The sequence below is a fragment of the Motacilla alba genome, chromosome 1A (assembly GCF_015832195.1).
Source record: "Motacilla alba alba isolate MOTALB_02 chromosome 1A, Motacilla_alba_V1.0_pri, whole genome shotgun sequence".
In the NCBI taxonomy this organism is placed as follows: domain Eukaryota; kingdom Metazoa; phylum Chordata; class Aves; order Passeriformes; family Motacillidae; genus Motacilla; species Motacilla alba.
Genome location: NC_052031.1, coordinates 34,817,075 through 35,105,432, shown reverse-complemented (window position 1 = coordinate 35,105,432; position 288,358 = coordinate 34,817,075). Strand labels below are relative to the sequence as shown.

Sequence of the window (288,358 nt, the reverse complement as noted above, 5' to 3'; positions counted from 1 at the left end):
CATGCCTGGCAGCACAGCAGCAGCCATAAAAAGCCTACCTGCCTTTGGACTGACCAGTGCATGCGAGTGTTTGGGCCCTGAGGTACTGACAGCCCTGATTCTCCCTGCCCAACCACCCCGGTTTCCCTGCGCATTGCCCATGGCAAGGACACCACATCAGCCTCCTAGGCCAGTTGGTCCCTGCCCCACCAATGTCACAGTCGGGCTGGTCTCCAGCTCCCCTGCCTGGTCACAGGGTCCCACCAATCTGGGCTTGCCCATTTGTCCTGGATGTGGCCTCAGCCCATCCCAGGGAGTGAGTGATGCCAGGGGCTGGGGCTGCCTTGGTGCCCTGCACTGCCCCACTCCTGACCCGGATGGAGGGATGGGCCAGGCTCTGCCTTGCCACCCCAGTGGAACCCCATGAAGTCCCAAGCCCTGGGGACCTGCTGGCCTGGGTTGTCCTCTTACAGAAATGGCATCAGGGACAAGATTTTTAAGGTATGAGGGTGTCTAATGATGCTCACAGGGACCTGCTGAGGTTTTATCCAGCAGGCTGATGGCCTTCCTGCTGTGTGTTGGGATTAGCTGATTTAACCAACTCCGCTGGACCCCTATCTTCATAATAGCAACTTTAAACACTTCACACAGTTACTCTTAAGAGAAAACTGTGTATCATGCTGCTCTTGTTAAAGACCCCTCGGGTGCCCTCAGCTGTCTCGAAGCACACCCTGACTGCTCCCATCTTGAGAAAGCAATGCAACTTGCTTACAAATGCATTAAAAGCTTCCCTTGAGCAGAGACCTTTGTCCATGTCTTACTCCAGCAGAATTGGGTTCAGGTAAAATTCATCTGCAGCAGTGAGGTTTTTTGAAACTCAACCAGAGGAAGTTTCTGTCCTATCCCACATCCTTCCCCAGCACTCAGACTGTTAGGCTGAGCAGTGATCCTGCTTTCAGTAATACATGTGTCTCCCAGGAAAGTCATCAAGCTACCAGACAGTTCTGGCACTTGTTCTTCCCTCTGCTGAACCTCAGAAGCTGTGCCAGAAGAATTCAAACTTTGTTGGACCAGAGAAGAACCATGACTCCATAACCCAGCTGTACTAACTGGAAAAAGAAACGCTGGCTTCTAGTTCTTCCTCCTCCCAAGAGTGTTTTTTTCTGTGCATATCTTATCCATGATCTGAAGTCCTGGGAGCTGTCTGAATCACCCAGATCATGGCATGGCAGCTGGAGGCCTGGATTATCACTACAGAAAAATATTGGGAATATAAGTGCAACATGAAGAAAGAGTTGCACCTTCCTTTTCTTCCTCCTCCTTCCCACTAGAAGGACTGCTCTCCTATTTGAATAAAGAACAAGAGGGACTTCCACAGAAAGGGGTCTTGAGGCTAATGGATGGACATGAAGGAGAAATTACAGCTCATCCTTGCTGCCAGGAGGAGTCAATTTCAGGCAGCTGTAAACTTGAGTAATACTGGCATGAATTTGTAATGAGCATTGAGATGAGACTGACAATTGTACGCTGGCTCAGATACCAGTCTGGTCCTTTATGCCGCTCTGGGCACCCAGATGTGTAAAACCAAGTTGTAATCTAAATTTTGGTTGTCTACTGCCTGGTATTGGATATAATCCTCAAAATAATCTTTGCTTGCATCAAAATAATGATGTATGATACATTAGACTTTTTGTTAAAACAGTTAAAACTGTTGATATTAAAATCAGCATCAAAATTTTGTCTTCAGGGAGGAACTTTGACATAGGAATTTTATCTGGAGCTGAGGTGAACGGTTACTCTGTTTATTTATGCAATCTATCTCTATTATGTAAAGCTCTAAGGAATAAAAGTAAACCACTATGATTATATGCTACCATGACTGTTTAAATAGGATTGAGCCAATGAAGTAATTCAGAATATTATCAGCTTGCTGGTGAAGTGGGTTTGCCACTAAAACATGCCCATTGCCTTTGATGTTGCAAAACTTACTTTCTTCTAATGTTCTGTAGCCTCCTGAAGTTTTCTACCTCATTTTTTCAATGGAAGCAGCAAAATGCTAAGCATGAAACAAAAAGAAATCTGTCTGGATAGGATTCATCTGGCTGTTTGCCAAACAATAGAGTAGAAATTTGTATCATAGAATTGTGAAATGGTTTGGATGGGAAGGTACCTTTAAAGACCATCTAGTCCACCCCCTCTGCCATATCTGAGCTATGAGTTTGACCTCTCCCTATAATCAAAGAGAAAAAACACATCTAGGATTTGAGCCATCTCATTCTAAAATAAATGTCCAAAGAGGTAAGGAGAGTGATTTTCATTGCAAATAGGTGGAATTGAAGTAAATGAGTACCACTCCACAATACTGAACTTGTTGAAAACTTTAGAAGCACTGATCAGTCAGGAAAGAGCATTAGTATAATATTCCATGAAGGTGCATTGATTATTCATTGATTCATTGACATTTTTGCTCAGTCATAATCCAGCCTGCTAGGAAATGAGCCCTGCCTACTCTCTGGGCTGGAAGGATAAGATTCATCTGGTGTGCACAATGTTGTAACAGAGATCCCGGCAGCATTCCTTCATGAAGTCCCCTCTGTATTCTTATCAAAGAACATTTATAGTTAGCTATTGACTCAAAATAGCCATTGGGACACTTTTCTGAGCCCACAAACACTTTTTAATCCTGATGTCTGGAATTGCTGAAATGGAATTTGACAATAAATCCTTGACAGAACAATAAAACCATAAGGGTTTTCTTTTGTGGGGTGTTGGGGTCGGTTGGTTTTGGTTTTTCACAACCATCTCATGCAAGGTTATGTTCATCTCAGTGTTACCCAATAAAATAGAACATACAGAGGAAAGACACATGTCCAAGACCTTAGTTCTTTAAAATATCAAAGGGAGAAACAGCATTTATCATTATAGTCTTAAATGGTATTAAAAAAGAGTGGTAGGAAGAAAGACAATGTGTCCCTGCCTTTGCCAATGGAGCCCAATTCCACCTTAAAACCAAATCTATTTAAAACACATTGGTGGTTTATCATGTCAAAACCAAACATCTATTTAATGGCAACAGATAAGACATCATACCTGGGCCAACATTTCTCCAAAGAAGAATTTATTACATCATTTAAGGGATTTGGCGGGGGAGAACGTGTTTTTCTCAGAAAGGATTGTATTTGCAGGGAAATGCAGCCCAAATAGAAAAAGAAAAAAGTTATAATTTATGGCAAAATATGAGTCAGTAAAGCAATGTCAGAAACAATGAAGGGAACATTATTAAGCCTGTTATTGGAAACAAAAAATAAGGAAGAGAAAGAGAGAGGCACATAGACAAAAAAAAAAAAAAAAAGAAGAGGTTTTTAGAAAACAGAGGAAGAATGAAGCAAAACAGGACAGGTCAACTTGAAAGAAAGAAAAAATTAAATATTATCAAGATCCAAGAATTTGCTGCACTCAACTCAGCATGAGGAGAATTTGGCCCCAGTCCACCTGGATGCCATGTTCAAAGCCAATTCAATCTGTTTTTAAATCAGTGTCAAACCTGCCCCAAATCTGTCTGGCTATCCAGGCCTCTGAGAAGCTAGGGCTCATCAGAGCATAGCTGGTATCCAAAGGATACACCAAGAGACAGCTGTGGTAGCTGTATGGCCTCTGGGCATGCCTGGAGAATGAAACTGAGGAGGTGAAACAGCTGACTTTCTCTCTGGATAGGACACCAGGAAACTGTGGATCTGGCCAAAGTATTTTTGGAGACATGATTAAGTGAGGCAGCAGGGTTTATTCTTAAATTAAGATGGAGGGTTATCAGTTTAAGTTTTGAAATAGGATCGAAACCACAAAATTAAAAGCCAGTTCTTTGGTTCTGCTGTAAGACCTGTCTTTACTGCTTCGACCAAGGTTTTCTGGCATGGGAGAAACTCAGCTGATTTAGACTGGATTCAGCCCTCCTTAGCTGAGAGGATGTTTGACTTTGGGTTGTTTGGGGAGGTCAGTTAGACAGCAAACACCTAATAACGCTCCAGGCCAGAATCAAAACCTACCCTTGAAAAGATTCAGGCTGGAGAATCTGCCTGGACATTTTTCCTCCAGGAGGGAACTGGGATGTGCTGATGTTACATTAGGATTCCATTCAGGGACCAAAGGGAAGCTTGGATCTCTTTTGGCTTTATCCATGACAATTTGCTTATTCTTAATATCGAGTAAACTGGTACGTTTTCTCCCCACCCTTGTCAATAGCAATATTCTCATCCTTTCACTGAAAGACTCTCTTTTTTTTTTTTTTTTTTTGTGTGCAGTGGTTTGGATTAAATTCCTTTTTGTTCTTTTCAAGTATTTCTTTTTTGAACTGAAAGCTGACCCCTTGGTGTGTTTTGCAAAATGCTCAACCTGCTTGGGTTTCTTGGGGAGATAAAAGGCTGATGTCATTCACCACTTGATAAGGCTGAATCCTTTATCTATTTGTACTTGGACACCGGGGAGGAATGGGAAAATCATTCCTCTTCCTTTCTGTCTCAAATCCACTTACAATTTTTTTCTCTTTGTAGAGAAATACAAGTCTCCACTTACTCCTAGACTTTATAACATTTGCCTGAGCAGTCCAGAATTCTCTAAAAGACAGGAAACAGAGACATAGAAAATGCATGGAGGAATAAGAGGCAAACGAGGTCCTTGTGCATTAAGAGGGATAAGAGACATATAATACTCTTCTTTCCTAATCTGTGAGGAGCTCAAATTCAGCTAATATAAGTCATTAGAGAGACTCCAGTTTCTTCATCTGCATTAACCTGTGAAAGACTGGAAAAGACTGCCCTATTTTTTTCATGAAAATTAGAGTAAACTATCCTAATGGACTTGCACACTCAAGGTTATGGAAGAAACTGGTTAAAACAACCATACAAAAACTATGGACAAACACAAGGGCACTCTCAGACAACTTCATAAAACAATTTCAAGGCATTTCAGTGCACCACACTGAAAGTCTGTGACCTTGCTAACTTAATATTAATTAGTGGTTTACAGGGGTTGCAGTAAAAGGTCCAAAGTGTCAGTATACTGTTTCACATCTGCTATTAAGTGAACATAACGTGTTTCTAAACTATTTCAAACTGTGTTTTTATGTTGTTTGTTATCTAAAAGATTTGTCAGATCAGCTAAACCCAGGCTGATATATGAATATTGATTATTTCACTGCTGTATTGCATTTTCTTGCTAAAGTTTCAGCTGAATATATTACTTTGCTTTAATACAAATGTTTCCTAAACCCTATTTCATTATACTAATGTGTTAAAGTAGCAGCTACTCTCTGAAATATTGAGTCTATCATTATTCAACCTGACATCAAGTTCTTTACTATTTCAGTTAATTCAGACTAGGGAGGATTTCTTGTAGGTTTGATTTGTTGGGGAACAGAAAGAATTTGAATGTACTTTCTACTGTCTCTGTTAAAAAACTATCTTTTAGAATGTACTTAATTTTGTCAAAAAATGGTTTCATCAATGGTTGTCTGTCAAAACCACTGATAACATAGCTTTGTCAAAGCTTATTATCTCTATCATTGAATCTCTATCATTGATTAGAAGTGTATTAAGAGTAACAAATATTAGGAAGTGGAGCCATGGAAATGAATGTTTCATGTTCATTGGGACCTCCAGTATCTAGTTCTTTTTCCTGCTTGGGTGAGTGTATTCTGTAAAGACTGTTGAGATCCTTTGGAACAGGATTAAAATAGACACTTTCAAGAAGTTGTTTACTAGAAGGTATAAAGTAATGGTGTGAACAGGAATAGAAATGGATATACCAAAGCAATAGACCAACACTGCATTGATGTGCAGGAAGGGAATTACGATCACTTCTCCCATTGCTGTAGGAGTGGAGTTGGGAGCATGCTGCCTTGGTATCCTGGCTGTTGTGCTTTTGTACATGTTTATAGACAGGCAAACAGATGGGGAAAAGAGTAGGGATCACGTGGAAACAAGGCTCAGAACATCAGAAACGAAAGCTAATGAAAACAACAGCAGCTGAAAGGGGCACAAAGATCCAAGATAGTTTGGGACAAGAGGGAATGGCCTCAGGTTGTGCCAGGGGCCACTTAGATTGGATATTAGGAAACATTCACAGAAATGATTGTCAAGTAACAAGAATCTTTCCAGGGAAGTGGCTGAGTCATCATCACTGAAGATATTTAAAAGATGAGTAGGCTCAAGGACAATGTTTAGTGGTGGACTTGTCAGTATGGGTTTATTACTGGACTCAATGATCTTAAAGATATTTTCCAACCTAAATGATTTTATGATTTTTTTTTTATTCCATGATTTTATAACATACTTAATTGCAACTGGGAGAGGAATCCAGGGAGCCAGAATGTGTATTACATGAGCTGGAGTGCAATAGGAATGACAAGTTTACAACCCAACCTGATTGGAAGTGTGATGGATCCCTGCAGCTTCACGCCAACTGATCATGGGACTGGGATGTTTGTCAGCACAAATGAGAAATTACAGACTACTGATCACAACAGAGTGTGCTGAAAGAGGAAGGAAACAAAGACTTGTTTTATAATGGTTGGATTACAAAATGTTCTTCTGCTCTAACAGACATTCCAGGTTGTATAAGGGTTCATCACATTAGATACAGGAAATTGTCTGTCAGATATGGGTTTGGGTACTGTGGTCAAGGTATAAAATATCCAGATGCGCTATCTCTGATATGCTTAATACCCTGTAGCACAATTATGATGAATTACCTTCTGCCTGTGATTTAAGATTCTACTCTCACTCTACACATGGACTGTTACAGTGACATAAGGAACTTCCTGCTATTACCTTTCTCATATTCTCATTCCTCAGTCTTTCAGCCAGGGGAAAAAGGATTTGCATCAATACAATAAAGAGGCCATTCTAGAGTACATGTGATGAACTTGTTTAACATAATTTTTAAAATATATATACAAGGAAATATACAAACCATCTGAGAAAAAGAATTGCCTGTGGCTTTAACATAAGAGATGTGCTACAGATGAAAAAAGCTGCGGACAAAAGACTTCAAGAGCAGTTTTTTTCAAGCAGAAATTGGCAGTTTTTCAACTATTCTTGAAAGACTAATTTTCTTTGGATGGTAGTGACCATAGGTTGATGTTAATAATGCAAGTCAATTCTAATAATGTGTGGCTTTAACTGCAATAACCACAGCGATATTATGTAAAAGGAACAACTGCCATGAACTTCTTACTGGTGTGGAGAATTTTGTTTGCAGGTGGAGTGGATTTTATATCTTCCAAGAGGGACACTAGAGGTATTTCTGGTCATATGGCAGCCATTCCTGAAGCTTGAAATGATAGGTGAGAAAGTTAGTAAAAACCTTCTGTTCTTGTAGAATCATGATATGAATTTATGCCTGTTGTCTGATGGCTATCACTTTGAGTTATACTGGAATATAAATGTATTAGAAAGCCTGGAACTATGTAGGCAGAAATTAAAAATGTTTCTCAAAGAGATGAAAACAGAAATGAATATTGGCATTTTTCTCAAGAAATGCAAGCTGCCAGACTGAATATTTCAAGAGTATCTCACAGGGTAGCAAACTTCACATACTGCATATTACAGATCCTGACCATCACATCACAAACACTTTAAAGTCTCCACAAAGAGTAAATATAGAAGTTATCGGTTATGAATTTCAGTGGATCTGTTCATTGAATTAATATTGGAAAATCAAGGGGGATTCACTCACCTAACAATGCATTTGTGTATTCTACACTTCTGCTTGGGCTTCCACTGCCGCTTGATGAGACCATGTATATTCTCTGTCCTGTGTTAATTACATCTGGCAGCCCTCCATGGGTTTCTTCCCCACCTTAGCAGAAATAAAGTGAGACAATCTACTTTAACATTCTTGACTTGATCTCTTTCTCCCTAGAAAATATTTTCTATCACTTGACTACCAGTTTTGAGGGTTGTTGCAACAGGCTGCCTACAAGGAAAAAGCAGAACTCTAGAAAAGTTTAGTTTATGCTGGAAAGAGAACGGTTGTGTCAAAATGCTGCTGTGGGTTAGATACCCAGGTGGCCTACTGTTATGAATGCTAATGGAGCTACAGTGACTTCACAGTGTGCTGGAAATAAGAGACAAGATAAAGCCTGCATTCTGAAGTAGCTGATCCAACTGCGAGAAGGAAAAGTCACAAAAAAGCTCCTGTGATCTTCGTGGACTTTGTGTTTTGTTCACATGAAGGAGTGACATGGAATCAGCAACGCCACAGGCATTATGATTAAATTAATTTCATAGGCAGCAGAAAGGAAAAGAAAGCTGCAAGGAAGGCAATAACTAAAATGTTTTAAGGCTGCAAACTGCAGTTTAGTTTCAGTTCCTCTTTTGAGATTTCATCATGCACCTGGGAGCAAAGTTTTATTGGTATGGAAAGTGTTGGGCAGTCTGAAACAAGAGTGATAGTAGAAAGCAAGGCAGCAACCACTACCTTAATTATGGTTCACGGGTTGTCCTGAGGCTTGTCCACATGCTAGGGACAGTTTTCTCAGGCATTAGAACTGCAGAACACACAAAAATTGTGGCCCCAGGATACTACTTTCAGTTGCCTCTCCAGGGAGTATCTTTAGTTTCTATTTTGCATGTCACATGTGTCTTATTGCTCTGGCCAATGTGTGACTATACATTTTGCAGAGCTTGGGGTTCACACATAGCCTACACGTGACAAATTCCAGCAAGAATTTGTACGGTTATGAAGGCCCAGATGCCTGAAAAGCGTGCAAGGCATGACTGGGGATATGGGTTACAGCAGCCTCTGTGTCAGCACCTGCTGTCAAGCACAAGACACAGCTCAGCACCTGAGCCACACTTTTGAAGTTTAGCATTTGCCTGCAGCCAAGAAATATCCACCCCACTGGAGTATGGATTAGCACAGTGCATGGAAAATAAGCCTTCGCAGTCAGTTCATAATCTATCATTTTTCCTTTTCTGTATGATTTTGTAGATGTTAGAGAGCAGAACTAAGAGTTAGGGACTCTGAGGGGCAGGTGAGGTGGTAGCAGATGATGTAGATTTGCAGAACAACAGTGAACTAATAAGATAACAGCATGTTTTCACAGATTTTTAAAACACATTGTTATTTTAAACCACCTGGTTATTCTATGCTGAAACTGCAGAATTCTGCAGAGGATGGTACTTGTTAGCTATAAACACTTTAATTTCTAAACCACCAAGCTTCTGAAAAATATATCTATTTTTTCTAACAAAAATTGAAGAGTATCAGGCTGGTGACCAGATAACATTTGCGAACAGGAGTCAATGTTCAAGCAGATACAGTGAATTTGTGCAAGCTCAGAGTAGCAACAAAGAGCACCACATCAAAACCTTAGAAAACAGAAAGCTATTTTCTTCTATTTACCCTGATTTAGACTAAGGAATCTTTGGGAATCAACAGATTACAAAAGCAAGTTAGTGTTTAGGGCAACAGTGCTGTGTCATTTGTGGAGTAATAATGTTCTCTTTAACACCGAAAATCTCATTTACCCAGGAGACAAAACAAGGCCAAATCCTCATCTGATGTCAATCAGCATGATTCCTTTGCTATTAGCATGGATTCAATGTGTTTGGTGGAGCAATAGCAATTTACTTGTGCTGAGGGCTTTGCCCCTGTGTCTCATAGCTCAAAGAAATTAAGCTGCCTTCCAAGTCTTCTGACTGAAGTTGAGTAGAGTTTAAATCTTGTTGCAAAAAGCCTGAGCAGATATTTTTTCCTTTCTGTTTCAAATGATATTGCATATTCATCACATGAATTTAATGTAATATGTCTAATTTTCATCAAACCATGGCAAACCGAGAAATGTTCACAGGCTATGCCAATGACCCATTTTGCTGAAAAAATAAAAATGCACTTAGGCTAAATTTATGTTGTTGAAATGGTTTCTTTTATTCCTTGTTTTTAAATTTGCAATGAAATGTGAAGAAAGTTAGCATATAAGACATTTGACATCTCATTAATAACATTTTGACGGTTCTGCTTTGAAAGCCTACTCAAAATAATGCAAAAATCCAAGAAAATTATGTCAATATTATTTTAAGTTAGAAAAGCACCCTTTTTCATTTTTGTTTTTTCTTTGGTCATGTTTAAAACGTCCTTTCTTAAACTTGCAAAGCACTATAAATTCACAGTTAGAGACATGCTTTTGTCCTTCCTGAAATTAACAGGAAAATCATTACAATTTTCCATGTTTCATAGTAAGAACATCCTACACAGACTTTAATGATAGCTGAGATCAGGAGTGCTGCAAACTTCCTCCTGCTATGGTAAGTTCTGCAGTTATTTTCATACCTCTGCCGTCACTAGAGTCATCTTTTTATTAAGTGAGGTATTGGGTAGGTTTATGCATTCATTTAATTCCATATGTGTTAGGGTAGCCCTAAAAATCTCACAGTCTTTCACATGTGTGCTTCACCTGCAACAAGCTGCTTCCTCAGTGGTGAATTCACTCAGGAGGTGAATGTTGCTGAAGACCAACAAGCAAGATTTATGTGGAGCTTGTGAGAGAAGGAAAGAACCTGAGAGAGGTTGGTCAGCCTCTGTGGTAAGGAGGACCTGCCCATGAAGGGCACAAGTTCCTATGGAAGGAGGCTTTGAGGAACTCAGTATCACCAACAAGGAGTCAGGTCCCTGTTGGTGATACTGAACTGGAGGTTTGAGGTCTTCCGTAGGAGAAAGGAAGCAAAAAATGGTGCCAGCAGTTTGGAGATACTCACACACCAGTGCATGAAGTGCTGTGCTGGATTATTTGAGAGAGAGGGACATAGGAGGAGATCAAACCTCTTGGAGCAGATCTACCTAAAGAGGAAGCTCCTGGTTTCAAATTTCCTCGCACCTTTGTCATCTTTCCTTATTGATCCTGTGGCCATGGCAGGAAACCTCCTTATAGCCTGAGTTCAGTGTGACCCTGCAATCAGAAGACATGACTCCATGCATCCAATCATGTCACTTGGGATTACCACCATGAATGTGAAGGGGAGAAAGGTCAGAGTGGGTGAGGACATGGTGAGCCCTGGTGCTGCCTGGGCCTGGAAGGATCTGATGGCACGTCTCATGAAAGTAGAAAAGTAGAGAGCGTTCCTCAAAAGAACTACACAAGATGACCAAAACAAGCTGTTTCCATGCAGATCCTTGGAAACAACTAGGGCTCTGCTGGCATGACTTTGTCAGCAAGTCTGGAAACTCCTAACTGAAGCACAGGTCCAGCAGCCAGGCTTTAGTGCAGATCAGGACTCCAAAAGGGCCAGGATGCTTTGATGCATAATTTCCAATGCAGGTCCCGCTAGATTAGGATGTGTTTTTCATTTGAAGTTGAGCTACTCTAACCCAGTTCCCTCCAAACAAACAAACGACTGAATGAGCAAGCAAACAACCCCGTGGGAGGGATGGCTTATTCGAGCACAGCGGGGAGCAAAGTGGGTTGGGAACCAACTGGCTCCAAGTGCCGGCGCTGGCCTTGTTTTCTCCTATGACTTTCATCCTGTTTGTTACTGTTACCAAGGGTTTACAAACTCAGAGCAAACATCTGGTCTGGTTTAATACCAACAAGAAAGAAAACTGGATATTAATTTTGATATGATAGTAAAGCAGTTTGATAGTCTTCATGCTGACAGAGCCACCACACCATTTACAATCTCTAAAACAAAATTGGTTTTCATAAAACCCTTGTGAGATCATATTAAGATTGACAATTAAAATTATAATGCAGCCAAGCCTGCTGAGGAGCAGTAAATTTTCTGGGAATTTGGTCAGTTGGTTACATTGATTTTATATTAAGTTAGAGAAAATTTTGTTCGTGTAAAGGCAAAAGCAGTTTAAATCTGTTTCATACATTGCAGCAGGGTCTCACTGATTAAAAATACCTGGGCCTGTTCCAAACCTGTCGTCATATTGGCTACATGACTGTTATAAGCAAACCCCCGCAAACAGAAAAATCTGAAAGTTCAAAGCTTATTTAACTCAAGAGTGCTTGTAAAAGGGAAAAAAAAGCCATTTCTGTATGGAATAATGGCTCGTAACTTTTCCAACATTATTTTTTTCATTAATATCACCTGAATCTGATATGCATGTTTCACAGCAGACTCTAAATAAGAAATCTGGTACCTTTTGGCATGTTATTCCTGTACCATCTGGCTAACAGGTACTGTACTGTTCCTGCAGTGTGACGCACCAAATAAAAAAGTCAGATCTTTTTAAAGTCACAATAAATTTCCCAAATGAGTTTGTGTGAAATGTTAAAAAGCAGAAGATAGAGGTTTTGGGTTACATTGCCTCTAATTTGAAAGGGGGATAAGTGGAGCCAGGTGGGCTACTTAGCCAATACCTGCCTGTTCCAGCTTTTTGAATCTGTGAACATTACACCCAGATACAGATGGAAATTGGAAACAATAAATGATTATTACAGAGACTTTATCATCCTGTAGCTCATGAAAAAAAGATGAGCCACTCTTAAGGACACTTGGATAGTGTGCTGCTTAGGCATGTATCCGGACAGATGTGGAGGAGTAGGAATGTGCCATATATCAAGTGAGAGGAATAAGATTTCTTAATTCCACTGTGACAAGCACAAGCACATTCTTAAAAATAAACTTCTCCTTCTCAGTATTAATCCACTTTCTTTCTGATATCTCTTTTTTGGTGAGGATGAGCATCTCTCACTTCCAGAAATCTGTTAGTCCACAGATGGAAATGGGAGATGGTAGAAGCAGACAAATAGAAAAAAAGGGGTCACAATACTTTATTGGAGTTACAGCTACAAGTCATAAAGGCAAGCTCAGATAGTTAAGTTCTTCACTCCCACTGGCCACATCAGACTTATAGGTCTGCATTTTCAAAAAAAACCTGCACTTCAGGACAACTGCTGCAAATAAAACCAGATCAGAAGAACATACTCAATGACATATTTCTTCATTGACTGCTCACAGACAAAACTTTCCACATGGATAGCCTGAATTTTTGGGGACTGGCAAGGAAGCAGAAAAATTTCCATCACAAAATCTCTCACTTTCTTCCAACTCGTTTGGCAGGGGCCAATTACCCTGTGGCCCGTGGTCCCTGCTGCCTGCTCCCTGCCAGTTGTTGGGAGCAAAGGCCAAAGGAAAACCATGTCTCTAGGACCTTTGGCAACAGCTCAGCTCAGACCCATTTCCAGCCTCAGGTAAGCCAAATCTCTCTGCAGAAGTGTCTGTCTTTTCTCATTAATGATGAAGACAGGAGCTCAGGGCTTTCCTTCAGAAGTCTTGAGTTGGCGACAAAATGAATGCTGAGAGATGAAAAACCTCAGCAGGGGAGGATGAGCCTCTCTGCACATCTCTATAATCAGCTGGCAGGCTCTTCCTTTGGGATGGGAGATCACCACAGACAGCACAAGCTTGTAAGTACTGGGCAGGTCTTCCTACACCTGCCTCTAAATCTCAACCCTGTGAAACGGTTTTCTAATTCTTTTTGGGACAAGTACCCCAAGGGGCTGAGCATCATGATTCTATGTTGGGGTCTGGGGTGAAGTGCACTGCAGAAACCCAAGGCAGAGGTCCCAGTCAGCTGTACCCTGAGTGGAGCATGAGGGCTGTAAAGGCATGGATGGCCCCAGTCCATGTGGTATCCTAGTGGGATAGCAGGGGATGTACTGTGGCCCTGCAGAGGGATCCTGCTTGCACAGATGGGATTCAGAGTCCAAGAGCTCTACTCAGGGGCCTAAGGCACGCCTCTGTTTTAAGGGACAGGTTTTGTTCTTTCACAGTATTGCAAGGCTTTCTTAAAGGTCACTGAGCAAAGTGCACGCCATTTGGGTTAGAAAGGAGAGGGCAGAGGATCCACTGTGCTGGACTTGGGTGATTAAGTTTGCTCATTTGCTTTTTTTTTTGTCTCTAACCCTCATGCATTACCATTTTTCACATTGTCTACTGTTGTCAGCCTTTTTTCCTTCGCGATAGTCAGCTCACTTCAGCTCCTTGTCAAGCATCACCAGGCTCTGCAACACAGTAATTAGTTAAAGGGCAGATAGGGAAAATAAAACATGAGCTGGAGCAGCAGGACTGCATTTAAAAGAAAAACAAAAACCTCTTTCAAAATACTTCCATGCATAGGAATGGCAAATTATTCCTTGGAATTGGATCAAATCAGGATATTCGACAAGATATAAGGCTTCACTCAGGAGGAACTACTGGGATGAAGCACAGTGGTGAGCCTAACACCATCTCTATTTAAAAGAAAAAAAACTCTATTGTACAAGAAATAAAACAATATTTTCAACATTTATATGCATTCTGAATTATTGGAAATGCCACAAAGATGGTAATTCTTTGGCCTAGCATGGAAAATGCTAGTTTCATAACAGCAGTATATGTTAACACACTTGTTCCCTTTGGGGTATTTGTGTGTCTTACCAGCTTAAATAGCACCACTACTTACAAACTAGTACACAAACGCCTAACAGATGTACAAGTTCACATGAGAAGAAATAAAAAATGCACAAAACCCCTCACTCTTTCACAACTAATCTGCTTTAATGTAGCAAACACAGCCCACTTGCTCTTCCTTCACTGTGAATGCTTTCTTACTCTGTGAGATCCCTGAATCCCAGCCTACCCTTTGTTCTTTCATATTTGAAATAGCTATTGGACTTTTAGAAGCACTCTGTAAGACTTTTTTAATTGTCTCATGAGACTCAATGGTCTGAACAAGCATAAATAAATGTCTTTCAAAACTCTGAGAAGGATTTACTGGGAGGGTTGAGGTGGGTACATTGCCCCTTACATAGCAGCAATGAGCTGTAACCCTCAGGGTTTCTTTTCTCCCCCTATCCACGATTGTGAGGCATTCATCTCTGAACAGTTTGATTGTCATTTTATTGGTCCATTAGCCTTCATCTATACAGTTTTGAACTCCTGGCTATCCTTCTTTCTAGTTGCTCTCCTGTTGTGACTTTGGGCCAGAGCTGTCTGGCACTGACGCTTCTTCCTCCATTCTTCTTTCTTCTACCTCCTGTTTGCTGTGTCCTTTCTCCAGGAGACCATGTACATTTAGGATATTTCTATGATGTCCCACAGTGTGTTCCCACAAAGAGGTGGCCTGGGAAAGCTTTGTGCTACCAAGAATAGGCAACACAGCACAGAGGTCTTTGTAAAATAAATCAGCCTGCAGTGTTTCCCTGAAGATAAATTTATCTTTCGAAGTACAATAAAATAGTCTCCCTGAACTGCAATATTAATTGGGCTTAACTACTTCTACTGTCCAAGCTAGCTTATGTTCAAGGCGGACTGTTCATATGGCAGTGATTTGTGTGACACCAGCTACATGACTCAAATTCGGCTCAGCACTGGAGGATATTTGGACTGATCAGTCACTCAAGTGAGTTTCTCCAAATGCTGCACAGAGCATATGGCTTGTGTGCTGCATGACACCAAAATACTTATGCTATTAAGCAACTCTGTAATTTCTGAAAGAAATGAGAGAAGAATGCTTCATACCAATTATTAGTGTGTGCTTGCAGGAGCACTAAACGAGGAATACATTCCTATCTCTTTGGAAGCACTCAGGGGTCTGCTGAGCATCCATTACCTTTATGGTCATTAAGCTTAGTTAGATGACAGTTAAAAGGTTGCAAATGCTGTATCCTGAACAGTGCTGTGAACTTGCTGGTTTACCACCACCAGTGAGACCTAGATCATCTGGCATTTCCCCCGCGTTCTTTGCTGTAGATCCTGCCTATGGCTTTTGGGTTAGCTCTTCTCCTTTGTCAAGAGAAGCAGTAAATAAGCTGGTAAATCTGTCCTCTGCGTTGTTAAACTGTAAAGTTACACCGCATCTGTACTTTCTTCTTCGTTTTGTTTTTTAATAATCTATTGGGTTTGTTTGTTCAAGTTAATGAAAATAGTATGTTATTGTTATGTAGTTATGCCAAAACACTTCACCAGAAATTTCATAAATGTTTTCTGGTGCATTGCCCAGTTTCATGTGGTTTCATTTTTTTCCCTTCATATAGAAGAAAAGCACATGGAAGATAAAGATCTTAGGGTTACTACAGCTAGAAAAAGCCCTGGGAAGATTCCCTTAAACAGCAAAAAAGGAGTTAATGAAAAATCAAGTACAAATGAATTATTGTCTGGCTGGCTAACAGTAAAGCTTTAAGGCCTCAATCACAGCTTTTATTTGCAACGGTACGCATTTATTCTTAGCAGGAGTCCAGCCAACTTTTGGGGGAACCATTTGTGTGAGAAAGCACACATCACCACAGGGAGAGGTTTTGCCACCTAACATTTGCAGCTTCACAAAGTTTCAAAATTGTCCTTTGCTCATAGTAGCATTTCTTTTGGGCTAACGAGTTTACATACAGTTAAAAGGAGAGGGTCTTTGCCTCCAGGGATTTCACAGCTGAAGGTCAAAAAATCCAAAGGGAATCAGCCAAGGTTTGGGGTTTTATTTTTTGTGCAAATCAGCAGGATGCTACAAAACAGCATTTCACTAACATGACTCTAAGGATGTGTCTGCCTTGTTCTGTTAGTACAGAGAGGCAATTTTCCCAGAACACATCCATTATCTGTGTGAAAATGCTTGTTTTGGAGATGGCACCTGAGAAGTTCTAGAACTGTGAGAAAGGGAATTATAAAAAGACAAAACCTAACAAACTGTAGTTTGTTCTGATACACAGTGCAAAATTTGAGTGCAATAGAGTTGCAAGGAGGATTATGTGTTAAAGTGTAGAATTAGTCCCACTGATGGTAACATCTACTAATTTCATTTGAAAGCCTGGATTCTGATAAATCAGATTTGTATCCCATCTTTGCATCCTGTCTGTACACATCTACTGAAGTTTTGAGCTGTGGAACTTCCTGGATATTTTTAAGAAGCAAAATATTCCTCATTTCTGGTTTCTCTGTTGTTCATGTTAAATTTAATGGAAAGCATTCTATGATTTTATTCAAGTGGGATCAAACTCTCAAACATAATTTAAGACCTCAGCCAGTTCCAATTGTAGCAACCAGGTCCAAAAACTAACAGCTAGACTTGCGTATGCAGATTGCCAAATGGAAGGAACACAGGCTGAAAGAAGCATAAATACAAAGGGCACTGAAAATAAATTTATTGGAAATGAACACTGAGTCTGAATTAAAACCTGAATTGCTTTCAAATCTGTTTCAAAGTACTGATACAGAATGGAAAGGCCTTCTTAGCCAGTATTATGTCCCTTACCTTAGATAAACTAACCTACTAATGATGTATGGTGGAGTCACATATTTTGATGCATCTGCCAAATATCTATATGTGCAAGTGAATTCACAGATCCTGGATTGCTTTCAGAGGCAGGAATGTAGACATATAAGTTCCCAAGTCAAAGTAATGTGACCCTCTTTGTAGCTAGGTACCTTTTTTCCCTCAAGTTTCACATACACTAGTGCAAGTTTCCCAAGACCAGTCACATCTGTGTGGAGTTATGTGAGGAGGCACATATACTTTGATGAACCACATGATCAGGGCACAGATTCTGAATATGGGGCCCAGGTTACAGATTGGGCCACAGCCTTTGTCACCTGAGGTGTCCCTGCCCTAGGACACCTCAGACCTGAGTAGCAAATTTGGCAGATTTAAGATCAAGCCGGCCAGCTGGATTTGACATTTAATTACCAGAAAATTAAACACAAAAGGAATGAAGCAAAGAAAAAGAACCAAAGAGTCTTACATGGTGAGATGGTGGGTGGTGGTAAACTGCCCCATGATATTTCTTAGTCCTGCCCACCACAAGTTCCCACCTCTTCTCACTCAGTGCTCTTCTGCTCACCTTTTCAACCCCAGCCCTCCAGCACTTTTCAATCTGCAGGTTTCTAGCCCCTTTCACTCTTCCCCATAGCAAACCATCCTGGAGTCTGGTATTTCCAGACCTCCTTGTGCCTGGTCTCCTACTGCCCATGCATGTCCCCTGTGTAAAGCCAGCTTGTTTTTGGGACGCCACCCCATCCCTCCCCTTAGACTTGTTCCATCCTCACCTCTGTCCACGTCCACTTCTCTTCCATCCTGGCTATGTCAAATCAAAAAAAAAACAAAACAGTGACTGTCCCAGGAAAAACAGTGGAACTTTAAGAACCTGGTCACAGTCTGCAGCCATGAAGAGCCCTGCAGAGCTGCACCATGAGGGTGCAAGGTGTCGTAGAGAGACATGACTTTGCTTTGGATCAAAACCTGGGAAGATGTCATGGCTCTCCCAACATGTCAGGTACCAGTTTCATGGAGGAGGAACATGAAGCAGGAGCCAGTTACAAGGGTGTGCATTATCTGAGACTTGAGTCCACCATCATCAAACTTACAATAAATTGTTAATAGTAAGTTGTTACCAAACTTACAATAAATATAATAATGTCCAGGACAGCTGGGGTTGGGAGAACCAAATATGGAGCTATAAGTCTTTTGTGGAGCCACAGAATAAATTCAGTAAATTTCCTTTCACACACAGAGACAAATTATTTCCATGAATGTGAGTATTGTCTTGTCCTCTTCCTCCACATTTCTCCCCTCTTCCTCCGCCAGTAGAGATACAACACTAAAACAGATTTTCTTTTTCTGTCCTTGGAAAAACCCACTGCACATTAGTAACTTCCCATTTGAAATCTAAACTGAAAAATTATGTGCACTAGCATACCATATTGTATTATTATTCTTGAAGCCAAGCTCCCCTTGGGTATCTATGCAGATTAAAAAAGCAGTGACAGGATATATAGCTGGACAGAAGATTTCCAGTGGAGCCACTGTCCAATGGACAGTGACATTTGGTGGAATGTGTTGATTCTGTCAGAATTTGTGCTGGGAGCCAGTCTGGTAAGCAGGTGGGTGGCCAGAACCACAATATATATTCCATTATACATTTCTTTTGTCTTTCTGACTTTTCCTTCCAATTTAAAATAAAAAATAAATCAAATCTGGAAATGGTAATTTTTCTGTGGAGCAGGAATTCCTAAGTCTTAACCAAAGAATAAACTACTTGTTTTTTTTTTTTTTTTTCCATTTGGCTCTTCCTCTCTGTTTCTCTGGCTTCTCTCACTCAGCTACCCTTCCCGTTCCCCTTTTTTGTTCCTTCTGCTCATTTTTCCCCTTTCACTGTTCCATTTCTCAACTGAACTGTTCTCTCTCTACTGGCTTTGTAATCTATTTCACAGCTGATCCTTTGCTGAGCGTGAACTCAGTAACACTGGAGGTGAACTTTCACACTTGTGTCGATTCACAGGATTAGGGTAGACAGGTTTGCCCTCCTTATGAAGTAAGTAAGGTTAATGTATAAACTTCCTCTCTCTCTCTGCTTTATAGTCTCCTCAGTTTTATTATCTTAACTTGCCATTTTGTTTTAAACCCCTGATCCATATCTAAACACAACCTCATGTGAACTACCTGGCCACCACCACCACCACTTCACTGGAGCCTGGCTCCCCTCTTTGAGTATTTCAAGTGTGCCACTTGAAACAGTACTTTAAATTAGAAATGACTTCAGCATTCAGTGCAGTCCCTCCAGTAATGGAGTTCGCCAATGGAGTTCCTGCTATAGGCACCTTTTTCCTCTCAGCCTGAGAAAAGTTTTACCTCCCTTATTAGTTTCACTAGCAGTAGCACAGGTTGTTTTAATATTCTATGCTGCCTGTAACATGTTGCAGATGTACCTGTGTAAAATGGTCTCTTGTTATTGGAATGCAATAAAAAGCAAACAAGCTTCTCAAGAGGAAAGAAGGTAAAAGAAAAAGTTAACCCAGTTTGGGCCTGAAATTCCCCAGATTTTTATACTAACATTAACGTTTATAATACAGCTATTAAATTACACATAGAAGTGCATTTAAAAGGGCTCTGGGCTAAATTCCATATTCTTTCCTTTACTCAGTCCCTATGTCTGTTGTTGAAGCAGTAATAGAGCTTGCCTGATTAAGGCAGAAAAGTAACATTTGCAAAAGCATGGTAGTGATTCTAGGACCTCTTCCCTGAAATTCAGAAGCCGAAGATTATGCTTGTGTCATGCCACACAGAATGATGAGCAGACACCTGACGCAGTGGAAAGCACATCATTGCAGCAGCAGCAGGAGTCTGGGCATCTCATCTGTGCTGTACCCCAGCTCAGGGCAGAGCATTTCAGCTCGGCTGCACCTTGTTGACCTGGCTGCTGTATGCTGGAGACTGGGGCTGGTGTTCATGCATGTTTCTGCACCGTAGCTTGCGTACTGGTTTTGTTATCTGTGTACTCTGTGTTCTTGCATGGTGTAGATCTACTGTGAGTCAGTTTTTAAATGAGACCTAGTCTCCTAAGTTAATGGGAAATTTGCAAAATGTCCATGGAAAATATGAGGGCCAAATGCTTTCCCTTGAAGGAAAGCCCTCATCTGGTATGGTTCTGACACACTGTGCCTTCTCTCATAAAGTATGCAATGTGTTAGGATAATTCAAATGAGGCAATCTATATTTTATATATATATATATATATATATACACACATATGAAACAAGCTGTATCAAGCATGTATTTGTTGTTCCTAAGGGGAAAGGGCCAAGAAATCTTCTTCCAACAGAAGAGCATCCATGCTGATCTGAAGTATGTTTAATGCAGCACAAAAGTGGTAACAGGATCAAATTATGTGCCTGTGCATTTGTTCTGTGCACCCATGGCACTCTAAAGGGCTTTTGGATCATCTGAGCTGGCAGATGAACTCATTCTCTAATTCTAAATGCACCTTCAAATTGCTCGCGTGAGTGTGTAGATATCTCCAACAAGTAACTTGAAGCCAGTACAAGCATTTTCATTTGTTTTAATTCATTGCCTCTGTGAAATGAGACCAAGGCAGAATGTCCCTCTCTTCCTCAGAAGAGCAGATGATTGTGTCAGTGCATTTCTCAAGGCAAGCTGCGTTTTTTCACACCAATTTACTCCAAGTTCGGAAAGAGATCCTTGCAAACACTGGTTTTCACCCAGGGTTTGTTTTTTCAAGTGTAGTGTTTATAATGGATCCCTAATAGTTTGAGTGCTTTATTACCCAGTGATGGTGGAGCTAGAAATAAGAATGGTTTTTTGGCATGAGAACATCATCTATGATTTCAATGGACTCTGTGTACTAAAATGCGAGGGTTGATTGCAAATGCGTGGTTGTTGGTCCCATGCCAAAACAGATCTCACTAAAAAATCAGCCCAAGTCAATATAGCTGGGGATTCTGACTTAGGTTTGGGTAAATCTACGAGTTTGGTGATCTAAAACTAGGGGATAAAACTATAACTGGCCCTCTGTATGTTGAGAGATGAACAGTGAGAAAGAAACAGTATTATTGTAGTGGAAAGGAAAGAAAACATTGTGCAGCAATTGTTTGCAATGGGCTAGTTCATCAGGATGATTATTTTGACAAAGCTCTGCTCCTTCAGTGAAATTGCCCCATTTTATACCACTGGAAGACCTGTCTTGGTGTAATTTATCATTATTGTCAGGAGTCCCTGTAATTTTAATCTTAGAGCACCTATGAAGACCAATGTGTTATGCACACCTAAGGGAATCATAAGCCTTTTAGTAATCGTGGATAATCCCTGAAGCTATGAGTCACTAGAAGCACAGGCCCTTCATGCATCGTTTGAACCCCTAATTACCCAACACGTGTGGGTGAAATGTGAGAGGCTGCAGCAGGGCCAGAAGCAGCCAGAAAACACTGGATGAGCAATTTTGAGGGGGACTTCCTTCCCATTAATATAAACAACCTTCTTTCCTTCCTAATAGTGCACCTGTTAGCAAATATATTCCTGTAGAGCTGCTCTCGTGCATCTGCTTACAACTTTGCAGAGGAAGTAGCTAATTGACATTAGGGGACTTTGAGGTGTTTCCTGACTATAAATGTGCAGTATTTAACACTGCTTTATAGAGCACAATGCTCAAAACACTGCCAAAAACTCCAGAGCCCTGCTGAAAACATGGAAGAAGCAAAAGGTTTCCATATCCAGAACAGTGACCTAGGATTTAATCTGTTTCCAGGTAGAATTAATAGCAGTCTGGCATGCAGCCCAGTCTCTTTCTCTGCACAGAATGAGTCCTGATGAGAGTTTTTTCCTCTCTGAGTGACTAATCGCATCTCTTTCCAAAGAAACATGATTCCCTTGATCATTCTCTGTTCCTTGGGGTGGAAAAAAATCAGATCTATTGAAGAGAAATCTGAGAAACTGCAAGAACATTTTAGAAGCAGGGTGCAGGCAGTGGCGGCAGCTGGTCTCACGTTGTGCCAGGCTCAGCACGTGCTGCGCAGCAAGAAGGGGGCTTTCAGCCCCTTGGATGCCTACAGCTTGAAATCACTTGTGATTGTGTGTGGGGTACACTACCCAGATGGGGTAATGCTCTAACCTGCAGCCTATGGATGTACAAATGAACAAAGTGTTTCAATGAGAATGAAGTCCTTCTTTGAATGTATTTTTGATTCATTCAAAGGGAAATATTTTTAGCCAATTTTTGGAAGGAACAAGGTTAATAATCTTGCTCATTGGGCATTGTTTGTTCCCTATCTTTTGAATATTTTGGTTGATTTCAGTGATATTGAAGTATTACATATCTTTAAGAATTCACAAGGAGAGAGAGAGAGAGAGAGATTTATGACTGCCCTGAGTATGTAAAAAGCTGCAGCAGAACCCACATCTTCATAAACACAGGAGCTAACCAATCGTGTGGTGCAAGCAAAAGGAGGCTCCATTAGCTCAGATGCTCCTTTAATTTAAATACTCCTTCTGCTGCATTTAGAGTCAACCACATGACAGAACTGGAGGAATTTCTCGTGAGATGTGTGTGGCCTTAGACAGTAGTAATGGATGGGATCATCAATCAGTGGTGTTACTTCTGGTCATTGCTCAAAGCAAAAGTGAGCATTTGTACTTCAAGTGCGAAACTTCAGAGGAGAACGGGCTACTGAAAGTTCAACCAGCAGGAAGGTAGAGAGAATTGAGACTCTGTATTTGCTACAAAGCTGTTGTTGCCTTTAAGACATCTATAAATCAGGTCTGTCTATTTGGTGTCTCAGATTAACTAGAATTATTTGGGCCATTGCCAAAGAACTACCTCTTTAAATCTTCGTCAGCCCAATACTGGTTAACGGGGTGGAATGTCAGAGTATGCTTCTGGGGTAAAAGTGTGATATAGGTACTACTCTGTCCCTCAATGGTATGTTCAAATTTGCCCCAAGGGCTGCAAAGCACAGCTGGATGGTGAAAATGCTATGGATTTGGCTATGGGCTTGTTAGAGAAATTATTGCAGGAGAACAATCTGAAGTTACAATCTATTACATTTCTGGGAATATTTTCTTCATCTCACAATAGCTGGAGGTTTTGCTCTTTTTTAACTTTAAGTTTAGCTTGCCTAATCTGTTCGTCTCTGTCTTTTTTCCTCCTTTTAGGAAATTCATTTGTAACTAACTTCAAAAATGGAAAATATTTTAAAAACTATAAACAATTTCTTTTGTTTTCTTGTGGGGGTCTGTTAGCTGGCACTGGTCTAAAGAAGAAATCCCACAGCTCTCACAGCCAATTTGCTTTGGTTTTCTCCCTTGGTTTATTTTATAGTTACAGAGGCCGGATGGGTGGAGATCAAATCAGTATCATTGCAATCCCTGTTATATCTGTCATCCCACAAGTCTGTCTGCTTTCCAGAAATGATTGGTGTTGATTTCAGCAGTTCTATCTAGTTCACAGCTATTATACTGTGCTATTCAGTGCTTCTCTGAACACACCTATGGCAACCAAAGGCAGGAAGAAGAAGTTACTTTTCCATAGCCTGTGTGTACATCAAGAAAGTTGTAGCACATCTCTGAAAGTTGTGAAACAGCCTCCCCTTTTCTGTGTATAATTTTTCCATTTAGTAAACAGTTCTGACTTCCTCTTCACCTGCTGGTATGACTGTCTCTGTGCAGAAGAGGCAGCCAAAATTCCATTTTTATTATTTAAGAAAAATATCTCCCAGGCCCCAAGTCCTTTGTTCTATTGAAGACACTGGAAGCAGCTCTGGGCTGACGGAAATCAGCAATGATGTTGACATGTACTTCACAGGGTCTAAGCTTTTTTTCAGTAATATTATGCCAGAGTGTAGATCTTCAAAGAATTTTCCCACTAGACAGTTTCTCAACCTCTACTTTCTTACACAGAATCAAGCTGGGAATAGATGCTTCCTTGTTAATTTAAATGGTACTTGTCTAGATGCCTTAAATCAAGACAGTATTGCTTTTGTCACTGTACCACTGTGCATATGGGAATCCCCAGAAGATACAGACACTGGCACCACAGAAAATAGGTAACAGAGAAGATTAAGATACTTTATTTGTCTTGAAGACAAGAAACCAGACTAGCTGCCTTGATCTCTGTCAAATGGGAAAGGGCATTAATCAGAATGAAAAGAAACCCAAAACCCAGTTGTCTTCATTTGCTCATTCTAGTACTCAGCTCTTAAGTAGAGGTATAAAACACTTCTGGGCATATTTAAACTATTCTGTTTTTCAACAGAATTTAATTGATTTAATTTATACCACTTTGCATGAGAGAGAGACATCAGCATTATGCAATAGCTCAGGACAGGGAGCAAGAGATACATGCAGTGGGAATCTACATCGGGACAGTGATGGTGCTCAAGACTAGGAGAGCCAGAGGCCAACCACAGAGGAGTCAGAGTCAAAGTTGATGTTAATTTAAATAGTATATCATTTCCAAGTAATTATGAATCCAAAACTCCGCAGGAATGGGTGTTATGGAAAGCTCACATGGTTTTGATCTTCAGGAACTGTAAATAAAAAATAACAGCCAAGAGAATGGAAGAAAGGGGTCTATAACAACCAAATGAGATGATAAAAAGTAATATGAACAAAAAATATCGCCTAATACAACACTAGCATTGCAGGTTCATTCTACCAGGTACTGCAACACATCTGAGAGTGGCATTTGAAAGCAAAACACGATTTTTACAGAGAAATAAGACTGATGTTTAGGCTATTTGTATATGCTTATGTCATTCAAGACTGTTGGTTGAATCAAAGCTGTAGGTACAAAATATAAGTTGCTTTCAACTCAAGTTGGTTGGTTTAGTATATGACCAGAGGAAATAAAGTTGTTGATCTGTTACTCTTCAGTTGCACTGCATTAAAGTATGCTCAGAAGGCTTGATAAAGTATTTTTCATAGAACCTTTATTGTGTGGCTGATTTATGTAGCTACTTTGATGGTAAGGAAGTTTAATTAGTAATAGTTGCAGTTCTTGAAGAGAATTTTAACAAGGTGGCTGACATATGAAAAGTACAAAAGTCTCTTTGTTCTGAACAACCTCTAGCAGGGTGTGTTAAGGAGACTTTTCCTCACTCCACTCATTCTAATAAATTAGTAGGCTGCTTTGAGCAAGTAAGCAGAACAAGATCACAATACCATCAAGTCTTGGCCCACTGAGTGAACAGTTGTGCCATCGCTAAACTGCTGCACAAGATTTATACCAACATCAATGCTGGGATTTCCTTCCTTACTTCAACAAAAAGGAGCTTCAAACTCCAGAGATCCTTTTCTATTTGTGTCAAGCTTGGTGTCAAAAACTAAGCTATTTCCCCTCTGCATGCAGAGAAATTGGTACATGTTGGAAATGGGTCACCTCATCTAAACTCAGGAGCTTTGGATAAGTAAATTCGATTGCTGTAATCAAATCTGCTGAAAGCTATCTTCCACACTTCCTGTTATGAAAAAAAGGTGAGGCTGGTATTGCAGTGTCCCACTTATTCAGGCTGTGTACCCATCTGAAGAACGTAATGTATTCTAGTATAACTTTTAATAAATATTTTGGTGTTCTGAAAGGCAGTGCCTATGCCACCAACCAGAGGTAGCCAGAGATCACTCTCTGTACTAAAGGCATGGCATTGATGCTGTCCACAGACCTGAACACCATGCTCTCTCAAAACAGAAATCTCAGGCAGCTTTGCAGGACAGGTCCCTGGCAGGCACCAGGCTGGAGCATGGCCTGGGGCAGCACTAATAGGCACTGGCCAGAAACAGACAGGAGTGTGCTGCTTGTCTCATCACAGTTGTGAACCAGGGTGTGAGGTGTGCCCTGCCTGTTTCTTGTTTATTAGAACAGACCCAGTCAAGAGGCTTTATCCTGAAAAACATATTTAATACTGAAAGCACTTCTTTTAGCAGCAAAAGACCAGAGGTTCAAAAGTGACAGGTAGGACAAGGTGGTATTTTCATGTTGGGAGGACTTACAGACAATTTCCTATGTTTATGGATATAATTTCATCTGTTCTTTAGGAGAAGTCCCCAGAGGAAAAGCTGCATTGCCTGTATGGTCTCTAAGTGAAGCCTGATCAAATGACTCTTGATTATTTTAGCTATATCAGATAGACTATCTGACAGTATCTCGAATCCTTCTCTGTGTGCAGAGGTTGTGCCTCATATATTTCCTAGACGCTCTGAAAAGTTTCAACAGTCTGGCAAGAGAGTAGTCGAATAAAATAATCATTTTTTTTCTGGTACTTTAAATGTATGACTCATGAAGGGAAAAAATAGGCTGAGCACTTATCAAACATCAGGATTTATGATAAGGCTAACAGAGGTCAAGAATGCAATCTTCAATTCCTTCTTTTTGGTGAAGTGCTTTAAAATTCTGAGGTCCAAGACAGGTCAGAAGACCTCAGTTTCAAGGGTATAAGGAACTACAGTGAATAAAACCTCTCTCTTCAGCATTGTGAACAAACTCTTTCCAGCTCTGAGCAATCCAAGGGGAATTGTGCTAAGGAGTTAACTTACTCTCATAAGAATTTAAAACAAGACGCATGGACACAAGAGAGGGACTATAACCAGTAACTATACAACACTTTCCCAGTGTCTGAAGGAAGTTCTGAATGACTGTGAGATATTTTAGGATTTAGCTTTTGTGAACGAGTTTCTGATTTGCCAAAGGGATCCACTGTGAAATTTATGTACGTAGAGTTGGAAAGTTATTTTGTGACACTTTGTCTTCATCAAGTGAAGTCCTGTGATTCTTTACAACTCTCACATTTGACTCAAAGCAGTAAGTTATTAATAATGATAATGATCATCTACAGTGGGGACAAATGGGTGAGTTCCTAGATTTTCTTGGATTATATTGTCATATAAAACCAAATCTCTGACAACCGCCAACAGGTTAAGAAATATTGGTTACAGAATACACCACCCACCCATTCCTAAGCATGCAGTCTCAATGGTTGTACAAGCACGGGCTTTAAAGCAAAGAGGTAGTTCTCACTGTGGCAATCTGTGCACTTTGAAAATTTATTGCATGGACTCAAGCAGGATTTTTTTAGTCTTGGATACATTTAACTGCAAAGGCAACAGGATTCAAGTGTGCTATTAAAAAAACAAAAGCAAAACAAAACACATCTATTTGTTTAGTGGCTTGAGATAAAGAGCTGAATATGGCCTCTCCTATTTGAAACATCTCAAAACCAGACAGAGCTTTTTAGAACTGCAGTGTTGCTAATGTCTGACAGCTCTGCAAAGTCAGGAAGCAGACAATGTCTCTTGTTCTTCAGCCATGCTGCTGCAATATCAGTGCAGATGCTGGCTGAGATAAAAGCGTCTCATTATGCAAACAGTTATTGTCTCTTCCACTGAGAAGCCCTCAGTCAGAATCTCTGGCACACTGCAGGGCTGATGAAGAAGGAAGGATTAGAAAAATAAGCAGAGCACGTGGGACAATTCATTGTGGTGGACAGCACTTCAGCCTGGGTCTGCAATGAGCGATACGGACCTCTTGTGGTGGTCAGACCTCAGTATGTTTCTGCTACTTAACTACTGTGTATTTCACAAAATTTACCTGGCATTTTGTACATACATTATAACAGTTATATTCAGTTTCAGAAATTAAAAAAAAATTTCTTTGTGGCTTTCTATTCCTTCTCAAATATCTCTGTGTTTCTAAAAACAGTCTCTTGCATGAATTTTTACTTGTGTGTTTTACAAACCCTGAAATTTGTGGCAATTTTTCCTTCAAAATGGAACAAATTAATCAGAGACCTGAAATTCTAAAACACAAGTCTCTTTAGTGCATTTTCTGTCATGTGCACTTTAAAGGGTCCCAGGGAAATCAACTGACTGGGAGAAGTCAATAGCAGTCAGAAGAGTTACAAGGCAAAAAGGGAAAACCAACAGCAATTATGCAACAAATAATGAATATATTGGAGTCAGTTGAATTATTTTCTATTGCAAAAATGTAGACATAATTAAGAGTAGGGATCAATTAGTGCTACAACAAGAAATGTTTAGGTAAAGGGTAGATGGAAGAATTAAATTATGCAGGCAATTCATTTGCAAAAGCTTGGAATAAAGCAAATGATTAACTGAAAGCCATGATCTAACCCAGCAGATGACTGCATGAGAACTAAACTGCAGTATGTACACATTACAAGTGAAAATATCTGGTGGTGTTACTTGAATTTCACAAAAAGAGTGACCTTTCACAATCACCTATAAATATAGATACATATTGCACCCTCTGTTGTGCAAAGGATCTCTCAGACTTGGCCTTATTTCAAAGAACAGTGGGTTTGGGCCACTCAGCATGTTACGAAGAAGTATTCTCTTAGTTCACTTTCAAAGACTCCCCCAGTGAGGATCTTCCATGGCAATTTGCACTTCAAGTCTTGGTGATTCATTGAGAGTCTCTCTTGTATGTATTACATGCATCACACAAGGTTCACAGTATTTTGAAATGCCCTTCTGACTACTTTCCTCACCTATTTGAAAAATGGTGCCTATACTGCCTGCCTTGGCATTAGCTGTGAGCAGCCTTTCTCATGCACCTCCATGGTCTACCTGGACCTGGACCTATCAGCTCCCACGGTATCCCTATAGCAGAGCAGAAGTAGCTCTCTACTCTTCTTTGTAGGTAGCCGTTCTTTGACGAGGTCCTGCTATGAGACCCTCTTGTGAGAGGCAGGTGCTCCTGATAGCAGTGCTTTTAGCCTCATAAGCACAGTGGCTCCATGCTTCACATTATCAAGCCTTGAAAAAAAAAAATCTCACCAAATGTCTTGAGCTTTGTGGTGAACACAGCCTTATTTAAGTCATCTTTGGGGAGAGCTGTTACTGGAGGAGTCACATGGACAGTGAAAGGGAGCACACCCTTACTCTTGAGGGTACCTGAGCATCTGACTCAGAGGTTTCCTTCTCAGCAATCCCATTTTATTATGAATTCCACAAGGTATTGTCCAATACTAAGGCCCTCATAGGTCTTGGAGTTGAAAGAGCCTGTGGAAACCAACAACAATTTTAGAGACCATAGCTTCTTCATATAGCTGGTTTTTCCTCATTTTTTTCTCTGAAGTTCACACTGGGAGAGAACATACAACTTCCCAAATTCTGCTATTGATGGGCACTTCTGCACTTTTAAGCAGTTGCACCAGGACCAGATGTTCAACCATTCACTGGAGCCTGAACTAGCACATACAAGTGGAAGACAATTCTACTCAGAAGAAAATCTCTTCACAGAGAAATAGGAGACTTTGTGTTATACTATTCTATTTATTTCCTAGCAAAGAGAACACACTAAGATGAAGAGTTGTATTTTATAAGAAGATAGCATTGATAGATTAAGGCAAGTAGACTGCTCTGTTCAAGCTGACCTCAGGATGTAAACCTGACAGTAGCACTTGGTTATCTGCAGGCCTGTAATTATTCCAACTCTCCACTGGATGTCAATACTGTGTAATACAAATGTTGGCTCGGAATTCACTGCTTAGAGCAGAGCAAGCTCTTTTTTAGGTGTGATTATTGTTAAAGAACATAATTAGGTAAGGAATGTAATTATGGCAAGTGAAGCTCACCCATTCGGTGATAGGGAGAGGACAACCTTTTATTAAAGGCACTGCTTTCTCCTTTCCCTGAAAAATTTGCAATTATGCTTCCATTACATAGATGATGCTTTCTGCCCTGAAGTCTTCATCAGAATTGGGAACTTGGTGTCTAAAATTTCTACTAAATACAGATTAAGTATTCTAAATAAAATCACTTCAACACTACTTTCCAATTTTTAGAGAAAGGAGAGACCTACAGAATTCAGGCACTTGAAATCTGGTGCCCAATAATTTTAATCGAAACAAATTTCTAAGACCATATGGCTAAAATTACGGATTGGCTTGAACAGGCCTTAGTTAAGTTCTGAAATTCCAAGGCTTTATATACCTTTTGTGTCTACCTAAAACCAACCCCCTGATCCAGAAGAGGCAGAATGGAAGCGCTAAAGGAAGAGCCAACTGCAAAAGCAGGACAGGCCATGGCATGAAGGTATGGAGAAAGAAGGAATAAAAATTCCCTGTCCTGCAAATATAGAGATTTAGAGGATAACCTATATTTCTTTTGAAATCCCAGTGAACACTCCCTGGTAAAAATTCCATTAAATGAGTGGTGCAAGCACAGGGGAGTTTAATGATCTCCATGATCCTCCTGCTGCTACCAGCACACATGAGAACATGATGCCCCTTTTTCATGGTCTGGTTCTTAAAATTATGAGAAATGCCTCTACCTGAATTAAGGTACAAATAAGTCAAAGTCAATAGCATGTATTTTATTTCACAGTAAATGTGTGTGTGAGAGTGAGAGAGAGAGGAAGAAAGAGAAAAGAGGTGGGAGGGACAGAAAGAGAAGTGAGTGAAACAGATAAAAGAAAATATCACCACTCCGTGGATCCCACCAGCATCCTGATGATCCTCTCCATCTGATCTCCTTAGTGGTGAGGATCCACTTGAAAAACATATAATCCAATGGATTGATGTATGTCCAGGCCAGTTGGGAATGCCCAGGTTCCTCCCTCAGGTGGATCTTTGATGGATTCTGACACCTTCAGCTGCCTCTCACGTGAATGGTCCATGGATGTGGTCTTCCCGGGGTTGGGGGTTTCACAGCTGGGTAGGTTTGTGTAAGGGAGGATGGGGGTTCACTGCCTCTGGCCAGAGGTTATGCCACACACCCAAAGATCTCCTCCTCCCTGCTTTTTGGGGCTTGGGGGGAAGTCTGTGCAAAGCTGGCCTCTGTGGGCTATGGCTTCCCCACCCCAAACTCAGCCAGGGACGATTTTCTGCTGGGTTTGGCTTTCTTGTGGGTGCATTCTTCTCGCTCAGCCTTGTTTAGATCTCCCTAGACCTGAGATGATTGAACAATAGTGTCTCCTTCATCTTATCTAGGCAGCTTAACTCATAGTCTAAAGGCATCTTCAGGGAGGGGTGGGCTTTGGTGGTTGTAGCTTCTTTATACACTTTTTGCTCTATAAAGCACTCCATAACAATATTTAGGAATGAACCATTTCAGCCTCTGACACCCTTGAAGTGGAGAGGGAAACCTGCTGATTTGAATCTGAGTTAGCAGAGTATGGTTTTTAAATGAAAAACTTTTTTTTAGGTAACTGAAAGACAGGTAGCTTAAGATTGTACTTTTGGCAAAGCAGGGGTGTTCAGGTGGTTTCCTTTCCCTTTTTTTTTTTTTTTCCCCACTTCAATATGTAGCAAATTAGGACAAACTAAATGTGGAGAACAAGATGAACAGAAATGGGGTTTCTATGACTGAGCTCCCAAAGCTGAGCTGATGCCAGTGGTACCCCATGCTTCTGTGATTATGTCTAATGATGCCTGTGGTATTTAACTTTCATAAGGATTTAATATTTGACACTGTGACAAGATTTTTTCCAAGCATGCATGGAGTGTTTTTATACTCTTTATTTGGCATATTTATTCAAAATGTACTATATTTAAGATTGCTGTAATCACATACATACATTGGCTACTGGCCACAATGTTCAAGCTATTAATCATACCTCAGAATCTATGGCAGATGTAAAAATTAAGTTTTATTTATCAAAGTTACTCATTGGAAATGTCAGACCAAGAAATTTACTCCTTATGATTTTGACTTTTCTTACATACATCTGGCAGTGGCTTAAAGGTTTTAGAAAGGTGTAAATCATATTTTTGCTCCATCCAGACTGTGTTGGCACAAAACTAAAATTATATTTCCAGAAATGCAAGCCCTTTTGTTTGGATGGCCTTTATTTTTCTGCCAAATTATACCACCAGTGCTATTTCTTTAGCCTAATGCTATTTTCCACTATAATCCCATCTTTTAAGAAACAAACCAAAGCCTCTATCCTTGCAGAAGTTTCAATCTCACAGATATAACTACCTTTCAACTGAATTGGGAAAGTGGTCTCCAGTGACAGGCTTGGAGGATTCTGGTTACTTTTTCTGTAAATAGCTAGATGAAAAGCCAATAACCGGATAGAGAAAAACAGGTTCAGGGGCAAGATTGTTTTTGTGTTATGACCCACAAAAACTCAGACTCTGAAAACCTTAGGAGTATATCATTTTATTTACAAAAGACAGTGTATTTTAAAATAACCAGCATAAATTTTAGCTGTCAGGCCTAAAATTATTGTGATGCTCTTTCTGTTGTTTGCTACAATGGGAAAATAGTGATACAAATTCAAAATACTTTTTATTTATTTGTTCTTAAACACTCCTTGCAGGGAGGTTTTTTTTTTTGGTAAGTTTTCCTACATTCCTCCTACTTCAATGTCTTCTTGTTTGCCAGCATCCTACTTGTACTCAAAATGTATCAGATTTGTTTTCCAGAATGTCAGCGTTTCCAGGTGTCAATTTTTGTTCTGTTTCAGATGCAGAAGTGCCAGCAGGGGGTTGGCTCTCTTTTTCTGGCTCACTGTACATTAAGTTAAACATTTCCTGAAAAAGGTTTGTGTTTCAGAACAACTAATTAAAAAAAAATTAAAATCAACAACAACAAAAAAATCCAACAAGAAAAACCCCAACAAAAAAAAAACCAACAAACCCAACAAACTCACCCAAGGCCCCAAACAAGACAGTTAAAGGAAGGAAAAGCTCTTGACTGCAGTTTGAAAGTTCTTCAAGAGGAGGAAGGCAAAGGGCTGAAAGAACATACAGTTCTCATCCATGCCCCTTCTTCATGCCAACATATTTCTTCCTTCCAACTTATGATCACAAATTAGTAGTTTAGAAACTCACCATGTAGTGTTTGTGGTTTTGACTATTATTCTAGGTCTGCTTTCACCTAAATAACAACCATCTGGCAGCGTCTCAAATCAGATTCATGTGATGAACTGTATATAATAACCAGTTCAAGGATTGTCAGGGGAAGGGTTAACACTCCTGCCCTGAGCAGAAGGACCGCAGCTGCATGCCGTAAACTCCGCTCAAAGACTGTCAGAAAGGAAGGGCTGGGTCAGCTGTAAAGAATTAAGTAAATCCCCCTACTACAAGAAAGGGGAAGAAGAGTGGAATTAAGAAATCCTTTTCTGCTCTTGTCTTTTGTTCATGGTAAAATAGATAACTGGGAACATTTGAAGCATACCTTGACCCTTAGCCTCTATACAATTTTTCCTTATGGAGGGCCTTGCTCTTTGCTCTCACAGAACCTGAGTAATTAATCTTCCATTCCAGTGATGTTCGAAGTTTGCACAAGGTGTGTGGAAAACAGATCACATGAACCTGCAAACTCACTTGTTATTTGTCTGGAAATCCATATCCCTGCTCTCAATCCGATGTTATACCCCTGAAAGGAAAAGTGGAGGGTTTACTCTATGCTGAAATGCTCCCTGCACAAATTCTTCTTCAAGGGTGTGATTGAATGTGTCTTGTTTCCCCCAAAGTGTTAAAAGCCTACTTCAGTACAAACAGAATGTCCAAAATGCAGCTTCCTGAAAGGTTTATCACAGGGATATTAAGAAGTGGCAGATCTTCCTGCTACAGTAAGTCATGGGGCAGCAGGGAACAAAATACATGCCACAGGCTGTTAAAGATGGAAATAAAAATAAGAAGGGCTGGTTGATTTTGTGTATCCAAAGGCTCTTTAGTGGAGAGTAGGAATTTGAAATGCTGGAGCCTGTTGCAGAAAGGAGGCTTTCACAAAAAGCTGTGTTTGAGAATGCTACTACAGCCTAGGACCATGGTAATGGTATACTCCAGACTTCTCACAATTGTTAGGGGAGGCCACGTTCTGCTTTGTTGTTTCTTTCTGCTTTCTTGAGTTTGCTGGAGTGTCAAGGGTTATCAGGCTTTGGGCTTTTTGTTTGTTCCTTTGTAGTTGTGGTTTGAGAAATAATTTTCCTCTATGTATCCATGTGAATGTAGCTTATGTATGCATATACAGAACCAGAATATGTGTAAGGATCTAAATATATGAACATACATACATCTGAAAACTTCTTTAGGAATAAAGCTGTTTGTATACTGAGTTGTGCAAAAGCACAGCCACATGCTTATGCCTGAAATCAATGAGCTTTTCTACAGCAACAGCAGATGCATGGGGTACGTTTTGACAGCTGAGAGTACAGATTGACTCTTTTTTCTAAACTCAAATCCAGGCACTTGCTGTTTGTCAGAAGGCTACTGCACCTCTGGTGTCTTTGGGGGAACTGTATAAGGGAGCAGTAACCTACCTGAACTGTTGCTCCTGCCTTCTCTGACTTGTGTGAGCCGATGCTTTGTGAACTTGTTTTCTCAGTAACCATTGCTGCACTGCATGTGACTGAAGCTGCTGTCCACCTGCAAGATTTACAGCAAGACTTGACTGCAGGTACTATGGACAATGGAAAAATCAGATCTTTTTCTAGCATTTTTTTCTGGGGGGTGGGGGAGAGGGTGAGACTGTATTTCATGAAATGAAAACATTTTTCAAAATTATTTGATCTCTTCCTCTGTGATTTGATTTGTTGGGTGGAAGGAGGGGGATGTGGAAGGAAAAAAAACCTATTGTAGAATGTTTTTCAATATAACAGTGAAAACCAAGACTCCAGAACAACAAACACACATGTGCTTAGCTTTAAATCTGCGTTAGACCCATGGGATCTATATTTGTATTTGATTAATGATGATTATTTGAAGAAAGATGGACTGGGTGGGAACAACTGGAAAAATATGTAGTTATAAAAATGTATGCTTACTGTAAACTATTTTTATACTGTGTCAGTTCTATTATATTCTTTTATCTTGCATATTTGGCACACATTTTTAGGTTTCTAGCATAAGGAAAAGTTTGCACTGTCAAATTCTTTTTCATTCTAACAGAAGTGTATAACTAAATCCCCATTTGCTAGCAGAAGCACAAGCAGAAACCCTACTAGGGAGCTTGGTTGCAGAATTGGGACTTTAGCTTGAATGAGCTCGAGGGATTAATCTCCCATTCTTCCTACATCTGGTGAGTTCAGCAGTCTAGTCCTACTTGTTTAGTTACAAGACTTAGTTTATAGTAGGATAGGATAGCAGGAAAATTTTGTTAGCAATTCCCCTAATCCTCAGATGTGTTTTATCTTGTCTGTACACAAACCTGGCAGTCTGCAACCAGGTATTTGAGAGCAAAGTTAGAAAGCCATTTTACCATGTTAAGTCTGCTCTGAGGAAGCTAGCTGTCCCAAGTGATCGGTAAGAACCACCTTACTGCGTTTCAGAGACTGGACACAGAAAGGTCAAGTCAGATGATAAAGGTGCTGCCACTCAAGTTCTTTTGTGAAGCTGGCACATGGCTATACCTCTGCAACCAAACTTTCTGGAGAGTTAATATATCCTGAGTCTAAACTACTGCTCCAACCTCAGCCTGAAAACCTCTTCCTATCTGAACTGTTTGATACTGCTGTGCATTTTTAAACTACTGCAGATCTCCACTCCTGAGGGACCTGCACCCTTGTGATGGGTGAAGTCTTGCAAACACAAACACATAATTAGAATCTCCCTGGATAAAAGGTGGCCTATAGACAGAAGATCATTATTGCTGTGCAGTGATGGTTTTACATCTAAACCTCATAGGTCTATGGTTGAGACAGATTTTATCTTCTTTTTGGTAGTAGTGCCTAAATGGAACCACTAAGACTGAGGTAAAACATCTACACAAGACTTAGCCATTCAGATTGCCCCATTCTCATCAAAGGTTCATATTCTGCAAATATGTCTATTTTCTTCCAAACTGACTAAGAGAGATGGTCCAACCTACATCAGGTTGAGTGAAGCTCATGGGCAAACACAAGGTAACAGAAATGATGTTGTTTCTATCTCTAGTGCATGAAGTTGTTAGAGAAGAAAGTTTATCCACAATTCAAGACAATGAATTCAGTGTGTACAACAATAGATGCAACAAACCCCAGACTTGCAACAAAAAGCTTCTGTAGGCTGCCCCTTGGGACTTCAGGTCAAGAGTTCCCAGTCTCTCTTCCTTTTGCTGCCACGGTGGTACAATTTCTGTGAGAGCACAAGGCTGGGACTACTGCTGGAGTGACATACCAAGAGAGAGGTTTGCCTTCCTAGAGCCTGTAATTCTGGGCTATAATCACACACAAATATCCTCCAGAGAATTTTTGACAAACTGGGAAGGCACAGGAGCCATGGAGTCCTTTAGCAGAAACTGCTGTGTTTGATATGTTTGCGGGGTTATTGCAGTACAGTGGGGTTTCGGATTTTATTTTCTGTCAAAGTGTGTTTTACATCCCTTTAAAGACTCTAAAGCAAACAAACAGAGCAGTGCTTGAGTAACTTAATGTAGTTGCTATGCCAGTTATTTAGAAATATTCTCATATGTAACAATGCATTCCAGTGTCAAACAAGGAAGCACATTCTAGCACTGTAGCATCAATGTATAGTTTCAATATATAAACTATTAATTCAAATGAACCAAGTGCATGTATAGTTATGGAAAATTAAATTTTACATAAATTATCAAATGGAAGTAATTATTGGGCCCTATTGAGTGAAAACTTTCTACAGTGGGCTATGATGACAAGTTATAGAAAAGTAGATGTTTGACTATCAGACATTGTATCATTTTCTGGCTTTTGGACCTGCAAATCTTCATGCTTGGTCAGTAGAACCTGGGCTGGAGCAAGTGTTTTAGCCCCAGACCTCCCACATTTTAGGAGACCACTGTGAGAGCTAGATTTTTGGCTATTTGAGGCAGGACCTCTGTCTGTAGTTTTGAGAAGAAGTTTCATTCTTGGGCAGAAAACACTTTCCCAATCACTGTTTCATTGAATCTGGCACACACTGTACAAAGCTGTATTTTGGGTAAGTCAGCACTTTCCAAGTAAAATCCACTCTGTCAGAAAACTGGCTACTAGCTTTCACCCTGTGCTAGCTGCACAAATCCCCTGAAAGGAAAAAAAACCTAGCTGAATAGAATGTTCCAGCTGTGGGAGCTAAAGTCTGGCGGGTGACATAACTGGTCTTTTCCACTTTGTCCCACAGATCCATCTGACCAAGTGCTGTGTCTTTCCTGCGTTTTCCCAGCCAGCAGCCTGATCTCTGCTTCATATGGGGGAATTGAGAATAAAGACCTATGACAACACCAATGCTTGCTTAAAGGCAGGACACACAAGGGTGTGCTGAGAGTGGTGAAATGGGTGATAATCCTGCCCAACAAATTAGGCAAGAGCTTAATATGAGATCGTGCTGTTGTTAAAGCAAAGATTTCTGTAGAGTACTAAGTATTACAAGAGAGATCAGGGTCTTACCAATCTGTAGTGTAAAGCCTCTGTTGTTTTCAAATATGATGTTCTATTTTTTTTCATTTTGTTGGGGTTTTTTAATAAATAAGACAAAACAAAATACAAAAGGTGTGTATTTTTATGTATAACTCAATGCAAATGTAACAAAAGTCAATGCAAAAACTCATTAGAAGGACAATTGCCTGTGACCAACTGAAACTTTTAAATAGAGTTTAAAGTTAGGAAATGCCTTTAGGAAAGGCATTTATGGAAGGAAGGGGGGGTATATTTAAACTTATGAATGGTTAAGCAGTGCTATCAGAGGGAGTCACTGCTTATGCACGCCAAGAAATATCAGAAACATGACAGAGCTGAGCAACCTGCTTTATATGTGTGAAAATCAGGGAAAATGGGAATATATAAAATCTGGGAGCAACAGGTCTTGTTATTTTGGGTTGGTTGGTTTGTTGAGGGGGTGGGGGGGTTGTTTGTTTGTTTTTCTCTGAAGATGATGACAAAGAAAGATGAGTACAGTACTTTCAGTAGAAGATGGTTTGTTCTGTCCCAAAGGGTTAACTACAGTTCAGCTCTGGGGGAGGAAAGTATTTCACAGCAGTGGGGCTGAAGAAGACAGGGAAAAGGCCTGAGCTGCATGAAAGTGGTGTTGTGCAATCTTCCCTCTTTCTTCTCTCCCCTCCCTTCAAAAGGAGGATTAAACACCCACCATAAAAAAAAAAAAAAAAAAAAATTCCTGTAATCTGAACAATTTTTTTTAAAGACTTTTTTTTTTAAAGGCTTCATATACAACCTAAAGGTTGGGCTGAGTTAGGCTACAGTCTACAAGCTACTCTACCTCATTCTGAGTGGTATGAAAGATGAGGATCATTAATTGATATTACCTTATAATCAATTAATCATGATCAAGGATAGCCTGATAGCAATGTATACATATATTCATTTTTATTATAATCAATCTTGAAGACCACTTACCTAATCAGTTAAGATGACAAATGCAATGTGTTTATATTATTCTATTGCCTTCATTCATAAATATATTTCCTTAATCAGGGTGGAAAGTTCAACTGACAACACATTTCCAACAGCAACCACATATTCTTCTCATGTCACAAGGCCTCTTTTCTTTCATCAGAGAAGAACACTAAATACTGTATTTTAAGCTATGAGTGAGAGAAATATTTATGTTGTAGATAAGTGTGAATTTTCATGGAGTCTCACAGCCAGAGTATTTCAGCAGAATGACCCTGCTATGCACATTCAGGGAACATATAATGGGATACCACATAAATGAGTGGGGAAAAAAAATAATCACAGCCCTTTGAAAGGGAAATAATAGTGTTTTATTACCCATTTGGGCAGCCTGAAGCAACACAATTTCCAGTCCGACTCTTTAGAGTTGCTAACAAATTTCACTTAGTTTAATAAAAATATAATTATCTTTTACTTAAACTCAACTCTAAGTCGTTATTAGAACTGGGCAGAAAAAGGAAATTCTATTTCATGTACTACTTTGCCTTTTCAAATTTTACTACTCTGATTTGGCAATGATAAAAAAATAAATGTGAGCTTTCTCCAAGAGAGGAATGGAGGGTTAGCCAAAAATTCTGAAGCTATTGTTGGACCCACCTGGTTGAATGTTGAGGAGCCAAAGCAGAAGGCAGTAGAATAGATTAAGTTCTTCTCCTGTAACCATCCTTGTTTTTCCCACACATGCTTAGCTTTCTGTGTATGTATAAGCACCACTGACTTTACTGGGATTAAGCCCATATTTAAGTAGAATCCAAGAGAGTTCATCAACCCTCTCCTGTGAATTAGGCAGCTGATGGCTGGCAGCCAACACAGCTGTACTGGTGGTGCTCCCCAAGTATGCACAAGGACGTGCTAGGCCTGCCAACCAAAAAATCACGGGTTCCTCCTGCTTGAAAAGGTTCAGCTGGAGTTTGGAAACTCCACCTCACCATTGCACACTCCTATAAAGCAGGACTGATGCACTGATACTGTGCACTGAACAGGGGAGCTACTTTTCAATGTGAAATCTTGCACATGACCTGGTTATAGATGATGAAGGTTGCTTAGGAGGAAGCTGAGAGTTTATGATGTCCTGTTGCTGTACTTCTCAGCATTTGAAAACCTATCAATTGCATGTTTACGTTAAAAAGAGGAAAGAAGAGATTAGTATGACCTTTTTCCCATCTCTTATCAACACTGAGCAATGTACCCCTTTAATCTGCTTAGTCTGAGTTGACTGGACAACTGGGAACTAAAGCCTTCACTGGAAGCTCAACAGCCACTACCTCACTACCATCCTGGCTGAGTGAAACTCATTTTTATTAGCAACTCATCTATTGCATAACACAGACAGCAGGAAGACATTTCAAAAACAAATAAAGAAACTCAAAAAGGAAACAAAATATGCTTTTTTGATAAACTATGAATACAAAGAGATTCGAATCATCTTTAGGCTAAGACATTATACACCTAGTCTTGCATAGTGGGTACTTTATATTTATAAGGTGACCAAGAAGCAAATGTGGTTTTGCTTACATACTAAAATCAAAGCCACGATATACACCAGGTCATGAAAATTCTGTGTTTACAGCTATAATGGTCAGGAATTTACTTTGATTTCATGTTAGAATGTGATATAATTTAAAAACTATTAAAAGCATGTGGGAATGTAATTCCCATAAGAGAATGGGGGAAAAAGGCTAAATACTAAATAAAAAATTAAATGTGCATAAATTCTTGTCGGTCTTTGTGAATTACAAAGCATTATGAGCCCCTTAAATATTGAAAAAATATTTCCTACCTTTAACTTCCTTAATTATAAAAGCACAAGGTATGTAGAAGAACAATTAAAAGTACAGTTTGGATTAACTATATCTATTCACAGACTTCTGCTGACAAATATTGCTGTTCAAAACTACAGAAAAACAAACCAGAGGATTTTTAACAAGACACTATACTGTATTTTCTATTTCTTGTACCCCATTTCTGTATTATTATTATTTGCATTTGGAAAATTGTTTCTCAAAACCCTGATTTTTTTTTTAATTTTCAGTCCAAACTAAGGAATCTGATTTACATGGCAAATTTTATGTTTGCTGCTGGAATTATTTTGGATTAAAATCAGGAGTTGCTGTTGAATTATATTATTGATGAAAAGTGCAAGAGAAAAATGTGAACTTTTGCTTGATAAAACATGTCCAAATTGAATTGTATGGGGAGTGCTGATCAAAACCAGACAACATCTATTAAAATAAGATAAGACAATGGATTGGGAGGAAAGAAGTGTGACTTACCGCTTCTCCTGACTATGGCTCGTTCCCCAGCTGAGCTGTCTTCTGGCCTTGCAGTGCAGCCTGGAGGACTGGTGAGGTGGTGGACTATCCTGCATTCCAGGAGATGTAGTCTCAGATATAGAGTAGGTGAAATCACACAGCTTCCCTGGCATAAATATATACATAAATAGTATTACATAGCTTTGTTTTTTTCCTTTCAGAAATGTAGTCTTGTAAATTGGGTGATTAGCTCAATACAGAGCTCTAAGCAGTTCAGTGCTGTCACTGCTTTCTTGGGCATATGCCTCAAGCAAACTTTGAGCATATTAAGTTTTACTGCTAAAAAATTCATATTTAATCAATGATTCCTATGCAGACAGTCTGTAAACTCTCAGTGTAGCAGCACCTTACATGCATGGCTTCTTGATCTAATCTGTTTTCCAAAAAATCTATAGTTTTTTAATTGCCAGAGTTGTGAAAGCCCAGTTTCCAATCACTGCACTCTTACAGTTGACTAAACGTTTCAGTAAGTTATGTGAAAAAAAGCTCATATTTTATTATGCACTGGGGAATTCATATTGACTATCATCAGTCACAATACAATGATCTTTTTTCCTACGTCTGGCAACATATTCTGGCATCTTTTGAAATCTTTATCTTAATATCAGATTAGGTTTGAACTGGTTTGAACACTCTACAGACGGAAATGAGGAAGACTGAATGAACTTGGGAACAATGCCTCCCTTAGGAAATCAGCTAAAGATAGATAAATTTTATATTTCTATTAGCATGATAGAGTTTCGTGGTGGAGTAATTTGAATCCCATATTCTCACCTTCTTCTTCACCTTGTAAAATATGCAATTGTCATCCCACTTTACCAGAGCTTTTTGAAAGGAAAAGCCAGAAATACACAACTTGAAAATACTAAGCCTGCCTTTGTCAAAAGGGGCAATGATTTGTAGTGCTGGGAACTCCTGTGTAGCTGAGGTCAAAAGTGAATTAAAGCCTGGAAGTGTAGCTGCATTTAGTACTGAGACATCAGGTGTGAATACTTGCCTGGCTGAAAGAAGCCTCATTTGTGGTTAGGTTTGCTGACCATAAATCTGAAGTAAGGAAAGGCAGAGGGCTGAGCTGGCATCCCAAACTTCTTATGCTCGTAAAAGCCCCAAATATTCTGTGTGCCCTGAAATGTTGACACCTGTCTGACTGAAACCAGTAACCCTCTATGACTGCTTTGGACATGGACAACTGCATGCAGAATAGGAGGCCAAAGCTCTGAGGGGCAGTTTATTCTGCTGTCTGCAGCTGTACTTTCCTCAAAGCTTCAATTAGTACTTTTCTTCTGCGACAGTGATTTCATTAAAACCAAAATGTTTTGTAAATCTTATTGATATTCTCTGAAAATTTGATGATTCAGCTTCTCAAATCCAGGGGAGAGGAAGAAAAGCATCTACCTGAAAGAAGGGAAGCTTAAAGTTAACTTCCACTGCCCGGTTCCTTGTTGAGCAGGTTTGGCTCTTTTGGCCTAAGGCAAGTAACCAATCTGTAGGTTATAGATAATATTCCAGCTTGTCTCCTGGGTTAGATTTCTTTCCTTTCTCCTAATTTAAAAGAAGATAGTGGGTTTTTTTCCTGTTAGAACAAGCTTTGAAACCTCTGTGTGTTTCATGAGATGGAATTACTGTTTTTCAGCCAGCCCTTTGGTTTTTACTATGCTCAGGGGTAGTTATTGTGGTATTGTTTGATAGGTTTCTGGTAAACCCCCAGGAAAGTTTAGCAGGGAGGAGGTAAAAGTAGTAGCAGAGAGTAATGCTCTCCTTGTTTTAATATCTTGTTCAGAGCTAAAAGATTTGAGATTGCAGTTATGATGTTTATTCTGGTCATAGACAATAGAAAAAAATATATACTTAAGCAGACCAGGAAAACAGAAGATATATATTTATTTAATAATGTAATAAAATAAAGGGATATAATAATATAATATTTTGAGGTTTTTCTATGCCAGTGGTTGGTCAGCAGGGCTGGCTGAAAAAACTTTAGTACTAATTTACAGGCCAAATAAATTGAAGAGGCCTAGAATAAAGGTGAAGGGTTCACTGAAGACCTATCTGAACCAAACCCCAGTGACTTGAATACTACCACTGTGCTTAAGGAGAGCCCAAGGGAGATGACATCTGTCTATAAAGTAGCTTTGCAAATACCATAGATCTGTCCTGTGGTCAGTGACTGAGCTTGTCATACCATATACAGGCAACAGCTCACCACAAATAAGCATCCAAAATGCTACATCCCTTTAAAATGACTGCATGGAATAATGTTTTACTCTGTTGCTCATTCCACTGAGTAGCAGATCTTTATGGTTTGTGATAGGGATGCTGCTGCATGTCCTGTTTCCATCAACAGTCATTAATCCAAGGGTGCATACTGCCAGCCAAGACTGGAGTTACACACAGTCTGTTGTCCATATTAGTTGGAAAAAAAATAGTACTCGATTGGCAGGAAAATTATTTAGGAAGAATTTAAAATCTTTTAAATGATGTTTGATCTAGTCGTCTTCATTTTATGTGAACAAATGTTGGGCATAAAGGGAAAGGAACATTAAGCAGGACTACAGTCATAAAATATATGCTGTTGGGAGCTTCTTCCTTAAAACAGCATTATCAGTTAGACACTGTACAGTATTTCCAACCTACAGCAGATGTGTCACAGCCATGCTGCTGTTGCTTGTTTTGCCAGCATCTTTTTTGAAACTATCAAAATTCTCTCTCTCTCCCACTCCAACCCTTGAAGTCATGAACTGGTCCTGTTTTACTTAAAATATTTTGCATTATCTTCACTAAATGAGAGAGAAGCTGCAAATAGCAGTAGCACCATTCAGCCATGGGGCAGTTAAGATGAATAGGATGGTAACATTTCATTTAAAAAAGTAATAAATTGTCTTTTTGCTTGGTGATCCTTTTAAAAAATCTCTACTAGCTATTATTATTCTGTATTACTATTAAATACACTTTCTTTAACTAGATTATTCCCAGTTGAATGACATAGGCTGCTAGAAAAGCATTTGCTTTCTCTGATTGATTTTTTAAATGTTGAAATGTTAAGTTATATGTTTATATACAGACAGAACTGTGAATCTCAGCATGATTTGTTTATGTTTCATTGCACACTGGATTCTTTTAGCTACACAGTGACACACACTGAAATATAATTCCTTCAAAAATTTGTGCATCATCCTAAATAATTATAGAGAAAAGCTGTTTATGCATTTGGTATTTTTCCTGCAAATGGGAAAAGTAGAAAATATAAATTAAACCTTAAAGAATTTAATTTCTATTATTGTCTCTTTGGAGAAATATTTTTGGAAAATTGGGATCTGAGCAGTATTTTAGCACAATATTTTTTTTCTGTCGATGAAAAGCATTGTTAAAGTGCAATAATTTTTAATTATCATTAAAATAATAATGATAACCAGGATTTGTAATGCTTGTTGGATATTTATATGTGTGTATACATATCTCTAGGTGGAAGAGAAGTTTTTGTTCCTAAATTTTGGGCTATCTGATTTAAAAATACCTAAATATCTGTAATCTGGAGTATATATCTATTGTCTAAATCGTTCACCTACTCTCCCATCATAGCTGAAAAAAGGGTAAATCTTCTGAAGGCAGCTTATTCCACCTCAGAGACATCTGCTTTAGGATGGGATGAATTACTGTTTGGAAACATTTCTCCACTGATCAAGGAAGGAGTTTGTGTGATGGTCTTAAACCCAACACTCCAACTTTTCAATATCTAAAATGAGGAGACCTGAGTCTTATTCACAGACAATGTGCTACAATATGTCTGCGATAGGCTTTGTACAGCCAAACATAAAATGTTGGTGTCCCACATCTGACAAAATCCCTGGAAGGCTCCCAGTCTGACGTGCCATTCCTTCATTCTGCAGTGATCACTTAAAACAGGTTGGAGGAGCTACCTAATTCCATAAACCCACACAGGTGACATTTTCTGGAAACAATCTTCCTAAAAGGTTGTGAAAACTCCATAGGATCACATAATTGCAGAAAAGTTTTTATTAGAAGAGGTCTTAAAGATCATCAAGTTCCAATTACACAATAAGGGCAGGAACACCTGCCACTAGCCTGGGTTTCTCAAAGTCCCATCCAACCTAGCCTTGCATTCCTGCGATTTTTTAAAAGGCAGTACTAGTGCTGCTGCCAATCCTGAACTAGATAGTCATTCCCTGCAGAGAACTTCCAGCCTATATTTCTGCATTGAGTTGGGTTGTTATTTTTCCTGCTGGTGACAAAACAAGTCCAGATATTGATCTTTGACACAGGCATTGTTGATTAGGTGAGATGAATGCCAACTCTGGTCTGGGGCTGCTTTTCTAAAAAAAAAAGGGGGGGGTTGGAATTTCCATTTTTACTTTTCATTATAATTTAAGCCTCTCACCACATACTGCTTTCTTTAATTTAATTTGTATCCCAATAAATTAAAGTAAGTTCTCATTGGAAACAGGAACATTTCAGACAAATCATTTTTTCCCACCAACACTTTTTTTTAGTAAGTAAAACACTGAATGTGATCTTACTGGATAGGAATTAGGGTTTGGGATTTGTTCTTGGGTAATAAAAGCATCCAGAAGAGGAGATGGGGACTGATAACTTTTAAGGAATAGTATGGCAGTAGAACCCTAGTCTGCAACAGAGGAGAGCATCAATGACAGTGAAGACACTGGTGCAGATCACAGCAGTAGTGTTGTTACTACTTTTGGAGCATTGCACACTAGCTACATAAGAGACCTATCAGTGTCTGTTCTTTGAAGATATCATCAATCTAACATTTCAAGAGCATGTAATTATTTGTGGAAGATGATTGTTGTGCTGGTTTTCTGAATTCTGAGTTTAGCAGTTCTGTTGTCTGTACCCCTAACTCCTTTCCTCCACTGAAGTATAGCATAAATCTTATCTTAGAAACATTGCTGTCTGCCATAGTATTACCTGAACCCTTTCCATGTAACTTAGGGGGCAACAGTGAAATCTATGACAGATCTTATGGATGTTCTGTCTCTTCCTCAATTTTTTCTGTTCCATTAAACTCTCTTTGCTATGAAATGTTCTTTAGGAAAAGAATGAGAGATGTTCTGGTTATGATAAAATGTACTCTATCAAATAAATGGGGCTGGCAAAATTTCTAAAGTGTGGTTAGACTCTAGATTAATTTAATCTCCTCTCAAACTTTATTCCATGTTTTCATTCTGCAATCACATGAAGAACTAGATTTTCATCTGTTTTAAGTCAATATAACATCACTGACATGAGCTCTCTGTTTCCTAGGATAATCTGGGTGTTACAGCACCCTGGCATGAAGAAACCTAGACAGTGTGATAGTTTCCAGCCTTGAGCTGGTTCACACAGGACCAGCTTGAGCTTCCCTGCACTGGACTCGCCTACAGATTAGCATTTCTTCATGTGCTGAAACATATGAACAAGAGAGACTTGTGAGAGTTTAATCAGCCCAAGTTGTTGCTGGGCCCAAGTCACCAAAGCTTTCCAGGCATGGATGTGCTAAAAACAGTGGAGGCATTGAGGAAGCAACCCAGCAGAGTCGAGCAAGACTGGACATAAGTTGGAAGTGTGAGCAGAGCAAGCTTGTTTTCCAGAAGTGGGAAGTCTTTTCAATGGTTGGATCAGTGACAGAGGCTCAACATTTAGCTGTGATCCTTGGCTGCCAAAACCCTGCCAAGTAGTAGATTGCTTCAGTGAAACAAGTTCAAATGTGTCTTTTTAAAAGGGCACTGTATATTTCAGAGCCTATCTACCCCTCTAGACTGTCCATGCAATCTATTAATATACAGTGGAGTCATCTGTTGGTCTGTAAGAGTTAGAGATCCAGTCCAAAGTTTTTGGCTAAAGTTATGTTCATCTTCTTCTCTAATATTTGAGTTGATGTCATCTTTTCTTAATAAATAAAAGCTAGATGTTTAACATCCTTGAGAAAATACTTTCTCATTTCTTACTGCGAGATTTTCAGAAGAGAACACATATTTAAAGAATCAGTTGCCAAAACATAGGCGTATTGTGCTCATTTGGATCCTTAAGGATGTCCTGTTTAGCCTGTAGGTGAATAAGGATCTTCTACAGGTACTGAACCCCCAGGTGATGGTTTTACAGCAACCTAGACAGCACTATGTCTTTTTTTAGTCAAGCGAGGCTGCTCACTGAATCTGTGCTTCACTTGCTGGGTTACAGCTGCTGCAAGCAGTGCAGAAGGCAATCCACCAGAGAGTCCAGTAACTGCACAGGACTGGCAGCCATGTCATATTAGCTATGGTTGGAAAGGCCAAAGTATTCAGGAAGAGTCACAAATAGACCATGAATAGTGAACAACATAGTCAAACCCAAGAATGTGACTGGGAATACTGAATGCTGACTCTTAAATTTGAGTGTAGGGAAAAAACCCCACATTATTTATGAAAACAACAAGTAGAGTAAAAGTAAGGGTCTCTGACCTTTGTTTTCCTTTCTTCTTCTTGACTTTTTCTGGAAAGCACACTAATAAATCCTACTATGCAGTCCTTCAACTTCCTGGAGGTATCCCTCCCATAATGCTTCATAAACATAACCACTGTCCACCAAAATTGTGCAGCTCACTGTTTCTGAAGTGGGACCCTGAAGCCGCATTTCTCTTCATAGAGAAAAGCGAGGCACAACTTCCCAAGGCTATTTCTGGGATTCATATTCTCTGAACCTCAGAGAAAGAAAAAACAGTTCTTATCTCATTTACTGCTCCTGTGTTTTGGAACAACTAGAATGCATTGAAGAAGATTATTTACCTGAAGAAATTTGCTTGATTGGATTCTGGTGTGAGTGTTTTGATTCATTAACCATTTGAATCCATGTGTGTGTTGTGTCGGGACTATCGACTGACAGTCACGAGATTCTGTGCAGTTAAGTTGAGTTAGGTGCTTGTGCAGATTCAGTTTAAATGTAGTGTAATATAGTAGAGAATAATATAGTATAATAAAGTAATTAATTAACCTTCTAATATCCATAGAGTCCTCCTCGTCATTTCTCACTGCCACAAGGGTTTCTTTGATGTACAATAGGACCCAGAGTCTCTGGAAAGAAAATACTAAGAGGCTAAAATGGATTCTGTGGATCCAAAAGAAGGATCCATAACTAACATTCAGCAAACACAAAAATCGTGGGTCTTTAATTTGAGAAAAAAAAATCATATTTGTTTCCAATTTTATGCTACTTTTGACATGCTAGCAAGTACTTGAATAAATGTAGCATTTTACATTTAAAAATTGCAACCCAAAGGGAGGCAGCAATAATTTAGCACACAAAAACCATAAGGCTATTTCTCATTGAGCTGCCAGAGAAGCCTTCCCATATCCTCAGAAGAAATGAAAACAGATGAAGTCCTGCATAGTCCATTCTCTAGTAGGAAGCAGATCATATTTCTCACATCTGTTACCAGCATGGCTGATCTGCTCTGCTCCTATCAGAGGGATGGTCAGGATCAATGATTTGAGGTTTTGCCTTTTTAGGATTTATACTTCTCACCTTGTTATATTCTTTGTTAATTTTACAGCACTTTGATGCTATGAAGGGGCTCCTACTATTCTGTCAATGGTACAAGGTCACTCTACCAGTGTAAGATAATACATCCCCAGCTTGTGTGCTTCAGGCATTTGAGTAGATTGATTTTATTCTAGTAAAATGTAGTGATGCATCTTTCCTTCCTTCTTTTCTGTGGACAGTCAGTCCAACGCTAATGTCAAAAGTAACTTCATGTTGTGGTAATATATTACATTTAAAAATCTCAGGTAATGTAAAGATCTGAATGTAAAATGTCATAATACTTCTGGGAAAGTACTTTTTCCTCCTTTTATGAACTATACAAATGTTGGATGATGGAAACCACTTAAAATTTTTATCTACTTGCCAGCTTGCCAATATGCAGCAAGGAGAGAGTGTACAAACAGGTTGACAGGCATTCATGCTTAAAAGCCATGGAGAAAAAAACTTGGGGATAAAATTGAAGGACCATAGATCACCTGTAGTTTTCCAATTTTAAACTCCAGAAAATGCAGCCTAAAACACTTCTGAAATGTAAAAGTCTTTCTCAAATTCAAAGAGCTAGCCATTTGTGGTGAAAGCTTTGGATGCATTAAGTATATTTAGTTTCACATATTTTAGAGATGGAAATTGCCAGAGTATGTCTTATGTTCTTGTGAATCTCATACACTAATAAAATCTCATACACTAATAAAATTTCATTTTTTGCTCCTACTTTTTTGAAAGGTTTATAAGGCAGAATAATATTTAATCATAGTAAGGTAGCAATTAGAGAAAACCTTGAAAGGCTTGTATAATGAAGTAACCAATAGTAAAATCTATTAATTTATAGAAATTCAGAAAAGAATGAAGTTACATAAAATACATGCAGGAGAACTGGGAGGTAACTAAAGACTGGATACAACCATACTTTTTGTTTGTATTTTGTATGGATGAAGACTGAGGGAATTACTAGCAGGGCAAGCTCAGAATGTTGAACATCAGCCATCATTTAAATAAATGCTGAACTATTTATGATGCACATCTAAGAGAAGAATATACAGGAGTAAAAATTCACAGGTGGCATTGCCCTGATGATTTTACAGTCACCTGAGAAATAGCAAATGATAAGATTGATCAAATACTCAAGAGTTTAAAGGGTAAAAATCTGCCACTTTCTGCTCTGTATAAAAGCTTGCTAACTATTTCAGGGTGAACTGTCAGAAAGTGACTAAATTTGCCATGGAGTATGTCAGGGACCAAAGATTGGAAAGCATGTTTCTGGTGGATCACTTGAAAAAAATCAATCTCTGAGAATGGCAGAAGCATCTATTCCTACTCAAATATGTGTTACAAAAATACATGCCATTAAATGATACACATAGAGACAGCAATTTGGACAGTTGGTAAGAAAATTACTCCTTGTATGTGAAAGTTACACAGGCAAAAAAGAAAGTGGGAGCGACTGCCACTGCACAATGAGTTTCATTTAATTTATTAGGTTAATACACAAAACTAATTTCTACTTTTATTGGGGAAAAAAGTGTGTGTTCATATCAAGGTAAAGAATTATATGGGCTTTTGGTTTTGAATCAGGACATCATGTAAGGACTAAAATGCTTTTTTCTTCCAAGTGGTTGAAAAAAACCCCAGAATGTGAATTTTTGTTTTAACTTTTGGATGTCAAATGCATTTTTAATTAGGATGTTCTTTCTACTATGATTAGTATTCTTAGCAGATGCTTTTGCTCAAGAATCAAGACCATTGGAAACCAATATGTTTCTTAACTAGCTATGTTTTTTTCTCAGTTCTCTCTGAGAATTTTGATCTAATTGGCATGTGTAATAAAGGGATTTCCTGTTCTAAATATACTGATTTCCTCAACTGTGGTGACTATGTGTAACATATGTCTCCAAACCAGAGTATTCTCAATTACCAGTGCTCCAGAGTTTAACTTGTGAAAGCTCAAAGATATCATACTGTTTCAAAATTTAATTCTAAAGTTCTGAGTTCAGTGGGATTTCAGGACGTTTATGACCTTTCATGACATGCTCAATATGTTGCAGGATCAGGCCCTTAAGTAATGCCACAAGGAAGTATTCAGAATATGAATTTCTGGATTTTGTCATTTGGGATGTCATAGAATTGGCTCAACAATTGCAAAAACATTCAGAACATCTGGAAGACATCACATTTCATACTGATGGTACCTACTAGATTTAGGCAGAAAAGCCCCAGCATAACTTTTTTGGTTTTTTAATGCTAGCCCTTTTTGAAAGAAGTTGATACACACATATCTAAGTTCTTAAAAATGTAGAAAATCTTACCAGATCTGAATAAAGGCTTAACAGGAGGATTTAGAACAGACTATTATGACAGACTTGAGCATGTCATAAATTGGCCAGATTTGATATAGCAGAACAGATAGAAGGCGAAAGAACCAAGAATTGCAGAAGAACTGGAGTTTTAACAAGAAGTATGAAGTGGAATATGAAATATTACATCCATATGCTAGAAAAACCACATGTCGAACAGAAGGAATGGTAGGCTATCAAAGCAGTGACTTAAAATTTGTTGGGTTTGGCAAAGCAAGTCATAATCAGTACAATAAACAGAACACTCAAATACTTAAATAACCTTGAAGAAATGTTGTAACTGCAAACAATATTTCCCTCTTGATTAAAAAAAAAAAAAGCAGCACCAATTCTGTTAGGCAGTATGATGTTTTAGGTTTTTCAAAATTTGAGGGTATGCAGCATTACTACATTTTGTTTTCATAGTAAGTACAACTCTCTTGTGAAAACACTACCACTTGTTAAATATTGCACGAAAAAGATCTACACTTTCGTGGGCGGTAAGGAAAAACAACTACAGTATATGCAGCAGCAAACTGCAGGTGACTGGAAGGATCATGGGTTCTACCTTACAGTAGTATTTCATGAAAAATCTCACACTTTATTTATGGATTTGCCTCACTCATTGCAACATGGAAGCTTTATCCATTCTTTTAGAACTCCTGAGGATACCATATCATCTCCAAAACTCTGTTTTCCTTCAGCCATTACAGTATGTCACATTAACCAAGATGCTACCTGCAGTGAGCAGTTTAAATTGATCCTCTTCTTTTTGCTTTAATGTAAACTAAAGCTAACATACTTCATAGATTTCAGCAGATGTTACAAAACAACAGATCTTACTTTAAAAGTCTCTGCAATGTGTGATCATTTACACTAACTGCCTATGACTCTAAGAATTATTACTAGTACTTACAAGCAGGTATTACCTGAGCCATAGGATGGTAGTCCTGTAAATTGCAGCATAAAGGATGTATCTTTCATCTCTGAAGCTAATGACTTATTAAGAATATATCTTTTTTCCTTTTGAGGAATCTAATGCTCAGGTTTACAGCAATTTATGTTTGCTGAGATTTATGCTTGTTTCAGCTACCTTTCTATGTGCTAAAATAAAAAATCGCACGAATCAGACACACACCTGTAAACACAAAATGTCCAAAACTAGGTTTTCAGTAATAATTCCAAGTAAACTACAGTGATAGTCTGGGAAAAAAAAAAAAAAGGAAATGTTGATGGGATTGTAAGATTTCTTCCACTTTTACAGAGAAAAAATACTGAAATACTGTCTTAACTCCAAAGATCCAAAATACCTCTGTTCTACCTAATCAGACAACAGGGTATACCAAACAAGAAAGTGCTGATTGTGATCCAGCCTTTGTTTTCAGATAGAATATACACAAACACAATTATGAATTATTTTATTTGAAATGGCCAGAATACATGGATTTCCTCGTTCACATTGAAGAGGTATGTTCCTCAGGGAAAGGGCACGTGACCTCTGCTGTACTGTACTTACAGGGAGAGTGGGTATGTTGGAGGTTGCTTGCACCTCTCTCTGCTTGAACTGAGCAGTCCATAACTCTAACAGCTTTTGTGATGCCCTGCTCACATAGAATTAAAGGGTGAAATTAAAGAGTGACATTATTCATCAGTATTCTACTACAGTAGTTATGCAATCCTTTCAGCAAACCTTGATATTTTACTCTTCTATTTTCCCATGGAATTACTGAAAGAAACTGCAGTGACATCCTGTGCTTCATCTCTATTTCCAACTCCCATGGGTGCATCGGCAAAAGCTCTGCCCTGCCCATTACTCAGAGGGCATCCCTCCTGAGCAAAAGGCAGAGAAAGAGGAGATGGTTCCATTTAAATAAAGAAATTAGGAAGGAAGTCAAGAGGTAGGAGAAAGAGTTTAATCTCTAAAGCTAGAGCATTTCAAATGAGATTAAAGTTTCAGTTCTGTGACTGGAGCACAGATTTTTTTTTTTAATTTAAATTGGCAAGTGTGTAATTAATGCATTGTAAATATTAAAAATGTTAAGTTTTGTTTTCATCCTACATTCAAGATTTTTTTTGATCCCAGTCTGGGGATATTTACAAGTGATGCCTGTTTACTAGGGGTGATTTTCAATGGATACAAAGCACCCATCAATGTCTGTAAAGCAATTTTCTCAGCCTCTTTGGGTATTTTTTTTCCTTCTTACAGCAGTATAATAATCTTGGCTTACTTCAGCTATCATTAGCAATAGCACCATTGCTAGCAGAGGGCAATTAGGAATTCCTTAAAGGAAAAAAACCAACTTCTTTAATCCAATTGCTTACAATAATTTACATTACCAGAAAGTTTAAGCCTGTAAATCTAGTTTAAAATATATCAAATTGGTTTAGTGGGGGTTGTATGTCCAAAAGCTAGATCATTTTTTTTAATCCATTCTGCCCTGAAAATCCCCTGTGCTTCTTGATCCCTTGACCACTGGCCAAATCACGGCACAACTTGGAGCAGGCAGTGAAGGCAGAAGCTCATTTCTGCCTCCTGCTTCATTGTGGAATGGCCCATTTCTGGGACCCAAAGGAGCTAATGGTACTGATGGCATAACAAATAAATTCTACACTACCCAGTAGCTTTTCCACTGATGTGCTGGGAAATTTTCAGCTCTCCATCACCTTATCACTTTTTATCAGTTCAAGGAACACTGACTCAAAAGCCAAAAATCATTCAATCAAAATTGAAATGTCTGGTTAATTTTTTGCTAGGTTGTAAAGACCCACAAAATACATCTGGTTATTCATCTGCAGGTTTGAGTCAGGCAACAAAGCCAAAGACTAAAGGAACATTAAGCATGGTGAACTGGTAAGGAAAGCTTATCCATTTTGGGGCACTTATGCTTTCTGTAGGGCTTTAAATGCTAAGTCTGTCGCTGGCTTTCAGCCAGGCCCATTGCTGGCGCCAGAGAGACTCATCATTTTATCAGTCTTGCCTCTGTTTCATGAACATTTAATTGTTTGTGGGATATTCTTAGAACACAGAAATGATGGATCTTTCTGGCATTCAAATCAATTCATTAATTTGATTTATTTGTTTTCCCCAATAGCACAAGAGGTTTCAGCTGAATACTTATTTGGAAGGACTTGGTACATAGAGAAATGTGAGGAAAAACAAATGTTTTTGTTCCATTCAGATTAGCTGGCTGTAGTGCACATGGAGAATACACAGCCCATGTAGATGCAAAGAAAAGCCAGTATAAATGTTTGCTTTACAGTATTCAATAAGAACTGCTAGAGGCATAACTTGTTCCTGGGGAAAACTGCTTGAGCTCTGTCTTCAGTGTTAGCCACACATCTTTCTGTTTCAGGCTGGGTGTCATCCTTTGACAATAATCTCTAAGAACAGGGAACCACTCCAGCACATGCAGAATATAGACAGAGCAAGTGTACTCATGCATGTTCACTCTTAAGAAAGGATAGGAGTATTATCTGCACGTTTTTTGAGAGAATGAAGGCTTAGCAGGATGTATGCAGATGGCCCCCACGCCTGACTTACATACCTTACCTTCCAGTAACACGGATTTTGCATTAAAGGGGACAAAGAGTAACTCAAACTTTCCACTCTCCAGGGCATCACATTTGGATCCCTATAAAAGTTGGGAGTGGGAGACGAGAGAGATAACACAGCAAGGCAAGACAATCTAGGCCCTTATAACTCCTGTAGTTCAATCCTTCTAATTAGATGTAGATGTTTCTCTCCATTGGCTCCATAGGCAAGCACTGATGCACAGCATTGATGTTGAAGACCGTTTCACACATTTGCTGCTGTTCTGAAAGAAGTCATCCCAGGAGCTTTGAAAACTAAAGGGTGACCCATTAAGGTGGCTGACTATTGCAGAGACAATGCAGAAAATTGCCCAGTATCATGTAGTTGAGCCAGCGACCTGACAGAAAACTGTGCTGTGATCTCCTAAATCTGGCTGCACAGTTCTCCCAACAAGAACCAGCACAGACCCGAATGACAGGTGCTGCACAGCCTGTGGACATATCCTATGATGTGGTAGACATTGCGTATCACTGGCGTAAATGATGGCAATAGGAAAGGAAAGAAGACAATTTATTGCTCTTCTCCATTGCACATCTACACCTGACCCCATGGCAATTGTTCTCTCAGAGCAATATTGAAGTGCAGTAATGGAGGGTGATATGAAGGTTCAGAAATGCTATGGATCTCATTGATATGGAAAATTCTTCTGATTTACACAGACTGTTATCAGGAAAGTGAAAATGTCAGTTTTAATTTAAAAAAATCAATCTCAAAATCTCATGCACATAGATAGGAAAATATTTACCCATATGGCTTGGTCCTGGAAAACACATCATCATCATCATCATCATCATCATCATCGTCATCATGGATTAATGATTATTGCTTAGAGAAAATAATTTCCACTTTTCTATTTTAATAAAGTTGAAAAGTTCATCTGAACTTCAAATTATTGAAGTATTTCAATGTTATCAGACTGTAATATGCCTGTGTTTTCATATCTACTTTTATTTTTCTTTAGCTATTCTATTCCAAAACACTTTTTAATAATTTAATGGTTTTGTGTTTAATGGTTTTTTGTGTTGAGGATAGAAATTCCATTTATGAATAGCTTTAGTTGTTGAGGAAAGATGGAAAAAAAAGATCATGTCAGGCTCAAAAACCAGAAGACCAATAAAAAGAAACAAAAAATGTAGTATTTCTTAATATTTGGATTTTATACCAATGCCATGAATGTTGGTGGTCTGACACTGTGGTTTGGCAGTCCTACATTCATTCAAATGCTAAATATTTTTCAGCTCAGTTGTGCTCTCAGACATTTGTGCATATGAACAATTTGCTTACGAACAAGGCATCTGTGCAGAGATGAGCCCATTTGTTCTTAGCCATAGTTATTCACATTTGATTATTTATTATTCAGTCACATATGAATAGCAACACATTCTGGAAATGGTATTGTTCCAGAAATGCTGTATAAACAGGACTTCACCAGTCCCCAAACTAAACCTCAAATATTTGTTGTGATAAAAACTGTAACTCAGGTCTTGAAGATTATCACAGTGAAAAGGCATGATAGTTACAGAAATGGGGAACTGAGGCACAGAGCAGTGAAGTGACTTCTGAAGCACTGAAATAGGTCAGTGACAGAGGCTTCTCAGGATACTCTGTTCTTGTGGTAGTGTTAAAGCACTGAAATGATTTAATGGACATTTTCTTGGACAAATTGTTCTGTGTGTACTTGTCCAATATGGGTAACTATTGACTTATACTGCTGGACTCATATGCGATAGATTAATTTTTAAGCTGCAATTTTTTACAACCAAAATGTTCTTTGAGTAGTAGAGAAGTAGATATAACTGTTAATACAGCACATATCGTTAGGGGAATATTTGAATTTATCTAAGACTTTCTTGCAATACATGCAGAACTCTTTTTATTCTGCCCTATATACTGTAATTTATTATAATTTTCCCATTTTGATTCCTATATTTTCCTATTTCTTGTACGTTGTCCTGGTTGACACCAGAAGATTTGTGCTATACCAAGATTTCATTTAATTCAAAATTTGAGATTATCTCTCAATGGACCAATGACAATCAAAATACTTACTATTTATAATCTAGAATTACGCATATGTGGGATATTCAGGGTAAAAGGATATGTCCCATCACTGATTTTGAATATATTTTATATATATATATATACATACATGTATATATACATACATATATATATATGTATACACATGCACACACACACACACATATATAGATATATATATACACACTGTTAGTTTCTAAGACAGCACAGTCAAGACATCTCTTATTAAATAATGTGGAAAGAACTATTATTGTAACAGCTTTTCTCACAGATTTATTTCAAAATTTCTTATGTAAATTTCTAGGCAAGTGTTGGAATAAAGCAATGTAAAATTAAGACTAATTTTTGCTGATCTTTAACTAAATAGAAAGTGAAATTGTCTCTTTGCATCAGGCTGGCTACACCAATGCACTTTTGATGAGACAACAGCTGAAAGAGGTTTCAGAAGGGTTCTGCATGCTGTCACTTACACATTAGGGATAATCTTTTCAGACTATTGGCAAAATGAGTTGGCCACAATCAGGTTGAGGTTTAAAATTTACATAATTCATTATGCAGTTTTCTTCTGGTTTGGATTTGGTTTTGAAGAGCAAGTAAGCACCATTTAAAAAATATTCATATCTTTTGGGTTGCCAGGGGACCCTTAAGATCAAAATTTGGCTTTCCAAGTGATACGATTCATATGAAATCTGGTGAGGGTGTACAATTTTCACATTAGTAACAGTCAGTTTGTTTCCATCAGAGAGGTTAGAAGCTGTCATTTTAGGTTTTTTTCTGCCTGCTGGTATGTTACAGCATTCACACCTGCCAGAAAATGTCAGAATGTTTATTCCAAGAATAAAAATGTGGGCACACATCCGCCTCCCAAAATAAATAGCACAGCAGATATATTCCGTAGCGCCTCCAATACTCACAGGTCGGAGTTAGTCATTCTTCCTGTGAGAGGGTGGCCATCAATCACTGTCAAAGGAAGCCTTCAGTCTGGAGTCAAGAGCAGGGGTGCTTAGATCAATGGATGAGGAGCACAAGGAGCCTGTTGGGAGAGAATATGCCTTTTCATACTTGTGAGACAGCACTGCAAAGTCTTAAAAGCATCTGGGCTTGAAGAAGGAAAAATTGCAGTATGGAGAGTCTGCTCATTTGCCAAGCAAATCATCTTTCAGTCCCAACCTTCTCCTCCCAAAAGACCAAAGTATGAATATTTTTATAATAAAATGGAAATGCCAACGGAACATATTCAGCAATCATCTGCATTGATTTACTGGGAAAAAAGGAAATCTTTGTTCTATTGTGAAGTAATACCACGATTTTAAGACGGTGAATGCATAAGAAACACCAAAACTGATATTCAGAAACTAATTTAGTCTGTCAAACTTACTCTTTTCAGATGAGTTCTAATAAATGAGTCTACTCTCAAAATCTTTCATTTAAGTGATGTAAAAATAAAACAGAACAGATCAAGAAAGCTTTACAGAGAAAGGTAAGATCACTTTATATTAGAAGTGCTGAAATAGGCTTTGCATTGCCTAAATATCTGTCACAGTCACAGACTCCTTGGGTGACCCTGGGTGAGTTATTAAATCTTACTTTGCCTCAATACTTACAGAGAAGAAAATACTCCCTTTGAACTTGTTGTCTTACAAGTAGTGAGGGGCAGCTAATATGATGTAGATTCTCAGCTGACAGAGAATCCAAGTGAAGAAAATGGTTGTTTCAAGCTCTCTCTATAGTCAGAGCAGGAGAATAAGAGGCTCCTTTGACATTTAATGTAGTCCAGCTATGGCCAGAAAGGTTGTTTAGCAGTACCTGTTTTCATGCATTCATAGCAGAGGAAACTTAGGGTAACCAAACTCCGTATATGCCATTTGACTTACCTGGTTGGCCAAATATTATCTCTCTTTCCCCTCGCCCCCCATGCTGATAAGACCTCCTCCAGAGGAGTTGGTAACTTCTTTCTTTTCATGGGTCAAGCTCCATAGCTCGACTGTTTCCCAAGAACCAGTGTAGGAAAAAACACCTCTTATGCATGACATCATCTGCATACAGGAAGACCACGAAGCCTTAAAGGCCCTGTATCTATAGTTCCCACAAATTCAGTGCTCTTCATATTTTTTCTAAAATATTTTTATGAGATGTCTGAAGCAATATTTTTGTCAAGGTTCTGCCAGTAACAACCTCTCGACTTTCTGAACTGCACCTTAGATGGCAAGTTGAAAACAAGCAGGAACTCTTTGGCTGCTAAACAGCTACTTACTCACACAGCAGCTAAGTCATCAGCTTTTCTTGAAAAAAAAAAAGGTTTGAAACAGCAAGGTGTACAAAGGTCTGACTAAAGGCAGTCTAAGAACAGACAGGAAACTCTGGTAAGGAACATAATTGCAATACTCACACCATTTATGTATTTTATTATGTTGCACTGAAAAGAATTTTAAAAAAATCAAATATTCTGTTTGCAAATGAGGGCCTGGAGAGATGCACTCATGAAAAGTGCAGTGTTTTGACAGAAAGAACCTATTTCAGCAAAAGAGAGGAAAGATATCCTTGGTCAGGGCACTGTCTGGAGAAATGGAAGAATTTGGATCAAATCCCTGATGGGAATGAAAATGAAAGGGATTTAGATCATGACCTTCACATCCCAACTGGCATTTCAAGACCACCCTGCTTTCTGTCGTACTTCCTTTTCTCCAGATTCTCTGCTCCAGTCCTACGAACTCTGGCAAATCTTGACCCAAATTTACATTTCTATCAATTTCCTGCACTCTCCAGTCCCCTGAATACGAGAAAGTTTCCAGCACTCTAAGAATAAATAAGGGCAGGATAATAAAGGAAGACCATCCATTTCCTTTGAATGTGAGCCACAGTCAGAAACGATATTGTCTTCCACCCCTCCTTATGCCTATTTATTGAGTGCCTTCAATTTCATTAAATATAGTTTTATATGAATACAGTGATATCAGAGCAGGGAAACCAGAAATGGCTTTCTTGGAAAAATACCCCCAGCATTTATTTGATTTTCAGCCTTCTTAAATGCAGGCAAGGATATATACCTTCATCACAGACCACTGAGTTATATAAGCCTCTGGCAAATGCTTGTGGGCCTTCAAAACCTCTGAATTTAACATTTATTTCTCGGCAATGAAGGGTAACCAAGGAGACATACAGTCCTAGACTGAATATCTTTAAGTAGCATAGGCTCCTAGACAAGGATAAGAAGAGTAGAGAATTGTTTGTTTGTAGCCTATGAATTAATGATGCTGTGAATATGTGATCTTAGAAACAAGTATGCTGCAGACAAAACCTAGAGGTGGTTGGTGAAGGCACCCACCAATCCAAATCTGACAACTAGTGATTTATTTAAAGAGGCTATATTAGCTTCATCCTAAGGAATTTCAATGAAATCTCTGAATTTCTTTGAGAAATTCCACATGGCAGGAATTTCAATTCATGTAAGACTCATGATGCTATGGGCTAGTTGAAAGGCTTTGATTTCTGTCCTTTTCCTAGCTGCTTCTAGGGAAATAAAGAATCAATCTCCCATAATACTTGGCACTTTGTAGTGCAAAAGACCATCCATGAAATGTTCTGATATGGTGTCAAGAGTGACACGAATTTTGTGGATAAAATGAGAGCAGATGACAAGCTGAGGTAAGCAGTGATGACTCCAGAGTTTAGTTGATATATACACTTCACGGTCACATACAAGTTTGAAGAGGTTTTTTTTGTTGTGTTGTTTTTTGTTCTTTTTTTTTTTTTTTTACTTTGGTCATCTAACAAGGAAACAGTTTGATCTTTTGAAATTAATTAGACGAGCTGTTAATGAAGACTAATTGCTTTGCATAATTCAAAATATGTAGAGAGAGGTCTCTTGATCTGTGCAAGCTGCACCTGGTTAGAACTGGGGCTTAAAAAAGGACTATAACTCCAAGCAATTTGCAATCTTCCCAGTTTGTAACCAAAGCGGGAGCCACGATGCCCCTGAGAAAGCTGTAGCGACTCAGAAAAATGCATCACTGCTCTTTTAGTCTTCCCTGCCATACAGCCTAGCTGTGCTTTAATGTTTTGCTCACAAGGGAGCATGATTGTCCCCTCCACCCCCTCCCACCCTCTCTCCATTGACAGAAACCCTTTCCATGCTGTGCTGAAGAAAGACTTGTTACCTCATTAGAGCCAGGAGCCAGAATCTGCCCCGGAAGTTTTACTTTTCAGGAGGTGTGTTTGGGACAAGGACTGCAAGGAGAGGAGTCTTCAAGGCCAGGCTGGATGGAGCTTTAAGCAACCTGGTCAAGTGCAGGGTGTCCCTGACCACAGCAGGGGGATTGCAACTAGATGACCTTTAAGGTCCCTGTCAATGTGAACCATTCCATGATTCTGTGAGTGAGAGTGGAGCTCCCATTGCTTGGCACAGACTGATTCAGGCACCTCCTTAAGGGGGAGGGACCCCAGCAGCGTGAGCAAGCCCAAGCCACGATGACTTGGGTCTTCTTCTGTCATCCTGGTGGCACATCACATCAGGTTACCCCTTCACTAACAACGTGGTCAAACATCACATCTCTTCAGGGAGCTTATTCAAGGTAGAAAACGACTCTGATTTTTTCTTCTGGATTGATTTTTTTTAGAGAGCCAATTCACCACCTACCAGACACGAGGGAGAAAGAGCAGGAATGTACAGCTGGAGGTGTAGGTGGGATTTGCCACACCACTGATTTAGATCAGCTTAAAATGCTGTTGAACTGCACTCTTGAGGACGATTCACAGCCTAGTTTCTCTATATAAAAAAATAAAGGAGTCACTAGAGAGCAGTAGGCTCTGCATGAGGCAAGTTGGAGCACCTAAGCTAACTGCTTCAAGTCAGCAGCCTGACCCCCCACGTTGAAACATGCTGTTATGCAGTAATGATGTTCTGGACACACTTGGGTGACTGGTGGGTTGGGCTCTTTTCTGAAATGTTTATTGATTTAGCAAATGTGAAGAAAGGAGTGCCAAATCTGGCAATTATTAGTGACTCCATGCTGTAGCCTGCTTGCAAACATACAGTGTTCTGAAATATTTTCCAAAGAGCCTAGCTTAACACAGAGTGATTCACCACATTATCCTCTTCACAGATGATTACCTCTCTAGTAACTCATCTGCCTCTTCTTCCTACCTGTTTTCTTGCTCAATGCATAATTTCTAATTTAAAATACATGGATACAACACACTCCAGTATGCCTGGGGGCACTCACACTGGCAAATTTTAATCATGTAACTTTATGTCCTCAGGCAAAGAAAACCAGCTTCCTCTGAGCTGCAGATGTACTCACAGGAAAAAGAAAAGGTCATTTCAGAAGCATGTGAATTGGGCTTCCTTTTTGAACCACAGCAGATGACACAGCTACTCTCTGATCATCATATAAGAAGTCTAAGAAAACTAACTTATAATTTAGACATAGGAAATTGAGTGCCCAGAATTAAGTACTTGGAGAAAAGTGTTATCAAAAATATTTTCCTTAGCTTCAGAGTGAAAAAATGTTAAGAATACAAGCAGCCATGCAGTGTAAAAGGCTGCACTATTCATTTTGAGATCACTCCATTTCTAAAGTCATAAAGTATGGTTAAGTATTATAAAAACTGAAAAATGTCAGGATCCCTCTATTCAAATTTAAGAGAAGTTGTTCTTTGTTTACTCTGAGATTAGTGAGTGGAAAATCAGACAGTGCAAGTGAAGTAAGGAGTTTGGAGAACCTTTTGCTGAACTATGGAAGTTTTTTAGATGAGCTCAGTTTCTGAAAATATGAGTTGCTGCTCATGGCTAAAGACCCAGCATATTCACAGGCAGAAAAAAAGTGCTCACACGTTTATTTCTGGAGAACAGTGACACCTAGTGAGCATCCTGACCGAAACTGAGCATTCCCTGGAGTCTTCAAGACTGAGCCTTCTACTTGGATGTATCTTCTTTTTCTACTATTTGAACTTCACAGCTCCTGGAATCAGAACTCATGTGCTGCTCATCTCTGGCAAGGTCTAATGAACATAAACAGCAAAGTAGCTTTGACAGAGTATGGTGAGGGAATGGGGTGACTTTGAAGAGGGGACTTAAGCATAGCAAGGAACATGTAGGTATGTGGCCTGGGACAGATTTATTGCAGCAGAGGAATTACGGTGGTAGCAGAGCTGCCTAGGCAACAAGCATCAAGCTGTCAGTCAATGGTCAGGAGCTGTATCAGCCAGAAACCACAAAGTGTAAGTGGTTCATTAGTTCAGCACTTTCCTGGTAGATTTTCTGTTTCTGGACTCCTGGGAAGCTCCCAGAAGAGTTCATAGCTGCCTTCACGTCCTGGAGATTCCAGGGCAAGTAGCCATACTCACTTCCACTTGCAGCGAGATGGACTTCCCCAGACTGTCTGGATTCATCCATGAGGTAAAGCCTGCACTTCTATCCAGGGGTTCAGCCCAGGACTATGATCGTGTGTGGACACATCCACAAAGGAGCAAAGATGTTAGAGCTTTGAAATACAATGATTTTGGAACTGAAAATTCCATTCATTTTACATTGTAGCACTTTTGAGGAGAGGGATGATACTCCAAGGACCTGTGGACAGAGGAAATGGAGTCAAAAGGAACTAAAAATGTCACTATGAAGGGAAAAATCTCAAAGATTGCAGTGAATCACACTATGATCTTGGTGTTCACAAATTGTTTTGAGGTATGCATACATCAAACTGGAAGTTTTCAGCACTTCATTAGCATCAAGAGAGGTGATCTTTCACCTGTGTGATAAATGACCATTATATCCAATCCTACCTGTCCAGTCTGTAAACATCCATTTTATTACATAAATTACATATATTTCATTAGTATTATGAAGGATACTGGGTAACAATCAGCAGTTTTTCTTAAAGCAATCTAAGAAACAGGTTTTCTGTAACTATGCCACTTTAAAAAGGCACAATCTTTTTACACCTAGATTATTATATCCCATATATTCACCTGCCAACATTTGAAGAAACTCAGAAATGATAAGGCCTAGACTGGTGGAAAACTAAAGGTAATTAAATTTTTACCTTATGTGCTAAGTAGTTTCTAAAGCTGGAGGATGAGAAATTTATTTTACATAAATGTCTTATTATATGCTACTTGAATAGATTAAATTCCAACTGCAACGTGATTTTTTGACCATTTTCTGTGTCATGGTATTTACAGTGCTGTTTTTTTTTTCTTTTCTTTTCTTTTTTTTTCCTCTCTGCAAATGCTGAAAGCATGCACACATTTGAGGAAAACTTGTGCAAATATCTCAAATGTCAAGAATGGAATCCGAACACTACCCCATTGCAGCTCTTCTTGTTTTATCTCAAGGAAAAGCACAGTATGTGGACATCTCAGGGAATCTGCATCTAATTGGATAGGCACAACAGGACTTAAAAGAGGACTGCCAACTATCATAACCACACTGTCACCAACACAGACATTGTCTCTCAAGTCTTGCCTTGTTCCTCTTGGAACAAGAGTTTTCTGCAGAGATCTGATGAAGAGTTTGCTATAAGGAGGGAATGAACTGTTACACATCTCTGGAAACATGACACGGGACTCAGACTGTGTGGCAGCCAGGATATGGGGGCCAGCCATAGTCAGCGTTTGGAGGACAAAGCAAGCAAAATTGATTTTTTAACAAAAGATCCATTTGCTACAACCCTGCTGCCATGGGCAGGGACACCTTTGACCAGACCAAGTTGCTCAGAGCCTCATCCAAACTGGCCTGGAACATCTCCAGGGATGGAGCCACCACAACTTCTATAGGCAAACTCTTCCAGTGCCTCACTATACAGACAGCAAACAATTTCTTCATATTTAAACTAAACTTATTTTTTTTTTCAGTCTGAAGCCATTTCCCCTTGTCCTATCAATGCTTGCCCTAGTAGAAAGTTCCTCTTTGGCTCTCTTCTAGCCCCTGTTAGGTACTAAAAAGTAGCTCTAAAGTCTCCCTGGACCCTTCTGTTCTTGAGGTGAAACAACTTCAGGTCTCTCAACATGTGCTCATAGAAGAAGTGCTCCAGCCTTGTGATCAGTTTTGTAGCCTTCCTCTGGACTTGCTCCTACTGATCCATATTCTCCTGAGCAGGATACAGTACTCTAGGTGGGGGTCTCACAATGTGGAGTCTCACCAGAGCAGAGAGGAAGACTCACCTCCCCTGACTTGATGACCACACTTCTTTTGATGCAGCCCATAATATGGCTGGCTTCCTGCAGTGGGCTTCTTGTCAACAGCACCTTCAAATCATCTGCCTCAGGGTACTGTCAATCCATTTTCTACCCAGCCTGTATTTATGCTTGGAATTGCCCTGATCCAGGTGTAGTGCTGTGCACTTGGCCTTGTTGAACTTCACAAGGTTTGCACAGTCCCACAGGCTCTCAAGCCTGTCAAAGTCCCTCTGGATGTCATTCCATCGCTCCAACATGGTGACCATACTGCACAGCTCAGTGTTGCCAGCAACCTTGCTGAAGGTGCACTCAATCCCACTGTCCATGTCACCACTGATGATGTTAAACAGTACTAATTCCAATGCCAAACCACCAGGAATGCCACTTGTCACTGATCTCCATTTGGGCATTGAACCATTGACACAGCTCTTTGAGCTGGCAATCCAGACAATTTCTTATCCACTGATATACCTATTTTTAATTACCTACCAGGATATTGATTTACTATTTAAATTTCAATATTAAGGGGAACCGAGAACATTAGAGAGACTCATTATTTTACATTCATAGGACTAGTGAGCTATATCTATGTGATTATTATTTATGACAAGGTCATGTTTTAGGAATGGCACTCTCCAATTTCATACTCTCACTAAAAAGAAAACCACAAGCTGCTCCCCACTCCTCCCTCTGCTGGCAGACAAAAGGCAGAGATTATGTGTTGAGATAAGAACAATGTAATGGAAACAGAAAAACAAACAGTAACAGCAACAATAATAATAACAAAAGTGTACAAAGAAAGGTGATTTCCATGCACACACACTCCCTAGGCCCAGAACAATGAAACACAATGGCAGACAGAGCCTCCGTACATCACACTTTTCCCTGACTGCAAGCCACACTCACTTCTCAGAAGCTAGAGTCCCTAATTTCTGCTCCCAGCAATGACATGAGGTGGTATACAATAACTATCTAGACATGCCCACACAGCCCTAGGTTTGCTTCTTCAGAGCAACTGTGGACAAATTAACTCTGGCCGAAACCAAGACAGATAACTACCCAAATAACTTGTTTTTTATAGAACCACTTTTTAGATTTTGCAAGACTTAAAGTTTCTATCCATTGATCATCCAGAACCCTACAGGTTAGGTTGTCTGTGATACATTAGACAGATCTGATCAATCCTTAGCTGGAATTGCTGATCCAGAAGCTATAAACTATCTTTATTACTTATGTTAAGAAAAGACTTGTTCCCACTTGGAAGAAGTAGGTATTCTCCATATGGTTAGACCACACACAGTGATGCGGTCTTCACTAAATCTTTTCCAAAAAATTATAAATAAAAACAATTCCAATGAAATAGCCATTCCTTTTGTTTGTGCTCTGTTTTTAATTTGTCTTTTCCTCTTTTTATCAATTAAAAAATCATGGTTAATAAGCACAATTATTTTCCTTGCCTTTAATCATTGAGTCCCCTAGGTGCTGGTGAGGGAGCCCATGTGACTGGGAGAGCAGGACTGGAGTCCCTGAAGCAGCATTAAAAGAAACAATTACTAAATGTTGGCCTCTCATTTTTATTTCTCCAGATTACCAATTGCAGAGGGGAGTTTCATTTACTTCTTGGTTTGAATTAAATTATTTGCTGCTCAGCAAATTGGAACATGTTTTTTTTCAACCCACAAAGTATTTGGCATTCTTTTCCAAACGAGAATGTTTACTTTACTGTCCACAGACCCTCATTCTTCTATTGCCATCTCGTCCTGTTTCCTTGACCACTTTTTGTCTAGTCTCATGTTCTCCCCTTTTGACTGCTGTACTTTAGTTTTTCCTTTTGCAGACAGACTGAATCAGGATATTAATGCCTGTTCTGTCTCATGTTACTAATATTTTCTTTTTCACTCATACCTGTTTCAATATTTCCTTTTGAGCTTCCCTTTTAAACAGGAATAGGTAGAAGTTCCCTGTATTCCATCCTGACACATTTTGACTCCCTGCTGCTAAGAATAGAAGTTCCAAGGAAGCCCTCCTACTTTTGCAATAAATCACATACTTTTGATCTGATGGAATGGCCCATGAACATTCCAGCCAGCAACTGGAATAGTATTCAGGGCAGATTAAATTTTGAGAGAATTTTGCTTCCAACTCAAAACAAAGAGCAGTCACTGCTTCCAGAAACCCTCAACAACACACAGACAAAATTTTATTTCTTACAACTTCGTCAAATTTGGATCAATGTTTTACAGTAACAACAATAGAAACATGGTGACATCAGAATGGTTCTTACATTCCATTGAAAACTTGGATATATTAGTGACAGTATCATTTCAATGGGTACCACTTGGCATTACTAGGTAGAGTCAACTTTGTCACAATAAAATTAGACAAACTCTTTAAAAGAAACATGAAAATTTTAATATAATTTTTTAAAAAATATAGGTCTTAGGAGAAGCTGGAGAAGAAAAGCACATAGTGGAGGATGCCAGGAAATCTTAGACACTTCGAAATTGCAGATGTTCTGAAATTTTTGTTTGTGTTTTTACTTAAAGAAGAAATTGTGTTTTATTTCTGAATCATAACACTTCCAACTCTCAACAAAATTATGTGCACTTGGGTTTCTAGGCTTGCTACGAAATTGTCATACAGTCCTCATAATTCATAAAAATACTTCCAAACTGTAGATTGAAACTTGAATCGTGTTTTGCTATAAATAATTATTTTTTTAAAATGTGCACAGTAGATTTTTATCTCTTTGATGATTCCTTTATTGGTCTATTTAAAAGCACATTTAACTGTAATCATTATTTAAATATTATATTATACATATTTTATATGTATTATTGAAGTGAGATATTAATTTATTAGAGCCTGCTGCTTTCCAGTTTATACTTCTAAAAGAAGCAAGCAAATCCCTCCCCCACCCCCCCCAAATCCCCAAAAACCCCAAACCAAGAAACCACTACCCAAGAAACATTATTTTTAATAAGAAAATATGTGACTTCATTAAAGATTGAGGAGTATGCTGCAGGTTCATAAACCCATACTGTTCAGCTTATACCAATTCACTGATGTGAGACTGGTCTTCCAGAATCATATTAAGCAACATAGTTAGCATCTTCCTGATATTATTCATTTACCCATCTTCTGTCCCAGAGGGAAACTGAAAGAGATTTTAGAACAAATACTATGTGCATTATTCTGTGGGCTCATCCTAGGTAAAGGAAGGTTGAGAAAATATGCCTTAGACTTGGAATGAAAGTAAATTAGCTTTTGCTCTAAAATGGCTCTTATTCGCTGTGGAATTTCATTGAATTTCATTCATGAAATTTTGACTGGCCACCGAAAAGACTGTTTTTAGGGCAATCCATGAACTTCAGGGGGTTGTCTGTGTATAAGGAACTGTGTGAGTAGAAAGATGAAGATCTGATACTTCAAAACCACTATGAACCTTTTAAAAAAATATTCAGAGATGGATAGAATTTATCCAGAGATTTAATCAGTTCAAACTTGAGATGTATTGGGGTTATCATGTACCTTCTCCCTTAGCAAAGGCATGTATAACTTCACTGGACATGAACAGATAACAGAGTCCTACCAATTATCTCAACTTTCCAGCTAGAGCAATTACTTTGATCTTACAACTATGGGATGTCATGTGCCTAATAAAAAATTAATCAAATGATACACTAAAGAAAAATAATTAATGAAAAAACTCTTCTACCCACTGAATCTCTGAACAGTGTTAGGCTGAATATTAATTATACAAGATGTTTACTTGTTATTTGCTGAGGACAACTGCTATGACTCCTATCCCTTAATGTGACATGAATGTCAGTTAGATACTGACAGATGACAGTCTCCTGTTCATGTTCTTGTCTTCCAGTTGAAGGTGCTGCAGTTTCTGATGCACTGAAGCCTCTTCTCCTGTTGCAAATATATTCTAGAAACATTTGTGTGAAAAGCCAACAGGCAACCAAGTCAGGCAAATAAAAAAAACAGTAAAAACTTTTTGATTTACCTGAATGTTAAATCAGTCTGGCAGAGATGAGTAGCAGTTTGGTCTTGAGCTAGGATGAGACAGACAACTTTGCACAAAATTGCATATTCAATTAATAAGATTTTGACTGATTTCTCTTTTATTTCCTATTTCAAGAAATGCTACTCTTCTTGAAATAGAACATCAAAGTAAACCATCTGAGGTTAATATTGAAAACAGTAAAATGCCCAGACTCCCTCATCTTATCTGAACTTGACTTTATCCTAAAGCTGACATCCATGGGTTTGATCAGAGTTGCCCAAGTTTTGATTCATTTATCTTTACACAAATTTAGTTACTTCTGTGTTAAGAAGTTTACATTTAGCATATAAATAGTACAGTACAATTTACTTTAGTTACTGCATCCTTTAGAGATGTACCGTGTAATTATTAGTAACCGAGGGTAACTTGCTTTCCATATTTAAATGTGTAATAGTGCACGCATAGGCACATATGTGGGTATTTTACCAGTGTTTCATGAGAAAGCCATATCATATCAAATTACTTTGACATAAAATAACTGACTATACAAATAAGTATATTTCAAGACAGATATTCCTAGCCTTGACTAAAGGTCTTTTTAGGATAATCTGAAACTTCTATTTATCTTTTTCTGGCTGTGTTGTAATTTAAAGCACCTGACTTTTTAAATCCTGATGTCCCTCATAGAATATTGGAGGATGATAACTTTACTACCCTATGGTAGGAAAAGCATAAAAGAGAGAAAAAGTTGAAATCTGAGAAAATGATGACATGGTACCTGGCCTGTTCCACATACTTGCTTTGAATGGACCTGGACAGAGAGCCATGGCTAAATCCATTTGCAAGTACTCATGTATTTGTTAGATATTCAGTACTGGTTAGGACTATACCAGCCCCTTAATGGTCTCATTTAGTACTTAGCTGCTCATGATGTGGATTAAGAGTTGTCTCCCTTGTGTCCTTAACAGGCAGATTTTAGTCAGAAATTCCTGAATCCATGTGATTCTTTCCCAACAGCCCCATCAAACAGGACTGAATTGTTTCCATCTGAGCTATAGTCAACATCTTAAGCAAAATTTTTTAAAAAGTTATATAAAAATTATAATATGGTCTTGTAAAATTCTGAATAATGGTCTTGAAGTTTCATTTCTACACACATAGTCACAAATTAGTAGCTCAGAGACTAAAATATCCTTGCCTCCTCTCTTTCCCCCTCCTCCTTGCTATCCAAGTTTTTGTACTCGCAGCTGAGTCAGTGTCAGTTTTGCATGTCTATATTAGAGATTATGCCAAAAATACACTGGAGGGTCTCAGACCACTTTAGAAGGCTGTAATCCTATATTGACAGTACTCATTAGGGAATATGATACATTTGCATCAGTGCAATTACGACTTTGCCCACTGGCAATCTCCCAGGACACACACTATTCCCTGACACATTTCCTGTAGCAGTTACCTTTCTGCACTGTGTAAAAAGAAGCCCTCTTCCCAGCCTGGCAAAATCATTTAGTGTGAGACCTAATTGTGAATGCCATGAGCTTTCCTCTGCTGAAATTGCTGTACATTCACACATGCACTCACCAAAAAGTAGTTATTTTTCTGATTTGCATGAATATCTCAAAAGAATCCTTTGATCTACACATATAACCTCCTCTTCACCCTTCCTCCTCCTTCTACAGCCTGTTTTCATTTATTCAAAACACTGCTTCAGTTTTTTTGCTGGAGCTTGTCAAGGGACAAGAGATATGAAGATCCTTATTATTCACATCAGAAAAATTATTCTCTCTCCTTCTGATATACTCCCTGCTTGATATTTTGCATATTTCTGCTTCTTAAACTAAAGATAAGTTTTGACTTTGGCTTTCACTGTTTTAGCTTCCTCTTAAAGCAATTTGTCAATGAAAGCCTAGTGCAAAATGACTCCCAGACAAGGAAGATGGTCTAGTCGATATGATAGGACAAAAACAGCAAGAACTCTAACACTTAGACCGGTCTCTTTTAATTGTAACCAACACAAGTGTGACTTCTCAGCAGCACGTTCAACATGTCATATCAGAGATGAAGGTACTATGGAAAAAATATTGGAAAGAATTGGCCATATCCCACACTATTTATCTCATTTAGAACTATTGGTAATATTCAGCTGAACATTTAATTCAGCTCTACACCTAATACACTTTAACTAAGTCATTCACTAATGATCTCTACTCTGTTAATATAGTGCTCCACATGTGGAAATAATTTAAAAATCAGTGAAGCTAGAGAATTCAAACTGATGCAACATGTTTTAGCTTACTTTCTGTGTAACAACTTCCTACTCCATAGTAATGCTTCCATTTTGCATTGACAAGACTGTCTTTTAAAAAGGATGCATTGATACAAAATTCAGCAAATTATTTAGTCTAATCTTAGCTTCCCATTGAATTCAGCTCATGCATGAGTTGGATGTTTTATGTTTATGGAGTTTAAATGTTTTCATAGATGTGGACTCAAAACAGTATCTTAAGACATTTCCCCAGTGGAAAATAATTTCCTTAACAGGGTAGTGGTGAGTCATCTGGTCTTTGTGCCTTAGGGCTCTGCAAGTGAGGTGAGTAGATATTGCTACAGCACTCAATCATATGAAACCACAGCTGCCTCATCTGTAACCACATGGGGACAAATCAATACCATTAGCTTCAGTGAAGTTATCCTCTTGACATATTTGACCCTAAATCCTTACCTAGAACACATAAGGGTGAGGACTTGTGGACAAAAAAATACAAAACATCAGAGGACTGAAAGTAAATTTTTCTTTAATCTCTTCCTGGGAGTTGGCTAAGTTGTAATTGGTATTGCACAAAGTGTACCTCTGAGACCTGGGCATGTAGGAACTGAAGTTGTAGGGGCACAAGTGTGGTGCACCATACAGACAAGACTCACTTCTTTTCACTTCAACTAGTCAGGACTAAAAGGATTAAAGTGGAACAGGATGTGCTGTAATTTGTATATACCCACAGCAAATTATCATCACAGCAGAGGAAGCAGCAGAAATCTCATGGCTTAGCAGGACATCTGAGGCACAATACTTACAAAAGATATGACTGAAATGACAGGGCTAAAATACCACTCCTTGTTCAAAAATCCCCTTGATCATATTAATTCCCCGTTTCTGGCAGAGCTCACAACTGAGTGCTGTCTTCCAACCCAAGCCTTTTCTCACTTACATTGCTGTCAAGCCAACGACCTGACTGCCTCTACGTGCGTGAGCAGCCGTGTGGGGGCTGGCAAAGGAAACTCGTTTGCATATGTACAGTCACACTTGCAACTGCATCTAGATATCAGGGCCTGCGCAGTCCTTCCCATCTCTGAATGAAGAAAATTGCTGCATAAAGGCTCATTCAAAGCCAGTTAGAGCCAAGCAAGCCCTGTCGGTTTCCTTTGCCACTTTTCTCTTTGGGCACATCACTTCAGTTGCAGACTGGACCACGCACGTACATTGCTTGCCATGCCCAGTAACTGACTCCTGTAGATGGATCACTTGCTGGGTGACACATCTGCCACTAGCTCTCATGGCTGCTCTCCAGGAAATCTTTTTATCGAGTAAACCCAACTTTAGACAATTATCTTGTTACAGGACTGCTTCATATTTGGCCTCTTTGCATTGCTCTCTGATACCCGTGTAATCAAATTCCCTAAGTGTCTCTTGAGGAGGTGTTGCATCAGCCTGGTCTGAACCACTGCCTGGAGTTCAGTGGTTCTTTATTTATGTATCAGCCGTGATTTTTCACAATGCAGTTTTTGCGAACTGCTTATTTTACAACACGTGTTTCACAACACACTGAAGAGGACGATTCCCTGTACCTCAAGCATAAACCCACACATCGTCGAAGTCCTCCCAGACATGGCCAAACTCCTAAGGTCGCCTCCTCGGCGCTGCAAAATCGGGGAGATGCAATCTCCACCGCTCCGGTGCAGCAGGAGCCCCGAATGCTGCTCCAGCTGGAAACCGAGGAGGAAATCACCCCACGCCACCCATTCTCGCTTCCTCCCCGAACACGCCACTGGAACGGAGATCTCTCTTTTTGCCTCTCCTATTGGAGCTGCGGCTCCCCGCGGCTGTGGCCGCCCCCATGTCCGGCTGTCAGACGCCGCCGATGCGGCCGCCCGCGCTGGCCCCTCGCCTCGCCCCGCGCCAGGAGCCGAGGCAGGTGAGGGCGACCGCCCGCCCGCGCGCTCGCGCGGTGTTGCGCATGCGCAGCGCGCTCCCAGGCATGCTCACTGCCGGGGGCGGGGGGAGCGGGACGCGGTGTGGCGGCGCTGCCCGGCTGCCCTCGGCTCCCCTCGGCTCCCCGCGGCTCCCCGCGCCCGGCTGCCCTCGGCTCGCACCATGCGGCGGCGGGCGGCCGCCTGCCTCCGGGCGCTCTGCCTCCTGCTCCACCTCCGCGCCGCAGGTGAGCGGGGGCGGCCGCGGCCGGACGGCGGGGCGGGCGGGACGGCGGTGGGGACCCGCTTGCGCCCGGCGGCGCACCTGTTGTGGCGGGAGGCTTGAGGCGGCGGCCGCCCGGGTCCGGCGGCGGCTGCCCGGCTCCGGAGCCCGCCAGCCCCGGAGGCGGCGGGAGCGCCCGTCAGCACCGCGGACAGCGGCGGCCCCGGGCGGGCGAGCCCCGCGCTGCGCGCCCCGCGGAGCGGCCGCGCTTCGGCCCCGGATCGCGAGGATCTGGCCGGGGGCTACCGCAGCGAGGGAAAATCGGGACTGCCTGTATTCCTTCTTCTTATTTTATTTATTTATTTATTTTTAGATACTGGTGAGGAGGCGTCGCTACTTGTGTGTGCTCGTGGCAGCAGTGGTTTTAGAAAGGGAAATTTCAGCTGCGACAGCAGCAGGCATTTCGGCTGTTAGCGGTGCTAATAAATCCTCTCTCTGCTTTGCTGGCAAAACGTGTGCCTCATTCAGAAACGCAGTGAGCGATGAGCGCCCTAGTATGTACGTGAAGTTCCACTGCCAGTTTCGTTCCAGCAGTCAGAGCTTATATTTCTGGCATAAATCTCAGGCTTCCTTTAAGCTGTGAAAAACTGCTCATCGTTCAGAGCCTCCGTTTATCCTGTGCAGACTTCAGCATATATTATCTAAGGAAGGAAATAAAATCTGGGATAACTGTTTAATTGAATTAAATTCTCAATTAGTAAAGTTGAAGAGTTTCTTTGTTTTATCATTTATGACAAGCTTAGACACTTCTGAAGCGGTAAATGCTTGTAAGTTTCATTAGGTTTAATTAGGAACTGCAACTAAATCCACAGGTAATGATTCTTTTGGTCCTGGGAATGTTGTTTTTATGTTGTTTTTAGGAGAGATTTTTAATATGCAACAAATTTGCATTGTCTTAACGCAGAATCATTGAAAGGAACAATTGAACTTCATGTCTCAATATAGAATAAATCTATGAACATCCCAAATAAGATCTATTATCAAAATAACTGTGGGGTTTCTTTTTGTTTGTTTGTTTTTTGGTTTTTTACAGTTGTCAGGAAAAATAACTTTGTTTAAGTTATTGGTTTTTTATTACTCTGTAATATTAGGCTACACTTCATAAAATTTATGCAGCCTCTTTCCTGTAAATCTATGGTTAGGATGCTCATGCTGTTTTGCCTTATATTCATATGTGCAAGAGATTATTGACTGAAAGATGGGAGCATTTCATGATCTGGTTTAATAAAGCCTTAAGCTGCTTTTAAATTGTTCTTTTACAACATGTATTAAATTGACCATCTGTACAAAATTAGAGTACAGCCTCTATTTGACATAACATGCCATCTAATCTCAGTATATCCTCTATTAACTGTGAAATTTACATTAGTTTTGTTGAGCTTCATTTTTCTATCCTGCTAATGGAAACTGGGTATACATTCTGCCAGTAAGCTGTTCACTTTCCTTACTAAGTTCTGCTTGTTCCATTAAGTTACTGGGAATTCTTGCTAGGAGATCTTGTCTTCATTATGCAAATGTCTCTAATCATAAGAAAAAGAGAGGAAAATAGATGTTTATATGGTGCTGCTGTTTTGCCTGAGTAATCATGGAATAATTATTTCAGAGAAGACAAGAGGGGGGATGTACAGGAGCTGAATTCAACCTTTGCACGGTTGGGCACAGTTTGCACTGAGCACAAGAGCTGTGCTTCCTCTGAGGCAGGGCTGCATACAACTTGCTCTTGTTGGAAGTCATTGAAGATGTCACAACAGTGAAATAACAAAGGAAGCTTAACATCCTAAGATATCTCTGTTTCGTCTGATACAAGTAGAAAATTTGGTCTTACACAGGCTACCACTACGGACATCTTTTATGTATAGCCTAGACCTTTGAATAATTTACGGTGATTTTGAAGCTTTGGTTCATGAGAAATCACAAGATGCATTCTGCTTGCTATGTCACAAATTATATCCCAAATGTCAATTTTTGTGTTATGTGTTGGAAACTGCTTGGCTTTTTGTTCTGAAGCTGAATTTCTATGAGACGTGTTTCTAGAGAATGCTGAAGACACCATCAGTAGGTATTAGGAAAATCTCTCTTGATATCAGTTGGTGGTAATAGATTTTAGAGAAAACATAAGTCTAAATTTACTTCAGCTAATGCTACAGCAAAAAGAATTAATGTATTTAAGTAGTGCTTATATAGCAAATCCAGTTTCCTTTGGAACTAGAATTCTACTACCTTTGTAGTAAAATTTTCTACAATAAAAAGGAAACGTTCTTGTCAAAAATGTGATCAGAGATTTTCATGAGCTCAGTAAGGTACCATTTTACTGAGTTGACTTAGATACCAGTTCCAATATAGCATGACAGTCATGTTATCAGAAAATGAAAAATGATTGCGCTGTTGGTATATGCATACATTGCTACCTAAAATAAGACACTTGTGTGTGCATCTCTGAAAACAGAATTAGGCCCTTCTGCTGAGTGCAGCAGGTGAAGTAATCAACCTATATAGAGCTTGCTGTTGCAGGAAGACCTAAATTTGTAGCAAATGATTACAGGTCAGCATGAACCTTCCACTTACATTATGCATTGCATGAGAGAGTGCACGACAGCATAGGTTACACTCTCTTTTAGTATGTATCATCTAATACACATGTTCTTGCAATAAAAACCTAGCGTATCCCAAGGTGACTAGGAGGCACTGTCTCCTTACAAAAGAATGGCAGATAGTAGGAAAAACACAAAGTGATGCATTAGACTTATGATTGTCTAAACTTGTCATGCACATTACTCAATTAATTACCTCTTTCACCTCATTTTCTTCTTTAGCAAATTTAAAAAATAAAATTAAAATATATGTAACCAGTTACTGGAGATTTGTGATTCTGTGAAATAGAGTAGGAAAACCAACCTGACCGGTTGGTACTCCAAAACTTACACAGTTAACAATCACGGTCTCATCATGGTCTCATCACCTGCCTTGCATTAAAAACCTCTCTTGAAGAAAGCATTTTTGCAGAATTTGCTTTTAGGATGAACAAGTTCTGGTCCTGCAAAAGGAAAAAGTTAACAACTGATTATTTGGTCACGTCATCTACATCATGGTTTCTTGAGAAAGGCCTTACACTATCTTGCTAAGAGCTTCTATTACCTCATTTTATTATTCTCTCATCAGTAAAGACATACATTGCCAGCCTTTAATCAATATGAACCAATGCTTTCCTGCTGGCCTTTTCAGAGAGGAAGTGTGTAGATCCTTGTCTCGACCTCTTGATGGATCCATTCTTCCAGCCCCTCAGAGGAATCACATTTTATCTTTTTTGGCCAATGCTGTGGTAACAGGAGGATTGCTTATATAAAAATTGAAGTTTCTTTGACTACGAACTAACACTCCTTTGGGTAGAATTTGCTAGGTAGAAATGTATGTTATAAATATGCTAGACTGGTTCTCACACAGCTCACAGGGTGTCCTTACTAAGTTCTGCTGAGTTCAGCTTTCCTGGTCAAACATGCACTGTGTGATATTGTCATGGTTGGAAATTGATTGAGTGCACTGCAGTTTCTGCTTATGCTGGGCAGGCCTATTTTCTATAAAATGCACAAGCTCTGTCACAAAAGTAAAAGAATCTGGAGACTGTATTTTTAGGGTCGAGGTGAGATCTGCACAAAACGCATTTGCCATCAGATCCATTTCAGTAATCTCATATTAATAAATGAATAATTCTAAGTTTCAAATGCATTTTGAGTGAAAGTGGAGCAGCTATTGATTTAAAAAATGAATAAGGGTGCTGCTTCATTACACTAACATAATCTAAATGAAGCTGGTTCTTATAACTGCCTTCTTTTAAAACACATTGCTGGCCATGAGTGGGTGTTTTTACTAGAAGAGTCTTTTCTGTCTTTTATAAGTAGGACTCATGGATAATCAGAGGGTAGTCATCTGTCTCTTCAAAGGTTCTGTTGGGGGGAAAAACATTTTTTTAATTCAGTATCTGACTTCATATTTTTGAGGAAGTATTTAGTTGGAAAAGAGGCTCATCGTATTTTTACATGTAGAAATTCTTGCTATTCATAATTTTAAAAGACGTCGTCTTCCATGAGAGATTTATGTTCAGTACATCCATTAGGAAATTATTGAGGTTTGTGGTCTCAGAATCTCTGACTAATTCCATTTGTTGTATTATAAAGAAGACTAAAACATCTTAGACAGTGAAGGCTTGTTTGAGCTTCTCTGGAGAGCAAAGTAGGAGAGCTGCTGACAGTCCATGAATTGGGCTCTTGGGGGACTGTGTCTCTCTAGAAAGAGGCTAATGACGTAACTTTGTGGCTCTCTTTGGTGGTGGCCCCCCCTCCACAGGGGTGTTACAATGATTGCTGTGGGGAGTTATATGGAAGCGTAGGGCTCTTACTCCATAAAGCACAATCATTGTGCTGTAGGATTTTCAGCATGGCTTCAGAATAAATACTTGGAGAAGTTAATAAGATCTGCTCAGAAATCCTCAGTGGGGTTTCTAAGAACAATACTGCTATGAAAGAAAGCCAAAACTTTAGGACTGAAGTTGTTGACTTTGCTTTACAACAGCTATACATTTCCATGGAAATACCATTTATTTCCTTGAAATACTATGTATTTACATCCATCTTATGCAGATCAGAATTTATCGGCAACCTTAATTGGAAAAATGACAGTAATCACAAAATTAGGAAATTATTGCATCAGTTTCTTGTGCCTTCTGGAAAAAAAAATCTGACAGGAGTCTGTGTGGTACATTAGTGCCAAGGCATAAGTATGGCAGAATACTTAAGTGCCTTTGGGACTACTAGCTCATCTCTTAATTCATGTGAGTAGACCTAGTGAAATCAATGGTCTATGGTATCTTGTTTCAGCATTGATGTATCAGGCAACAGGCCCATGAAATGAGATGCAAAGTGTCTTTTTGAAAAAGATACCACTCATATGCTTAATCCTGATTCACTGTAGCTGTGGATATTTTTGGCCAGGGCATGTTTTTTTTTTATCCTACAGAAAAGAACAAATTTAGCAAAAATAAATTTCCAGTTGTTTCTATTTTCAGCAGATTGCTTATTAGAAGGGGAAAAAATCCTTGCAATCATCTCCCTCCCTCCCTCCCTCCTCCCGCCCTCTCTTGTGTGTACTCCCTCCCGCCCTCGGTGGTGCTGCTCCACACGCGTATGTGTGTGCACTTCCTTGCTCTCACAGCTACAAACACACATAAAGAATCATTTATATACCTGCTCATGTATATATGTACATTTTGTACTACTTGATTTTGTCTAAAATTTTTGGTCAAAAGTTCTGAACATTGTTTTTAGGGACAAACCAAAATATTTTTCTGAATGTTTACAATTGTCCTATCCTGCTCTTGCTTAGCTCTGGTGTACTTTATTTGCTCTGAATTTTGACTTATCATGGGTACTCTTCCTCTGCTGGAAAAGGCCTGGCCTTTGGTTACTGGACCTAGCTAGGAAAGCACAGAACCCTTCCTATGAAGGAATGTGACCTAGTAGTTCTGTAATGGGATGTAGCCATTGCTAGTAGCAAAGCTGTAAGCTTTGCCCTGTTTTGCAAGGCCTCATGGATTTGACATATTTAATATTAAATCTGACTTTTGCTCGTATCTTTGCTGGTGATTTTTGGACCAATCTCAAGCACACTTGTTCGGGACACCTGCTCTATCCAAACCTTCCTTGACCTGCCTGTTTTGCTTGGGTTAGCTCTGACAGCAGTTTTTCTACTTCAGCAAGCATTTATATATGTTTTAATCTATTTTTTTTTGGTGTGGTACAACTATATTATACACAGGAACAGTAACAAAAGCTTGGTAGAACAGCAGAGGCTCGAAGAGTGGAGGCACAGGATGTTTCATTAGAGGAGTGTGGGTGTGGGATGATAAGAGATGGGGCACAATCTTGGCACTGAAGACTCCATGCTAGAAGAAGCTCAGTAAAAGGTAAAAATGCAGACCTGGAGCTTGAGAAATTGGTTTTAGGCGTTAATGAAGAGAACAAAGAGATTGTGTCTAACATACATGTGTTATGGCACCAATTATAGTAAATTCAAATATAACTTGGAGCTGCAGACCAACTGAAGAAAGAGGAAGTATAAATGCATGTTAGAAAACACAGGTATATGTAGCTTTCTAAAAGGAACGAAGAAGAGAGGAGGAAGAAAAATCCATCAGCGTTAACGTCATATCCCTCCTGATGAAGGACTCCAGGTGCTGACAACTCCTCATAACAATGCCCATCACTAACACCAGTGGGAAACAATTGACCTGAGGACCCAGAGAAGCATGGAGTTAGAGTAATACCAGGGAAAGGGATAGACAATTTAATTGTACTCTTCCCATAATTGTGACTTTTTCTCTAGTCCTTGTTGTTCTATAAAAGTTAGATCTAGCCTAACAGCACTTCTTGAATTAGTTTGTTAAGATTTTCACTATTCTAACTATAAACTCTTGGCTTCACTTACATAAATAAGGTGTGCTTCATCTTTGTTTATAAACAAGACTTTGAAAGTAACAGAGGAATTAATCTACCCGTAGGAGGCTGTGAGAAGCTATACAGTAGCGTGCCTGATCATTAGGTCTAGCAGCCTGGTTTGAGTAAAGAATAGCTTCATTTGTATTGCACTAACAGGTTTTGGCAAAAGACAAAGCAGTGGTGTGAAGGCTTGTCTTTTGGCATAAGTCTCTGAATGATGGGAATAGTCACAGCCTGCAAGTCCCTCTGTTATTTATGCAAAGTAGTTTCCTAAGTGAATTCTTTTGTCAATTCAAAATTCATGTATTACCAAAGCAGCGAGTGGATTTGTATTTTTTCCTTTTCAGGTTTCCCTGGTGCACCTCACAAAAGCACTTATGAAAGTAGGTTCTGTTGCCCAGCTAATGTTCAAGTAGTATTTTAGCCACTGTTTTAACTGCATTTTATTTGTAATAATTTTTGGTGCACCATGCTAAAGCTCAACAGCAGTTTATGTTTGGCTTAAAGGGCATAACTTTATCCAGATGAGGTTTAGATTTGATTGATGTACTATTTTGCTGACAGTAAGATATATTGTTAGCTAGACAGTACAGATGCCAAGCATATTGCCTCCAGACAGCTTTTGTTTTCATTTTTGCTTTCAACATCATTTAAAACCTTTATATTTTCCACCAGATATATTAACTCTTTTTCATATGTTTGTTGGTTTGTTTGGGGTTTTTTCTTAGCTTTTTTTTTTCTTTTCCCTTGGTAATGTAGACGAACTAGGGATAAAGCAATAGATTTTGTGTTTTATGAAGGCAAAGGCAAAGGAACGTCCTGTTGCATGCACCAGAAGAGACAACTTTCACAGTCCAGAACCGAGAGAAGTCTTCTAAACCTGCAGCAGTGTTTGTGCTATGTCTGGAATTACCAAGAGTTAGCATTTCCCTTTATATCGTTGCCGTTGTAACTCCTGAGAGTTAAAACCATGCTCATAAATGGCCAGCATGATAGTAAGCATTTTGGCATTTAAGCATTTTTTTTTCTCCTTTCTCTGGGCCAACACCTCCTTGGCCCTTGTATAGACAAGAGAGAACTGCAAACTCTGCTCTGAATGGGAGTCCGTTTCTATCCTGATGTTCTAAAAAGAGGCAGGGAATGAATCTCCCAGCCATAAGAACTTTGGTGTTATTGGAGAGGATTGATCATTGGTCTGCATAAGTACATTGACCTGCATCTCACAGTGACGAGGATAGCTGCTCAAGAGGTAATAAACTATGGTGCAAGAGATGAGAAAGCCAAACCTGTCCAGTCTGGGGCCGATTTATAGGTTTGAAGGAAGTTTGTATGGGACAAAGAGCTTCTTTCAGAGTGGTGAGCCACACAGAGAGGAAAAAAGCATGGGGAGCTCAGGATACAAAATTTAATTACCAAAATTTGGTAAGTATTTTTGTTACTGAAAATGAGAAATTACTTGGCAACAGCATTAAGTACTGTAACTCAAATTGCATTTCAATTAAATTTATCTTTGAAAGCAATCCGTCAAGTTTCAGCATGTTGTTCCCTTATGAAATGAGTCTGCATTTTATGCTTTTTTTCTGTTCAATTTCCAGCTTTTAGTGTAAAAAACCTCAAGCTGTGTAATATACCAAGTTTTTTTTACTATAAAAAGACTTCAGTGTTATTATAGTACTAGTGTATTAAGTGTGAGTATGAAGTACTATTGTGCATTTAAAATATATGCACTAGGTATCTATATTCATTTGTGCATTTTATTTACTAGCCAGATACAGCATAGCACTTTTGTCAGTGGGTTTGGGGTAGCTGCACTGCTTACAAGTAGCAAATATACAGTATATATCTCATTATAGAAAAATGTGACTGTTCAGGAGCATAACGTAAACAAATTTGTTCAGATTAAGATAAATAACAAGACTTAAGAAATTACCTCAAGTTGTTTTTCCAGACACAGATCATTACTTTAGACACCATTATCATGGCCCTATCAGGTTTATGTTGTGTCCCACTGGGACTTTTCCTGTCAAATAAATTTCTAGTTTCTGGCTGTAGAGGATGTTAAGGGGGAGGCACCCAGCTTGAGTGGCTTTTGTGTTGTTGTATCATGGTAAAATTATTTAAAGGAACCAGAGGTCTGAGACTGCTATGGGAAACCTGGAGCCAAGGAAAACTTGTCTGACTGAGAGTGGGGTGAGTAGGAAGTCAAGTCATCATTTCCTTAACAAGGATGCAAGATAAAATATCTGTAAAGCTGTGATATTTTTATGTTTTAAGAAGATAAAACCCATGCTGCTGTGTTACTGGCTGATTAATGGATCTTGACTGTCTTGAAGTTTTTTATCTGTCTGTTGTAGCAAAAGTGAAGATATTTGGGAATTGGGAGTCTAATAATTTTCTGACAGGCTGCTTTGAGATAAAATGTTGATTGTCTGAAACTATTTAGAGAGTCAAGACAGTGTAAGGAAATCTTAGGTTTTCCTCTATCAAGCAGAGGCCAGCTGGAACAGCCAAAAGTGCCCACAACATTCAGCACATGAGATTTACTACTTATTATAGGCTTTCCTTTCTGCATATATAATGCAAGTTTGTAGTTTGAGACAGGCTCAGAAGCATGTGCTATCTAGCATTCTTGTGATTTACTCGTCTGTTTTCATGAAGAAAATTTGTGCTTCCCATATACTGGGATGATGTGTATATTTGGTATGGAATTCTACTGTCCCATTCTCCATCAGTCTTCTGTAGATTAGATTTTTTTTTTCTCTTTTTAGTTTATGACAGGAATAGTCTTATCTTGTATGTTTATGCAGACAACTAAGAAGATCAAGTGAACAGATATTTTGAACTGTTAAGCAGAACAGCTGCATTCTGCAGAACAGGGAATTTCACAGGGATTTGTCCAATTTTCCTTTCACGAGGATGGCAAAGGGTGGGAATGATAGAAACACTGAAACTAGTACAAGTAGTGCAGATGTTCAGATTGAGAAAGTATGCATTCTACATCACCCTGGAGCTTCTTGTTGCACTTTAATAGATGTAGTGTTATACTTGGTAGAGGTTCTAGAAGTATAGCTCCAGGGACTGGAAATGTAACTAAATTTGAGAACATCTGGAAAGACAATACTGTTGTACAGGAGCAGCTAAATTAAAAAAGGGGCTCACAGTGGATAAACATGGAAGCAAGATCAAGACAGGCTTTCTTGTTAAAAAAAATCTAAGGAAAAGCGGTGGCATTGAGGAGCTGCAAGGAAGGAAAAGTTAACCTATAGGTAAAGAGCAGGGGAAGAAATAGCAATATTCAGGAGCTGAGGTCTAGTAACAAGTGGTGACCAGTCACTACACTACAGACAGAAGTGGAGGGTAGAATGAACAGTTCAGATCAGTAGAGAATTACAGTGCAGCTTCTGTTACTAAAGGAAGCTGGAATAGTTATTACTTGAGACGATCTGCATGAAGAAAGGACTGGTTGTTTTCTAGAAGCAAAACAGACCTGCTGGTCAGAGAAGTTCTGATGTGACTTTGAAATTACCCATTGATTCTTGTTCACTTTGGAACAAATAAAATTTCCCTTGACATGAAGATAGCAACATTTAGCTGAGAGATAGGTGAAGACTCAGCATTTTTTTTGGATAGAGGAAATCGCATGGAATCCCAATCTAACATCTAGTCTGTTCTCAGTGCTGAGGCAGAATAAACCATAATTCTTTGTAAATACACTTGAGTGGAGACAATTTTAAGAGAAGGAATAAAATTATTATAGTTAATGGATAATAACAGCACTATATTTCAAGTAAGTGAATATTTCGAGTGAGTCGTAAATAACTCCACATCCTGAAGTAGAGTTCAAACAGGGTAGTGTGAAGAGAATATCAGAACATAATTGTGGATAAAGTTTGCTAAGCTTATTGAAGAGAAACCTCTAGGAATTATATTTTTTGAACCTTTTCCCAAACCATATTTACTATATTTTTGTATGTGTTGGAATATCTGAAGCTTAAAAGGCACCAAAATCAGTTCTTCATAGCTTCTGACATTTTCCCTGGTGGCTGCAGAGAAGCATATTCTTTTTTTTTTGTAGAAGTACAGAGTTTGATATAGGAATCCCAGTCTTCTCTCCCCTGAGGGTTGGAGAGTGGAAATATTTGAAGGTGTTATGTAGCAGAAGTACTGGTATTTCTAACTAGTTAATTCTCCAAGTGTCTGGTTGGTGCCTAATTGTTTGTGTTTGGAGCTGAAGTCTGGAGTGTTGAGAAGGAATATATTATGACTTCATCAAATTAAGAGGAAGTTTAGGTGTTTAGGTTCCCCTGTAGTATCAAGGGTGGCCATTTCTGAGGGTCCCCTGAGGCATCCATGGCAATCTGGGAGCCAAAGTCTGGTAGTAGTTAGGGCCTTATACACAGCCATCTAAGTTTAGTGAAGTTTTTCATATGGGGCACTGTGGATACTTGTAACCTACTTAAGATGCTGGGGCTATGTGGACTTCTCAGATAAACAAATTCAGGTTAGTAATTTTTGTGGAACATATTTGAACATCTGAGTGCTTAGCAGATGAAAAAAATAGTGTAAGTATAAAGTGTAATGTTATCTAATTAGACTTTTAATTTCTCATTACTACATGTTAAACAATATATTTTGTTGTCCATCTTGAAAATCTACTACAATGGACTTTGTTTGGCCTCAAGGACTGGTGCTACTGATGTGATATTTAGTATTCTAATGGAAGCAAGTCTTAGATTTAGAAGCAAAGGGTGATTCTGCTGTTAAAAAGTATTGAGATTCAAGGACAAATGAACTTTTTTGGTAGTTCCTTTAACTATTCTTTCAATCAAAAATATTCAGGGAAGAATTTAAGCTGGTAGTTAGTTGTAATTTTTTCTGCTTCATTCAGTGAAAATAATGAAATAAGAGGGAAAGTTGGAATATTGAAGTGGGTAGAAAATGCAATAGGAAGAATTCAAGGAGAATCATAATTGGTTTGATACCCTCAGAAACAAAGGAGCAGGAATGAAGGAAGCAAAGAAGACTCACCAAATGTGGTGGTGTTTACATTCATTTGTCTTATCTATGATCAGTTTTGAAACACTGGTTTTCTGTGAAGGAGGCAAGAAAATAAATACTGCAAAGAGATGACTGTGAGAAGTAGGTGACGATGAGAAGTGCTGATGCTTCCTTATTTTTATTTTGTCACTGACACAACTCTCTAAATTGCTAGTTAAGACCAGCCCTCAGTGTTTTATCAATGAAGCCAACACCCACAGAGCTTAATGAGAACCCAGCAAGTCTAATGTTTTGAAGTTCAGCTGTCTTTAACACTATAGTCTGCAGTTGCTCTTTTTTTTTTCTCCTGCTTTCAGATGTCTTCCCAATCAAAACCTGACAAAAGCTGAAAACATGTGACCTCAGTGGTTATCCAGGAGATTGTGTTTGTTTCAGCCATTTGAAAGAGTAGTCTTAGATTTAGCATTTTTCTTTATAATGGAGTATCTGTGTTCTGTCTTTTTACTATTGATTTTCTGTTCATGTATGTTATAAATTGCTTCACTGCCTACTGGCAGGGACTCACTTATTACAGAGAATGCATTTCTCAATGATGCAAAGCAATACTGTAGCACAGATAAGGTATTGTCCTTGATTTCCCTGACTGAAATTTCATGATGAAATTAGGTCAACAGAATGTAATTACCTACACTGAAACCTCCTAAGGGCACTGGGTAGAGCTGTGCAAATGACTGATTATTGTGATTTGCTTACAGGAGCAAAAAAAATCAGAGGAAAAAATTCAGTTTGACTAGAACAAATTGATTTCTTGTTCACCCTGAATTGAAGTGTTGTTGGTGCTAAGCTGGTCTTCCCAGCTCATTATGAGAATTAAAATAAGATTGATTTTATATTTTTTAAACTAAAAATCAGCTCTCAAATTTAACATTGCCATTAACTCGAGCAGCATCTGAAGAGGAAATTCCAGGCTGATGAGAGTGAGCTCTCTGGGTTCACTTCTCTCAGAACACAAAGTCTCTTTTCTACCACACTGCGTTTCTTAGAGTTTTTTTCTGAAGGTGACTAATGCAGCTTCAGTTACTTTTTATCTGCGAGGCAGCTGAGCCTTGCCTGTTTTTCTGGTCAGATAGACTGCCTTCCAGACTGAAGCTGAACTGTAGCTTTTCTGTTCAGCATAACTGCACTGAAGATTCACTATTTTTCATCCATGAAAAAAAAAAAGGAAAACAAAACAGAAAACCAAATAAAAATTTAGTCTTAGTTCCTCTTATAAAGGCATCATGAGGAAGTATTTTTTCTTTCAAAAGATAACTTTTTAACTTTTTTTTTTTTTACTAACACGTAATTAGTTAAACCAATGTAATTACAGAATCACAGAATGGGTATGGTTGGAAGGGACCAGTGGGATCATATGGTCCAACCTCCCTGCTCAAGCAGGGTCATCTGAAAACACTTTGCACAGGATTTCATCCAGAGCGTTCTTGAGTATCTCCAGTGAGGGAGATTCCACAGCCTCTCTGGGCAATTGGGCAATCTCGTCCAATGCTCAGTCACTCACACAGTAAAGATTTTCTTCCTCATATTCAACTTCCTGTGCTTCAGTTTCTGCCTGTTGCCTCTTCTCCTTTTGCTGGGCACCACTGAGAAGAGCCTGGAAACCTCCTCTTGACACCCTGCCTTCAGATACTGACAGACGTTGATGAGGTCCTCTCTCAGCCGTCTCTTCTTGAGGCTGAACAGGCCCAACTCTCTCTAACTCCTTGTTAGCAATGCTTGAGTCCCCTGTCTCCAGTTCCCGAATCTGAGTTCTTTGTGCCTAGCACCAAGGTATGCAGGGTATGGCTACACACCACTATCTCCTCTGCAGAGAGCCAGATGCTCCATTGGCTGGCCAGGCAATCCTTAAGTGAAGTTTGGGTCATAACAAGAGTTGGCATAAGGGGCTAAAAGGTCTCCTGATATAAACAGCTGAACGAGGAATGCAGAATTGGGATTATCGACTCATCCAAATTTTCTAACATGTTTAACTCTGATTTTTTGATTGGGTTCTTTACCTTTTCTCCTCAAGTGCCCATTTATATCAAATGATCACTGCTATTCTCATCTTTGATATTACTGGGTGATAAAATGCGTTGCTGAGTTGACTGCGTAAGTTTTCCAATTGAAGCTGTTATCAATACAGAAGTTGAACTTGGCTCAGCATGTGTTCTGCTTTTGTATATATATTTTTTAAATCTAGCCATGGCTGAAAATATGAATAACATTTTTAAAGCCCTGTGAAAATGAGCTTAAGAATGTGGTACACTTAATAGACTCTGTAGTCCTGTTAATCTATTGCTATAGAAAACGCATTGTAAGATTTTAAGTGAATTCTTGTATTCCAAAGATATTTTTCCAAATTTCTCAGAACACAAAGATCTCATTGAATTTCCAGTGCCATCTACAGAATAGCCAAGAGAGATATTCTAAACTTACTCTTCTCTTTCTACAGGCTGCTTTTCCGGAGACAGTGATCACTTTTTGGCAATTCATCAGCGAACGAGTGGAAAACCTGTGTTTATTTATCACCATGTGGAGAGTGTGGAGAAAAGTTTGGATACAGACAGCTATAAGGATTCCAAACAAAATTTCCGTTCTTCTTCCCACACCAAAATAAGCAAGTTGCACCCTGCAATAATTCTTAAATCAGCCTTCCCCAGGTCTGTTTATGACCCATCTCTCAATCTCTTAGCAATGACTGGTCAAGATTTGGAAGTGGAGAATCTTCCCATTCCTACAACGAATGTTATCATTGTGGTAAGTGACTTTTTCTGGGCTTTGGAGGGGATTTTTAGAACAAAGTTTTTAGAATAAACTTTTATTTTTTAGAATAAATATGCCTATATTTAAATAAAGATGGATTGCAATTTTGGGTAGCCTGATTGATCATCTAAATCTAAATAATGACCACTTGTCTTGAATTTTTTCACTTTGGTGGAATTTGCATTCATGTAATCACACTGTGATTAACAAAGAGTCTGGTGAACCAGAGAAGAATATAGCCTCTCTGTAGGTAAAGACCTTACCTTTGCCTCAAATGCTGTTGATCCTCCTGTCTTGACTGATGTTTGCACAGTTTTTACTGGATAGGCTTTAAACTTCTTCTGCATAGGTCACAAGAAAATGTACTTCAGGGAACTATTCTGCAGAGGCAGTGAGATTTTAAAAGGGTGACATAAAGGTTTCATTCATTTCTGTTCCTCTGGTAAATCCATCATTATGCTTACTTAGCTGTTTGGGAAAAAAAAATCCTGTTTCTTGCAAAGAGTAAGAACCTTGTTTTTGTTGGTGTATGCACTTCTTCTGGGGCATATGGATTGCGGACCCTCCACTGTCAGTTAACTCTGTGTGTGACCTTTCCCATCCTGAAGATGGTGATGGCAGTGCTCCCTCCTGCACTGAAGGGCATGTCAGTTTACCCATATACTGATGCTGCCCTGCTGCATCCTCACCCTTCGTGCCAGTGGAGCAGCCTGCTGTCAGGAGAGCTGTCCTTGGTGGGGTGTATGGTACAGTCTGTATGTGTTCTGCACAGACATTGCTTTCCTCACCCCCATGCGTGGGTAGCTCTCCTTGATTCCTGGAGGGAAGAAGAGCCACTTATAATGGCTTGTGCACTCATTAGAGTGAACTAAAATAAAGTGAAATTTGTAAATTGCTTGTTTCAGTGGAAGATGAAATATTAAAAGAGAATGGACTTTACAAACAAGGAAAAAAGAGCATAGAACACAAGAGCACATTAAGCACAGCAAATGTTTCAGAATCCCACACGAGTTCCCTGTATGGTACTCTGGAGATCTACCCTCATGAATGCACCAAATGCAATAGAGTAGTGACAAGGAAAATAATAATCTAGGTAAAAAAAAAAAAAAAAAAAAAAAGAGGGTAGTAGTTTTATTTGTCCATTGTTATTTTCAGCAGATAAAAGGTACTGTCACGGAACTAGGCTCAAAAAGCTGTGCTCTGGACTGGTTGCATCCCATACAAGCAAGACCTCCTCATCTGAGTTTATATGGCTAGCGTTGTTAGTGGGCTAGCTATGTGGAAGTGTCCATATCAGAGCAACATAAGGGACAGTCAGTCTTGCTTTACTGGGGACAGGCCAACGGCAAACAGAGTCCCAATACTGAATGGTGTTGATCAAGGGAAGGAGATGCCGAGCAACTGGATATATCTGTCCTCAAAGCTAGCCTATGCCAGCAGGGCCAACTCTGTAGTGAAGCTACCTGCTGCCTTTTTTCCAGTGCAAGCATTATTTCACTTCTGCTCAAGGTGAAATCTGTCTATTAGTACAAGGAACTCAGAATAGGCGTGGCTCTGCTTTTTTTTTTTTTCATTAGATGACACTGTTACCTATGAATTGTTATTTTAGTAGGGTTTTGCATGGTTTTGGAGACCCATGATCTTCAACTAGTAATAAAAGAATCCTGCAAAATATTCTAGGGCTACCCTGATTTTAGCTGACTGGCTCTGTGCCTGCATTAAAAGCTAAATGAGGCAGATTTTCAATTGGCAGATTAAAAAAAAGTCCATTAAATCTCTATTAAGTTCTCATTAAGTGACTTTGGTCTGAGGCTTTGCTACTGCATTTCTAGGATGGAACTGCTGCTCTGAAGCCTTCTGTTCTGGCTGAGAACCATATGTGCTTTAAGGGGAGGTATAACAGCATGAGTTAATCATGACATGAAAGCTGTTTATTGCTTAGGTTCTTCAGCTGTCTCTGGATGTGCTGAAGGACAGTGGTTTTGGTTTGTTTCTAATGTCATCCTTTCAGAAAAAGCCTTCGGGGAAGCATATGTTTGAAGCCAAAGTGCTGTGAGTCAGACAGTGCATTGGACTAATCCCACCATCAGAATTTTGAAGTTGCCTTCTTTGAAATGGCAGCTGTCCCACAACAGGGTGGTTGCCATCATCCAAGCACAGCCCTGCTCTTTCCAGGTTTCTTGTATTTCACCATTCTGTTTCTCCCTCTTGAATGTCACCTGAAGTAGATTCTAGTGTTAATGTAATTACCAAGGGAAGCTGGCTCGTTTTGAGTTGCATATGTATCGCTCCCTCTTTGTTTTGAATAGCACTTACTGCTATTGCTGCTTTCTGGTTTTTAATATACAGAGCAAGTGTCAGTGTTTGTTGTTTTGCCCTGGCTGACCCTTTTTCTTCCAGCCTTTAGTAATGTTGCTGGTTGCTCAACTTGAAAGGGCAGTTGCTACTGTTAGTGCTTCCTGTAATCCAGTTACATGACTGGTGCACATTGTGATTTAGTATGAAAGCCAGCAACTTTTTTTTTTTTTTTTTAATAAATCTATGCTCTGTTGGCTCTGCAGAGGAGAGGAAACTGAATTCAAGCTAATTTCAGTGACTTAAGGTCCATTTTCTTCATGATTAAGGTGGAATGGTAGGGTGAATGGATGCTTAATGCAGAACTATTACAAGGTTGCATTTTGTGCCAAGGACTAAACCATCTGACAAGGAAAATGTTGCCAATGCACAGCAGAGTGCTATGAAGCCAAGAATTCTGCAGGTATTTTGTCAAAAAGTGATGTTTTGTGACTCCAACAATAAAGAATACGTTAAGAAGTAATTTTAGTGAAGCTGGGGATAGTGTAGTGCTTGTTTGCCTAAGTGAGGAAGAGAAAGTATTTATTTTCTGGGAGGGAGTTTTATATAATTAAAGACAATCACATTACCTGATATTAAGTTCCTTTGTTTGTGTGTGTGTGTTGGTGTTCAGTTCACCTTTTTTATTGAAGGAAGTGAGGACAATTCCGAGCTCTTAGAGGCATTTTGACTGCTCTATAAATGCCTTAGTGCTTATCCATATGTTCTGTTTAGCTGTCTCTCTAGATGATGTGAGACTAAGTCATCTGAAAATTGCTTGGATAACATACAGAGTTACATAATTTTTTGTAATACTTGAGTTTTCTCTTTGTAAGCTTTTATTTTGCATTTCAGAAACCATATACACATTGAAGGTATTAGAGAATTAGTAGTGCAGTGAACAAGTTCCAGTTCTGAATGTGAGAACCACGAAGGTCAAGACAGTACATGGAAAGTGGGAACAGAATGTGGATAATCACTTATGATAGAAAATATTGTCTAACATACTTATTAAAAAAAAAACAACACATACAAACATATATAGAGTTAGGGCTGAACTTGAGAGAAAAGCAGAAGGACTTGTAGTAAAGGTTACAGCTCAGACTAGGTCTAAATTATCACCTCATGGATATGCTACAGCATCATCCTTTATAACCTGATGTAGTTTGGGCTGCCCAAAGCCTCTCTCAGGCACACAAGTGTATTGTACCAAGATTGGACCAAGCTACTCAGATGCTTTTTTCACTTGCATCCTGTGAAGTGTTTCAGAAATGCAAAGGTAATACACTTGCTTAATATATCAAAATTTTCCCTTTCGCACCTCACTCTTACTATACACTTTCTTATATGAACATGAAATCTGTTTCTTTTTCTGTTGCTTAGAAAATCCACAGCACTGTACTGTAGCTAAAATTCAGCTCATCTCTTAATTTTTGTTTGATTTACATGAGTGTTACTGAACTGAATTGATTTAATTAGTTTCTTTCAATTAATGTTAATGGGACATACAATTCACAGACAGCCACACAGAGTTTTTCTTTACCTTTTCCACGGCATTTTGTGTAGGGCTGTATTCCTCAGAGCTAGAGCTTTCCCATACCATGACATCTATTTTGTCTCCAATATTTGAACTATTTACTTTCAAGCATGCTGAAGAGCACAAGTAAGAACTTCAGGTGCTACTACTTTGAGAGAGGATTCAGTGGAAGAATAAAGCACAACAACATATGTTTCTGTAATAAATATTCATGTGGGAACCAGGCTGGTTCATGTGGGAATTCAGGCTGGTATCTATTAAGATATCTAGCATGTTTCTAAACACTTTCTGGATTACTAGGGAGTTAATATAGGTTAGAGACCATATCCAATAGGCAGACTAGATGTGATCATCCTGATCTGGAGATTAGTACTGACATGGACTATTTCCACATCAGTTTTCTCACAGCCAGAAAACAGTACCAGATGCATTTAATCTCCTAGTATAATACAGCCTTGATATCTGCTTCAGGGTGAGTTCCCTAATTCCAAAAGGCTGTAGTGACAAGATTCATATTGATGATAATGGGTGCTTAGGCACCAACTGCACACTGACTACCTATTTATATATACTCATACACACACACAGACATGTACATTTAGTGACATCTTAATCTGGAGCTGATCCCAGCTTAAACAACACATTTTATGTTGAAATAATGTGAAATCCTTTCCAAATCTGGGCACAGTTCAAGTAGGTGGGCTTCTTCTGGGTGGGTTTGGGTAGCTGAAAACCATGTGGCTGTGAAACCACAGCAGAACTGCTTTTACACTTATGTCAGATTCATCCCACAAGTACTGCTGTATTCTCTTATATAACTTCCTTCATACTATATACTCAGAAAAGATGCATCTTTTGCTCACTTGATGACATGGCCTTAGATGTATAAGTTTATTTCTTCTTTAATTCTCCATATCCTGATGTGTCAGGTTTAATTTCCAGTGTCAAAGCTCAGAATTTGTCTACATTATTTGTTACTAAATTTTATCTCATCTTCCCACGCCTCTTTTCTGCTGGAAATGTCTATTTTTCTAATTCTTTGTACTTTTTATGAAGTCATGGCTTCCACACAAAATGTCTTTTCTAAGTTCCTTTAGGAGCACACAAGACATCCATCCACTTGCTTCTTCCTCGAAAAGACCAGTGAAACAATTGGAGCCAGACTACTATATGCCCTTTTCCCTATAGCTGTCTCCTTTGTGAAGACATTTAATGTAGATTTCCTTTCATGAACATAGAGCACTATGGAATTTCCATAATTCTGGAATTTCCATAATTCCAAAATTTATTTTTTACTTTTCTTTAAATGAGAAATGGATGTTTCTTCTCGATGGTAATTTGGTAATACAAGATGCCTTCTTTTTCAAGGCTAAGTCACTGAGTCTTTTACTGAATGAGAGGAGTAGGATAGAGAGAGCTCTTTGTGTCACAGCACTAAGTTGCGTGTGATCTTCCTGTGTGCCAGAAGGTAAATGACCTTCTGAGAATCCCTTGCAAGACAATAAGATGCTCTGATAATGCTTTTCCACTTATAGCCTTTTTCACTTTTTCCCCAGCTGTCCACTTTACTGACTGTTTTTCCAGAATCTCTTTTGATTCTTTTTCCTGCTGCTGAATGCCATGTCTTGACATAAGATGAAGTCTCTTCCTTTCTTCAGTTCTCTTTGTTAGGAACTCTTCTATCTCTCAAATCCTTGTGTCAGCCTCTGCTGTCTCAGCGTCCACCCAGTTAAGTGGCCCAGTAAGGCCATGCTGAACAATCAGAAAAGGTATCTTGAAATGTTACAGTCTCAGTCTGATAAATATGCATAGAAGTCTGTGAGAAGTATCGATAGATAAGCATGATCCATTAGACAGAAATTTAGGATTACTTTTAGGAGTAAAAGTAATTTTCTTTGGGAATAAAAGTAATTTTCTTTGGGACCTAGAGAAGGGAAGAGGATCGGGGATGTTTTTAAAAAAGAAGAGGCACAATTTCTGAAGCAAATGATTTGATGCTTTGCATGATGTGTTGCATGATATGTTACACTACAGTCAATTTGAAAGTTATCAAAATGGTGGGTTTATCACACCCTGTACACTAATGCCCTAATTTTCTCTGGGATAGATATAGGCGTATGTATATGTAGTTCTATGTACTTCTAGATATATTGCAATAATACAAGTGAGTAAGGAGCTGCTTTTTTTGAATACTGTGCCTGACCCTGGGGTCTCAGCCTTGAGTCTGTCAAATTCTGACTCAAAAAAGCCCCATTTACCTGTGTGTGTGGAAAGATCCCACACAGTTTGGTGCTGTGACTCAGAGGACTCTTTGCGTCCTACTCCTCCTGGCTGGTGAGAGTACCCTAATCTCACTCCATCTGTAGACCTTGTGAAGAGATGGTCAAAATACTTTTGAAAGTATATTAAGCTAATGGATTGAAAATAAGGCAAAAAATACAAGTGAGGAGGACAAGTAGTCCATAAAATGACAGGTCAATCAAACAGTGCTGGGGCAAACAGCCAAGCTAACTATCTATAAAATATAACGAAAAGTCAAATGTCATGTTTTGTCACTGAACATCTGCTATTGCTGGCCTAAGAAGGGGATTGGCACTAGCCCAGACCAAGGAGGCATAACTAGAAAATCATGTCTCTGCAGTGACTTCTCAAAGGAGCTTTCTGAGGTGTAAGATCTTCGAACCTAGTGAAGTATCAACTGTATCCATCTCCATTTCCAGGTCATGTATTTGTGCAATGCTTGGAATAGCAGAGGACAAGTGCCATGCTGTTAGTGAAATTTTAAGATCTTATTATAATTACAGTGCTGAATTGTTAACAAGCTCTAAATGTTAGTCACACATTTCAAGAGTGGGCAGTATCAGTCAATACACTTAGTGTGATTGTTCTAATCACTGTTGTGTCTTTTTACATGTTACATTGTGACCCCAAATATCAGGTCTTCACAGTATTTGGCTCCTGGACTCAAGTCCACCTTCTGGTAGGAGATTGATGCTCGCCATTACTCCTTATTATACTCGACATAACATATCTGCAGCAAGCCTTGCAAATAGACCTAGTAGCCTGCAGCTCTGTCATTCTGGATTTTGTTTGCACAAAGAAATCTAGAGAGTCTGCATTAGTTGGCCTCATTTGCTTTCTGCTTTCCTCTGTGCACTTCAGCAGGGATAATTGCATACTGAACCATTAGCATGGTATTGTGTTTGCTGTCAGTCTTTGTGGAAAACAGGAATGATTGCATTAGGTTGGTTGTAATATGCACTAAAACCTCCTTAAGGCACTTTTTTTTTCAAAATTTGCAAAATGTTAAAAGAATGTTAGTAGGATATTCAGCAAGCTAGTGCTTTGATTGATTATCTTACTGATGGCTACTTTGGGGATGCTTTTGTAACATGCAGTGGGAGATTACACTTGCACAAAAGCTAGTCATATCTTTCACAAATTGCCCATATCTTCTTCAGTCACAGTGTTCCTTTTCCTGCATTTTTAGTGAAGGGAAGATGTTTCTTGAAGTCATTTAATTTTTTTCATAAGCTGCACTGTTTAAATGAAAACAGGATTTCAGGAACAGGCATGTTATATGTTTTTAAGCTAAAGCCTAAAGTTTCATTGACAGTTAGCCTTGGGCAGTTTCTCTAAAGGAAGTGTCAGCTGTTCCATATTTCTTTCAACTGTGTATTCATGTTACTGGCCAATCCCAGCTATAAATTAAATACCTGTGTGTAGTAGAACAGAATTTGCTTATGTTATCCTGTTCTTCAAATAGGTGAATTTTGTCCTCTAGAAAAATCTTTATTAATTGGTAATTTTAAATTTTTAAGCATTTCTATGAAATTAAATTCAGATACAGTTGCAGCCAAAGCAAAGATCTTCAGTGTTACTTAAGCTGTATACCCAGGTGTGGGAGACCTAGCTCAAAGCCTTGTTCTAAAGGAGGTTGGGAACAAAACTGAATTTGAGCTTTCTCTCATTTCACATGATCTAGTTTCTGAGCTAAGGGGTAGAGAGCACCACTTTTCTAATAATCTCAGATGAAATTATTTGTTTGACCCAAATCACATTGTTTCAAGTTACTGAAAATTCAGAGAAGTGTTGTTCTTGATCCAGTACATGTCTTGTATGTGTTGTTATTTGGTCTCCAAAAGAGGGAAATCCCCTCCCCCAAACAAGCAATAAAGCCCCCTGAGACCTCCCCCCCCCAGCCTTGTTTCTTACATGGCCCCATTTATTCCTCTGATTGAAAAAGGCTTCTATGGCTTCAATACTGTTTCTGGGCCATGCTGTACTGGATTCCAGAAGGAGACACAGAGTAGACAATAGTGGAAAGTCTTTGGCTTTTTTACGACAGTGTCCAAACTTCAGTTTGGCTGTTTTGGCGTTTGAATTCAGAGGACTCCTCAATGGTTGGAATTGCACTGACTTCATTACCTAGAACAGTACAGACGGGCTTGTACTTCAGAAGTTCAGGAGGTTGCTCTACCTCTATCAATGTTCTTTTTTCCTCTGACAAGTGAGTGGAAACCTATTACTGCCTAAATTGGACTAAGGAAAGGGAAAGTTTCCTGGCATGCAGAGTTACAGGTGCCATCACTAGAATCACACATGCTTTATGTTCAAAATTATAAATAAGCGAGATGGCCCTATTGGGATCATGAGACCCACTAACAGAAAATTGGTGACTACTACCCACAATAAATCTATGCATTATGTTGATAATGTTCAGGAATCAAGAATCCAGAAGCACTTCTTAAAAATTCTTTTAGCACCCTTAGAGAACTATTTTGTGAAAACCCAAGTCCACTAAAGAAACATTTAAAAGGCAGATAAAGGGCACTCAGATAAAAGACAGCAAGGCAGCATGTGTTTCCTTATCAGTCAATGTTTTGTTGGATCGGGCAGTTCAGCCTCTGGAATAATCCTTCTGGTTCTTCACTTCTGACTTTGTAGTTCAGAAAAGTGACAGCTTCTGTTAAGTTCCTTAATAGATGGTTCATAATGTGTTCCTGTGTGTAACCCATTAAATATTAAGCCTTCTAAAAACTGCTTTTGAAAAATAAAAAAAACCCACATTATTTTTCTATCATCATGACATTAATATGTGATATTTTAAAACATAGTTTTAAATTTTTGAATAAGACAAACAATATTTGAATCAGACGAACAATATTTTGGAGCAGAAGATGATCATCTGAATTTACTTTTTAAAATGCTTTGTAGGTCTAGCATTTCTGCACTTTTGCATCTCTTTTGTAAAGAATAAATACTGGATTCTGAAATTAAATGCACAGGCTCAAATGACACTGGGGTTTAAATATGGAAGCATAGCTCTCAGGTGAATGATATTTTTTCAGTTGCCTCAATATCAAACTGGTTCATGGAAAGGGGAATAGTCCAGGGAAGTAAGCAGAGAGGTACAAATTCTTCTGTCTTTTGTCTTGTTGCTAAAAGCATTAAAGTGGTGTTCACTGTCCTTCCTTTGAAGGTCAGCCATGACTGACGATTTGTAATGGAGCTAATTCTTACTTGTCTCTGCACCACAATAAACTGGTGGAAAATACTTTTAGTGGTTACACTGCTTTAAATTGAGTATAGGATAGATGCATCATGAAGAGTGTTGGGGGTATATATCAAGACTACTATACATCAAAACTGGTAAAATAAAAGTGTTTAATAGTGTAGAAAGGTGGCTGACTGCATATGTTATGTCAATGTTTATTTAAACATGAATTGTAACAGATTTGCATTTGAACCTTTTTTAGCTGTTGGAGAATAACAGTGGAATGTCTGCTTTGTACAAATTTGGCTGAGATCACATGTTCTCCTTGGGAATAGTCATTGTTAATAAACCATAGCATAGAAATCAATGACAATGTAAATGAATTTTTTTCATTTAAAATATGCTAAACTAAATTTATACAATGTCACTGATTGAATAGAATTTCTTTTTTTTGCCCATTTTTCTTTTGGTACTTTCAAAAGTACCTTGATCGCGTCCAGAGGAGGGCAACGAGGCTGGTGAGGGGCTTGGAACACAAGCCCTGTGAGGAACGATGAGGGAGCTGGGTTTATTTAGCCTGGAGAAAAAGAGGCTCAGGGGTGACCTTATTGCTCTCTACAACTCCCTGATGGTGGTTGTAGTCAGGTGGGGTTGGTCTCTTTCTCCAGGCAGCAACTGGAGAAACCAGAGGACACAGTCTTAAGCTGCATCAAGGGAAATACAGGTTAGATATTAGGAAAAAGTTTTTTACAGAAAGAGTGATAAAATACTGGAACTGTCTTCTTGGGGAGGTGGTGGAGTCACCGGGTGTGTTTAAAAAAATGACTGGATGTGGCACTCAGTGCCATGATCTAGTTGAGGTGTTAGGGCTGGGTTGGACTCAATCATCTTAAAGGTCTCTTCCAGCCCAGTCATTCTGTGTGTGATTCTGTGTGTGAATAAAGGTTATCTTTTTGCTGGTACTAATTGTACCAGTAATCTTGTTTTCTTTTCGAAAACAAACTCAGGGAAGTAAGGATCACATCTTTTATGGTCCTGTGGTATTATGGCAATGCTTACAGCTTTCTGCTTTGTTTAGCCAAATTGCAGCTGGTATGCTTTCTTCGTGCAACACATGTTATGTTGTCTAATTAAGAACACAGCTCTGGAGGCTACTGTTTGCATGTGATGTTTCAATTTCATGTTTTAACAGTTTTCTTTCAGGTATTGTAACACATAATCTTATAGTGGTGCAGTTTTCTGAGCTGTCAGTCCTTTAAAGCATAAATGTTTTGGCTGAGTGGAAGAATGGCCTTTAATACTGCACTCTTAGAGCCTTTCTGTTCTTTAGGCAAAGTAAAGCTGCAACAGTGTAAAAATTATATTCCTTGTTTTAGGCTGAGTATGAAAAATAAGCAGACATTGTCCCCGAAACCTTTCTCACAGACTATCTCTGAAATGGGGTTACAGGATGTCATGGCTCTGCCTAATTAGCTACAATAAAAGTGTGTACATGCAATTGAAATTAACTTGAAAATTAAAAATACTACCCTTCCCCCCCCACACCCCCTTTATGTTTAAACTGTAGCTACATTAATTAAAGACCTCTCCCTTTTCTCCCTTGGCTACTCTGACATATGCTTAGTATTAAGGGTGTCTACACTGACCTTGGTAGAACCCCTGTTAAAGGAGGGCTGTGGTGGGAGAAGGGTAGTTAATAGCTGCAGGAACACCCCTCTGGCATGCTGTATACATTTGTGGTTGGGCACAAATGACTGGAGTTGAGCAAAGAGGGAAAGATAAACTGCATCTGTAAAAGACCACACAAATAATGAAATAGCAAGAAATCTCTAGAATGCTGATCAATATATTAATTAAAAAAAAAAAAACAACAACAAAACAACAGCAAATGACACCTCTAGAAACAGGTAATAGGGCAATAATTGAATAGATGGATATATGATTTGGAATCCATAGATTAAATAAAAAATCTGATTGTCACTTTAATTTTTAAATATACTTTGTAAGAATCTGCCTGAAAATGGATGTAAACTTTAATGAAATAACTGTAATGTGAGGCTTTTGGTAATGAATTAATTAGAAAACCATATGGATGCATTAAGTAGAATAATTAATGTTCCATACATAAAAGTAGGACATCCATAAATCATTTATGATGTCCTCTTCATCAGTTCTTGGCTCTTTGAGTCTTAATTGAAATCCAGGGTAGCTGGATATTAGAAAAACTAGATTTGCTAGTCAGATAACAGACAACTTTCATTAAAGCAATAATTAATTTTAGAAGGCTGAGGGCCTGATCCATTAAAAATACTTGCAGAACAGTGCTACTTTAGTGATGTTTGGGTTTTTTTTTTCTATTTTAATTACTCTCTTCCTCTGGTCAATGCAAGTTGTGTTCTACTTTAACTTGCTCAGCAAGCATGATGGAATACTACTGTGTTTATAGAATTAACTATTGAATTTCCCAGACAATTCCAAATGATTCTGCTGGCTGTATGGTACAGATACAAAAGTAAGATAGTCTATTATTTACAGTGACTGTCAGTGAGCCTGTTTTTTCTTTCACAGATAGAGATTCTGAGGACCTTTTTTAGGCAGTTAATTCTATGCCCAGTCCTTCATGTCAGTAGGAACAAGGGAACCCTGAAGAAAGTACCTATTTGTGAGGTTCTTTTTCACTTTTCTTGTATTTAAACATAATAATTTAAACTCTCATTTTATAATCTTTAATAGTGATCTAATTTCATTACTAAAATGGCCAAAATAAATGTTTTCCATTACAAAATGAGAGCTGTTTATAAATGCTGAAATTACTGTGAGACTTGAGCTATAAGCTTATTCTGCCAAAGAGGTATGCCTATGGCAAAATGATCAGGGTTGTTTTAATAAAATACTTCAAAAAAATTTAACCAGGAAATAGATTTACAGTATTGGTTCTAAAAATATACAAGATTCAGTCTGACAATAATATTGTATAGTTAGAATAGCACATCTTTGTTGTGGTGAGAAATATGCTAAGAAAAAGTAGAGATAGGCAGTTTATTTTCAAGTGCCATATTTATTGCTGTTCATGTGTTATGAGTAGGATGTTTTTATATCCAATTTTTTTTTATTCAAAGTAAGGGACTAAAAGATGTTGTAGATAATGAAAAAAAACTCTTATAATGTCATGTAAAACTATGATAGAACATATTAAGACTATCACAGAATCACAGAATTAACTAGGTTGGAAAAGAGCTCTGAGATCATCAAGTCCAACCTGTGACATAACACCACCTTGTCAACCAGACCATGACACTAAGTGTCACATCCAGTCTTTTCTTAAACACCTCTAGGACAGTGAGTCCACCACCTCCCTGACCAGCACATTCCAGTGCCCAGTCACTCTTTCTGTGAAGAACTTTTTCCTAATGTCCAGCCTAACCTTGCCCTGGTGCATCTTAAGACTATGTCTTCTTGTCCTGTTGCTGGTTGCCTCGGAGACTGACCCCCACCTGCTACAGCCTCCTTTCAGGTGGGTGTAGAGAGTGAGGCACATGAAGTAGATGTCCTGGGCACAGAGCTAGCTCACATCTTTCAGGGCTTGCTATCTAAGGTGTAGCACCAATGCACAGAGCTGGCCATCTCTAAGAAAAAAATCCTTTAGAGTTCCAGGGCTGGGGAATGTGTTGCAGAGCGTGAGGAGCATCAATATCAATACTGAGTTATGGTATCCCTCTGACTCTGAGCTACAAATGCCTAAGGGCAACTTTGGTGTCTCCATTTTCATGTGCCATTAAACTGATGAGCAAGGACAACTTGAACACTGACTGTATTTCCAGGCCAGACTTGAACGTTCCCAACGCTCAATGCCACAGTCAAGCCCTTTCTCTTGTTCTTATGTAATTGATCTTCTTCTGCAATGCCACCAGTTTATTTGGTTGGCCAGCCAAGTTTGTTCAGTGTTCTCAATGCTTTCTCTTGGCCCACATCAAATTCACTTTTACTTTCTACCATTATCTTTTACTGGGTTATAAAATAGGCTTAGCATAAAGCTGCAGGATGTTCCAGGGGCTAGTCAGAATTTCCTTGCATGCCCTGTTTGACTCATGGGCTGCCACTTGTCCAGTCTTCTGTTCCGAGCACAACACTTTAAATTAATTTCATTAAAGGTAGGAGACTTAAAAAAAAAATCCAATGCTTTTGGTGTGCTGCATATTCATATTTTCTGATCAATCACTGAAGAAATTAAATACTTCAGAAAGACATATCTGATGGTTAAAAAGACTGTTCAATCAATGTGGCCTCATTAATGTCTTGTGTGTTGCCAGTCCCAGTGATCCTAGCCCTTGTCAAGCAAAGTTTGGCAAATGCTCCTAGCTTTTCTTTGTCATAATGTTGTTATAACCCTTGCCATCCAATGGTCTTCTGCTATTGATCTTTGCTCTTTTGGCCATGTTACTACTATTGTACTTTCTTCAGTTGTAATAGAAAGGAATTTGCTATAATGTTTGGCTCTAATACATAGCAATTTATTTTCTTGGCTTATCTACTTTAACATAGACACCACATCTTTGCTTTCCTAAATCCTACTCTGCCTGGAGGCTGGCTGACTCTTTCTTTTTCTTGCCCTTTTCTTTAATTGTGGATTTCTTTCAAAATTACTTTGATGGTGATGCAATGCAAAAATACCTTCACTTTCATATCACATCAACTGTGAAACAGCTCTCTAACAGCTCATTAGTAATAGAGTGGCTCACACATTCCTTGTAGCAATTGAGCTGTATGAGCTGCTGATCAAGAACCACTGAAATGAATGAAGTTTTCTGAGTCAAAAAACTCAATGCAGAGGTTGAAAATTAATTCCCTTTTTAGAGAATTTTGAGGTAAAAAAAAACAAACAACAAACCTCACTGGGATAAAATGAAATTATTTAAACCCTTTAACTGGGAGGTAAGGAGGGAATGAAAGTCATGCATCACAAAAATCCCACAGCTCAAGGCTACAATGGGTGCTCAGGTTCCAGCACCTCTTTTGTCACATCCTGGTAGGAGCCAAGAGTCACAGGGGAAATTGGTTAAATCATCCAAGTCAGGTTATTTGGTGTCTTTTATTTGTATTGTAGAATGGAGGTGATATAGGCTGAGGGAGTGGGTATTTTCAGTGTATTTGAGATTGGTCTTGCCTTCAATATATGGGAGTTGCAAGGCCAAGTCCCTTTTAGACACTGAAATGTTTTGCTCTTCTTTACAGATTAGATTTTATTTAATTAGTTCAGCTGGGTGGAATCTGTAGTGTTGTTGGAAAAAGGTTTGTCTGGAAGTCTAGTCATTCAATTTATCATGTGGCATATGAGGACAAAGCAATAACTCTTGATCCTGAAGCATATACAGATCAGGGACCTGAGCTGGGGTCTCCCACATGTAATATAAAGCTCTACCACATACTTGTTTCTTATTCTAAAATAAATCAATCTTCTTAAGGTCTTCAGTATGTTGTCTCTTAGTGAGATTATCAGCAGTATGTTATTTCTCAGCAGTATAAAACTAAAAACCTGACAAGAAATTCTGGGGACAGGAACAGGAGAAAGAAGCTATTCTTAGCTGTTCTTTTGCTAACAGTCTGTACAAAATCAGGAGGCAGTGTATTAGCACAAGTCTCAACACAGATTATCCTGATAAGTTTATACTGAGTTGCTCATGCAAGATATTGACATTAAGGAATTTTTGCACCCTTGCTAGAGAAAAAACAAAATTAAGGAAACACTATAAAGTAAGAAATCAGACACATGTTTTTGTACAGAGAGACAGGACCACATGCAGTCCATGTGCTTTCTCTGGTGAAGGGGAAAGGCAGAAGTTGTTTTTCAGAGGCAATACCAGATAAATTATAAAAATAGAAAGGAATTAATAAAACTTTAATCTTTTGAATTTTGTACACTGTTATTCTCTGTCTTTTAAAAATTGAATGTGTATTCAGGAGTAATTTAGTTAAAATCATTGTCAACTAGACAATAATTTGAGCCAAACTTGCATTAGATCTGTATTGTTCATTCTTTCCTGAATGATATTTTCTAATGGGACTTAAAACTTAATACTGCTGATGTGAATTGATGTGAAACTGATGAGAATAAGAGTCCTAACTGCTTGAAACTGCTTTGTGTTGCCCAGCATAAAACTTGTATTTTTCTCCAGTTAATCAGGCATGTAAAGTATTCAAAAGCAATGGTTCAGAACATTGCTGCATTTTTCATACATCCTTTTTTATTTCAGTCTTTTCTGTTTTAGCCAACCATTTGGTGCTTCCCATGCAGTATTCTCTACCCCTTTCTACCCTTCTCTTTCATTCCTATAATAAGTTTGCTGGAGTTCTTGTCCCCAGACTATCTAGTCTGCAGTGCCTACTTGAAAACAGTTGTCTCACCATCTATTCGACTAGTCCCCAGTGATTCTGTTCCTTCATCTGCTCTCTCTCACTGCTGTGTGCAAGTCATATCCTTTCCTCAGCCAACACTTCTATTGTCTTTTTTTTTTAACATGTGTTTGGGTTTCAGGCTATGATAGGGCAAATATCTAATCTTATCCAAAATCTTTCATAATATATTCAAACTCGGAAAAATGCTTTAAATAGTGCATCTTCCTTGGTCATGCCCCCATATAGCCGTTGGAGGTTTAGCTCTTCTTTCCTCCTTGGGATGCCTTATTGGTCTTCTGCACACTTCTGCCTGTGAACTCATCCCTTTTTCTCATACTTCTCATTCTCCTCATGCTCTACTCTTTTACCTTCCATAAGTGTGGCCCCTTTCCTCAGGCTATTACTAGGGTTTTGGCTTGCCTTTGCTTCTTAATCACCCTCTACTTCTGTCTTTCTTTTCACTTTTGTCTTTTGGTCCTTCCTTTAGTCTTGTAGTCTCAAACCACTTTTCTGTTTTCCTTTCAATTTTTACATATTTTGTAGCCCCCATTTCTCTCTCTTTTCCCAGTAATACATGTTTAAAAATTATTAAAAAACCTATTTAAACTATTTCTATTAAAACCTACTCTTTGTTTAAAAACACACCCTTTCAACACATTTCCTCCTAAATTTATCCTAAACCAATACAGTTCCCTTGATAGTCTTCCCCTTTACTGGGAATGCTCCTTTTTGCCCAGAGCTGTTCTGTTACTGGATCTCTGACAATGCTGTGGATATTGGAAATTTTCTTGAACTGTGACATCCATTTTCCCACCATATACTAAGACAATATGGCAGGTGTTCTCAACTCTGATTTTAATTAGGTTTTTTTTTTTTTTTTGGTCTGGCGGTGTTTTGGTTTTCTTGTTGGTTTGTTTGTGGTTTTGTAGTTGAATTTTTTGGAGGTCTTTTATTTATCTTGTTTATGGCAAATAACTGCCTTAGTTTACTGTGAGTGCACCTATTTTCTTATTTGTTTGTGTTAAGGTGGAATAAAACAACTGTAGAATATTCCTGCTTTTGGTGTGGGGCTGCTTTGCTTTTGCAGTGTTGTGTGGACTTCTGGATTCCAGTTGCTGTAGGGATTATTGCGAAGCACTTACACCCAGAACTTACTTACAGGCCTGGAATTAAATTATGGTATAACTGATTTCTGAAAAATCCTATTTAAACTCATGACCAAAATATACTTTGAAGTCCAAGATAAAATTTTGCTGGTCTTGACAAAAGGTTACAGAAAAAATATATTTTCACTTTGAAAAGGATAATGTTTGCCACATGAATTGTGACTAACCAAAGCTAACTTGATGTTTGCTCAAAGACAATAAAAAAGTTACCTCAGCTAAACTAAAGATTAATTTGTTGTAAGGTGTACATGTCAAAGGTCACTTAGCAACATAAAAGTATGCAGTATTTCTTAAGTGTAGGCATTGAATAGGTTGAATATAAACTCTGTAGAGTTGTGGAGGAAAAATGTCTAGTGAAAATACATCAAGTAACAATATTGTCCACCAGATGTCCCTGTACTCATAGGTGGTAATGGAAAATATTCATTCAACTGTCTAATTGCTTTTATTAAAGGCAATTTACGCATAGTGTACGCATTTCCCAAGTCTCTGTTAACCTTGTATAATAAGACCGTGACTAAGTGGCAATTTTATTAGCAGTAATTGAGAACTGTAGTTATGAAAATAAATTACAGGAATTCACTGTGAAGTTTCTACTTGCCACTCAGTTTTGTGTGCTTTTTCTTCTTTTGGAAAACAGTCTACCTTTATCATGCATTGCATGGTAAAAATAATAATTATTGATCTCTTATATTTGTCATTTATATAAATCTTTACATTTAAATACATTAGTCATATAAATATTACCAAGCAATGTGTTTTCATCTATCTGCCTATCAATAAAAGACTTTAAGTAACTAGAACTGAAGAACTAGTGAGTTGAAGGGTTGTGGCTTTTGTGGAGATTTCTTTTAACTTTGGTAGCTATTGGAGCAGACTTTGGTCATGGCACCTGTATTTGTGCAGTGTGTTTCATTTCTGTCAGCTGCTCCCTTGGCTTGCTGTGCAGCGTGCTCCAGCCAAATGCTTGGCTACCAGCTGTCCATGCATGTTTAGTGGCTACAGCAGGACTGTGAGCTATTCCCTCACTAGTGGGGAATTAGGCTGCTGCCCTCAAATTTGTAAATAACCCCATACCTGACCATACCCACAGTGGGATCTGGGTGGGTCTGCCAATGCCTGTGCACTTTAAGCATCGTGGCCAATTTGAAGACACAACTTGAATTTTTAGTGAAGCCACAGCACAGAAAGGACACCTTGTCCTCTTTCTCCCTGGCATAACTAAGCTGCCAGAAGGGCATCTGAATCCATGCTGGGAGCAAGGCCCTGGCATGACTGAGAGATCCCACCCCAGATATTCACTCTGTCAGGTCTACATGGGGAGAAATCCTTGGACAGAGAGGCATCAAACACTGGTGGCAGAACCTATGTCCAAGTCTTCCTGTTGTTTTCTCTAGGTTAACTTAAATTATAGGGATTAAATTTTACCAAATTTTTATTTTATAGTTGTAATTGTGACCCACCAGATGTTTCTGTGTTTGGTAACGTATTACTTGATTAGAATGTTTAATTTTAATGATGGTCCTATAACCAATCTTCCGCTTTTCAATTGTAGTTAGAAAGTTTATGTGAAACAATTAAGCAGCTCTGAAATATTATCTGTAAGATACTTGCAAAATTGAAAAAATATCTTAGGCAATATTTATACTATTACTTTTTTTTTTTTATGCTTAGTGTACTTCCATGACTGTATGTTTTTCTATTTCCTTGGTGTGGATGATGTTTTTCTACTTTCTTAGTGTGGAGTGATGCTTCCTTGGTAGGTGTGTGAAAAATACCTGTGTTTTCCTTGGGCTCGTAGTGTTTCTGTTCTAGGTTGTACCCAGACCTGCTCTGTGTCTGTAGGGATCTGCTGAAATGTTTGGCATCTGTTTGCCAGTCTCACTGAAAGAAAGGAGCCAAAGGTCCCTATGGACAAAAGAACCCATGGTCACTTGCTCAAAGTGAACATGCCTTAGATAAATTGTTTCAGAGGATATGGCACTGTGTTAATTTCTGCTTTGATGGGAAATGGGTCAAATTTAGTGTAAATTTCTGCCTGGAGATCTCAGGATGTGGGAAAATGACAGCTCCCATCCAGCAATGTACTACTGCAGCACAGCAAATGCATGAGGAAAGTAGAAGGGACTGAACGAGTCCTGTCTGCTTTTACCTTGTTATCTTGAGTCTTATTAATATGACCATGAGTATGTCATCCTGAAGCTTTCAAATTTCAGTGAGCATGGACAGCTACATTTTTGTTTTGAATAGCTGTCGGGTTTACATCTGTGGTTCCAGAATACTTTTCTGATAGTTACAGTACTTGCTGTTAGTCAGTGTGACGCTGAGCTCTGCCTGAGACCTCCCTGAATGAGATTTCAGACCACTAGAGCTGCCCAGAATGCAACTATACTTTGTTTCATATCTTGTCCTTTGTTTCTTCCCATGCGGGCTTATAGCACTCATGAGATCCTTTTTTTTGAGGACAAACCTAACTCCTGAGAGATTTTCAGAGAACTAATCTGTTTATATTTGGCTTGGCTCCATCAATGACAAACAATATTAAGTCTATTAAATTGTACTCTGGTATTTTAGAGCATTTGTGCATAAGTTCTACAAAACAGTGCTTGAAGGTTGTTTACACAATGAAAAAGGCGATTCTCCTAACTTAGCATATTAGTTATTTCTCTAAGCATTTGGATTGCAGTCCAGGATAGATGTAATATATTCACAAAGGCAAAGATCCAAGAAAAAACTTTCCTTCAGCAGAGTAGCATAAATGAACAAAATGTTCCTGATTCTTTAATTGCTTTTCTTTCTATGACTTGCCATATCACATAATAACATTAAATACAACAAAAGTGCATCTGTCTGATCTTGTAACACTCATTCAAGCTTAACTCCCACATACTTCAATATTAACCTTTACCTTTTGATCGTGCTTCTCTTGCTAGAATAGTAGAGTGGAATATGTGTGACAGAGGTAGTACCAGAGAGGGTGGCATGTAAGAGAGGAAGAACAGTAGTTTACCTCGATAAACATGGCCATGTCAAAGTGCTTGTTTGGTTCAGCCTGGGGAGTAGGCTGGGAGAAGAATGATCTTTGGAGAGGGTCGAGACTCTGTGCTGGAATCTTCTGCCTTTGGAGCAAGGCAGCTTCCCAACACACTTTTTTTTTTCTGACCACAACCACAAATATGCCAAGGTGCATTCATCTTTAAAATACGACCACAGTCTTAGACATTTCCATATTTTCAGCCTCTATAAAGAGCATTCTCATGAGAATCTGATTTCTGTCTTCATCACATCGACCTCAGAGATGCAAATAAGGATGTATCTATGGTACATATCATGAAGAACTGGCTGTAAATGAGCCAGATCAGGTATTGGAAACAGTGTGCCATTATCACATAGTAGCCATAACCCTGGTCAACTTGTAAGCTTCAGGAAGCTGTTTGGGCTTCTCTACACTGCACCTCAAAATGCCATGACTCTAGGAGGTGGTGTCTGTAGGCATTTGATGAACAGGAAGGGACCATGTGGCCATAAAACTCTTTTCTTCTGGTTCCTTAGCCCAAGTGAGAATGGTGCCCACCAAATGACCTCTGAAATGCAAAATCATAAAACAGTTGACAAAATAAGGCCTCTATCATAAACAGTATGTCAAATTTGGTGCATTATACATATGCTAAGTGATATATGTTCATTAATAATCATGAACTAGAGTGAAATTAATTCTTAATTCTCTGAAATTAAAAGATGGAATGAAATTTTTTTTTAGGAACTTCAGCATAAAATGAGTTTAAGTACTCATTAGGTACTCAGTGGGAGATTTTTTTTGCTTTTAAATGAAAATGAGTAGTTTTTTAATGTGTTTGATTATAATTTTCTAAAAGAATTACTAATTGTTGGTAGCTAAGTAAAAAATACCAAATACTGGTATGACTAAATATTTGCTAGATTAAAATTAGGGGACAGAAGACAGAACTTGCCTCCTCCTGTGCCTAAAGCAGGAGTCACTAAACTGCGGAGTCACAGTCACTTTTGTTCTTTATCTCTTGCCTCAAAAGTCTGAGCTTCTCTACCCTTAACTGGTTTCAAAAGGGTTGATGGAGAATGCTGGAAGTCCTAGAATGACCTCAGGCTTGTTAGACAACACTCATTCCTGGGAAATCTGGTTTGAAGTCTCCTTTTAAAATGGAGAATATTTGACCTGTATATTTTTTATTTGGAATTACCTCCCCAATCTCCAAATTATTAGAAGTAGGGAGTAAGGGTATAGTAAGTCTTGTATTGTCTTCAGTATGAAAGTGGGCTAAGTGCAAATAAACAGAGTTCTGCCCCAGACCTCTGGACTAGGAGTTAGACCAGTCACTGTCCACAGTGATCTTGGTTTAGTCATGAGCTCCAGCATGGGTTTTGTGCATGTCTATGCCTTGGTTTCCCCTCCTTTTAGGCGGGGTATTTTTTGATTTTGATATATACTGAGATAGCTGCGAATATACATTCATTATACACAGGATATCTCCTTAAAGCTGTAACACTGAAAACACAAAAAATCAAAATACAGGCTTGTTGGTATTATGTCATAGGCAACACATTCACTAGTTTTGATCTGGCTTTATCTACTAAACATGGATGATTTCTTACTAATTTCTTACTAATCCACCTCTTACAAAAACTCCCATGGCATTTATATAATCATAAAGAATCTGACAAAATGCGATAGGGGGATATGTATCTAGTAGAAACAAATCTACATTTACTTTTATGACAATGCAAATAAATTGTTTTAATGAAACTATGAGTAAAACTGTGAATCAGTCTATAAATATGTTTGGGGTTTTTTGAGTGAAAGGCTTAATTTGCAGATGAAGTGCTGCATGCAGATATGGCAGGTAAGGCAAAAGCAGTGCAAGAAATTACAGGTTTACATCTATTTCAACAAATTTTTTTAGTTCTGAAAATCAAAACTTAAAAGTCAGGATTAATGTGTGGTGCTCAGTGTGAACTGTCAAATGACAAACTGTTCAGCACTGTATTCTACTTCAGCAAACAAGGCAGATCAGGTAGGTCAAAGTTTATTTTCTGTTGCCCTACACAGGCAGGGAAATCCTCCTCATTCTTAGTACCTTTATTTCAGAAAGCTTACATCATCTCCAATATGTTTTCTTTGGAAAGAGAAGGTCAGAAAGGGATCATTGGTAAGGCTCTGTTTGTGTTATTACATGTCTTTCAGTATTTTGCAGAGGTTGGTAGTTAACACTGCAGGTAATCATCCTAAACTGTAGAAACTCTGTAAGCCATAGTGGTAGTAAATTGTGACAATTCTCTTGCAAAGGATATTAGTTCTAAAGGTAATGGGGCCTGCTTTTACACTCCTTTTCTCCAACACTGCGTATTCTGTAGAAAATTATATAACTTCATTAGATAAAAATTCATTTTTTTATAGTTTTCAACACCCCTTCCAGTTTTACATATGTTTTTATTTTTCTCTTTTGCTGTTTCATTTTCATTAAGTTAATTGTACCTTTGCATTTTTTCATGGTTGTTCTTTATTCATCATTTTTTCATTTTGCATTCTGGAATTCTTAAAAACTTGGTGTGATTTGGATAAGTTAAATAAGCAGTGACAAAAAAATAGCACACACACAAAAAATAGCGAAACTGGAAAGGAAATGAAAATAAATAGCAAATCTGGAAATAATTTATTCTATTCCAGTAGATGGCAGAAAACTTGGATCAGGGATGAAGATTTAGAGGGGAAAAAAGATGTATCATACTTTTTGTTTTCCAAAATGGAATTGGTGTAGGAATTCCAATGGGAATAATGTCAAATTTGCTGATGTGTTTGTTGGGTGGGTATTACTTATAAATTTCATATTAAGGACATTCCAATGTTGCTTTCTTTGATAAAAAATAAGACAGTGTTATTTTACAGTGGATAAACTTTCAGACAGAACATGTCATTCAGTCCTCCTGGGTCTGATAGCTCTTTTGCTCCTGTGGATGACAATCATGATTTGGAAAAGTTTAGGAGCTGTTGTCTTTGCAGTGATCTCAGAAGCATCCCCAAACTGCCACGGATCAAGTTGCAGTTCTGAGAGGTTACAAATGCCAATGCCAACAGTCTATTAATCATCAGCTGAATCAGCTGGGCAAAAGGAATTTCCAAGTTTCATTTCACAGTCTTAGGCTGCACCAAGAGAAATGTAGGCTGGATATTAGGAAAAAGTTTTTTATGGAGAGAGTGATAAAGTACTGAAATGCTCTGCCCAGGGAGATGGTGGAGTCACCACCCCTGGATGTGTTTAAACAAAGACTGGATGTGGCACTCAGTGCCATGGTTTATTTAGGGTGTTAGGGCATGGGTTGGACTTGATGATCTTGAAGGTCTCTTCCAACCTAGTCATTCTGTGGATTCTGTGTGTGATTTACATGGTTGTGCATTGCGCCCTATTTGACATAATGATAGTGTATGTAGATGATGAATTGTTCAGGACTAAAAATTAAATCTCCATTAGTAAGAAAATATTCTCATCTATCTCAAACTTTGAAATATTAGACTTTGTATTCTTATATGAAAGAAAGAGGCATTCTACAAGAAAACACACTTCAAAGTGTAGCTTATCTTGCTGAGTCTGTTGTGGAGAAACCAGTGAAGTTTTAAGCAGCTCTGGAGGTTTCTACCTTTCCCAAGAACTATTAATTGTATCTACCATGTTATCAAATCTACATCCTTGCAGTAACAATATGATGGTGAAGAAGGGCAATGCAAGGGTGAGGTTTTACAAGTGAAAGGGCAGCATTGTGAAGTTACAGACTGGCGTGTGACCACTGAGGAATGTGCACTGTCAGATTGTGTGCTTAGCTCTGCAGGTTGCCTTCGCATGAATGATTTAGGTCAATATCCTCAAGCAAAAAGTTTGTAGTGAAAAAGCAGTTTTGTTTTGTTTTTTTTTAAATGCACATATTTATGTTTTAGAGTAGCAGACATTCTCATTAATATTTTTTATTTTGTTGTTGTTGTTAATAGCCTTGTTATCCTATTTCTAATTCTCTAACAAAATTGTAAGAAATTAAAAGTGAATTAAATTAATACATCTTTCAGAGAATAGAATTCTCTCAGAAACAGAGGAAGTCACATTATCTTGTTTAACCCCTGACCTTGCCTTGGTGACTGGATGAAAGAATTTGAATCAAAGCTAGTCTCCCCTGAGTGTATTCTCTACTTTAGAGTTTCTCTATCTTATAAACTATACCAAATGTATTTAATATTTTCAAAGCATGCAGTTGCTTTCTAGTTTTACCTGTGCATGTGTGTGTATCTGATTTACAGTGTAGTCACTTCAAGCTAGTAGAGCATAATTAGAAAAGGTCAGTGTGCCTGAAAAGTAGGCATGCTGGACTAATAAAAGTACAGTTACCTGCATTCTAGGGGAAAGAGTTCATCATTCAAAGCAATTCAGACAATATTTAATATGTTCTGCCTCTAGTATGCATACATACATGCACATGGTATCATTCAGTGGTGTCATCCATTTTGAAACCATTCTCCAAAGAAGTTTCCCATATGTATGGTTTGACAGCTTGTTTTCTTCAAAGTAGCACAAAGTCTCCGTGCAGAAAATAGCACCTAATTGTCCTGCCCCATGTAGCTCCTCAGATACACATGTATATATATATATAGTTATGCACATTTTATATGTATATATATATGTAAAATCTATCTCATATGTATATGTTTTCATATAGTCAATAATATATATCATAGCTAGGTATGGTTGCTGTGGTACAAATCTCTAAAATGATAAATAATAAATTATTAATAAACTTAATTTTAATAAAACAAGTCTGTCAAATCAGATTTCAAACTGCCTAATTATTTAGGGGTAGAGAATTTTACAGCCACAATTCTCAATGAGTAGTGATCATTTTAAAAACCTATTGCCGTGTATGTGCTTCAAATATACACTACAGAATTGCACTGAATTAAAAACTGAGTTATTTCTAGGTTACTCCTTGTTTATCATATTAAAAACCATGGTGTATTCTTTCTTGGGTGCACACATGTAGCTCCCATTACCATTACAGCAAGTATCACACAAGCACCAAGGAGATAGGAGAGCTCCCCAAGGCCTTTATGTTATCCTTCATGCATTAACTCATGTGGAGCGAAACAGAATAATCTGAAAATATGAATGCTTTTGATCTAGGGCTATAGAATTGTGTTATCCATGCTGCAGTAATTTCAGAGGACGGCAGCAGCAGCAGCAGCAGAGCTGATCTAGACAAAGCTCCCCTCTCAAAAGCATACAGATATTTTTCTAGCCTTCCTGAGGGCAGTGAGGGACAATAGAATGCTCTGCTCTTGTAGATATAATTGGTAAGTTGCAGAAAAACTGGAAACAAGGCCTTTTATCAATGCATAGATAAAAGGTATTGATGACTGAGGTCTCCAAATTGTCAGAACCCAGGACATCCCTCTGGCTGCCCTGGATGGCTTGAGCCCCTGGCAGGGGGCTCAGAGACCTTGGCACAGAGGCCAAGACACCTGTGCCTTTGATTTTAACCCATGGAGAAAATTATCAACCTTATGTGAGGATTTATAAGCCATGAAAGTTTAAGTAGATTGATAGTTAGTTTGTCGCAGGGTGGAAAAGTAGAATTTTGGGGTTTTTAGAATGGGGGTTTGGGAGCCAAGATGGAGGGATTTGGGCGTGCCTTGTCCTTCCTTCATTTTCTTCTTAGCCTCCATCTTCTGTGTGATGGTGGTACTTTTGGCTTGGTTTAGAGTAGAGACAGACTGTCTAACATAGGTTATAGGTATTGGGAAATTATTGTAAATAAAGTACACGTAGTTCTTAGTATAAAGAGATAGCACTGCCTCGGGGCAGTGTGCCACGGACCGACCTGCCAGACAGACCTCAGTGGGTCAGAGAAAGAATGAATTAGATAAGAGAAAATAAACAACCTTGAAAACCAGAGCCAAAGAATCCTGACTCCTTCTTCGACTGCCAGGCTGGGAAAAAGAGACTTTCTAACACATCTCAGGTCATCTTGACCACAGAGACTCTGAGACCAAATAGGTCATTAAAAATAAAATTATGAGTCTTCTTCAGCCTTAAAGCTGGTGGAAGCATGAAATTGTCAGTCTGAATAAAGAATTATGTCTCTATAATATTAAGAGTTTTAAGTAATTGTGGTGGGGGAAAGGGGGGAGTCTACTAAAGCAATGCATTTTACAGAAGCAGCCTTTTGTAATAGTGACTTACTATGTCAGAGAGTTTAGACAAAAAATTTAGGTTGCTTTTTGACCGAAACTAGGACAAAAATGTAGCAAAATCTTTTGACCAGTAGCTAAACTAGCTCTAAATCTTCTACTGTTGGCATACAGTTTCTATCCTCCAAGATGAGTCAAATTATTCTTCCACAAGTTCTTTGCAGAAAATGTGAAGAAAACTAAAAATTCTAGTGAAAATCTTTCTTAGGAGACAAATAATTTCTTTGAATTTTTAAAAAATCATTTGTATATGTATTGCAAATACCTTTATGGAAGACATGCTTAGAACTTTCCTAGCATATTCTAAATGAAACTAACTGCCTCATGGGTAATTTAGTTCTATTAATATATAATCTCCATTGCCATACCTTTATGTGTTTAAAGTTCATATATCTTCGTGGTTGTGATCATGAACTCTTATGCAGTAACCATAAGAGTCCCAGTAAATATTTGTTCACTTATTGCTGGTTGTTGTCCTTTTTACCTGTAATAAAGCTAAATAAACAGCTACAGGCAGTATATGCTTATCTCATTGGTAGGCTGATGAATCAGAGTGAATAATTATTTGGAAAACAAACTGCTTCAGAACAAAGAAAACCACCCAGCTTGTGTCATCATAGAAACTTTAAATATATTACAAGAATATTGGCTAGGAAGGCCAGACTGATCCAAATTAGTAGGATGTTAACATTTATTTGTAATGTAAAGAGACATAGTAAAAGGTCATGGAAAAATTTCATTACTGTAAGTCTGCCAAAGATTTAGCTTCTCCCTGATATGGGACTAACTGTTCTGTAAAAAGTGCATTTACAAATCTCATTTTTATAGGATTTGTTTCGTTACTCTCTGAATTCAGTGGGAAATGTCCTGATAGCATTAGTGACATACAATTACTGTCCTGCAAGGTGTGCTGATCTCTTGCACCTTTGGGATTTTATTTAGCAATTCATCACTCCACTGATGTTTGAGGAGGTCATACCCTCATTGGGCTGTCTCAGAGCTGGGTTCCAAGGCTGACAGGAGAAGTTATGTGTAAGTGTGAACTGGTGTTGAGGCAGGTACTGCAGGAAAGAAGCTGTGTAGTAGTGCTGGGTAGGAAATAACGGAAGAAAAAAACAACAAACAGCATCCAAAAACTGTCACTTCAGGAATGTGAGATTTCTTGTTTTGCTTCTTAACAGAAGATCAGGTGGCAGGAGTTTAGTTGGTTTTGTGTTACTCATTGTTGATTAAAGATCACTTCTTTCTAGTCCTTTTCTATCATCTCCCTTCCATGTTACATTTCATCTTATGGGGTTTTTTGCTGCCTCATTTCATTCCTCTTTTCTACTCATTTCATAGGGCATGGGGGAGGGGAAACGGAATAGTGGCTATTTCTAGTAGTATTTCTCCTTAACTTTAGATTCATTCATGTGACTCATTTATTCTGCTTCCCTAATGAATAATACTAAATTCCTAGATCTTCCACTCTACCACAGAGATTAACAGCTGAGAGTAAATGAGTGGAGGTAGTCAGTCATCCTCCTTTTCCAAAAGTCATTAATTGTGTCCCTTCTTTCTTCTCTCCAGAGGACCTTTTCTGAGGAAACTTACTTCTTCCTTTGCTGACATCAAAGTAGGACATATTTGGGAAATCTAGTCTTCAGTCTTCCCCATTTACTCCTGTGAAAAAAGCTTCCATTATAATTCCAAATTGTGTCATGAGTGGACTGTCTGTTGTTTCCATCAAATATTGTGTGTCATACTATTGAAAAGTGTAGTCCTACACTCACCACTGTGTTCTCTTTACACTTTTTTTCATAAAAATTTTGTAAGAACCTGTCAGATTAATTTCTTTAGTGCTTCTATGTATGTATATATCCTAAAGCTATGTGAAGGCAGACAGTCAAGGAGATCACATGAAGAATCATCTTCAGGCAGGGTTTTTCTCTACTCTTCTTCCTACTCAGGTCTCCAGTGAGCTGGGGAAAATATTTCTCCAAAATGGTTTAATTTTTTATGAAGCTTAAGAAAGGTGCAATAGTTATATTAAGTGCTAGGAGAAGAAAGCCCTACTGGGCATGTAATACTATTATTTGAACCTGCCTATTTTAGCAGGAAAAAAATTGTCTTAAAAATTGTCTTTAAAAGTTGTCTTAGCCTCCCAGCACAAGCTGAGGTGTTCTCACTTGTTACTGAATTTAGCATGACTGCACAGAAGTGGAAATGGAAAGAGTAAATAAACCTTGAATCTTCTCTTCCACTAATAGTTAATTGTTAACCAAATAATGTCTTACTGATAAGGCATTACATATAGAGGACAGATATTTGTCTTTATTGCATGTGCTGGTTATTTTTGGAGAAAAAGGAAAAAATCCTGGGAAAAATGTGCCAATAAATGTGGTCCTCTGAGAAATAAAACTTTCTGAATTTTTTCTTTTTTCTGTAAAACATTAAAGATGGCCATAAGACTCTGATGAAGGGTACATCTAGGAAATTAAATAAATTATAATGTTTCATTAAAAAAAAATAGAGCTCAGATGCTTTTAAAGGGTTTTTGGTTGTGTATTGGTCCTGTTAATGAAGTTCATTCTCTATAGAAGATATACTGCCACATGCAAATGCTTCCTGCATTAGTGAATGAATTCTCTTTTCTCTTGTGGCAGAGCAAGTTTCAGGTGAGAAACCAAATTCACTAAGAGATATAGGTCAGTATCTCCCATCTGACTGGTGCAGTCCTCCCACCAGCCCTCAGAAAATGTGGGTGGTAATGAGAAGGGCACAGGCATTATGAGAGAATAAAGTAAATGAAATGAGCTCTACCTGTTAGCAAATTATCAGTTATTCTAGTCTTGCAAACCTGATACTTCAATAAATAATAGGAACATCTCTGATGATAATGTATAAAATGGAAAGTGAAGAAGTCATCAGCTTTTCTGCTTTGGCACATAGTTCATGCTGCGCCTGAGAGTGTTGTTTGACAGAAAGAAAGAAAAAATCCTTTAAGGGCAGATGCCCATTTCCTGACTTGCTTGTGGCCTTCTGGCTCTTCCAGAGCTGACAGCTTCAAAAATCAGAGGATTATACAAATGAACTAGTCTGAACTTGTCTGGAAGTTGCTGGTTAGGCTGCTGTCAGTAGTGGGAAAGGTGATCCCATGCAGAAGAAAACATCAGGCACTCAGCTGTAATTATATAATGTTTGAAATGATGATGAGCAAAAAAAGACATGTTGATGAGAAACAGAGATTCTGATTACCCTTCACAACATCTTCTAGCTCTGAGGCAGTAGCCTTGAACTGCCTCTCCTTCAACAGCTTATTTGATTTAAAACTGTTTCTAAACCTGGTTTCTTCTGAAATTATAAGGTATTTAAGTATTTCCAAGAACTTTCCAAATTTGCAGAAGTCAAGAGTTGTAAGGAAACATTTTTAAGACAAGGAACTTTTATCAGTGATCCTTTCCTAGCAGTGGAAAGATTATTTCTGTGCGAATACTTTATTTTCTAGGGTTCTTTATTAAAACCAATAATATGGACAAACATTCTAACACACATTTCCATTTCTAGCAAATAGTTACTTCACCAAACTGTGAAGAACTGTGATGAGATGCTGCATAGGGATACTATTAGATTATTAGAGTGCCTCTGTGCCTATTCAGTAAGGACTGATCTGTTACCTCATACCCTTCTTAGTGTTGACATTACTGGCTGCAACCCAACTGTCAGAGTGTATTTCAATTAGCCTTGATTCCCTTACCAAAAAAGGCCTGCAAAACTAATTGGCACAGAGGTGCTTTTGTCTCCCTGTTTCAAGGAAAAAATACAATTAAGCAGCAGATGGGAGAGGGAATGTGCAGGGCAAAGATGTCGTTAAAATATTAGATAAATCTGGAAGAGTAGGGATCATCATAGCTGGAGATAAGGAGAGGAAATAGTTAAATTTCCCTCTGACAGGAATGGGGTTTTACAGTTCATAAGACAACCTCAAAAATTTAAAACTCCCTGACTTATCAGTGCTATGATACACTCTGGTTTATTGGAAACTTTTTTGCCAGTGAGTAGCTGGCAATAGTATGCTTATTTAATTGTCATGTTAGGAGAATTTTTATATTATCCTTCTTAAATATAAAAATTTTATAAGATACATGAAAGATTCATGGAAAGCTTTTTTTTTTTCTGACACATTTCAGTAGTTAACTAGTTGGGATAGTTTACTGCTTTATGCTAGAAAGGGCTTAAAAAAATCTACTGTTCTATTATTTGCCAGTGGTGAGTAAGAGCTAGATGACTGTCCCTGCTCATTTGCCAGTCTTGTGTTTTCCTATTGAGGACAATAGATAAAACCATTTCTTATGAACTGCCACTACCATCTAGTGTCATGACAAATGCTAAACAGGATTTTTAGTGTGCGTACTGAATTAATATTCCTGGCTACTTCAGCATAATTGCTACAGCAGTAGACATAGCCTTTCAGTGAAGTATTTGTTGTTACAGATTTCTGATTTTGTGACAGGAAATAGGGAAATAACAAAAAATAGTTTCAGGGCAGATCTTCTGGTTTGCCACTACACCATATGCCCACCACGCACAATATGTCTGATCATTCCAAAAAATGAAGTGTAGATGGTAAAATATGATGAATGAATTACGTGTCTGTATAGCACCATTGACTGGAGAGAAATTGCACTAGCAAAACAAGCCCAGTGGCCTAACAGGTACATCTATTTTCAGGCACCTATTTGTACTTGTTTGTCATTTCAGTATGGTTCACTGTTATATCAGTGCAGTTGAGGGGTTCTTTTCTGCTCCTAGAGAGCTTCCAAACTGATTCAGAAACTAATTGAAAAATCACTCCTCTGTTTTTTCATCTCAGTTTATGAAGAAATTGAGCTCATCTGGTATACAACTCTTTCATAATAGCATCCTCTGTAGGGTTTTAATTGAATCTAGCAGTATGTTCTGAGTTTCTGCTTGCTGTCTTATAAGTAAAACTGTTCTTTTATTCTCAGGGACACTGCTTTTATTAAGTCACTGTTAAGGATATTAGAGAAAAGCCTTTCCCCATTCCTCTAAAATCTAAATTTAGATACTATTTTTACGTTATATGTGTCGCCCCTGCACAGATTCTTCCCCATTAGGCTACATGAGGACATGGAGCATAGCATCCTCCACCAACAGCCTGTTACTTTTTCCTTAGCTCATGAACCAATAGACTTCAGGAGGCCTACACAAAAGTGATTTAAATTCTAAATTAGAGCTGTCACTAAACAACCCCACACATTGCCCACGAAGTAGCCCACAAAAGTGGCAGATTGAGACAGGCACTTGCAGCTGAAAAAGAAGGGATATCTAAAGTTATGGGATAAGACCAGAGAGGAAATGCACAGTGAAGAACTTTGACTGAAGTAAATAAACCAGTTACTCATGTATGGGTTACTCAACCCATGTTTGAGCTTACCATACTTGACAAATCTTTCACATTTTCCTTTAGAACACTCTCTGATCTTCATTTTAATGCCTTTTATTAAATCAACACTGATAGATTTAATTATGAAGATGTCTAGAATGAAGGAAGAAAGTGTTTTGCACACTGACCTAGAACTAGCTTTTGGAGTCTAGATGAGGCAGAGAAGCCATGTGGGGCACTGAGGTGGTCTGTGCTTTACCATGACTGAAGAAAAAGAATTTCCCAGCATAAATCAGCAAGCTCTGGTCAATGGTTGCATGTCCATTTTCATTATCCAAAGATCAGGCCAAATGATCTGAGTAGATTTAATAAGTCATGGATGAATGACTCAATCTCACCTTTCAAGGTCAGTGTAGCCAAAGTGGCAGATGATGTGTGGAAAGCCAGTGGCAAGGCCAGATTCTGCATCACATTATGAAAACAAGCAGACAACTCTGGAACTGTATCCTCCATTTTTTTTTTAAGATTCATTTTTCTTCAGTAAGGATAAAATGATCATCACAACATAATTTCTGTTGTTTTCATTTGATATTTCTTTCTGTTTAAGTCATTCTTATTTTTTATATGGAAAAGTTTAAGAATGTTGTGTCGACTTGTCTCAGAGTTTATGGAACAGCTAGAGAGAAGAACGTGTTTTCACATCTAAAATACATGCAGGAACAGGGACATGTTGATTTCAATGTATTAGCAAGAAAGTAAAATTTTAGCAGTACTTAATGATATTGATAATGACTATTCAGTTCTAGAAAAGATAAATGTAGCAGTTAATGTTTCCCAAAGAAATAGTAGTGTTTGCAAGACTCAGGAAGACAACTCTGAAAGATTTGAAGTTCGTTCATGTTTGAGGGGGATTGGGGATTGTTTTTAACCTTGTAAATTCAAAAAGTATATTTTTAAAGACAAAGTCAAAAGGGATTAAATAATTGCAGGAAGTGGTTTCAATGAACTGACAGCTAAGGAAACAAGGAAACGTTTTTTTTTTAGCACAGGTACTGCTTTAAGCGACTCTTCTTCAATATCACCAGAATTTCCCAGGCTAACAATTTAAATGAGCCAGACAATTAAAGATAATAGATAAAAGTAGCATGCAAATGTAAAGGGACATTTCTTGATGAGATAATAATGTAGGAGCTAAGTAACAACAGAGAAGTCAATATATTCTAGATTCAGGTCTTATTCAGAGACCTTTTATAACTCACCTGAAGGGAGTATTGAAGTTAGCAGCACTATCTTGAAATGAAGTAGAAATTTTGTAGCAAAAGCTAGTTTTTTTAATGCAAAAGCTAGATTTTTTAATATTTCAAATTTTTTTTCTTTCTTGCAAGTTCAAACCTTCTAATATGAAACTGATTTGTGTTCCAGAATTGAATATTTAAGTTAGTGCCTGTTTTTCTGGGTTTCTGCATTGGATGTTTCCATTGCCTTATGCTGACATTTTTTTACCCAATCTGAGTTAATTGGCAATTTGCTAGAATAGTATCTGTAGCATTCAAGCATGGGTAGTGTCCTAACCACTAGGCTGGACTCTATTTCTCTACCATTTACTGGCTGAATGTGCTTTACATAAAATGAAAGTGGTTCTGAAAGAGAAGTCAAGATTTCCTTTGCTAAGGGTGCCAATTGACCCTGTGGGGGTCCCTTCCTCCTGCAGACCTGGAGATGGCAATTAGTTCCCCCAGCCATGAGCATGGCAGAGTGGCAGACCTTACATCCTGTAATTCCCATGGAGACTTGTGACTGCCACACTCTTTCTGCAGAGGTGGAAACATTGACCAAATCTACTTTTTCATTATTTTTTTTTTCTGTATGTGCCCAAATGTGAAATGCCAAGTGGAAAATGTTGATTAGTAGCAATTGATATTTTTTTTGGATCTTCATTTCAATGGGAAGTCAGAATTTATAGCTTTGCTTCGTTGATGCAGTTTGTCAGAGACATGAAAGCACTGAGTATTTCTCCACCCATACAGTCAGTAAGAGCTGGAAAAGAAGTACTGACCTCCAAAATGTACATCTGTTCCACCTGAGCAGGAAGGATAACTGCTGTCATGGTATCAATAACAGCAGGCATCCATTATTTGGTGGCAGAAAGCAAACTGGGGGGATGTGGCAAACAGTTTGTCATTTGTTACTTGTAATGTGTCAGAAAAGAGGGCAGCTCATACACCTGCTGAGCTCTGTTTTGCAGAACTTAAACATCCTGCCTTTATTGCAGGTCATTATTCACCATGACCATTAGAAAAAGAGAAAGATTCACTGGGAAACCTAGAGGGTGGGTTTGTGACAACGGAGGTGAGAGAACACGTGCTTTGAATTTCCTGCCTTCATTACTTGTTCTGTTTCTCCCCCTGACAACTGAATTTTTGTGTAAAACGGCAGAATTTTGTATAATTAATGCTGTGTATAGTTTGTGAATCAGTTTGTAATGTACTTAAACATCCTTTTAGATTAAAGGTACTCACCATTATCTCTGTGAATCACAGGCTTCTGTCACAGTGAGGCAGAAACTTTTTGCCATAAATCACTTTCCTCCCACGCCTTGCAGTTTTAGAAAAACAAGGCATCTCAGGAGTTCTATTTAACTTTTATATCATTAAATCAAAACTTTATATATTAAACCTCTCCCTATTTTAATAATTTTCCTTGTCTTTCTTTTCCTCACCCTGCATCTGTCATGTTAATTTAAATGGTGGAAGGTCTGTATTACTGCTAAAAAAAGAATGTCTCAGCTCTCTCCCTGTTCATATTTTATGATTCGATCGACTAATTTCTGAAGATTGTCTCTCTCAAACCTTGTGTTTTTCCTACCAAGATACTGACAGAAGGAAAAAACCCATTTTTTATGGAGATTAATTTGTTAATATATGTTCCATGTACCTCATACAGAGAGACAGCTGAGCAGTGGGAGTTAAATGATAATAAGTCCATAACAAAGATACATGCTAATGATGAAGTGCTGTTATCAAACACCATCAAACCAAAAAAATGTTTGTCATTACTTCAGGTTTACATGTAGAGTAGGATAATACACATCTTATCCAATCCATATAATGATTTTTGCAAAGGTGTTGCTATAGTTGTGAATAATTTTCTATGTATTTAAAGCACAAGTGATTTCCCACAGTAATCATCATTACCCTAATTAATTCCTGTTGCAAAGGTACCATGTCAAGCAAAGTACTCTGCAGCCCTCAGCCTGAGTGAATGAAGTCATTTAATGGTCTTATATTTTACTTTATGTAATTTAAAATTTATTTATTCAGTACTGAATGGCTGATAAAACGTTTATCAGGCCCTGATGCTGTGAAGGCACTGTGGTGTGGACATAATGTAGTTGTCACCTTTATCTCTCTGAAATAGTTTGCAGTTATGTGAAAATGTGGATGACTAAATTGTACATAAAATTATTCTATCCTTTTCTAAGGACTTTGAACATGCAAAGTTAGTGCATGGGTAATTTTAAAATTATTCTAAAGATACAGAAATGTTATTTTGAAAGATGCCTCTTATGTCATTAGAGGCTGTGAAGGATGTGGAGGGCGAGGATAGACAACACCAGACACTACAGCCTTGTTATCATTTCCCAGCCAAGATTTTCCACTCCATTGTGCCATTTGTCAATCTCTGCAATGGCTGCTAATTAAATTCTAACTATGTGGTATTTGACTTATCAGTTGAATGACTACAGTGACTGTTTTTTTGGATATCATGTTGTCATATGTTTGAATTACTCTATTCTTAACCTGATTTGGGGTTGGAGGTATTTTTGGTTTTCTATGTGTGAAATGGTTTGGATGCATTACATACAGAAAAATAACAGCTGGTGAGGGGGCAAGGAAGAGTAAGATGAAGCTACCAAAATAAAGGGATAGCTTGTATCATATGTGGAGAATTCTTGTCTTCAAACCACATCCTGTATGACTCTTCATCCTTTGTCTAAAAGTTCTGTGTGCCTAAATGTGTCCTTTCCAGAAGGAAAAAGTATGTTTTTATTCTACCTTACAATAACAGTAACTCTGCTGCAACAAAGCAGACCTAGTGTAATGATTGAATTAGAACAAGCATCAGCATAGGCAATTGTCTTTAGCATCCTGGGTCTATGTTCAGTTTCATATGTCATGAACTGTGGAGGAAAAGCACTTGGTCAGAAAGAATCAAGCAGGAAAACTCTGAAACCATGTACTTGCATGGCACTTTTATGGCCCTACCATAAAGAAACACTGGGCAGATGAGAAGGCACCCAGAAACACTGGGTAAAGTTTAAATCATATTTAGACTCAGAAAATTATCCAAATCTGACAGATTCTGCAAGAGTGCTTCGATCTCTAGCAAGTTCTGTGGGGTGAAAAACGTTTTTTTTTTAAATATCTATACCTAAGGAGGTAGCCTTCCTGCATCTTCCATATGCTCTCCTGCTATTCCTAATGAATGAAGCAAGGATAGGGTTGAAGTCTGTACTACGGAAGCTGCTGGGGGCGCTGCTACTCAGGTCAGTATCTGCAAACTCACATAATTTGCATATTGCCTCCCTGTCCTATCACTGGGCAGCTCTGAGAGAAGCCTGTATCTGTCTTTCTTCTCTGCTCCCTCCTATCAGATATTTATGCACCTGTATCTTCTCTCCTCCAGTCTAAGAAATCCCACATCAAGTTCCAGTTACTGCTTTGGAGCCATTGTTTTCACAGCGGTGATGTTTTGGTGCTTGTGTGAGCAGCAGTGGGTCCCCCATCATAGGTCTCCGTCTGTTTGAAGTTCATTGGGAATACCAACCCCTTTCACTCACCATCATAGTCTTCTCAGTTCAGCAGAAGCCTCGAGCTTTTGCCCAAATCAAATCTCTGTCACGGCCAAAGGCATCTGCACTTTTTCCCCAGGTCTGGCTTATTTCAGGCTCAGCAGAAACCTGGAGCGATTGCTGATTTACAGTGTCTACAGGTCTGGCCTCTATTGGGTGTAAGGGCAAGAGCTAACCTGAGAAACCTAGTTTTCTTCATCTTGATGACACAGAAGGCAGTATAGTCCTGTAGGCATAGACCTGGTTCCCAGGCTTCCCTTGTTGTATAACCATAGGATTGAAAGTAGAGCTTTTCCTGGCATAGATACTCAGTACTCAGGGTTATGCCTAACAGCTCTGGATCAAGAACGTGACATGCTCATTAGCTGCAGGTGTGTGAAACAGGATCCAAAGTAAAATAGAGACATTGAAACCCTGAGTAGCCACTGAGCACTTCACCCTCTTCAGTGTACATCTGTGTACAGTAGCAAAAGGTACATGGTACTCCAGGGCTGAACTCACTTCTGAGCACACTCTGCATCTTTACGTGGTTCTGTAAGAAAACACGTTCTGAGACTTCTGCAGAGCAGAACAATTTTTATTATGTCATTGTATCCTGGGTCCACTGATACTAGACAGAAGTAGGAATAATCATGTAATATGAGGAACTATTAAGCTTATCTAGCTGAGACACAGCATAAAAAATGTTTTGGTTACATTATTTTTATATTTTGAAATCATTTATCCTTGGCATGTAATTTAAAAAATAGGGTTTAATGGCTGTTGGTAATTGCCTGTATGTTCTGGGATCAGTATGGGTAGTGTTCAAAATTGATGTTACTAATTAAATAACAGAAACAGGAACCAAGAGTTAATTGCAGTCTGTGCAGGTTGCCCCTCAGGTGTTTTGTGACACTGGGTAAGTCTCAGCTCATTAGTAGAAACAAAGTCAATAAGTGTTTACAGAACTGGAAGCAGCTGGAGAATTACAAAATCATTACATCCCATAGAAGCTGTGTGCTGTGAATGTGTGCAGTCATGGTCACGGTCCTGCTCCTGATCACCACCATGAGCAAGACACTGATGAATTGAAAAGTGGTAGAAAATGACAGCATGCATGTAATTCTTTCTGTTGGTTACCAAGATAAAAGATACAATAACTGAATTTTACCACCTCCCTGATGTGGCTGTACATCATTCAGTCAGTTCAGAGGTTAAATAGGGATTGTAGTCATATAACCCCTCCATGTTTTCCTGGAAGTAACTATTAGTTTGTTTATTGGATATGTACTCTGACTCACTTTATGAATCACTCCTTTTAAAAATACATTTCTTTGAAGGTTAACTACATATGTTGTTCCAAAAATTTTATTGTCATGAGTTTAGTCATATTAAGTACATGATGTTCAGGTGAACTTCACCTGAATTACCCCATGTGTCTGACTTACCTAACTACCCCCGATCTCTGATTCTGAGTTATCTCCAAGCTTCTGCATTATCATCACATTTCTGTATGACTTTGTGTGACTCAATAGACCTCTAATAAGCATGTTGACTGGCACAAAATTGCTACAAACAGTTTTCTGAAAGAGATCATCTGTTCCAGCATATTTGCAGGTTTACCCTTCTATTTGCTCTTCCAACATCCAGTATGATTACATCTGGAATAGAATATACACATCAAATTACTATCACACATAATTTCTTATCCCTCAAATGATACCTAGAATCTCCTTCTTTCTTTTCTCTATAAGTATGAAAATTTGCCATCTCAATATGTATCCCTGTTTGATATTGAAACAAAAATACCTTACATTTACTTAAGTCTGCTGGCCCTAAATACTCATTGATAGATTTTCTTCCTTTAGGCATTGCCAACCATTCATGTAGCCTTCTTTTTTTATGTAGACTTTACAGGACATCATGTAGACTTTACAGTATTTTTATGGTTATCTAAAGCAATAAGAAATATCCTTCTTCGCAGCAACATAATTTCTATTATTCTGTTTTCTAGTCTTTTCACAAACTTCGCAGTTTTCTGCATGAGGAAGCACTTTGGGTTTTCATGAACGGGGAATGTCCAGATGTCAGCACTCTCTGGATTTGAAAGGAGGGCAACAGACTTCCTGGAGAGCCAGACTATATTTGTAGCTCACAAAGCATTTCTCTGTTTCTCCTAAAGTTTTGGTGTTTGGTTTTTTTTCCTTTCATATGTGGACATACTCAGCAGAACCTCTTACAATGTGGAGCTGTCATGGGCAGACTGCCTTTTCTGGATATTCAGAATATGTAAGACAGGAGCCTTAGGCTGGGGTAGCACTGCCCTGCCATGGTCACTGTTGTCAGAATTCCAAGCAGCCTGCAAATGGGTTTGCACTGCAGATAGATGTGCAGCTCCAGCTTAAGGTCGTATTCATCATAAGGCTCTTTAGGAAACACTGATTTACAGCCTTTTTATGCAAGCAAACTCATGTCCAAAAAAACCCAAATTAAAGGCGCCACAGAAGTACAATATCACTATGAAATTATGCCTTTCATCAAGTTCACCTGATGGAATTTGAATGTTTGAGTGTAAAATTCCCATGGGGGATGAAAACTGATTGGTAACATTAAGTCTGTATTCCCAATTCTCTTTCTGCTTTTCCAAGTTTCTAAGGCAGTCTGTAATTGCTTGTTAGTAGCTCTCATCTCATACCTTTATTTCATCTTTGGACCAAGAATGGCACTGCAGCTTCTCTTTGCTATCAGATTTAATACTTCTTCAGTCTAAACAACTACATCCCCTACTAACAATTAAAGCTCTACATGTGTTCAGTTGTACTGGAAGTTTGAATACACAGGTGTGCATAAATATCTTAAGGATATGACCTTAAAAGTCTCATATATCCAAAGATTCATCTTCCTTAAGGACATAAACTGTCAGCTAGCAGCTTCTTTCTTGCATGCAAGATTTGTGAAAAACGCCTTTAAATAACAAAAATTGCTGCTTTGTAGTGTAATGATGGTTTCTGGATAAAGGGCAATTTGCTGTATGCAAAGCCATGATAGTAAAATTATGGTAGAGATGGGGCTGAGCCCATTGCTGTATGTACACCTCTGGTGCCCTGCCTTGCCATCCTGTTAGTGGTGAAGTGGGACTGCACCTTAATATTGAGTTGTATGATGAGGGCTCTGCTGTGCAGGGCTGACAAGAGAGGGGATGAATGGATATAATATATGCATTTAGACTGCTGCACAACACTGTGATATCTCTGTCTTTTTGAGGAGTGAAAAAGATGGGACACGTAAACTGTCCAAAACGCATGATTTGCCAGCATGGTGTGAGGAGAAGATAAAACACAGCAGGGAAGTGGGAAGTGAGGATAGTGCAGGAAATAAAGCTCTTTAAAGCTCTCCAGTAAATTCACATCTACATCTCTGAAAATACAGTGCATGTTTAATCCAGCATGAATTGGATCCATGCAGTTTGCTCCTGTGCACTGACCAGAGGCTGTGCAGACCTGGCACATCTGTGTTCTGCTGTGTGCAGCCACTGTCTCTCTGGAAGTCGTGAGTTTCAGTGGGACAATGTCAGTGGATTTTCTTCCCAGAAACCTTGCTGATTAGAAACATTTGCAAAATGGATTTCTGTCTTATCATAGCAAATGGGAACAACATCTTTAAAGGATAAATCCTTGAGATATTTTTTCAAAACAAGCTAAAGATCAGTTAGACATTATGTATAAAACCTAGACAACGATAACCATAGTCTCCAATGAAATTCCTGTCTTTGTTTGCATGTTACTGTGAAAAAAAGGGTAACATGAATATACAAATTAAAGTAATGCTCTTCCACTTTTCCTGAAGCTTTGTAGCTTTTTGTTTCATTTTATTTTTCCAGTTAACTTCTGGACTTGTTGAAGTAACACAACTCCACTGGTAGGTTAGGCCATAAATTTTGTCTGTATACCAACCTAAATAGAAGCCATACAGCCTTTTATTGACAAGTATACATGCTATTGTTGTCTCTTTCCTTGGATATTAGGTAGATGTCCTGTTTGTTGGGTTTTTTAATGAAGTATAGCAGTCCTCTTGCCATCGTTTGCAGGACTTCTGTTTTGACAGATATTGCTCTGGATTAGAGACATACACTCAGCATCTGAGAAGCTGAGTGTTTCTTCACAGGCATCTCTTCCTGCCCACACAGAACAGCAGCCACAGAACCACTGGGACTCTCCTGTGTTTCCAGAGTGCAGGAAAGAGGCAGAAAAGTGTACGTAAAGGTGCACTTGTGGCATTCATACGGGGAGCAGAATCTCTCAAACACAAATGGCATTGGTTGTGGTCACTTGGGGGAATCTGGGAGATTGCTTCTAGTATGTTTAAAGAATATTAGAAAGAAGGAACAGAAAAGAAAAGAAAAGAAAAGAAAAGAAAAGAAAAGAAAAGAAAAGAAAAGAAAAGAAAAGAAAAGAAAAGAAAAGAAAAGAAAAGAAAAGAAAAGAAAAGAAAAGAAAAGAAAAGAAAAGAAAAGAAAAAGGAAAAAAGAGAAAAGAAAAAAGGAAAAGAAAAAAAAAGAAAAAAGGAAAAGAAAAGAAAAGAAAAGAAAAGAAAAGAAAAGAAAAGAAAAGAAAAGAAAAGAAAAGAAAAGAAAAGAAAAGAAAAGAAAAGAAAAGAAAAGAAAAGAAAAGAAAAGAAAAAGACCTCCAAATCTGTAACTGATATTTCTCACTGAAAGAATTACAAATTGTTTTGCCTTTGTGTATGAGAGGACTATATGCAAATACTTTTTAATATTCTCTTTTAAGGGTTATCAATTCTAGGAATAAAAGGGGGGGAAAGCATTTTTCTCATTCTAAACATCTGATTTTGGCTTTGACAGATGTGTTGCCTGTTTGAAAAAAAAAATGAACACAGAATGGTCTTCTGATCTGAATGTAAAGGATAGAGATTAAAGATCAATGAATTAGGCCCTGTCTCCCTGTCATTTTAGAGATGTAACATCCAATAGTACAGTGCAGCACAGCTTCTTCATATTTGACCTCATTTTTTCATTTTGACCTCACAAGTGGAGTCCCCTCTAAAGAAAAGTCCCCCAGATTAGCCTGAAAGCCATTTTAGAAAAATTTTTCTCTAATAGTTGAGTCAGAAATCTTGTCATGCATTAGGACATTTGGGTCACAGTGTATGCATAGTATTATCAAAGCCAGAAACCTGCTAGTCAAAAATACAATATTGTTATTAACATTAATAGGAATTGTTGAGGTAAAACTCTCCTTAAATCTTTGAAGATTTGGTGTTAATGTTTTTCCTTCACCTGTGCCTCCTGTCTTTAGTACTAGACAAAAGAGGAAAATCCAGTCTGCTCAGATGTTCATGGGAAAGGGAATTTTTGCCTAAAAGCTTCTGAAATACATTCAGTATTAGCATTTTCAGAAGGTCAGGGTTCCTGAGATAGTCACCAAAATCATGAGTCTTTTCATCCGCTTTCTTGTTTCTGAACTTACAGTGATAGTTTTGCTAAAACTTGGGACAAAGTGATGTGTTCAGTCTTCTGATTCCATCAGTCATGTGATTCCATGACAGAATAAAATCCAAAGTAATTCAGGTTTTATCTAAGAAAAAAATAGCAGGCCCCCAAGGGTTTTGCTTTAGTTTGCTTAACTTTCTTTAAAATGCAAAATGGTAAAAGGAACATAAGTCCAGAATTTACACGTTTGTCTTGTATTGTCTGTCCTTGGTTCATGTTGGTTGGCTAAGGAAGGGTAAAATCAGTAATACTAGCTTTATTCCAATAATTTATGATTATGGTGATGATAATGTCTATAAACAGACTTCTTTGGGCTAAAAGGATGAAAGCTGATAAGGATCCAAAACATACCGATGAATTGCATCACGCTAAACAGCCCTTGTTATTGGACATTTGTTTCCTGAAAATGGGATTCTGATCTCTAAGAGTTGAAGGCTAAGGAATCACTTCTTTCAGGATCTTGGCTGTGCTGGACCTGTAATCCAGACTGCCCTGGGACATGAGCCTTATTCAGCAATCTCACAAGAACAGCCATTATGTAAATACCTCAATTCCAGTTGAGTCAAATGAATTTTGAGACTCTTTTGGTTTTTTTCCTCCAGATGTATTTCAAATTTTCTTCTTCCTGTGCCCAGGAGCTGCAGAGAACTATGATTATGAGAAAAAAGGGAAAGCATTTGCCTCTTTTTATAATATTCTCATTGTGACTGAGTTCAGGTAGATCTTTTTCATCTGAAAATAGCAATAAAAATTGTCTCTGAAAACAAATGCATGAGAAAGCTAGGATGTCAGCAGGACTGAAATCTTACTTTGATTTTCAAAGCAGAGAGAAAGATTATGAACAAGAGGAAGTCAGTGGGAGTCTTTTGGCCACATCAGTTCCTGAAACATGTGAAAGTTTATGTTTCTACTTTTGTTCTTCATTAGTTTGTAAGCTTATATATATGTTTATATCCATGCCTGCTACAAACAAAATTTAAAATCTGAAGATAAAAAGAAAAGGATGGTTTTGGGGTGGAGTTTTATGTCTGCCATTTTTTAGAAGACATTTTGATTGTCTTTTGTGTTAAGGATCATTATACAAAGTTGTAATGGGAATTCAAACTTCAGTAACTAAAAATCATTTAGAAATAAATAGCTGAAATGATGGTTTTTCAAAAAGAGCAAGAAGAAACAATACTGGGTTTCTGGCATTTAGAACTTTACACTGGCTCTACCTAGAGATTTAATAATTGGACAGAATTAATAGCTGAAATAAGGATTTTACAAAAAGAGCAAGAAGAAACAATACTGGGTTTCTGACATTTAGAACTTTACACTGGCTTTACCTAGAAGTTTAATAATTGGCCGAAAAAACCAAACATATTCTAAAGTGCTGTGCTGAGCAGGCTCAAAAGGATCTGTTTGCTCTGAGGATTACAGCTGGCTTTGGGATGATGAAATAGGATGTGACTGGTACAATCATGCTGTGCATAAAAGTTGTACTGGACATAATAGCACCATGAATTTCTTTTGCAATGCAGGGAATAAATTTTTTGCCAATATTGAATAAGGACAGATAGGACAATTTTATGGAGCTCATTATACATGCCTCTCAAAGAACAAAAAGGTTGAAATAGTGTTCAGCTGAGCTCTCCCAGCTCTCTTTGTGTTTCCAAATCTCTGCATTGTCTTGTGCTTTTCCATCATCTTGTTCTTTGCAACTGTCTGCTATAAGGGAGGAGGGCAGGGAGAGGTGGATGGATGCAGGAAAAAGCCTAGAAAACTATTAGAGCTTTGAAATTAACTTCAGCTCTTATTTTAAGAAAACTGAAATACTTTGTGATTAAGAAAATCCCAGTCCTTGAAGGTATGCAGATCCTAATTTTAAAAAAGACAGGAAGTAACTTTTGGGGGCAACAGTAAAATTGTCTGTGAAAGAAGCTGAAAAGTTGTATTCTAGATATCTGACCTCCATCTTACTAAAATATAAAAAATCCTCAGAAGAGTCAAATTCTGTAATTCCCATTTATAGGCATAGAACTGTAGCAGTACAACTGAGGCAGACTTGCTAAGGCCAGAGGCATAGCAACATTTCAGCCCCTTATCCATACTAGTAATCAATTGGCAGTAATTGCAAGCACTCCCAGTTTAATATTTTTAAAAATAGCTGTCAAATTTTTAAAAATAGCCATGAAGAACAAGAGGACTACTGCAGCCTCCTACTCTTCTCCCTTCCCCTTCCAAAGGGCTCCCACAGTCCAGAGACCTGCTGGTATTGGTATTATTTAATGGTGAGGCTGCATCAAACTGGTGTCCCATGGACAGTAGATAACTTTTCCTTCTCCTCTCCTACAGCCCCTCAACAATGACAAGCATGCATCCCCTGGGCATTTAGGATATGGGATTCTGCAACACTCTCACTCAGGACAGATCCTATTAACCTTACTGGCCTTTGAATAAGGCAACTCCCCTACTGAGTTGTAGGGACTATGGAATAATAGTTTCTCAAAATCTGCAGTGCATTCAGTGTTTGGAACCTGTACATACCTTCTGACTTCCAAATATGTGGTTAATGATTGATGCATTAATGACACCACAGGAAAGAGGTAAAGGGAACTGAGTGCAGCGAGCATTGTGAGGACAGTGTAACACATGGTTTCAGGCTCGCCCCACTAACTACCTCACATTGTGGTACAGGAATGACCCGCACAATTCAGAAGCCAGGAGAATGAAATAATAAACCTTTTGAGATTTCCTTTGGAATAAAGAAAACTATTCTGTGTCTTCTCATTAGATGTGATCAGTCAATCCACATTACCTTGTGGTATCACACTGGAAGAGCTGGCTCTTATCTTTTCTTAGAGATTGCAAGCCCAGAGGTTAATGCAAAACATAGGACTGATAGAAATCAAAGTGCACCTCTTGAAGACAGGTATTAACAAACCTTGTACTTACTGGGCTGAATTTCATTCTTGTACACTTCAATCATCAATGAAGGTCCTAAAGTCTTCCTATAGCTGACTGACTCACTGCCCAAGTGCAAGAAAGCTCAGTGAGGGAATTGTGGCCAAGAGCCAGATGTCACAGATGGAATGTTTCTCACTCTTATGTTGATGCTTCCTGCAGAATTGATCACATCAGCCCCAAATCAGCTGATCTCACTTGAGAAATTAGTTCTTCTCCCTGTAAAAAGAAATGTAAATCTGTCACACAGCTGAGGCAAAGCAGTTTAGTCATATCATGCGCCCACCTCCAGGAAAGCTTTGCCAGTCTGAGCAGTGGATGCCAGTGGAGTGCCCTGGCATCACCTCAACAGCTGATATGGTGTCTTCAACCTCTGTGATGCAGCAGTCTCTAGGATCGTTTACAGCTGATACCACCCGTGCAAACAGGACTGGAATGAAACCCAGTTTCTAGCCCAGGATGGTGGGCAGCACTCAAACCTCACGACAGCAATCTGAGAACATTCTTCTGTTGTAGCACTAGGGTTCATCTTAGTTTCTGACAGTTAGAGTATGATAGCCAACTGTATGACAAGGCTTGAAGTATGTCTTCTGTACAGTTTCCAGGAACATATGTGACTTGCAATGTCCATATAAGCACTCAGCCCTATTCTGACCTCATATTCAGTCTTTGGCCTCTGCAGCTTCCTGTGGTGGAGTCTGCGGATTAATTGCAGTGTGGAAAAGACTGCTTTGATCCATAAATTTTCACTTTCTCATATTTTAATTAACATTCACTTGGAAATCACTTTGAGGGGAGACCATACAGCTATCTGGACTAATTGGATTAACCCTATATTTCTCATGAGTGTTACTTCTGTCTTTGATTTATTCTATAGAGCTCATAACATATAAATATTTTAATGTATGTGCTTTCATGAAACATTGATCAAGAGCCAAAATTGCTATTTAATACTATATGAGAAATGTATAATTCCAGGAAATAGTATGCTTACTTTAAACAAAGATTTTTCATAACAGATGTGGATTGGGTCTTTTTCCTAGCAAAAATATGAGTGAAATTATACATTGTCACATCTTGAAAAGCAACATACAAATATACTAAACTTCCCTGGACTAATCAGGACTTGAAGCAATCAAAGTAACCTATTCCTGTCACTTTTTTCCTAATACTTATACAGAACCAACTTAAAGCTTTATTTTCTTATCACTCAAATACTATTTGGACAAGCACTTATATTTTTGCAGTCTACATATGATATTTGGGATTGTTTGGCAGTTTTGCATATTCTGCAGCCTCAGTGTCTCCTCAATAGAAAATGGATGACTTAAACAGAAGCATGTTCCAGGTCGAGAGTGTTTCTCTTTGCTTTTCACTGATTTTTATAAACTCAAGCGTATGCCTGTAATTTTTCTACTGTTCCTGATGATTTTCGCTGCACTTTATTCAATAATTGCTCCCTGACATTGGAAGTATTTAAATGTCCTAAGATTGATATTTCTAGTCATATTGTGTTTTAGCACAAATATATTATGTATGAAAGTTTGAGTAGGTCACTGAAGACAACTGCTGATACACAGAAATATGAAGCTACTTTAATTAATCACTAAGAATAATTGATTTTGTACTCATGAGAATTTTATCTTAGTTTACAGACATAATTCAAAGTTTAATGTAGACCTCATAAAAGGGCAGGTCTTTCCTCTTTGAGAAGATCATATGGTAGTGGGAGAGGTAAATGGGAGAGGAGTAAATGCACCTGAGATACCAGTTTGGCTTAGGGCAAAGTTCCTTTGGAGTGGCACTTGGCAAAATGCAATGTTGTAGTTGCATAATTCTGGCTAGGGATGTACTGCCTCCCATGTGATTCATGGACTGCCTGAGACACTAAAGTTGCTGTGACACATGACTCACATAATTTTAGAAAGCCAAAATCTTCTGTGGGTGTAAATCAGGCGCCTGAGCCACTCAAAGGGGCTCACCTGATGCCCAATGCAACTGCAATCTCAAATATTGAACAGTGTAGGAAGGAAAATCTAATGTGTTTAGGGGGAGAAAAAGAATGAAAATGCAGGTATTTTCACAATTTTTTGATATGTTTGTTGTAGTCCTGCACCACAGCTGTACAAATTAATCTGCAACACTTTCAACTTCCCTCCTGATAAATATATCCTTATTTTGGTTGTACAGATGAGGCTGTCTGATGAGAGTGACAGGATGCAACACTGTGGCACTGATGAACTATGCAGGCAGCGGATCGAGGTGCTCAGATAGGGGGACCCACAGCTTGGCCAGAGAGCAATATTTGCTTTAGTGCAGAAAATCCTCCCATTTTGTAGCATTTTTGTTGAATTTTTAAAACCATATATAAATAACTGGAGCACAGGCAGGTAAGAAAACTCTTTTCTGAGTTCTCTCACTTGTTTGGCTTAAGTAAATAAGTGTGTTTGTTTTTAATTTTGTTTTAGCACAAAATAGAACTCACTACCCAGCGGCCCTTAAGTATGTAAAATTCCTATCATGTATAATCTGTTGATTTAGTTTTCATCTTTTTTCATAAAAGTGTGGCTAAGATGTATACTTTCACCTTTAATCTCTTTATCTTTGATTATTTTGGTTCTGCATAATCAGTTTAGCTGGAGGTTTGAGAAAACATCTGTGGTGGTACAATCAGAAGGAGTTTTGGGGGGAGCAACAATTCATAGAAATGGAATTGTATATTTGAAGCTCATTGCAGAAAGGATATAATTGATGATAAGGAAAATGTAAGAAGCAGGTGCTTCTCTGAATTTTTCTTAAGAAGCAGAACCTGATCTGGCAAATTAAGATTTATTGTAATATTCTAAAAATATTATTTCAGACTCTGTTCACACATTCCCTTTCATGTTAGAGATTTTCTTTTGTCCCTTTAACATGATGATCTTTATTAAAAAGCCCCTTGTAGGATGACATTTGTGAATGATCTTTGGATTGGACATCTGTGTTGAGTTTCCCTTTCTGGAACTCTGTCTTCCCAAGTTTTCTAGTACAAGCAGAAAACTATTTCAGTTCAAACTACCTTTTTTACTCGGATCAGAGGAACCTAGAAACCGTCGCCACAGTTGCAATATCCAGGTGGGTAATTGCTCAGGAAAATGAGCCATCCAGGGGGTTCGCCTCTGGGCTCAACAAGTCGCTATTGCCAACAGAGCAGCTGATTCAAAATCATAACCTCCTTGGGGAGGTGGTTGCAATCCATGATAAACACTGCAGATGAGCAAAGGTAAAGGATGACTGCTGTCTTACTGGGATGTTTCAGCCCTTTCTTTTCCAAAGCAAAAGGAGCAGCTAGAGGAACACAGTAAGACATAACTTGTGTATCTATGTTAACGCTTGTTTTATTTATTTAGATGGATTACTTTACAGAGGTTAATTTCCTTTTTTTTTTTTTTTTGCAGGTGGTATTAGTACTCATGGATTTAATTTTTGTAATTATAACCTGTAAATGGCTTGTCAGGTTTCCATTGTACGAGTGATTCTCTTAATAATGACACGTCATATTGTTTGTCTAAGTACAGGTATTATTGCTGTTGTACTTCATCCATTAGCAGTTTCCTGTCCTAATCTCTTACCTTTGTGGACTATAGTCAAAATGGTATCTAGGCATGCCATCAGAATGGCACAATCATATTAAAATATTTAAATATTTATAACATTTTGAAAATTTTATGATAGTAACATTTAAGACTTTTTTTCCCTTTCTCTTTTCTATATTCTTTCTTTTCTTTTTCTTTTTTTTTCTGACTAATTTTTCTCAACAAAAAATTGTTATACTTAAAAATTTGCAGAAAGGCAATTTCACATCAGACCTTCAGGTCAGACTGAAATTTCAGTCACCTTCAGGAGGCACATGCGAGAGTCAAGAATATAATGCCCCCAAGTGTTGCCTTCATCTCAGACCAGTCTGATAACGTTGTTGTTATTGAGGAGACCTGATGCCTATGCTGAATAGACATAAATTAGCTGTGATCTTGTCAGAAGGAACTGGGGAAAAGACTGTAATCTTGCCCTGTTCCTGTCATTTACTGTAAGCACCCAGAGTTCACCACAGTGTGATGAATTTATACATCTCCAGTTTAGTCCACTGCTGCTTTATCCTTTTATGAATACAATACCAAAAAGGGATAATAGAGAGCACAGAGCACATCTGTCATGTTCTCCTCACTCTTAAGTAGGTGCTCTTGAGATTCCATCAAGCATTTATGTAAATTACCTTTCATTGATTGAGTTAGAAATTCCATTCCTAAAGTGACAGATTCTGGATTGCTTGTTTTCCTTTTGACAGGAAGAGTCAAATGCACTCCCATGTGCTGTCTGAAGTAGAAAAAGGTAACCTGTAATACTCTTACTTAATTTTTTGCTATAATTTCCAAGGAGCTAAGATTTACACTGTCAGCAGAAAAGGAGAAGCAGATCCATTCAGTGAACAGCAAAGCAAGGTTCTTATAATCAATGTGAGATTTTTTTTCTTAGATATTTCTTGGGCTTTTTTTGGGATGAAAAGTCAAAAAAAAAAAGAAAAGAAAAAAATCTTTACAGCTGCAGAAGATGCATCCTGAGGTAAGGCTTAAGGGCAAATTTCTTAGGAAGTTTTCTAAAAGGGTCCTGTAATTTCTGTGTGCAAGGCCAGGTGAGATTTTTAAGCAGGCTGATGCCAGACTGACAGAGAGCTGAGGTCTTCAGGCTTCCCCCAGGACCACGAAGGACAGGGTAGCTGTTACATACACACACACTGCAGCTGGGGATGAATATTTGTTAAAGAGCACAGTGAACCAAATTCAGACCTGCTAGGCAGAAATGTAACTCTCCTGAAGATAATGGAGTTTCACCACATTTTACTGTCCCTGGATATGATGAACCACAATCCCAGCATGCTAAATCAATGAGAATTTATTACCTTTTTATAGGCTCTGTAAGGTCTTCTATTTCCTCTGAAGCTAGATATTTTTCTGTCTTTTTCATTTCCATGTCTTTATCAGTGAGATTTTAACACACTATTTAATAATATCTCTATTAATGTGTTACAATACCTGGATCAAGTATGTTTAAATGAATGTATTTTGATTTTATGCCTGCTAATTTTGCTTAGTAACAACAGTTATTATTAACTCCATAACACCAGGTTGGACACTCTTTATGCCATCTAACGTATCTCCAAGGACCCTGACGACAGTCTTTCTATTTCAGGAGCAACTCCCTTTCTCATTTACTCAAGACCTTCAGACCAGGTCATCTCAGTGCAGTCACAGCTTTAAAGCTCCAAACCAATTCTTGTTGGGTGTTCCATGAGTCAGTCTGAGGTACAGAAGAAAAAGTGCTCACATCTGTTAGACCTCCACATGTCCCCTCGCAAGACATCTCTCTATTTCAGTGATAAAGTTTGAGCAGTTTTGTAACCACTGAGGATGTCTTGTCAAAGAAGAAGCAATGAGAAGATTTTGCATTTTGAAAATGGTGGGGTAGAAAGGGTATTTAAGTGGAAGGATCTTGTAATACTTCCGACTGAATTGAAGCTCAGTAGTGTGGTAAGAGCAGATATCATGCATCAAGACCTGACAATCCCAGTAGTGTAAAAAAATGAGAAAAAGGAAAGAAAAGAAAGAAAACCACTCAGTACTGACAGAAAAATCAAATAGATTGTGGAAAAGGAAAGCAAATATTTTATGGTTTTATGTTGTAGCTTATAAACACTGATAAAGAACAACAGTCAAAATGTGTGATGTTGCTTTTCTTAAAGATAAATGTTTCCTTTCTTTCTGAACCGTAACCATATTCCTAATGTGATATCTCACCCACGGATATTTAATTCTCTTTATGCAGCTCTGGGTTAGGAAGGAAGAACACCTGCTTGGTTCCTCAGAGCAGGAAGCTGGCCCGTGGCTCTATATAGGAAATTTAAAATAAAAATCTTTTTTATCTTGAGTCAACTGGCTCAGGCAGAACTTAGTAACTTCCTAAGTCAGAAGTAGCCAGAAGCATTGGAATCCTGTGGCTGTCTGATATATGAAAACAAAGGGTTATGAAAACAAAGAGGCAGACTCTTAAGTACCACAGGAAAGTCCTGTCTATCAGACATCATGTGAAGACCCAATATCTGGGTCTTCTTGGACACAGAAGATTTGATCCTGAATTATTTCTTGGGTAAAATTCCACTGACTTCTCAAAAAGGATCTGAACTTGAGGAAACTTCTAAAATTCACTATAATTCTAACACAGGGAAAGAAAATGCTTCAGTGCTATAGTTTATCTCATGCTGTGACTTGGATGAGGAAGCTTTAGGAAATTCAAACATGGGGAATGTATCCAGAATGTTTCATTTCTGATCTCAGAAACTGCTAATCAAAATTAAAATTGTATGATTTCACCATGTGTGACTCATTCTTCACCTTCAGGGAGATAGGCTAAGACAATATTCCAAAGAAATCTTCATTGTGCAAACTCAACATCTCATTCTTTAAGGATGCATTGATATTTAATACTTAACTTTCATTTCTAAGGTAGCAATTGTGTTATCTTTAACACTGTGACTTGTCCGAGGAATTAAGCCAAAACCATCTGGAAACCATTCGGATCGTACTTGGGCAAAGGTGGTACTTTGCTAATGAATAGCATTTAAGGTACTGAAATGTACCTTTGGACCTATTATATATTGTGATGCACATAGATTACACAGATTATTGTTACAGGAAAAAAACCCAACAACAATTAGTGAAAAGCCCCAGAGATATGTCATCTTGAGAATTAAATGTCTTGGACAAGGAGTTCATTTGAACCGATTTTGTTTTTCAGACACTGCAAATGGATGTAAACAAGCTGAATATCACATTGCTTCGGATATTTCGCCAAGGAGTGGCAGCAGCACTGGGACTGTTACCTCAGCAAGTTCATATCAACAGACTCATTGTATGTACCAAAAATCTGTACCTGTTTATTTAAATTCTCTTATATTAATTTTCCTGTCGCTATGGAAGAGTGCAATTAAATGGGACAGAAAAATACTTATTATTCCCTTTCTTCAACTGCACTACAGAAAAATAGATCCCCATTACAAAATCATTTAAATTCTCCTTTGAAAATACACCATTCTCAGCTAAGACAGATAAATCTCTCTTTTGTCCTATTCATAAGCAGATTGCTTATCCCTTGGTTTTCATTCCAATGCAGTTCTTTTTCATGTTCACACCTTATCCATGTTTTGTTTCTCAAAGGTTGAATATTGCTCAAAAAATACACGTGATTCATCCTTTCAAAGGCATCTTCACAATTTATCCTCAGACTTTGCATTAGTAAATTAAATGTCATCTACAATATTAATATTCATGCTTTGTTATTCTGCTATAATAATCTGTCCTCAGAAGTGATCTTGTAGACTACAGTATCCTACTGGCAAAAGATGGTGATAAATTTGCTTCTAGCAAAAAGATTTTTTAATCAACTGTCATTATATGTTTTTTTGTGTATGCATACTTAATAACACTGTTGTCTTTTTATGACAATTTTTCCATGAAGCAAGAAAACCCAACATCATGTGTGTATTGCTAGCCTTCAATTCCCTTTGCAGAGGGAAGAAGAGGTTTTTTATTCTACGTGCAGGTTGAATATTAGGGAAGAAAACTGACAGATTCAGCATAAAAGTATTTTCTGCCTTGAAAGCTTGATAGGATTGTATACATCAAAAAGGATTATAAAACTCCTTCAAGAAATGTCTCTGTGAGAAAAAATCTCACAAAAAATACAGCGAGAAAGATCAATAGGAATGCACTGCAGCCCTTTCCATGTTCTTCAGGAATCTCACTCATTCGTGACAAGTGATGATAAATTTCATTTGTCCCCTGCATTGACCAGAATGAAAGGCTTAAAGACATATTCAGAGAAAAGCACAATTAAATGAGAAATGTTTTGGAGTCTGAGATATGTATTTCCATATACTGAATCACCTAATAGCTTTCTTACTATGCTCCTTAGAAATTATGTAAATAAACAGAAGAAATATGCTGTTTATTTTCCTACTGGCTCCACTACATTTTGCTTTCTCCTCTCATTTATGATTTAAGGGAAGAGATAATGTCATTTTGCACCTGCATATAGCCCAGAATACAGTAAGCACTATTATTTAGTAGTCTTTTCAACACCTGTAAAAGTTCTTCTGTGGGTCAATATTTCAGCTATATAAGAAAGCAAGCAAACTTTTCCCTATTTGCTCTAAAAATCACACACAGTCAAAATTCACAAGGAAGATGAATACATCTTAGGAGACATTATTGCCGCTTTTCATCCTTCTAGCATGAGACAGTTCCTCTCACACAGAGTGCTGGCAAGCAAGCAGAGCACATCAAAATTAATCTTGCCTTGTTTCTGTGTGTTGTTTCTAAACTACTCATCTAGGCTCCCTGTAACAGCAGTAGAGAGGATGGTAACTGCTGGAGAAGAGGCACTGGGATCCATCCAATTATATTAGGATGGATTAAGAGATGCCAGTCCCTCTCTGCTGACTTTTGGAGGTAGGCAACTGAAGTCAGGTGGGGGCACTCACTCCCAAGTGAGCAGCTCTCAGAAGTGATCAGGAGTCTGGAAGCCGGGATGTAGATGGACGCAGAGGGAGCAGACAGCCTGCTAACCTCTTACATGTTACACAGATGCCAGGAAATATTAACTTACTATTTCCAGTGTCTCCTTAACCTTTCCAGTACATCCTCCTCCCATAAAGGTCCTTTTATGGGATAGAGAAACTCATAAACAGTGGAGGCACAAACCACTGGGAATGCTGCATACCCACCAAGCCTTGCCTGGTGCCTGTGACCTGCACGCAGGGGAGTCCCCTTCCCACGTCAGAGACTCAGAGACTGTCAGAGCCTCAAATCACTGGTAGCCAGTGTCCTTATCATTCTTATTGAGCAGATGGACCAGCAGCACATGTGAGAGCACAGAGGACAGATTTAGGGCAAACATGTTTGAAATAGTCTCTTTCTGTGCAGCTCTATTTTGAATGCAAGGAGTATTTTATGCAAAGAGTACTTCATGCAAAGGTACTTTAAGAATAGCAAAAGATGTCTTTTTCTTCACTTCAGTAGAGATAATGATACATATTCAAGGTGATGGGAAGGAGGCAGGGGAAATCAAGATTATCCCTGTTTGAACTGATCTCTCCCATCCCATAATGATGAATAGCAAATAACCAAATTGGTGAGGTTCTTGCCTGCCCAGGCAGCAATACAGGGAGCAGCTCCATGCCTACCTCATGTGTGTGGAATCCCCCAGATTTGGAATCTGCTCCACAGTGTCAGCTACGCTGGCCATAGCCCTGGGTAGACAGGGTTCCCACATCCTGTTTGGACATCAGAGCTGTCTCATGTGCTGTTCAAGTCTGTCACAACAGAGAAACTCTCTTTCCTTTTGCTACCTTGAAACAGAGTGGGCATCACTGGCATTTCTAATACAGAACCTCTTAGGCTGCCAGGACTGCATCAAAGACACCAAGGCAAGAATTAGTGGGTAAGGGAGTGGACATCCTCAGGTCACCCATTAAGTGCTAACAAAACTTCCCTGCTCCTTTAATTTTGTTGGACCATATTAAATTGCACTGCACTCAACTAAGAGGACTTTATGTGTTATGTGTCTGCCATATGTTGAGAAGGGACTAGAAAGTAATGTCCAAATATCACAGCATTATGCTAAGCATTCCTATTTCAGCTTAGCTCAGATGAACTACCTGCTAAAATCCCTGCTGGCACATTACCGTTGACCCCATCCCATGGCTCCTCCTATATCACTACGTTACATTGATTGTATACTAGACTCAGGAAAAGTCTACCTCGTCAATATTGATTGAGACAAAGCACTCATACCCACCTATAGGTTTTGCATTTTCTTCCACAGTCTGCTGGTATTTACAGAGACAGGCAAAAGGTATGCTGTGCTGACAGAGCAGGTTGCAACCTTTATACTCCATGCTTTTGCCTTTGGAATTATAGTTGCAATCTACAGAAAGCAGAGATTAATACCAGCCCCCTCCTATGATTTTGCTTCCTTTTCTTTTTTCTTTTTTTTTTTAACTAGGGGAAGAAGAACTGTGTGGAACTGTTTGTGTCCCCACTGAACACGAAGCCAGGAATTTCTGAGGCGCTCCCATCGGAAGAAGTGCTGCGTTCCCTTAATATCAACATTTTGCATCAGAGTTTATCCCAGTTTGGAATAACAGAGGTCTCCCCTGAGGTTGGTTATCAATCTTCTAACCTGTATTATTTTGATACAGATTAGGCACTCACATCCTTGGTAGTATTCTGGTCGAGGTTCTCAAGCATGAGGCAGAGAATGTATGAGCTTAGAGAGCATCACTACAGTAAGACTGTAGTTCTTCTTATTATAGAATCCTCAAACAGCCTGTATTGGAAAGGATTTTAAAGATCACCTAGTTCCAACCCCTCTGCCATGGACTGCTGCACCTTTCACTAGACCAGATTGCTCAGAGCCCCATCCAACTAGCTCTGTTAAATTACTTTAGTGGTGCTCTGTTAGGCTATTTACTCTTTAACATCCACGTCCTCCTTGCACGGATGAGCTACCATTGAAATCAGAGTCTAGATCCTAAGCATGCACTAATTGCCTTAAAGGAAATGGACATAAGGAATTCCAGTCTATTAATGGGTGTAGGAAGATATAACAATTTCAATAGAGAGATGAATGGAATGCAGATATTGGGTGTCACCATTACTACCCATGTAACTTTTGTCTGACATGATTTTGAAAAACTGAATCTGTACATTACATCTATGCTCCTTTCTATTTTTAGCATTGGCAAGAGATTTATTTTATGTGCTCCAAAAAGAGGGTAAAAATAAAAGTTGTAGCTATTATTTGTATGACTTCATCCATTTTTTGGAAGAATAAAATCCGTTTCAAAGCAGAGATAACATTGTCATCTCCCCAGCTTGTCTGAGACAATAGTAGTGAGATAGACATCTAATTTTGGGTCAACCATTTAAACTGTGCCCAGAAAATGAAAGAAGGTAAAAGCCTTAAGGGTAAAAAGCCCATGAGTTCATGGACATGGCCATATCACACTACATTTTATTTAGTGTCTTACCTGAAGCCCTTACGTACATATAAAGACCCTCAGAATACAGTTTGAGGCCAAACCCCTTCAATCATGTTGTCAAGAATCAAGATTTTCAGTGGAAATTCTCAATTTGGCAGAGAAGGTGTCCATGTCCACAAAAGTGGGAAAAAAATTTAAATACTCTGATGAACTGTGTTTCCCTCTATGGGTAAAAAGTTCCTGGGGTTTTTTTATATCCAAAGCTGTGTTTGAGACGTTGCTGTTTGAGCCACTGGCATGTTATGCCCACTGTATTTTTACTGATAAGAAATTTTTTTTGCTCACTTTAAGTATTCTAAGAATCTAGATGTCTTTGTCACAAAATAATGAAATATAAAGCAAGGCCAGTTCATGTTCTATTACAGCAACCTGCCACTATCAAAATTGAGATTCTCAAGTTTTAGCTGTTCTAATACAAAACATAGCAAAGCAGTGGCTTCCAAATGTCAAATCAAGTCCTTATAGCACCCACCAGCAAACTGAGTGAAGCTTCCTTTAGGTCAGAATTTCCTTTGTATCTGAAGCACATGAGTCTGACAGTTGGGATAGAGGCAATTATCTATTCCTAGTACTACAGATAACACTTCAGATAGACATGGAGCAAGAACTTACATGAATGATATACAAAGGGAGAAATGTCATTGTCGCCATGATATTTTCTGAAAAATCCCTTTGCCAGGGTTTTTTCTCCTGAGAAGCTGAGAAGCCTCAGAGGAAAAGAAAAACGTTAATTATCTGCTGCTGTGGAATGCAACAGGTGCATCTTTGATTGGTCCATGCTGGTTGTTTCTAATTAATGACCAATCAAAGATGCAGCTGGGTCAGACTCTCTGAGAGTCACAAGCCTTTGTTATTCATTCCTTCCTATTCTTGTCTAGCCTTCTGATGAATCCTTTCTCTCTATTCCTTTAGTGTAGTTTTAATATAGCATTTTTAATATAATATATATCTTAATATAATAAATCTGTCTTCTGAAAAATGGAGTCCAGATTCTCATCTCTTCCCTCATCCTGGGACCACTCGAACACAGTCTCATGTCATCAAGCTGTGAAGAGATGCTGGAAAAAAACGAAGCCTTGAACTCAAGAACTCATCTTGAGTTAGATACATTTCAATAATCTGGAGTGTTCAGACATTTGTATTTTCTTTCTGGAAAAAAAAATAGGTAATCATTTAGAACAGAATTATTAGAATGAAAGCTGTGCAGTCTCTAACTGCTAATACTGTTGGAGACATAATAGATTATTTTAATATTTCAATTGATAGCAGATTATACAGCTAAGGCATTGATCCTGAAAAATAATGCAGCTTTACACTAATATGTAATACATATTCTTTATGGATCTCAAGAAATAGTTTACACGTGTAAGACTACACAGAAAAGAACATCTAAAAAACAGCAACATACGATCTTTACTTGGTCAGCTGCCAACCCCTTATGTTCCCTCAACTTGCTCTAAGAACAAATTGCTCCAAAAAAGTAACAGTGAACTGAAACAAAACAGGCAAACCTTTGAAGGAAGGTGTAGTTATACAAAGCTTTACATAGCTGTGATGCATGATTTTACCCATTGTAAAATGCTGTGTGTGTGTGTGTGTGTGTACTGCTATCAATTCTGATTAAATCATGAGCTAAAATTGTACACTCTTCTACCAACAGTATGAATGCTTCACAACCAGTTTTGGTATGTGCATTGTCAGTGTATCTGTGCACAAAGGAAGCATTACTCTCATCTTTCTAGGTGGGTGGCAGACACAGAGGTGTTAGGGCTGGAATTTGTCTCCTTTTTCAGCTGTATTTCAGTAAGAGCTGCCTAAGGCTTGAAAGTCTTCTGGCTCTCTCTCTATGGTAAACAAAAAGAGCTATGTTTGACAGGAAGTTCATCCCATCTACGAGACACCTCTCCTGAGATTGCTTGCTTGACCCTTTTTAACAAAGTTTAGTGCAAACTAGACCCACCCCCCCCCCCCCCCCCCCCCCCCGAGAGGGTTAATGCTTTTGGAGATTAGCCTGTCCAAAGAAATTTTATCAAGATTATGTAGGAAAACCCACAAGAAAAACTGCTCTGCTCAAAGTTTCAGCCCATACTATACTATAAACAGCAAAAGTCCCAATACCTGGAACTACATTTCCATTCATTACAGAAATAATTTGCTTGTTCACATCTGCTGATGCATGATCACTGCTTGATCTATTTTCAAGTGAATTGCCTGTCTCAAAAATATATCCTTGTTTCTCATTCTGCATTTGCTGAAAGAGCAGTTTCCCTATATGTCTGTGCTGTAGGAACCACGAGAGTACTTTACTGCCTGGTGTAAAATGAGATGTGTACCAGTGGAAACGTGCAAATTTAAAAGGTGTCCTTGCCATTCCAGGGGTCCAGAACAATGTCTATACCTTTCATATCTCCTTGATTTTCCAATGCCTTATCATAGTTGTAGCACTTGTTCTTTTATTGTGCTCTAAAGTTTGTGTCGGAAGTGGGATTTCAGACTGAGTTCTGCTCCATGGGATGTACCACAGTCAGGAGTAGACTTCTCCAGAACAAAGTACCAAGTTGTGCTTGATGGTAGGACTATATTCAATGACTTAGGCAGTCTATGTTATTATGGTGTGGGGATCCTGGCTTCTTAATGTCTTTAAATTGCTTGGATTAAAATAAACTACTGCTGGATTTCAGAATTTACTAGAAGAGAACTTGAAGTGGTTTTGAATCACAAAAATAACTGAAGTTACAGTACATAAGGGTTACTATGTTTTGCCAGCTGAAAATGTGTCACTGAAGGAGTAATTTCCAGAGTTCATACCAGTATTATGCAATCCCAAAATGTAGCATTACAGCCTCCTTGCACAAAGAGGTTGCCTTTGAAGTATGTGATATTAACATATTAGAGAAGAAATCAAAGGAAGCAATCATGCATTTAAAGTATACAGAAAGTGTAAGTTGCTGTAAGGACAAGTGATCAAAACCAATATCTTAGAAATTACAGCAGCCTAGACTGATAGAGGCACCTGGGAACAAAGCAGAACACAAGGACATGCTCCTGTGATCAGGCAAGGCACCTGTAGTGCAAAACCTGCACGGTGCACACAGAGCACCTAACAGAAACCAGCAGGCTGCCGGTGTGGATGTGGAATGTGGATGTGGAATCACAGCACTTCATCACACACGTACCTAAGGTAGAGCTTTTGGGGTGACTTTGTCATGGGAGACATGGTTGAGTGGTTATTACCCAGCGTCCTGTGAGCCTGAGAGGTCACACACATTCCTACATGTTTTCACTGGGGGTGGAAGTGATTCCTTGGCAGCCTTTCCTAATATGCCTTAGCTAGCATCGTTAAAATAGCAGGAAAAACAAAGCTATTCAGTATGAACTTCCATGAACCCTTTTTGATCTTGAGTTCTACCCCCAGCTCCCTGTAAGCTTTCCTCTGAGCTCAGAACTACAGCATGCTATGCTCTCATTAGTGTTCCAGCCCAAGGGACTGATTGGGGTTTACTGACCCAATTTGCAAACTCATGTGTTTTCCACTGAAAATTTACTTTTTCTGGCAGGTCCTGATACTGCAGCAGAATCTTTCAGTCACAGATTTTACACTGGCTATTTCAGGTCAATGTCTCTCTTGCTATTATCAAAACCTGGCTGCTCATTTTACTTGCTTGTATAAATATTCCACTATTTTCCCATAGTAAGACCATAAAAGCTAGAGTGGGTTTCTAGTGTCTTAAAAAAAAAAAAAAAAAAAAGTTTATAAAAATTGTTTAGAAAAAACACATTTGTTCCAGTTCAGCACATACCCTTGTGTGCAGGCACTCTTCAGTTCTTCAGTTAGGTTAGTGATTGAATGGCATTGGAAGAATACATTTGATTCTTCCACACATTGAATTATGCTGAATTCAAACAGTTTAAATTAACCTGGCTCATTCTGCCTGAAAAACTTGCCTTATTGGAGACTCGTTAGGGAATGGAAATACTAGGAAATTATGCCTTCCTCCCTGTTTGCTCTAGGATCTGGTGCTCCCTAAGCTACTGAAATTCCCTTGCCACTCCATCTGCTCTGATATTTCCCCACTTTTATTAGCTGCAGATCTTTGCAAATTAGTCTGAGTATATCCTTAAGCCTATTCCTCCAAAACTATCTGAAGGACAAGAATCATCTCATTTCTGTCTTGCATTTGGCCATCCTATTAGCTTTTTTCCTGGGCGTCAGCAATTTGTGGCAGTTGCTACCCCTCTTATCAGTTTTCCCAGACAAAGGAACAAAGTTCTGAATGATCTGCATTGACGTTTCAAAAAGCAATTCCTTATCATGGGTGTGAGATTACTCAGTTACTGGAGGTCACAGCTTTTTCTGTCATTAGGAAGCAGCTTAAGCAATGATTTTGCTCTCCACCAATTAGATCTGGGAGAGAGATTTCCTTGAGCAGGTGAAGGTACTACTAAAGTGTTTCAAAATGGTATGTCAAGTAAGTTTAAGTTGTGGTATAGTTTTTACCCTTTTTACAGCATTTGTTAATATTCTCTGAACATTATTGTTAGAAAGGCAAGTCAGGCAAAGACATGTCCTGAACACTCATAGCACTACAGACATCATAGAGATTAATTCTCTTAAAGTCTTCTCTTCTTTTATTCTCTTCAGTCTGTTATATGTATGAAATCTATTATAAAATATTTTAAAAGTTTTGTAACATCATTGAATTAAAGTTTATATAAGTCTCTCATCCACTGTGACTAAAATCCCATTAGCTCTTTGTTTACTTTTTAGTGTATTTGGCCTTTCAGTAAAGAGGTATTAAACCATCCTATTTACTCACTTACAAAAGGTCAGCACAGCCGATTTTCCTTTAGCTCCTTCTTTTTATCTAAATTTCCTCCTGAGAGATATGAAACACCGGAAAGCCATCAGGTAACCCACTCAGGGTCAAACATTGAGTTTATAGCTAATAGGCCACAGCTGCAGCTGCTGCTGTCACCATGGGATTCCCATGGAACTCAACAGGAGCAGTCTTGGATGTGGAGCAGCTGCAGGTTTGGGCTCTGAGCCAGTGTTGGGACCCAAGTCCTGTGCCATGAGCACAGCAGAATGGCCTTGCTATGCTGAGGTAGCAGATTGCACAGAGAGCTGTATCCCACTACAGTAGCAGCAGTGTTTAAATATGTCTCGGAACAATTTTTGCAGAAATATTTGGTAAGATTTCCAGCTTCTCTTTGAAAGCCCTGACTTTTAAGTTGCTCATTAAACATCAAACTGACGCTTTGTAAGCCTTTTTAAACTGTCAATACCTGCAACATTTTAAAGCTGAGACCATGATGCATGATTACACACACACACAAATATACTGATTTTACAAGATTGGTTTCTGTAGTTGTGCTGAAGGATTTCCATTCTGGTTCCCAGGACTATTACTTCCTAAAAACCTCTTCTTTATTACGCTTTCAGTTCTAAAGCTGTCAACTCCCAGTTAAGCATTTCTTCAAGCAAGCAAGTCTCTGTAAATTAGCCATGCTACCAAATTCCTCTCAAAATGTTTGCATTTTGTGGATGTTGTATCTGTGAATTGTCTTGCATTGTCCTCTTTTCAAAACAAGCAGTGCCTAATCCTGTGCTTAAAGGAGGACGATGAAAACTATATTGGGACCCAGCACCCAGCATTCTTTGTCAGCTTGTTCTCTTCCTCAGGCCATGATCTCCCACTCCTCAGGAAGCTTTCCCACATGAATTCATCATCATCCTGACTTTCTGTGTTTGGGAGGCTGAAGAGGCTTGGTTTTGGGAGGCTTTGCCTTTTTGGAAGACAAAGTTGTCTTGATACACTAGCTGTGCAAAAGAGCAGGCTAATGGGTGGCTAGGCAAAAGTTAGAGCGTCCCTGCAGTTATACAGGCCCATTGAGCAGCCACTCACCTTTGTATGGAGGAACTTTTTCCTCTGTGATAAACCCTGTGATAAGCACAACGTCCCCAGAGAGGGAAAAAAGGCCACATTGGGATGGGAAGACAGCTCAGTATTTAAACTGGAGGTTTATTTAAGGTCATTAGAGAATTTCAGTGAGAGGAAAACACAAAGACCTTGACCCTTTACAATGGCAACCAGAATTTTGGAAAGTTGGTTTTACTCAGTCTGAGAGCTCTACTGAAAAGACACAATTAAGAAAATAAAAGCAAGTAGCTGAAAATTGGAAGGGCAACGTCTACTGACCTGTGGTCCCAGGAACATCAGACAACATACTTTATTCTAAATAATATATTGCAGTTAGTACATGTACTTTGTTTCTACTACAAAATCTATATTTGAAAACGTAGTGAAATTCTGGTAATTTAATAGTTCAACCAAGTCCCAGTGCTGCAATAAAGACAAAAATAAATGCATTTACAATCATTATTATTTCATAATTCCCAAGAGTTCCCCAGGAGTTCTGGAAATTTTAGTGTGCACAGCTGTTACAGAAACGTTCTATCAGCAGGAAGCCAAAGATAATGAGATTAAGCATAATCAGAATTACAGATAAACAGATAATGAGATTATTTTCAGCAAAATCAATATTTTTTACATATTTGTGTGTGTAATCTAGAGGTGACAGTGGGAGGGCTTCCCAACCCATGAAGGCAAACAGGCAAGTCACCTGCTCTTTGCTCTGTGTCAGGTGTAAACACTGGGAAGGCTGGCGTGTGCATGCTGGGGCTGGAGATAAGCCCTGGGAAGAAGGAGGCAGGGCGAGCGCTTCTCAAAGGCCGTGTGGGAGCACAGCCTTTTGGCCTGCCAGCCAGTTGGCTTCCAAGAACGACGCTGGGTCTTGTTTGCTTTACCTCCAGGCAGCCTGTGAGGGCTGGTGAGAATGCTCCAGGCAGCCACGCAGGGCCGTAGGTCCCCGTGCAGCGCTGGGAGCACGGATGGCCCTGCTCCGTGGGCTGGGCATGGGCAGGGGGTGCCAATAGCACATGTCATGCCGTGTGCTGTGGAATTTCAATGCTGACGAAGCTGAGGAGAGTGATTAATGCCCAATGAGAGCTATTTAATCTGCACATGCCACTCCATAACTTTTTTTCTCTTTCTGTTTCTGTTTCATTACTTAAAAAAGAAAAATGTTTTGCAAGGCCAGCATGAAGCAGACAAAATCTGGAGCAAAGAAGGATTTTATGCAGTTGTCATATTTCTCAGCATCTTTGTCATTCTAGTGACTTGTTTAATGGTAAGTTTTCCCTTTTACCTTTATTTTGTTTTTTATTTCATGTTTTTCTTAGTCTGAAGGATAGGGTCACACATTCTTTACATGATGGGTGTTTTCTCAAGGCTAATAGAAACTCAACTCCAAGGTAAGAATTGGTCAGTCTCATAATGTTGGGAAACCAAAGTTTGAAGAATCACATGTTGTTCTGATTTTTTAAGTTTTTCTAAGTTTTCTGATGTTTACATTTTTGTAATGAACTTTCTCACACACTTTCTGTAAATAACTTATTGTTTTGCATTCTTTTATGGAGGAAGAGAAATTTGATGGACTGTTGGTTTGTCCAGTGTCATTGGAGAGGTGACACTTTCACCCTCCAATCCACAGTCACTTTTAGAAATCTATAAATGTTGGAGTCAGAAAATAAACTTCCCTTTTTTTCACCTTGAGAACAGCAGTGCGTGCGCATCGTGTTGTTTCATGTCCTATAGTGACAATCACATTTCTTGATGTATTTTGAGTTGAATGAAGAATGTAACTAGAAGGAAGCTGAAGAAATAAATAACAGGTTCTTAAATCTACAGGGTAACTGTGTAGGGACATGAGTGATGACTTCTCAACCTTCTTAGTTCCCAGGATCCCTGAAGTCCTCTTACGTGCCTTTATTTCAGTTTTATTCAATAGTAAAAGCAACACCATATTGATAGAATGTTGTCAGTGCACAGTTGTTAAAATGTGTGTTGGTATTTATGTATCAAATACACAAATATTAAAGTGAAATAACTAGTAAGTACATGAAGGAATAATCATTTTTGAGCAACTTTGCTATTCACATTGTATGAGCTCAGTGGCCAGGTTTCTGAGTATCAGGCACAATTCTAATATGTTGAATATGAGATTGATCACACAGTGCATTGGTCACACAGAAGATGAAGAACACTATACCACTAGTGACTTTAGTAGGGTAATTTTTGCATTTTTGTCCAATGTTGTATCTTATATGTTCTCCTTCTTTAAATTGTGTGATACTTCTGCAGTACACACATATAAGTGTTAACTGAATTCTCCGACAGTTGTCAGCATTTATGAACACACAGTATCTTGAGGTCTTTTTGAGATATTTTGCTCTCAAACACACATTTAATTTTCTTTAGCCACTTACAACCTTAAGATGGAAAGCATGTTTAATCTGAAGTTATTAAAAATGTTCAGAGTTATACAAATGTTCACAAAAATTTATAACAAAATGTTATTTAATCTTTTAAGGTCTCCCTAAGATTTGAAAAGCACTTGTTTTATCACAGGAAATTGTTGTTTTATTTAATTTTTACTTTCTTGTTGTCTCCATCTCTCCATGCCATTTCACTCAAAAAGAGGAGGATAACTCTAGAAATCTCTTCTTCTCTACTCTCTGTTTTGGAGGAGAGATATTTTGGTCATTACTGACTATTTAACTGGAGGAGTATAGAAAATGCTGGCTGTCCTTGTCCTGGTACCACACAATATTTTCATTAATGATCTGGAATGCATCAACAATGCTGGAAATTGGAAGCATTCTGTATGACAGTATCAGAACTTGAAATATTCTTAGGGTGCCAGAAAAAAGATGGCTGCTTGGCAGGGACAAGAGTTCTAATCCTGTGCATCAATACAATGTAGGAAATATGTGGCAAACAACAGTTGTGTAAGAAAGGTACCAGCAGCATCACAGAGGTATCACAGAAGTAGATAAGGAGATAAGCAACATCAATGTTGCAAAAATACACTTCCTACCCTGAGATACATAAATGAGGGTATGATCTCTAAGATCTGAATTCAGCTCTGCCGTGGTAATTCGGTTGTCATATCTTACTCATTTTCTGTTGTCTCTCTCTACCACATTTGTGAAAAATTTCAGGCAATTATAGGAGGAAGGAGATGCAAGAGTGATCAGAGACACAGAGGACATGAAATAATTTGGTTTATTTATGACAGGGAAAAGGAGCAAGCAGAAACATGATAGTTCTCAAACATGGAAAGATTTCAAAGGCTGTTGTAAGGAAGAAGATAATACTTTCTCCATTAGGGACTGGAAAAGAAGAAAAAATTTCACAGGGTGATTTGGCAGACTCATTAGAAAGATCTTTGCTATTTCATGTGTCACTAGACCCTGGATTGCATTGCTTGGGGAAGCTTGGGAGTTTTCACCCATTAAGATTTTAGACAAACATCTGTCAGAAATAATTTGGGTGTAGCTGATCTGAAGTTAGGGCAGAGGTCAATACTAGTAGACTCCTTGAATTCCTTCCAGTTGGAATTGCTATTATGCTGTGGTCTTTTCTGCAAGCATTCCCCTTTCTGTTCCTCCCAGGTCCAACCTGTATCTTTACATGTGCTACTGTTTAGACTGTGACACTGTCTCAGATTTTGCCAGGATCTGATAATATGTGGGTATGAGCAATCTGTAAAGCTAACAAACAGATCATCTTGGTTTTTATCCCATTTAATGTGTGTCAGAGTGGCAGATAGGGTTGGTCACTATATTTTTGGCCATTTCTTGTTTTTCTACTTTACCTTCATTAAAACTGTTAAAGCCCTGTAACACCTTCTGAGGAAAAATGTTAGTGCTTAGATCAAAAGTTGTTGGTTAGATTTTTTTTCAGTTTCTTCTAGGGTCAAGCTATCTTTTTTCCTAGGGTCTTAATAATAGATTATTAAATAGTATATTAAATAATACCTGTTCACATTTTAGAAGTCAAAACCATAATTCCTTGGGTCCCCAAGGAGTGAAACTATGTCAAAACATTAGCGACAAGAAGGTGTCATTGTCATGGCCATGAATCTCTGAGCTGTTTATCTGCTGGTTATCAGAAACAAATTAACTGAAATTAACTGAAAGTACTCATTGGAGAAAAAGACAGTAAAAATATTTCAAGTCCCTCTTTTATTTTTACTGGTACCAGGGCTCTTGCTTCACAGGTACACCTGAGAGGGCTTCTTTTTCTGCAAAATAATGGGAAAGAGATCTTATCCTAGTAATTCTAAACTCTTCAGAATGAGCAGATGGTTTACCTAGCTAAGTCTTGTTTAACATCTGTATTGCTAATGACATTAGGTCAGTTGCCAGCTAAACCTGTTGCTAATCCTTGCTAATCCTTGAACAAACAAACCCATCAGATACATCTAGTCATCAGTGGGAAGCTAGGGAGTGATAGATCTTTATGTGGTGCTAGCAGGGGCAATAGCTGTCAAAGAACTTCTGACTTGCAGAGAAAAAAATGTTCTGGTCTAGGTTTTCTCTTACTCAAGGATCCGAATCAAATGCTTTAAAGGAACAGATAAAGCAAAGTGGAAAGTACGAGGGTATCTGCAGATACCTTCAAAAAACTGTGTAAGTGCCTTCCATCCCCACACGCAATATTTACAATTCTCATAAATTTCATAGCTGGTAAGGCATGTTTTGGAAATGGAACAGCTATGGCTCAGAAATTGTTTTTTGCATTGCCCTCCAAAGAAATAAGATGTGTTAAACAGGTGTAACATGGGTACCTCTGGAGTGACATTACGGAGCACAAGCTACCTGCCTGCCCTCACCAAGCCAGGGTTCAGCAACATCAGTGTAGAGTTTAATGGAAGAAGATCAGTACAACTTCTGCTTTTGTTGCACATACCAGATGTTCACATTCATAAGCAATATGTGGACAGATATCACAGTGTGTTCAGAAATCAATTTCTTGGTGATTGTAAAGCACACTTTTCTGAACAGATGGTTAAATAACTTCATAGGCCACTCATCACTTCAGCTATATTTCAGAATAGTTAATGTTTCTCTCAGGATATTGGAGCCTATCCCTACCTGGAGGAGTATTTCAGAGTAATAGCAGCCTACTATTACCAAAGTGACCTAGTAAAGTTACTCTGTTCTACCATCAGCTCCATGCCAGATGAGTAAGGGCTTTTAAGAACATCTGCTCTAAAACAAATTGAGGCTGCTATAATTAGACTTGTATCTGGCTATGTCATAAACATCTATTTTATTTTTTTTTCATTGTCTCTCTTGTGTTAAAAATGCTTAAAATTTCTTCTACAGCTACTCTATTTATCAGTATTTCCATCTTCACAATGTCTTCTGTAACTAATTTCCATTCTGTGTTATTTGCTCTTTTAATAATACTACTGCAGGTATTACAAATCAGTACTGACTCACAGTGAGAACTGTTAAAATCCCCTCTGCCCAGGTGTACTCTCTACAGTTTATGTAATGGAAATATTTATCTTGTTGTGGGAAAGGTCATGTAACACAACTTGTGACTTACCTTCTAAGAGTGAAAGCCACGTATGGCAATCTTCTCCCACATTAGTGATACCTTGCTTGCCTTGTTTACCAGGCAATTGAGATTGAGCTGTCCTCTTTATTTCTGTAGGTTCTGTACAGGTTAAAGGAGAAGATCCAGTTGTCATTAAGGCAGGAGAAGGAAAAGAAGCAGGAGATCCACCTCTCACCCCTTCCCCTGCAGACATCTCAGACTGAGTATAAGACCAACAACAGCATGGTCCAGCCTCAACAGGCTCCAAAGGTTATCAATGTTGTAGTGGACCCTCAAGGCCAGTGTGTTCCTGAGCTTAAACCTCCCCTGTGTGCCAGTCCATCTCCTTTCAGAATGAAACCTGTGGGACTCCAGGAAAGGTAGGATGGTGCCTGGTGTGTTCAGGATTTATTCTGCTTTTTTATACTTATGCTTCATGATTTCTCTTCTGTCAATGAATGGGAGACTTTGCCATATGGACATCTGAGGAGTGGGATTTTGGTGTGTTAACATCTATCTCACAGGTATTCTCTCCTATCCTTTTCTTTACATATGACCAAAAATTCAGATAATATGAAAATGTTCAGGTTTAGGCTGAGATTAACTGCATTAGTGGCATTCTTTTTGCTGATTATATTTTTCCCATACTCCAAAGAAATAATTTTTTCATTTTTCATTGATTTTTGCCTTGTTTTGATCCTGGAGATCATGGAAGAGAGTTCAGGGGCTGGTTATGTATTGTCAGCAAAGGACATTCTCATTCTCAGGGAATCCCTAGCACCTGGAAAACTTAGAAGAAATATTTACACCAACTGAGTGCATTTAGCAATCTCATACAGTGTTTCCATTATCATCTTTAGGTACATCTTTTTCTTAAATACAGCTTTCCGTGATGGTCAGGATACAGTGCAGAGTCAACAGGCTTTACAAAAGGAAGAAGTGATGAGTAATGAAACCAACTCTTGTGTGCAGTTCCTCAGAAATACTTGGGCATCAAACCCTGCCACTCATTTTACCTTTCAAAAAGTGGGCCAGTGCTCTTTTTATAAAACTAGTTATTCTTCCCACAGGAGAATGCACACTGACATCTGTCTCTCCTCTGTTAGAAACCTGTATAATTTCTTGTCTGATGGCTGCAGGCTGCTTTCATAAAGCATCAGTGCTCTGAATAGCTCACATAGCATGCAGCTGTGCAACTGAACTCTCTTGCCCCGGCAGAGACGATAAATGAAAGAACAGGCGCCATGCAGAGACCAAGCAGAGCCTCATCTGTGAGGGTTTCAGCTGAGCTGTAACCCTGATTCAGCTTCAGCCATGGGGATTTCAGTGGCAGAGATTTTATCAATGGATTTATGACAGACAGAGCTCAGGGATGGGGATCGATTCTTCTGTGAGTAAAAGAGGCTTAAAGGCAAAGCTGTCATAAAATATGTAGTGATATCACTGCAGAAAAAAAAAGGAATGGAGGAAGCAAATAAATACATTTTGCTAGTTTCTCTCATTCCACAAGACCCTAAAAATAAACGCACAAGCATGAGAATCACAGAGCTAATTTATAATACTTAGTATCTAACATAGCATATGCAATAATTGAGAGGGATTGAGAGAAAGGAATTTGTAGAGGAATTTTGTACTTAAGGACAAGAAACTTTTTGTACATAAAGAGAAGAAACTTTTCCATTTCTCAAACAAAGAAAGTAAAAACAATTGATTTAGGATATTAATTTCCACTACAGATAGTGGAATAATAAGGGATAATCTTCCTAAACCTAATTGCATCCTTTGGAATGACAAAGTTCTGAGTCAGATATGACAAAATGGACAGCTGAGATACAAAGAGAAAACTAAACCTGACATTTGACCAAATAAACCAGACATTTAGGTTATTACTAAGGAAAAAGAAGTTGAAGGAATTGAGCACTTCAGTTTCTAATGTAAAAGAACATTAATAGACTGTTGTGAAAAAGCTAAATCCATTGTGATAACATCCCATTGTGCAGTTCTTTTTTGCCATGTTTAACACAGACTCTATCAGCCCAAGTCCACTCCTAAGAAATGGTGGTTTATTTCAAGCTCAGTGTAAAAAGGTCTGGGGATATGAGGGAGAGAACTTTAGGGAACAGTTTATCTTCTGTTCCTCTCACATAAGCAGCTATTATTATTTCTATTTCTTATTTATTTACTATAAGCTTTACTATGAACAAATTTGTATGCGTTCTAACACTCAGCAGTGTTGGAAGCAAAAAGTAATAATGCACTGACACATTCTGTCTCAGATTTTATCTAGTGACTAGGTAAGTGGTCAGCTGAAAACTCTCCACCTTTCTGCCCCAAAAAACCCTTGCACTAGGCATCCTTGGGCCATCCTCATTACGTGTGGGAGAAGTGGACCTTACAGCATGGATCTGCCCATGGCAAGGAGCAGCAAACCATGCTCAAAACAGTCTACTGGCAGCCCTTCTTCTGTTAGTATGGAGTGAATCAAGCCTGGAGCGAACCCTGTCCTGCTCATGGCACAACTTTGGGGTGCCCTTTCAATAATTTTTGCTATGCTGATTTTGGTTTCTGCCAGGGGAAGAAGCTCTTGGCAGGCTAAAGTGGATATGGGGGCTCCTTGACAAACTTAGCATGGAGATTCCTTTGGTCACATGGTTTGACAGTGGTTCCTGAGCAGCATTTTCTAACCATCCAGACTACTCCCTGGTTTAATTCCTTAAGAGCGATCCATAGTCATGAAATGTCTCATATGATCCAGACCAAACTGTTCCTGGTTCATTGATTTCTCTTTGAGCAGATAGTGAGCTGTGCATAGCCATCTAGGTGGGAAGTTTGTGACAATCTCTCTGAAGGATGGGACAGAAAAGTTGTATAATGCGACCTGATCTAGGTGAAGATGTCCCTGCTCAGTGCAGGGGGTTTTGATTAGATGACCTTAAAAGATCCCTTCTAGACCAAACTATTCCATGATTCTGTGCCTGCCTCTCAAGTTCTCTTTGCTTTGTACACTAGGTGCTGCTTTGAGGAACATACCGTTGACAGGACAAGGGGTGATGATTTTAAACTAAAGGAGGGTAAATTTAGATTAGATATAAGGAAGATTTTTTTTTTTTTTGCAATGGGAATGAAACACTGGCACAGTGTGCCCAGGGAGGTAGCTGATGCCCCGTCCCGGGAAACATTCATGGTCAGATTGGACAGGGCTCTGAGCAACGTGATCTAATTGAAGCTGTCTCTTCCCATGGCAGGGGAATGGGACTATGTGACCTTTAAAGGTCCCTTCCATCCCAAACTATTCTATGATTCTATGATCTAAATGCAAAAAATATAGTGGAACTGATTTTTCACAAAGCATCACATCAGCCTCTGGCTCTCTGAACTTGTCCATTTTTATTTGGAATAGCATTGGCCAGTACAGAGGCCAAAAAAATTGTTAATGGACTACCGTGCATGGATAAAAATATTTCTGGGAGTTTGTCCAGCTTCTTAAAGCATGTTTTGCTTCTGAATACTAGAGCTAAGTCCATGAACATATTTTTCTGTGTATCTGGAAATGCTCTTACTCAGCTATTTCTATAAGACACAGCTTCCCGGCAGATTATTTGCACTATCAAATGTGTGGGATGCCGCAGTTTTTATGCCACCTACGCACACCCGGCGGGGCCCGGTGCCTGGCTGGATGCGGCTGTGCGAGAGCGCGGGGACAGTGACACCTAGAGCCGGCAGGCAGAACGGTTATCCCCCAGCTGCAGCTCTTGCAGCAGGAGAGGGGCTCACGCTGTCAGGATTAACCGGCTCAGTGGCCGCAGGAAGCGACTCTGCTCCCGTGCTCCGCTCTCATGAGACTCCATCTGGAGTACTGCATCCAGCCCCAGTGCCCCCAACATGAGATCTGCTCTCATGAGACTCCAGCTGGAGAACTGCATCCAGCCCCAGTGCCCCCTACATGAGATCTGCTCTCATGAGACTCCAGCTGGAGAACTGCATCCAGCCCCAGTGTCCCCTACATGAGACCCGCTCTCATGAGACTCCAGCTGGAGAACTGCATCCAGCCCCAGTGTCCCCTACATGAGACCCGCTCTCATGAGACTCCAGCTGGAGCACTGCATCCAGCCCCAGTGCCCCCAACACAAGAAGGATGTTGACCTGTTAGAACAAGGAAGGCCATGAAATGATCAGATGGCTGCAGCACCTCTCCTCTAAGGACAGGTTGAGGGAGGTGGGGTTGTTCAGGCTGGAGAAGAGAAGGCTCCGGGAGACCTTATTGCAGCCTTTTGATACTTGAAGAGGGCCTATAAAAAAGATGGGGGTAAACTTTCTCTTAGGGCTTGTTGCAATAGGATAAGGGGTAATGGCTTCAAACTGAAGGAGGCTAGGTTTAGATTAGATACAAGGAAGTAGTTTTTGAACATGTGAGGTCAGGTTGAACAGCGCTCTAAACAACCTATTCTAATTGAAGCTTTCCTTTTCCATGGAGAGTGAGTGGGACTAGATGACTTTTAAGGGTCTTTTCCAACTCAAACTATTCTCTGATTCTGTGATTTTCCTAGATGCTTCTCATGGGTGTGTGCTCACATGCAGCATGTAGTTTGGAAAGGGGTGGAACAGTGGTGGCCAAGAGTAGAGGGTGGACTCAAGGTGTGGAGGTGACAGGGCTGTCAGAACAGAGGCACTGACCCCTTTCTATTACAATTACTGCGGCAGGCCAGTGAAGGGCTATTTCTTCATAGCCTCTGTGCATCCTCTGGATCATTCAGTGCAGAATGCTTTGAAGTTGTTCTCTTTTCGTGTGCTCACAACTGCTGCTCCTTTGCAGCAAAGACCTTCTCCCCTGGCAACCCACATTGTTCTGTTGCTGACCAAAGGAGCAGGAGAGCTGCTGTTCTCCTGTGGGTGTCTTTGGTGATGAGCTGTCACAATAGCACGGTGCCAACGCCTGACTTTTGGATGCAAATAATTGTTTTCTCTTCCGTGAGCACATCTATGAATACTGCATCAGTGTTTACTTTTCTACTTAGGCTTTTATAGGTTTATATGAATATTATATGCTCTTTCTTCAGCAGAATAACATTTCCTTTTATTCTGTTTCTTGGCCCAAAATTCATGTTGATATGAATGGTCCCAGCCAAAAGCAGAATCTGGTGAAGTGGAATGTGGTATTTTAGATTTCATTCTGACATATCAGGCATTAATAATTCATAGTACAAGCAGTGAGTTGTTAAATCACAATCATGGTAGATATAAATATAAATGTTACCACACCAGCACAGTATTACAACAGGGTTTACATTTTCTGTGGCCACTGCAGCTATGACTTTTAGTTCCAGTGTTATTTGTGACTAACGGCATTTCAACTAACTAGTGGACAATATGATGTTTTGTTCAAATTAGTTACTGTGCAAAGATACATGGAAGAAGAGAAAATGTGGAAAATGTCTCCTCTACTGTGTGTTGTAAACAAACAGTGCTTTGGAAAAATTTCACAAGCATTTGTATTCCATTGCAGCCACAAAATCCTAAAACTGGCTATTATATTTTAGTAATCAGACGGAAAAATCACAGCTCTGTGTTTTCTTAGTCTTTTACATATTCATCAGAAACTTATTCTGTCTAAAAGGAAGAGCTCCTCATGATCACTATCAGGATGCCAGGGGTTTGCAGGACTCTTATTCAGAACAGATAGTATTTTACATGTGCCTTGTGCTGATTTTTTTTTTCTGCAAATATAGACAAGAGAGTGACGATGACGATAGAAAACAGTTTGGCAAATAAAGCAAAAACACAGCAGATAAGTGACATAATAAACCATTTTTAAATGTGAAATATAATAATTATGCAATGGTATGGAGGAACAGCTGTGACACAGGAAAACAGAAGATACTCTGTGAAAGAGAAGAGCCAGCAAGAGCAAAACTTGGAGGGGACAGGGCTGCTCACAGGCATTATTCAGCAGAATGTGCAACCAATTCTGCAGCCTCTATGGAAAATAAGTAGGCATCAGCATAGAGAACAGTATGAAGATGATCACCTGAAACAATCAATTATTGCTCCCTACAAACATAACTGATGAGTGAAATTTGGCTTGAACTCTGACTGTGAGAACTCTGTGTGATGTTACTTTTCCCCGCAAAGCAGAGCAATACTATAAAAATCTCATGCCACAGTTGATAGCCTCTCCCCAGTGAAATGTCTCTTATCGTCGTGAAGATCCCTGTAAACTGGCAGCAGAATTCTTCCACCAGTTCTAAGAATTGTTCAGTAGACATGCAGCGAGTATAGCTCCCTGTAAGTATAATGAAACAAAAGTTAATATAACATGCATTATAATGCTAAGTGCTCATCTCTGTCCACTTCCTTGTAACATGAGAAAAAGAGATATTCTAGTGGGAAAGAAAGGCAATAAATTTCTTTATAATATGAAAAAAAAGATTCAGATAGCCTATAGGAGTCTATGGAACTCAGTGCCAAAAGGTAAATTTTTGAACAGGAATGTATTAGCAAAAGTTGCATGCACAAATAATGAGGGCAATTATTATTCTCTTTCTGTCTTCAGCATCCTTCCTCAGAAACATCTTGTATTTTACACCTTTTCAAAGAAAATCTTGTATAATTTAGGCTTCAGGTTTGGAGCTGGAAAAAAAATTGCTCTTAATATTGAAAAGTATTCTCTTTTATTAGTCATTCTGCATAAACACACAAATTATTAAACTATAGCTTCAGCTTCTTAGGCAATTTCTGTACACTGTAAATTGTCATCTGGATGACAAATACCATGGATGACAAATACCACAAAAACTAACTGTAATACCTGTTTTCCTTATTTCATAAAGGCAGCATTCATTAAAATGAATCATTATCTTAACAATACAGTATACTGAATAAAACCTCATAAGAAACATTGGAGCCAGGGTAAAGTACCTGATGTGCTCTTTTCTTCATTAACATAACCTCAGCTGCACTTCAGGATGTCACTGTTCAACCACATCTCTGCTCTCATAGATGAGAAAAATTTCCAACAATTCTCTCTCTGTCTCTGTTCTGATTTTTAGATCACAGAGCACAGTTGCTGCAAATGCAGTTATGGTGTTGCTGATCCATTATCATTTTACAAAACCATCCATTGTGATTAATAATTTCAAGTAATGCTCAGAGGGTAGCACCTTGCACTTGGGCTACTGTAAACATGCCAGATTTTGTAGTTTATTGCACAAACATGGGAACTTAATATATTTACAGGAAGGAGCCTTGGATTTCCTGGCTAAAATAAAGTAGCTTTGCATAGATTTAGAGGATAACTTTTCCCTATTGTGTGGCGCTGAATATGCTTTCTGCATTCCTAATTTAAATCGTAGGGATTGTTTTAGGAAAATGTCAGTGTAATTGTTTGAAGCAAAGCTATGTGCCAACATGAAAGTACAAGCTGTGGAATAGTTTTATGGTGATATCCTATCAGATGGAATTTGCAAAGCACCAGGCACCAGTAAACTGAGTTTGAGGTGGGAGGCAGGAATTTCCGTGCTCTCATCTGTCTCTTCTGCCGACTCCTTTAGGCACTTTGGGTATGGCACATAAATCTCCAGGCATGTTCCTAACCACTGGATTGAGGATGGCTGGATGTTGTGTCCATCTGAAGTGTTGTAGCAAAGACAAGAACCTTAACCTGAGGTGCAGTAAAAGTCCTACTTGCTGCTATTTGTTCACATCATTTACAACCCCCTCATGCACACACTTTCTGAAAGACCTAAAAATACATTTCTCTCATTTGGCACCTGTATTCCATTCTGGTCTGTAAGATTATAGAATCACAAAATGGCTTGGGTTGGAAGGGACCTTGAAAGAGATGTAGTTCCAGCCCCACTGCCAAGAGCAGGGTAACCTTCCACTTGGTCAAGTTGCTCAAAACCCCATCCAGCCTGACCGTGAACACCTCTAGGAGTGGGGCATCCACTTACAAATTGAATATACCCAGATACTCTTATAGCACTAAGGCTGTGTAGCAGAGATTGGTGTGTGTCCATACTGCTAAGCTCTCTTTGCCTCCAGAGAAGCAGTGCCTGGATGCAGACTTCCTCCTGGGAATGGTTTGTGCATGTGCTCATTCCCAAACTGTAAATTGCTTTGGAGTGCTCTTGTTGTCAAAGACTAAAAACAAACCAGGGCTGCAATGATTGATATGTGGCACTGTCATTCAGTGCCTGGGATTGTTTTCCTGGCATTGTGATTTTTTTTCCAAGATGTAGCTTGCACATGAAGTGTGCAATGGGTGTGCAAGGGGACCAACACTGATTGAAGCAGTTGCTTATTGCCTTTTAGCTAATTGTCTTCTCAGTGCACGGTCTTCCTGAAGCCCTGCATTGTGGCTTCCCTCCTTCTCAGGCCATCTCAACTAGCGGAAAGCCACACTGATTTCTGTCACCGGCAGTCTGGGTGAAGAGTAAAGGCAAGGACCTTGGGCTGCCTGGGCTACTGAGGTGGGAGAAACTACTCTGAGTAACAGGGAGCGTGAGATGGGATTCAGCTTCCAGGGTCTCCTGCTCAGTGCCCGAGAGGTCTGTGTTGGTCTGTCTGTGGATTATTCACCAGAGAGAGAATAATGCTGTGCCTCCAGCCTGCATTTGTGGAACATTTCTGTGAGTGCACAGTAACTCTAAAAACTTTCTGCAAGTGCCAGATCTTTGAGTTGCATGAACGTCTGTTCTGTCCAACCCATTACAGACGTCTTTGCTTATCTGCAGTGTAGGAAGAGGGCAGGAATGTGAATTGTCCCCTTTCTCTGAAGAGGAAGTGAACTCAGTCACCAGCCTAACAAAGACCCTCTAAAACCCGGATTTTAACTATTTGACTCCTGGATGGTTGAGAAGCTGTTTTGGTTGTGTTTAGAACTCTTTGAAGCAAAACTCTGTGGGAGTTGTAATCTAAATAAATAAATGCAAATAACTCTGTACCATTGCCCAAACTTACACCCACAGTCCATTTCCCTGTGTCTGTGGCACATCTTAAAATTACTTCAGATTAGTGTGGGTGGATGGTAGGTTTCCATTCCTATTTCCATCTCTGTTTTCAATTGTCCCACATCCCTTTTTTCTTCCCTTGTGAAAAATAAGCTTTCCAAGGCATATGACTCTCAGTTTTGGTAGTGGTTAATTTAGGCAGATTAGCCTACCCTTGTTTAGAGAAATTCTTCTGATGCAGCTTCATGGCCCTCTGCTCTCATGTACAGGGGAATGCTCCATTTAGCATATGCAGTCTATGCTTACCCTTGGTTTTGCCTTTACTGTCCTCTGGGGTTTAGTCAGGAATTTTACAATAATTTTATTGTATTCCCAGGTCTCTCATCTGGCGTTTATTCTTGTTACTCCAGTTGCTACTGGTTTTAGCTTGTACACAGGAAACCACAGTGCCAATCAGTGTCGTTCCCAAGGTGACAGGAAACCCTATTTGGTCGGATGTTGATTGTGCTTGTCTTTACGGCTCCACCCATCACATTTTCTTCCTTTTTGGCTTAAGTTAAGACAAATTAATCAGTGGCTGCCATCTGGTAGACAGTTTTGGTGGGTTTGCAGGGATTTGTCCAGCGAATCTTTTGAAAAGTCACACAAGGGAAAATATCCATGTTAATATTTAGGTGCTTCTTGAGCCTGGAATTTACAGGGACTGCTGTTATCCTGAGTACATGAGTAATTTGAGTTGTGTGAGGGATCCCCTTGTCTTTTTCAGCAGCAGTTTTGGGTCTTTAGGTGCTGATTGGAAATCAGAGAGTTAAACTCTGATGCAGCTTTCCAGTGACTGATTTCCTCAGCTCCTCTCTGCCTCTAATTTGTTTCTGTGCTTGACCATCCAGGCATGGTTTCTGTGACTGCTTCACCAGCTGTCCTAATGTGCAAGCAGAGTGGGACATCTGGGAAAGTGAGGAGATGCACATTAGCTGGACTTGAATGCTCTGAGCACCTCGTCTCAGCCCTTAGCAGGATGTGTCCATCTGTGACATTTGCAACCTAATATATCACCTTTTCACAATGGTAGCTTGGAAGTGCTGTGCTAAGGGACAAAGGCACCAGCTCCTTTACGAGATTGGTTTGTAAGCGGGAAGTATCTCCTGAGCCTTTGACTAGAACCCACAAGTACTGGTTTCAGCCAAACATAGAAGGAAGCATCCATATCAGATGTACAGAGTTCTGATATTTAGAAGGAAGGTTAATTTTTCACATTTGGAGTTTGTATAGAAAAGTTTCCTTGAGTGTCCCCATTAATGTCTGAAAAAGACTAATGCTTTAAGTTAAAACAAAAATATTCACCTTTCCTCTTGTTTTGGAATGCATTTATCTCTGTTCATGATATTTCTTTTACAGGGCAGCCTAAAGCTGAATGAAGTTCAATTCCACTTAATTTATAATGCTAGGAACAGACAGAGAAAACAGTTAAAGAAAGAAAAAAAAAAATCAAAGTGCCTTCAAAACTGCAATGTAAGATATCTGAGTATTTATTTGAATTGCAAGAATCCATGTGCTGGGCAGTGCTTACATCCAGCTTATCTTGTAGCCATCAGTTAACAGTCCAGGCCATGAATCTCTTCTTTGAGTGCAATCATAATTAATTTTACTTCTATGCAGTGCTAGGAGAACTTTTCATAATTATGACTTGACTAATTATATTACTTCTTTTTTGAAAAATCCAGTTCTGGATATTCAGCAGAGATCTCATGCATAGTCAGAGCTAGTATGCACAGAAAGCTTAACACTGTTAGCTAGCAGAAATGTCTCCTGTGTGCACGTACACCTTTGCTCAAGGCAAAGGTGTACGTGCATGTAAATCTATGGGCCAGGGTATTTCTCAGCTCTTGCTGGAAATTCTCTTTAGCATTCTCTCAGTACCTGAGAGCCTTGGTCACAGATCAGGATCCCTCTGTGCAAGACTCCATGTGTACACAAAAATGCAATGTTCCTCTATCCAAGAGACATTCTAGACATCAGACAAAGTAGAAAATGCATACAAGCAATCAGACGTGCCTCAGGAAACAAAGAAGCAGTAGCATCATGGCAGAGATGAGGATGCCCGAAGTATACCATGAGAATGGCTCAGACAAAGAAATACTGCCCAGAGGCAGAGCTTGATTCCATGCAACACTGACATTTCAGCCAGGCTCTTGCTTGAGTTGTCTGCTTTGATACCATCACATTCAAGCTGATGCACCTTTGAGTGCATCAGCTTTGAACCTTAGCTGAGTTTCCAAGACATTTCAGGAACTCTTTTTGTGATTTTCCTACTAAGACAAGTGGGACATTAATTGGTTAAGTGATGCAATAAGGTATTGCAAATCACTGCCTATCTTCATGAAATACCTTGTCTTTGAACTCTCCATTCATTTCTCTAACCAGGAGTGTCTATAAGAAGCTACAAAAGTGATATTTCTTTCTGGGACTTTTCCTTATGTTCTCTGTCAAAGAATATACTTCGATGCTTAACAAACAGAGAGTATTGTTATTAATTTATGGTATCTATAATTATCCTTGTTATGTTAATATTGTGATTTGATAACAGGAGCAAAACAGAACACAGCAACTTCAAATGACTGCTCAAATATGCGATAGGCATCAGAAAGGGAAGTAGTGTATATAATTCCCACACAGAAAAATGTCGTTAAGTACAATGTTTCTCTGGGGAATTCAGTCCCAGTGCTTCAGGATGACCAATGGCAGCTCCCTGGAAAACTGCTGCCAGCAAGAGATGGGGCTGGTGCTGGGCAGGAGGCAGCTGGGTTTCCCCCTCTGCCGGGGCTGACTCTTCTGCTTCCCACCATCCCCTGACAGCGGCATCTCCTGTTTTTGAGATGTCTCAAATCCTTCCTGAGTCATAAAAAATTCCCCTGGGAGACTGCTGCATAGTCCAGAGGTTTTTAGTTCCTTTCACTGGATTTGATAGTGGATCTAAAAGCACAGTCTTACAAGAAGAGAAGGAAAACAATCAGAATGGCAGAAAAGTACACAGCAGTTAAAAAATGCAATTTGCTTGGGCTTGTTTCTCTCCAGGCTCTGTTTAGCTTGTTTGGTCTCAGTGGATTTATAGACGTATCTGGTAAGAGAGTTTGGCCCACAGAACACAATACTGAATGGGTTTGCAAAAGAAGGCAGCATTGTGAAAAGCAGAAAGCTGGTATTGTAATTAATCCTCAAGTTAATCCTGTAGCTACAGAGAGTACATTTGCAATTTACTGATAAGATTATAATGAAATAATTTTTTTCTCCTTCATCACAAGGATTTTCACAAAGGTAGATGGTTTAAATAACCCTCTAGTCCCTATGTATAGTGCTCACTATTGCCTTGCTCCCAGCTACAGAGCTCATCATCCAGGGTCAGTGCAGAGGTCACAAGGTGGGCTAAGAGTACTGTCTGAAGGAAAAACTACAGAAGGGAAACACCAGGCACAAAGATGGGAAAACACCCTTTGGTTCAGAACATTTTAAAGTACAGATTGGCAGAAGGTGGAGAACATACTGAAAATAAGCAGCAATATTAATTAAGTAATCAGTAATTCCTCTTGCTTTGTTCTTGCGTTCTTTCCCTAAACCTCCTCTTTCTGTTGAAAAAAGGATACTGGTCAACCTTTAGCTTTACAGAGGACACCAAATTTATGTTCATATTTCTACATTACTTCAATGTATGTTAGCCTGACCTATATTACATCATCAGCCATATGAAGCCCTGTGTGTTGGAAGCATTTGTGCTGAGATAGATAGAGTGGAGGTCAGGTTGGGAGTGATTTCAGTTTGTCTTTCAGATATGACTTCTCTCTCTTTATTTCATAATGCAATGTGCATTTAGAGGAACACTACTTTTGTCAGGATCCTCACTTTTCCCTCCTTTATTCAAATTCATAGAAGTAAATTTAAATCAAGCTGTTTAAGTTTCTAAATGCCATGAATCCTGTGCTAATAGAGGACTGTGAATCTGAAGCAATTGTTATTATGTCACTTCAAAATTTTTATAGTCTGTTTGGACTCATTGATGGTGTGTATGAGAAAGAGTAGATCAGAAAGCCTTTGCTCTGGCCTTCATCTCTGGGCACAGGTACAGATGCGTTTCTGTGTTCCAGAGTCCTGCCTGTGCAGCCCCCTATAGGAATGTCTCTGATGAAGGCAGGCAGTCCAAGGCCGTGGACTTTAAGGGATCTGCTAAGCTTTGTAAGAAAAAGCTCCAAATCACTTACCTGTCAGTTCCTCATCAGCTTTTCAGCCCTAAATGGGACTGCACAGCTTGGCAATATCTCTTTTAAAGGTCTACCTAACCTCTAAAGTGCCAGATAAAGTACACCTTGGCATGTACACATTTTCAGCTCTCTTAAAAGCATTTAAACATTGCCCTGTTTCAAATTGCAAGCCTAGGCGGATTTCCTAAACTTTATTTTCAAAGGGAATGGAGACACCTTTCACTTTAATATACCTGTTTGAGCAGGCCTTCCCATAGAAGGCAAGGCTGGAAAGCCAGACTATGACAGTGGATCAAGAAAAAAAAATGCTGGAAAGAGAAAGGTTTATATGTAAAGCTCAGGTGTCAGGTCTGGAGACTTTAGAAGCAGCTAAAGAAAGGGCAGATCTAAGAGCACATATATGGGTCCTGTCTCTAAGAGCTTAAATCCCATCAATTCATTGTACAGCTTAGGCTCATTAGTCAGCCTGGAAATGGATCTGTGTTCCAAAGTGGATGTGCTCCAAGGGTCTGGGCTCTGTACAGGCAGCCTCAGGCGCTCTGCCCGCTGTGTGACCGAGCGGAGCTGTTCTGCCGGCTCCCTTTGGAAACGTCCGTAGGTGGCGCAGCTCTGCTGAGCAGCGTTGTGGCTCTGGAGGTTTTGCAGTCCTCAGAAACTGCTGCTCTTCAGTAATTTCTTCAAAGTGCACTAACAATTCATTTGTCTGCTTAGAAATCTTCCGTGTGACACTTGCAGTAGTTTAAAGATAATGAGGACCAAGTCAAATAAACAAGGAATGTGCTTTTTTATTATCTTAAGGTTGACAGAGTGTAGTAAACGCCTCTTTTCCCAGATGTTCCTTCCTGTCTTTCCCAAATGGCAAACTCACCAGGAAAGAAGTCATTGTACTGATTAGCCTTCAAGTCACAATAAAAAATAATTTTCTCCTACTGATACTGTCTGAAGATACTGCCCATTTACATTAAGAATATTCCCTCCCATGTCTTTTTCCAGGTCAGCTGGTTTTGGTTAAAGTCTCAAAAGAGTATTGAAGGACATCAATGTGCAAATAGATTATATATTTGCTTGTTTGGATGTAAGGGTTGTAGATTATATTCCTTAAATGAGCAGCAGTTGCAGGATGGAAGTAGAATTTGTGCTTAAGAGTTTAATTATTATGGAATACATGAAGATAAATTGACTTACCTAAGGCTCCTCCTACGAAAAAAAAAGTAACCAAGTTTGGTTTTTTTTAATCTAAAATATGAAAAGTCTAAGATCTATTTTTCATTTATTTAATTATAGACCAACTGAATAGCAGAAAATGTCGGTTAAGTAATTTTCTAAAAAACACTTCCTTGAAGCTATTGCTGTAGTGTTGCACCTTTCCATCCTCACTGATTAGATCAGTTTTGCTAGATAGGCTGTTCTCTGTATAATGCAGACAAGAGCCCTCTGGGCATCATGTAGTGCTCAGGATGAAGTGAGCCTTGCATGTTCTGGGAAAAGTAATCTGGCTTTGCATCTAGATAAGAGATCTAAATTGGCAATGGTGGTACATAGCTAAAGCTTCTCCAGGGTCTCACAGAGGTACTTATGAATTGGAAGCATAGAGGGGAAACTTATACAAATATGACAAAAATATTTTACAAATTGCTTTTTTTCTTAATGTTTAAGCAAAATATACAGCAGACAAAATATGTGGGGTTTTTTTAACAGTCCTTGCTGGCTTACCCTAAATAAATGCATTATCTGAGCTCCTTAAGTTGTGCATTTATTTAATATCTGCAGCCCTAGCAGTCAATTATTATTACTCCCCATTCTCTTTTCCTCTTTCCTATTCTTTTAACTCCTTTTGCCTATATTCATTGTAGCTTGGTTTAAATTAGCACGCGCATTAATCAGAGAGAGAACAGGTCACCCAGTAAGTTTGTGCAATGAGGCCTCTCATATGAAATAGAGTAATGCTGCAATGCAAGCAGATAAGAATAGTAATAAACAAGACTGCATTCAATTAAAGCTCTACCATGTAAAGAAAATTAACCACTAATTGATAAACATTTGTTCAGCTCTTGGAATAAACAGCTCAAATAAGCACAATTAGCATCTTCATTTACTTTTGCTTCTGAACATTTAACTCAATTTCCACTCATGCTGCAGACACATATATGTGGCTGTGAAGCAGAAACAGAGCTTTATGTTGCCACTTAAATTTTATTGAAGATGTAAGTTTGCATGACAAAATGCAATTTGACTGTAGAAATAATCTGCAGGAAAAGATGGGAGGCTGTTTAAGCTTTGCATTTTTGAACAGTCAGTTCCCGTGGCTGAGCAGCATTGCCTTATCGAGGGCAGAACAGGAGTGAATTGGCAGAACATTAGAAAGCCTGATTAAAAGAGGGAAAGTTGAAACTACACTCATGTCAGCTGTTTTCCTCTACAGGATATTGAGCCATTCCTGTCCTAACCAGATACTGATTGCTTAAAACTTAATCCAGAAGTACTTGTCAAAACCGTTTCCTCAGCTCATTTTGACCTGCTGAGCTGTGAGTAGATCCTGAGAACTGTTTGTAATTTTGTGCTAGATGTATTAGTCTCCCCTCGCTCATGGCTGTGGAAACAAGATCAGACCCTGTGGAGAGAACATGAAATGCCTCCAGGTCTCAAAAAAAACCAATATAAACTTCATAGCTGAGGCTCCAGATCTGTTTCTGTGGACTCAGAGAGAGATGGAATATGCTTCCAGGAGCTTTCTTATAGCTGGGAGGCTACAGAGTATTGGAAGTCTTGCCTCACAGCAGCTACATATCCCTCTTCTTCTTCCAGCAGGTATACAGCTTACTGTCATCATTTCCAGACCCCTTCCTCAGAATCAGAAAATGTCAGTTTTAAGAGTGACAAATAGAGAAAAATAAAAATACAACACTGGAATACTGTGAGGAGAGCTATGTGACAGAGCAGACATGAATAGAAATAGCAGACATTCTTCTCAAGAATATGCATACTTCATATTATTGCCTTTCTTAGAGTCTTGAGCTTAAATATATTCCATCTCTGGCTTTCAGGTGATAGGTATTAACTTCAGTGTTATATCCAATTATCCTCTGTAAATTAGGTCCTTGGTTTGGTGAGATGGGGGTGCTCACACCAATGGCTACAGGATTTGTCTCAGGTACTGATATCTGCAAGGCAGAGTAGAAATAATAGAAATATCAGTGATATTAACCATTTAATTGTTAAGCATGTTTGTGGGAAATTGGGCCAATACCTGTCTGTCCAGGATCTCCTCTCTGGAGAGGAAAAATCAGAGCCAGAGGAATGTTTATCTGTGAGAGGAATAAGGCTTTGGAAATGAGGCCAGGAACCCATACAAAAAAGTGAGGTTTACTATTCCTGTGCATAGTAATAAGTCAATAGGTAATTTCTGGTGGTTTAAGTAGCACTGGTATGTCAGGGGATAGCAGGAGAGTGAGGAAGGTCAAGTTTCAAACTACTGCACATCCAAGTGCTAAAGCTGGAACTAAGGTCCTGAACTTGTTATTTTTATGTGTAATAAAGTAGCTTTAAAATAACCAGACGTGAGCTGAGCAGAATAGATCCTTCAAGGTATCAGATTATATAAATTTAGACTAATTGGTCACAATGCAAAGTAAATTCTTGTTTGGCCTTGTTAGTTGATTGATCTCAACTTATGATTTTTGAGTATTTCAGTCTGGGGTGTGATACAGGTTTGGTTTGTTGAAAATGTCGATAACCTCGGGTCAGAGTGGTTCCTAAAAGCCACAGCTCTTGTTCAAGTAAAAGCCGAAACTGTTAGCAGGTGAAGCAGAGAGCATTTGGGAAGCTGAGTTTTCATCATGGCTCTGCCAAGCATCTGTGTATCAGTGCTTCACAGGGTGTCTGGGAGTGTAAAAATTAAAAATACAGTATGGGTAATAAATACTGTGTGCAAATATTTATGTGTTAGGATGACATTCACACACTTCCCTAAATATTTTTAATTCATTATTTTCTCAGACTAATACTGATGATATTGAGTAACCTTTGGAAAGGAAGAGTAAACAGAAGGATAATTACATTAATGGGTATTGTATATTATCAGAATTAATGGGGTTTTGTATTAGAATATTCTTTACTATGTGCTGCAACACAACAGAAAATTGAAAGTTATGAGCTCAACATTGAAAGAACGTAGATGTAAGAAAAATGAATCTTCATATTTCAAATTGGGATGGCCAATAATGGAATTTTATTGTATTCTTAGATGACTTGTTTGAAGTAGTATGCTGATGCTCAGAAGAAAATCAAGATATTATCACACCCATTAATGTAACCATATTCTCATTCACTCCTACTTTCCAAAGATATCCAGTAATATCAGCAGCACATGGTGGATATATATTTCAGGCTAGCAAGTACAGACCAAGAATCATATATAGGAATTTTGGAAAAATATAGAAATTGTTCTTATACATTAGAAGCAACTATTTAATAGTACTGTGAATGTTACTTTAAAACTTATCAAATTATTGCTTCAAATGAGAGTCATCTCTTAACCTTCTCAGGACTGTCTGTAATGGATATTATAAATCTTCATTTGTGAAGAAATGTCTCAGTTATTTATTAGATGATCCATATTACTGTTTGCCCAAGGCAGGAAGAAAACAGCAACATCTTCAGTCATTTGAAAAAATGATTTTAACCTCTTTGTACTTCTGCTTTTCTACTTTTCCTTTTTTCAACACTGATTTTTTTGATGAAGTCAGAATTTCCTATTTTTATTTCTTTTCTATTGGTATAGAGGATTAATAACAATCCTTTTCTAATTTACTATACTTTTCCCACTTCGCTGGCATTTTACATATCACATTAATTCATCTCCATGACCATGTTTTCTCTCAGCTATTTTGCTAAAAGCAGAAAGAAAGCCGAGAACTGTATTTCCTCCATTGTTCTTTTTTCCAAATACACTTTTTTTTCCTGTGAATTGCTCTGCTGAAACATAAAACTAGACATGCAGGTGGAGTCTGGCAGAAGTAAGTGCTGGAAAGGCTGTACCTGATTGTGCTCTCCCAGCGCAATTCCAGCAGAGCAAACCCCACCTGCACGCAGTGCATTTGCTGATGAGGTGGACCTGCAAGGTGAGAGATTCAGGACCCATGTCTAGGCCTAATCTGTGAGCACCAGAGAAACAAAAGGCACGGGGAAATTGTGATGGTTTTCCCTTCAGTAAAACCCAGGGAGATCAGCCCTGTGAATCTCTGGTATAAGCGGGATCTGAGGACCCAAAGCAAACTCTGTCCCCAGCAGCTGCATCCAGCTGTGCTGCTCCTGCTGATTGATGGCTTTCTTCAGCCACACGCCTGACCCAACTCCTCCTGGGCTGCACGACAGCGTGCCCGGGTGGTGGCACTGGAGGAAGCACCTCCCGTATCCGTAGTGCTGGGTCAGAGGGCAATGACTCCTAGAGGGCAGCAGCCATCACCACTGCTTCCAAAACTGCTACAGACACAATGAGAGGCCAAGGCTCAGGAATATGGGTGTTGCATTTTTCACGAGTGCTAAATAAACATGTGTATTTAAAGAAATTATTCAGCTCAAACAACTGGGAAAATGTGTGGGGCAATTTGATTTCTGTAATCAAATCTATGGCTTAATTTTAGGGTCAGGGAAGACCTGGAAATGACCTTGCTAATGTTTAATAGGACTTTAGTAACCTGGTGGCCCTCCAAAGTGGACAGGTGGAGCTTCCTCTCAACAATTTTCAAACAAACATTGCTTATTAAAATTTTTATTTTATCATGCCTTGTAATAAAATCTGCTTCTATAAATATATTATTTTAAATACTCTGGTGAATTCTCATAAGTGAACTTGTTCCTGTTATCCATCTGAAAAGCGATCCGTGGGTATGTAGTAAGACTCCCCTCTGGGGTTCCAGACAATACACAGACACAAGTGGTTTCCTGATTGCACTTATTCACGTACCCAGTGATGAGGTGGCTGTCCCAGCTGGTGGAACTTCAGAAGAATTAGTCTCCTGACAATTTTAATATAATGCTGTCACAAATGTTTACAATTCCTCAGATTCCTCACATGGTACTCTTCCCCATCAAGACACAACCCCAGGAGGATGCTGGGGGAGGTGTATCATAACAAAATCTCTTATTTGGCCCAGTCTGTTCACATGGGGAACATAAAAATATAAAAGGTATTTAAAAGGGAGAAAAAACTTGGCCAGAGAAATGAGGGAAAATCCATGTGTAGGGTCCCTTACTCTAATTTGAAGTGGAAAATACCAGTCAGGAGATATACAAACATACATATTTTATATATATATATATGTGTGTGTGTGTGTGTGTATGTATCTCCAAGTAAAATGAGCTGTCTGACTTGAAGTGTCACTGGTCAGATTGTGGTTTCCTTATTCAAAACTTAATGTAGGCAAGCAGTAATTACCAAAAATGGGCTTTGTTTTAGGTGGTACCTCCTTGTTGCCAGCCTTGTGCAGTCCCTCTTAGTAAGCTGGAAAAAGGTGAGCTCAATAGGTAAACTCCTTCCATCCAGGTAGTAAAAGAGAAGAGAATTCTTGCTTTCTATTCTTTAACAGGGAGTGAGGAATTTAACTATTAGAGGAACATTGAGAATCCAAAGAGTCTAGAGAAGGACCTGAGACTATAAGCATCTTCTGTTAGAACATACAAACACATGATGGTTCAGGCCCTCCCTCATCTTTCAAGACAATGCAAAATGTTCTGTTTTCAGCCCTGTTCCTCAGCATAAATAATGCAATAAAGAAGTCTGTGTGATGAATGCTAATATTGGTTATAGCATTTCTAATATATGTAAACATTATTTAAATAATTTTATTAATTGAAGAATAATTCTTCAAAAAGGTTCTTTGAGATACCCATATTTATGGAAGAATTACCTCTAGAACTGTGATCTATTTTTTGTCCTCTTATGAACTTCTAAGAAGATTGCTTTATATTCAGTTTTTAGTTAATGTGTACCTTTTAATGCATTAAATACGCACCTTAGAACTGGTTCTTCTTTCCAGAGTAAGTAAGATCCTCAAGATCCAGTGTTCATCAATAATCCCCATAAATGGTAAAAGCTGTAAACTCACAGTTATAATTAGATCAGGTATGTTTTTTGTTGCCGTTAAAAAGGAAATCACCCTGTTGCCAAGACTGTCAGTTATAACAATGTAAAAGCCAAAGAAAATATTAACGTTTTCACTGTACTTTGGTAGTGGACAATGGGAATACTTTTCCTCTATATTAGGAAATCCCAGTAGGCTCTCCCAGAAGTATGTCTGAATCTAAATTGCTACCCATTTCTCAAGCAAAGGTAGCCTAAACAGATTTGGAGGGATTCATTGCACAGCTCTTCTGTGGATTTCTGCATGGTTTTCAAAAGATCGGATTTGCAACATATGCACTCAGAGCCACCTGTTTTAGGGACTGCCTTTTTCCGTGGAATAAATTGCTAGTCATGGTCAGAAGAGGTGCTTGTGTGGAGGGGTTTTGTGACAGAGAGGTCTAACAGGATGTTTTCCTTGAAAAGTGGTGTGGAGCTGGGAACTGATTTTCTCCCACAGTCTGGTGCAGGCCCCAGGGTAATGGGATAGGCATATGAGCCAGCACCCTCCTGCAGGGTCCAGCTGAGAGCAGCCACCATGGTGTGCCCACTTCCCAGACTACCACAGCTCTGGATTTGGGTGTAAGTGCTGGTACTGCTGACCCCAGTACCATGCAGGCTGTGCCACCAGGCACAGAGCACTACTAGTAGTCTGTGCATGTACCACTTACCCATCATTTTTGCTCAGGATGCTGCTTCACTTCTGCCTACCTTCTAGCACAACCAGCCAGCTCATACTCCACCCACTTCCCTGTGCCAACAGAAATTGTCCCCATCTACCCCTGGAGGCAGCCAGACACCCACTGCTGAGTCACTGTTACCATCTGCAGGCCTGGGCAGCAAAGCTCTTGCTGCCACCCACCCATCACCTAAGCTGAAATAGGCTTGTGAACAAAATGACACAATGTGAGATTCACCTATTCCACCAGGTGGTTTTGTCTCTTGGACATTATTGCTTTGTGCTTTGCTAAGTGACAGAGGAGTGACTGGAGTAATTTCTGTTCATGTAGACTGACATGACAGAAATTGTTTAATTTAAAATAAAATTACTGACGCATCTGCTGACGTGTATGAGGTTCAACAAGGTGAAATGCCAGGTCCTGCCCTTGGGTTACAAAAACCCCTTGCAGCTCCACAGGCTGGGGCAAAGTGGCTAGGAATCTGCCCAGTGGAAAAGGATGTGGAGGTGCTGGTCAACGGGAGTTGAGCATGACCCGGCTGGCCAAGAAGGCTGATGGCACACTGATCTGTGTCAGGAATAATGTGGTCAGCAGGATCAGGGCAGCGACTGTCCCCCTTCACTCAGCACTGGTGAGGCCACACCTTGAGTCTTGTGTCCAGTTCTGGGCCCCTCACTACAAGAAGGACATTGAGGTGCTGGAGCGTGTCCACAGAAGGGCAGTGGAGCTGGGGAAGGAACACAAGTCCTTTGAAAGGGTGATGAGGAAGCTGAGGGTCTATAGCCTGGAGAAAAGGAGACTCAAAGGAGACCTTATTGTTCTCTACAACAACCCGAGAGGGTGTCAACCTCTTCTCCCAAACCATCAGGAACAGACAAGGGGAAATGGCTTCAAGCTGCACCAGGGGAGAGTCAGGGTGGAAATTAGGGAGAATTCAACACTGAAAGAGTTGAAAATTCTTGACTCTTGAAAGAGTCAAGAATTGGAATGGGCTTTCCAGAGATGTGGTGGAGTCACCATCCCTGTAAGTGTTCAAGAAACAATTGGACATGGCTCTTAATGCTGTGGTTTAGTTGGCATGGTGGTCCTCAAGGGTTGGACTCACCAGTCGTGGAGGTCTTTTCCAACCTTAATGATTCTGTGATTCTGTAGAGGAAAGCATTCCCCCAGCAGTAGCATTTGCCTCACAGATACTATCAGATGATGTCTGTATTATAATAATATGTGGTATTACTGTAAAAGGGACAGTTGTATCTTAACATCCAGTCTTCAGAGAGGTGTGTAGTCACACTGTCCCAGCAGTTTTCCTGCAGATGAGAAATGCACACATCCAAGCAGAGTTTCGGCAGAAAAGTTGGAATCACTGGGTAATAGATTATCCAGTAAATAGTTAATCACTGGCATGTAGGATTTTACAAATGGGCAAGGCGTGGAGTTGTATATCGATCTGGCAGGAGGACTATTAGGAGAAACTTGATACAATCTTATGTTTATGTATATCCAAGCATGATCAAGTAACCAAGAGTTCAAAGAATTTCCTTGTAAGCACACTTTAATGGAGAGCCAAAAATGTACAGAGGTAGGAATCAAACTAGTGTTCTTATATCTCTATACATGCATAGCTGCTTGGTAAATGCTACAGATGCCCAGCTCAGCGAGCTGAATCTGTCAGTCTTATAGGACTGATTGCTGCTTAGTAAACACAAAAGCTTTGATAAATGCCTATAAATTTGTGTTTAGTCATCACAGTTTGCAGACCATGGTTTTTTTGCAATCAATATGCCTAAAGTTAAGGGTCGAGTCAATAATATTTGATTGATGGGTTGAAAATACAAAAAAAAAGTCAGTTGTCTTGAGTATTGTTTTAAGAAAGCCACAAAAAGAATAGGGCTCATACCAAGCCCCATACAAGTGTGGTCTATTTGTATTTTCATGGCTCAAAGTTCTTACTGAATCCAACTTTATTTTCCTGTAGAAATTGAAATATTATGAATTTTATAGTCCTGCAAGCCATGTTTGGCATTTCCAAATAGCTCTATGACCATTCTTTCTCCTCAGACACAGATAATTTATTGTAGTTTATTGCCTCTCCCTTCCCCTCTACCTAGCATGAGACATTGTCTACTGTCTTGGTAGTCCCAATGTTTATACAGCCTTTCGTTTATTTCTGCTGTTTTTATAAAATTTTCCTGCTCCATTATTTATATTTAATATCAGTAAAGTCATAACTCTGAATTTATTTCACACTGTTATGTTTATCAGTTAGAAATGTATCCCCTGTACTTTTTTCTGTGAAATACTTCTTCCTTACCAAGATACCACTTTTGCATTTGACATTCATAACAATAAAGTAGCAAATAGGGAGCTGTTTCTGCTTCGAAGAATAATTCAAATAGTTGCCCCCAGCACACATTTTTGCAGCACTGGTTGTTAGATTGAAGAAGTACGATGAACTTGGTTTTCCATCTGCTCAGTGGTACCAGTGAAGCAAGTCTTGCAGTCTTTGCATGCCCAAATCTATCAGTGACTATAGAGGAAGTCAGGGTGCATAAAAAACTCAAGATCAGGTTCATGAGTATGGGATTTACAGTAACACAGATCTCGTATAACCATTTGAATTATTTTCTAATGCAGACGAGGATCCAACGTCTCACTGACTTTGGATATGAGCAGCTTGGGAAGTGTTGAACCTTTCGTCACTGTGCCAACCCCACGAGAAAAAGTAGCAATGGAATACCTGCAGTCAGCTGGCCGCGTCCTGACACGGCAGCAGCTTCGAGACGCAGTTGCGTGTTCTCATTTACTTCAGACAGAATTCATGGTGAGTTTAACAACACGCTTGAAATGAGGATTTTTGACATAAGTGGCACAACAAAAACTGTGAGCAAAAAATATTTGGGCAGCACTTAAATGTTAAGGTGCAAATAGTTTCTAAAAGGCAGATTAGATAGTTTCAAGAGGCTGTTTTATGTCTTTGCACTAAAGACAGAGAAGTCAGTCAGTTATATCCATGGACAATACAGATTCCTCTCAGTCTGAAGTCCCATCATAGATGGGCTAAACATTATAATAGAGCTACAGTGCAAACAGTCAGAACTGTAACACTGTGACAGTTTCAAAGAGATCATAAAGACTATGATGAAGACCCAGTCATAGTTGAAGATTTTCTTTATTCCCATGTAAACACCATGTATATTTGCAATTTGAGCACTAAATTTTTAGTAAATTATTTTTTGGAGCAGATAGGGACACCCACAGTCCATGTCCAAAAAGGACTTTTTTCCCAAGGTCAAGAATACCTTTATCAAGGATGCCATACAGTAGCCTAATATATTCAAGACAAAAAACCCTGAAGTATTTCACAAGTGTATTTATAAGTAAAAAGGGTAAGAATCTAAAATGAAGAAAGTGGCCAGGTGGAAAAAAGAGCAGAAAAAGTCAGGGAAACCACATCAGAACACATTACTTTAAAAAGACCTGAAAAAGTCCAGTATTGCCAAACACTCAGATGAAAGAAGCTGTCAGAAAAAAAGGAGACACTTTTTACAAGGGAAATAGAAAAGAGCTTTAACTGAAGCCACTTGAATGTGAAAACTGAGTAAGGCAGGGCAAAAAAGGTTTTGAATTTAAAAAAAAATCATAACTTCATGTTTAAACAGATCAAAAGCATGAAGCTTACTAAAGAATATGAAGATCAATTGATGATAAAAATGGCATAAAAGTGATTTGGGGAACTTGAACCAGTAGGTGAGGAGTGACTCCATTATTTGCATCTGCATCAACCTGAGAAGAACTTAAGAAATTTCCTACATCTGTGGCAGGAATAGAGTCAAGCAAATCACTAGAAGTTCTGTCTGATATTGAAGCATTAGTGGAAGGGATTCTATAAGAAGTCAATAAAATTAATAAAAGTAAGCTAATAGTCACCCAGGAATCCTTTCTAAAGGAGTTCATATATGCACTTACTGATGTATTAACTGGAGAGGTGTAATGTAGCAGTTGTGCTTCAGCAGCTGAGGAATCAGAGGGCCAAAGGTAGCAGTTTTTCAGAAAGGTTCCAGAGAAATGTATGTCTAGAAATCTGGTGTCTAAATCAGAGAAACTGGAAGGAATTAAAATTAAACATGCCAGAGCATGTGACCCCTTAGGTTTCATTTTGTTTCCAATTTGTGCATTTGAATTAATAGATGATGAGTGCCATTTGCTCTAAAAATAGCATTTCATTATGAATAATTGCATCCTATGGAGCAGCCCTTTCAATTACCTTTAAAATCTGAGGTTTTTATTAAAAGTCATTTGCTTAAGAAAAGTAAATCCCTCAGTTCTTCTACCGAAACGTGGACACACAGTCTACGCAGAAAAATTACAATCATCCAACATAGTTTTATCACCAGTTATGCCACAGGTTCTCTGCCATTCTGCTGCTTAGGCAGGAAAGACAGAAGAAATAACTTCATCATGCCTCAGCCGCCCATGTTAGGAGACAGTTTGTTCAGACAAATTGGCACCTCATAGAATCCTGTTTACCCAAATTGTCCCACATAGCAGTTGTGCACAGCTTTGGGGAGACAGAGTCTCATTTTATTTGTCCCTCAGGGGGGCACAACATGGCTTTGGCCATTCAGGGTTTCCACAGAATTTTATGGAAGAGGTCATGACTTGTCTCTTATGTTTTTAAACCATTTTTTAAAATGTGTTTTAAGATGAAACTGTTGAACAGTATCTGTTTACTATGTTCCTTGCTACAGATAATAGCTCAAGTAGGAACGTGAGGCATGCAAAGAACGCAGTATATAACCCTCAGCCATTCTGCTCACACAGCTCATTTTAACTAGCTAAAGAAATACAGTAAGGCAGTCTTCTGGAGACTAGAATTATTTGCTCTCATGAAGAACTTCCAAATGTGAAAGAAGTGGAGAAATATTTGAAGTTTTCAGTGGAAAATTAAAACATGAACAGTTTCAGGCTATTTTTAGTTCTTCAAATTGTTTTCATTAATAATTAAAGGGGCATTACTTAATTAAAGGGTATATTTGATTGGGAGAATATACCTATTTTGCAAGGAGGAAGAAACATAATTTGCCCAGCATATATGTTTTCTTTAGTAGCCTGAGTTGCTACTCTTCAAAGGATGGAATATCTGAAGTTGGTAACAGAAGATAAAATTCATTTCCAAAACACGCAAATGTCAAAAAATACAGTGCTGCATGGGAAAGTGCCTGATCATTAAATCTAAATAATTGCATCCTCAAAAATAGGAGCAATGAGCATAATGACTACCTACCTGAATTTTTCTGAATTTTGCCATATTTCCTTGAATACTTTCGGAGATCCAAATCATACATCTTCAAGTCTATGAATAACATTTAAAACTTAATGTGAGCCAGAATAGCTGCTATTAGAAAGTATCACTCAGAGAGGGAAACCAGCCCATGAACAATATGCATATGCATCTATAATTGCATGCAAGTGATTGAGCACGGGATTGTGTGCAGTTAATGCATTATTTGAAATTTTTAAATTAAATATATATGTTTAATAAAATAATTATATCCATATATTGCCTATACAGCTACAGAATTGGTATAGTAGTTTGCACATGTTCCTGCTATTTGCAGTCTGCTGGGCTTATTTGCTCCCCTGTTAGCAGGAATGTTATCACCATATTATCCTGATCTTTTTTTTTTTCTGGAATAATCTCTTTTTTCTCACAGCCAGTTTCAGAATAAGTGACTTGTCTGTGGCTGTGATCCACGGTGTATTGTCAGATTTCTGTCTGTGCCCTTGGACTCACAAGTACTTACTACTGGGAGGAGACCACTGATTAGAAAGTGTTTACAGGATGTAAGTGATTAATGTTATTAATGGTCCCGGTTGGCCCAAAGAAATGTGTTTCTGTTTTCAACTTGGTGGCATTTTTGCATCTGTCAGTAACTCACCAAATGATAAGCTATTCAAAAATGTCAGCAGGCATAGTAAGGGAGACAGCCACACATCTGGAAGACCCTCACTGACCACCATCACTTGGGCAGGCAGAAGACTCTTCCTCACGCATTTTTTCCAGTCTCTGTAGAGGACAGACAGAGATCCCATTGAGCACAAGCTCAGTGTCTTGCTCTCTCTCACTTGGTGCATAGTTTAGCACAGAAACCTTTCAGAGGCCATGTACTGGTGGTGTGTGTACTAAGCCAGAATTGAGCTAGGGAAGCTCTAGGTCAGCCAGTTGGAACAATTCAGAGCCCAAGGTAAGTCTCAGCAGAGGTCACCATTGGGAAGCAGTAGAAGTCAGAGGTGAATATGAGGAGGGTATGGGAGCTCATTTTGTAGTTTTGTGAATGAGGAAGCACCATTAGACACAGAAGAGAGATGAGATGGTTTGACCTGAGGCAGTGGGGATGAGGTTTATGCAAGAATGAAGTCTTAGGAGTGAGAAGATCCTGACCTTAGGACAGCCATCATATGGATGGCAGTACAGCGATCTGGAAAAGGATTGGGTGAAGTACCTGCAAGGAAGGTGTGTCTTAGCAGCAACACTTTGGCTGGCCTGACACAGGAAGTCATGCTTTTGAGGAGCCAGCTGAAGACCAAGATCAAGGAAGAAACTGAATGAGGGAGAGGGGAAGAATAAAGGTCTATGGAATGCATGGGCATAAGGCAGAGAAGGTAGAAAAATAAAAATCAACACAGGTGCACCCTCTCATGGGAAGATGTTTGGAAGCCAAGTTGGGAAATGGAGATGAATCACAGCATTTCAATTTGAACCATCTAAATTTTACTTTACTTTGCCATCTCTTCAAGCAGTAAAGTGAAAGTGTAGCTTCCCCTGCTTGGTGTACCCATGTAAAGGTCTGCTGTTGGGTGCCTGCTTGACAAGCTGTTAGAGGCCTCATTCCTGTTCCTTTTAAAGTCGCTGCAGAGGTCGGTCATGCTGAGCAGGACCAGAGGTTGTGCTGAAGAATAGGGACCATGCATCTCTGCAGTACCAAAGTACTGGGTAGGCCTGCACCACTAGAATAGAATCCAACTCATTTTGGAGGAAAATCCTTAAGTAAATTTTCCAGTGATGCAAGCCAACAGATGATCCTCAGGTTCCTGTGTGTCTCTAAGAGGCAATTATGTAGTATTCCACTGTCTCTTAGGCTAAATGTCCCAGGCTAGCATGGTGTTTTCAAGTCTCTAGTTAAGACTGTTGTTTAAGTAGAAGTATTAATTTACTGAAGATCAAATTCCAGCTTACTCTAAGACAATTTAAATAATGGTGGCCAAAAAAAAAGTCGGCATAAAAATTAAGATTTTAGTAAACTGAAGCATTTTTAATGTGATTTTGCCAGATTATTTTAGTTGGTAAAACATCCCCCACAATCATGAAATAAAAAAACAACTCCTGCATGTTTCATCCTGCCATTTTAAAAGGGTTGGTTTTATTCAACTGTAGAAACATTGTTTCAGGACCTCAACATCAAAATTGTTCTTACTCTCCCTTAAACCAAGTTAAACATTTTGTTCAATGCAAATTTTGCAGATTTTTACTTTTCATGCTGACAAGCAGTTTGAAAAACCGGAATTTTAAGTTTATGAGAAGTTTATAATTTGTGTATTTTTGAAACTTAAAGGAAACTGTCACATTAGTTACCTACACATCTGCAATGTAAATCAGTCACTAAAAGATGAAAATAAGAAGGAAAAGAAATAGCTTCAGATTTTTATTGCGTTTGAGTCTGGATGCAAAAAACTAAGACACCTCATTCTAGTAGTTTAAATAAAAAGCAAGTGAGGTCTTTGAATTTCATTGGTAAGGGCTTAGCACAAAATTTTTCAAAAGTTTGCCATATATTAATATTTAATTATTTATGTAGTTCCTGCCCCAATTATGTAAAGTATTGCTCTTTTTTGCCACAGTACTCTACTTTTGAACTTCAATTTTCCAGAATTATACTGCATTTTAACCTTGGTCTTAATCCCATAAAAAACTTTTTTTTTTAAATAATTCATCAGAAGTGTTCCCTGGAAGTCACCCCTTCAATATGCAACTCCCTGTGTTTATTAAAGGAAGGGTGTTGACAGGCTTGAGGTGGGAACCACTTTTTTTCTTAATAACTTTGATGTTAAGAGACAGTTGTGTAACAGCAGATGGCATTCTGGTGATAATTTCCTGCATGGCTCCTTTGGAAACATCAGTCTGATTTAATTTATTTTTTATAGGAAATACCAATGAATTTTGTGGATCCCAAAGAAATTGACATCCCGAGTCATGGAACTAAAAACCGCTATAAAACAATTTTGCCAAGTAAGTGAGCTAGCCCATGGTTTCCTACTGTGACATTTAGTCCTGCTTTGAGAATGTATTGCTGTAAAAATCTAACTGTCTTTATATTTGCTTGTGTATAACTGTCTTTATATTTGCTTGATGTATACCCATTCATACTCATGTACTTACATTCATATTTGTAATCCATGTGGAAAGATAGCAGAAGCCCAGTGCTGTAGGACTGGCAAGTGCAGAACTCTCACTGGACGCCTTAGTAGGTACGCAGATCAGCAGCATCCCAGCCACGTGCTGAAGGGCAAGCCTGGCTTATGTGATTTTCTCTGAAAGACAGCTCAGGTAGATGGGACAGTGAGGTCTGCCATGCTTTACAGTAGCTCCTCATCATGGCCCGCACCATCTTGCAGACACTGAATTCCCCCTGGTTGGGTCAAGATACTTGGGACTTAAAAAACCCAGACTACAAAAAGCAAGTGTAACCTATCTTGTCTTGTAGTGGGCTTCCATCTTTAAAGGTCCTCTGGTGATTGCTTTTTTTCTTCTCCATGCACTAAACCCTCTTTGTGGAAATCTGTTTACATTCCTGACGCAGTGCTGCCTCTTCATTGCTCTTAACTTGTTCCTGCCTTGCTATACTGATTGTGTATTTTCATTGTATATATTTTCAAATACAATTGCTTTCTTGTAATTGGAGGTGATTGAAATCTTTTCAGTGGAATAGTTTTCCTTCAAAATACATGTTTCTCTGAAATGCAGCTATTTTCATAGTATTTGTTGGTGGATAGAGATATTCCATTTCACTTTTATTAAATGTTTTGTTTTGTGTTCTGTTTCAAAATAGGTTGCAGAAGTTTTAACATTACATTAAATATGGATATGAATAGTTGAGTTTTTATAATTTTTGGCATCTCCAAAGGGAAAAGGTTCAGTGATTCAAAATATTACCAGAACATTCCCACAGAAAAATGTAAATCCCTTGCTTAGGTTTGGAATGAAGAATACTTTTAAAATGACAGCATATCCTATCAACTAGAAATTTGCTTTCTAAACATCTCTAGAATATCCTTGCAGGCCTATGTTACATGTTAGTCATTCAAATTCACACATCTTCAGTTATGAGGTTTCTCTCACGAAACCTGAAAACATTTTAACTTGTTCATATCACACCAAAGCCTTGCAGTCAAACGAATGAGAACTGATGGCCTTCAGCCTCTAGATTAATCTCAGAAATGTGATATGTAGCTGGGAAAGAAGCTTGTGTGGAGACCTTGCTTCTCTTCAGTCTCCAGTAAAATTTTCACTGTGTTCAAGGTTAGTTTATCTATTGCAACCAATAGTTGTGTGCATCTGAGTTCAGTCAAGAAATATTGAAGGCAATTAAAGACAGAAGGTAACTGAATGCAAGTTAGATACCAAGAATCAGACATTTCAGCATCCCTTAGAGTCTGGCCCAGTGTCAACAGGATATACAGGGAGAAATCCGGATCCCTTTGATGACAGCAGGACTTTTGCCATCAGCTGCAGTGGAGACAAGCCCCCCTCTGCCTGACTGGCAGATTTTTGGAAGGAGTTCTCCCTTCCCATAGCATCTCATGTCCAGGCTGCCCCAGCCACCATCAGGTTCACCTCCAGCAACACCTTGCAAATGAGATGAGTCCAATTTCACTGTAGCATGTGTTTTGAATTGGGACACAACAGCTGGGCCGTGCTCGATGCTGATGAGCTTTGAGAACCAGCATGCCTGTGTGCCCTCACCTCCAGTTAGCTGGGATGTGCTGCTAGCTCCATGGCACATTTTCAGTCCAAGCACACTGCTGGTGTGTCCCACAGCTGCCCACTGACAGGCACTTTGTAACCATCCTTGACAGAAATCAGGTTTGTTGTGTGTCAGCACCAGGTTTTTTCAAATAAGATATTTTGAGGATTGAGGCACATGCTCATAATAAATATTCGTGCACCCCACAGCCAGTCTGAGAGGGTTTGGGAATTATTTGAGTGATTAAATAGAACAGCTTTCCTGGTTTCCTGCTCAGATGATATCAACCCGCTGCTTTGTACACCCGCATCAGCTTTTCCATTCCCAGCACTGGGCGTGTCTCCTGAATCGGGGCACCTGTGATGACAAGTGACATCCTAAAAATGCCCAGTCCTGCCAGCTCCACCCTCTATGCTGTAGTGGATATTGTCATTTTCTAAGAGATAATTCCGTGACAGGGTGCATGAGGGCAGGTTTATGTTAGCAGATACCACCCAGCCAGACACACTCATGTGAAATACAACTAATGCCTATTGAAAATTATTTTATATGGAAAACTACAAAGTACAGGAGATGTTACATTTCTATGACAGATGTTTCAGTTGCAGTATAACATAGCCAACACTTATGCAAACACCAGGCTGCCACTTTAAGTTCTCTAATGTTAATTGCATTACAATCATGTTCTAATTCAACTACTGAGGAGCCAGTATGGGATCAGAGTCGAGAGGCTAAGCAGCTCCCTAAGATCAGTGTTTCTCCGTTCTTCCTCCTGACTGTGACCCCACCCATAGCTCCTGTTAAACCCCGCTCTGTATCTTTAGCTGCATCCCCTCTGCCACAGTCTACGATATTTCTCACGCCCTCTGAGCAGGTTTCCAGTCCTGCACACAGATTTCCCAGTCTCTCACCACAGCCACATTCCTGTGGCAGAATAGCAGCCCTGCTGCTCATTCCTCGTCCTCTTACTCCACATCTTCACCTTTGCCTGCTTGTCTCCTGCAGCCCCCACTACATGTCCCTGCCGCAGGACCTCAGCTTTCTACTATCTTCTCCTATATCTCCTGCTACTTCTTCAGCCCTATGTCTTTCTTACTTCCTTTCTCACTTGTCCATCTCAAACCAGAAGCAGAATTCCTGTGGTATTTCAGAGTATGCATGAACTTTTGCTTACAAAGGAGCAAATGGTTTAACACTATTCTGTGGGTATGTTTGTATGTGCAACACATCCATTAGTTTACCATTCCCTATCCCTCTCTGAAGATTAACCTTATGTCAAAAGTCTGCATGAAAACACACTGGGCAGAACAGCAGATTCACACTAACATGAAGATAGAAACCACTTAGGGGGTCAGACTCAGAAGTCCACAATCTGTTGCTTGTGCTAACACTTGCTCTGACATTCCACTAAAGGAGAAGGTTAAATCATATGATCAAAGCACTTTATTATGAAAGCATATAAACAGATGCTGGAAAACTATTCTTTTGATGCTGAAATTTTTGAGCTCCATTTCACTCCCCAGTCCTGACTACAAACAGTCATATTTGCTCCAGTTCTGCTCCCTAATGAAAGCACCAATGGAGTTAATGGAGTGAATGATCCTCCAGTATCCATGGCATGGTGGGAGGTTGTCCAGCACTGCTACCATATAACCCTGCTTGTTGCCTGCACCAGGCACTCTCATGGAGGCACGTTACATTCCCTTTAACACCCTCCTATTCCTCCAACATTATAAATTCAGGACAACATTAATTTGTTAAAGGTGGAGTTAGAAGAAGCGCTTTCTAGTCTACTGAGTGAACTATTCCAGACTTCCTAGATACATGGGAAAAAATAGCAGTAATTCTGCCTCAGTTAAAACTATAGAAGACATATTTTATTAGTAATTATAAGTGTTTAGCACCACCAGTGCATTTTCAGATACTTTATAGACATTAATGAATTCAACCTTGCAGTCAACATCTGTCTTTCTGCTGTAGCTTCGGACTCCAAGATTTTGCCATCCTTAAGGATAAGATTATTATGTCCAAGGTATTTGTCATTCAGGAGGAAGCTAATGACTTCCATCTGTGTCTGATGATTGCCTAGTGGTCTGGATCTTTAGCATTGCTCAGGCTTTCCTCTTCTTGGAGCTCAGTTTACAGCACTTGCCTATTTCATAACTGATTATGACTGTTAATTTATAAAAGATTCCTGTTCGGAAGCAGTGCTTGTTTCATTGATTGGAGTTGGAAGGAGGTCTCAAAAATGTGAAGCTGATTTAGCTGCTCCCTAGTAACAGAGGGATTTATCTCAAGACATGGTAATTAAACTGGATGTTGGGTCTGCTTGGAAGAGGTTTTTTAAGGTTTTTTAAGGTAGGGGTCAAGCAACACCAGAATCAGAGGCATTGTGTGAGCTAGAGGAAGCGGGTGTTTTTTCAAGGCCACGTAGCCTGAGGCATTTGTGGAAATGGCTAATAACCACTCTGTGCTGAAAAGAAATGAGAGGTTTCCTGTCCTCATATTGTTAAGGAAAAAAAAAAAGCTCTAAGTGCAAAAAGTTAGGAAAACTGGTACAAAGATATTTTAACACAAATTAATTAGGGTTCACGTAGTGCTATTAACCGCAGAAGATAAGACTTCCATGTGCAGACTTTGAAGTCATTTGCATATTTTAAGAAACATGCTTTCAAAACATCATCTGGGGTTCTACAGGCTCCACTCCTGTCCAAGGTGCTCCTGTGACCTCCAATGGGAAACGGACATAAAGTATGTTTGGTATCGTCCCTCCTCTTCCTTTGATTTGCAAAGGTTTTATCGTGTTCTTAGGAAGAGGATGGAAAGTCACAAAAGAAATCCAGAAGCAACTCTGAAAATACTAGGTTTTGCTGCAGCATATGTATATATATCAGTTCTATATTTTTTGTGTAAACAGCAGGACCACACACTAAACAATATTTTTCATCTCTTCAGCTCAGTGCCCACGTATGTATCTTTAAATGCATTGCCTAGATTGCACTCAGCAAAGGAGCTATCCAGAGACTATTTCCAAACCAACAGGTGTCTGTATACTGTCAAAAAACCCTGCTGATTATAACTAAGTATTTAAGCAAACTGCCAGAAGAAAATACTTTTTCCAGCATAGAAATATTTCTATATAATTTTTTAGTGGTTGAATATTTTTTTTCAGAAAAAGTGTGAAGAAAGTCAAGCATGTCCCTAGAAAGCCACAACATAGGCATCTTGCTCCCTGCCTGCTTCCCCCCTTCTGTTACATTGTATACTTGAGAATATGCTGCTTTAATTCCAAAATGGGGTGGGGTGGGGAGAGGGGGTCACATCATCACCAATGAAGAAGCAAAGACTTCCTTTCCAGGAGGGATTTAATAACCCCCAGCTCTTCACTCAATAGAACTGGCCCCCACTCCATTCTAGAGCATCCAAGACTGAAGGAGAGTGTTACGAAAAATGTTCCTCTATTTTGGCATTGTGTCTCTAGTCCAATACACATGAATGGTCACAAATTGTGTCAGATGAGGACACAGGACTGAAGGGAAGAACATGGATTACCTAGTCTAGCCCTTTACAGTCAACTTAAATTGGTATAAAACACATATCTTTTCTTTCATCCCAAGCAGAGGAATATTTTCTTAATTTAAATCCAACTGTCCAGTGCAGTCACTGAACACTACAGCTTCTCACCAAAGTACCACAGTCGAGTTCAAAGGGCTTGTTGTAATTATGAGCCACTGTCCAATGTTAGGACACAGGTTTCAGAGACAGCCAGGCAGGTCAGCTCAAAGGCAGCACGGGCAGACCCAACCTCACTGAGCATTGCCTGGGTCTGACAGTGTTGCTTCAGTGCCCACAGCTGGCTGAGATGGTTCTGCACAGCCCAGCAGTACAGGGTGCCTTAGGGGATCCTTTGCAGAGGGAAGTATTTGGTGTGTAATTCTTTACTGCTTGATAGGCCCAAATATCAGTAGGTTTTTTCCTTCAGAAAGTCTTTGATTCTCTTTCGAAATCTTCTAACTGTGGGTTTTCTTATTAATTTCCATCTTCCTTGTGCTCTTAGATCCTCTAAGCAGAGTGTATTTGAAACCAAAAAATCCATCTGACTCCTTGAGTACCTACATAAATGCTAACTACATTAGGGTAAGTAAATTTACACTCTTCATGTACTTTTGAGAAAATATTTTATTTGCCATGTGAATAGCTGGCTTTGCCAAGGTGCCACTTATTTTGATCTTACCATCTTCATTGATAATTCCAAATCTTTTTGTCTGCATATATGTGATAGAAATAGTTTCATAAGCCATTTCCAACAAAGACCACGAAGTCATGAATGTACAGAAATGGTTTTAATAAAAAAAATTATCAAATAGTTTATAAAAACCATTAAGAAACACATGCATTACTATCTGTTTACTTTTGTATTTACTGTTTCATATTGACCTACTGCCTTGTAGTAAGAGGGCTACCTTCTAACAGTGACAGATACCAGTACTTTCAAGATACCAATTGAAAGTCCTGAAATTAACAGTTAAGTAATTAAATAAATAACAAGTTTGTGAAAAGGAACATATACAGACATGTTAAATATTCACATGTGCCCACAACACAGCTGTCCACATTTTACTCCCTATACTGGTCACATGATAGAATGACATAACCAAGCATGAACCCTGTTGGAAAGCAGTATTTCTAAGTATCAGGTATGCTGTAGTCCTTGATCACACACACAGATACACATACCTGCACTCAGAGCTTTCTTGAACTCATGACAGAATATATGCTAAATAGACTACAAAGAAACTAATTCAATCATATTTTAGGAGTGTAGTGTCCTCTACCTGCAAAATTAAATGTTTTCTTTAGAGTTATTATCCAGACCCTCAGCTGGAATAAAGGTAATACTGCAATGAAAATTTGGCCACAGAGCTCTACAGTGATGCTTCTTCTTTAATTAACAGTACTTAATATGTAGGTGCACAGCACCATGCCCCTTACCCTGCCTCATTTTGCATCCTGTACTTTCAGCATTTGTTATGAAGACATCATCATGTAACTAAGCAGAGTGGTTCTATATGGACAGCAGTGACATCATATCCAAGAGCCAGGCCATATGTTGAGTCCTCTGAGGTCTGCCTTTTCCCTATGCCACCACCCTTCACTCTCACATATGGTGATTCCTCCTGCTACTAACACTAGGTGAACTGTCAGCAACTGTGGAAAAAAATGCAACCCAGCAATTAAATGAAATTTCGTGTAATCCATGTATACATGGATTGGAAATTAAATACATGGAAATGAAATTTTGTTGGAAATGAAATACATGTATACAAAATCATTGGGCTTGCTGGGATCCTGACAGACCTGGCTTGGACAAAGTATGTTCAGGCAGACTGGTGAGTGTGCCAGTTCAGGATTATCCCACTGGTTCATGCAATGAGTAGCAGCTGTCATGAAGAAAGGCTCCCAAAAGGAAGACCCAAGGCTAGAGGCTCCCACACCACCTCGTACTGTTTTCCATTCACTCATTCCCTTCAGACATTACCACGCTCTCTCTTGCATTACTGTTGGGCACCCTGTCACTGCACAAAATCATAATTTCTCCTTTTCACACAAAAATAAGAAGATATGTCTTGTTTTTTCCCATTTCTTCTTGTCTGTCCCTCTCTTCTGCTTCCCCACTGTTTGCCTGACCTTGCTTTGACTTCCTGAACACTCATGTGTGTCTTGGAACTCCCTATACTCCCTATATATGTTGTCCTTCCTATAAAGTTTCATAAAGGCACTTCTTTCTTAGAAAACATGTATAGCAGAGTCTTTGTAGATATGAGTTTTATAGTTCTTCTTTTCTCTCCTGTGGCTTATTGACTATAAACTAGCTTGAAAACACTGGTGCAATTTAAATTATAGATTAAAGTACCACTGGATGAGGAAAGTCCCAATAACTTGAAGAATGGAGTTATCTAAAAGAAGTCAAGTAAGCAGGGAAATTTGAGAGGAATTGTTGTATTCTCAGGACCATTTAAGTTCATCAAATCTGTTTCCAGAGAAAAAACTGTTCTACTGAAAAATTTCTGATCTGCTCTACTTTTAGTTGTAACTTCTTTCAGTTATTTTTTTTTTATTTCAGATTAATTTTTCTGCCCCTTCTGCTCTTTTATTCACCTGCAGTATTGATTATCACATGACTTTAAAGTGAAATGCTTTTGTGTCTGTTTCTAAACTAGGGATATGGAGGTAAAGAGAAGGCTTTCATTGCAACTCAGGGACCCATGATTAATACCGTGAATGATTTCTGGCAGATGGTTTGGCAAGAAGACAGCCCTGTCATTGTTATGATCACAAAGCTGAAAGAAAAAAACGAGGTATGACAACTGGCAAAACTGAGAAATTATTCCTATGGCTGCATACTATAGAAGGGACTTTAGAAGATACAGAAGGAAGCTAGCAGATAACTGGTTCTTAAATAATCTGTTAATAAGATATGTGAAAAATAATGAGGGGGTAGCCAAATACATCAAGTGTAATAGCATAGCCATTGTAAGACATTATGTATTACAAAAAAGAATTCCATTCTCTAGATCTGTGCTGTTGGGTTCCTAATTTTTTAAGAAGCACCTCATTTATCTGTTGGTCACCTCTGCACTTTTTTTTTTTCAGTTGGTGGTATATAAAGCCTCGATGGTTAATGTTATGATTAGCAGTTTCCTAACATGGCTGAAGTTTGCACTTTGCTGTGATGTCAGGGATTTAATCCATTCCCAATGTTACAAATCTCGACCATCCCAGAAATACAGTTTGGGGTCCCAGATGCCAACACCACAGAGGAACTTAGACAGAATGGAAATAATACTCTTTACCTTGGTATCAATTAGACTTGAAAATTGTACTTTAGTGGCTGATGGCCAACTAACTGCCTGTTATGCATTCCATGACCTTTGCATCAATTCCAAACTGTATCTTAAATATCTTAATTTAGTAATCATGTAAACTTTTGTCAGGCTTTCTTTGATAGTGCCAGTGGCCATATTTCTGACTACCAAAAATTAGGAAAAAAATCACTCTCCCATGCAGAAGGCCAATACAAAACCTGTTCTGGAACACTGAATGTTAAAGAAGTGGTTTACAGGGGTGGTGGACAAGAGAGAGTCAGAAATAAAGGAGATGGACTTATTTAGTGGAGTCCAGACTTAGTAATGATTTCCAGCTCCAGGTAGGTGCCTCAATCACTTCTTAGCACACAGCCATGTAAGCACCAGGGCTGTATTTTCCCTGCTACACTCACACCCCTGCTATTCAAACTCAGGTGTGTGATGGTAGAGCAGCAGAGTTTATTTAGGCAAAGTTTCTAGTCTGAGTCATCAAGGACCAAGGGTCTGAGTGTATGCCCAGGGCACAATCTCACTGCTCCATTTAAACGTGCCCTCAGTAGATATACTCTTCTTTCTTCTGCCCTTGATTGTTGCTTCCCTCTTTCTCCGCATGAGTTTGGACTTCTAACATGAACTTAAAATTCAGGGGATTTCAACAAACTGTATATGAAAAGTAGGTTGATCCTGTAAAATGTCCCAAGACCTATTTCCAAACCAGGTGCCATTTTGCACTAGACTGTTCAAAGAGGTGTTCAGAATCCCACATTTAGGAAAAATCATGAAAGCATAGCAATTGACCAAGCTAATAGACCAAAAGAGTAAGTATTTCACTGAGGAAATGCTGACTGTTTAAACACTCACATCTGACACTGTGTAAGAAGAATGACTTGAAAGAAGTGCCCAGTGGTTTTCATCATGTCAGGAAGCTCTGTGTTTACCTGAGTTACGCAGGCTCTAGGCACTGGTGTTTATAGGCATTGTTGTGCCTGGCAATGGTAATTTCCTCCACATAGAAAGGGTGAGGAATCTCAAGTTGTTCCCAGGCTATATAGAGAGGCTGTGTTTGTGCAAGCTGTCCTGTCTAGAAACCTTAGGAGCTCTCCCACTGTCAGCAGGTTCCTCCTGATACCTTGCTTGCCGTTAAAAAGAAAGCAAACTCTTATTGGCAATGCTCAGCATATTTTCTTCACTGCTAAAATATTTGCTCTCTATAGAGAAGGCAATGGCAAATCTTATTTAGCATAGAAGCACCTGGTATTTTTTCCTTTATGGGGTCTGCTTTATTTCCATCATTTTCAGGGTGGTACATCTGCGTATGTGCCTTCATATCTTCAAGCATATTTATCCACTCATCCACATTCACCCCTGAACAAATAAATTTCCCTGCCTGACTCTTGTGTATAGGCTGTATTCCTCAGTTGGTGTAACACCAGTCAGCCTTCATTTGAGCTATGATGTACTTTAATGTATGAAGTAATATATAATAAAGGAGCTTTCAAATGAGAGACACATGAAAAACCTTAATCTCAACAATAAATTAATTTATTTTGCATAAAAAATTATTTGGGACATTAGTGTTCAAGATATTGATGTAACAAATTTGCATTAGCGATGGGAATTGTGTGAAATTATGATGTATAAAGGTTACTGTACGGTTACTTCCGTGTATCAGATGAAAAAATGGTTTAGACTTGCTGTGGTAAGTATGGGTTTTTGCAAGATGGATGAAGATATGAGTGTAGAGTGCTGAGAAAAATATTTATTTCAGCTGCACAAAGGAAACGTGCAGAATTTTTAAAACCTGTCCTCAAAACTGCAGAATGTTTGAACAAATTGAAAATCTACCTGTGCAAAGAGAGTCCACAGCAAAGGAGCTTCTGCCTGAATAACTGGTGAGAAACTTGGAAACTGGGCCATGGTTTTGGGGTTAGAATGAGGAAAACCACACCTCCTGTGGTGATGGAGGTACCCTTTGAGGTCACTGAAGAGCAATAGTCACCTCCGGATGGTGATCCATCCCACTTGGAGAGAATGAGATAAATCACTAACTGAAGGTGACCATCTCTAATTCTGTACTAATATTCTAGGACTCAATCCTCCAAACCTTTACACACAAGGCACATACAATTTTCATATATTACTGAGTTTAGTCAGAACAACTGAGCAGTGGAATTTAGATAAACACGTGGGGTGTAAGAATGTCACAGACATATATATATATAAAAATTTTCATAGAGAAATTTATAGACTTCTGTTGTATCAGCTGATTTTTGTCATTGAGCTATGTACTACATTAATAGTAAGCATTTATTCTACCTTCAAAACAGCAACATTACCTGTTAAACAGGAAACGTATTTTGGGAAGTGTAAGTAAAGAATCTTGCACATCATTCTGCAAGAAGAGAGAACTAATACTGTCTGGTGCATCAGATTACTCATCATCATCATCATCATCAGATAATGCTAATCTTGTTGACAGTAATTATTTAGGACAATCTTGTTAACTTGTTAACTGTTTAAAGCTCATGCCATATTTCATGTAACATTTTTTCCTGGTTGGTCTATATATGGTCTCCCCTTATATACGTGCAGCCAAGTAGATTTTGGAATTCAGAAATCCTACCTTTTACAGACTTCACATAAACCTCTTTGAAGATTACTTATTAGTTGAGTATTGGTACCATATATAGGTTTTGGAAGAACTTAGGAAGATTTGGTGCTAACTGTGAGGATTTCAGTATATGAAGGCAAATCCTGCAAGCCCTCTTAAAGTGTACCTCTCATGCTTGAGTTAGTAGAGACAATAAATAGAGGGCAGGAGTAAAAAGGGATTCTGAAATTGAAGCTTTGCTGTTATTATTCTTTGCTGTTGTGTTATTGGTACCTTTAATGTATAAATTTATAGGCATAGCTATATGGAGAAATACCCCAGAAGCAGAGTTGAAGTTAAGCAACTGCACAAATATTTGAGAGTTTTTAACTAATTTTGTTCAGGGTCCAAATCCAGAGAATGTAAAGGCAGTAAACACCATGTCATCTGGGGCAGCCTTCCTCCATTCAGCGGAGCTGGGGACCAGGCTGCAGTAGGCACAGTTCTGGCAGGCTGAAAACACTGACTCTAACAAATCACCAGCCCCACACCATGGCATGGCCAGATCCCACTCAGTTTTGGAGATCTACCCCAGGAGCAGTCCCATGAAGCTTGGCACCCAGTGGGCATGGGATAGGGCATGCCAGGAGACAGGAGAGGGAATGGAAGGAAGCCCAAGCCTCGAAGCCCTGTCACAGGGGGGAAGGACAAAGGCTGAAATCAATTAAAAGTCATGTGAGAGAGTGTTTCTTGTATAAACTTCCTGTTTGTCAGGGAATGTTTAGCTGGGGGTGGGGAAGGGTCATGTTTGGTTGTTTCTGATAAATACTGTGTGCAGTGAGTTTTTACTGCTTGCACATATGAGGCTGGACACCTGACTCTTCCTCCACTATATCAGGTGCATGAACGGGTTTAAGATGTACCTACCAGAGAAGAATTTTCTTTTATGTACAAGTAACAGCTTGAGGCAGTTTACTTTTTTTAATTATGGTCCTGAGATTTTGTATATTCTTTTCTGTATAACTGATAATTTATCACTCCTACCACCATCTTTTTTCCCTGTTTTCAATTAACTTTCAAAACTGTGTTAATTCCCTACTCCTTAGAAGTGCTTGCATCAGCTTATCCCACCTGCATTTTCAAGGCTATTTTTAAAGCAGCAACAAACAGTATTTTTAAAGGATGCACAGCAACAGTGTTAAAAATAATCCATTGTATTTCACTAAATGTAGACAGACTGTTAAATGAAAGTTATTTTAATGAACAGCCACATTTCATTGTCCACCCAGCACAAGTTGCCAATTCCAGTTCTGGGAAAGAGTCAAGAAAAACACTCCTCTGGAGTGCCCGAAGGTTTTGTAGTGAGCGTTGCATGCTCACATTTATCAAGAAGTCTCAGGAGTTTACTCAACTATTGTTGATTGTCAGGGCACAATTGTGTATTTGGACTTTTCTTTTTCCCATATTAGCACTGAAAACTACACTCCCAGGGAGGGGCATGAACTGCAGATCTGGCAGATGATAGTAACTATATGTGTCACATGGGCAGACTGTGGAACTTGTGAACACTCTTTTTCATACAAATTTCTGAGTATTTTATTGCCATTCTCGATCTCTTTGTGGAGACAGCAAATTTAGGATGTCCGAGTAGTTCTGCAAAAGACAGGATTTGAACGAAACCAGTCAGAATGGCCAGCATTATTTCAGGAAATGTGGCTTTCACACACCTTACACTATTAAGGTAATGAGCATCTATTTTTAGAAAAGCCTTTATACAACTGAGATGATTCAGTTCAATCCACTATTGAGCTATCAAGTAGCAATTTAAATATCACTCCTGATGGTAAAGCCTTGCATTCCACTGATTGTTTCTCTGGATCATTTTTAGCAGTATTTACTGGATGTTATGCTTTATGGCAATTATTTCTATTAAAGGCATTGTTTCATTTTGCTACATAATGTAGGCTACTATCTATCTACCTGTATACCAGCTGCTTCAGCAAGAGTTTATGAGGAAATACAAACAGGGTCTTTCTGGGATTCCTATTGTTGTAGAACTGTTCTCTTGGGGTTTGGGGTTTTTTGTTTGTTTGTTTATTTGGTTGGTTGGTTGGGTTTTTATACCTGTGTATTGGATATTAAAATAGAATGTTTTCTTTAAATGTTGGGGAGTCTTTTTATTTAATGAATGAGTTGGACTGGGCAGCATTGTTTCAGAAAATGTGGCTATCAAACACCTTACATTCTTAAGGGAATAAGCATCCATTTCTAGAGAAGTATTTATACACCAGAGATATTTGTTTTCATATAGCCTGTGGAGATACTCTAATTGAAATGAATACTGAAGAATATAAGCAAACTATTGCAAAGAGAAAATGAAATTATTTGCCTTGTAAATACTATTTCTTCATCTCCTTTTTAGTAGAAGTTTGTCAGATAAATTGCTGAAATAGTGTAAAACCATTGATTCATTGAGAATTCTGCATAAAATTTCTTGTAGCTCTAGCAAGACTGAAGAATTTTAACACTGCTTTCCAGAAAGTAAATATAGTAAAACAACTCAGGTTCTTCAAAATACTTTAACATGCACATTAAGGCAAATTGAGTTTAGTAAGATCTAAAGACACATTTACATGCTTTCTTGTAACAGGGCCCAGGAGAGTAAATGGGATAAAAAGTCCTGTGAGCAGAGGACAAATTCTGAATCTCTTGCTCAGAAGAAAATCCCATTTGGAAAGACAAAACTTCAAAAGTTGAATTTTTGAGTTTTCTAGGAAAAAAAACTCTTTCATTTTGAATGTGGAAAATAATTCCTATAACTGAACTTCACTGAGCTTTTAAGAATAAAAACAGCTGTGCAAATTGTTCTGTAGAAGAGATCTATACTGTAAAACTCAGATCCTGAAAGCCAGGCCTAAGTCATTCGGTAAAAACTCTGCAAAATCTTATCTAGGAATACTTCTGACATGAATAGCACTTCAGTTGAATTCATCTGAATTTTGCAGAAAAATATATTCTGTGTAAAAATTAGATATGAATATGGCTCCAGGATTCAGTTTGTTGATGACATTGATGCTTGCTTTCCAGAAATGTGTGCTTTATTGGCCAGAAAAAAGAGGAATCTATGGGAAGGTTGAAGTCCTTGTTAACAGCGTGCAAGAATGCAAAAACTACACTGTCCGTCAGCTTACAATAAAGGTAATAATCTGCATCTGAGAAGCATCATTCACAATGCTCTCTTTTCTTTTTTGTTAAATGAAGTTAGTGTTGGCTTTTTTAAAGGGTATAAATTTTTGCAGGAGGAGCTATGAAGCTGCAAGGTAGGGTTGAGGCCAAGGTACTGGAATACTTATTGTATTGCCACTTTGTGTGACTCTGGCAATAGAAAAGGCTTCAAAAAGAGTGCAAGTTTCTTTTTCTTGAATTGCATTTGTTTTGAGGCCCTTTTAGCATTGCCAAGGCAAAGTAAGGAGATTTTAGTTAATGACAGAACTAACATAGCATCGTTCTAAAAAAAGATATGCTGCTCATGTTGTGTGCTGAGTGCAACTACAAACTATCTGAGAAGCTAAAAAGAAGTATATAAAGAAATCTTCATGCTTTCCTGGTTCTCACTAAACATTAATTGTGCAAAATAAGACAGATGCCTCTCTTCTGAGTTAACTCCCCATATTACACTCTCGTGCTATCAGATTGACCTGCTACTCCTGAAAGAGCATTACAATAATGTATTGGGAAAATTTGTTTAGTGTTTCAGCTCCAGCATTGAGAAGTGAGCAGAAATTATATCATCCAGTAGAAATTACCCTAGCCCATATTTAGCCCCTTGTTGAAGTAAGTGGTAGCAGACTCTTGGAGAGAATAACTGAACAAACTAAGATATCTTGTTAATCTAGAAGGGCAGTTTTTCTGCATCTTTAACTGCAATACCCTTGTGATTTTAGTATCAGAACCTTATAATGACCTTAAAAGATAGAAATACATGATAATTTAGAAATTCAGAAGCCCACATCAAGCTATTCTCCCTAGATGTTGTTGCTGGTATAACACAGATGTCTGACAATTCCCAATTGACAACACAGTCATGAAGTCAATAGTCACATGAAAAGAACTTACATAGCTGGAAAAGTCAGTAGTCAGAAAACAGAATTTATTCAGCTGGAAAAACAGCCAAGTTTTCAGGTGCACAAACCCTTCTTATAATTGTGTGTCTGGAAGCGCATCAGTTCCATCCACAGTTACATCCTCCAAGTCTAATATAAAAAATTGTTTAATCCCTCTTAACATTTCTACTGTCTTTTTACCATAACACTGTAAGAAATGAAAGGAATACAGTTGTTCACATAAAATCCTGGTGTTGCTTCCAGCAAGGGAGTCAGTCCCGCAGTGTGAAGCACTACTGGTACACATCCTGGCCGGACCACAAAACCCCCGACAGCGCCCAGCCTCTGCTGCAGCTCATGCTGGACGTGGAAGAGGACAGGCTGGAGTCACTGGGCAGAGGGCCTGTCGTTGTGCACTGCAGGTAATTAGCCAGCCCTTCTCTTAAGTGACTGCCTAAAGCAAGGCTACAGCAAATTGCGTCAAATAGCCCTCCTAAAGAGTGTGTTTGGGGAAAAGCAAAATTCCCCAGTTCCTCTTCATGTTAATTGACTTTTTTAGTTTATGTTTGAGGATATGAGTTTTGGAGAGAATTCCCTTGTTATTAGCAGATTGCTTCTGAACTGTTCTCTATTTCTACTAATGAACTCTGCTTTTGAAAGACCAGCTGGAAAATTATTTTCCTTTTGTTTCTTATTTATTATTTGCTTACTTTTTTATCTTGCTGCATGATTACATACCTAATTCAGATGCCATGCCTGGTGACCAGTAGGCAAAGCATATTGCAAAGCAAATCAGTTTTGAGGAGCAAGAATCAGGTACAAATTTGGAGACCAAACCACACCAGTACTGCAATTGGTGAACATTTTCACAAAAGCAGTTGATTTGATATTCAAGAGCAAAGTGTTATGTAGTACTCAAGAACAGAGCTTTACTCACACAAATTATAATGCACCAGAGAATGATCTTCTAATAATTCTAGCCTAATTCTATTTTATTGCTTTATATTGATTCATTATCCCATGTTGCAATTTAAATAATAGGAAGTAGCACTGGATTTGTTATATTGTGGAAAGAAGGAGATGAAGCAAAACAGAAAGTAAAAAAAAAAAAAAAATAAAATCAGTGTTTTCTTACTTGGTTTGTCTCATAAAAGTGATGATACATCTCTTACAGTCAGGATATACTTCTTTTTTTTCCTAGAAGTACATTAAATCAGCACTTTACATCTTGAACAATTTCTTTCCAGTTCCACATTTAGGAGATTTAGAGAAATGGAAGCCAGATTTGAACCACCCATAATTTTTGAAAACTAGAATGTGATGAATGAGCAACTTTCCCAAATTTTATGCAGCTGTATTTATGAGGGATTGTAGTTTCCCAAACAATGCAGAAATCTTAATTTCATCATCTCAATTGCGGTTAAGATATCATCCCAGTTGTGATTAAAATTCATGGTTCTTCAGTCACAACTCAGCTATCTATACATTCACTACACTATGGTCTACAAATCTCACACTACATTTTCCAGTCAGACAGTTTCTTCCCTTTTTGTCCAAGTGAGAGGGCTGTGAAGACCTGGACCCAAATTAATTTTTTAACATTTTCCTCCAATTTTCCTCCCATTCAGCATGAAAGCCATGGGGTGCACTGCATTCTATATTACTTAAGCAAGAAACAGAGTGGGGCAGAGATTCTCAAAATTGTTGAGGCCTCAGAGATAAAAAAAAAAAAAAGCCAAAATGGCTGTTTCCCAGCAGGCAGCAAGAAAACTGGGGAGCTATGGCACCAAGTCCTTCACCATCCTGCAGAATACTACAGGAGAGAGAGCTAACTTCGTTAGCATGGCTCTAGGTCTTTTTGCCTTCATGATTAGAGGTATGGTTAGCAGAACCCCTGTATACTTTGAGGACTTTAAACATAAAACCCTACTGAATTTTGGTTTTAGGTTGGTTTCTCCCCCTTTTCAGTACATATCTCCATCATTTGCTTGGACTGGGCCAGAGAATACTCAGATTTTGTAGTGATAATGAAACTTGGTTTTCTTACCATACACTTGTGTGCAATGTGAAAAAATGTAAGCCTCACAATTATCCACAACTGGACTGCTGGAACAGTGGACACTTTCATTTCTCTTTATGAAAGTGAGCTGAGAAGTGAGCATTGCTGGACATGCACCCAGGAACTGTGGGTTCTAGCAATTCCAAGTTTCATTTTTTTTCTATTTTCATATCTATGTCATGTTTTCCGTGTAATTCCTGGATCTGTGAACTTAATTCCCCTATAAAATTTTGCCTTCTTTTCAGTGCTGGTATAGGAAGAACTGGATGTTTTATTGCCACAGCCATTGGTTGTCAGCAGTTAAAGGAAGAGGGAGTTGTAGATGCATTGAGCATTGTCTGCCAGCTACGAATGGATCGGTGAGTTCCAGAAGAACCACAAATTAGTCAATGATTCTGAAATAGATACCAAATGATTTGGTAATGATCAGTAATGATTCAGTAATCATTCTGAAAACATTTTCACAGTTGAATGTTACTTTACATGAAATGTCTGCCATTGCTTTTGCTGACTTTTATGACCACATTAACTGAATAATCAAGGCAACATATACATTTTGGTGTTGAATAAGGAATCATATTGTTTTCTGGGTGAAACTTCCATTGAATGAAATTCCCCTGAAATGACAACCCTGTAGTTGCCAGGCACTTGCCACTTCTCTTTTCCCCCACTAAAATTTTCTGCTTGCTGTCTGCATCATCCCATTGGGACACAAGAGAGGTAAGGCAATCTGGAGATAAGGGATTTTCTTTGAGCCTGGGTTGATTAAGAAATCCAGGCTCACTGAGTGTGTAGCTTCTTTGAGCACTGGAGAAAGACAAATCTGGTGCTGTTGCTATTTCCTCTGCTGAGCTGGAGGTCCTTTTGAATCGAGTTGGCGAATTTACCCAGCCTAAGAAAATACCAAGGCATTTGTTCCAGACTTTTCTGAAGTCAGATCAATTCCCTGACTGAATTCACAGCTTGGGAGCAGGAGCAGTGTAAGCCAGCATTGTTGCAGAGTGCTTTGTTTTGTGAAACCATGGCTGAAGAGGGATTTGTGTTTTAAAGGAGGATGTGAGTATTGTGCACAATGGAAACTCTTGGTGGGTTGTACTTTTCTTTCTTCTTCTGCTTGGAGAAACAGGATTTTGTATAAAGTAAATAAACAGGATTGCACCAAGAATAGAGGAGTGTCCTCTTCTGCTATAGGTACAGGTCATATCATCTCCTTGCAAGTCTCTTAACTGCTTCTGACATGCGTGTCTTCTTTAAACGAAAAAAATACATAGGGTGCACATGCTGAAAAAGTGCTTAGGTGAAAGGGTTAATGCAGAATTTTTTGTGTTGTGAAAAGCTCTGAAAGGTACTGAAACCGTGAAGTGCAGAAGGACCAGGAACCACAGAGTTGACTGTGTTTGTGGATTATCTCCACTGCCTTCCCCTCCCCTATGGCTTCATCATATTAGACATTGTAATATGAGCTTTACAGGGCAACATGAGCCACTTAGAGTATAAAATTCTCCAAGGGGCGTTACTGACCTAAATATCTCAGCAACAAAATAAGAAGGAATAGCTGAAGGAAAAATACTTACTCTGCTTTAAATTACCAACTGCAAATTTCCAAACCTCTTTTCTGAATATCTGTCTGTCTTATTGAGAAAGGTTTGAAGAGTTCTTCCCCATTTTAGTATTTCTATTATGAAAAAACATTTTTTTCATTGCTTTTACAATCCATTATACAGACGTGAAAGCAAACTCTGGTCTCAGCTGCCTCTTTTAATATCCCTATTTCAGACGTAAAAAAACAAGCCAGATTTTCAGCATTATTAACTGACAACACAGTTTTATTGCGTGGATCTGCCTAATGAACTTTCTTTTACATATTACTATCCTAGATAAACTTGGGAAGAGAATGGAAATCTGACCCAAATATAACATTCATAACAGCAATTTCCATGACACAAAGCTTGTTATAAGAATTGTTAAATATTGTGATTTGTACATTTCTGTATTTTTTCAAGTTTCAGGTTGTATAGACTATAGAGATCTTGCTTCATATTCGCAGGCATTGCCTGAGACAAAGAGGATGTCTCTGTTTTAATTTTTAAGACATTTTTCTGGATAAAACTCTGTAACCAAAACCTGTCTTTTCTTGGCTTTTTTTTTCCAAGTTGACCATATTGCAGAATGAATCTCACTGACCAGGCAGTCAGATTATAGTCATGATTATTAAGGCAAAGCTTAGCAGCCCCTAAGACTACAGTAGCCACTGCTAGCCCTATCAGAGCACGGGTCCATAAAGTGGCCAAGAGTCACTGTTACATGGACAAAGCTCAATGAGACTGGCCTCCCCTGCTGTCACAGTCCTGACATGGTGGTTGTTGGCAGGTGATGTGTGAGACAGGGTCATTACATGTGTCATGAAGCTGGCAAAATAGACTTAAATCCCACTAGACCTGGCTGCAAGAGCTGGCTGTGACCGTCGCAGTATTGCACTGCAGTTACCAGCATGGCCAGAGTTAGCAGTGGGGTACAGTTGTGAGCAGAGCAGGATCAGTGCTGAGGCTGTCTTCCTCATTCATGCTGGCCACCAGTAGGATGGTTTTATCTGACCGCCTGGGATCCACCTGGGATCCAGCAACCTGGCTAGGAGGTACACCGAGTATTTTATCCCTGGTATCCTATCTCCACTAAGTTCCTGGCCACTCGGAGTTGCATTTTCCAAACACAAGTTTCTACTGGAATGAACACACTCAGGGATGTCCACTCTCATGTGGAGTTTTTACCACATGACCACATTTCTACCAAAGTGAATCGAGCAATAGGAAAAAAGAAAAGAGCTGACTTGAGGGACTCACAAGTAGTGTTGTAGTGACTTACCAAAGGATTCCTATTGCCCAGCATGTTCAATGAAAACCAAACAAGCATCCAGACAAATTGCATGTGATAGCAAAAAGTTATGCTAGAAAATAGTTTAATTAATGGCCTATGTAACTCTCCTTGGAAACAGTTTTGAAATAGAACTCCAACAGGGATTGAGACAGAACAGAGCTGTTCCTAGGTAGGGTATGTCCAGATACCACTTCCTTCTTAGCTGTTTAGTGTAAGTTAAGGGGTGAATGGATCTGACAGTAATCATCAGTGCTGAGCTGATATGAGAAAATGGATCATCCACTCAAAATATTGACCCAAGATGTAAATACAGCCATGGTCTGCATGAATTTGTAAAAAGACAGACCCACAGGTCTGCTCGGCTTGCTTTTTTTCCCAGTTCATTTTTTATATTTTGCAACAGAAACAGGAAATGTTTGATGTGAGGCATCTTCAAGACTTACTGTGACATCGAGAAACTTTGCACATTCTTAACCTTAAAGGCACATTCTTGGAATGACATCCGATAACTTTGCTCTTGGCTCCTCAGACAGGATGAAAAGAGTTTCCAGTGTGCGTCAATTCATTGTTTAAGTGTTTTGACTAATGGCCTCAGGTTAAAAAAAAATAATCCCAAACCCTGCATCACATTCATTCTGGAGCAGACTGCATGCAGCTGCACTAGCAACAAGCCAGAGGGCAGGGTAAAGGACCTTTTGTGCACTCACTGCTACCCAAGCAAAGATGGTCACAGTCCGTGAGCCTTTAGGATTCCAGGTCTGTTTCTTCCAAGCACCAGCCCAAAGAGTCTCAAAGAAGCAGAGATCCCAGCAGCTCACAGAGTAGCTGTCAGTGCAGGCTAGCAAACAGACAAAGGCTGCACACCCAGAGGTGCTGTAGCTGTGGCTACATCCCTTATGGGCACTAGGGACACAGGAGAGGAAACCTCCCTCCTTGAGCAAATTTCCTCCTGAAACACTCTTCCACACAGACATTTCCACAAAACAATGTCTTGGAATCACAGATAAATCCCTGCTATTAAATGTGAGCCTTGCATAAGAACCAAGGTAAGAGGGACTTGGGATATTGGTAGATGAAAAATTGGACACGAGCTGGCAGTTTGCAATTACAGCCCAGAAAGGCAAGTGTATCTTGGGCTGCATCTAAAGCAGCGTGACCAGCAGGGCCAGAGAGGGGATTCTGCCCCTCTGCTCTGCTCTGGGGAGACCTCACCTGGAGAGCTGCATCCAGCTCTGGGCTCCCCAGGACAAAAAAGGCATGGGCCTGCTACAGTGGATCCAGAGAAGGGACATGAAAATGGTCTGAGGGACAGAACACCTCTCCTATGAAGAAAGTCTGAGAGAGGTGGGGTTCATCCTGAAGAAGGATCTGGGGACATGTTTTTGCTGCATTTCAATATGAAAGGGGGCTTATAAGAAAGACAGAGAAAGCCTTTCTACCAGGGTCTGTAATGATAGGACAAGAGATAATGACTTTAAACTTAGGGAGAGTAAACTCAGATTAAATATTAGGAAGAAATTATTTGCCTTCCCATCCCTAGAAGTGCTTAAAGCCAAGTTGGATGGGGCTCTGAGCAACCTCATTTTAGGGGAAGGTATCCCTGCCCATGGCAGGGGGTTTGGAACTAGGTAGTCTTTAAGGTCTCTACCAATCATAATCATTTTGTGGTACTGTGGCTCAATAAATCCCATGTATAATGGCACTGACAAGGCTAAGTTGTCTAAACCTCTGAGTAAGACCCATATGCCCTTAAGCTGACAGAGATATGGACTGTTTGCCCATACAAGATTCAGAAGCACCATAACCTCTGAATTATGCTTTCTAACACAGGGCAGACACCATGGTGCTGGGCTCAGCCCCCACAGTCTTACAAATGCTTTCCTGGGAGTTTTTTTCAGCACTGAAGAGGAAGGAGTGAGGATCACCACCACAAACAGCCTAGTACAGCCAAAATTGTTTTAACCTGCCCTTTCTGCTAAGTCCTTCTCCCTGGATATGTTCCCTTCCCCCAGTCCTTCCACACAGCAGATCTAACCTGGGAAATGCACTCCCTTAGAGAACATCTTGGGGGGACATTGATGAGGAAGGCAGGGAGGGAAGCTGTTTGGGAAGGGGTTGCGTGGGCAGAGCAGGATGCAGCAGCAAGGAGGAAGGAAGGAGACTAGGCAGCACAGAGGACCAGAGCAAAGCCCTCCCATCACCTTTAGTATCTCACTGCATCTCCAGGCAGGGGACAAGCACAGAGGAAAGCAGCTGAAGACAAAAGGCAGCCAAGAGTTATGAATTTGTGGATGTCTTTTTTGGCAAAACTACGAGTGCTTCATTTTAGGCTGGATAGGACTATTTAAGGGCCTGTGATTTTCTTCCTAGGAATAGCATATTATAATAGCCATGTGGCTCACTAAAAGGTGTTCTATATTTGCCTGAGCTCATTGGAGGAACACAGACCACTGGTCACTTGCTTAATGAAGTACATACTATTTAAATTATGATTTTCCTGCCATAGCCATTTAGCCATCCACTAGCACTGAAGAAAATAAAAGGACCTTGTGGTTGTAGATAACCTTCTCTAATACTGAAGGACAATACTTGAGAAAGTTTTACCATTTTTCAAATAGATTGGTATATCAGTACTATATTTGTTGTTAGGGACCTCATGAGATTTTCAGACCTGCTCCTGCAAGAAATCTGGTTCCAAGAGTGCTCTGGATCCAAACACCTTGCAAATTTAAATGTTTTAATGAACTGAAGCCAGATGTGACACGTATCTTAATGTCTTCATTCTCACTAAGGCCATTTGGTCTTTCATCATCCCAAAGGTAACTAGCTGCTCCAGGGTACACTGAGAATGAACCAAGGGTTTATTTCTAGAAGCAGAGTATATAGCTTTGAATACCCTGGCAGATGGGATAATAGAAGTGGTATAAAGTAAACTTGAGGCCTTGCTCCATGAGAAGGGAGACCTTGAGTACTTCAGTATTGACAGAAAGAGGCTCAGTTTAATTTCAGAGCTAAATGGTAACACTCCTATCACACCTACCTCCTGTAGGACATTGGGCTTCCTATCACACTGTAACCAGTACTGGAGATGTGGGACTTGATCCTCATACTTAGACGTGAAAAATTGATTGTTACCAGGTGACTGTATAAAAAGAAGGTGTTTAATCCAAGCTGGCTGCAGCTAGTTCTTTTTATGGTTAGGTTAAACTCTTTTGCATTGTTGGCGGTGAAATGATTCACCGCTGTAAAATTTTGTAGGTGGTGGCTGTTCGGACAGGATGCATTGTAGGCGCTAGAAAGAGGACAGGAAGAGCTGTTCTCTGCACAGGCCATCTGCAGGTCACAGAAGGTTACATTTTTAGTAAAGGACAAAAATGAAAGGCCAGATTCTGTATACTTCCTTGCTCCATCAGTGGTAATGCTGCATCCATGTATCTGGCCTTCCTTGCCCAAGTGATTGAGCAAAATTCTCTTTGAATATACTGAATTTGAAATATAGGTTTTAACACTGTAGATGCCAGATGTTTTCTTCTCTAATTCTTACTCTGATGGAACCGGGAATTCTTCATGTTGGGCACGTGCTGGATGGCATAAGCTGTGAAGAAAGTAATTCTGCTCTGACAAATATCTCCCTTACTCAAGCAAACTATAAGTCAAATAGTGAGAAAAGGATTTGTGTCATCTGGTGGTCATGGGGCTGGCAGGAGCTGAAGGGTGTTGCAGTCTTAAGAAATAAGATTTCAGTGCAGTTTGTTTCCTTTCCAGGGGTGGAATGGTTCAGACCAGCGAGCAGTATGAATTTGTGCACCATGCACTGAGTCTGTATGAAAGCAGACTTTCTGCAGAAGCTGTCCAGTGAAGCCGAGGAGGGTAAAACCAAATGTCAGTCTCTTGAGGTAATTTGTTTCATTACCTACCAGCAGCTTCTTCAAGAAGTTTACTGCAGTGGGAAATACGGCTTTGAGGCCGACTTCTGAAAGGATTATGGACGGTTTGACAAAAGCACAGAGATTGCTGGACCCTTACTATGTATGAATGTATTGCGAGCTTCCCAAAAATGATTTATAAAGAAGGTACTGTACTGAAACTACACATGGATTTTGTGTATGTATTTAAAGGTGGGTTTAATTCTGTAATGCTGATATCTGCCATATGGAATGTATGTATGTGCTACTGCTGCAGTCAGATGGACATTGGGACTTCTACAGAAGAAATGTTTAACAAGTGTATAAAAGCTTTGACGTTTGCAAACTGTCTTGTGAATGGACTGTCAACTGTACTGTAAAGTGCTATTACTGATTATGTGGTGAGCTTGTTTCTTGGCCACATAATATTCTTGCTGCTAAAATTGCAAGTGTTCAACTATGGATTTAAAAAAAAAGGAGATAATAAAAAATTTAAAATCTTGTTTTTGAAAATATTCAAAAGCAGTTAATATTTTATATGGAAATAAATGTTCTTCATCCTATTAACTATTAAATGTGTACTTACTGTAGGTCTTACAGAGCAGTTGCAGAGCACAATGTCTGTTATTCAGTGTGTATGTATTTACCCTAAACTGTTGATTGTCTTAGAACATGCTTCTGCTACAGACCTGAATCCAGTGTATTTGTAAATTGTGTAAGTCATTCTACTTTTAAAAGAAACTTTGTAGCATATTAAATGGTAAGGATTTTAAATATTTGTCTGTCTTTTATTAACACAGAAATTTTTGCATATGTTGTTTATCTGCTCTATTTCTTTCAGTAAGAGATAGATGCCTTTAGTGATACGGACTCTTCCATGACAGGTTATACAAGAAAGAAAATGCTGCTATGACTGTTTCCTTTATTGCTCAGTAAAAGTTTGTTTTTAAGAGGTATGCAAAGTTGGCATTATGGCTTACAGCACTGGGAGGTCTGTTTACAGGGTGTAATGAGTTCTTAATGCAGTGATGTTGACTTTGCTTCATACTGCTAATAAATTACCCTTAATATAAAATATTAACTGAAGTCTCTGTTCTTGCTTAGAGTAGTTAATGCACACACACTCTTGTACCCCTATAAACAGGCTCGGTCCAGCACAATTTGGTCAGCCTCCACCATGGCTGCAGACCACTTGGGAACCAATCCAGACAGCACAGGCAATCCCCAGCTGACTGGGGATGGATCCCCATGGATCAAGGTGCACCACCTGATGGGAAGGCAAACCCAGCATCACTTGCTTCCTCAGGGGGAGTTTCTGCAAGACCTGGTACAAATGCCAGAACTTTGCCTCCTCCTCTTCCCCTTCCTCCCCGCCCTCCACTTGGCTTTTAGAACTTGTGGAGTTAGAAATATATTGAGATTTTGCTTGATTGTGTATAGTTACAAAAAGTACATGTTTTTCCCTAGATAATATAGAATATACTTAGTCAGCACCATCCAGATGACCTGTAGATTTGTAATAGTTCACATTCAACAGATTATACAAAAGTATGATCCCCTTTCTTTTAGTCTAAAGAGATTCAATAAAATCTCTTTTAATTTCCCAGGTGCTTGAAAACTTCTCTTTTGCTCGTATTTTTCCAAAATAAACCAACTAGTAAACTGAAGAATCATATTAAAAGGACAAAGTACTGTAAAACCCCCCAAAACAATTGAATAGAAGGAAGTGCTCGTCACTGACTTTTTCCCCCATGAAGGCACATTTCCTTCCTAGCCTTCGCTTCACTTATCTGAGGTGGGTTTTTTTAAGAGAAGCATGGGGAGTTGCTAGAGGGAAAATGGATTCTTTATTTCACGTCCTGGTTTCTACCTGTCTTGCCTTGACATTCTCAGGTAAGTGTCTCTCCTCACTTCCCCTCTGCCAAATTGCTCTTTCTGCCACTGAGCAGAGCCGTCCGGCACAGCCGGTGACTTACAAAAAGCGAGGCACCTCTTCTCTGGGCTTCATACCAGAGGAATGAGGGGCAGGGCCAACACAGCCCATTCTGTTTAGATTCCTTTCCAAAGGAAAATAAACTGCCTTTTTCTATGCTGGAGATACATCTTTTCTTAAGATCTCCTGATAGAAAATCCAGGAGCTGAGCTTTTTGGGACAAACCCTTAAGACAGGAGATTCCTATCTTTTATTCATACTTTATGAAACTTCAGAGACAAGAACTTTCTGTAATGCTTAGTTAGAAAATTCCCAGGTCTGTAAAAACAGGGGAATGACAACATCAGTTGAGAGAAATAAATACACATTTGGTTTAGCACTTTGTAACTAATGGGGCTGGAAATGTTTGAGTAACTGAGATTAAAAGCAAAAAACAACCTAAACATGATATGGGCAGGGAGGCTGCATTTGAAGTAGCCAGTACTGCGTTCCGTAACAAGTATGCATTTTGCATTGGTAGCTTTGTGGGGTTTTGATTAATGCACTGTAATTTTCTTCATTTGAGTAGCTGATGTTGATCTTTAAGTGTGGTGACACAGAGAGCTAATCTTAAACGAATTGGAATGGTCACAAAGCTAACAGCTAGAGACTTTGGAATAAATCCAGTGAAACAGATGTGCTTCCTATCAGTAAAGAACCTCTATTCCTGTAACACTGGCATTCAGAGACACAACGATTTGTGAATATCCTCATACATCTTTCCCTCAGAAACCTTATGAATTTTGCTAAAACAACTTTTAGGCAGTAAATTGTATTTTTAAAAGTCTGTGTTGTAAAACTGAAACAGAGACTGAGAACTCAAGTAGATCTGTTTGCTTTCCAGCAGGGGAAATGAGGGACTGGTGTTTGAATGTAATAGTTCTCAGATTTCTTTTATATCCAGTTTAATTTTTTTCTGATTTTTATATATAATGAAGGTCAAGATAAACTTGCCACAATAGCTTGGGGTTTTGCGTTTTCATTATTTACGTTACCAGCACATACATCATGTGGGTGTTGTGTTTGGAGGGTTTTTTTAAAATGGGTTCAACTTATGGGAAGTTTCATGAAAAGTTCAACACACAGAAAGTGGGAAGAGAGATTTATATGCTGATGTATTTTAAATCGTTGATAATTTGCTTTTTGTCAAGTAAATGTGTAATCAATCGTATTTTTCTGGAATTTTCCTTTTCCAGAAGGGTTTCTGATTATCCATGTCCAGAAACAGCAGTGTCTTTCAGAAAAGAGAGGAGTCATTATGGAAAAGTGCAATATGACCAACCTGAACCAGAAGTGGCAGTGGATGGCAGATGACAGGCTCCTCCATGTCAAGTCTGCCCAGTGCCTGAGCATCTCTACACGCTCTGCTCTGTCATCTCGCAGCATCATCATCGATTGTCCCCAGGCAGTCAGGTGGAATTGCCACGAGGATGGGCTCCTGAAGGTGGCCAACAGCTCCCTTTTCCTCACAAAACAAGGTCAGAAGGTAATGGCCAAGCGAAGTAAAAAATACCTCCACACATGGATGCAGCTAAAAGCCAGTGAGACGGGAAAACCTGTTTATGTAAATCTGTGCTCAAAGCAAGGTGAGTTACTCCTTCAAGAAAATATCCTGGGAGTTTTGGTAACGAAAATGTCTCTGTTGTGCTAACTCAAATGTGAAATATTATGATATTTTATTCATACAGAAGAATGTTTTTCACAGTTGAAAAGCATTTAGAGAACTATTAAAGAACAGCTAAGTGCTGTCTTTCTCACAACTGATGGCATTTTTAATCCACTGTATATTTTCAGGATGTCTCTCCTTTTGTCTACTCCCAATCTTTGGATCAATGTGCTTATATGTAACCTCAGATCACTATTATTGTGTCATTTCCTTTTTCCATTTCTAAACTATGGGTACTGATTCCTAGTACTTTTCAAAAATGTGGATGCAAAGAAGTTCTCCTCCCCATTAATTTTATCATACAAATACAAATTCAGTCTGTCAAGAGCAAGAAAACATCTGAAAATCAAACACATGGACAATTACTTCTCTGATTAACCTAAATGCATGATTACAACAGTTATGGCTTACACATTTGCATGTTTTTACTCAGTGTAATTTTGCTCTTGGATGCCATATACATGAGAGCACTCAAAATCCTGAGAATAATGAACTGAATCAAAAGTCTCAGAAATTCTTGGTATAGTACCTTGAAATGCAAAGGTCTGTGCACACACCTACAGATATGTAGCAGTATGTCTGTGTAGTTGTGGGTTTCCATATCCATGGCAAAATGGAAGTTACAGTGGTTTGAATACTGCTTGATAATGCTTTCTTCAATGTCCCATTGTCAATGTTTCCTGGCAAACCTGTTAATATTGTTCTTGTGCACTATTAAGCAACTCTTCATAGTAAATAAGAACAATCTACAGACATCTTTTTACTGTTAATTCTTGTCTTAACAGGATTTTAAAAAAAGTTTTATGACTCAAAACTGTTGCATATGTCCAAGTTTTCAGAATGTTTAAACCAAATCCTCTTTCTTTCTGAACTCCTTGTTATTGTAAGGCAGGGTACCATTTTTTCAGCAAATTTGCACTTGCAGAACTCTACTCAGAGGACCAGGACTACTCACCTGAGTGCAGGTATGGAAGGATAGCTTGCAGAATCAGGGAATGGAAGAGTGCCCATGATGCCATCCCAGCCCTCCCATATATGTTAGAGATTAAAAAGGCAAAATCATTTGAAGTCCTATGGGGTGCATATGGCTGGCATATTCAAAGACACTGTGAACAGTTCAGATGAGGTGCACAGGTAGTGCTATTTCCTTTCAATAGCTGGATGGAGTGTGGCCTAAAAAAGTTAAAATAACCTTATACACTTTTCTTAATCATCCTCAGAGAAGAAGCAATTTAAGACCAATAAGCACTAAGACAATTGTAATGGGATATTAAATCACCTTCTCATCTGTTTACTGTGCACAGTTCTTAAATGAATTTACCTTGATTTTCCTGACATTTTCTCCCTAGACAGGCCTGTAAATCCTTTCTAAGAGTGTTACTTACCTTATTTTTGACAGCTCTGGTAAGCTCTGCTGAAAAACCAACAAAGCATTATAATTCTCAATACCTAACTAAGAATTTTAGGAAGATAAGAAGCTCATACAGTGGGAGTAATGTTAAGAGATTAATTTTTCAAATAGTAGTAAATACTATGAGAACAATAACTAATGCCCCCAATTCTGGTCATGGCATCCATATGCATGTCAAAATCTTCAATGCTAAAAGTGTAAAATTAGTCTTCCAAGAACATCTACCTCTATCCAGTACAAGCAGAACTGGATCAGCCTAAAATAATGTATTTGGTCTATATTTAGCTAAGATAGTAAAAACTGAGCAAAATCTTTGGAGCTGAAATGGCTCTAAGTTTTTCTACTCCTGACTAAGACCACATTTTGCTATAATTTACCCTCTATTTTCACAGTACTCATAAAAAGAGTTATATTTTGGCATAGGACTAGCTCACTGAATTGCATCCCAAACATTTCCCGAGACAGAGTACAAGCTCCAAACCCAATAGCTACAACTACCTTTTATTCTGGACCTTACTCAAATATCAAACATTATTTTTCTGAGCCTGAGGAAAGTCTGAGCTTGGATTTGGGTTTCAAATCAGCCATCGGAGATGTGTTTGGATTTACATGTTTTGTAACAGTCCTGACCTAAATGACTGTTTATGGAAACCAGGATCAATTTGGGAATGTAACCCATCTCTGCTCACTCAGAGGTAATTCCACATCTAGCACCAAACAGTCCTTCTCACACAAACTCATGTTTGAATCTAGCCTCCAACTGTAATAGCTAACATGAAGAATGGTCATAAAGTATCCCTTGAGAAAGTGAGACTTCATTTCCCACCAAATTCATGAGGACATTCTGGGCAGAGAGAGAAAAAAATCTCTGTAATGCTAAAGCCTTCTTTTCACCAGCCTACTGTTGGGTTCAGAGCTTCTCTAAGCTCAGAAACCAAGAGAAGGAACAGGAATGGAAACAGGCAGGAGGAAAAGATGGGGCAGTTGAAGAGATGGAAGGCAGGATGACTGAAAAAGAACAAACAATGTTGCATGTAAATAACACTTGTGGAACAAATGTCCACCATTAAGGCTGACAGACTAACACTGATGTCACTCCTGAGGTGCATAAGCAATTCTTACAAGCTTCTTTTGTTCTGGGTAGGTTAATTTCAATAAAATATCCAATTAAGAACTGATGCAATGCTATGTGGCACCTTGAATATTACCAGCAAACCTCAAAACCACTGCTGACCAAAAATTATTCACTAAGTAGGGAATTAGTTCAAATGGGTAGACACAAGGCCAAGCTGTATGCTGCAGTTATGCACTGAGCTTTAGAGACAGTCACTGTAGAGCAGTCTGGATACAGAAGGTGGCATGAAGTGTTTTGTAATATGATGCTCTTCATTGCATTTCTCTTCTGTCATATCATATATGGTAGGGACAAGCCTAGAGCTGCAGATACCGAGACATTCAAAAAGAGTAGCTGATTTTTGTGGAGGATTTACTTAAAGTTGTGTGCCAAGCTCTGAAGAACCACAGTGAAATCTACAAATACATAAAACATGTTGGACAAGGAATTCAAATAACAACTAGAAATCTTTCTATGTTTTGTTTGTTTCCAGCCTGAAACAGACAAAGTACCAGATACCAGGTATGACCTGAAGTCTGATGTGCCATCTGACGTTCATTCATGCTGTTTCTTCCCCCTTTTCTCACCTTGGTTCTTTTCTGGGGTCATTTCTTTCACATAAGCTTCTCTCTTCCCCTTATCCCCCTTTCTGTTTAGCTGCTTCCTAATCAGAACTTCAGCTAATTAAGTTCACATCCCACTGCTGATGCTTCAGTGGCTGAGATGGCAGAAGGGACCAGAGCAGTGAACACTCCAAGTGTTCTCTGAACCACTGGAACAGCAGTAGCAACTGCAGAACATGGGAAGAGAAGACATGGGCATCTTCTTGGGACTCTTGGGAAGGTGGAAAAGCACCAAAGAAAGGTGGCAGAAGGACAGAGAAGGCAGAAACTCTTACCTATTTTTGAAATAATGTAAATTTAGTATCTTAAGCTTTCCACACTTTTAGTGTTTGTAGATACTGCATTAATCCATACATAAGTTCACTACCAGTTGTAATTTTTTGTGTGTGGAACTTTTGAAAATTTCTTCAGGATATATTAGAACAGTGATAAAAAATATTTTCATTCCACCTTTAAGTAGACCCAAAATATTTTTCCTAAAATACATTCACTGAAATTCATTTTAATCTCTCCAAGTTATTTTATAGGGTTTTGTAAGTATACTTTGCTAACATCTATGTGAACCCATGAAATATCAAAAATTACTTGAGTCTTCTTTCTTGGGTCAAAGAAATACATGGCTGACCACTTCCGCTGAGCTTCACCTAGATAAGGAGAGGCATCAATGTCAGATCCTTGGACATAATTACACGACTTTGTACAAAATCCAATAGCATACTGATAGAAGCTCAGAGATAAAAGTGGGTTTAGATTTTCTAAAAAGAAAGGGAGAAATCTGCAGTGCAGCCTAGGTCCTTAGGTTTTGTAAATTTTCAAAGCTTCAATGAGCCACAGCACAAAGAATATGGAACAAAACCAGCTCAGCTACTTTCATAGGGAAAAAAAATGGAACAATAGGCACAGCTTCCCAGAGCAATCAGGCGCGTCCTGCTTTATGATTTCATCTTCTGCTAGTGCTAACAACTTTACTGGTATTTTTCATTATTACATTCTCTTCCTTATTTTGTGTGGATCTTCATGTAGAAGCTGGAGAGTCTGAGCTTCCAGGTGTCTAAATGTAGGCATCTGAAGGAAGGGATTATTTCACTTACCTCAACAAGGTGCTTTTTGTCATTTGAGATGCTCCACAATATTCCACCTGATCTCTGGCTGCCAGCCCAGAAAGACACAGGTCTCCCATAAGTGTTATGAGAGCCTGGGCAGATGTCTCAGATGCCCTAGGGCAGTTCAGATTCCACTAGGTTTAGGCAACTGAACCAAGACCTAGGTGTCTATGTAATTCCTTAGTATCTGAGCTCTCTTCAGGAGAGGTGTAATCCATGGAGTTAGTGGAATCTAGATGCCCCTTCCAGTGACCAAAAATCCACTTCAGGGTGAGCTGGAACTATCCACAGTGTCAGAAATAGGGCTGGTACAGCAATGGTGTTATCATCATAGTTACATGGATGTTCTGCTACCACTAATGCTGAAAGAACCTTAAAGTGGCTACTAAAGCATTTCAAAAACAAGCAATTAAAAGAGCAGCTCAGGATTAGACTGGAGTTTAGAGACATTCAACCTCTCTGACATAAGATACAAACTATACTAACTTATACAACATTCAAATAAAGAAAACATTTTTAAGGAGCACAGGTTTTGCAGGTTTTAAAAGTCATATTGAATGGCAAAGGACATTTAGAGGATTTGTTTTTCTGTCATAGCCTGACATATGACAGAAATCTGAATTATGCTTCTTTTATTTACAAGTAGTTAGACAGGTAAAAAGATAATTCATTTTGTCCAGCACATAAAGAGATCTTAAAGCAGCCCATTCTTGTTTCAAGTCTTGCAGAGAGTTAGATGCAGTTTTATGGAGTATTTTGTATCTTATACACTAAATATCTGATTCAATTATGTTTCACTAGCAGTTCAGCCTCAGTTTTCTGAAACTGTGCTCTAATAGAGTAGGCAGATCAGTACAATGTGAGCTATTTCAGAAAGCTGCACTGTGCCAGCTCAGCTAAGGCTGAAAGCACCACTGAAGGGTTCTCGGCTCTTGACAACTAACCAGCACTTTGCTGTTCATGCAAACGTATGGAAGTCCCTTCCTTGTCAGCAGCCTGCTGCTGTGCGGGTGGATGTGGTGTGCAGTACACTCTGTGGATGAAATATACACTTAATCAGAACATCACCATTTCTCCTGGGTGTGCTACTGCTTATTACAATATTATGTTCACACACTGTATATCATGCAGCCACTAGTGATCAACTAGTGATCACTGTCTGTGCTGCTGTCCTATTCCCAAGAACAGTTTTATGACCGATTTCCAAAGAGGTTGCTGGAACAATGCTAAACACATCTGAAAAATACCACTGTTGAGATTTCTGTGTACTTCACAAATACACAGAGAGGAGGTGAGTTTTTTCTGGGTAAAAAAATTTGGAACTCAAGGTGTGTTGAAATCTGCTACATGGGCCTTATAATATGCAGTTTTCTTTTTTTAAGTGCCTGCTACTGAAGAAGGGCTGTGAGAGTCCTTACGCTAGGATCACAGTAGTGGCTTTACTTAGAATATAAATGTGGATTCTGATTTTCTTAAAGTGGGTAACAGATATGAACCCCATTAGTCAGTCCACTGTAGAAAACACTGATGCATATATCTGAAGCTCCAGTATGGCATAGTTCTGTACACACGTCACTTATATCCACAGGTTACAGGTAACAGACTGTAACCAGTATTTTCTGGGAAAGATCCTTTAGCTGGAAACCCAGAATAGCCTGAAGCTTATTAACATGAAAGGTTGGGTCATGCAGTGACCAAATACTTGTTCATGGAATCTCTGTGGAATGGTGGAACTTTTATGAGGACCAAGTGTTTTGCTTCCAGGACTGTTGAGCTCTTCCTTCAGCTCCTGCACTAAGAATGCCAGTTATTCCCTGGCTGCTGAGTCCCACAAATGTCACTGGCAGCACCAGCTTCCTTTTTATGGAGGAGCAGCTTTCCTTAAGCACAATTGCACTGGAATGCAAATGCCTTCCTGCTGGAATCACTGCTATTTGTCTGTAAATTAGGCTAAGATTTATTTTTTTTTAGTGTGTTTTCACGTTGGGTGTGTAAATATATATTTAGAAACCCAACTGTGTGGCCTTTTTTCCTAAGAGATTGCTGACTGCAGATATACCCTTTTTTTTTGCTGTCTTTCTATCAGTAAGTTCTACTTCCTGCTGAAGAAGGAGAGCTATCTCAGAGACATCTGAAAGGCATAGAGCTCTTTCCAAGTCCTTGGGGCTAGGATTTCTAGTTGCCTACTGTAGATTTTCAGAGACCCACAACAAGTAGGATATCTCCAGGAACAATGACTGTCATGGAATCTAGACTAAGTCTGGACTTTTGTCAGCTAATGGGTTTGTTGCAGCACCTGATGACAGTTTGAGCACAAGGTTCCTGTCCTTCTGGTGGGAACCGTGAAGGTATGTGACATGAGGAGACTCTGCACCTCAGGCTCTCTACAGGGGGTTATGCAAAGGCAGCAGCATGAAGATGATCGTGCAGAGTTGGACGAGACCTGAGGTTCAATGAAACTCTTTGCACAAGCGTAAGAGAGAAGAATTAGATCCGTAGTATTGTTTTCACTGCCTTGATTTGGAAAAATATTTAATCAACATTTTTTATAATTTAATGGAGACTTGGATTATTATTTTTTTTATTTCCAGAGAAGCCAAATTAGATAAAAGGAAAGGAAACATCTATTCTGGATACCGACCCATTCCAGTAAACCACTACTTTTCAAAAAGGTTCCAGAACCATGTACCAGATGAACACATTGTGCTGTCAAGCACAGCAAACACTTGCATGGAAATGTCTCCTACTAGGGTCTACAATCTCACTTTTCTGTGCAAATCAGAGTGCCGCAAATTTCTTTACATAAACATGTTAACATATGTATTTACACATACACAAAAAAACTTGATAATGTTGATTTTTTGGAAGCTCACCCACTGCTCCTTTGGGTAAGAGGTAATCACACATTGCGCAGTTAAGACATCATAATTGCACACCAAGTAATTGCATTTGAAAGCTTCTGCTGCAATTTAACCCAGTCACTACTTTGTTTTTAAAGAATTTGTGAGCTAAAATTGTTATAAGTGGCAACCAGCCCAGTGGCTCAGCAGCAAAACAAGGTTCTGTCATGCTGGAGACCCCAGTTCAAGGACAGACAAAGTGTCTTGGGCATCGAGCCAATACACACTCGCTGTGTTACAGCAATGGCTGGGCAGCTTTATGTGAGAAGGGGCCAGTGAGTAATTCCAATAGTTTAGCTGAAATGTGATGCTACCAGATGTAGAGGCCACCACAGCTTGAACCCTGCCCTCACTGCCACAAAGAAAGGATATTAAATACATACCAATGGGGAGGAAGAGCCATGAAAATGTGGAGGAAAAATGTGTAGTAAAATCTTTCCTGAGCTCTAATTGCAACTTTGGCTTTCTCTGAAGGATACGTGACTAAAAAAGCGAACCCACTGCCATAATTACAGATACTTAGTTAAGTGATAGATCATTAGCTGAGCCTTGGGAAGGCAGTAGTCAGGGACTAGCATGGGGTCAGCATAGGACTGATTTTAGAAAGCAAGAGAAATGTTCATGTGGGCACAAGGAACTTGAACACAGATGTTGAGAAAAAAAATTATCTTGAAAAAATCATACTGAAAAATTATACTGAACAAAGCCATGTTTTAAACTTACACCAACAAAAGGCAGATGTGAATCTGTCCCATGCACTTAGAAAGGAGGGGAGAGAGTTGACAATTTAAAGCTGGTACTGTGTGCCATTTGATAGATATGAGCAAGTGGGAAAGTTACAAATGAAAAAAATTGTGCCATTAATGATGAAGTACAACCTTTCTCTTCCCTTCAGAATCACTGACAGACTATATTTGAAAGGAATGGTATGAGTGTTCAGGGACATTATTTTCTGGTTGTGTTTTGCAGACTTTGGTATTGATGCAAAAACACGTTTGCACTGAAAACAAAAAAACTATAGAACTGACAGGTGTACTTAAACTACTTGGAAGTTGTATCAGCCACATTTATTGAATCTAATGAATTGTTTATAAAAATGTTGAAGTTATTTTAATAATTTTCCTTTGTTTGTTTTAGATCTCCAAGATGCAGACACTTCTCTGTGGAGTACTAGAACTACATCCTCCTCTTCAAATGCTGTTACTTCTAGGCCTGAAAATGTGTTGAAGAGTAGCACAGAGATGTTCATCAGAAACGTGACTGAACACTTCAGTAAAAATCCCATTGAAAACCTCTACTTTGACTTGAAATCTGCAGTAACAGAGCAATCCTGGATTCCAACAACCACTCTTCAATACTCTAGCACTACAGAAGAGGTAAGACAGAAGATTTACTGATTTTCATAAAGCCTGCTCCACTCTGTGGAGCCTGATAGCTACTACAAGTGGGCTTAAAAAAACAACAAACCAAAACCTGAAAAAACTAGCTAAAGGACTAAGCTTTGTTCTTTTTCTGGTGGGATGCTTTGTTTTGATGTTTATGCTGACAGTGTCCTTTGCTAGAAGCACAGCTGCAGAAAAGCTATGCCTCTTCTGTACAGCCCAGTCCTGGTGCACATGTTGCACTGGGAGAAGTACAAGGGAAATTATCAGGGTATGTGAGAAGCAATGGAAAGCCCCTGCATGTGGCAGGACCCACAGGAGCCTGGGTATCTGCTCTCAGTGACTCAGGCTCCAGTATTGTTTGTTGCATGATGTGAGGGTCTAGTTCTAATTACATGCTAAGAATTACAGTATGCAATGCCCTTATTTACAGATAATTACTTACATTGTTTACAGATCAAAGCAAGAGAAATCCAAATGCTTTAACTGGCCTCGAAAGGAACCCTGGCCTTGGCCATGGTCAGCTTATCTACTGGCTGATAGGCAGAGTGGAAACACACAGGCACTTCTTGGTCTCTGCTCTGTCTGACCACAAACCGCCCTGCTAGAGAAGGTGAATGGGACTGCCAGCCCCAGCCGTAGAAGGAGCACATGGCAAGCCATTTGCTCCAAATCAATTTCCAGTCTTCCTTTCCTGCAAGACTCAGTTCAGTAATGTGAGAGCAAATCTGGAATCACCACTGGCAAAATGTGTACAGGCAGCTAGAACTAAAGCATGCAGGACATTATTGGTCCCTGTATCACTATTATCACATAGTGGATTAGAACTGAAATCCCTACATTCCCTGTGGCTTATCTTCCAGGGGACCACACTACACTCAATGTATTGGGGCAGGCAATCATGTTTCAGTTACTACCGTGTGTTGAAACGGATTAAACTGAGAAATGTGGTTCATGTTTGGGAAGGCTGTGTATAGAGTGCCAGGGTCCACAAACTTGATGGTTTATGGACCCCAACACTGCTGTTCTGATGGTGATGAGGGGAAGGGACTGAGCCAAGGATGGGCACAGTGCACCCCATTCCACAGCTGATGCAGTTCTTTCTAAATATCATCTTTCTGGCTCAGTTCATGCAGGCTGAGCTTGTTTCCTCATGCCCTCTGTTCATTTGCATACCTCCTGCACTTGTTCCTTCCAAATGGAAATGTCCTATAAAAACAGGTATTACCCAAACTGCCTCCAACACTCCTACTACATAATCCTGCCATAGCAAGAGAAATGGCACCATTTTAACAGAAACTACTGCCTCTTGTGTTTCTACCCCACTTCACCTCCTGAATGGTATCATTTTCACTGAAGAAGCTGCTTAGGTCAAAACTTTCAAACCAGAATTCCGATGATAAGCTGTCTAATCATATCTATTAAAAAAAAATCAGTAGTAGCTTTCTCTTGTAGCCTCCAACTGGCTCTGGACATTTGAATCTAGATATACCAATTTAGACACACAAACTTGAAATCTTTGGCCTCCCTCTCTGTTTCCCAGTCTTTACAGTGGTGTTGAAAACATTTTTTGTCAAATTTCAGGGATGTTTAAAGGATTAACTGGATTTAACACAATACTTTGAAAACACATAGACTAAGTGCTGAGTATTGTTGTGGGGAAGACAATACCTTCCATGAACTGCTTTTGCCCAGGCTGGGGCCTCTTGTTTGCAGAAGTAAAGCCATGTTGTTATTTGGCTGCGCACATACTCATTTTGGGGGGGACAATAGTAACATTTCAATTGAACAAAATGTTTGGTTTAGAGCTGCCTTGGATTTCAAGTAAAACTGCAGCTTGCACTTTGAATCCATGACAAAAGCTGTGCAAAGCCCATTTCCTCTTGATTAGAGAGACAGAGAGGTTGGTGTTAAAAAAAAAAAAAATGTCAGGAAACCTTGGGAAAGTGTCTGAAAGGGACTTTGGAGCCTGCTATTAGAGACACGTCCGGCAACTCCCAAAACTCACTTCCAGTTCTTTTTTCAGTTTAATTAGTTTCTTGGCTTGCCTCACAGGTCAGTAAGTGTTAAAGGCTGTGTGACTGCTGATTTACTAAAAGCCCATTTATTCAATGCTAGTCTGGAAATAATTACTTGCATTATGTTGGCTATTCTATATAAATATATTGCCACCAGTGAATGATGGACCCTTCATGTTTTATTCCAGTGCTGGCATAGACATCTGTGTCAGACCTTACCCGTGTAGCAACTTTTGCTGGATAACATACAGGAGGAGTAAAGACCTGTAATAAACCAGTACTTTTCCTACTAATACAGAAAAGTAAATATTTTATGATAGCAAGAATAAGAGTAATAAAGTAGGAACTTCTGAATTATGAGCACTTCTGAGAAGCGGTAATATAATTTTTCCTCCAGAATTTATCTTATGCTAGCTAGAAGAGACAAACAGGCCTTTATTTCCAAAATCTTTTTTCTTTAAGTTTTACTTGTGGTAAGTTCCACTTTTTTTCCTGAATTTTATGCTTGCAGTGTAAATTATGCTTCTTTTTCCTTTTACTTATTACATCTACTTAAAACAACTTACATCTAAATATCCAAATTATATCTTCCCTGGAAGTTCAGGTCATGGATGCTTTCAAAAATCCCAAGAATAATGTGAGCTCCTTTTCAATAAAAGGCAGGTTACCCTGAATGTTTTAATTTTCAGAGAGGGTTTTGAAACAATCCAAACATCCCAATAAGCCTTCAGATTTTCACTTCTCCAGTGCTGGAAAAGTATTGGTGTGGTTTATGCTGTTAAGCCCAAAAATCACAATCACCTAAAGAAGAAATCACACTGTAAAACTCTCACCTTAAATGATTACAAGACATCTATGTCATTTTAGTCCTAGTTTAGGTCTAAGAAACACACCTTGTGCTTCCTATCAATGGTATGATTATCCCTGTGCTAGCTCTTTGGGATTTGGTTCCTCCTTCTGTCTGAAGTATGTAAAACATCTCTTCCAAAGGAGATCTTCTTCTGTGGCATAATAACCAACACAGATTTATGCTGTCACTTAAGGCAATGATCATAAAGTTATTAACTACCCTCAGCTTTGCAAAGTACAGCACAACACTTTCAGTACCATGTCCCTAGGACCAGGCATGGAGCTACACTGGGACAGTTTTCTGTAGGTGCAGGTAACACCCCTGAGTGCTCAGACTTTTGATTTCAGAACAGAAGGACAACTAAGGTTTTTCAGATATTTGTATCTTGTTTGACAGGCTAGTGCCAAGAAAAATCCTAGTGCTGCATCTCCCCTAAAAGGCAGACTAATGTTTGCAGAATCTAGAACCTTTTTCTCCCTCAAAGAGGGCAAAAGTGATAGAGATGGTGTTGAATTTGCTTGAGGTACTGCTTTTAAAAGTTAAAATCCCACACACATAATGCAGTACAGAAAGATGCAGAAAAATACCATTCCCATTGAAGAAACTGTCCATTTCCTTCTCTTTTGTGCACCCCCAAATTCACTCCATGGCTGCTATTGTATATTTGAATATCTGAAGGTGCAAAAATGCTTCTGTCTATACTTCTTCTCTGTCTGCCCATGTACACACTGGCATGCGAGTTCTCAGAGGCTGAAATGTAAGCAAGAAGGGAACGGGTATGCGTGACAGAAATGGAAAGTTTTCATTTTGGCAGTAGCCAACCCAAGAGTTGCACACAGCTTTATTGGTGCAGTCCGAAAACAGGGAGACTTTCTTGCTTTCCATGGCATGTGTAATTTTAGCTTGGGAGTTATTCAGGGGATGTGGGAAGGAATTGTTTCGAGGACACAAGTTGAAACAGAAAACGGAGATGACTTGGCCACTCATAGACAGACTCTGCTGCTGCAGGCAGGAGCTCAGTTGGGCTCTGCTGGACTCTCCTGGATGCAAGGCCTCTCGCTGCAGTGCCACACGGCCAGTGAGAGAATGGAGGCCTTGGTGATCTATGGTTAACCCTTAAAAACATCAGTTTGGGGCGTGGGAGCTGGAGTGGTGGGTTACTGATAGCTGAGGCCAAGAGGAGGGACTGCTGTGAAGGGTGGCAGGTGTGAGGAGAGCAGTCCTGCAGGTGAGGTGGCCATGGAATGAAGTAAGCATGAGGCAAGGTGTCCAAGAGGAGTGCAAGGCAGGAGGAGAAGGAGCCACAGGAGGCAAGGCGGCCGTGAGGTGAGGCAGATAAGAGGCAAGGTGGGAATGAGGCAAGACCAGCATGAGACAAGGCAGCTGCGAGGTGGGGCAGAGGCAAGAAGGCATTGTGAGGCAAGGCAGCCATGAGACAAGGCAAGGCAGCGACAGGTGAGGTACAGCCAGCGTGAGACAAGAGTGCCACTCCCCAACAGCGGCACCGCTGAAGGGCCCCGTGCGCCGGGGGGAGCGCTTGGGAAGACAAGACACAAGGGAAAACCGACATGTGGAGGAAGGAAGGGAGGTGGGGTAGGAGAGGAGCCGGGAGGAAGTTGGGATCCTTAAGGAAGTTGGGATCCTTAAGGAGAGAGGGGCGGCACCCCGGGGCCGGTCGCCTGCCCGGTGGGCGGCAGGTCCCGAGTCGCCGAGCTTCGCCCCCCGCAGCGAGACGCGAGGAAATCGCCTCTTGATTGCGGAAGTCGGCGGGAAGGGCTCCGGGAGAGTCAGCCCGGGTCAGAATGGCAGCGTGGGAAGCGGCGGCCGCCTCCCCCGCCTCCTCCGCTCCTCCTCAGCCGCGGGCGGGCAGCCCCCCCACCCCACGCCGGTGTCAGGGAGGCGGCTCGGCGGCCGGGGCAGCCCCGAGCGCATGCAGCAGGCGGGCGGCCCGGCACAGGGCTCGGAGCCCGGCGGGGAGCGGGGGCCCCCGGGGCCCGCCGCCACCACTTCGCTTGTTCGGATCCCCCAACCCCGCCGTCCCTTCCCCTTTTCCCCTCCCCGCGAGGGTTTTTGGCGTTAAAAACTGTCGGCGATGCTGAGCTATGGAGCAGGATTTGCCCTGTGGACGGCGCTGGCCCTGACCAAGGTGAGCGGCCGGGAGGAGGGGGGCGGTGTAGGGTCGTCCCTCGCAGGTCGCAGGCGAGCCTGGCAGACACGGGCAGTGTCGCCCCGCACCAGGCGGGGGTTCCCCAGGCACAGCGCGGGGACGGGGCTGGGGGCTGAGCCCGGGGGTACTGGCGGGTCTCTCAGAGCTCTCCCCGCTCTCCGCAGGCCGCGCCGGAGCAGGCGGCGGGATGCAGCGCCAACCTGACGGAGCGGAGCGTTGCCGGGCAGAGCGTTCGGCTGCGCTGGGGCGCCGCGGGCCGCGCCTGCAACTTCAGCCTGAGCGGGCGCTCCGAGGACGGGGAGGCGGCCGGCTGCCAGCCCGCCCCCGCGGGCAACGGCACCTACGGCTGCACCCTGCGGGGCCTGGAGGCCGGGACCTGGTACCACCTGCGCATCGAGCCGCTCGCCGGCGGCGAGCCTCTCAACATCTCCCTGCAGACAGGTACGGGCGCTGGCGCGGCAGGTGCGCGGGGAGGGACGCCGGGCTTTTCCTCTTCCTCCCCTTGCTCGGCCGGCTCCCAGAGGAGGAGGAGAGCGATGCATTTACAGCTACTGTAAGTGGACAGTGTTTGCTGAACATAGCAGCCCTGCGCTTGAGTTCTCTTTAGCCCACTGCCAGAAGTAACTCCTGCCGACAGTTAACCCAGCAGGCTTGAAAGAAGAAGGTGCCGTGAGAATATTAAGTAAAAAAAAAAAGTTTTTGTCGTAGTAGCCCATAACCTCCTTTGTGCTCATGTAAATACATTGTTGTCATAGTTCCTCAGCTGACAGTTTATTTACTGTGTTTAAAATACAATCTAGTTCATAGCAGGTAAATCTTCTTTAAGGGTAACTTACTGTTTCAGCCCATTTCCATACTTTTATTTTGTCTAACCAGAGTCTGAAAGTCAGAAAGTAAGGCTGAAACTTCCTTCTTATATGTTTTCCTTGGATATCACCATTGAGGTGTTATGATATACAGTTGTGTACAGAGCGCTTCCAGTGACACATCCATGACTGGCTGTAAAAATGGTCCAGCAGCCTGACAGAGGGCTGCCAAGGAAAGCCTCCTTTTTGCATTCGCGTTTGTGTGGGTGTGTGAACAGTTCAGCTGTGAAGCAATGGACAACATTGAATGATAACAGCTGCAGTGGTACAACTGGCCTCTTTCTACTGTATTTGTGCTTTTTTGAAGATGATAAAATATAATACTGTTCAACCTCTTGAATGTAGTAGTTCAAGACCCAAAATGAAGATTGGACTTCATTCACTAATAAAGTCCATCATTAAATGCCTCTCTGATTTGCTCCTAAGGTTAGTTTTGGAGAGATACTTAATATTAGTATTGAAGATTACAGCAGCTAAGTACTTCACAATTACCTGTTCAGAGGTTTTGCTTTCTGTCAGAACCTTTTTTCTGCATTAACCATACAAATGCCCTAAATACTCGCCATTCATTTGCTGTGGTAACTTAAGTTTAAAAAAATCCATTGACAAGTCTGCTGGTGTCATAGCTATACACTAAGCACAAGTCGTGTCAGTTGGTAAAAATGAGTTATAGTTTCTATGCAGACAGTGATTTAAATTTGTTGTGCATCATGCTGATTGTTTTTAATATTGATATTGATGACTTGTGATGTGAAAATTGAAATAATAGATCAACCATTATCAGAGAGGCAGGTATAAATCACCATCACTTCTGTAAAGTTCTCTTATTGAACACTTGTATAGAAGGTGAGAAGATACCCCTTTAGAGCACATTTTGATTAATGCATAACCATTAACACAGAAGCATGTACATGCCATTTATGACTTTTTTATCACTAAATAGATTTTTCAAGGCTGTACAATAAAAGTTATTGGAAGCAGCTGATCATTAGGGTCATATTATGTAGCTGACATCAAAGTGAAAAGTCTGATTAAAGTTTGAGTTAAAATACTGATAATTGGTATACCATAGTTGAAGTGAGGTTTACATTTGGATTTTGGATAGCAGAGATCAGTCAAAAGCATGAAATAAGAATAGAGGAGCCATGAATGTGTCCTACAGAGATCTGCTCAGATTGCTCTGTTGTTCCTTGTTTTCCTTGAGTTGAATTGCTTGATGGTGTTCAAAATACAAAATTAGCCCCAAAATTTTTGGGTTTTTTTCCCTAAAGAATCTTTCTGAATTATGCCTGTGAACAACCCATGTTGTATTGTCCATACCAAGCTTTTCAATGCAGAATGAGGGACGATTATTCCTCTTATGTTTCCACTAGGGGCAGCATTTTAAACCAATTTCTTGGAAGCTCTTTTTCACCTGTTCTTTGTGACTTGATGACATTAGTTTTAGTTTACTATCTACTGAGCCTGAATGTCCATAGGCATGCGTTCCTGGAAATTGTCCTGTGAATATGGAAGTATAAGCAGTCTTTCCAGCCGCATTGTAAACAAAATTTCCACCAATTTCAGTGGTAGTAGAACTGAGTTATTATGGGCCATCTGAAACCACGAAGTCTGACCTTGGTCAGTGAGGTTCCCTTCCTGGGCTCTTTTTCTAAGGAAGATGGGCTAAGCTGTCTGTTGAAGGTGCTTTCTCCACTGGCTATCAAAGGAGGCTAGGTTAGACCAGGAAGCTCAAGTGTAGTTGGTTGAAGTGAAAGGAATCCCATCTCATGGGTTTTATTTTGGCAAAATGTTGTTTGGACATCTGTATCATCTTGATACAATAAATACACATGAGAAAGTGTGAGAAAGGTACAGGTTTGTTTATATACCTAGTTCAGAAACTAGCTTTTTGCTCCTAGTCAATCCTGTAAAAATTTTTGTGTGCCACTTCTGAGTTTAATTTTCATCAAGTTTCTTATACAAAGTACTTGAGTAGCTAAGCATATAAAACATTTGGTTAAATTTTGAGTGTGATCTTTTCTGACTAGGAACTCACGGTCAAAGCAATGAATAATGCATGCCACAGTTGCAGTGGTAATGTAAAAGCTTGGAGAGGACCACATTTGCCTTTTGAGTATATAATGTCACATTAAAATCATGATCTAGGTTGTTTGCAAGTTTGATGTTCTAGTGGAATAATTGTGCTGCTCGAGAAGATTCCATGAACTCGCAAGTAACACCAGATTTGCCCTTGTGAATCTTTTCATGGAGAAGCAGCTTCTATTTCACTTGTGGATACATAGATCTAAAGCCTAATGATGTATGAAATAATGGTACAAGAATCCACACTAATCCTCTAAAGTGACTCTCTTTACTCAAGAAATTTTGGTCTGTGGATTGTAAATTTAAAGCAGCAAGTATTTAATCCTGTAGAGCAGAACTAAAATAGGTCATCCAAAATGATGGAAAATACAGCACATATGCACTTCATAAGCCATGTATACATAGGCATGGAAACACACACAGTGGAGACATTTGTGCTATTTTGGTAGAATAGGAAAGAAAGAAAAAGCTGATAACACAATTATCAGCTCTGAACTACAGATAAATTTTCCACTGCAAAACTGAGATTACAGATGTTAGTAGGCACAAGTATGCATATTTGCTTCATATTAATGTTTACAATTTGTTGCAGTTTTTCTAATATATATATATATATATACATTAAACAGCACATAAAACCATACAACTAGTCAGCATGCTGCTGACATTGTAAAGCTGGGATATGCACCTGTCAGTCCTTTCATGTTATATTCTTTGTTTTCTCAGTAAAACTATTTCTGTGATTCAGAATTGATGTATGGCAAAAGATGGTAGGATTTTGTCTTTCCCGATTATAAGTAAGATACATTTTAAGTTCTCAAATCTACAAATGTCTGTGCACCAGTATAACTACATTTCAGGGAATGACTAGGTCTAGTTAAAAATAGTAGTATATGAATAGATCCTAAATTACAGTTAAGTTTATAAATTTCAAGTCAGAATTGAAATGTAGATTTGAGATACTGATCTAGAGAGCCATGGAAAACAATTTGGCAATCACCTCACTTTCAACTATGTCTTCTAAAATAGACTTATAAATGCTATTTTCAGAATCTTTGTCTACAAAAATATTGCAGTGCTATATTATGTTACTACCCAATCCAAGCCTCCTGTACTGAGAGAATTATAGGTAAATAATTTTTTGTTAGGAAATCCATTAAATATTTGAATGAAAAGAAGATAAAATTCTATCTTCCAAGACACAGACTGTTAGAGTGGTTTTTGATTGTAATATGTAACTCTCTAAATGCCAGAAGCATACCCAGGCCATGTGTTCACTCCTGTAAATTTCAAGTTATTTGGGACAAATTTGATTTATTAGCCATCTGTGGGAACAACACGTGACATGGATCTAACTATAGGCTGTATAATCCTATCATCTGTAATCATGTAATGGTTATGATCATCATTTCAAAGACAGAGTACAAGAAGAAAATAAATGGCTGTATTTTAGAGATTTTGCATATCATCCCAAAGAAATGAATATTTGCGCTTAGAAAAGACAATGAAATCAACCGTCTTTACTTAATCTTCAGAAAAGTCCTTATGAAGTAGGTTACTGTTTTATGAAGAGGGAAAGCTAGGAAAAAATATGGTAGGAAGATAACTGAGACTGGCAGGATTTCCCCGTTACTTAGTCCTGGGCTCATACCTCCCAGCTGTTTTTGTTTCCTCCTGCAAAAGGCAGGTGTGTTTCTGTGCTTACAGGCTGTATCTGGGAGTCACGTTACTGGAGTTTGACATAGCCATATCTATAGATTGGATCTGCAGCAGCTGTGCAGAGAAAGCATTTCCTCTTCCCCAAAAGTGAAAATGGAGTTGCAATATAATTCAAAGACCATTAAGTCTCTAGAAGATGCCTTTGTAGACCAGGGGACATTAATTTGTATAGTGTCAAATGGTATAAAAATATCTTGATGAAAATATTTTATTTCTGTGATATATCGGTGTTGTATCGTTGCCAACAGAGACTTGTATAACAATGTAAATGGTTTTTTAAGTGTTTGTTTCCATCCAGGGCTCTTTCAGCCCAGGCACTTCCCAGTCTCATTGTTCCTTTGTTCTAGCGGATGTACAAAGCACTGAGTGTTTTGTTTTCTGGACCAGATAGATTAGATAAAGTCTGAATTTCTGAACTTCACCTTCTAGGCACGCAACTTTCTTCTTTGCTCATGTACTTTAGAAGACAGATTACACAGGACAGTAAAAGTGCTTCTAAGAATGCAGGTATCTTTTTTTGTCAAATTTGGCAAATAATACAGATGACAATGGTGATTACTTTTGCAGGACTAAAGAACAGTCGACCTTGTCCCAACTTAGTCAGAAAGAGGGTTAAACTTCTTGATAGTTATCATGACTGTTCTCTCAATGTCAGTCAAATTAAAACTTTTTCAGCTGGCTGTGCATCTGACCATATATAGTGCTGGAATTTATTTCTGACTTCCAAAGTCTGACCTTTTGGATTAGAACAATTGCCTTCAAGGAACAAGATTATACCCCCACTATTCACTTTTGCCAACATAATAGTCTTTAGTGGCTTAGTATATATTATAGGTGGAGCTGGTAGTCAAGCCTATTGTTAAGGTTTCCTGACACTTTTCATTAAAACCTCATGTTTCAGTCACTGTAACTGGGTGAAGTTTTAACTATTTGGCCTGAAGTTTGATGTGCTTGATCTTTGAATTGATTTTTAATATTACTTTCTTCTTTTTCAGATTTAAGCAGACTTAGTTTGGCCTTTAAGAAAGCGGTCAAGAAAAAATAGTTAATTTTATTGATTGACTTATAAATCAATTTGTTTAATTTTTATCTCTTTTTCTGAAGAGCACTAACATCTCTGTGGTCCAAAGGAAGAAGTTGAATTTAAGCAGAGACATAGGTTCAAAGGGACACAGCGCTTTCAGAGCCACAGAAAGGTTGAGGTTGGAGGGGACCTCTGGAGATCATCTGGTCCAAGCACCCGGCTCGAGCAGGGCCACCTGGATCTGCTTGCCCAGGACCATGTCCAGTCAGTTTTTGAATGTTTCCAAGGAAGGAGATGCTTCCTTGACATTGCTAATGTATTTGATTGACAAAGTGTACCACCAAAACTTGGCACTACTCTATTCTCAGCAGAGATTTGTAGGAAGTGATTAAACCTTCCACATCATCCAGAATTTGAAGAAAAAGCAGCTTAAAGGCTGCTAAGGCCCTCCTACTTATGTATTTGTAGGTGGGAGGTTCAACTTCATCCTTGCAGCCTTTAGATTGCATTTTTAACTCTTGTGATTGACATTTTTTTGTCTTCTTTGTTCAGGGAACCAGGCAGCTATGACTGTATTGGAAAAATAGTCTTCTTCTGTGTTTGAGGTGCTGTTCATACAGAGACCACAGTTCTCAGCCTGGGTGCATCTTACACTCCTGGTCTGATGCTAGGAAAGAGTAGCACAAAGTGTACTCTTGTGGTAGACAAATTTACTCCTAAATTATTGGGAAACTTTAACATCCCAACTTACGAAGGCTTGATTTCACTGCTTTGGGTTGTTTCACGATATCTTCGTAATTAGCTCTTGCTTAACCTTATTGGAAGACATAAACGTCAATACCTTAGTACATCACCATGTAATACATTTTGTGTGGTTTGCATGAAGTCTTGTGAGTGATGAAATGCACCTGGAGAATAAAATCAACCAGATTCTTGGTCAGTTTATCTTTCCTTTAGAGTGTATCTTATTTCACAGGTGATTTTACTGGAGAGCTTCTTAATAAACAACATAATGAATGTTGAGAGTTTCAGAGAAGTAATCCCAATATTAGTTCCTTAAGATATATCCAATGTACTGTTTGGGGTTTTTTTTAATTTTTATGAACAGAACTACAACAGAGCAGAAGCATGTTCTATCAGAACCTGTTTGAAGTTGTTGAAGCTAATACTAAAAACAAAAGATCATTGCCCTTAAAATTGTATAAATGCTCATGCCCTTAACTGATAAAGTGTTTAGGGTGAGGGCTAGGAAATGAAAGCTGTTGCTGCCATCTATAAAGCTACATTATGCTGAGGCACTGAGTGTAATTTGCTGAGTTTACATGTTTGCTGTTTCTTACTAAAGTTGTTACAGTTTTACTATCAGCAAATTTCCAAGCTTGCAATATACATCCACAGTGGAAGTGTTTTGCTATGTGCATGTCTGTGTGAGTGTGTACAAATGCATAAAAGTAATATTTCTGAATTCTTCAAGACTCTCTTGTAGACTGGCTTCAATGCACAGTGTTTATAAATAGAAGGAAAAAACTTTTTGAAAAGAATTGGCAGCATGATGATGATAAAGGGAGAGTTTTGGAAGATTTCTTGTGCTGCTGTGAAAATTTCAGACAATCCCAAAGCAAGAAATGGTTTATGTTTTCTGTTTTTTTTTTTTTTCCTAACTGCAGATCCATTGCCACCATCTGGTTTGGAAATTAATAAGGAAAAAACTACATTCACAAGCTTGCAGGTTCAATGGAATCCTTCCTCAGGAAAGGTGGATATGTATAACCTAGTATTACTTGATCGTGATAGTAAAAAGATACAAGAAGTCTCCGTACCAGGAAGAATTTCAAAAACAGAAAATACATTTTCCAGTCTCATTCCTGGGAATAAATACAACATTGTCCTCAGTGCCGTTGCTGGAAATAAGACTACCCCAGAACTTCACATAAGTGGATCCACTGGTAGGACTTCTTTTCCTGTAGTTCATCTCAGTAAAACAACTTACAGTATTCTGTACTTCTGCATTTTGAAATTTCTTCTACATGGCTACACACACACACACACACACACACACACACACACATATATATATATATATATATATGTGAAGTATCTATTGATAATAAGTAGAAATAAAATATGAATCTCTGATTGGCATAAAGAATTGTTTGCTAAGAATAGAGTCTCATTTTTATCATGTATTTGGGGTTGGGTTTTCAGGAACCCTAAAGAAACCAAACATACTCCAAAAGTAAATCTATTCAAAATTGCTGAAATGATGGTGATAACCATTAGGCCTTAAGCATGTGTCCTTTTTATACCAACAGTGCCATCTCCTGTGAAAAATATTCAGGTCAGTGTCAAGACAGACACTATCCATGTTTCGTGGTCTGCTGGCTCTGGACATGTGGATCATTACAGGCTGCTGTTGCTGGATAATCATGTACCAGTTCATGAGATTCACCAGGAAGGTTCCCTGACCTCCTACACCTTTTTAGGACTTACAGCAGGCCACCTGTATAACCTCTCTATCATAACCCAGGCTGCAGGATGGGAGAGCAGCAGTTTTCAAACAATCAGGACAGGTATGATTTCAGAATTCATCACAACAAAAGAAGAAGCTAAAGCCATAACCTAATAGCATTATAGGACATATTTCAGAATAATATGTGATTCGTGTTCCAAGTTAGAGACACCATAAGCTTATTTAATTCCCTAAGTTACCACTGCAACCAGCTATAGAGGCTAAAATGAAAGTAGAAAAAGTGTCAAAGGGAAGTGGAAAAAAAATGTAAAGTAGGTTAAGAATTGTAAAACTAAATGGTGGTTTGGATTGTTTGGGGGGTTTTTTTGCCTAGTTGGTTGGTTTGATATGGGCTTTTGGGGATTGTCAGGATTTTTTTTTCTTTTCACAAACAGATACTGATTCAAAGAACTAGAGTTATAGAAAATTATTTTTTCAGGAACATTTTTCGGGCTGGAGTTCTGTGGTCATAGAGATAATGATGACATCCTACTGGAGTCCAATAGTTAAAACACTTATGTAGGGAAGAAAAGGGTCATGCCTTCGCTCTCTTTAATTTCTGGGAAGAGCAAGATGCAATTTCTTCTACAGAAATCTTTTTAAATGTGGTGGTTTTGCATGGGAGGCATTTAGGGAAGGGAAGTGATTTAGGGAAGTGATTTCAGAAAGTGATGTGCACTGTGACCAGACTTCACTGTTCAGGCAAAATCATTCATACTCCATCTCATATAAACTATTCGAAATCAAAACTTAACTATGGGAGTTTGGGAGGCAGCAGGTCTTATATGTTTTGTGGTGGATGTATTTTATTCTCTTTCTTATTTTCTTTTTTTAGCCCCAGCTGAAGTCTTAGATTTGATGGTGACTAACGATGGCAGCTTAGATGCTTTAAAAGTTAAGTGGAGAAGACCTTCAGGAAACCTGAATTTCTATAATATCACTCTGTCTCATCTTGGATCAGTTAAAGAAGTCAAAACTGTGCAGCCACCAGTCACAGAGACGCAGTTTGACAAGCTAACTCCAGGACGTCTTTATCAGGTTACTGCTCGCACAATCAGTGGTGAACTGTTCACTGATCGGATGGCGACTGGCAGGACTTGTAAGTCTTCTGCTTCAGTAAGAACATTGTAACTAATTTTTGCCTACACTGGCCTTGTAGCAAATCATTGTAAGAGACAAAATAATTTGGATTCCAGGCAAAGTGAGATTAAGAGCACAATACTGTTTCAGGAGTACCCCCTGCTGACTCTCTGGGCAACAGTTAATCTAACAGCCAAAAAGCAGCTCCAGCATATTTTGGGAGCAGGCAACAGTCGTGAATTTTTGTTGGACCTTACAGTTGAGTGAGTCTGTTACAAAACTGTTGCATACTACTGCTCTTCTTACCAACTTTGTTGTCTTGAATTCAGCTCAGCATTCTACATAAACTGAGTTACATTATGGGGAGGTGTGCATGTAGTCAAATTATTAACAGTCTTTAAAGTAATTTTGCAAGAAATAGTCTTATTCCTTCTTCCAGACACAAATCTGCAAACCGGAAAAGATTACATCTCAGATTTCTTTACTATAAACAGCATAGATTAACAAAGGCATGTAGCAGCTGGGACAGCCTGAGTTATGAGTTTTTTATCTTCTTTCAGAAGTAGTAATTTTCTTTCAGGTACCTTTTGTATGAGTTCTGAACCTGAAAAATCCTTCGTAATTCTCCCACAGCATTACTGGCCCTAGAGGTGTATCATCTCTTCCACACCAGCCTAGCCTGAGCAAAAGTTGGATGGTAAAAAAAAGTCGAACTCAGTGAAGAATGCATACATAAATTTCTAGTAGACTCAGAGGCAAAAGGGAGAAAATGTGTGTGTATGAGAGCAGAGTATTTGTTTAGTAAATATCTGTTGTCTACAATTAAACATCTCATGTGAAAGTCACATCCTTGTCATACCTGGCTGATACCCTGTTCTCAGTAGAGGCTGGAAGAGACCTAGAAGTCTTTCATGTCCAGAAAGTACAAAGCTGGGCTGGTTTATATGCATGTCTGTTTTGTTAGTTTAGCCTATCATTAAAGTCCTTTAAGATTACCTTTAAGATTCCTTTAAGATTTCAATCTAAAGGGAGGACTTCAGGCCCTCACTCAACAGCACTGATCCCCAGCTCTGTGACCTAGACCCAGTGCTTTCAAAGTTGGGGATTACAAGTCCTGTTTCCAAGGATGCAGATCATAAGCAATTCCTTCCTTTACCACAGACATCAAGAGCTTCCAAAACAGTCCCTTCAGCAGAAGCTCTGTGGAGTAAAGATAAATTCATAAGTCCAGACTGTCAGGTCTACAGATGCTGAAGGGGTAAGACTCTTAAGGTCCCTCTGTAACTCACAGAGAGAGCCAGGTGCCCAAGAACATAATACACCTTGCTGTATATTGAGAGGGTGCAGCAGAACCAGCCAAGAAATGTTGTAGTAAGAAATACAGACATCTCAGAGGCTGAAACTTTGTGCCATTAGGGTATAATGATGTCCAGTCAGCCTGTCAAGGCTGAACTTTATCTGTTATGATGTAAGTTAATCTGTGCTTCCTAACAATACACTGTATGCTTTTATCCACTCACTCAGAAATTGAAACACATTTCCCATATTCACTGGCATATGGGAGAGTTCTAGGTCTGATAGCCAGCTATGCCCATGGGAAATGAAACCGGTGAGTATTTTGTGATGCTGGTAAAGAGGTTTCAATCCTCTGCTACTAATTGATCCTACTGATCAATTTAATGTTAATTAAACTAGATAAAGCGTAAGAACATGATGCTAGTCTTGTAGTTATCAGCTAATACTTGTGGATGGTCTCAGGGCTCCAGTACTGATCTCTGAGTATCTTAATATGAAGCTTACAGGTATCCTGTCCTAAGGGTCTGCATCTGTCTTCTAGTCTCTGCTTGGTCTGGCTAATATTTAATTATTCCATGAAAATCAGAAAAACTTCAGTGGTCCAATGTGACCTGCAGGTGTATACAGTTAGGCAAGAGAAGGTTAGGCTTGTAAATTCAGGATCCTTGAAGTACAGGACAGGATGGAGTGGATGCTTTAATAGACCACTGTCTTAGACTCAGTGCCTTTTACAGCTGGGAGGAATTAGGGCATACAAGGTAGAAGAAGTTGTTTCTGTGAAAGAAGCCATTAGGCTTTGCATTTCTGCTGCTGGTACCAGAATTGGGCTGATGGAGATTGAAGTTTGAACGTTAGCAGTGAAAAATTGATCGTTTCTAAGTGAGCTTAAGTGCAGGAAACAACAGGAAACCTGACTGAAAACTGCAAGGGGCATCCAAGAAGTGTACAGGGCTGCCCTAAGAGGGATTGCCCATTTCTGATGTCAGAAACCAGCAGGAAAATAACTGAGTGGTTTTTGTGGGGAAGAGTAAAAATTGTCTTTATAATGAAAGCCAGCCTTTGCAACAAGATAACTCACATTGCTCTAGCTGGTCCAAGCACTCGTACAATAGCTGTGCTGCGAGACAAGTTTTTCCAGTACATTTACATCTCACCAGAAATACCCCACTTCAGAATTGCTTTTTTGCTTTCTCTTTCTCCAGTTCCCCAGAAAGTTTTGGAGCTGCAGGCGGGTGCTAGCGGCTGGCCGCGGTCTCTGCGAGTGACCTGGCTGCCCCCTGCGGGAGACTGGGAGAGGTACCTCCTGCTCCTGTGGAACCGCTCAGCCCTGCTGCTCAACACCTCCCTCGAGAAGGACACCACCGAGTACCTCATCCGTGATGCGGGCCTCATCCCAGGGAGGGAGTACGGCGTGGAAGTCATTGTGGAGAGCGGCGATCTGCAGAGCAAGACGAGTTGCACGGGAAGAACAGGTCAGCATGCTTGTCCAGGCACTGTGAGAGTGCAAAGTGTTCAGCTCTGTGAGCAATGGAAGAGTACTTGGGAATCCACAAATTAATTTCACTATTAACACAGTAAAAAGGAGCTTGCTTTGTAAACTACAGAAATAATTTTAGCAGTTCTGTGAAAACTTTCGGGATTACTTTTTTAGTAAGTGTTTTGTTAGTGAAAGCTATGAGAACAATATCACAATTCTGTCGTGACTCAGGCGTTATATTTACATGTTCATTTCACTGCTATATTTTGTAGCTGATTGTAGGCACCCTATAAAGGTCTTAAATAAAGCACTATAGGCCTTCCTGTATTGTTCATCAGTATGTTTCCTTGCCAGTCTGTGTAAAGAATATTAACCATGTGGCTAAGGTGTATCTTAGTATGGTTGTCCTATAACATCCCAGTTCTTGTTTCTGTGTTCCATAAAGAAAGTGGGTTCATCTGTTCAAGTCTTTGTTTCCAAAGGAAATCCATATACACTGCAGAGAAATGAGTGGAATTCTTTTGCAGTGTGTTAGTCAAACCCACATCTGATTTGCTTCAAACTTAAAAAATTATTCTTATATAATTGTTAGAATTTCTGCTCAGTGAATGCAGAAATAAGTGCAATTCAGAGGAATGGAAGACTTGGAGTAGGAATAACAGCCAAGGCTCAAGTCTAACTTGGCTGAAGAATGTGAGCTAGGACAAGGACATTCTACTTCATCCTCACCCTTCCTGGGGCCTGCCTTTTCTGCTAGACACTTACCTGTCATTCCCTGAGGACTTAATTTTGTTAATTTTGCACAACAGCGAGACCAGTTGTGCAAAGAAGAGACCAGAAGCTACAGAACTGAAGCTTTCTCTGACTTGTAGCAAACTTGATCAGAGCAAGATACATTCTCATCTTCCTTACTTTGACGTATGTTGCAAGTTATTTAACTTTATGGTGTTACTTTTAATTGACTCAGCTAAGTGATTAATAGTTGGACCCAATGATTTTAGAAGTTTTTTCCAAGCTAAGTGATTCTATGATTCTGTGATTAGAACATGGTCCATTTAATAATATCCAGCAGTGGGTGTATCATGACTGTGTTTGACCCACAGTGAGGTGCATAATGTGTCTGTTATGAAGTACAGGTATTAGGCCCTGTTGTGATTCAGTATTCTCTTACATTAACCCACAGAATTGGAAAGTGAATTGTATTTCAATGTGACAGGGACAAAATCAGATCAGGGACTACATTAGGCAAAACATGCTTGCTGGGTATGCTGGCACACGCACACATGAACACACAGAGAAATTCACTGATCGGATTCTTTCTTTTATGCTCCTGTAAGTTTGAAGTGTCTCTTAGCTTGACTTAGGTATAAATCAGTGCAAAATCAATGTGACTCTGACCCTATAATTTGCATCCTTGTTTGTTAGAAGTACATTGTTGTAGGTCTGATTTATGGTACAAATGTCTTCTATCCCTGTTCAGCACCCAGAGTTCAAGAGGAAGTTCACTGACTTCCCTGCATTTCCATTTGTACTAAAAAATATATCCTGGTGTAAGTTTGAACCTAAGCATTACAGCCATAGTGCATTGCTGAAGTCTGCTGCTAACAGTCCTCTACTGAAAGAGGGGCACAAATACTAGATTTGTAAGAATGGCTTCCTAGAGAAAGGTAAAAAATCTCCTCTTGATTGCAGATACTGTTGCTGTCACATTTCTGGCTTACAGAACACATTTCTTACAACAGCTTGAGATAGGGCATGTGTGCTCTCTACACAGTTCTGTTCTTCTTGTGATATCTGTGTGCTTTGCCAGCTCCAGAGCCTGTTCTCCAGCTCCGTGTGAAGCATGCTAATGAATCTTCACTCAGTGTCATGTGGATGACCCCTGTTGCAGAATGGGACAGCTATGTAGTTTCCCTGGAAGTCAGTGAACTCCCTATTGTGAAAAAGGGACTTGCAAAAGAAGCTAAGGAATTCACTTTCACTGACTTGATACCTGGAAGGAAATATACAGCAACCATCACTACCATTAGTGGGACTTTAAGCAACTGGACTTCAGTAGAAGGAAGAACAGGTATCATCTTGTCAAAGTGTTTTAATCTTTACTTCTGTCAACCATTAACAATTAACAATTTTTTTTTGCTTTGTAGTGAACTTAATGAACTCATTGTCTAAATCTCAAAAGTCTTGATCTTATGTTTGTTTCCTCAGTAAAAATGTTACATGTCTGAGTCTCTCATTTCTGACTGTCAGTTATCTTGCTGTATTTATTTAAGATGTTTGGGAAATAGGTATGTAATTCCTGGCAAAACAGTTTTCTGAAATATTATGTCATATCTACTCAAGCTACATTAGCATAGGATTCCATATAAGAAGAACCATTTTCATTGTGTATTTTCAGGAGGGTCACTTCCTTGATGCAAAGCATTCATCATCTGGGAAAAAGAGAAACATCACCACACAGGAAAATGTTACTTTAGGGGAACATTCCAAGGTTGACAGACACAAGGTTACATATGTGACCTTGAAGATGTGTTTTGCATCTTTTTGCTCTTCTGATTCCAGAGTATATGTTTGTTACTGAGGATGATGACTGTGTCACAAGAAAGGTCCCATTCTCACCATCTGCAGGGTGCTGATTTTGTGCATGTGTGTGAGTTTTAAACCTTACAGGTTGCTTTCCTCTGCTTAAGCACTAACTTTAACATTCTCCAGTGCAAACAAAGTTTTAAAATGTAGCTCTGCGCAGCACAGGGAAAGCTCCTTTGCACAGCACAGGGAAAAACAAGCTGCTTGTGTTTGAATCGAAGCATGCCTAGAGTTGATGGTGGTCCTTACTTAAATTTTATAACTCCTTCAAAGGCCTGACAAGTTTAGCTTATACTTTGATTTCCCTGTTATGTTATTAGATAGCTGGAATTTCTCTTCCATCTGACTTATACCCCTTTAGGGGACCTATTCAGCCATAAAGGTCCCACTTCACTAGTATGAGTCAATGTTTGAAAACGCATCAGGCACTGATTGTGTGTCAATATTACATTCAAAGTGAGTTATAAAGAACAAACATTATTTAGCTAGAACATAGCTTTTAGAAGCTTATTAGAACATAGGTTTTAATAAGCATTCCAAAGCTCTGAATCTTCCTTGCAGCAGGTCAGCTTACTAGGCTTGAAAAATATTGCTTTAAATATGACAGAAGTAGGTCTTACTTGCAAAGAGCACTGAAATGAGCATTTAGCACAGAAATATGGCACTTCAGTGTCTTGTTGGAGCTAACTATGTTATCAGAACATTACAAAACAGGAAGGATTTTTGATCCAGTTTTTTGTCACCTTTGTGTTTTCTTCAGCTTTGTGCCTAACTTTATAGCTTTTGTTAATGATTACTAAACCAGTACTATGTGTGCAAAAGGGTTGGTGAAAAACAAGAGCAGAAGAGAGCATTCACATTTTATAGTCTTCTTTATTTCAGTTGTGTTTGGTCATGTAAAAAGAAATCTTTAGAAGTAATTGTATTTCGTGTTTGGTCATGTAAAAAGAAATCTTTAGAAGTAATTGTATTTCCTTGCTTTGACCAAATATTATCAAACCAAATTTTAAAAAGAGGATTTGGGGTAAAATTTGTGCTACATATTACATTCCTTTGTTTTTTCTTTATCCTTTTTGGTCTTGCTAAGTTCATGAGCTTATGCTTAGATAAATGTTATGTTTGTTTAACAATTCATCTTCTGATGTTATAAAAGTTGGTATCCTGCAGATCTTCTTACATAAAAAGTTAAACCATAATCATGCATTTCAGTTATCCCCAAAATTAAAGGGTCTGACACAGCATAGATGACTGTGCCTGAGGTATTCTTCAAACAAGTTTGCCATTTATTAGAAATGAAAGATTGGGAATGGGAGAGGAAATGGAAAATTAAAGGCACAGACTATATTTGAAGTAGTCATCAAAAACCCTGAATGATTTCCTAAATTGATGGCTTTTACTTAATGGTATTTATAAAATGCCATCTCTTTCAGTTCCCTGATCTTGAATCATTTTCATCTGACTGAGAAAAGTTGTGCTAAAGACTGAAAGACCTTTCTGTGCCTTAGTTAGTTTCCCATAGACCACATCCCAGACAGGAAGCAGTCCCCAGTTAAAATATTTTTAGTCGTGTTGAGTCTGGCTGCAAATTGGAATGTTCTTTTGATGCACTTCCTCAGTGTGACTAAACTTGTGTTCTTTGGGGGATTCTGTTTTGTTTTATTTTGTTTCTCCTCAGTAACAGTATGACAATTTCCTTTTCAGTGCCAGCCCAAGTGACAGGTCTGACTGTGTCAAATCAGGGATCAACCAACAGCTTGTTCACCAACTGGACAAGAGCACTGGGAGATGTAGACTCATACCAAGTGCTACTGATTCATGAGAATGTTGTCATTAAAAATGAAACTGTTCCCAGTGAAACTAACAGATATCACTTCTATCCCCTGAAACCTGGAGGACTCTATTCAGTTGTTGTCACCACTGTCAGTGGAGGGATATCTTCAAGGCAAACAATTGCAGAGGAAAGAACAGGTAAAAAGGAAAACACTCCAGCATGCTTTTTGATAGTTGAATTTCTTTAAGAGAATGGTCTTGTGTTTAAGCCACTGCACTGCGAATTCAGAAAAACAGTAGTTTTCATCCATATAGCTCCATATGTGTACACTGTCTGTCCAGATTTGTGTAAATATAGCCTTAGAGAGCTAACTGCTCTAACTACAGTGGGAGCTTTACAGCAGGAACTTTACAGCAGGATCACTCTGTAATGAAGACAAAAATACGCCCTGGGAGTAATGAGCAACTGTCTGGGCAAATCACTCCTTGGAAGGGACTTTCTTGTTCCATTGGCTATGTGGTGGTGTAGTATGACTGCTCCTTACTTATGTGTGCCAAGAACCTGCCTAAAGGTGGTGGGGTGAATTTGTGTCTCAGTTTCTCACAACCTGTTCTTTTTCTTTAATCCAGCATCAAAGAATGTCCATCAGGGCTAATTAGTTATTATGAGGTCCTTCTGTACTTAATAGAAAAAGATTTACTTTTGCATCAAATTCTTTAGGTTTAAGGAGTCATGAAATGTAATACTAGTTCTGTGGATATTTAGAGGAAAAATTTTACCCGTTATGAGAATTTGGCAAATGCCAGGCATTCTGCAGTTTTCTGCAATGTTCTCCTTGAAAACCACTATTTTCAGGTGAAAAGGCAAAACAAGCCTGAAAAAAAATGGAGAAGAATAAAACTAAAAAGCTTAAAGTAGATAAATGTATTTTGTAAAATCATGGGGGGGGGGGGGGTTTGACTCCGGCAGCAGTTGGCCAGCTCCTCTGCTAAGTTCAGTGCAGCAGAGTCCAGTGAAAATTTGGAAGTTCATTAAGTTCATTATGTCTAAGTTCACCTGAATGTTGATAGTTCCGGCAATGCAGAGCCTTTGAGCTCAACTTGCTGGCTTGAAAAACAATTGGCATTCATGTTTTGTCCACTAGGCGTCAGAGAATCCACTTGAAATGAAACATTCAGCTGTGGGCCTCAGCCTCTTACCAGCCTCACCAGTTATTGTCGTTACTGACAAATGGCAATTTGAGAGGATAACTCAGCTTCTAGGATTTTAAAAGTGCTGGGATCAGGCCACCAAAAACAATTTCCTTCACTGTATTTTAAAAAGGAGATGAACGTTGCTGAGAGGCAGTCAGTGTAGTACTTCTCAGGAGCCCCAGACTCCTTATTTTGTAGGGGATGGTGTTACAGGGATACTCACAACAATAAGAATTGGCTAGTTAATGCTTTTTTTGTTTTTTTCCCTCTTTATTGCACAGTTCCTTCTAGTGTGACTGGAGTAACAGTAAATAACTCAGGTCGGAGTGACTACCTCAGTGTTTCTTGGCTGCCAGCTTCTGGAGATGTAGACAGTTATTTGGTAACACTCTCTCATGATGACAAGATTGTTCAGACTCTCACCATTTCCAAATCATTCAGTGAATGCTCCTTCAGCAGCCTTACTCCGGGGACACTGTATGATGTGATGATAAGCACAAAGAGTGGAAAGTATGAAAACTATTCTCTCAGCCAGGAACGAACAGGTAAAGAGAGGCTCTGGGCAAGTACAGTCGTTGTAACCATTGTTATGTTGCTAATGGCTAATGAATAGCCATTACCAATGATTTATCAATATCTGACCAAACTAGGATGGATGAGTTGGGATTGGAGGATCAAGCCATAAAATTACAGCTTTATAGACTTAGTCTTATTCTTATGTCCCTGTTGTTGCTTTATTTCATGCAAAAATACTTGAGCATGAATGAAATAATGTCAGTCCTTATGAATAAACAGAAATCATGTGTCAGTTTTGGCTCAAATATGTGGTCCTGCCCTTAATGCCTCTATGTGGCACTTCAAGTACATCCTGCAGAGCATCTCCTCAGAAAGTTACTCAAGCACTGAAAGAATGGAAAAGGGCACACTAATTAGTAAAATATTAGTGGGGTGTCACAATAATGAGTAGCACACATGTTAATTTTTTTTGGTAATGTAATACCCACGTCTATGGTTTTGGTCATGCAATTTTCAAGGATATTATAAGAGGGGTAGAGAAATCTCAGAAAAGGATGGCAATAATGATGGAGAACCTTTTAAAACTTCCTCAAAAATGGAAAAAAATGAGACTTTGCACTTGATAAACCAGTAGAAAAGAAGAAATATTGTAAGGGTTGTTAAAATAACAAAGAGTATCAAGTTAGTGCAATTTTAGTCTTCTCATGATCTAAGTGAAAATCCATGAAACAGCCACAAAAGCACGAGAACCAAATTTTGGATCAGTGTTTGTCTGTGGAACTCACTACTCTTACAAAAACAGAGCAAGTTCCATAAGACCAGAAATTAGAAAGGCAAACCATTGTATTGTACTAAGATATAAAGCAGCCTGAAAAGTGCAGATACTGCTTTATTGCTTAAATCCACATTGTTGTCTTTTTGCAACTTCCTCACAAAACTCTGGTAACTACCACAAATATAGTTCTCTACCACAACTCTGGTTACTTCAGGAAGTTTCTGCTTTTTTTTTTCTTTCAGTCCCTTCAGGTGTCCAGGGACTTACCGTCAGCAATTCAGCCAGAAGTGACTACTTGAAGGTGTCCTGGTTACATGCATCTGGATATTTTGATAATTATGAAGTGATCATCAGGAACAACAATGATTTCATCCAAACAAAAAGTGTCCCAAAGGAAGAAAATGAATGTGTCTTCACCAGTCTGGTCCCAGGGAGGCAGTACAGTGTCACGGTCAGCACAAGGAGTGGGAAATATGAAACTAGTGAAAGAGTCTATGGCAGAACAAGTAAGCATCCTGAAAACATTCTGAGACAACCCAGGGTAGTTTTTTTGTTTACCATACCCAGGAACAAAAATCTCATATGATTTTTAACATAGAATGTTGACTCTGACTCTTTGAATGTGTATTATTTCAAGTACAGAAAGCAGTATTTACTTGATTACCGCTGTTTTACAAACAAGCAAAAAGTGAGAGACCTGTGCTGTTAAATTGGAAAGCAAATCTTGAACATTGAAAGCCAAAAGAACAGTTGTACAGTTTTCCACATGAGCTTAGCATTTATCATTAAATTATGCCAGAATTTACTAAACAGTTTTTTCTGGTCATGGAAATATATAGAACAGAAGATAGACTAGACCTCACTCTATTCAAACTACCCCAAGCACTGGAATTGGAGAGCATGGGGCAAGAGTGGTAAGGTGGCTAGTTGGGAGCCAGCAGGGATCTGGGTGCAATCTTCACCTAGCACTGTATGTGAGTTAAGGAGCCATGCTGAGAAACTCAGTTTATTAACAAAGATGTATCATGGGGCAAAACCAACTCACCCGTGTCTGGCATAAGTTGGAAACTGTATTGTGGTGCTGCATCACACAGATGGATTGCCTTGACTTGGCACTAGCTCAAGCCTCTTTTTTCTGTCTTTGTTGTACATGCAGATCTTACTCAGTTTTTGTTGGCTAGGTAAACTCCCTGCAGGCTCCATTATTATTTATTTATTATTTTTATGCTGATAAATTGTGGACATCTGTTCTGAAATGGGACCTTCCTTTGCTAAATGTGGTGTAAACTACCCAAATAAGTGCAATCTACTGCTTTCTCAAGGGAACTGAATGAAGAATTGTAGCTCAATAGCATGACTTCAGAGCTGCTAGCTTTTTGCTGTGATCTGTTAGTAAGTACTGAAAAGTTTCCCATCTTTTTTCTCACTTCTTCAGTGCCAGAGTCAGTGAAGGAACTGACTCTTAGTAACAGAAGCACAGAAGATCTGCAGGTAACTTGGTCAAAGGCCGAGGGGGATGTTGATAAGTATGAGATTCAGCTCCTCTTCAATGATATGAAGATCTTCCCACCCATTTTCCTTGGGAACACCATTGAGGAGTATTGGTTCACAGCTCTGACTCCGGGACGTCTATACAAAATTCTTGTTTTGACCATCAGTGGAGATGCACAGCGTGCTACTTTCATAGAAGGCCTGACAAGTAAGAAATAATGTGGTATTTAAAATGTGTTTTGGCTTTTCTAGAATGAACCACTCAAAATCAAGGGTGAGCCATGATTATATTCAAGCTTACATAACACTGGCTCAGAGACAGCAGATCTCATTGAAAATCACACTAATACTTAGCCAACACCCATGCTTAATAAAAAAGTGTCGCATTTACTAATACTTGATTGTTGGCAGACAATCTGATTTATATTGAGATGTCAGCATTTAGGTTTCTGTTATTCCCATGCATGCCAATTGTTTGCTTAGTGTCTCTAGTTAAATCACTTACTTATTTTACACCTCTGTTTACCTACCCGTAAAGTGAATGATTGAGATAATGATGGAAAAATGGCTAACTAACTGAGGGTACCTAAAGAGCTTTCATTTTTGAGACGTTTTTAAGACATCATATGGACAAGAGGGAGATTATACATAGAATTGTGTTTCTAATAATCCCACACAAATGTTTACAACTTTACTTGTGTTTACCCAGGAAGGGCATTACTTGTACCTGTAAATGATCTTTCTCTTTTGAATCATTTTTCTGTGGCCATAAAATAGGTAGAAATTAGGAAGCCTGAGTCAAACAGGAAATTTGTGAGCAGGTGCCTTTTTGTTCCCTATTTTTTTTCCAGTTCCAAGCAAGGTCCGAAACATTCATGTGTCACCTAATGGCATGACAAACAGTCTGAAAGTGAGCTGGACCCCTGGAGGTGGAGATGTTGATTCCTACACAGTGACTATATTTCAACAAAACCATCAACTTGATTCTCAGAGTGTCTCCAAACACATCTCTGAGCACATGTTTCACAAGCTGGAAGCTGGGGAGCAGTACCGGGTGGTGGTGCAATCTAACAGTGGCACCTTGCACAACAGCTTAGCAGCTTTTGGGAGAACAAGTATGTTTTTCTTGAGACAATGAGAAAGTTGCATTATATCTTCCCAGAGACCGACCCTTGCTTGATAATGTTTAATAATGTTTATGAATGTACCATAGGGCATGGGGACATTCACACTCATGGGAAGTTTTTATCTCAAAGCATGAGTCATGATGTTGGCATGGGTCTATTAATACCAGTGAGATGTGTCATTTCAAGTAGCTTCACCTGAATGAATGTGCCTGTAATTCTAGTCCAGCCCAGTGTCTTCCTTCATAGGATGAATGCAGTTCCATCCCTCTCATTTCCTATGTCTGTACCCATCTGACATATACATCCACTCCATGTAGGCAATATTGTGTTCTAGCAGAGCCTATTGCATGGTCAAGGCTTGTTAGGCAACATATTGCCCCAGTGTCCAGGGTGTCAGAGCATACAAAACAATGCAATACCTTGTTTTTAATGTATCCTCTCTCTTTAGCATCTGCATTTGTTATCTATGGCCTTGACATTTGTGCAGCAGCTGCTGGCTAACATTTTCTATTCTGGGCTACTATTTTGCACCAATTTACCCCTCTTTTATTTTTCATATTCCTTTCTTAATTGTTTCAGTCAGTTCATTGCACTTTCCTTCTCCATCTTTTCATGATAGTCTATATATATCTGTTGCTTCTCCATTCCCAGTTCAGGTATCCGTGATGCTCTGTAACTTCATCTTGCATGTTTGTATTTATGTCTAGGATTAGTTGTTTGCATAAACATATGCACAGACATTTCTTTTCGCACAAGTGAACCCGAAAATATATAGAGTTATGTTCTGTTAATTACTTTAATCAGATTTATGTATTGAATGGTCTGTATTTCACTTGGTAATATCCCGCCTTTAATTGTTGCTTCCAGTTCCAGCCTCTGTCCAGGAATTATTAGCCCATCATGCTTACAGCAGTCATTCCTTGTTAGTAACCTGGCAGAAAGCTCCTGGTGTAGCCGAAAGGTATGACATTCTGCTCTTGAATGAGCAAGGAATCCTTCTGTGTAACAAATCAGAGCCAGCTACTGCCAAACAACACAAATTTGAAGATTTACTAGCTGGCAAGAAGTACAAAATACAAGTTTTGACAGTCAGTGGTGGACTCTTCAGTAAGCGAGCAGAAACTGTTGGCCGAACAGGTAATTAGAACATCTTGGTTTACTTGTATTTCCCTCAGTCAGATATCATTAAATACACAAACCATCTGTATATTTTGATTCTACAAAGATTCTAGTACAGAGTCTGGATGTTTATGCATCATTTTTCCTTTGTATGTGAATCTGAACTTTATTATCATAATAATATGACCATGGCTCATAATAAGGATATTAATCCAAAATGCTGAATCCTTCCCTCTGTCTTTTGTGGAAATACCTGAATGCTTTATTGTCATCAAGTTTTTAATTCACAGTCTCAAGGTTCTTAGTACAGGACTTGATGTGAATACACACTTCTAAACTCAAGGCCAAGTCTTGCTTGCAGTCTTTACTAATTTATAGCTTCTTGTAGAAGCTAATGGACAGCTCTCTGTGAGCACAGCCTAGAGAATCAGGCCTTCTGGGAAATAAAAATTCTGTATTGGAGAGACTCAGTGGCATTTCATGAATGCTTTCCCCTTGTTTCTGACAGTTCCTGTTGATATTACTTAGCTACTTGTGGCTTAATTGAAATGTGTTACAGCCATGAGTTTATTAAAGGTTCAGCTTAGTGCCTAGACTCTGATGTTTACTTTTACTGTTTTTTCAGTTCCAGCAGCTGTTACCAATCTGAAAGTCACAGAGAACACCACTGACCGACTGTCCTTCAGCTGGACCACCTCTCAAGGGGAGCTTGATTCATATGACATCTTCCTATACAATCCAGACAAGTCCCTTCATGACAGGATTTCAGGAGAGCAGCATCTCCAGCAGTGTTCGTTCCAGAACCTGCGTCAAGGCAGAATGTATCGAATGGTGATTGTTACACACAGTGGAGACCTCACTAATGAGTCATCTGTCTATGGAAGAACAGGCAAGAACATCTAAGAAAACTATTTGTCTCCAGTGTGGTGCTCATGGGGGACACCAGTGAGCTGGTGTGAATCTGATGCTCATACTAGATTAGAACAACTATTAGAAGTATCAAAATTGGCTCTAATATGTAAAAAGCATTAAATATATAAAAAGATAAATTCTGAATGATGTAGTTACAGCAGGAAAAATGAAGTGAAGAACCCTACAACAGTTTAGGAACTCATGTCAGAAGAAAGACATCCCAGTGTATGCTCCCTAAGCAGGAAAATGGCTGTCTCCCATCCTAAAAGCAATATTGGCCTGAGTGGAAAAAGCAAAAAGGCAAAGCAAGGAGGGTTGATGGGCTAGCCAGTCTACCAGTGGAATAAAACTTGTTTCCCCTGGGAAGCCCTGGCTGCAATTATGTGTTTGTTCAGCTACATGTGGGAAGCAGAGTTTTCTAAGCAGCTCTAGCAGCTCTGGTATTCTGTGAAACCTTTCTTTATTCCCCTGTGGCACAGTATAGGAACCCATCTGTGGGACTACATCTGCATAGTGGTGCAATTTTTCAGTTACCTCAGGAACGGGTGTTTCCAAATAGTGACTAGAAAAAAGCTGCTTAACATTTGCAAAACTATCCATTATAAACATTGCAACCTCTTTTGGTAACAGTGTCAGTTCAAAATAATAAAGGAAGCTACTGAGATATGCTTTATTCTTTTCAGCCAGCTGTGGTGGCTGTCTAGTTTATAAAATTATTATTTTTACAGGACAAATATAAGGTCTGCTTGACCTTTTTGCTTCTTCTCATCCAAAGGATTTTCTACATAAAGTAATATTCATTCCTCCTTTTTTCAGTACCAGCTCCAGTTGTTGATCTCAAGGCATCCAACCGAAACATGACAGACAGTCTGTGGTTCACTTGGGGTCCAGCAGCAGGAGATGTTGACTTCTATGAGCTGAATCTTTACAACCCAAATGGGACACAAAAAGAAACCGAGCAAAAGAAAGACCTGGAAGAGTGGCATTTCCAGGGGCTCGTTCCTGGCAGAAAGTATACTTTGGTTGTGGTGACTCACAGTGGTGAGCTGACCAACACAGCAAATGCTGAAGGAAGAACAGGTATGGGATATTTTTTTTTAGTCCCATCTGTTTGAATTCATTAGTTCACAACTATACAACAGACTTGTTCTGAGGGAGGATTTATTATAAGAGTCATTGAAGGTATGAAGATGAAGGATAACCTTAAGTGCACTAAAACAATGTGAAAGAAAAGCAGTCAGCACTGTTTTTCTTTCAGAGGCTCAGGACTATGTTACGACTGTGAAAGTCACCATCATCAGCACAGGTGCAGTAACTGGCTGTGTATACAAGATAATACAAACTACTTTGTGATGCATGAAGAAAATAATCCATGTTTCATTTTATTTGGCTTGTGTAAAATTTTGTTAAGAATCTCTTTTTCTTCTCTCCTTTTTTCCCCCCTTTCTGCATAGCGCCCAGCCCTCCTAACACTGTGTCATTTACTGATGTTGCAAACACTTCTTTATCAATCACTTGGCTGGGTCCTCCAGACTGGACAGACTATGATGATTTTGAGGTGCAGTGGCTTCCAAAGGATCCTCTTACAGTATTCAATCCCTACAGCAGCAGTAGATCTAAAGTACGCATCATCTATGGCCTGCGACCAGGGAGACTCTATGAGTTCAGTGTCAGAACTGTCAGTGGTGACAGCTGGAAGACATACAGTCAGTCACAGTCTGCAAGTGTGAGAACAAGTAAGTAAAAATTTCCCTTGCACCCTAACCTTCAGCTGAAAAAGATGCAAAACTGTACCAATTCCTTATGCAATCAGTAATTTCCATTAATAAATCCATGAATGACAGTGATGAATTCAGCTAGATTCTAAGCTCTTGCTGTGTACAAGGTCAGCTGTTTAAAGACTGATAATGGACATACATTTATAATCTTCACATCCAGAGTCAAGCTGTTGCAGAGTTGCAGAGCCTGAATCAATCAGTTTCAGGGGTAAAATAAGGCTGAATATCCAAACTTCTCTGATGGTAGTATATTGAAATAATCATGTTTCTGAATGATAAGACAGGAAGGATGAAAGGAACTGTGCTGTACTGGATTTGAAACTGGAATCAGTGTTTCACTGCTCTGCATTTCTGCCCATGTTTGTGAATCTATTTCATCTCTAGCTGTCTCTAGCAACTTCAGTAGAAGGCTGATTTGAAAAAGTGACGTGAAATTGTAAAAATAACTGATTCATGGCAAATCTTCATGTTATTTTGGGTGAGATTCAGCTCTAAATTGACATCTATGTTTAGTAAGCTATATACTCTTTAATACAGCATAATAATTAAAATTTTACCTGTACTTAATCACTTAAATGTAGATGCCTGTCATCTGAGACCGAAGTCCTGTCTTTGTTACATGTTACATGATATAAATGGTGCTCCCATATTACATGGATGAAGCATATTTGTATGTTATGTTTTAGTAATATGCACACATCACATGCTGCCTAGGAAACCAGATCAGTCATGAGATGACAGTACCAGTATTTACTGATATCAGTGACCACATGAAGCCTCCAAATAAGTTGTAACAACAAGAAATCCATTTCTTTATGGTGTTGCTGTTCATGTTAAGACTTCATCAAGTAGGATTGAAGTATTTTCCTTGTTTTCGCAATTAATTACTGGAATTTCACAATGCTAATGGGGTGGATGTTACTAGATCTGATTTCAGATGGCTAAAATGAGTTAGACAGCCTTACATAATAATCAGACAGCACACATTTGCAGGATAACTGGGAACTCTGAGTTCCCAGCCTCCTGTTCTGATCTGATGGTTGATGCAGAATCTAGGAGCTGTAGTGTGAGCAGAGAGTGTATGACACCTGTCCCATTTCCCACTGAGTTTCAACTTTTCAACGTTTCTCTAGAGCCAGACAAGATACAAAGCCTTCACTGTCGGCCCCAAACCTCTACTGCCATCGCGTGTTCCTGGACTCCTCCCGATTCTGACTTTGATGGGTATAGTGTTGAGTGCAAGAAGATGGACACCCGTGAAGTGGAATTTTCTAAAAGGATAGAAAAAGACAAATCTCTACTTAATATTATGACCCTTGTTCCCCACAAGCGATACCTGGTGTCCATCAAGGTGCATTCTGCAGACATGACGAGCGAAGTGGTTGAAGACAGCACCATCACAATGATTGATCGTAAGTGCAATTCAGAGTTGCCCTGAAGACAGGCATGGAGCAGCAATGAGCAATTGCTTGTGTTGCTTAGACAGTAAGAGGAGTTCTGAATGCCACAATTGCCAACGTGTGGAGTGGTGGCCAAAGTAGACTGAACACATTCTTTGGTCTCTGTTGTGACAGACAATGTGGGATTTTGACTATATGGCCTCTCATTACATTGCCAGACCCAATTATTTGGCTCATTCATTAAATATAGCCTGAGAAACATAAATACTTTGCCCTCATCATCACATGTCTTGTCTTTATCAGTTGTCTTCATGCTCGCTGCTTGGCTTTCTGTATCTGGCTGTTTTCGCTCATTGATGATAGCCATCCTCAGCACAAACATCCATCAATAAGGACATTGGATTGTGGTACCACATTCTCTTTTGGTGTCTATAGACTGTTCTGAGGTGCTACCTGACCGAATCACCTGTAGGACTGTTATCTGAGGGAGGATCCAGATATCTATAGCATGTGCTTTGAAACAGATTCTTCCGTTTCTCTACCCATAGGCTGCTGAGTGGAATGTATCAGCAGCATCTGCTGGGACCTCTGCACTGCTAGGCATCACTGCAGTCAACAGCCTGCCATTGCTGACCCTAGCGCTGCCCCAGATTTTGCACTACATTAGGATTCAGTGGCACAGCACAATGCAGAGGCCTGCACTGTTCCAGGGCTAAACTCGAAAATGAGAGGATGGCCAGGAGTCCTATGTTCAGGGATGCCTCTGTAGCTGCTTTTTAAAAGCCACGTTTGTGTGAAATGCTAGATCATAAAAATTATATTTGCTTTGGGAGCTATTGAGCTAAGCTAGAGTTCAGTCACCAAACGACCTTCTCCTTTGCCCCTCAGTTGCCTTTTAATCTCCTTCCTCTATCACAAAGGATACTACAAATCCAGATGTAAGACCTAGTCATTCATGTCACAAGAGGTGAGACTGAGTCCTCTTTGAAGGTTTGCTGATCATGTTTACTATTTGGTTTATGTTCATGTTTGTTTATTGTCACTTATGTGTTTTGAACACTGCTGCTCTCCCAGTCCCTGGTTAACACTGGAGGCCCTACCTCAAGGGAACACAAAAAATTACAGCTAGACTTTGTAGATGTAAGAGGTCTAGCTAAAAAGCATATAAATGTATGAATTTTTGGGGGTTTTTGGCATTCTAAAAGCTTTTGAAATTTAGCCTCCTGCTTACAGTTTTTGTATGTTTCCCCTATGTGCAATATAGTCCTACAGTACTTTCAGTACTACAGATTTTTAAAAGAATCAGCAATGTAGATCCTTAAAATCCCCACTTTTGCTGCACTTTCTTCCCTGTGTACTTCACTTTCCAGTTTACTTCTACTGTGTCACTGTTCAAGGTATAGTTTTGTATCATACAAAGAACATTTCCTATGGAGATTCTGCAGTCAGTCTAGAAAATGGTACTCTATAGTTGAGTGCTCTGTCTGGCTAACCCTGGCTGTTCCTCTGGAAAAGAAAGCAGAAATATAGATGCTTAAAATAGGTAACTTCTGTAGTGAGTGTGTTAAGGGCCCTCCAAATACTTGGCTTAAACCTGTGTTGTTTTCAGCAGCTACAACTTCTGTTTTCATAGGCTTGACACGACTTTAATGCATTTCCATGTGGGCTTCTGCAGGAATTCATACTGAGGAGGTGTCACTCTTATTATGGTGAACACACTGCTGGCTTGTTTCATCTTCTGGCAGTTTCACTGTGGGAGTGAATCACTTTCTTGATTGCAAAGAGAGTAGAAACAGAGATTTGGGTCCAGGCAACCAAGATTTATTACAAATTGCATTTTCCTTATTAGGTCTAGCTCACAGCAAGTACCTAGGTAATGTTTCTTCTCTATTTTGTATTTATTTTCTATTTATTTAATTACTCAGGTCCTCCTCAGCCACCTCCAGATGTACGAGTGAACAAAAAAGAGGTGCTGATTACCAAATCCTCCATCAACTTTACTTTTAACTGCAGCTGGTTTAGTGATACTAATGGAGCTGTGAAGTACTTTACTGTGGTTGTGAGGGAGGCTGATGGTAAGTGTCATGATTTAATGCTATTCTCTCCATAGCCAATAAAATTTACATGGGGAAGTACATCCCTATCACTGCACAGCAACGGGGTTTCTCCTCATCTAATAGCTGAGTGTCATACAGGTTTTGGATCTATACTTCCTCCCTAGCCTGAGGATGTAGAGAATCCTATTCTCAGAGAGTCTGTAGCACCTACAGAGCTCAGACAGAAGTACTACTCTAGATTACACTGTCATGTATGCTCAGACAATTTTTGTAGTCAAAGGCTTTTGTTGGTTGCCATTGCCAGTGAACACAGATCTGTGCCTTGCTGTGCACAGATTTCAAAAGGTAGTTTAAATATTAGGTGAGAACACTAAAAGGCAATCTCTTTGTAGAGTCTCAGTAAACCATGCTGAGAAGCCACAGGTCTGCCAGGTGATGTTAGCTAACTGAAGAAAATGACTTTGCATGCAGCACAATAAAACAGAACAGAAATGGTCCTTGTGACATGCATATAAACCTCCCTTTCTACAGCTGACGGATTGTTGAGATGTGTGTCTGGCAAATCAGATACATGTCTCAACAATTTGTTTTTAGAAGTGGCATAACAGGACATTTTTTTGTGACCTTTATGAAAGTTCCTTAATCTCTCTGTCCATCAGCCCTCAGGAAAAAAAAAATCTAGATACTATTTCCACTGTCTGCTTTGTCATGTTTGGGCAAACTATAAAGCTCTTTGAGAATTAGTCCTTCTCTCTCTCCTTTGAGAAGGACTCATTGCCATAGCTTTGCCTATCTGAGTCTCTTCCAGTATTGTGAATTTACATTCAGGGGGCCCCTGTAATTTCCTACTGTAGTTTTTCTCTATATTAGAGTTTTCTGTTTATGGGGTTTTTTACTTCTTTTTGAAATAGCTAGTAGTAGGATCCAAAAATCTGGATCACAAAAAACTCCCAACAACAGCACAGGAAAAAAAGTCATAGCATTTGACCTGTGCATGCCTATTGTTGGAAAAGTTGCACTGAGGATTTGTGAGGAAATCTGCCTAAAAAATAATAGAAAGGTTGGTACTAGAAACAAGGTACCCTAAACATTGCAGCTTTGTATTCATGAAGTAGCCTCCAAGAAATAGAAAATTGGATAAGAACATGTCTGTCAAGAACTTGAGCCTATAAACCTCATCACATTAATGGCTGTGGAGTCTAAACCTTCTGTCTTTCTCTGCACATGACGTAGGTAGTGAAGGACTAAAGCCTGATGAGCAACACCCGTTACCTTCCTACCTGGAGTACAAGCACAATGACTCTATACGCATCTACCAGACAAATTATTTTGCCAGTAGCTGTGCTGAAAGCCCTGACAGTGACTATAAAAGCTTTGACATTAAGCTTGGAGGAGAAATGGAAAATCTGGGAGGAAAGTGTGATCCAGATCAGCAGAAATTCTGTGATGGACCTCTAAAGCCTCGAACTGCATACAGGTTTGACTTATATTGGTAGTTGTGCTCTGTCGCCTTATTAGGCTTGGTGTCATCTGGTTGCCTGATCCACTTGAGCTTCAGTAGATTAGTAACTGCATTGTACAATGTTCTTTGTGTTTCACTGCAAATTTATGAAAGGTTTATCCATGGCCCTGTTCCATAGGTAAGAACCAGTCATTCACCAGCATGGAAATGATATGATTAATTATGCACAAAACTCTGTGCAGTGAATAGGTTTATTTATTTACATCAACTTGATGGGAAGCTCTTCTATTGCTGCTCAGCATTTTTTGGAAAGGCTGAAGATGATTGGCTAAGTTAAGGCAAGAAGAAGGCAAGCATCCTTCACTCAGTGTGGCAGAGCTACTCCATTTGTTCTTTTGGAACAAGCTAGAAAAACCTGGATGCCATTCTATCCTGTGGCACCATTCTCAGGCTCCAGAGCTAGGTCCAGGTTAGCTGTAGGGTGTAGAAGAGGACGACTGCCAAGACCAGCCTCAGCAGTTACTCTGGCTGTGAGACCAAACATGAGCTCCAGTCTGGCTCAGTGACAGCCCTCCCACAGGCAAATACTGTCCCAAGAGATCTGCAAGCTGCTGACTGAAAAGCCACACGGACAGAAGGCACATGCCAAGGAGTGCCCATTGTGCCTCTCAGCTTCTTCATCATCATTAAAACAGTGCTAGCCTACTATAGGCTGCTCTCATTAGGACACATTTCCCAAAACTTCAGTCTGGGAAATACCCACATTACCAGGAAAACAAAGAGGACTATAACATTTAGCCATTAGCACAGCTGTGCCCAGCTAAGTGAAGGGAAAGTGTGTCCCCCCCCAGAGAAGCATTTCTGAGTCCTCTCTCCTCTGCAGCTTCTGCTGGTCCTGCATTTAGACCTGGGCTCCCCCATATTTAACTCAGGGATCAGTATTATTAAGTAGAAGACTGATTAACTCAGGTGTCTATATTAAGAATTATCTGTGGTCAGTGGAAAGGTTTTCGTTGTCTCAAAGTGGCAAATAAGTTTTTACTTTTCTGCTGTTGGTTCTGAGCATCTGATGAGCCATTTTTTACTGTATTTTTTAGAATCAGCATACGAGCTTTTACTCAGCTTTTCAGTGAAGACCCAAAGGAACTTCCTAAACCGCTCTTTGCAGACACCTTCTTCTCTTTACCCATCACTACAGAGGCAGGTTAGTTTCAAGCTCTTATCAGCGACTGTGCCATGTGATAATATATTGTGCCTAAGAATACTCTGGCATCTAGAGCTACTTGTAAGGAGTGGAACAAAGCTTGTTGTGCATGTCCTGAGGGCTGCTCTGACTTGGCTTATCTACCTTTACTGGAAGATTCAGAGGACTGCTTGACAGAGCTGCTGAAAGTAGAGAAAAAGGAAAAATGCTCAGTGAGGCTATCACCAAGAAAGCTTCTAACTGCAAGAGAACCATTCCCATATAATGGAGTTTTTGCTTTCTTTTACTGTGGTTGGGAGTGAAAAATTTTGTTTAATGGTTTGAAAAAAATGAGGACAGAAAATCAAGGCCAGGTTTTAGCTAAGTGCTAAATGCCTTACATTTCCTTGTATTTAGCCATTTTCTTCAGCTGATAATAACAGATCCCCTGAAAGTTATTGATTCTCTGATTCTTTTGATCATTTCCTCAAGATATATAAATATACTGTTTTCTTTCTAGAGCCTCTCTTTGGAGTTATTGAAGGTGTGAGTGCTGGCTTGTTTCTGATTGTGATGTTGGTGGCTGTTACTGCTTTATTTGTCTGCAGACAAAAAGTTGGGTAAGATGACTCCACTTGTCAATCTCTGTTATTGAAGTAATGTCAAATTATATTCATTTAAGTAATGCAATTTATTAGGCATAGCTAAAAATTGGATGGATGCACTGAACTGTCCAACAGATAAAAATCTATGTCCCCCCAAATTCTGTACACACTAAGTGTACAACTAATGACTTGCATATTAAGAAATCTATATATACTTAATTCAAATGGTGTCAGAATTATGTCATAGAGGATCCCTGTAACTTTTAGTTTGCAGTAGGAGTCTAAATAGTTCTGAATAAAAAATGATTTATCATTCAAACTTTTATCTTCTGGGAAAAAATGTCTTTTTTAAAAAAATGAATTATTTCAGATTAATTGCATATGCATTGCAGATAGGAAGCTTTTAAAACTGTTCATTTAGACTTTATCATTTCAATTCAAAAATACTGAGATGTGGCATTACCTCAGTGTCCAAAAGATTAGCTCAAACTTTGCTTCTCATTTTTTGTCAGTTATAGTTGTATATTTCACATTACAGATGAATTTTAAATAGTGAACTTACATCTTTTTTAAAAATGAAGTACTGTATGTTGACTGAAAAAAATCTTTATCCATCTAAACTATTTTGCATGACTGAGAGATATGAAATTCTTTGTGCTTTCTGAAATTAGAAAAAAACCTAAACATTTCCAGTGCATGGGAAGCACTGCAAGTCTGAAATTCAGTTCTTTTACTGATACAAAATTAAGTTGATATTTTTTTGAATTTGCTAGAATATGTTTTTTCATATGCCAGAATTTCAGATTGAAAAAAGCCCTATTTTCTGACTAGTCATCGCTTTTAGTCAAAAATGGATAAACTTCATTATACAATGTGGTTTCTTGTTGTAAGTTATATACCCAGCAGGATGGCAGTAATACTGGTATGGTTTTCCCACATCAGACATAAAGGGAAAGTGTTCTCTAAGGGAGATGTCTTGAAGGAAGAGATGGCAGCAAAAAGATGAAAGGCAACACTAGATGTGTGGAGTAAGTACCACTTCTGTGGCTTTCCCAGAGCCTGCTGTGGTTATGCCACTTACTCCTGCCATCAGTGTGGGCATCTGCTACAGGCCTGGTCTGCAGAGTGGATGTGCTGGAAGCTGAAGATCTTTTACAGCTCTGAAAATCTACCTCCATGTTCCTCTACATGTAGAGAATCAACTGATTTAGGGTCCATCTTAGCACAGGGCACCCTCCCTAATGATGGACTGAGCTGTGAGTGTTTCAGAACGAGAAAAATGTCTTACTACCTGTGCCATGCATACATTCCACATCCCTATTGCTAAGCTAAAATACAAGAAAACTCTGAGCCTGAGCTAAGAGCAATGTCACAGGATGAGAGCCAAAAATCAAAACACACTGGAAAACGGTAAACTGGAAAAAAAGAAATTTAAGAAAGTATAACTTATGTCAGTGCCAACTCTTGCCAGTTTCAAAACTTAATGATAGAACACCTCCCTTTTTGTTCCAGCAATGGCCATGAGAGACCTACAGCGAGGCTGAACATTCGCAGAGACAGGCCACTGTCAGTCCATTTGAACTTGGGGCAAAAAGGGTAATGCAAAAAGTTTGGTTTTTTAACGTAGCATTGTGGTTGAATAGAGCCATCTGATCACTTACTGATGAAGTGTTTCTTTTTCTTTTGAAATAATTTCCAGGTACCGGAAAACTTCCAGGTAAAAAGAAAAACTTAATACCTAAAAACTTCTTGGTAGCCAACTGGATAAATTATGACTGTGATTCATCCTGTGATTTTCTTCCTCCTGTTGAATATTTCAGTCCGATCAAAGTCAGTCACTTTGAAGCACACTTCACCAAACTTCAAGCAGACTCCAACTACCTTCTGTCCAAGGAGTATGAGGTGGGATCCTAACCTAGGCAAAGGACTTGCTTTGTGAAGGGGCGGGCTGACTGAATCAGCTGGTTAATGTGTTAGAAAGGCCTGCATTTGCTTGTCTTATTCACACAAACCCAAAAATGGTGGAGCATTTCATTTGAACACCACTTGTCCACATGCAGAAACCAACTCTTCATTTGGCATATTCTGGTTGGCAGCCTCTGCCTGATAATACCTGTCTGTCTGAGATTAGGAGTGTTTGTTTGTATGGCACATCTGTGTGATAAAGTATGGAAGGTACCTGCCAGCCATGCACTTGCTTTAAAACAGTTATGATTAACTATGTAATTTCAGTTTGTTTTTTTATAGAAAAAGCACCTGTTTTCTGTCCATGGCCTTTGAGAGCTGATGAGCACTATTTCCCTTTGTGTTGTCTTGTCTTTTAATTATTTTCACCGCACATTTTATTCCTATTCCTTTTTTGCAGGACTTGAAAGATGTGGGTCGAAACCAGACATGTGACATAGCACTTCTGCCAGAGAACAGAGGGAAAAATCGATACAATAATATATTGCCCTGTGAGTTTTAGCTTTGATTGTGTAATATTGCATCACACCAGCTATTTTTCACTTTTTTTTCAGCAAGCCTAGTGGAAAAGAGTGCAGCCAATCCCTTCCCTCCTTTCTGTCCAAGATGAAATATCTATGCCAGCTCAGGTTCTTGTGCTAGGAGGCAGATGATGCATGGCCCTGAATGGCTTCGCAGAGACCAGTAATTTAATTTCACACTAGAGGTGTAATGACTAGCATTCAATCCAGGGAGGAAAAGCTCCAGCTATTAGGGACATTCAGTCACTGTTGATAACAAGGATAGTAGAAATAACAGTGGGTTTTCTACATATAGGGTATCATCCATTCAGTGCTCTTTGACAGCCTTGCCAAGTCTTTGTTCTTCAGTGGACACAGCAAACCTACTATACGATATAGAGCTAGTGTGATTCTGCATGGTAAGACATGTCAAGTTAACCCTGTTCTTCTCAGGCAAGACCTGTCTGTTGTTGAGAGTTTTCCCCTTTAATCTCCTACCTGTCATTTTGAAGGTAGAACAATGAGGAGGAACACCACATAACTCACTGCTCCACATCCCCACTAATGGATGTGGTATGTGCTGGCAGCACAGCCTCTCCTGTGTCCTGCCTGCTCCATGCCAGCAATGACACCTGTCTGAGATCCAACATGGCATTATCTTGTGAATCAGTGTCTTGGCAGCTCAGGCACTATATATTTCTGTACAGAAGACTCCTTCAACTACAGAAGATGTTTGGCCTGTTCAGCATTAGCTCAGAATATCACCAAAGTGCAACTGTTCTTTCAAGGGCAGAGCTGGGCACTACTTTCCAGTACAGCACACTGCTGTTAGGATCAAAGGAGGATGCTATTTTGGCCCTTTTGTTGTCATAAACAAATCGTATGCAGCTCAGCAGAGGAAATTCAGTATATTTACTGCATCCTTCTTACCCATCTATCTCCTAGTCCCTGGAATACTCCACAGCACTCATAGATTAAAGAGGCAGTAAAACCAGCAGTTATTCCTTATAAATTAGTTCTTCATATAAAATCTTGTAATAGTGCTGGCAGTCCTTTCACAAATGCATTTCTGTAAGTGCTGAGAGGGACTGAAAATCAAGACCTAGCCCTAAGCCTCTTGTAATCAATTTCTTGCTAGATGATACATCAAGAGTGAAGCTTTCCAATGTGGATGATGACCCTTGCTCAGACTACATTAATGCAAGCTACATACCAGTAAGTGACTCAAGGGTGGTGTTTTACAGTCCTCCTTCCAGTGGTAATTTTTCCATCATCTAAAACTGAATATAATGCTGGATGGTTAAGGCTCCCCTCCCCCTTCCTTGATTCACTTGAGCTAAAAAACTAAGAACTCATTTTGTGGATGTGCTGAAATACGGTGTCTGACTACCATTAAGTTAACTGTGAGTGATTTACCCAGCACTTAAGGACGCTTTCTTGCATTGCTACAGTTAGGTAAGGTAGCAAGTCTAATTGGCCAAGGACATATTTTTAAAGGTCGCTGATTTTATACAGTGTCCACAACAACTGTAGCTATCACTGCAGGTGGCATCCTCACTGTAGAGCTGTAGCTCATCCTGACAGCATTGGCACCTTGCAGGGTGATAAAACTGGCTGAAATTAAAATAATGCCCTTTGCCAAAGAGTTATGATTGATAATAACAGTGGCTTTAGCAATCCAGATTTCAATCCAGAACTCAGCTATTTTATTAAAAATGATAAATAAAACAAAAACACCTAGCAGTTTTAAAATTGCTTGAGACTGTGCCAAACAGAAAAGAACAATGGAAAGCTTTGACTGTCACAAAAGGAACAGTATTTAGATAAACTGCCACCATCTCTTCCTTCTCTCTGTTCCAATCAGTCATTTGCTTTCAGGTCCAAGGCAACAATTTAGCTTTCAAAACTATTGTCCCAGGAAGGGTTGCTGCAGAGCCCTGTCTGCAATCCCAAGGCTTTTTCAGTTGTTAGAAGAATTTTTTTCTGCCTTTTTGGAAACTAATGGAGTTCTCTTTATTTGCAGGGCAATAATTTCCGCAGGGAATACATAGCAACTCAGGGCCCTTTGCCTGGAACCAAAGATGAGTTCTGGAAGATGGCATGGGAGCAAAATGTTCACAATATTGTCATGGTAACCCAGTGTGTTGAGAAGGGCCGGGTAAGCAGTGACTCTTCTTTGTTATTAATGTCTGTTTTAACATCTATTAAAAGTTTTTGCTTCCTTTTTTCATCACACTAAAGCCAAAAAGAGCCCAGTCAAGGAGATACACAGCATGAAAGAAAAGGTATAATATAAAGACTGGAGACAGATTAAGGCTGTGAAGTGAGGATACACAGACTGTCTCAAGATCTTGCAGCATGTCAAGGCTAGAATTAGGAACAGAGCTCAGTGCTTCTGGTCTCTAATCCCGGACTTTGTTCACTAGACAATTCTCTTCAGCATGCAGAAGGACAACCACCAACAGAAAGTGCCTGTTTATCACATCAGCTCTGATCAACTTCTACTTAAAATATAAGCTGCTCTGGAGAGCAAATGTTGATCAGTAAATACATCAAATTATCTCTGATATATAAGCCATGATGTAGTTAGCAAAGAGACCACTCATGCAGTTAACACTCTTCCTGAATGCAGGTGTAGCATACCTCCCCAGGTATGATCACGTCCTGTCTCTTTGTAAGACAGCAACTAGATCTGTAAGAAGATTAATCAAACTTGGAGTAGTGATCCTCTAGTACCATACATAGGGTCAGTTCCTCTCAGCTTACCATTTTTTCCTGTGGAGAAGGTGAAAGCCAGCACAGAATAGGATCTGTATCCTTCTGCATCTCACTGCTTCCAAGTGGGACCCTACTGCCATGTCTCAGCAAGAGGTGAGCAAGGGGCACTGGAGGCTTAGCTCTCATCCAAGCAGAGATTTGAGAAGAGTTGACACAGAAAATATGCCCTATAAGAAGGCATCAGCGAAGTGCTTCCCATTCCCCCATCACAAATGAGTTATGAGAACTTCCACTTCTCCACCCCCATGCTAACCCATTTCCATGCCAGACCCTGTTTATTGACATGGCAGACAGTGGCATCTCTCTCTGAATTCAGCTGCTGCCTTTCTTCCTTCATCCTCAGGCACAAGAGGTCTGAAGTCTGCTTCTACCAGTGCAGGATGGTGGCATTGTTTGTAGCTATTTCAGCCACTAAATCTGTCTTTCCTTGTGTCCCTGTAGGTAAAGTGTGATCAATACTGGCCCCATGACCAGGATTCCTTGTACTATGGAGACCTGATTGTTGAGATGCTGTCTGAATCAGTGCTCCCAGAGTGGACAATACGAGAGTTTAAAATCTGCAGTGTATGTTTGCATTTTTTTCTTTCCTGATTAATTGGCTTAAAACACTTGCAAGGCTAAATTAGGAATATGTATTCTGCTGTACCACAGTTGCATCATGCCTGACTCCCCTCTGGTGGAAGCTATAGCATTTTCTCTGAGGATACCTGTTGTATGTGTCCCTTCCTCTCTTGTCCTTATGACCCACACTTTTGAATCCCAACAGGAAGAGCAGCTTGACTCAGCGAGGCTCATTCGTCACTTCCACTACACTGTATGGCCAGATCATGGTGTGCCAGAGACCACCCAGTCCCTGATTCAGTTTGTCAGAACTGTAAGAGATTATATCAACAGGACCCCAGACACAGGACCAAGTATTGTACACTGCAGGTATGTGCAGCAGCAAAATGTCAGAGCCCTTGTGCCTACCCTTGGGAAAATCCCAAATCTTCATCCCTGTTAGACTATGGGCAGCTGCAGAATCTGAGAGATAGCTGATGGTCTTAAGTTTCCAGATACCTCAGAGCAGTATTCCCAAGGCACATGCATTCACCCACAACCTCACCCTGGAGATGGCTCAAAAATTATTCTTAGGGAACCACTGTGTCTCTGTGGTACCACTGCAGAGCATGAAAGTGTCAGCAGCTGCCACTGCTCATGAGCTTTTGCATTCTTAAATTGCCTACGTGCTGCTGTTGTGGCCCAATGTTTGAATCACAAAGGGTGCTTAAAAGGTAAGATATACCTGGGGTGAATCTGACTGTGTGTGAATGTTGAGACTAGCTGACAGATCTGTCCTTCCCCCATTCTGACTGAGACTCCCTTTTCTTACTGCCTTTTCATGCTCTTCTGTTTTTTCCATCCCTGGCAGTCACAGGGCTGCAGTTTTCCCTCAGTTCTGTGTTCTACCCCTACACTTGCATAAAAAATTACAAAATTGAGCTGCCTGATCTGTTATCCGCTGGCCAGTTGCAGCAGAGTATAGGGCTACAGAGGGAGATAGAGTGTGGTTGGTGCTGTATCTTCTGATAAAGCCACATGTTCGCTGGTAGTACCCGATTGTAGTATCTGACCCCTCCACCATTATATGGGCTGAGGCTTGTGTCTTACATGAACCTGCCTGTGTCTGCCTGGACACATGTGCTGCAGCATGTCAGATGTCTGCTGTGTCCCACAGCTGCATCTCTGGAGAGAAGAGGTTTCAAAGTTTGAGTCAGGTGCAGTCTTTCAGTGTATCTCAATGACTGGGTTGATCCAAAGCAGAAAGCAGTGCAGGCAGTAGCAGAGATACCTCTACCACTACTATCCTTTCCTCCTTCCTAAATAAATTCCGTTATAAAGTGGTTTAAAGGCCCAAAGGTGCCACTTGAACAATTTGCTTCTCACCTTGGAGATATAAACTTTACAAAAGTATCACATGAAGATAGTGCATGCTTTGATCCATCTGCTTTTAAATCACTTGCGTTGTTTTCTTTTCCAGTGCTGGTGTTGGCAGGACTGGCACATTCATTGCACTGGACCGAATTCTGCAACAGCTGGAGTCGAAGGACACTGTTGACATTTATGCAGCAGTCCATGATCTAAGGCTTCACCGTGTCCACATGGTTCAGACAGAGGTAAGGTTTGGATAGCCTGCTATGCAGCAACAACAGCTACAGTATATAATAATCAGTCTCATCTTAAAGGCTCTCAAGGCACTTTGCACTTACTCCACTGTGCAATATGAGTTGAATGTATTTTAGCTCTGTGAGAATTTCCAGTTCAGTTTTTTTTCTATTGGCCCTCTTAGAGAGGGTCCAAACCATAACAAGTTGCAGTTATGCTCCCTGTAGATTTCTCCTTTTTTTTTGCCCTGGCCCGTAGTCTCCCCAGCCGCATTATGCATCAGGCACTTAACAGCTCACAGTTGCTTCACTGCGGAGTCCAGTAAATGAGCTTTAAGTGAAGACAGGTCCTTCAGGGATGGGTTTGGAATACAGGCTAAACCAGACAGATAGGTTGACATAATGGGAAAGAGGAATGCAGGACAGAGAAAATTAGAGTATGCAATTTTAAAACTCTGGCCACTGTGACCTTGTGCCTTTGCAGTTTATGTTTTATTGAGCTGCTCTGTCATTTTCATTACAATGATTTTGGAAAGTTGATTGGCATTCTCCTAACATACTATGGAAAAGCAGGTACATTTGTTCTCAAATTTGAGAAAAAGTAAATGTTTTGTATTTCTTTCTGTGCCTTTAAAATGGCAAGAAAATCATGTTATACTGATAGGGGCTAAACATTTAGGAGCTGATTTAATAAAGGTGTTTTGTGGAGTTACTCTGTACATTTTCCTTGTGAACCATTAATAGAAAAATGAGAACAAGTTTGATGTGTCTGCCTGTAGCTTGATACTAATGGAGCTCTTTGCTGCAATTTGGAAGCCAATATGTCAGTGACAGCATTTTCTGATAGATGTAAAAGTCTCATATGGGTATAAAGAGAGGCCCAGCCGGGAACACACAACAAAGGGGCTCCTGGAAATATCTTCGTCACAGAAGACCTTCTTTTGGAGGGGAGACAGGTTCCCAGCCTAGTCTCTGCATCTTCAGAGACAGATCCTCTACATTCCCATCATCTGTAGACTGCAAAGGCAGACAGACATGTCAGGAGGAAGGCTATTTTTCCTTAGCTGGGAAAAAAGGGACAACTACCTCAAGAGCCTAAATTTTACTTATAAACAACTAAAGCTGTGATACAAAACCTGCCTTTGGCATGAGCTTGACATGACATCGGAGTCAAAAGGCAGCCAGCTGCACACAAAAGTCAAAGGCCACAGTACCATCATACTTGGCAATAGTCAGTCACAAAAAAACAGCAGCAACAAAACAATGCCTCTGCTTCAGGTTTGTCTCAACATTGTTTAAGACAAGGGACTGGAGGTGAGACAGGCAAGGGAAAACTCTGCATCAGCTCAAAAGGCAGCATGCTACAGCAGCTGTAACCATTCCAGTTGAAAAATGGTCTTTGCCAAAGAAAGTCTCCATGCTTGGCCAGCTTTCTATCGTGTTGGTGGGTGGGGTGCAGGGTTCTGCTCTGCAGAGAGAGCAGCTGCATGTGCATAAAGGCAGATATCCTCACTTTCCCAGAGCCAGAGCACTGAGAGAAAGGCACAGAGCAATGGCCACAGATGTGAGGGGAGAAAATACATATACTTATTGGAGAAATTATGTTTTTGAGATAATGTTAAAAAGGTACACCTTGATACGTAAGCATGCTCGGCCTGACTTTTGGGTACCATGTTACACTACTTGAAAGACTATTATGACCTCTGTCATAAACCACCAAGAGTAGCAAGGCATGAAAGTTTAATAATCTATTCTGTCAAGATAGTTTGGTGAGTAATCAACAGTCAATAACATGCTGACCCTCCTTACTTTGGTTGTGACTGTCATCTTAACTTCATTCTATGAAAGACACTCTTCAGAAAAGACTGTCGTATGCTGTATAGTCAGAAACAATTTTAGAACCTATGCTGGATCTGAAAAAAAATAGTATTTTCAGAGTTTTTTCTGATTTTTTGAGAGATTTAGGTTTCTCACAGTTGTCTGAAATATATGTTATTGTGAAATTCTGTGGAAAATATTTGTTTTTAGAACAAAAAGAAAAATCAGGAAATTGTTTGTCTTTTCTGCATGCTTCCCTGTGCATATTAATTCTTCTACATATACTTTATACCAAAGCATTCAGAAGTAGTGGCTATCCAACCCAGCACCATGTGAAATTGCACTGAATGCTAAAGCTTTCACTAATGGCATGATCTGTCAAAACATACAGTGTTCATTTATGTTTCACTGGTATTATGTCTAAGGAGAGGTGATCACAAAAGTTTACTATATTGCTAGTGTGAAAAGGAGATTAATTTTAGAATGATATTTTAAGTTTTAACACCACCCTTGATTTTTTGAGGGAGTTAGCTTGCAATGATTTTTCACAGTACAGAAAATTAAATTACAGAATTCCTCAGTGTCTTAAAAACAAATCTTTTGCAGTGTCAATACGTGTATCTACATCAATGTGTGAGAGATGTGTTAAGAGCCAGAAAACTTCGCAGTGAACAAGAAAATCCCTTATTTCCAATATATGAAAATGTGAATCCAGAGTATCACAGAGGTAACTGCAAGTTTATCAAATTGTAAAATGTTTCAAATGTAGTAGTTCACTGACAGTGTAATTGAGGGAGAATTGTGCTATCCTTAACCACTGATATTTCTTTACTTCCTGGACCTTCATTTGTTCCCTCTGCTCTTTTCATTCTTGCAGTTGTGTCTTTATTTTCTCCATTATTAGTCCTCATAACGTCACTTTCTGCTCCTGCCTTATCTTTATGCTCTCACTATCCATAAGCAACAGAGAACACTGACAGCACTCACTGGGCTCTTTTGCCATTCATGGAGTTCAATTTCTGTCTGCATCACCCTCATCCGCTGCTGACAATATAGGCAGCCTTGGGAGACTTCCCATCTGCTTTGACTGGAAAATACAGGTGCCCTAGGCTCTTTCTTTCTCCCCAGACTCCCCATCCTTGTAGGCTCCTTTTCCTAGCCTGTATCCAGTCCCTTGCTTTTAAGAGTGGCAGGAGTAGCAAACCTGGCACTAGCGCTGCCTTTCACCTCCTGGGCCCATGGCAAGAGGACCAGTGTGGAGAAGCTGTAAGCAGTGGTGACCTTGTGCCTTGGTAGGGCTGATTCTTAAAGGATGTAAAAGTTTTTAGGGTAAAGACAGAAGGATCTTCGTAGTTCCACAAATTTGGACATTAGAAATTAGGATTATATCATAAGAAATCCAAGTAATTTTCTTGATCTAGCCTGTAGAAATCGGAGTTGTCATAGACAGGTAGAACAGGCTTGGAGGAGACCAAGAACTGAAACAGCCAGGTTTCACACATTGAGAGTCTAAGCAGAGTTGGGATCTGAACTTTATCTGTCACATCTGTTACCAGCCAGTGCTGCTGCCACACAGCCACCTCTCAGAGCACTGCTGAATCTCTGTTGGTTTACTTTTTCTAATCTCATTTTTCCTTGCTTTCAGATGCTGTTTATTCAAGGCACTAAGAATGTTAGAGATATCTGCTTTTGTGAACACATTTGTTAAATAAGGGTTTTGGTTTGGTTTTTTTTATGTATGTATTTCATGCACCAGAAAGGTGCCAGACCTTTTGGATGAGACTGTGTATAATTTATTGGTCTGGTGATTTTTTTTAAAGATATATAATTTAAATGTAATAGATATTAATGTATATAACTGTATTTTGGCATTATGTAAATATGTATTTTTTCTATATTGTTTATATTAATATTATGCTTAAGATAATACTATTTTTTCTTATCACGGTTTTTATAAACTGTTCTACATAAACTATTTTAAATTGTATGGCTAACAGGACTGCTGCGTTTGGGACACTATTGGCATGATACGGAAAAAGTCCTATACAGAGAACCTCATTTTAAAAAAAAAATATTTCAGTCTTTGTGAGATGAAATAAGCTACTATTAAGCAAGGGAACAGTAGTCCTGTGTAGGAATTACAATGCTACTCTACACTTTAAACTTACTGCTTTTCATCTGACAAAAATGGGAGTAACCCATATCACAGTGGCATAACTTTTACAGAACTCATTAACAACTGAGCAAAACAGGGTTCACCTCACTAGGAGCAACTGTTTCAGTCTAGTGTGACATAGTAGAAAAATATCAAACAACATACGCTGCAGTGAAGTCTAGCAGACCTTTCTCTGACCACATACTTTGGGGGAAGACAAGTCACATACTGGTTTCTTTACACGGGTTTAAGAGAGCAGAATCAGACCAAAACTTGTGTCTGTGCACTTTCATGTGTGTAAAATTTTTATTAAGAAAGATGTTCAAAGACACTCCTCAGGCATTTGTGTTAACAAACCTGTGAGGATGTGAAGTCTGGCAAATTCCATAGCTCATCAGAAACAATGCTGAAACATGACAGCCAACAAAGTAGAGAGATGGCAAACATATTGAAACAAAGACATATAAAGGTATATATCCTACAGTTTACTCAACTGGAGTAAAGCTGCACTTTGTCCCAAGTGTTGTTATCCTTCAAATGCCACTTGCTTTCACAATGGGACAATTATGAAAGCAACAGACGTGTTGCTTTCACAGCATGTCTACACAGAAAGAATTCTCCACTGGAATGTTACGTGATGTCACCACCACAGGGGCAGTTGGAATGGAAAAAGGCTCATCAGGGAATGTAGGCTGGCAGGGCTGTCCTGATCATAGAATTATCTTATGTTTTGGGTTGGAAGAGACATTAAAGATCATCTAGTTCCAACCCCCATGCCCCCAGGCAGGGGCTCATTACTGAAAACATATTTAAAATTCAAAACATATCAACTTAATTTTGTATCAATAAAAGAACTGAATGATAGCAAGAAGTACAGTCAAAGAGCACTTACCAGATATCCTGCCCAGCCAAGTGGATTATGCACAGCCTCTCTCTCCTCTGCAAAGAGGCATCTCATTCAAAGGTCTAAACACTCTGTTAGGCTATTACTTATCTTTATAAAATGCTTCTCAAACAAATAGTGAAGAGACAGTAGACAGTTCATCTCCAATATGAAAAGAAGGAAGGGCTTCATAGTTCTTCTTTCATATATCTATCCATACTTTTTGTAGAGAAAACTTAGCTTGTTGCTGAAGACAAGTGCCTAAATTCCACTTCTGTTTTGGAGAAAAATAAATATTTCTGAAGGCCTTCTGAGTATCAGTAAGTAGCTAACTGAGTGCCTAACTGTGAAATTCCTGTGCCACAGCAGGACTATGCATATCCATGTTACTGCAGTTTTCCTAGAGAAGGTAACAGCCTGATAGTCACTCTTCCTACTCCATCTGGAATCTCATCCTTTCTTGACTAAATACCCTCACATATCTCAGAAGCTACCTTTCAAATCAGCTGTCGCAGCTGCTCAGAACATGTAAACTTGGTTCTTTTTAGGTGTTTCTGAATGAAAATACAGCTCATCCCTCCTGCACATCCTCTTTGGTACAACACAAACCTCAAAATTCACCACCCTTAATGGAAACCGAAGAAGAAGGGAACTAGCATTAGAGGGGAAGACATTTTCACAGAGGAAAGTCTAAGCAAAACCACAAAGAAATGAGCACATTTTCTGCTGGTGCCTTCTTTTCTCTATTTCCTTTGCTAGATGACTAGGTTAGCAAGCAAGGACAAACAAGCATGGTAGCTTTAGATCGACTGTTGATCGGGCTAATAACGTCTGCACTTAAGGCATTGTGAGAACTGCTGTTGTGTTACATGCACTGCATTTGGTCCTTTCTTTTTTGCAGGGGTAGCCGAGGAACGAAGATCACCGTGTTAGTTACCAGCAGTACAGTTACACTGTTAGCACACACCAAGTGTATCCTATGAATTACCTCACACTCTGTGTCACCACATCCTTTTTTAATGCTTAGGGAAGTGGAGCTCACTTAATACTATATGATCTGAGGGCAAAAGTCTGATTGTATGCTCTGTATGTGTGTTGTTCATCATTTTCAGAAAGACACACATCATTCTGCAGTTTATTTTATCATTCTCAGCTCCCTTGTCTGCAGCTACAGAGTTCATACACGTGTACTCAAAATGATGTCATAGCAGACAGCTAGTTTCATCTTTTCTCTCAGCTAATAATGGACACAGTTCATAAGCCTCTTCCTCCTCATCACTTCATAACATGACAGATGACCTTAAACGCTGGCGCAATGCTCTTGAGCAGCTTTACATTTCTGCCCAAGTAGGTCACACATGAGACTGTATACACATATTATTGCTCTGGTTCTGCTCTCTAGCCAATTCTGCTCATATGAAACCAGTGTAAATCCACTGAGAAAAAGTAAAAAAGTATCTATGTAGCATTTTGTTAATATACAACACCTACTTATCAGTATAAGTAGTTATATTTATTGTGCCTCTAAGCTGAATAACAGGACTGATGGGAAATTGTTAATGTAACAAGAATAGATTTGAGGGAGCTTGTGTGCTGAACAAAGACAGCTCTTAAGGAAAAAGACATCTTTTGAATGTCCTTGATGATGTTCAGAATTCTCTTCTTGATGTTTCCCAATAATAATGTTAGAAAGCAAGGCTAGTGTTGTTGCTGATCCATAAGCTAAGATTTGCACACTTGGAGCCCATCCTTTGAATCTCTGCATGGTCCACGAAGCTACCTGAGTACTTTCATGAAAGTCAACTGGAATGCTTGCCTGAAGAAAATACCGTCCCACTTCTGAAGCACTTGCAGGGTTGGGCTTTTAGGTTAATTCAAATTTTTGTATTGAAAGCTATTTAATAATGAAAAAAATGTAATAAATATTTTTCTTTTAATCTGTGCAATAAAATTTGAAGATCCACTAGCGATTGTAGGGAAAAAATAGATTTTACATAGCTGGAGTTGATAAATGATATTTTTTGTTACTAATGGAACACAAAAGTGGGTGAGAGAAATAGGCATACTGTGAAGATGTCAAAAAGTGCAACTTTATACATTTTTCTCTGCTGCTATAGTTATTTAGCAATAAATAATGCCTAAAATGCCAGAAATATTATTTTGTGCCATAATATGCTATGAATTTCCTTCCAATTGTAGAACAGAGAAAAGAAAATGTGTGAGCTTTAAGTTTATATTATGTATTGTATATGGTTATTTACACTTTGACTTTGAAAGCACGAAGTAGAACACTCGACAGACAGGAGTACTTGAGCACTTAGCCATGCTCCTCAGCCTGAGATTTAATATGTGGGCTAGAGGGATGAGAATAGTTGCTATCAAATCACTCTATCAGCATCTTTCTCCAAGGCCACAGAACAGAGAAATGCATCTGACACTCAGAGATACATCCTACAACAGCCACAGCTTCATGTCCAAGGAGGGCCTTGGCAGGTGCTCAGGTGCTTAACATTTATTCAGATCTCTTTCAATACTTCAGACGTACAGTTTGTGTAAGTAAAATGCAATATAGAATGACCACTACTCCCTCATGGCCCTGTCAAAGATGTCTGGGCTCTGGAGCTGTGAGCTCTGGGACCTGTAATCCCAGGATGCTGTAACTTTGAATTGAAATGAGTGCTCACTCCAGTATTTGGGCAACTTGCTGTAGATCCCGTGCCCTCAGCTGTCTCCCTCACACTGACAAAATCAATCTCCTGACCTGTTGGTAGCACCTCTATGGCCAAAGCAAACTGGTTTGTTATCAGTGACCTCACAGATCCACAGCTGGTTCAAACTGGGATTTTTTTTTTAAGGCTGGCAGGAAATACTGGAGACTAGGGACTAGCTAATTGAGAAAATACTGTGGAATTGGGACACATACAGTGTCAGCAATGCTGGTAGTCTAATATCCATGACAGTTTAGTTGTTTCTTGATTTATTTGAAAGCTAGAGAAATACTGTAACATTAGGAAGCTAAATATATATTGCTCTAGAGCAGGGCAGTACACTATAGGGAAAACCTCACCGTTTTGAAATTTGCCTAGCCATAAATTCTTTGCCAATGCCTGGAGTAAAGTGTCTGAAAAACATCTTCAGTACTTATTCCATGCTCAAATGCAATATAATTACTTATAATTGTGTTCCTAGCAAACACTGGGTAAACGTAGAACTGTGCTACTATTGTCAATTTAATTTATGCATTTAAGAATATTTTTATATTTTTAGCTACAGTCAACAAATCAAATATATTTGAGTGTATTTTACAAATTTTTATAAATACTTCATGAATAAAACATTTATTTAAAAAAAACGCATTCTTGTCTTCTGTTTGACTGCCTTTTCATTATGGATTTTATTGTCCTGCTGCTCAGAGAAAAGGTCATAAGTGAGTTTGATTTCAATTGAGACAGTCTTCAGAGAACATTAAATTCATCAGAAGCCTCAGCCTGCTGGGGAAAAAGAGGCTCTGCTGTTGCCCGCTGGCCAGATTAGTGCCCATGTGGAAAGATATCGTTGTTCTCTTCTCTTCCCTGGTTTTGTGCCCTCCTTTAATAAGCCAGATACTGTCTGGATTATGCAGTGGATATTTGAAACCACAGTGGATCTTGAACTTGAGTGCCTGTTATTTTAGAGACATTTTGCCAGGCAGTTGCACCAATTAGCACTGCACTGCAGCTCCATCACTCTCTGCCCCTCAAGGATCTGAGCCATGCTTTTTAACAAATGTATTTCTTCTCCTCCTGCTCACCACAGGTCTTAAAAACCAATAGCATACCCGTCCTTGTGGGGTCAGGGTGCTTGGCAGTAGCATGTTTACTGCTAATGTTCTCTCTCTGTTATTCTTGATTGGTCATCAGAAGTGTTTAAGACAAGTTTACTTTAAAGAAAGGATGATTGCTTGACTTGTACTGTGGACTGTTTGCTGAGGGGATGTGTAACGAAGGCAGAGGGAGTTGTGAGATTTTTTTCTTCGTGATATAGAAGTATATCTCTGAGTTCTGCTCTGTCCTGAAACCAGTGTAGACACAAAAGAGAAGTGAAAAAGAGAAAATAATGTACAGTTAATATCTCCACACAAGAAAAACAAGGCAAAGATTGCAGACAAGGATAGATAAGAATGTTTTGACAAGGTACAGCAAGGAAACTAAAGAGTGTCTTCTAGTTCAACAAGAACACAGTGGTTGATTCCTGTTAAAATATCCTCAGAATCTAGTTTTAACTTCGACATTTTTACATGCACTTGATTTGTACCTGGGCTTCATACCCATGAGCTGGTGGTTTTGTCTGATAAAGTCGTCTCCTGTACCCTAATCTCAGTTTTATGTCTGTGCCTGTCTTCACTATCAGTTGCTTTATTATGCCCTAGAAATAGCTGCTTAGACATCTTATGGCAGGCAGGACATAGCAATGCTGGTATATCAGCAAATACCACAAGTGAAAATTTCAGATGTTACTAGCCAAGGCTTTGCACATCACTCTGGTACAACACCACTCCCAACCTGTGAAAAGAGCAAAAAATAGCAACAACATCATCAGCAACAACAACAAAAACACCACAGTAGAAAAATAGGAAAAAAAAAAGCGTTTCAGTTAATTTGTGGAGATGTTCCAAAAGCAAGAAGCCCTTCTCCTGTTCCCAGGGTCAGTGTTCTGTGGGGCTGGGGGATGCTCTGCGGTGGCTGCACAGGCCATGGGCAGGTTGGGAGGCAGCCATGGTGTGGCTGGGCTGGATTGGTCCCTGAGCCGCCCAGGGCCTCCCCCTGGAACTGACCTGCTGTTGGTTCTCCTCAGGCCGAAGCTGCAGCTTCTTGGGGTCTGGCTCCTGCAGGTGCCTGGCATCCTGTTTATACCCCAGCTGGGTGCCTACTGCATCGCGCAGAACCTCGCTACAATGAACAGCTTTCCTTGGGATGAGAGATGGTCCCAGCTCCCAGAGATCTGGAGTAGTAGTCAGCAGCACAGAGCAGGCACAAAGGCACCTTGGTCCAAGAGGTCAAAGCATTTTGTGGACCTCAAAGCCTTTAAGTCACCAGGGAAAACATCACCTCAGCACCCACAGCTTTGCCAAGGGGCCCCCAAAAGAGGCTAAAATCCCCCTGAGGGCTCTCACTGACCAGGCAGGGTCCCCACTGTCGGCACAGGGAGGGTATGCTCTAGGCCCAATTGCAGGCTGCCCTCCCCACCCCTCCTGACTCAAATCCCCAGTCAGGAAGGGTGGCAGAAGCATGTCCTAGCCAGCAGAGTGCTCCAGGTGGGTGCACACAGCTTCAAGGAGACAGGAAACTGTGAGGTAGCCCAGCTGGGATTCAGCTTTGGTGTGCTCCTCCCGCCATGTGAGGCCTTCAGTCACTGAGCTGCGGGGCCACAGTGTGCGGTGGGGGCTGCAGAGTCGGGTGACGGGGACACACCAGCTGTGTGTCCCCATCCCAGGGCTCACAGGGATCTGTGCATTCCAGAGGCCCAGAGCATGAGCCAAGATCAGTGCCGAGAGCCAGGCCAAGAGGGCAACAGCCATGCCCTTGTGCAGCAGCCAAATGCCAGGCTCCAAGCACCGCTGGCAAGTCCTGTGGCTGCTTGGCCAGACATCATTGTACACAGCTCTTTGCACACTCACGCCAAAATCCCTGCCAAATCACACAGTGTCCTTGCTTGCCTTTGGTGGTTGCTTGCTGATGTGCCAAAGCAAACCAGTGGAGCAGCTACTTCTTACCAAGGATAAAGGCAGAGATTTCCCATCCTCCTGACATCTGTGAGGCCACACAACGTTGTTCACAGAGGACACCTGAGACCTGCGATTTTAGTCCTCTCAGGACTAGAAGGGGCCCAAACCTGGGTATTTCTGTCCCTGCAAATCTTAATCCATTTTTCAATAAGAGGAACTGTTCTTTCCAAAGGACAGGGCAGGTATAAAGGGGTGAGCTGAGTAAACCCCTCCTGGGGATGCATGTCTCCCAGCAGCCCTTTTCCAAAGGCTGGATCTCATGGATGTTTTATGTATATCTGTCTAGGCTGGGCTGGTTTGCACAAACATTCAAACTATCTGTGTTTTACTAAGCAATGCCCAAGTGCATCTTCATTCATGGGTCTAAAACTCAGGCAGAAGAAAGCTGAATATGAAGCTACTATAACACCATCATAAAAACCCTTTGGTGGGTTATCAGGAGCATAAATTTGGCTTTGATCTACTACTTCTTTCTTTCTTCTAAATCCTTGTCTCCAATTCTAGCTCAGAAAATTTTACTTAGGAAACTTAGCTTTAAAAATTAACTCTTTCCACTATAATCACAAAATCTCTCCCAGTCCTGTTGGATACATAGGATAAATGTATCTGGTTTTTGCCCAGATCGAGCTTGAGGCTGTAGTGTGGCCAGCACAGGAAGAAGGCCCTCCAATTCTGTTTTCCATACCACAAAGAGTAAAGAATCTTGGAATTACTAGGGGCATTCTGGATAAGAACACACAAATGTCCTGGAAAATCAAATAGAGACCATATGGCCTGTAGTACAGCTACCCAAATAGGTTTGGTATGAATGGAGCTACACTGTAAAAACACAGAGTAAAAAAATTGGATGCAGAAAGCAAAGTAAAGATGCTCAGAATGCTCCATGCATCTTAGCTAGGAAAAAAACATTGTACAAATAAAAGACAGCTACAGAAAGGTCCATGTGTTAATTGGGGGTATTTCTCCTGCCTGTCAATGACTAAAGTTGCAGTAATGAAACCACTAGGAGAAAAAGATGGATAGTTGCAAAGGCAATGAAGAGATATATAATGTCCAAAGTATCAAGCATCAGAAAATATATGCTCAAGACACCAGACATGATAAATGCCAGCATCCTGTTGCCTTATCATTGGATCTAAAAGACACCTGGAGCCAAATTATTTGTGAGAATCCAACTTCGAAAGAATGAACTGTCAGACAACTGGAATTAATTAACGCCCAACAGTTCTGTGCTACAAAGGTTGGAGAGTACTAAAAATATCCAAGCAGCTTGTTTCTTTACACATCATGCCAATTAGATCTGGTCAGGCTGTGACAAATTTTCTGTAAACATTCTGGTGAACAAGAAACTCCCCCAGCATCCTCCAGCAGTTCCCAGGGTGAAATATTGCCTCTAAAATGCCAGAGCTTTCAATTACAAAAGTGGAGAAGGGAAAAACCAAAAAAGAAGTGCTACTGTCAAGTATGTATTTTAGATCCTTGACCTGGCAATATTCTTCACCATGGATTTGTGTTTGCTTTACTGGGATTAGATCTAAACATTTTATTGCACTGAGTCCATGAGAGAAAAAGAAGAAAAGACAGAAAAGATGTTGAATGAATTTTTTCTGCTCTTGTCTAGGGAAGATCTATCCATTTCAGTGGGGAAAAACACACATATATCCATGCTGGGATTGGAAGGCAGCTAAGAAGAAGGATAAAGCCACCAAAGACGTCCAACAGTATTGTGGTGACATCTTTTATTTATTTCCCCTTGTCTGAAAAAAAGCCTGTGAAGGACCATATGGTGTGATCACAGGGGACAGTGTCTGTTGTGCTCTGAGCAGGGGGCTGAGCTGACGAGCTCACGCAGTGCAGGAGCACACTCACCTCTCCCATGAGGTCTTTGCACCAAGGGGAGGCCCACCTCTCCTTCCTCGCTCAGCCTCACCAGGGAAAGCCACACTGGAACTCTCTGTGTGGGATGCTGCCGTCCCCAAGGAAGTGGCTCCCTCTCACCTCCTCCTTTCCTCCTTTCCACCCCCTGTGCTGCCCACTTGTTCCCACATCTCTCTGCGTGTTGCGCTCAGTCCAGCAGACTGGGGAAGTGACCTGTGTTAAAATTACCTTGTCATTGATGAAAACAAATAGCTATTTTTAATCTCCCCAGTGTGTTCCAGGGAGAGAGTCAGAGTTTTTTGTGCAGCCATAGGCTCACAGGACAGGAGTTGTCAGACATCACTCTCTTTGTTTCTCAGACTTTTCCCACTCCCTTAGTCCAGCTGCTCTGGCCAAACATGATCTGCCCCTCCCAAGTCCTTCCCAGCTGTGCCCAGAAAATGAGACTCCAACCCACCTCAGCCCCCAGACTACCACCTATCCCCATGAGGAACAGGAATGATGGGTTTGAAAAAAGGCTGCTCTAACACTGACTTTTCCATAAATGCAAGTATGACCAATGGCTGGGTACCAGCCTTGAAGAGGAAGGGACCCGAGAAAGTGAAGGAAACGCTCTGGATAACAGGAGGAGGATAGATACTGGCTCCTGCCCAAGCACATGGAAGCCCAGCATGGTGAGACTTTGTTGCCTGCATCAACCTTCTCCAGGGAGATTGGGAATCTGAGACCAGGTCCCCTTTGCTCCTAAAGTGCCACTTTGCATCTTCGAGTACCCACACACTGAAAGGGAGAATTGAATGCAGAGGCTTCACAAACAAATTTCTCATTTTTCTCCATATCCTCCCCCCTGTAGTTCTTATCTTCAGTAATTAAATTATGCAGCTGAGGAAAGTGATTTGGAAAACAGATGGCATGCAAGATGCTAGAGAAAACAGTGGTGCATTTTAAACCTTACAACAGAGACACAGACAGACTTGGGTGGTATATGGGCCTTGAAGTAATTGAACTTCAAAGGCTGCTTGTGCGATGACCTTTAAACAGAAGGAATGAATGGCCCTCCAGCCTTCAACTTGATACTCACAATTAAGTATCCAAATCAAGCTTTTCCACGACCATTGTGGCTAGTCTCATCTGCCACAGGATGTGGTGTGACCTAACCAGGTCTTTGGTAACTGACAATGGTAGGAAATACGGGACCTGGGCAAGATGGAGCCCTGAAGCAAGTATTTCAGCCTGGCACAAGTCTGAAATGTGAGGGGAAAAGACACCAAAAAGAAGAGATCGTTAATCTGTGTGAGGCTCTGAGCTCCAGCTCCCCCTCTCTTCCTTACATTTAAGACCACAGTGGGCAAGGCTGGGTAAGGACCAGCTGCCATAGCTGCCGGCAGCACAAATGCCATGTCCCCAGACATGCTGGATGTCCCCAGACATGCTGGAGGAGCGCTGTGTGGTGGGAGCCCACTGCAGCACGTCCAGCGGGACAGAACGGGAGCTCTTCTGCCAGCATAACGGAGGAAAGGTGTTCACCAACGACATTTGCCTCTGGATCTGCATTAAAAGCATCTTCACTCAACACATAGGTGGTAAAAGAGATTGCTCCAGCTTGTGTTGGATGGGGCTATGGCCTCTGTCCAGGAAAATGGCACAGTCATCAAATCCTGCCCTCTGAATGGTGGAGGTCGCCTTGTAATGGAATCCATCACAAGAGGAGCTGGGGAGCCCTGCAGCTGTTTCCACTGCTGAACATATTTCCACACAAAGCTGGAGGTAATTCTCAGAGAGATTAATAAATCGAACATAAAGAGTTTAAACCATCCAGATAAATAATGGCAGATGTTTAGGGATGGAATAACAGGCAGAAGCATGAGTTATGCAGTGCCTGCAGTTCAAAGAAAATGAGTTCAAACTGCGAGGGCATTGTTCAGAGGAATAGTAAGGGATAAAGCAACAGGAGGAGGGAGGATAGAGGGAGGAAAAGGAGGAAAAAAGGGAGGAAAAGCTGTCTCCCATCCCTCAAATGTGTGAATACCAACCCCTGCCAACATGGAGAGCCACATCTTCATTGCCAAGCTAGCATCCAGTGGAAGTAGCAGCAAGCACTGCCCCTCACAGCCTGACACCCTGGCCTGCACAGCCGGCTTCCCCAGAGCACTCTAGGCGCTTAACTGGGCTGCTGATGTGCAGAAACAGTGAATTGCTCCACAAAATCTGCATCTCCCCACGGATGTTTCCAGCAAGGGATGGGAACTGGTCCAGTCTCTGAGGCAGGGGTTGAGGAACCAGGACCCCTGCAGTTTATGTCTGTCTCTGTTTCACTGTCCAGCACTTCAGATAAAATCTAACCTCTGCATGTAGCAGTTCAGCTTCCTGTAAAAAAGTTTGGCTTCCTGGGGTTGTGAGGAGACCCAACTCCAATTAATAACTCTACTGCCAGCTCTCTTCCTCATGCAAGGACAGAGTACATTTTAATCGGATACATTTGCCAGAAATTTACTCCTGTGGAAGAGGAAGCAAATGCCTCACTGTCAACAATAATGTAGGTCTTATGTGTTTGTTTTTTTTCTCAAAAGACAGTGTTTTAACATAGAGGGACAAATTATCAGAACACTTCTGAACTACATAATGAGTACTGCTAATAGCCATTCTTGACTTGGCAGCACAGTCTTCAAGGTTATTTAGCAAAGCACAGAATGTACATCAAACAAAATAAAAAGTTCATTTTAATATGTCTTTGCAAAATAAATTTAAAAGTAATCAATTTGGCTTTTCATTTTTAATTTTGCCTTTTTGTTTTGGCTATCAATAAAAACAACCTTGAAAATGTAACATAAGAAAAGTTACAGAGGAGTGATGGAGGAACAATAAAACAAGGAGGAATGCTAGTCGGTACAGAATGTCTTTGATCATTACAAAGCTAATTATTGAGAACGACAGCTCAGTGTGCATGAATGCAGAATAATGATGAGTTAGGTAAACACTTACTGCACAATACATATGTATTTGTGTGCCTGGAGAGAGGGTGCTTAACAAGGAAGAAACAGAGGGAAATCAAAGCATGTGTGCATCACTCCAATAGCAGGATGCAGGGAAAGAAGAACTTCCAACCCATCTTACTTTGAGGCACAGTTAGCGCTGCGATGAGCTTCCACTGTGCTGTAGCTGCTCTATTCCTACAAAACAGGCTGTAAATCTGTATGGGTGCTATAAACAAAAACAAGCTATTCCCACAAACTTTCAATATAGGTCAAGGCATAGTTTAAAAACTGACTTGAAATGTGGAGTATTGCCTAAACCATTTTCAATTTTGCTTTTCTTGGTGTAGCAAGAACTCTGTGGGCACACATGCATGTCCTGTCAGTGAGGAAGACAGGTTACAGTCCAGTAGATTGTGTGCATGAATATATGGCTTATGCCCAAAATAAGTCTGGAGGAAAACCCCACCTAGCCCCAAACCTGATGACATTGACACCAGTGAACATTGAGGTGTTCACCCCCAGCAAGGTCCTGCTTGCTGCATCCAGCTGTGCACACTTCCTTCCCCTGGCAAGAGTCTAGGCAGGGGTTCTCTGGTCACGCATGGGTTTGCAGCAGAACTGTGTTGGTTTTTGGAAACAAAGATCAGCATGATGTTCCGATGCTGCATTGGCAGAGCTTGAAGCTGGCAGTAGAAGTTGCTACTCTGCTTTACCTAGACCTGGACAGGACAGGGCTATTTCCATTGGGTTCTGCCAGCTTCAAATCTTTCCTCAGGCACTAAAAACCGTCCAAATTGCTGTAAACAATCCCATGCAATACTGCTCTCAGTTTCCCCAAGATTTCAACACAAAAGAGAATGGGAAATACATTTCTCTGAACAAAACAGTTGAAAAAAAAATAGGTTGAAACAGGTTAAAAAATATGGTACCCCCACATGTCCCCAAAATGTCACCTAGTGACTGCTACTGGAGAAAAGACTACAGTTTCAGCCCCAAAACATCAGCTACATGCCATCAAAACCCAGGGTTAGCTAGCACCAGCGTGTTTTTAGCAGACTGTCTGAAGGCTTTACAGTCACAGTTTTGCTTGCTGAGATGTTTCCTCCCACCAAAACATTTGGTCTGTACCTTTTATCTTTATTTATTACCTTATATTTTCCCAGAATAGACAAGACATTTTATTATTCTGCTAGTATTCTTAGTTCCTAATATTTGTTATTGAATCACCTGCCCATCAAACTGAAGCTCATAAATCTCCTGATCTGGCATATTTTTAAAAATGCAATTAATTTGCCCTTTATCTTGCCATTTAATATAATGAAAAATAGTTACTGAGACACCTCATCCCACACCTGTGCTTGGAAGCTCACTCTTCATTATTGCTTTGTGTTGACAATTCTGCAGCCCATTTTCAGTCTCCTCTCTGTTGTTGCCAGCCTGAACTAAATCAACTTTATCAATAAAATCTTGTGAGAATATTTTAAATGCTCCACATGATGTATTGCTTCTCGTACATGTCTCCATTAGCAAAAAAGCAGGGAAGTTCAGAGGACACTATTTATGTTTAATACACCAGAATCATTTACTGCCTGTGATTCACTTATCCAGATACTTGCAGATTCATAACATATGCTCTGTGTTCTTTATAAGGATTTTAAATTATTCCATCAAAAGCAAGAAACCCTATCTAACTCCATAATTTCCATAGGATTTTTTCCTTTTGTATCAGACCCATTTTTCATGATTTTTCAGAAAAAAATTGGTAAGGATCTAGGCTACCTGCTGTTTAGGTGTGCTGACTGTTGTATATTTGGTCCTTCCAAACTACTCTCCCCCTGCCTAAGAACAGATTTCCCAAAAATTTCGCAGTAATTTTTCAATCATCTCAAACAGTATTCTTCAGAGGAATAGTGCAGAAAAATACAATTCAGCCCTTTGGATTCCATGGAAGATTCATTCTTTGCCGAACCCATGCCCCTTCCAACGTTTGACATTTGCCTCAGGTGGGAGCTCTCTCCCTGATGCCTCTGGGTGATGCTCCCTCCCCACAGCCCCACATCCTGGCAGTGCTCCTGATATCCAGGCCCCTGGCAAGTGCCAGATCTTACATCCTAGAGATGCTGTTGGATGGACACAGCAGGGCAGAGAGGGTGGCTGCCCTGCTCCCTCTCCTGTGGGTACCATGAGACAAACCAGCCTACTGCAAAAGGGGAAAGGAATTGATTCTGCTGTGTGGGGTCCAAATAGTTGAAATATTTTTTTTCCAGAAACACTCAGTTGCTGAACAAGCAATTATCTGAAAGAGCTTACGGGTTGATTTTTTTTCCAACTGCTTTTAGTGAATGGGAATTGGCATGCAAATAAAAACAAGGATAGAACTTATGCTCGCTGAAACGTTATGAACAAGTTATATTAATATAAGTAAAGTTTGAGCTCCATTAGCTCATTAAATTAAATTACAGTGTTTGCTTTTCTTTACTGCAGTGTCAGAAGCAGTGCTGAATTTCTGGGAGAGTTATTTTCGATTGGTTGCTGTATGTGCTGTTTGGAGGCTGTGTACTGTAGGTGTGTATGCAATTTTACAGCTATGCCAACACATTTTATAATATAATTTTACATGCGAATTACAGCTATGTAGTGTAATAAGCTATTCTTTCTGCTTTTTACAGCATCTCCAGCCATGCACCCAATGCACACAGAGCGATTTTTTGGCTGACCAGACTTCCAACCATTAGACCACCAAGGAGCTGTGCATGGAGCACAGTGCAAGCAGTGGCAGCATGGGGGCTCGCCTGTCAAACCAGAAGGGGAATTGTGCAGCCTCACAGATCCCAAACTCTGGGGCTGATTCATTCGGCGGGTCTGTGACCTGACAAGGCAGCGTGATTAATTGCACACATATTCCCTCAGAGGTTTTCCTGCTCACGCTTTCTGCAGCAAAGATTGTTAGCTTGACAGATCAGCATAGCAGCCTCTTAAGATGCCAGAAAGGGAAGCGGTTGGTTTCTGATTGAAAGTTAATGGAGGAACAGCAGCTGTTCCACACTGAGGGGAAAAAAAGCCCCAAACCAAACAGGCTTTGATTCTCAGAGAAAACCACACATGGGAATAAACTGATTTTTAGATAACTCTGGCTATGGGATTTCTGTCAGGGATTGAAAGACTATATTTGCATGATATAATAGGCATCATAATTAGAAATTCATCTGTGCTTTCTCTCATCTGATTATTGAAATATAAGCCACGGCATGAGTGTTTTTCTTTTATGATTAAACACTGTTTTAGGTATCTCCTCTTCCACATGTTTGTTCTTGATTCTTTGGCCATTTAGACTAAAGTTTGCAGAAACCCTGACTTGGCGGGCAGCTCCCTCCCGTGTTTGCAGTGCTGAGCAAAGATGCTTGCACAGCACTTCCCTGCTGCTCCCAGGCAATCTACACTGTCCCGCTGTCCGACCAGCCCCACTGCCAATTTTAAGGTTTACATTTTTCAAGTAAGCCTTAGCAAATTGCATTAGACACTTCCTCAAGAGTACTGAAGCCCTACCACTTTATCTATTAAAAAGTTTTAAACATTGACCGGTGTTTCCCCTTCCACATTTCCCAGCTGGACGCTGATGGGATAACACACGGTTGATGGATGCTTTCGTGTTGTGTGTGAAATGAGCTGAGCTGTGTGGCAGCCCTCTGTAGACATCCCTGCTCCTGTGGGCATGACACCACAGCCTGGCTCACCTCAAGAAGCAAACTGCAGACAGGGAAACCCCAGATGGCAGCACCAGGGCTGGGGTGGGCACAGCAGGCTGTGCCATGCAGCAGATGTACGGAGAGCTCTGTGCTCTCACGCCTCGCAGATGCCTTTGTTCTGTTCTAGGACAAATACTTCAAAACACACTTGCAAGTGCAAGTCTGGAAACTGAAACCTGTGCTACCTCCCCACTGCACTTCCCAACATGCATCCTGCAGCAGAAAAGCAGGAGTTGAAAACTCCTGAAGAGTTGAGTTGAAAACAGTCCTTCAAATCCAGCACTCTGTGCTGGACCCCTGTCAAAGGGCTATGTTTATAGCAGAGATTAATGGATAATGATCTTCTAAAACGCGTCTGGATTCTCCCATGACATCCCTCAACTGCTCTGAGTTTGAATTAAGCTGCTCATTCAAAAGCTATATTTTCTAACTTTCTGAATTCTTGTCTGTTACTGGCAACACAGAAACACATAAGCAGGAAAAAAGGCAACAAAAATTGCTTCTGTTACTACAACTTTCAAAATTAGGGTAAGAAACTAACAGAGAGAGATACTGTATAAGCAAATTGATTTAATAGCACTACATGAAAGAGAAGGCAGGTCTTACTGAAACGGAGCAGTACACAGCATGCCAGAACAAATTCCTCAAAGCAATGGCATATAAATATTGAATAAAATGCAAAAGCCAACTCTGCAGATGGCTTTGGGAAAAGCAGCCTCTCTGGCTGCAAGTATGTTTCAGAGAACACACCACAAAACTTGGAAATCTGCAAAGCCAAGGAGTGAATAATCTGCTGGAGGGAAATCCCTGGCTTCCACAATCAAGTACAGGGATTACAAAGACATTTCTAAATCAGAGAGGGATGGGATGAGACAGAAGACTGAATGTTAGGATTTTGAGTTTTCCCCTTAGCATCCCATACTGCCGTGCCAGGCTTATACCTACTGCTGGTCTTTGGACACCAATTTAGATATTTAACCCCAGGTGTTAATCTCTCAGCAAAACAATGTAGCCATTACTTTCTTCAAGAGGCCTTTGCAAAAGGCATTTCCAACAGATTTAAATATATGATTGCCAATCAAGCGAGCTGCATCCGCTCAATTTGCTTCTTGCCTTTTGCTCAGAGAACCAGCTGTAGGATTCACTCACAAAAGCTTCTGGAGCAATGAAAGAGAGGATTTTGTTAATCTGGATTTGTGAGCCCCAAGCTATTGGTTTAAAATTTCATGATTAATCTGTGTCACTGTGTATTTCCTTCTCCCTTGGGAAAACAAAGGACAAATGTACGTAGAAAATCAGGCTTATTCATCTTAACTGTAAGAAGCTACCAAAGAGAAATAAATGAAGAGAATTTGGCATCACCAAATTACTCAGATAACCAAACCACCCCACGCCTGCAACTTTATGTGATTTGCAGAATGGGAGCAAGTTATATATATATATATTAAAAAATAGCAACCAAACTCCCAAATCAGACCCACAATGCAGTGTTTCTGTGGGTTGCTGAGGCAAGAGAATCACAGTGGATGCAAACAACGCCACAGGAGTGAGACAAGAGTGAAACAAAACACAGTGTCCTTTGCAGGACAGCTCTTTCAGAAGTTTGCAGGCTTTCGTCTGGGAGGCTGAGAGCTCACAACCTCTCTGCACCAGCACTATTCTCTTCAGTAGGCTGAGACAGAAGGTACCAGTGTGAGCTGGACAGCAGGCACCTTCAAAGTAGTGAGGTTTAACACAAAGATTTGGAAATTTCTCTTACAAGAGGTATTTTTCATCTACAGGACTGGAGGTGCTTGAACATATGCCACCGATGCCAACTGGATCTTTCATACAGAGTAATGTGCCAAGAAGCATCAAGTTCCTATCCCTACAAACACATTTCCTTAACTTGCTTTGAGGGGACAGCTATCCCAGTGTGGACTGGGACCAGAGGACACTCCAAAAGTCACACAGCAAGTAAGAAGGGAAGCAGTGAATGACCTCCAGTCACTCTGCTGCCCTTGCCATGCATCAGCGTCATCACTGGGCCCCACAGTGTGTACAAGAGGTCTTATGGAAATCAGTTCTAAAACACACAAGACAATTAATCTGAAAAGGACACTGGGCAATATAAGCAGGTTTGTCATCGTGCCTTGTGCCAACTAAGCTTTCAGGCTTTCAAATCTAGCACATTTCTCATCCTCAGAAAACACTTCTGCTATGTGTTAAAATCACAACGAACCCCAAGGTATTTACGCGTAATACCAAGAATATCAGAGATTAGTATAATGCACAGTATGTTTAGAATTGAGGAATTGTTAATGTAGATTAAAGTGCTTTGCCAGTAATCACTCACTTTCCTGACCTAGCCACATGGCTTTTCCATTTTGTTGCGCTCCAGCCCTGCCAAGCTGCGCAGCTGGTCCCGGCCGGGGGGGCAGCTCTGTGGGGGCAGTGACAAGTGCCATGAGACTGCTCTGGCCCCAGCCCCTGACTAGAGCAGGTTAAAATGTGCTCTGGGAGACTGCCAGAAATATGGAACTCTCTGTGCTGAGCAAGTGCACTAGAGCTGGTACTCCCATCACAAGCAGCAAGGGGCTGGGGCAAACAGAGAAAGCAGACCCAGCAAGATTGCATGCCCACACTGCCATGTGTTTTCTGGAGTATCCCCTCGGAGGTGGCCTTCGTGGAGCTGCTGTGGCTGGGATAGGCAGCTCAGCAGCAAACACCCACAGCCCTACAAGGAGCTGATGTCCTTCTCTGGTGGTGTGAGTCACACCAATGGCACACAGGCTCTCCTCAGCAAGCACTCAGGCACTCCACTATTTGGGCAAGATGCTGGTAAAGCATACTCCTGTAAAACCACTGCTGTAAAATCCCTGCTCCTTACAGCCTGGAGCATTCGTGAAGAGGGTGTCTGAGAGGGGGCAAGAAAAACTGTAGGACTGAATACCACTGAGGCAATAAAGTTAGATTCAGTATTTAATAATCTTTTCCAATAACTGTTTCATTTTTTTAGAAGTATTTCTGAGACATTTCTACGTTTCATCACAGTGAATGGGTGATGATGAAAGATTTTGTCTAGACAGAAGGTAAAGTTTGAACTTCAAAATTAAGTTCTATACAGTGGGGAAAAAAACCTAACCAGCACAATGTTACGTTTGCCATAAAGCATTTAAAAAAGAAAGAAAGAAAAAAGAAAAGAAAAAAAAGAAAACTCCCAAAAGCTTAAACCCCCCCAAACAATCAAATTTTATTATTTTGGAAATATGTTTTATCTAAAGTAAATATTTAAAATATTTAATAATAAGCATTAGCAAAGATCACTTTGTGGAGATGAAAGTAACATCATCAGGGAGTTTCATAAACTGTCTCAATTTCTGAGTAGCTGCTCTTCAGCACTAATAGCACACAGCATATTTGGTGGAGTGTAGATTTCTCTTTTTTCTTTTTTGGTAGAATATACTTATTTAGTGCCATAGCAGAAGAAGCAATTAGCAGGCATTCCACGGGGCAATCTCCCAAGAACAGTCCTGAGACAAGAGCTACTCCACGACAGATCAGACCCTGGAAGGAGATGCAGCTGGGTGCTCTGCAGACCTCCAGGTGTGTCAGGCTGCCCCACCTGAGACCTTCTTGCAGGTTTGTCTTTTCCACAAGCAGCCTTGCCACTCACAAATGCTTCTTCTTTTTTATTGCCTCTGCCCTGATAGCCAAGCTCTTGGCACAGATGGTCAGGACCACGATGAGGACTCCAACCAGGAAAGTCACCACGGGCCAGAGGAAGCAGTGCAAGAGAACAGTCTCGTCATGGGTGCGCTTCAGCATCACATCATCCGGCCTGTGAAAGGGGGAACAGAAGATGGAGAAAATATAAATCAACATAATATCGTCAATTCACAAGTGGGAGTCATCTAACATGGTGAGAGTAAAGGTGATTTATTTGCCAAAGTGTTAGAAAATGATTAAGTGGACTATTTCATTCACTGCTTGCATTTGCCTTTTTATCACCAGCACTTATGGCAGACTGTGAGAGCTTTCCACTTGCAGTGTTTACAGGCTAACAAGATCACTTGGACTAAAAAAGAAAAAAAAGAAAGAAAAAAATGTGTTGGTGCCCTAGATCTTCCAGCAAATATGGTCACACAAACAGCCATGAGAGATACGGTATCACACTGACTGCAGAGTGCAAAACCACTCTGGCAAAAACATAATACCAGGCAGCATTTATACATATCTACCTCAAATGTCATCAGGCCCTGTGAAATGGATTTAAACAGTCATTAAAGCTTCACTATTAGCTTTGAGCACTGATGTGTCCATGGGGCTACATGGAGGCTCCTGATGAAGCAAGCCCTGGCTGGTTTGGGTCT

The 288,358-nt window shown here is 39.5% G+C and overlaps 3 protein-coding genes across 8 annotated transcripts in view; 2 read left to right on the top strand and 1 right to left on the bottom strand.

The window, feature by feature from the left end:
• The first annotated feature begins 72,843 nt into the window (after positions 1 to 72,843).
• PTPRR (protein tyrosine phosphatase receptor type R) lies at positions 72,844 to 209,238 on the top strand. Of its 2 annotated transcripts, XM_038155661.1 has the most exons (14): positions 72,844 to 72,972; positions 86,985 to 87,289; positions 138,985 to 139,098; positions 142,252 to 142,407; positions 150,371 to 150,481; positions 154,861 to 155,123; positions 178,379 to 178,565; positions 183,947 to 184,031; positions 189,824 to 189,903; positions 191,988 to 192,125; positions 198,310 to 198,420; positions 199,590 to 199,747; positions 201,630 to 201,743; positions 208,024 to 209,238. In XM_038155661.1, exons 1-14 carry the CDS (start codon positions 72,909 to 72,911, stop codon positions 208,115 to 208,117), a joined length of 1,980 nt encoding a protein of 659 aa, XP_038011589.1. In that variant the 5' UTR covers positions 72,844 to 72,908; the 3' UTR covers positions 208,118 to 209,238. The 2 variants fall into 2 exon arrangements, with proteins under 2 accessions (XP_038011589.1, XP_038011591.1); XM_038155663.1 differs by lacking the exons at positions 72,844 to 72,972; positions 86,985 to 87,289 and adding an exon at positions 134,702 to 135,496.
• A 590-nt stretch (positions 209,239 to 209,828) lies between these two features.
• PTPRB (protein tyrosine phosphatase receptor type B) lies at positions 209,829 to 272,995 on the top strand. 5 transcript variants are annotated; one of them, XM_038155656.1, is made up of 34 exons: positions 209,838 to 210,056; positions 211,332 to 211,721; positions 220,090 to 220,328; positions 225,534 to 225,810; positions 232,731 to 233,009; positions 233,376 to 233,633; positions 234,408 to 234,671; positions 237,151 to 237,420; positions 239,236 to 239,496; positions 241,713 to 241,979; positions 243,257 to 243,520; positions 244,509 to 244,772; positions 245,702 to 245,965; positions 246,609 to 246,872; positions 247,752 to 248,021; positions 248,629 to 248,892; positions 249,732 to 249,995; positions 250,370 to 250,651; positions 251,827 to 252,105; positions 254,019 to 254,168; positions 255,384 to 255,627; positions 256,710 to 256,816; positions 257,316 to 257,415; positions 258,913 to 258,996; positions 259,100 to 259,117; positions 259,221 to 259,302; positions 259,766 to 259,856; positions 261,004 to 261,080; positions 261,889 to 262,023; positions 263,085 to 263,207; positions 263,410 to 263,573; positions 264,664 to 264,799; positions 267,212 to 267,332; positions 268,603 to 272,995. In XM_038155656.1, exons 1-34 carry the CDS (start codon positions 209,915 to 209,917, stop codon positions 268,692 to 268,694), a joined length of 6,786 nt encoding a protein of 2,261 aa, XP_038011584.1. In that variant the 5' UTR covers positions 209,838 to 209,914; the 3' UTR covers positions 268,695 to 272,995. The 5 variants fall into 5 exon arrangements, with proteins under 5 accessions (XP_038011587.1, XP_038011584.1, XP_038011585.1 ...); XM_038155657.1 differs by having other exon boundaries at positions 209,840 to 210,056; positions 270,545 to 272,995; XM_038155658.1 differs by having other exon boundaries at positions 209,841 to 210,056; positions 268,251 to 272,995.
• Positions 272,996 to 286,954: 13,959 nt separating this feature from the next.
• The window catches only part of KCNMB4 (potassium calcium-activated channel subfamily M regulatory beta subunit 4), an 18,505-nt gene continuing 17,101 nt past the window's right edge, over positions 286,955 to 288,358 (bottom strand). The window contains exon 3 of the mRNA XM_038155664.1: positions 286,955 to 287,826. Within this exon, the coding sequence (XP_038011592.1) occupies positions 287,658 to 287,826 (169 nt within the window). The 3' untranslated portion in view covers positions 286,955 to 287,657. The remainder of the gene's footprint in view (positions 287,827 to 288,358) is intronic.

Excerpts from the sequence above, each read along its gene's own strand:
- PTPRB (XM_038155656.1), top strand. The coding sequence starts at position 209,915 with ATGAAGGCACATTTCCTTCCTAGCCTTCGCTTCACTTATCTGAGGTGG. Across the intron at positions 234,672-237,150 it reads GATGGCGACTGGCAGGACTT|TTCCCCAGAAAGTTTTGGAG; the intron begins GTAAGTCTTCTG and ends CTCTTTCTCCAG. Across the intron at positions 254,169-255,383 it reads GGTTGTGAGGGAGGCTGATG|GTAGTGAAGGACTAAAGCCT; the intron begins GTAAGTGTCATG and ends CACATGACGTAG.
- PTPRR (XM_038155661.1), top strand. The coding sequence starts at position 72,909 with ATGCGGCGGCGGGCGGCCGCCTGCCTCCGGGCGCTCTGCCTCCTGCTC. Across the intron at positions 142,408-150,370 it reads TAACAGAGGTCTCCCCTGAG|AAAAATGTTTTGCAAGGCCA; the intron begins GTTGGTTATCAA and ends TACTTAAAAAAG. Across the intron at positions 201,744-208,023 it reads TGCCAGCTACGAATGGATCG|GGGTGGAATGGTTCAGACCA; the intron begins GTGAGTTCCAGA and ends TTTCCTTTCCAG.